The 288,358-nt window shown below is 41.2% G+C and overlaps 4 protein-coding genes across 9 annotated transcripts; all 4 read left to right on the forward strand.

The window, feature by feature from the left end:
- Positions 1 to 7,669: 7,669 nt before the first annotated feature.
- Positions 7,670 to 17,712, forward strand: HEY2 (hes related family bHLH transcription factor with YRPW motif 2; the record flags this gene model as incomplete). Its single annotated transcript, XM_080342223.1, has 5 exons — positions 7,670 to 7,752; positions 8,959 to 9,037; positions 9,145 to 9,228; positions 11,908 to 11,989; positions 17,033 to 17,712. The coding sequence occupies 5 exons, from the start codon at positions 7,670 to 7,672 to the stop codon at positions 17,710 to 17,712; spliced, it is 1,008 nt and encodes a 335-aa protein (XP_080198349.1).
- A 21,281-nt stretch (positions 17,713 to 38,993) lies between these two features.
- On the forward strand, positions 38,994 to 127,808 carry NCOA7 (nuclear receptor coactivator 7). Of its 5 annotated transcripts, none has more exons than XM_080343070.1 (17): positions 38,994 to 39,011; positions 41,756 to 41,800; positions 58,752 to 58,883; positions 79,846 to 80,099; positions 100,186 to 100,265; positions 101,108 to 101,215; positions 102,505 to 102,606; positions 103,646 to 103,771; positions 106,100 to 106,284; positions 107,702 to 108,765; positions 110,226 to 110,394; positions 117,998 to 118,145; positions 122,783 to 122,911; positions 123,379 to 123,531; positions 124,073 to 124,168; positions 124,842 to 124,915; positions 125,564 to 127,808. In XM_080343070.1, exons 3-17 carry the CDS (start codon positions 58,834 to 58,836, stop codon positions 125,697 to 125,699), a joined length of 2,874 nt encoding a protein of 957 aa, XP_080199196.1. In that variant the 5' UTR covers positions 38,994 to 39,011; positions 41,756 to 41,800; positions 58,752 to 58,833; the 3' UTR covers positions 125,700 to 127,808. The 5 variants fall into 5 exon arrangements, with proteins under 5 accessions (XP_080199196.1, XP_080199200.1, XP_080199198.1 ...); XM_080343074.1 differs by having other exon boundaries at positions 107,702 to 108,351; XM_080343072.1 differs by lacking the exon at positions 79,846 to 80,099.
- Positions 127,809 to 129,917: 2,109 nt separating this feature from the next.
- On the forward strand, positions 129,918 to 137,212 carry HINT3 (histidine triad nucleotide binding protein 3). The gene is made up of 5 exons (XM_080341156.1): positions 129,918 to 130,059; positions 131,209 to 131,326; positions 132,646 to 132,715; positions 133,528 to 133,654; positions 135,528 to 137,212. The coding sequence occupies exons 1-5, from the start codon at positions 129,919 to 129,921 to the stop codon at positions 135,573 to 135,575; spliced, it is 504 nt and encodes a 167-aa protein (XP_080197282.1). The 5' UTR covers position 129,918; the 3' UTR covers positions 135,576 to 137,212.
- A 12,212-nt stretch (positions 137,213 to 149,424) lies between these two features.
- On the forward strand, positions 149,425 to 173,823 carry TRMT11 (tRNA methyltransferase 11 homolog). Of its 2 annotated transcripts, XM_080342806.1 has the most exons (12): positions 149,425 to 149,761; positions 150,490 to 150,563; positions 152,868 to 152,949; positions 153,044 to 153,136; positions 154,220 to 154,354; positions 155,388 to 155,544; positions 159,804 to 159,884; positions 160,557 to 160,721; positions 161,802 to 161,874; positions 162,602 to 162,733; positions 166,064 to 166,184; positions 173,560 to 173,823. In XM_080342806.1, exons 2-12 carry the CDS (start codon positions 150,526 to 150,528, stop codon positions 173,689 to 173,691), a joined length of 1,209 nt encoding a protein of 402 aa, XP_080198932.1. In that variant the 5' UTR covers positions 149,425 to 149,761; positions 150,490 to 150,525; the 3' UTR covers positions 173,692 to 173,823. The 2 variants fall into 2 exon arrangements, with proteins under 2 accessions (XP_080198932.1, XP_080198931.1); XM_080342805.1 differs by lacking the exon at positions 149,425 to 149,761 and having other exon boundaries at positions 150,471 to 150,563.
- The last annotated feature ends 114,535 nt before the right edge of the window (positions 173,824 to 288,358 follow it).

A 288,358-nucleotide genomic window follows, 5' to 3' on the forward strand; every position in this document is an offset into this window, starting at 1 on the left:
AGACAAATTTTTTCATGTCTTCCATCACAAAGAACAGTGAACACTTTTTAAGTCACTGACAATTAGTCTGATGTCCTCAGAGCTTCAGAGCTTCCCTCTCAAAGAGAAAGTTTGATCTCTTTTTCCTGTAACATGACATGGTTATTTTCAACTGTGCTTAAACAAAAAAAGATACACAGAATAAAATTAATCAAAATATGTTAAATTAAAATACTACTAAAGTAACATAGTATTTTGAAGGAGAGAAAAATGTTTGTCACCATAAATCAAAAATACCTTGACAGCATCCTTTTACTACAGAAGTGAGAAGAAAACTGGAATTAGGCCCAGCTCTTACAGAGAGCTCTGCAATTTCCTTATTGAAGCAAAAGTCATATTCAGTCAACACAAGTTTTCCTGATTAAGCTCAGCAGGATCAAGTGCAATATTAGCAAAAGTATCACAAAAATACTTGTTTGGGCACATAATACACTAGACTGAGCACAACCAAGACAGAAACAATTTCTGTCCCTCAGAAAATGACAGTGGTTGACAAAAAGGAACTTTCCGCAATTTAAAATAACTGTTCCCCTCATAGACACACATTCATTGCAGTATTTAAAACTTTCAGTTTGAGGAAAACCAGTTTACTTCTTTGGATTAAGATCCTGATCCAAACTCTTCTGTGGTAGAAATGTCTGGCTCTTGACTGTATTTATGCCTGCTTAATTTTGGTACAAATTTTACCAGTTGAATATTCATTTTGACCCTACATGTTCCATTGCAGAGACTTGGAAGATGTGTTAATTAATAATTTTATGTCTTAAGAGATCATAACTTCTACTAATAAGTGAATGTTTCGTGTGTTCTTTTATTTACCCAGCTTTAGGGGAATCTGTAGTTTGACAGTCACTTATAGGCACCAACAATTACTACTGTTACTGAGGAAATTAATTTAAAAAATTATGGATCTAGTCAGAATATCTAGGGTTGCTTCTTTTTATTATATTAATAGTCTGTGTACAGGAGAATCTTTGGAGCATTGGCTGATGTGCTTTATTATTAACATCTGGGTTCAAAACCTGAAAATGATACATTATTTTCTCTCATAAAGAAAATTCGGCTAATGCCACTGATGTTTCCTTAGCACTCCCTGAAAATTAGTTCCTTTCTAACTGTCTGGAAAGCATCTTGGTTTTATTTTAAAAGAAAACCAACAACAAAACTCTAATAACAACAATTCTCCAGTTTTTGGCAACCAAAAAGCATAAAAGAAGCCCCATTTGGAGTGAAGACATTCAAGAAAGGAAAATGCTAAAGAAAGCCGTCTAGGGCGAAAAAGAAAAAAAAAATCCTTTAGCCAAGAGCCCACCAAGCTTTGATAGAAAAATTTCAAGAAGATCCAAATTTTCAGCACATGATGTGTTTATCTAGCCTTGCCACAGTTACTAGCAACATGGGCTAGTCAAACCATAACTATATCACTGTGAAAATTTATTTAAATAGAAATGAGTTTCAACGAGAAAGCTGTGCTTATTTTTACAAGTACTCTATTTCCATTACAATAGGCTACTTTTTTCTTGCTACAACTCTATGGATTTTAATAAAACTACCTCTAAAACAGATTAAAGTTCATAAGTCGTGTTGTGTAGAAAACTGTGAGACTAGGTTCTGTATATTTTTGTGAGGTAATTAAGTGGCCTAGTTTCCACCATTAAAGAAAGTGCCCTACTTCCTGTTAACACCATTGAAGCTGTTCATTAAGATGACTCAAGTTAGAGAGTTCTTAAATCTTGACTCACAATTTCTGAAGAAAACACAGAGACAAAAACAAAGAGATGTTCAGTGAAAGTTTAAAACACACATTAATGCCCTAATTCTCCACTGCTGCAAGTCTCCTGTGGCCAAGTACAGCTGGGTACAGTCTTCATAAAATACTATCAGGCAAGAATTTTGCACATGTATAGAAAATAAAGACCTGGCTTTTGCAGAACATATGCACTGAGTATCAGGCAAAATGCTGCAGTTACCAAGACCCTTTGACACAATGGCTTTAAAATGTTAGCAAGCAGTTGCTATTTCCATTTTACTGATAGGGAACTAAAATAGAGAGACAAAGCAAGCTAGGGTAGATGGAAATGCCCAGGAAAATTAATAGAGTTAATTTCTAAAGTGGATTAGCTAAACCACAAACAATTCTATGTAGACATCCATTCAAAACTAAAGCTGCTTTTATTCTATTCAGTGCTATTTTATTCTGAAAGTGAATTAATTTAAATCGAATTGCAGCCAGTTCTGTTGTGAATAAAAGCATGCAAATTGAGGCTCAATACAGTTCACAGGCACTTTAAATTTACACCTTTTGTTAATTTAATTAATTGTCCTGATTGCCTGAGTTCACATAGGAAGTGTGCCAAGGTGCAAGGAGTTAAGGATGAGGCTCTTTAACTACAGGGTTAGTTCTCTCCAGCAGCCTTTCCTTAGGGTACTATTCAACCATCCTCATTATCACCAGACAGCACAGCCTTGGTTCCTTGATTCTCTGGGAGCCAGGGGAGATATTATTTTCTTTCCCTATCACCTGCTACTTAGTGACAGCTCTCAGGGAGAGCATTTCATGCATTTAATGGGAGGACTGGGCAAACATGCAACACCTACTGACTGAGGGCCAGGAGGAAGCACTCGACCCGGGATAGTACATTCATTGACCTCTGTAGGCACCGAAAGCAGGGAAGCAGTATGACACATCACAGGAGACGCGGCGTCACGTTTTCGTGGTCAGCCTAAAAACAAGATAGTCAACTTGACCACTTCACCAAGACGAGATTTGTGAAGGTGTAACTCAATGATAAACATGAAAAGATGTCACTGAGAAAGATCTATAAATACTCACTGCATCTTCCTTCCTTCCTACTTTTTTTCTTTTTTATCATACTCAGCTTGAAATTGTAGTTTCTTACAGCAAGTCTCTGTGCAATTTTTATACTTCCCAAAAGTAAGTTGAAGGGATCTACAGGTATGACTGCATCCACCTCAGGCCAGCACAATTCTATCAGTACCTACACGGTTATTGTAGTACCACAGCAACCACCAGTGGATCAGCCCCTACTTTGACCCATCGGCTAGAGTTCTACAGCCTAGCTAACAGCCAAATACTCTTCCGTGATGCAAAAATGTGTGGAATGCCACACACCCACTTCCACCCGAGTGCAGCCACTGTCTAGGCAAATCCACACATTTTAAGGTCTCACCACCTTTTTTGAGTATTATTTCCTTCAGCTTCGTAACACATGGTTTCCTCAGTTCTCTACTCTCTGTTCAGTCTGTGAGTCCCATCTTGGCATGAACTTAGGCAGAAATCATCTTAAGCATTTAGTTACAATCACATTATAGAAAAAAAAAAAAAAAAGAAAAGAAAAGAAAGGAAGGAAAGAGAAGAGAGAAGAAAAAAGACAAGAAAAGAAAAGAAAAGAAAAGAAAAAAAAGAAAAGAAAAGAAAAGAAAAGAAAAGAAAAGAAAAGAAAAGAAAGAGAAGAGAAGAGAAAAAAATAAAATGGGGGGGAGTTAGAGGGGGAGAAGACGAGCTTTTCTCTTCATTTTCAGCTTTTCCTGACAGTTAATGATGAGTCCATGAAGAAAAAAAATACAGCGTTGTTGTCCATCTTCCATGAACGTGGATTATCTTTCTCTGCTCTTCTCAGAGCTTCCTAATAAGAGCAAGTAACTTAAGAGGAACCGAACGGTTACCCCTAAGAGGCTGTTCACTGGCTGAAGAATATGGGATAAAAACGTTTGTTTGAGAGGGAGAGAGGAAAGCATAAAAAAAACCCAGCTCTGAGACTAAAAGTTTGAGTGACTTCTGTGTCCAGTAAAGAAACTCAGGACAACCCTGAGGCCACTTGAAAAGGGCTGCTGAGTAAAACTACAGCTCATTCGGGAGGCCAACGTTTATTTTTAATATGTTTTTTAAAACTCATAACTAATTAATCGTAAACGTCTCACAGCTACATAAAAGGGGCAATCCTGAAATCTCGGGGAAATGGCAGATTCATTTTCGGGGACGGGGAAAGGCGGGGGGGGTGCAGAAGAACGTCGCTTCCCTATGGGAGCCAGCTCTGCAGATACACCGAGAAATGTGCTGCTTTCCTTATTTCGCAAGCCAACTCTCGAAACACACCCACCGTTCAGCCACTCGCGCGAGGAACCAGCCCCACTGGCCCCGAGTTTGGCCCCGTGTGACCCAGGCCGGCACGTCCCACCGTCATCTCCAGACCCCGAAGCCACACCGAACTTTTATTCGCGGCACGCTTTTCAAGAGGGAAAACAAACCAAACCAAAACACAACAACACCCACGAAGTCGGAAAGGAGAGGGAGCTGCCTGCCCGCCGCCCCCCGCCGGCCACGGTGTCGGGACAGGGTGTCTCCGGGACAGGGAGCCTCCGGCGGAGCCGCTGCCCGCCGGCCGGGGGCTGCCCCTCCCGTGGGAAAAGCGGTTCGGGGAGCTCCGGGAGAAAGGGTCTCCGTCCGGTTCTGTCCCTGCCGGTCGTGGGCCAGGGCGGGGGCTGTCCCGGGGCTCAGTGGCTGCCAGGTGGGAGCGAGGAAGCGCCGACGGGGCGCGGCGGGTCTGTCCGGCTTTTTTCCCTTTGGAGACAGTGCAGAAAGATGCATTTCTCTGAGCTTTCAGATGCGTGCCTGTCAACGCTGCTTGCTGCTAGCAGAGCGGGTAATCCCTCTGCAGCAAATGCTCCGAGCAGCCACACTTTATGGGGCCACTGGAGAAAGAGACACGCGAGTAACAGAACATTCCACCGGGGACCTAAGCAAAACAAGAGGCTTGGTCCCGCGACGCAGTTCCCCAAGCGCGGAGGCCCCGCCACAGCCCCTGCCCGTCCCATGGGTGGTGGTGCTGGCCCTGCCTGCGGGGGCTGTGGAGCCCTCATGGAGCCCCCACCCGCCGCAGCGCACCTGCCGTGGCGACGAGGTCGGGAACTGGAGGGGGTGCAAGGGCCTGCCTTCCTAGCTGTGGCCCGGAAAAGCCCAAAATTCCTCCCCAGAAGAGCAGATAATAAAATGAAAATAAAATAAAATAAAATAAAAAATAAAATAAAATAAAATAAAATAAAATAAAATAAAATAAAATAAAATATTAGAAAAAATTCTGGCTAAACTGGAAAGAGTAATTGCCTGCTAAGGCTAGGAGCTTTCCGAAGGACGGACTTCAGCAAGACTGCCAGGAGATAGTAGTCGGTTCCACGACAAACAACGCTGACATAAGCCCTACTCGGGGCGGTAAACGTGGGATAGCTCAAGTTTCTGTAGGAGGAAAGCACTGAAGACTTGTGCTCCAGGCGAAAAAAAATATCGTGTGGCAGCAGGAACTGTTTCCAGAGTGAGCCGAAATTACAAATCCAGCGGCATCGACGCGTGACATTAAAGATTTCTGTGCAAAACCCCGAGACAGTTAGGAAACGCACCCGTATCCCCGCGTGCTTAACATAATTATGCGACGATTCAAAAACTCAACCTCGAGCCTCTTGCCCCGTTTCAGAGGCATTTGCAGGCACATCTAGAGCAGCTGCAGCCCAGGCGAGGTAACACGAACTTTACCTCAGACCTACTCAATCTCGTCCCCCCATCTGAAAGGCGACTTCCCGGCGGGGCATCGTTTCCCGGCCGCTCTCGGGGCACCCCGGCCCGACAGTCCCAGGCGGCAGAAGTGGCCCCGGCCCTCGATGGTTCCCCCGTGTCCTTACACCACAGACAATGAATGGAAGTCTTGTTTTTTTTAACCTAGAAAACCCCACGCCGAGTAGTAGACGTGCTGTGTCCGCTCCTAGATTTCTAAAGCGCTTGTGCTTAAAATTGAAGTCGGCGCCGCAGGCTGCTCCTGCTATTCCACTTCTTCCGAAAGGTCCGGATACTTTTATTTGTTTGTTTTGTGTTCGTGTTTGGTTTGGGTTTGTGGTTTTGTTTTGTTGGGGGGTGTGTTGTGTCGTTTGGGGGTTTTTTATTTTCGTTTTTCAAGTCAGATGCCATCAAAGGGACCACTGTGGGGAATGCGTTCCAAGCCCCCGGAGCTGTCTTTGCCTTTCCCGCGGGCGCTCACTTCTGTTTTGTCGAAGCAGCCGCGAAGCTTTTAGTAGCTCTGCAAACACAGGCATGAAAAGGATGTCCCGGTCGGGCAACGAGGCGTGAAATCCCGCCGTTCCTTTACATAGTAGCAACATCACCATGAAAGAGCAAACACCCGACGTGCCATTAAATGTACTTGCATAGATGGAAGGCATTAGCAGAAAAAAAGAAATGGAGCCGGTTTCTCTTACACCACGGCCCTTTCTCTCACGCACACTCGCAAACAAACCAAACCACCTGTACTTTTAGCAGAATTTAATCGAGTGGAAAACTGAGTCATTGTCGCCATCGGCTGCTAAATATAAGGCAGCCGGGGCAAACTCCACCCGTGGGCACAAGCGGCCCCGGCCGGTCAGGCCGGGCGGCGATGGGGCTGATCGGTACCGCTCGGAGGGGGCAGCCCATCACCGCCCTGCCTGATCGCCTGGCTGCAAGTCCTCCGGGCTGCTGAGCGACCTGGGGCTCCGTCTGTCCCCCGAGAGTCAGGATAACACCGTGGTGCCGCCGTTGCAGCGCGCCGACTGCTCCCGGCCCCTCTCGGCCAGCGTCCGGGCAGCGAGGCCAGGGAGAAAAATGTTCCCAGGAAGGTGGCAAAGCGGGCGGAGCGGGGATAGGCGAAGGGGGACAGTCATCGAAGGTGAAAGATCAAATTTATGCGGAGAACATACCTCTCCGAAATGTATTTTGTCAGGAATTCGGAATTTAAAAGGACAAAACAGACGGGTGGTGGGGGGAGGAATCCCAAACAAAAGCAAAATAAAACCCGCCTGCTACAGAACTTCTGGTAACCGCGCCGCTAAACTTCCTCCAAGCCCTTTCCAGCCGGGATTATCGCCGTGCTTGGCTCCCGTCCCCGCAAGTGCCCGCTACCCCTCGGCACGCCCGTGGGAGCTCCACGGGCAGGGAGGGCCGCCCGCCCTGCGGAGCCGGGATTTATACCCTTCCCGGGATTTACACAACCACCAAACCCGCACTCCTGTGCCCTACAAGACGTCTCGCGGCATCCCAGGAGCGGCGGCCAGGACTGTCCAGCACCGCCGGGGGTTTGCAGGACGGGGCGGGGGGGGCTGATCCAGCTCGGGGTTTACGGGCCAGGAGCTGCAAGACTCCCCACAAATGCAGGGTGAGAAAGCGGGGCCGCCCCTCCGACCCCGCCTCCGGCGGCGTGGGAGGGCTGGGAGCCAGATCCCGCTTCTTCCCCTCGGAGGACGAGCCACACGGCTGCCTCGGAGCCCCGCGGTCTCCTTTACCCGCCTTATCGGGGGCATCTGTCGCGATCCGCTCCCAGCCTGCCGGGGGCCGAGGGTGGTCAGGCCCCCCCGCGGTGCGGCCGCCCGCTCCTCCGCGCCGTTCCGCGCCTCCGCGGTGGGCGGCCCCCCCTCCCCGTTCCCCCCGGCGGGGCGGGCCTTGCCGGGGGCGGGCCGTCGGGCTTGAGGCTGTGCCGCGGCGTGGGAAAGCGCCTCAGAGAGGGTTTGCTCTGCTGGCGGTGTGGAACCGAGGCGTGCCGGAGTCCCCCCGGATTTATTTATCTCTGCCCCACATCGTCCCGTGCCCACGATGAAGCGACCTTGCGAGGAAACTACCTCAGACAGCGACATGGACGAGACTATAGACGTGGGGAGTGAGAACAACTACTCGGGGTAAGTGTGACACCCCTGCCTCCCCGGGACTACCATCTCTGCGGGCGGTGGCTGGGGTCAGGATGCGCCTCGACATGAGGCAGAGCGAGTAGGGAGCCCGGCCCCCCGCTGGGGGGTGGCGGCCCCCGAGTGCGAAGCAGGGTGAGGTTTTGTCCTCCTCCAGCATAACTTACAGCTTGTTGATAGGCCCCCAAGAATTTGCCCCGCGGTCTCGCTGCGCGGGCCTGGAAATTGCGCGGAGCACACAAGTAGCTTGTGAGCTTCCAGGCTGCAGTTCATTAGCTCAACTTAATTTGCCATTTTTCAATCAGATCTTTTGCAAAATATCTCCTCAGCAGGCCGAACACCCCAAGGGAATCAGCTCCAGTGGGAAACGAACTGTGGAAAGTAAGCAGGGATCCACAGTAGTTGAATGGTAACTTCAGCAAACCTTGTGTGAGAGCTGGGGGTGAGCTGTGGTGGTTGCTGAAGAAGCTCCAGCCTGAGAGCTCGGCAGCGATGGCACTGGTCTTCAAAGCTGGTCTTGCCAATGTAGAGGCACAAGTACCAGAGCCCTTGTCTCATCTGCATCAGCAGTTAAATGAGTATCAGAAGCTACTGGATTATTTTCTTTTTTTCCTCTCTCATGATGAAATAAAAACCTTTTCATCTTTGCGTGTAGTGTAGTTTTAAAAGTGGATTTTGAATTCTGTTCCTCATGCAGGACAATGAAGCAAACCTGAGCTGGGGAACTGGATTTGTACTGGAGCATCTATTGACTCTTGCAGCAATGGTCAGGGATGTCAAAACCTAGCAGGCCAGGCAGAGATTGTGGCATCGGATACATGTACTTACCGATGCTGTTCGCATGTATAGATGGTTCACGTGGTTTTGGACTCGGTTCTTCAGCCTGTATTTCATAGCCAGCACTTTATATGCAATGAAAATTAAATCCGCTGATTTAATTAGACAGTGAACTGTCTCCAGAAAGGGACTTTATTTCCAAAAGAGTGTCTGTCAATTCAAAATATATGCGGTTGCAGTCACTGTTGCAATCAAAAATGAGATGTCTCTTGTTCTCTTAAAATACTGTGCACTGCAAAGCACATCTGAGCATTGAAAACAGTGTGAGAGAGACTATGCATACCTAATATATGGTGACTTAAGGTGTCTTCAAAGAGCAGTGTCAAGCTGTGCAACACCTGACATACTTTTATTTTTTCACAGGCAAATTAATAGTTCTGTCATTCGATCAAATTCCCCAACAACAACATCTCAGATTATGGCCAGAAAGAAAAGAAGAGGGGTACGTTGCCTTTAATTGTTTTCCTGTTTGACAATTTGCATGTATACTGTGATTTTGCCCTTCAACACTTTTTATAAACTTAATGTGTTTTGTTCTTTTGGGAATAGATTATAGAGAAAAGGCGCCGTGATCGTATAAATAACAGTTTATCAGAGCTGAGGCGGCTTGTGCCAACTGCTTTTGAAAAACAAGTAAGCCCTTCTTTTTTTTTTTTTTCTAATTCTGTATCTCATCTGGCAATGTTAGCTCTCTTGTAAAACTCATTAAAATAATATTGTACGAGTCCTGATCTGGCACAAAGCAGGCATTTCAATAAAATGCTTTGTTGTGGCACAACTATTAGAAACATAATTCATTATAAGGCTGAAAAACATTTCCATTCTTTGGCTTGTTTTTCCCTTAAGGGTAATAGTGTTCATGTTGCCTCTGTTCTTTCGATGAATTCCAGTAGGGGTTTTGTTAAAAATGCGCTTTACTCCGTATTAAAAAAAAAAAAAAAGCCCAACACAGCTCCCCCGAACCTGTATCAATTAGCCTTCTGTCTGAATCTTAAGTATAATCTCCTTTGCTTCTACTTTAAGAAACCTTTATTTTTTAAGCTATAATTTCAGTTGCAAATTAATCAATCCAGTTTCCTGAAACGAGAACAGGCAGTCCCAATTATTCACATTTTAAAATTACTTTTTAGAACCAGTGCATTAGGAGAAGGAATAGGCCCATGTCTTGTCAGCTAGCGAAGTCAGCAGTATTTTCAAAGACTTTCAGTGAAAATAGGAAGGCTGGAAGCATCCAGCTAACTTCAGTGAACTTTGGGTTCAGCTCCTTGATCATGAGATTACAGACCAAAAGTTTAGAATACAACCTGTGCTATAAGAAGGGCACTCTGTTTATGACATTCAAATTAAACTATTTATTTTCATTTTCATATCTTGTTTTTCATTTTTGGGGCTTTGATTTGATATTTAGCCTTCTTCTTCTTTTACTGGAGGTGTCTGAAGATCTATGGATATGTGCAGTTGACACTGTATTTCAACAAAAAGGAACCAACTAAGAATAAAGAACCCAACTTGCTTGTAGTAGTAAAATAAAAACCAAAAAGTAAAATTTGAGAGCAGGATTGTGAGGTGCTGAATGTTTGTGGTAACTGCGTGGCAAACACTGCACCATATTAGGCCTGTTGCATCCCTGATCTGAATAAAAAGTTAAAAACAAATTTTAAATATTGTCATCATGGTGAGAGCATCAATTGTGTCACCTGCAACACACTTTTAAAAACAAGTAATTGTAACTGTGCCCTTGCATAGGTTGTGGCAAAATGGAGCAACAGAGGTATTTTCAGCTAGATAAACCAGGGCAAGAGACAACAGTTGTTTGTCCCATTTTTTGTTTACTTCTTGAAAACCACAAACATTATAAAATAAGTCCTACAGAGCCTTTGGAAATTACCCAGCGCCATGCAGTTTTTAGCTATTAGTCACTCTCACTGAGATGGCTTGTACTGTGTCTATGGAAAAGATGAAGTCTGAGAAAAGTACAGGATGTAGCTGCATGTAAAATGTGGAATTCTGACCAAAAATTAACAGGCACACCAACGTTTGTACAAGGAAAGTACCGAAAGCAATAAGCAGCTTGGGAAAAAAAAAGTTTTGGCAAAAATATGAGCGCACACTGTATTTTGTTCAGAAAGCCCCACCATTCTTCTGCAATATGCCAAGGGCAGTGAACAGTCCTTTTCCAGCTCCTTGACATTCAGCTCACTGAAGTTCCCAAGTTGGAGGTTTAGTTTCGCTTCCACTTCCCTCCCTCCTGAAATCGCAGCTCTGCTCTTCAGGCTCTCTTGCCGAGATTAGCACTAATGGAGGAGGAAGGTGCAAGCCTTACCTTACACATGTGCAAACCGGGCAAAGCCAGCTGAGGCTGCAGGACAGTTGATGACAGTGAGGCGGCCTCAGCGATAACTAAGAGAAAAATTTGGCTTGCAGGGTGCAGTCTGACTGTGGCTGAAGCTTGCGCAGCCCTGGTTTTAACTGATGCCAGGGGATGATCTCTTGCACTGGAATAACATTTGCATAGTAAATTCAGTCATCTGGGTATGCTCTAGATATTGAAGGTTATGCTACCATGCAAAATAGTTTTTATTTATAGATTAATATGTTAATACTACATTTTGAGTTGTATTTTATACTTTTCTGGCACTTTTTTCATAGTTCTGTGAGCCACCCTCAGTAACAGAAAATACTTTGGCTGACAGAGGAGCTAAACTCTTCCTTTTTTGCAGTGTTTAGCTTCATGTCCCTGCAGACTAGGCCTCTTGCTAACCTAAAATAGTGTGGACTGTGCAGTTGTTTTTTCAGTCAAGAATGAGGATAGAATATTTAGCAGCCAAATGACATGTCGAAAATTAACAGGCAATTAAGAAAGAGGGGTACCGTCTGGGTGTGAGTCCACAGGGACACCTGCTGGTAACAACAGAAAAATATATTGTATCATGGTCTTTATTGATCACTGTGCAGACCTGTCCTGCTAGCTCTCTCCACTTGTGTTTGTTGTTACAAAGAAAGTCCAAAAACTTACGTGTTTCTCTCATTTCATGAAGATGTCATCTCTACCCTATCTTTAAGGCCAGAGCTACACTGAGCTGTAGCCTCAACGAGGCAAAATTGTGCTTCTGCTGCTTGTGCTGCTAGGGAGGAGACAGTGTTAGTCCTTAGGCAAAGTCTGGGAGGCAGATGCTCACGAAAGAATTAAGCTGAGAATGTCCTATTGATAGGGGAAATTGAAACCATAAGGCTGAGCTCAGTGGAAAGTATATCAAATTAAAGTTTCTAGTACTTGTAAGCCTTTCTTTATATGAATCTCTTATCTCAAAGGGATCTGCCAAATTAGAAAAAGCGGAAATATTGCAAATGACAGTGGATCATCTAAAGATGCTGCAAGCGACAGGAGGTAAAGGTAAGGAGCCGACAGTTTCTTTTTTAATATTTGGGGAATTCGCAGCAAAAAAAGTGCTTTGAGGAGCTGTGATAGGCGTTTCCAGATTAAAGGAGTGGAAATCAATGCTAATGGCGGGATTGAACTCGTGGGAAAGAACTACTGGGACAAAAGAAGCACTTGACCCTGGGCTTGTGTTTGCTTTCATAACACTGTGGGAGTAAAGGCTTCATTCACAGGCAGCCCAGTCAGAGATTTGTTTGGGGTTTCCAAAGAGCACTGAAATCTGCACAGGGAGACAAAATAAATACACAAACACCAAACATAAACAGGAGGTTTGTGGCAACAATTGTGTAGCCCAAAACCGATGCTAAACCTCATTATCCAGCAGCTATACCAAAGGAAGTGGATGGAGAGGAACTTTCATTATTGTTCATGTATTTTCTTTGTTCTGGGAAGACTTCTAAATGCCAGGTTAGACCGTCTCATTCACCAGGACAAAACCCAGTCTAGTTGTATGAAGCTGCAGGTATTTGATAAAGCAGACAGGCAGACGGCTAGCGGAGCAATCTGCACTCATTATTTATTTGCTATATTTGTGTGTCAGAGGTCTGGGTAGGTCCCTGTCAGTGGGTGCTGGTGTGACGCAGGGGCTGTCCTGGCTGACCCATTAGATCAACCGGCTGCCGGGACTTGAGTGTACTTCGCTTGTGCAAGCTGACGGTCCCGAGGCTGGAGGCCAAACGATTTCAGCCACCCACAAGGTGCTCTGTGTAGTCATGGTTTTGGAACTTACTGGAACTGAAAAACTTGCTAGTTTCTTGTAGGCACAGTCCTATGTCCTGTGCCGTTGGCTGTGATTATGGTTCAAATTGGGAGATGGAAACCAGACAATTTTTCATTGACCCATTCTGCCCTATAAGTAGAGGCTAGAGAAGAAGCGGCTGCTACTTGCTCTCTTCCTTTTTTTTGATTAAACTCGAAAGATTTTAGCTCATGATTACATTGTTTATCCTCTCTGTACCTTGCAGTGATTACAGAACTCAACTTATAAGCGGTGCATGCTTAACAACAGATGGTTGTAGAGAAGCATGTCAAAGGCTGGTGTTCTGTTATTTGTGAAAATTAAACACTGAGCTGACATATGTATTTTGTAGGTGTTAAAAGACTTGCAAGGAGTCCATTTAAGCTTAAAACTTATGGGTAGCTTCTATAAGAGGTGAAAGGGATTTTATTGCCATTCATACAACAGACACAGGTCTTGATTCCTGTGCAAAATGTGCAAAATTAAACAAGAAAATGTTAATTTTATATCTAAAAATGTTCATTTAAGAAGCACTTTTTAACTGGTAAAGCTACACTTTTGAAAGTTACGAAACACCAGCATTGATCACGCTTGTGCAATTTCAATTCAGATCCTCTGTGTGTGCGTGAGGGTGCTGTCTTTAATTGCGGGGTTGCGTGCTGGCTTTCCACAAGCTCTGTCTCACTCGGTGCACGGGGTGATCGACACTTGGCTGCTGAGGGAACCCGTGGTTGTTTCGCTTCATCCTCCCTGCATGACGTGCAGCTCGGCTATCCCAGCCTGACCCCTGCTTCACGCTGCGCATTGTTGCTCTTAAAAGCTGCAGCAGCTTCCACCCCTCCAATGTCTGCACTGACAGCGGAAGGGCCAAGAGGTCAAACCGATGGGCGGCCTAATTTAACAGGAACCTTCCTTCCCCCACCTCCCCGCCCGAAAAAAGTATGTGGGGGATTATTTTATAACTGGGTCAGGTCAGGTGGCTCAGGTAGTGAGGCAAGAGATAAAATGCCTGGGATGGGAGCTGCTGGGCAGAGAGAGGTGTCAGCAGAGCCCTGGCCTCCAACTGCAGCTGGACAAGCTGGATTTTGTCAGCAGTCCCAGGTCCTGTGGTCTCTTCCTCCGTCCACGGATGCTGCTGCTGTGCCTGTTCTTGCCCCAGCTGACACCAGTGTGCCTGTGGCTGCTGGAGAGTGGTGTGGGGAAGGATGAAGCATCAGGGTGCAGGCAGAGGCGATGCTGGCTTACACCTGCCTGAGCCCACTGCCGCCGGGTGGGCAACCACAGCTGCCTTCACTGCATACGCAGCCCTGTTTGCTACTTGTGGTCTGTAGCGGGTGGTACATCAATATAATACACGATCGCTTCACAAATACTATGGCTTTTATCTTCTCCTTTTGACCCAGAGATAAGAGTAATCTCAGTGCATGGATTAAGAAACTTTAAGAGGTTTGTGAGTTAGTACTGGGCAAAGTTTAAGCCTGTGTTTCCTGCTTGCTTAATGTTTTACTTTGCAACCTAAGTAACAGCTTTAAATATAATTTCTTAGGGCTTTTTTAAGGCAGTTGTTTGTTTTACTTGCAAATGTAGTTATTCCCACTTTGTAACTCATCTTCTGAGGAAGAATTTTTTTGGATCAGAAAAAAAATAGTTTCATCATTTATACTACAGACAAAAGCTGCTACTGCAGTACGAAGAAACGCGTCCTCATATCCTTATGCACCCCTGCACTGAGGGCCGGGGAGAGCTCATCCTTTTCTTCCTCACAGAGAAATAGAGGACACCCACGATGGGAAAAGCCCCGGGCTAGGAAAGCTGGGGTGGAGTCGGCTGCTGCTCAGCATGCTGAGCCTGAGGTGGGCGCAGAGGAAGAAAACCTGATGTGGCTCCTGTCCTTTCTCTTGCCTTTCAGAGCTGCCTGGGCAGGCAGGCTGCTGCTTCTGAGGTCCTGGGTGGGCTCTCTGTTTCCATCACCCTGATGCAGGTGTAGGCGGTGGTCTCTTGTTCATGTTGAGTTGTTATTATTTTGGCCTGGAGCCAGGGCTTTTTGCTGACCGTGCAAGCAAGCACAGGGGAGGAGTGATTTGTCAACAGCGAGTCGCTTGCTGAGGCCTCAGTGTGGTTTTATTGCAGCTTCACTGCAAATTTAGCTTGGGTGACTGACACCTGGGTCAGCACCATGGGTTAATATAGCTCAAATAAGTTAGCCGATGTCCTATGCGCAGAGCAGGTGGGTTACCAGGACAGCTGAAGTAACACCGAGATTTCCCATTCACTACAAAACACTGGCATGTATGCGTGTGGGTGGTGGTGGTGGAGGATGTTATTGGGTTTTGAAAAGAAACAAGAAACAACATTCTTAAGTCTCTCTCAGAAGGGGGAAGCCGGCAAAGGGGAAACCTGGAAAAGATAACCATCAAAATCAAAACATAATGGAGTCTGGGAGTCCCAGCTCTCATCTCCCCTCTGTTTTTATGTCTCGGCCACCATAGGAGACTGAGAGGGAGCCAGGATCACCAGAGGTTTGAGACGTCTCGTCACAAAGCCAGCGGCTCAGACTCAGGGGAACTGGTGACAACCACATCCCCCACATCTCCTCCAGTTGGGAGGGAGGGAGGCTGGGAAGCCCTGGCTTGAGCCGTCACTCTCAGGACTCCCAGGCTGGCTGACTGGTGGCCAGAGCCGGGAGGCGTCTTTGGCTGTGTGTCAGCCCCTCTGAAGCTGCCGGAGGTCCTGGAGCCTGCAGCGCAGAGGCAGTCCCCATGCCAGGCCGGCTGGCACACCAGCAGGTACCCTGCCTGCTCCCCACCGCCAGCCTGCCTGGTGTTTGCTTCTCAGGAGGTGATTCACACCCTGGTGGTACTTCAGATCCCTTGGTCACCAGCGGACCTGGCAGGAAAAAAGCTGCGAGGAGTCAGTGCGTGCCAAGGCGAGTCCTCGACCCCTTGTGCTCAGCAATCTGCTGGCTAAGCTGGCATTTCGCTCGGGTTTTGTATAGCCTCAGATGGGCAAGGCAGCCTATGCTGAAACTGCTGTTGAGATCTGGCAAGAAGGGGTATATAGCAGGCAGGGTATTTGAGGCAATGTCCATAAATGTGCCTGAGTTAATTCTATAATGTGGGCATGCAGTGACAGGCCCTTTTCTTGCTTGAAAGTTGATAAAGGTGAAAACTGTCTAAGATGTTAGCATTTTTCAGAAAGACTGAGATGATTTCACACCAGAGAGTACAAGGCCTAATGCAGGCATCGCTGCCCCATTCCTCCATAATAAGGACACTTGATCTTTATATACTAACACACACCATAGTCACACATACCTAAAAATTTTCATTGAAAGCAAGAGGAAAAAACACAACACCAGCGTGGGAGTGGACAGGACATTATTCACTCAAGGAGACTACTTTTAAACTAAAACAGGAAAATTCAGAAAACTGGAATAGGCTTTTGTAGTTGACGAGCTGCAATTTAGGCACTAGATTTGACTGTAGACCCTTTTAGAAAGGGAATATCTTTTCATGTGCATTTAATAAGACATCTTTTTTTTCAAATGCTTTTTTGTCTCAAGCCTGTGGAGCTCCAGTTGGTGTTTGTTGAAATACCTCATGGGCCATATGACTGTCAGTCTTCCATCTCCACATTAGCAATGGCATTACATAAAACGTTTTCTCAGTAAAGCTTTTTACTATGTGTGTGCAGAGTCATGACAAGATGTTTTTAGTTTGTAGTTAAATAACACCGTATGTCATATTGTCTTAATGACTCTGTGAAGTAGATGGGACCCCAGCAGCAGTTGTGACAACTATCTCACAATGTTGAGAAGTAGTTTGAGAGCATTGCTGTGAATGCCAGTGTGGGGAAGGAAAGGCAGAGTAGCACATGCAAGCTCTCTGAGCTCCAGACTGTCTCTTTTTGTGCATAAACGTCTGGTTCACACACATGTGCAGGGTCAATACTGCGCTGCAGCAGCTTGCTGAGGAATTTCAGGAAAGGCATCATGTATCTTTTTAAGTATCACGAGTACTTATGGACTTAATTCTTTTCATTTGTATATTGTCTGCAAAAACAACTGAAGCCTATTGCATTACAGGGATGGTCACACAAATCATTTACAGATCAGAGAACAAACTTTTTGTGTTGCAAATCTTAACCCGTAAATGAGAAACACGGTGGCTGAACAAGGAAGGGCTGGGTTAGCCATGCCATCCAGCATCGGCTGGGAAACTGGCTTGACATTCAACGCATCTTTTGCCATCCCCTTGCAGGTTATTTTGACGCTCATTCTCTGGCCATGGATTTCATGAGCATTGGCTTCCGGGAGTGCTTGACAGAAGTTGCGAGGTACCTGACTTCGGTGGAAGGCCTTGACACGTCCGACCCCCTGCGCGTTAGACTCGTCTCTCACCTGAGCACCTGTGCCTCCCAGAGGGAAGCCGCCGCCATGACCTCCTCCATGGCCCACCATCACCACCCCTTGCACCCTCACCACTGGGCAGCTGCCTTTCACCACCTCCCAGCTGCTTTGCTGCAGCCGAACGGACTCCACACCTCCGATGCTGCCCCATGCAGACTCTCCTCGGACGTGCCCCCGCACGGCTCTGCCCTGCTCACGGCCACCTTCGCCCACACCGACGCTGCCCTCAGAGTCCCCTCCACTGGCAGTGTCGCTCCCTGTGTCCCCCCTCTCTCCACCTCCCTATTGTCCCTCTCAGCTACCGTTCACGCCGCAGCGGCGGCAGCTACAGCCGCTGCCCAGAGCTTCCCCCTCTCCTTCACCGGCGCCTTCCCCATGCTTCCCCCCAGTGCGGCCGCCGCTGCCGTGGCTGCAGCGACGGCCATCACTCCTCCCTTGGCCGTATCGGCCACTGCCAGCCCCCAGCAGGCTGGCAGCGGGGGCAGCACTAAACCCTACCGACCCTGGGGGACTGAAGTTGGAGCCTTTTAAGTCCCCCCTCTCCCTTCCAGGTCTGGCTCCCTCCTCTCCCTCAGCACATGCCCACGGGCACACCCACACCTACAGCCACACCCGAGCCCAAGGGACTCGGCGTGTCCTTCTCGCTCAGCCCCAACAAGGGACCACCTTCACCCAAAGGGCCTGAGAGGTGCTGGCAAGCCCACCGAGGAATAGCCCGGATATCCTCATTTCAGGCGTCGGAGAGGACATGGGGTGACACCTTCTTCTGCTTCTCCATTTGTTTCACTGGAGGCACCTTGAGGGAGCAGCAGTGGCTTTCAGAAACAGCGTGAGCATATTGGCTTGTAGAGGTTTCCTGGGAAATAGGTAGTCACTAGAACTAATAATTCTCCAGCTATGCATCCTCCTTTGGCAGAGAGGTGAGGGATTGCACCTACCGGGTCTACCCAGGCTAGAAAAAGAGTTTAAGTTTCATAAGTGCCTGATATTGAAAAAATAATAAATGAATAAATAAATATATATATGTGTGTTCTGCTAAAACAAATAACATTGCACAGGTATGGAAATGGTATGGGAGAGAGGTGAAATCCTGGATTCAACTTCAGAAGGGGAGAGGTATTTTTAGCCAAAAGAATGCTGAGGAAGAATGTTAAATTTGACAGGCCTAGTTCTCGCTTCCTTCGTTCACTTTCTTTGTACAGACTTGCCAAATTGTGACATGTAGCATAGCATTGGTAAAAGCAATTATCTTATCAGTGCTGGGATTAATGAATGTTTCAGCACTGCCTGTGAGCCTTGAGGCACCCTTTTTTATGGCTTAAATATGGTGCTAGCTCGTATCTGCACAAACAGTGAATTTGTCATGCACCCAGAAGTAACCACCTATTTAAAGTGTGCACACTTGGATACAGTTGATTCATGCCAATATAAGAGACTCAGTGTTGTAAGAGTTCAGATTAACTTATTTAGCTGTATTTGGACATTTACTTTTAGCAGATTCTGTGCAAAATCACTCTTCTTTTCCCTATCAACTTCTGGGAGAACAATCACTCTGGGTATGAATGAAGTTACGGTAGGAATATTTTTTAAATTGGCTATTAAAATGCCAACATTGTAATGTGGGTTTGATTCCAAACCAAAATGAATGTATTAAAGAGGATGTGAGTAAATTATTTTGTCAATACCCAGAACACTAGTGCTGCATAAAACGGTTTGCTTTCATTTTTTTATTACAGTGACTTAAGATAACCTAAGTATTTTAATACATCCAGTCAAGAACTAGAGATTTTATGTAAAAAACAAAAAAAACCACAGCATGTATTATTATGCACTTGATTTCTCTGCTGTGTGGAGAAAGCAATAAGCATTGAGAATGTTAAACATTATGCAAAATATACTTTAAAATATTTGTTTTAAAAATACTGTACCTAGTTGGTCTTTTATGCATTACTTTGTTAACCTTTTTTCTATGCAAAAGTCTTTACATATCACTAATTAAACAAGTCCTTTTTGACTGTGTTTTACGGATGATTTGTTACAGCTTTTGTTTGTTCTTGAGGAATACTCACAGACTCAAAGACAGTTTCTGCCACTGGTAGCAAGTCCATTGACTACTGCATCATCTTCTGCTCCCCTTGCTCGGCCAGGAAGCCCATCTCATACAGCATGTGTTGAAACAGGCAGAAAAAAGCAGTTAGGAAAGCATCTCTGTTTTTCAGGCTTGTTGACCAGTTCTGCCTAATGACACAGACCCATCCATCCATCTCAGACAACCCCCAGAATTGTTGGGTTTCTAGATTCAACTTTTCTTCAGATCATTGCTAAGGGCCTGTGTTTAGAATGAGAAAATTTAAATGCAATGACATCACTAAATATCTAGATTGAGGGAGGGTGTTTTTCCCCCTCTCATTCTGGTTTTCTAATTTACCAGTTCTCACTGAGGCAAGTGTTTGTTATTGTTTCACCTTAGATCTGCAAAACCCATCTTTAGATGGTGTGTAAAGCTCTGTCTGTACGGATAAGCACAAAATCTTGTGTGTCCAAAAGATATTCAAAGATTATTATGTCCAAATACCAGCTGACAAGACTGAGGCACAGAAACAAGGTGACCACCCTTCAGCCAGCCAGACGGAAACTGCCAAAATGCAGACTCAGCTCAGTGACTCACTCGCCACCATCCCTTTCTCCCGAATGTTAACTGTGTAAGCCATCTCTGCCTGCATCAGCGTGTCTCCAGCACCCAGGTGAGAAAGGCTTGTGATGTGCCTGAAGAGCATGTGGTCCCATGGAGAAAATGGACAAAAGAAGGAGAAGGAGGCTTGTTAGCCCTGCACTCTAAATCATCCTTGATATTCTTTTAAGTTTTGTTGTTTGAGGGAAAATTTGACATTTTTTTATTTAGGACACAAATGCTGTACTGACATGTTTAGCAGCTCCTGATTCAGGTACCACTTTCCACATGAGCAGTTTCAAGAATAAAGATGAGATTAGTGAACTGGCCAGTAGATAAAAAGTGAGCTTTATTTACATGAAAAAGAGCAGGTTGCAACCCTACTTGACTTTAAGCTGTTAACTATTAACCTGCCCTCTAAGAGCCTGACAGGAACTCTCCCATGCATCATATCATATTAAAAAAGGGAGCCACTGATTTGGTTCCGACTAAGGGTATCAATCTAATTGATGTCCTCCGAAACATTACCCTTTCTTACCCTAAATGCAACATTTTGCCTCATTCTTAAAAAAGGGAGTTAGAAAAAATATTTCTGAGAGACAGATAAGATGAAAGCATATTTATTTTAGCAATACAATACACCATGGATGGATTTGTGCAGATTGTATGTCCAGGCTTACCTCATTTTCACTTTCACGGAACAGGCCAAATTCATGGATGCTGAGTTGCTGATGTCACCTCTCTTTTCTTGTTTTATTGTGTTTTGTTTTGGTTTTAATCTCAATCACCTGAAGGGACCAGCACATGGAGGCAGGAGCTTGGTCTTCATGCTTATTTAGTCCTGAGCCTCTGCTGGGACTCTTACATCTGTGACAGTGGATGAAGATCTCCAAGTGAGAAATTAATGGTGAAGAAGCATATTTTACATGTACTCTTGGAAAGACACCAGAGTGTAATAGCTTCTGATGGCTTTGCTTGTAGCTGTGCTAACAGATCAGAGCTGAAAGAGTCTATGCAATTTTTAAAACAGAGCAAGCAAAAGCTGTTTCCTTGGTATAACCAAGTCTGAAAGGTAGGACTTGTGTCTGTGCATGCACAACTTTATGATGTTGGTCCTTTTCTATCTTTATTCTGCATTCAATGATGAATGGACCTGGAAGAAGAAGAACATTTTTAATTTATATAATTTAGGACTGGATCACAGCACATAACACAAAAAAGCAAATCAGTCTGCTTGCTCAACAGTAAAAAGTTGGCTTTGTCCAACTTTTCAGTGGGGGGGTTTTCACCCTTAAATTGCAGTTATCAGGAGTATCAAAGGAGGTTACGCAATTTCCTAGAATGTTTTTCTTAAGAAGAAAAAGCTAAAAACCAATTCTGTCAGTCAGCATTAACATACTCGAAACCCTAGCCCTCAGCAGTGCAAATAAAAAGCACTTAAGCTGCTGTAGCTGCATGACTAATTGTGTCACACAGCACAGAGAGATGATAACCCCAGAGAGGAGACAGGCAATTGAGAGGCAGTACTGCTCGTCCTCCCTCTGCTCTGGTTGCAAGTGAAGGAAATCCAGTGTTAGGTATGGCCCCAGAAGAAAACCTGGGGCTGAATGCATATATTCAAAGCAGAATAATCGTATCTGGCTCTGGCTACATCTGCCTGAATAACTGCCAGGAGGTGCCAGTTCATGCTGCTGCCTCCTTAGTGTGAGCCTTCAAAATGTTTGTTTGCAGATATTCTGAAAGATGATACTTCATTCAGGATGTCATGAGATAAGTAAAGGCCATTTATCAAAGTCTGAGACATAGATATTGGCAAATTCTTCAGGCTATTGTAAATGATGAATTTCTTCTTCATAATAGAAAAAGGTCTCAGGTGTCTTTTCATCAGAAGATAATACATCAGAAAATGCTACTGAAGTGTGGACTGTTACTGGCTCTGTATGTACCAGTTTCATTAGGCATGTGTTTCTATAGACACCAACAGCCTGGAATCACACAAATGAGGACCTGAGTGATTTAATAGTCACAGGTCACAGGTCCAACTTCAAGAAAAAAATGAAGAAATTGGTATAGCTTTGTTTGCAAGCTTCATGCGCCCAGCCTTATTTTTGTGAGGCTACTGTCTGAACGTGAGCGTAATTTTACTCAATGCTGAAATTTTTGCTTGCATTCTTTTCTTCTGCTTCAATATTTTACACAGAAAAGACTTGTGTTTTGGAAGGTAATGTGTAAAGGTCTCAAAAGGGACGGCCACAGTAACACACCTGACTATGACCGGAAATGATAAGTGGAAGAGCGGCAGGCAGGTGCCAGAAATGCTGGGATCTGAACTTGAGGGTAAACTCAAGCTTTCCTGGTTTACAAATGAAACAAAATTTTGACAGATGATTATCTGAAAAGAGGTCTTGGTGTGTGGGGGAGGTATTTTGTTTTGTTTTCCTCTGGTAATTGCTACCACTGGAAGCTGTAAAGTGCTATTAATGTGTAAATATGATTCCTTAGTTGGCATTTAGTTGCCTAAATATTTGTCATGTCCTGTGCTGGGCTCCACTATCACTCTGCAAGGAGCAGATCTCCCTTGTAGCCTGTGTCATCTCTGCCAGCCCTGTACAGATGCCAGGGAAATTCAAGGATGCTTAAGTCACACTAAATGCATGTGGCTAGGCAACTGAATTTCTCCTTCTCTATTTTGCATCATCCATGGAGAGACAGGATTTGAAGCTTAATAATATTTTTACATTATCTAATTTTTTCGAAGAATCAGCCTCCTTCTCACCTGAAGAAACAAGAGAACAGTATCAAAATCATTTGATGATAATGTGTTGCTATCGTCTATTGATCTTGTTAAACTAAGACCAGTCAACATCGCATTCAGCACTAACTTCAGAATTTCTCTTAATGGTCTGGCTGCAGCAGTGGCAGTGATTATAAGATTATGCCAATATAATTGTTTTCTAAAGCATTCTTTCTGCATTCATGGTGACAGGGCAAAGCTGGGACACATGTATTAGTGTTGTACCCTAAAAACTAAAAAAATCAGAGACAAAAGGAAATTAATATAGGAAATAAAAGGAAATGTGTCTGGCTGAATTGCTTATGTTGGTCTGGAGAGGTAGACTCCTTTTTCACAGCTACAGATGGATTAGAGAAAAGCTAAATGTTTTAGACAGTGTTTACCTGAACAGTACTACTACTTATTCTGAAGGAAAGTCCTTCTGAAGTGTGGACTTAATTTTGCTTTCCGCTCAGTCTATATTCAGCATTTTTCCTTTCTACAAAGGAAAGTCTTCAGGATCAAAAAAATACCTTGATGCAACACTGGAATTGTGATTGCAATCACCTAACAGTTGGGAAATTTCTAACTGTCCACCTCTTTATTTCTGTGACACTGCAAGACCTCCTTCTATGGAATCAACACACCACTCCAGGGAACAGTTTCTTATTGGAAGGTGTGAAGAAAAGTGTTTTACCTGCAAAGAATGCCCATAGATAGTATTCCGTATTACTACATGGTAGGTGAAAATCTAGCAAATTACTAGAAGGCGATCCAAAAACCTAAGGAGACAAAATTATAATTACTTAAAGGCTTATACTTTTCCCCCCTTAGTTTTGATTTAACTCTGAATGCTGCTTTGTTTGTTTGTTTTTCATGTCTCAGAGAGACAAGTAACTTTATTTTTCTTTAGGAGAAGGAGTACAAAACAAAATGTTAGGCATTTAAGGTACACTTTTGCAACTAGATGAACAAGATGCGGTCTGTTGTGTGTGGATAGTCCAAATAGTTTGTAATGACGCTTTCCAGCACAACACTTGGGTTTAATATACAATCCTTAAAATAAAATAACATTGTTTCTCTCCTCACCCCCTCTCCCTCTTTTGCTTTCTAAATGTATTTTGGTGGAGGAGAAGGGAGTTTATTTTGTTTGGGTTTTCTCGGGTTTGTTTTTCTGAGGAGGCACCGGGGTGGCAAGGGGGAGCGGCGGCAGGGCCTGCTGGCTCCTCAGGCACCGGGGGCATCTCCTCTCCTCCGGGCTGACAAAGCCACTTCCTCACCATTTCCCTCCCCTGCACTCTTTTTGGGCAACTGTCCCACCGGGTAGCTCCCTCCCTCCTCTTCTGACAGAAAAGAAAGGCAAACAGGTTGCAATCGCAGCAAAGAAATGTGGTTTCATCAGGCTGTCCCAGTTTCTCTCACTGTGATTTCTTCCTTTTGTCCATTGCAAAGGCCAAAGTCTATGTTTTTTGATAATTACCTCAGGTCTTCAGTCGTGACATCCCATCACTAGTGTCTGCTTCCTTCCCTCCCTGTTATCATGGATCCAATACTCACGATGACTTGCGTCTTCAATTTATTATTGCAGGGAGCAATAAAAATTCTACAAACAGGAATCTCAAAACAAATAAAAACAAATAAAAACCTTTCTGGATACTGCAGAAAACTGACCTTCATGTGCCAGCCTGTCCTCCTCCAAGGCATCCTAAACCCACAAGAAAGATTCCCATTACTAAATCACTATTGGATCATTAAATCTTTTTAAGGCAGTATGTGCCTTACCAAGAGAATGAGGATTACAACACAGCAGTGGCTGCTGCCCACTGACAATCATGGGAACCGACCTCAGTAATAAATCCATGAATTATCTGGCTCACTTTGACCGGTTCTCACGCCAGAGCAGCTCCTTTGATGTGACCGTCAAAACCCAAGGATGCCCAATAACAGTAGACACCAACAAAATAATAGAGAAGTAGTAATTCAATATAAATACATAAAACCTCCTTGCCCGTATGCCCAGCTTTTGCAGTGGAGTATGTCTGTGATTGAAATCAGAGAGAAAAAAAGAGAAACAGTGCCCTTTTTTTATTCCTGTGTATTACCCTTTAAGGGAAGAAATGCTGGGTATGTTAGAAGGATATTTTTTAGCTACCATTGATGTGCATGATTTTTTCTGCTTTGGGAGGGCTCCCTGTTGCTTTTCGAGATCAGTCTGATAGTTCAGAAACAATATGCACTTAAGGACTCATCCTGCAGAGGGACTAAGGACATTAGGCATATTCAGAGGGAACTAGGGAACTATTCCACTTCAGTGGGACTATTTGCATAAATAAAATTATTCATGCTTTTAAGCCCTTGCAGGACCAAAACTTTAGAGGACGCATTCTCATTTGTCTGATTTATAAAAATGTTTAGGTGACAAGATCCTTTTGATTGCTTAAACATTTCAGAAATACAACTGTTCATTCCTCTGCTACTTGACTGACCACCTGTTAAGTGGGAATAGTCTAATTTAGTTTCTTGTCCTTGATCTTGTCTAATTAGACATCAGAGTCTAGGGGAAATTTTGTCTCCAAGCTCATAATCATCTTCTGAGCACCCTTAAATTGAGTTTCTGGCCCTTACCATAAGTCTTCAGTTGAGATAACATTCTAGCTGTCCTGGAGCCCAGATGCTGCTGAGGCAGGCAAATTTATGTGGCATTAGGGATCACATGGAAGAAAAATCCCCTTCAAATTGTATGACCAGAGGAGAAGCAGTATTCATTAAATTACTTTAAACCATTCTTTTTGTTTTACTCTTAAACTGGGACCAGCAAACTGTAATAGACAGTAGGTACAAAAGATTTAAAGATACGTGGTTTTCAAAGACGTTGAAGTGCCTCTAAGTACACGAGTGTGATAGGAATGAATAACCACAGGACACTATCTCTGGGTATTGCTGTTCTGAGCTGTCATGCTGTGCTTGGGATGAGGTGACTCCTGCCTGCCCATAGGCAGACGGCTGCCTGCTCCCGCTGCCTGTGGTGTGTTTATCTCACGCTGCCATTAGTTATCCACTCAAAGCATCCCAGCAACAGCGAGCAGTCACCAGGAAAGCAGACAGGTGGGGGATGATGAGAGTCTTCTCCAAACTTCTGTGTTTCTGAAGAAGTGTGGTGGTAGGAATATCACAGCCAGCTGTTACGCATCGCCTTCATTCACAGGCACAGCCACCAGCAGCTCCTGTCACTCCTTTGTCACCAAACACAGACGGAGGGAGGTCATGGTGGGAATCCCAAAGGTGAGCACTTGAGAACCAGGTTTCACATGCACACAAAGACTCCCTGTGATCCTCGCAGCAGGCGGGGAAGCCACAGTGACAGGAGCTCAGACTCATCCTCTCACATGCTTCAGCCTGCTTGCTTAAGGGGGGATGAGTGGAGTGTGGTTGGAGGGATGAAAACTACACAGCAGCCTACAGCAAGATGCTCCATTTCAATTGATCCAAGGTCATTGTCCAAACAAATCCAAAGCTGAGAGTTTCTACCCAGCCTGGGGTAGAGAAGGACAAACTGAAGATTATATGCTGCAAAAATTCATCCCGATAGAATTAGACAGTCAGTCCCTTACCTGAACATAGAGGAAGATCATTCCTGTTTCTTTCATTTATTTTGCTGGATCTCTTGTGCAGAACTGCAGCTTACACAGTACCGATTATGCCGTTTATGGAATACATGTAATTTATGTCAAAAAAGTCCTTTGCAAAGGATATGGGGGCAGTTGGAGTGTGCAGCCGCTCGGCGGCAGAGCTGCAGAAGGCCCCCTGCTGCGGCCACGCTCCAGCAGCCGCCTGGGCCTCGCCAGGGTCACCGCTATTCCCTATTACACACAGCGGGTAGCACCACCAGCCAGAGCATGTGTTGTAATATCAGTTTATGGTCTGTTGTTATTTTCCTGCTTTTGGGGGAAGCTGGCACCTACCAGCTCCGTTGTCCTGCTAGCAAGACAAAGATTATGTACAGCATAATAACGTTGTCAATGTAGTTTACTAAAATGTGATTAATCAAAGGTGCACATGCGAAACAAAGCATGGAAAAGCAGAAGGTAATAATTGACTGTAGCCAAAAGGCAGTAATAAAAGTGGTCTAGAAAGCAGATTTTCAGTGTGTAAGTGAAAAAGTTCAGGCATTTGAAAGGATCAGAGATTTCATAATTTCATGATCAGAGCACTTCTTAATAGGATATGGCAATTGCTCCTGTAACAGGACATTTTGGAAAATGGTCCTTGGATAGTATTACCTAGATCTGTGTATAGTAATTAAATTTGAATTGGACTTTCGTTATCATCACCTAAAATAAAATGACTCAGTTTGCATAAAATAATTTATCTTAAAACGTTATTCAGAATAAATTTTTCAACTGTACTTCCGAAGGGGCAGTCCTAGCAAGATTTGAAGTGACTGTTCTGAGGGTGTTCCATATCAAATCTGTACCTAGGAAGAAATTTATAAGTATGTTTTAAGACACCACTATTTTACAGAAACAGTCTTGGGGAGACATAAAAGGAGAGGGGGAAAAAAAAAAAAAAGTCTGGAGAAGGGATTGTGTGCCTGAAAGCATTTTTTTTTTCTTTCCTTCTAACTCCAGCAGTTTAATAAACACTTTGCCTTGTTTGTATGCTTTGACTACCATGGTGACAACAGCACTAATGTCATAGCACTGAGTTCTCCCATGGTCTGCCAGCCGTGCGAGTGAAGAAGGGAATGCAACCAGACCTTTCTTATCAACCCGGCCAGCTGATCGCGATGTCCTGGGATCCTGATCTGGGTTCCCTCCATTGCCTTGGCACAGACTTTCTGCATGATTTTCAGTTCAAAACTACAAGTGAAAAGCTGAGATGCCACTAACTGAGCAGCTGGGGGGATGGACATGTTGTGGGCCACACAGTTTACAGTCACCTGGTATTGGCATATATCATCAATACATGAACACCACAGATGGGCTGAGGTGTTGAAAAATCCAAGCCATGCTCCTGATACTCCTTTGTAGTTTCTCTTTTTAAAATGCTACCTTAATGCTGTTCAAAAAACGTGAAGCTTCCAAGCACAGCCTGAGACTCAAGGAAACACATCACATATGATTTGGCTTAGTAATAGCTTCATCTGTACAGGAAGTTTTCTTTATCAGCAAATACAAAGCCTTCGTTACTTTATAGTTCGTGGGAATTTAATGGGCACAATGTTAACCTATGGAATTAAACCTGAAACTCATTCAGCAGGGCCCACGGGAGGCGCGGGTGGGTAGCGACAGACACGGCACCGGGCTGCCACCTCGTGGCGCGTCCCAGTGGAGTCTGTGTCACCAAGCGGAGGCTCGTTGCCCTGTGCAGGAGAGCATGAGGTTGTACTTGTTTATGTCCACAATAAAACAAACATAATAAGGGGAGAAGTGGTCACCAGAATGTCCTGAGGTCAGAATAAATCTAACGACTGCAGAACTGTATGTCCTTAGGATAGAATTGCAGTATGAGGACGAGTAGAAAATATGCCTTTAGGAAAAAAAAAAAAAGAAAAAAAAAAAAAAAGGAAGCTTTCATTTCCTAAAGAGTCTGTTGGTTGTAAAAGTCATGCAAATATTTATGTTCACTCACAGGCAAGCCATTTCATATAAGATTTGAAAAAAACTTACAAAATGCAGTTATTGCAGGGCTATAACTTAAAGAAGATAGCCAGAAAGAAAAGTTAATGTCAGATCAAGTTTGGATGTGAAAGCTCCTGTTCCTGAATTTTCCAATAAAGTATAACAAGTAAGAGTTCAGACGCTTAACCAGAAACTCATTTGTTGGTTTAAATTGATCTATAGTTAAGGTATTGTTTTCCTTACCTTCCTTATTTCTACTGCAGTGCACTCCCATCAACTTTTGCGGCAAGATGTAAGGCAATTGGTCAAGCTTTTGAGGAAGAACAGAAATGAAAGTAAAAATACTTGAGATCTGGTATTTCAGTATATATCACAGTTAGAAACAAATTTGAGAATGTTGACACTAATAATAATGATCATAATCTTAATCAAATAATAACCACATCATTCTTATATTTGTTTGAAATATCTCTGTTCTACCCTGTGCAGCCACGTGCCATATTGCTTTTGTAATGTGTCTTTGATGGTACTGCCTATCATTCGCAAAACAGCCCGCCTTTTCTGGGGCTTCAACATCCCAGTGTCATGAGTTACTTATTATTTAAAACAATAATAACAACAAAAACTCTAGGAGAGATGCTTCTTCCATCTGCTAAAAACAAGTACCCTGTTCCTTCATCACATTAATCCAAGGCCCAGAAAACAGGGAGTCAGTCTTAACACTGCCATAACCACTCAATCCATGCTGAAGGAGAACACTTCTCCTGAAGTCTTTTCAACCCAAATGGGGACACCTTTAATCACAGTGGAACTGAGGTGGTAGAACACCAGCGAGAGGACTGGTTTCCACTCCTTACTGAGTGGATATTTGTCCTCTGCACAATGGCAAGTTTCAGGCTTGGGATCAGACTGAGAAGGGGTTGGACAGTCCATTAGGCAGCTTTTTCAGAGATTATGCTTCCATTCCTAGCAAAATACTGGAAACTGTACTCTGTGTGCAAGAGCTATTCTGGTGACTTTTCCAGGTTTCTAAAATCTCACATATGATTATCCTTTCTCTAATGACTTTAAAGCTGGACTCATGGTGCTAAGAGTGTGCAAATATACTAACACAAAATATGAGTTAAAACTGAAGATAATGCTTCTTTTGCTACCATTCTGTAAAACCATACCTATACCTTTTCTAGAAGACTAGTTAACTCCCGAAATTCAGTTTAGCTGCTTCTAAAACAACACATCATTTTCTGAAGTAGAAAACAGCAACTTCTTCTGACAACTTAGTAATGCATTTCACTGAGACTGAAGAGACAGAGGGGAATCTAAAAGCCCCAAGGAGGCCTCTGGAGCTATTCCCCTGGCCCAGCCTGGGACCTCCTTGCCAAACCTGCTCTTAACAACCTCTAGCCACATGAATGCAATAGTTCCTCAGGTAACATCCTTTGTCCCAGTGCTCAGCTATTATTGGGCAGCTTTTCTTAATGTCTAAAGGGTGACAACAGCCTCTTTGAGTTTTTGCTTTGTGCATTAAAGCAAAGGTGATCCCATTCCTTTGAACCCCTTGTTATACAAAAATATAGGGAAGTACCTTGGGATTTCTCATGAGATGCTGCATCGGAGGGCAGTCCAGGCTGCAGTACACCTCTGGCACACCCTGGGAAAGGCAGCCAAAGCCACTATTTCCAGTGGTGCTTTCACATCAGGGCAAAGTACCCCAGCATAAAGCATTACCTTACAGCATTAAGGAGTTACACAGGTGACACAATGGCCATGGCTCACTCCTGGGAGCAGCGAGGATCCCTGCTAAATCATAATCTGCTAGGTATGCTAGCCTCTGTTTTGCAATCTGTCTAAGGTAATTATTGCATGCATTTATGACCAATATTTCTTGTTTTACCTGTAGCAGTGTATTAGGTCTGGCTGGGATGAAGTTAACTTTCCCCATAGCAGCCCTTATAGTGCTGTGCTTTGTATTTGGAACTAGAAGGGTGTTGATAACATGCCAGTGATGAGGACACTGCTGAGCAGTGTTCCCACAGCATCCAGGCTGCCTCTCCAACACTCCCCTTTCCCAAGCCCAGTAGGCTGGGGGTGGGCAAGAGTTTGGGAGGGGACACAGCTGGGACAGCTGACCTAAACTGACCAAAGGGGCTATTCCCCACCATATGGCTGTCATGCTCAGCAATAAAAGCTAAGAGAAGGGGGGAGAGATGGGTAATTACACCAATTATTAAGGTGTTTTACTCCCAAAGCAACTGCTACATGGGGCCCTGCTTCCCAGGAAGTGGCTGGACATTACCTGCTGATAGAAAGTAGAGAATAAATATTTTTTTGCTTTGCTTCTGTGCACACTTTGCTTTCTTTCATTAAACTGCCTTCACCTCAACCAGTGAGTTTTTCATCTTAATTTCTAGCCCTTTCCTGCTGATGAGGGGAAGTGAGAGAATGGCTGGGTGGGCAGCTGGTGGCCAGCCAAGGTCAGCCCACCACAGGCAAGGCACTGCTATCAACCCATAAGAAGAGGTCTTCCCACTGCCCTCTTTCTCACCTCATAAATCATGGGCAGAGGTGAGAGGTGTGTGACTACGGGAGGAAGAAGAGCAGCTCGTGCTGGAGCCCTGGACGCAGGTTTAAGTGCGCAGCCAATGTGCTCTGCTATGGGCCAGAGCTGGCTGCTGCTCTGGGAGGAGAAGGGGAGGTACCCTGTTGATGCAGAACTTCAAGAGGCTTTACCCTGCTCTCATCACCTCTCTCCTCCTCACCTTCCGAGGCACCTATACCAATTTTAGGAGCTTAGAAGGTGTGCTGAGGGCTTCCTTGCAGGAGGGAGCAAGACAAATGGTAATGGCAGGGAGGTATTAAAACTCCTTTTGCTCTCTCTGTTTATTTCTTTCCACCTCCCAGAGAATATCTGAAATTCCTCTTGCTCCCCTAACCATATACCAAACAACCCTGCATTGTGGGAGCTGTGCAAATACACGGCAAAGAGACAGTCTGTTCTTCAGGTGAGGAGACACCACAGAGACTTGCAGCCCCTCTCCTGCCAGGTGAGAGGTGCAGAAGACAAACTTTTCCCACCTTCTCTGGGGTGCATGACACTTGTTCAGAGAGGCATGCACAGCTGGGACAGCTAAGGACGTGACAAGGATTCATGATGGCAGTAAGTGACCCTTTATCTGTGGGGGAAAAGGTGCAGTGGCCAACAGTCCTGCCTGCACCAGACGTTACTCAGCAGTCATCTGCTGACTCCTGGAAACCCTAAAGGTGGGCATGGGGGTGTCCATAGGCAGTTTTGTGAAGATAAGACCTCTAGACAGATGCTACACCAGGGCAGGCTTCCTCTCTCTGCTTGAACCTGCCCAGGGTGGTGCGAGTTTGGTTGCTCCCATCATGCACTACCCCTGCAAGCTGCCAAGTATCTCTTTAAACTCCCTGCTGGGCAGCAATGCCAATGCCTCGGATTCGCGGAACAGCCGGCCGGATGGTCCCTGAATTGTACGAGCAGAAGGTAGGAGAGAATACTAAAAAACAGCCAAGAAAGGGAAACCGAACAGAAAGCAAAAGCAGCTTCCCTGACCGGGAATCGAACCCGGGCCGCGGCGGTGAGAGCGCCGAATCCTAACCACTAGACCACCAGGGACCTGTGCTATACGATCACAAGTCCTTCCTCAAGAACTAATTCACATAACCACACCATGCCACCCCTACCCGGGTGTCTCATTGTCCTGCTGCTTTCCCTTCTTTGTGCTCCCCCATTCCGGGCAGCACCAAGTCCCGGAGACAGCTGTGTGAGGGTGGGACGTTCCATTCCACCCCACGGAAAGGGGGAATCAGGGGTGAGGAGGAGAGGGGACGCCTCGGGCAAGGCGAGTGAAGGTCCCTCGCCGTGGGTGGGAGGCGGGATGGCCGTGGGTGGCCCCGCGGGACAGGTCCCCGGGCCCTGCCGTCGGTCTTGCGGTGCAGGAGTGGGAACTGGTGACTCCCGCACAGCGCGACAGGCAAGAGCTGCAGGACAGAGCAGCGGGCGGGCTGGTCGTTAGCAGGAAGGCGCCGGGCGGGCCAGGTCTCACTCCTCCCGCCGCCCCCGGCGGGAGCAGGACTGAGCGGGGTTATTTTTGCTCGCTTCGGGTTGCCTGTTCGCTCTGCTCCTTGCGAGATGGTTCCTCTGCGGGGTGTTGCCGTAACGGCTCCTGGCAAGGCCTCGTCAGCCAGGCGCTCTGCGCTGCCAGTCCCGGCCGCCCGCTCCCGGGCCGGGAGGTTTTCCGCCGCTCCGATCTAATTGCTTTCCAAGCAGGCTGTAGGAACAACAAACCACACAGCCTCTCCGGTTTTCGGTGTCTGGTCTGCCTCAGGTGGGAGCCCGTGGCGCCACAGCGGGAAAACAGATCTGCAGTTCCCTTGCCTTGCGCTGCCGGGGCCGCCTTACCCGATAGATGTGAATCTGTGACTCTGATTTTTCTTGTTAAGGTTTCAACGAAAGGAGTGAAAACTCTGCCACTGATGCAGATGCTATCTCCGTAAGTGCTTTTTCCTCTGGCATGTTGATTTCATGAGCAAAGTAGATCTGCAAACTGTTCTAGTAAAATAATGTTTCCTTATTTAAAGTGTCCGTCAGAGGGTTTGCTCTACACGAGGAAATTTCTCTAGTTCTCAAACCCTGTGCCTCTGAAATGCATTATCTAAGAAACCTTTTCCATATTAAGATAGGTAAACTTCAAACTTTATGCTTGTGGACTCTGCAAATATGCATTAGCTTATATTTAAAGGCTTTAGAATCTGAAAGCAAACCTATCGAGACCACTTTCCTCAGGGGTGAACTCAGGAGGTTTGTGTTTGGTTTCTGTCTCACCAGAGTCCCTGTTCACCCAACAGTTGCTTTCATCCCAAACCCTTTGCAGTAGCAGACTTGAACAAAATGCTTATCTTAATGACATTGAAACTTCCTTTTGTCCAAACAGCAATTTTACTGTGCAATGAGGTAGATAACTTATAAAATGTAGTTTACAATCAGACCCTGTTAGATACAGTCTGATGTATTATACACTGCAGGAACTGCATTTCACATGTGTGTATCAATAGCAGCTTCTTTGGTAAGACCAAAGCATTTCAGGCCTTAAGGAGACCGAGCTGTGGAGCACTGGAGGCAAAGCACAGCTCAAACTGAGGCATACTAGGTTCGGAGGCCACTGTTAAGAGGGTGATGTGATTAGGTGACTGAGGTCATCTGGTCCCGGCAGATCAGCTGTGGCCCTTGTTGAAGAGAAAAGGCAAAGTGGGACCTGGTTTCCTGCAACTCCGAACCTGCGAGGAACACCAGCAAAATATTAAAATGTTTCTGTCCTGCAAAAACTGAACTAGCTTTAAAAGAATTCTTATTCTTCACTAGGTCTACAGTGTCATGGTTAAAAGCATAGGCTGGGTGCTTCTCAGATAGGTTTTGGAGGGTACTGATTTCTGTGTTTTGATGGCTGTGATACTAGCACACTTGAGACAGCTAGGTTAAAACTAGAGCAGGTCCACATCAGCTGCATTTGCAGTGATGAAGAAATTTATTACAAAAGGATAGTTGCTACTGTTTGTTCTTGTAGTGCCTTTGTTGTGTGACACCTCAGAGGAAGGTGGGGGTGAGCTCCCCGATTCTTAAGTTGCCTGAATGATAGAGATAAAATATTCCTCCTGACAATTTCATAAAAGTAGTTGAGCCTATGAAAGATCTCATGATTGATGGCAGGGTGGGCAAATGTGTTTTGTCCATGTCTTAGGAAACTCTCAGATGTAGAAACAAATAAGTCGTGCTCTGTTATGCTTGACAATCAAGAAGTTATTTTCAAGATGTGTAATATATCATACTAAATTCCTGTTGACCAGTGAAAGTGTCATTGATTACAACCATAGGAGTAGTGAAAACTCTGATGTGTGTTCTAGAAAAGTTTTACTGAAATAAGAAATCTTTTCCTGGATGTGAACATAGGTTGTGGAGGGTGGGGGATGGACTACTAGACCACCAGAAAAGTAGCACCGAGAGTCATATGTTGTCTAGTTATTTTTAGAAGTATCTTTTCTGTACAAGTCATGTGCGCTGACAAAAGATGATGCTGCTCTTCTGGCTTCCTATACCCGGTAGAGAAATGCATCGGTGAAACTGCCAGCGATTCAGCCTCCTGCCAGCGCAGAAGCAGCCGGTGCCTGTGCCTGCATCCCTGCGATGCTGGTTGGAGAAGAATGCTCTTCCTGAAAGCACCAGGGAAGGAATGTCTGAGGCCGATGCTACTTTTAACTCAACACAACAGAACGGCAGTGTGTCAGTAAAACCATGTGAGTAACCTTCAGTGCTAGAGGTACCGTACCCCAGCTTTCAGAGTCAGGTATGCAAAGCTGAATTTTTGAACCCGAAAAAACAGAGCGATTACTTTAAATGCAAGCTGTAAAGCAGCATGCAATTAACTTGTCTGTTCCATATGAATATATTACATATTATAATTGCTTTAATTTGCCACGTTAATTGATGTGTGACAGTAGACCTACTATGTAAAAATGAGTAAGAATAACATCAAAGTAATGTGCTAATTTACTGAAAGTATTAGGGTATGTTTCTGCTATGTAATGGTAAGTACAAATAGCCTTTAGTACCTGGGGTACATGCTTCAGCAGCAGTGAAAATCCTGGTTTGCACAGAAGCTTTAAATGGTGTTTATAACTATGTATAACGTGCATTTATCACTTCTCTCTTTCCTCAACTGTGTATTTGATCTGGAAAGTCTTGGCATCAGCTTTTCTTATTTAAGTTAGCCTGATTTTAAATGTACATAATCCTGGTTTCAGGGAGTTGGAGAGAAAAGGGGAGGAAAAGATGATGCGCAATCTTTTGCTGTTTTATGTTTAATTTCCATGTATGGTAAGAATTGTTACCTAACTGTTAGATTATAATGATTTTCTGGGGAAAAAATAATATTGTAGTTTATATTTTTAATATCTATTTTCACTGTAATAGTGTTTTTATGGAAAGAAGCTGAGAAAAATCTCAAAAGGGTTGTCCAAATGTTACAGAGGTTCTGATACTCCTCGCTACAAGATCGTCTTCCAAGCTGTGCAGTGACTTGCTCTATCTTCTTGCAGTTTAATTTAAATAGAGCAAGGGGGCAGTATGTGAGAATGTGCAGTGTCATGTCTTAATATTGTGCAGACTAGTCATTTAGTATTTACAGAAAATATTTTAAAAATCCTGAAGTAAAATGAGAGAGTAACTCACTAAGAATATTTTTATAAATAATTTTACAAGGTCTTGTATTGTTTTCTTTGATCTTCTGTTTTTCCCCTCACACCATATTTGATCCAGGAAGACCTGTGTCAGCTTTTTGTATCCTTAGCCTGCGTTAAAATGCATGTGATTCTGGGGTTCAGGACAAGGTATGGCAGTGGGATGCTTTATCCAGTGTCCACTGAGCTCAGCAAAATACCTTAGTTGAAGCAAATATAACTTTTTTATAATCTCCTCATGTATCTGAGCAAATGCTTTTTCTTTTACAGTCTTTCTTCTGCAAAACATTTTGGAAGAAACTTCTGGTTTGCTCTGTTAGACAGTAGAAATGTGTGCATAGAGCCGGTTATTAAGGCAGAACTTCTTATAAAGGTTTCAAGCTCTAGTGTCCTTTGTTTTTGTGAAACTTGTAGACGTTTTTAATACCTCTGTCAAACCTAGTGATATCTGGACAATCAATTCAAAGTTACAGGGTTAGTTGGGGACACTCAGAAAATTCATCATTACATAAACTGAAGAAATCAGGCTAAAAATAGCGATGTATTGTTACAGAAGTCAGCCTCCAGTGCATGGTAGGATCAAGCAGAGCCTTGATTATGCATAAAAATCTGCCGGTATGAAACCTATTTTGTGACTACTTCATGGTGAATAATTCTAAGAGTAACTGGGAAAACCAGGATGACTGCTAGTGGAAAAAGAAAAGATTTGTGCCACCTTAATTTTTATACCTTTTCAAAACCGGACTGTTATGGTATTCAAGCTCATCAGTGTAATTCTTTATGCCAGGTTGTCTTTCTTAAATAAACAAGCCATAAGCAAACAGTTGCAGATGTTCAAATTATTTACGTGAACTATACGTGAGCAATACAATTTTTTTTTTTCTTAAATTAGTGTAAACTAATCAGAGTGCAGGCCATAAACTTCTTGTCAGTAACTGGCCATTTTTTTCTGTGTAATGTGTGTGCAGCTCTATTAATATACACTGCAGTGTGTATTGTGGGAGATCAAAACCCATCCCATTCAGACATTGTACTTAAGTGTCCCAAGTCTGTTCTGTTTTCCATGTGTTATGTGTATGAGTTTGAGTGAGAAATATTTTCCTAGGGTAAAAATTCACAACTTGGAAGTGATTAAAAAAGCAAACTTGCATTTTGTCTCTATCAGAATAGTGCAGTGATAAAACAAATTTGCCCGATCCTGAGATGAATGAGCAACATGAATGTAAGATTTTCTCAGATATTCTAAGCATTGATATCACAAAGACAATGAATTAAACTCTATTAGATCATTTTTATTCAAATCAATTGCCGTGGAGCATATTGCCCTGAGAAACAGCAAACCATCCAGGCTGTCTTCTACCCTCCAACTCACAGAAGGACCCAAACTGAATTTTATTCCAAAGGTTTTATTTCAAAGGTGATGTGTGTGTATATCTATATCTATATCTATATCTATATCTATATCTATATCTATATCTATAATCTTGTATTCATTGTTGTAACAGTCAGTCTTACTGACTCTGACCTCTTACTTCTAGACTTAATAAAATAAGATGGTGTATTAGATCCCACTCACACAGTTTATTCCAATGACATGAACTCTGTGGGCTGAGCTTCAGGCAATAACCCACAGTGCGATACCCAGAACTTGCACGATGCTTCTGTCCCAGTCCTAGTCTGCTTATTCTTCTCCTCTGACAGGAGGTTGAGCGATTTCTTCCCTATGCCAGCAAGCTAGAATATGCATTTAAAATGCTTGAGGCAATGCAAATACTGTAGAAATGTGTAGTTACTTTGTCTGCTGTATGTAATCTATGCATTGTGCTTGGAATGATGATGGACAGTGAACTGGTACATAAGGACAGAGACACCTTTTCCTTGAGCTAAAATAAGGTGTTAGTCACTGCCATTGTTGTGCAAGTTCAGCTAAGAGATAAGTAGGTCTTCCACCACTTCAATGGCCAGGGCTGCATATCTTCTATTGCAATTTGGCAAATCCAAAAGAAGTCAGGTAGGTGGTACTATTTTAGGCCTGCAGTTTTCCTCCTATTTTTTTTCCCAATTTTGTTACCTAAGCAGTGCCAGAGGAGTAACTGAGAGCAGGGCCCCGTTCTGTGCTGTGTTAAAGAACCCTTGTGCCAGTGAGGTCTTTGAGATTTTAACCAATGTAACCTTGGGCTTTCCTGTCTTTTGCCTGGGTAATGATATAGATATAATAGGTAGTAACTGCAGTACGCCATCAAAATGTATCCTCTAAGCAGGAAACTCTGTTTTAAGGAAAATCTGTGTCTTATAAAATACACTGTTTTGGGAAAAAAAAAAAAAAATCAGATGCAAAGTTCACATTTAGCTGGAAGTACAGCAGCAAAGAGCGGAGGAGACGAGACGGTGACTGTCCCAGTACTGACACTGAGTGGTAGAAAGCATGTGCTATGTAATGGTAGTGCTGAGAGATGGCCACGTGACTGTATTGGAGTTGCATTTAGTCCTGAAAATGACACATATGATTTTGAAATGGACCTTTAAGCAGCTGTTAGAGTAAAAAAAATAGGCTTCTGACAAATACCTTTTTTAAAAGTAACATTTTTAAAATTTGTAACGTAACTACAAAAATATTCTTGCACCACTTGCTATTTTGGCACACTCTCCTACCATGGCTAGTACATGTGTATGTATATACTTTGTGCTTTTATTTATCTAGGTATCTGTCTATCTTCAGGCTTTTGCCTTGTAGAATCTGACATTTAATGGTGTTACAGTACTGTAGGCCTTTCCCTAAGCTTTCCGATCTTTCAGAGCTCATTACTGATGGAAAGAGGGAGTAGGAAGCTAGCTCTCATTCAGGTGAGAAGCAAACCTCTAGAAGGGTTACCTCAAGTTACCTCAGGTAAGGGCATGAGTTTCTGGTAAATGTAGCAGGTTTTGGTTTTGGGGGGGTTAGGTGAGGAAACCTGACTGCTGGCAATGTGGAAACAGCAGATGAAGTTCGTAGGCTTTTCTGTTTCCCGTGGATCTAAAGGCTTTGGTTAACCTCAAATTTCAAAACAGGTTGTTTTGTTTTAGTACTGTCCTTGAGAAAACTGCTTTCCAGAGGCAGAGCCCGGCACTTGCGCTTTACGAGGAATTACTCGGCTTTTTTTTTTGGTCTCAAAGGCAGCTCCCTTTCCCCAGGACAGGGCTTGCCGGCACCGCAGCGGGTGCGTGTGTGCTGGGACCCATGAAGCGGCTCGGGAAAAGCGCGCCCTCCTCCCCACGCCCCCGGAGCGCTGCGCGCAGCCCGAGCCTGCCGCCCTCCGCCCCGGGGCGACCGCGATCCGCCGGGGCCGAGCGGGAGGCGGGATCGCCGGGGCGGGGCGGAGCGGAGCGGCGGTCTGGGGCGGGGGGGAGCGGCAAGGCCGAGTGGGGAACGCTGCAGCCGGCGCTGCCGCAGCCACCTCCTGCCGCCGCCCGGCAGCGGGGCCGGGGCGCAGCGCCGCGGGGCTGCCATGCCTCCCGCCCGCCCGCCCTGCAGGTGCGCGCCGCGGGGGGGTGCGTACGGGACGCGTTGTTTTCCTGTTTACGCTGTGCCGAGGGAAGGCGGGCGGTGGGTGGGCGGGCGCGTCTGCTCGGCCACGGCCTTGTTCCCTGGCGGGGGGCGGCGCGGCGGGGCCGGGAGCTGAGCCCTGGCGCGGCGGGGGCAGCGCGGGCGCTGTGTTACGAGGGAGCTGTGTGCCTGCTCGCCTGTTTGCAGAGCCAGCCCGGCATCGCAGCGCGGGAGGTGAGGGCGGCCCCGCGCTCGTCCCCTGTGTCCGCGGGTGCGTGTGCAGGCGCGGAGCGGCCACGATGACCTGCCCGCCGGCGGCGGCTCTGCGGAGGCCCGGCCGCCGGCCCGGTGCCGCTGCCTGCGGTGCTGCTGCTGCGAGTCCCGGCTTTCGCCTTTGCTGCCGCCCTTAACCAACCGATACAGCTGAGTGGATTGCTTTGTTGGCTTTCACGGCTTCAAACCTCATTTACTTCCTCCCTCCCCAGATCTTGGATGATTTACTGGAATGTTCCAGGCTCTCTTTCTATAAATTTATAGTCTCGGGTTGTCGTGATGAAGAAGTGCTGCTGGGTGCCAAAGATGTGTTAGTAAATAATTTTTGTCTCTTAATCTGTGCAACGGACTTTTCCTCTGTGTACCTCATCATACACTACTTCAGAGTTGATTTTTGGCTGGAGGGCCTTACCTGTGTGTTGGTGATGTGTGTGCAGTATTACAGTGCTGGAGGATGCAGTTACTGTCCTCTAGGTGATGAAATAAGATGATGAACGCTTAGACTCAATAACAGGCTTTTACCGTGTGTTTACTTTACATGCCACAATTATCGTTCTCTCATTAGGCAGTCATACATTTCTTGTATTAATGCATAATGATGGACTTTCAAGATAGGTAGGTGCCCATTAATCGATTATGGTTTGCCTCAAATACTGTGACCCATATTAGGCCTGTGTTTGGATTATACTTAAAATGCATGTTGATGAACTCTCCTAGCATATTGTATCAGCAAGTGCTTACATAGTGTGGAAATAATGCTTTGCTAATATCGTTCTTTTGGATGTGTATGTATACACACACAGACTCCAGAAAATTAATGGAGAAGGCAATAGAAACTGACAGGAAAAGTATATCTGCATGTATATTTTATGAATTAAAAATACTTTATCAGGAATATATGTCTTTAAATGTAAGTCATGGTTAAAAATGCAAAAGTCCTAGTGCATTTAATTTTAGGCTGCTTCCTGTTTCATCCTTTTACCTGAAAAATGTCCATAAATATGCACAAAATATTTTAAGAATCTAAGCATGGATGTTAGTCCTGTGAAGAGCTGTACTGAAGCTGATGGGACTGTTTATAGGCAAAGTGCTCGCCACCTTTTTTAATAACAAATCAAAATCATAGGCTTGGGAGGGAATTCTTCGGTTGAAGTCAGCACCTTTTTTTCTCTTTATGTATTGTGTTATGAAAAAGAAACACTTTGAGAAAACCTGGCTTGTCACAGTGGGTTGTGAGGCACGGTCTCTGAGTTTCACTCCTGCCTTTGCCCAGCGTCCTGTTCTCACTGCACCAGCAACCACACTCCCATTTGGATTCGTCACATCTGCTGCCAGAATTATAAGTGATTCCCTTGGGAGTGACTTAGAATTGATTGGAACAGTCCTTGTCTTGCTGCATAGGAATACATCTTTGTTGATTGTGCATTCAGGATTTTAAAAGAGTAAAATTTAAAAGAGTAAATATTTGGCTATCTTATGGTTCTGACTTCAGTGGTCAGCTTGCAAATCCCTTAAGGTGTTAGGGAATAAGTCCTTCTATTCAAATAGAGGTAAATTCATTGGAGAGTGATTTGGGTAGGAGAAAACATTTATTCAAAAAGGTTATTAACAAAATTGTGAGAACCCTACAGATGGGTACTACAGCTAGGGAAGGTCCCTGTAGTTACCCATCTGTGTGAGTGTTTCGAAGGTGGAAAATTAGTGTGAGCCATTGGAGTAGGATCTGACACAAGAAATTGCTGCTCCAGGCGGCTGGACGTGTTCACAAACAATAATTATGATGGAATTGAGGGATTAATGGACTCAGTTTCACTTTGCTGTCCAGTAGGCATTGAAGGAAAACTTGAACTTAACCAATGTAAAGAAAAAATGGTAAAACTCCCTGTCTGGCACCGGGTTTGTGCCCTCTGTGTCTTGACAGGTGCCCAATGCAGCAGCAGACAGTTGTGGTCTTCAGCTCTACTGGTGAGGTAAATCTAGTGTCATCATCCAAGAAGCAGCAGACTGACACATCTCTCCCTCCTTGTGATCAATAAGCCAAAAAAGTCTAAGGTTTTATGGGCACAGGTTTTGTTCTAGTGAGATATCCACTCGCTGATGTAGTTATTGATGGTGGGGATGGCTGCCTGCCATGGAGTTGGTGGTTTATCACTTCCTGCTGTGAGGGAGCTAGGTCTCGGGATCTGTGCCCTCGTGAAGGAAAATGCATGAGTTACGCTGCTACTGCTGCGCCTTTGTCCTGGGGCTTAGGATAACTTTGCCAAAGAGAGGAAGCGTAATGATACAGTTGAGTGAAGTCAGCATTAAGAGCACTTACCCTGGTGGCCCGCTTTGACCAGGAGGAAAAGCAGGGTAGGAGAAACAAGTGCTCAGATTTTTTATGTATGTATGTATGTATTTATTTATTTATTTATTTTTAATCTGACTGGTTTCCTTATTCTCTTGTCATTTTCTTCTAGGATCGATTCACAAAACAGTGAGGCAGTGACAAAATTCACTACAAGGTATTCCATTCCATTCCATTCCATTCCATTCCATTCCATTCCATTCCCCCTGCAAACATCATGTTTCAAATTGACACATTAAATGTATACATGACAGTACTCTTTCTTCCCCTTTTCTTTGCAAACCCTTCTGATTGCAGGCAGAAAGCTATACTTCATTCTTGATCAAAATGTCAGGCAGGCGTGAGCAGCTGTGCGGCTGCTGAAAGGTGTGTGTTCAGTTTTGGGGTGGGCAGCGCACTGCAGTGGGGCAGGGGCTGTGGTTGTGTATCTGCAGTGTTTCCTCTGCTTGCTTGCAAGGGCAGGTGGGCTTTTCAGGGTCTGCTGGTACTTCCCGGTTGCAATGCAGAAGGTACTATTATGTGTCAAGAAGGATGAGTTAATCCAGTGCTTTGCTCTCACACTTCTGCTGCTCCCAGTGTCTGTCCAAGCTTTGAGAAATAGTACCAGTATTTCAGCTTGGTACTGTGTGGCATCCTAGGGACATGCCTGTACTCATTTGAGATTTAGTGACATGTCATGGAACCAAAGTTTATCCTTTAAGACTTCTGGCTTAGACTTGGAGCTCTCAATGGGTAGAGTACTTATCATAATCTTAATAAGCCTTTCGGATTCTTATAGATCTTGTTTCTAAGGTGCAAGGTGTGCTTTCAGTTGCATACCTCAGACTCCATATGTTGTGTGGTCCTGTCATCTTTTCAGCTAAATGAAGCTGTTCCCTGTTCTCAGTTACTCTGTCCCCTGTAATACTAATTGTAATTAAGCATTAGGCCTCTTTGCATGGTACGTGTAGATCTCACTGAGGTGCCACTTTTTTTCTCGTTGCCTTTGTTATGGCTACTGTGTATGTTTTACAGGATTTTTTTCCAACATGTTTTTTGAAATGCAGGCTCTATTACTACCCGTCATATAAGTAATGGTAATATCAACCTAGTTTACAGAAACAGAAGACATCCAGCCTGAGCAGAGATGTTTATACAGGCAAGATTTGCATTTACCTTTTGGTTACAGAGTCAAATCAGGATTGTTTATGTTTCACTCCGTGTTCACTTAGTAGGATTTAAAAGCCTTTTATTAGTAGCTACCAATTTCTAGAAAGTAATTTTTTTTACAGTAGTCTTACCCATTAGTGACTGGATTTGGGATCTTCCCATAATGATTCCTTAAATACCCGAGAGTCATTTCCCCACAGTCTAAGGCACCTAGGGCAGACAAAGAGCTGTCCCAGTGCACCAGTTAGAGGAAATCACAGCTTTGTTTTACAGATGTTCACAGGGAGAGCTCCTGCTTCCTTCAACTCAGCCTTATTTTAAGAAAAGGTAATTTATTCCCTGATTCATTTTTCAAGTAAATTTAACTTTTTCTAACAGTGCTCGCTCTATCTGCTGCTACTCCTGTTTATTTTTTGTTTTTTTCCTACTTTCTGTCCCACATGCCATCTGTCCTATATTCTGGTTTGTTTTCTTTTTAAATACTCTAAGCTAATGCAGCAGATAGAAAAGAAGCATGAATATTTATGAACTGTCACAACCACCTTTATTCTGAGGGAAAGAGGTGTGGAGGGCTTCCTGCCAGGTCAGGTGATGCTGTGATTGCAGACACTGATTGAGATCTGCCTCCGTACAATTCCACATCGTCAGTGGCTCAGCAGTGTTTACCTGCTGTGTCAGTAGTCACTGTACACAAATAAGGTAGTAGGTACCCCTATTCTGTTGTTGTAGTTAACTGTCTCATGGTTAAGTAATGCCCCAGTGTGATGGCAAGGGCCTTATTTCACCATCAACTTAAGAGGTAGCATTTCTATAATGCTTTTTTGGTAGCTGTATGAATGCCAAAGACCTGGGCACTTCTGATAAAGCTGGTTATAATTCTGTATGCAGGTTTTGGTAGCTGTAACAAGCTTGGCGAAGCTTTGTAGGCCAGAGAGTGGCTTGAGGTTTTTTCTTTTTGTACAGGCTTTGGCTGGGATAGAGTTAATTTTCTTCCTAGTAGCTGGTATATCACTGTGCTTTGGATTTAAGGTGAAAATAATGTTGATAATATAGGGTTGTTTTGGTTACTGCTGAGCAGTGCTTACACAGAGTTGAGGCCTTTTCTGCTTCTCATACCAGCTCACCAGCAAGTAGGCTGGGTGTGCACAAGAAGCTTGGAGGGGACACAGCAGGGACAGCCGACTCTAACTGACCACTGGGATGTTTCATACCATGTGACATTATACTCAGTGTATAAGCTTGGGGGAAAGCTGGCCAAGGGTCACTGTTTGGAGACGGGCTGAGGGTTGGTTAGCGCATGGTGAACAATTGCATTGTGCATCACTTGTATATTATTTATGTTTGGGTTTTTTTTTCTCTTTCTGTCCTATTAGACTGCCTTTATCTCAATCCATGAGTTTTACCCTTTCTTTCAATTTGCTCCCCCATCCTACTGGGGTAGAGTGAGCAAATGTCTGTGTGGTATTTAGCTACTCGGTGAAACCATACCACATTCATACTTTCTCACAAAGATTCAGATAATTCAGAGAAGCATTGAAGAGTATAAAAAAGTAATTTTACACATTAAGTTTATTTATATGATATTTAGAATATGTATTAAAAAGAAATTATTCACTTGTTATATATAAGTAATGTCTGACTTTTTGTACTCCCTTTTTTTGCATCCTGATTGTCGATCAGTCCTTTTACAGTGAAGCTGCTGAAAACTGATGGCTAAAGGTAGCAGTTGTGATAACCCGTGACATAAAATCCAGGCAGTTCCATCTATTCTAACTCCAAAAGCTTCTGAAATGCAGGTGTTGTCCAGTAGATGCGTAGTGCGAGTGGTGACATCCTGGTGACAATAGGTGGAGACCTAAGGAGATAAAACTTTGACTCCTACTTTGTTATGGAACAGTGTGCTGAAATGTGTTCAGGTGTGTGATGAAAGATTGACTTGGTGTTTTGTAAGCCAGTCACTTGTGTAGATAGGGGGCAAATGATTGACAGCTGTGCAACAGCTGATGAACATGAAAGCTACGCAGATGTGCGGGGTCAAGTAGTAAGCAGTCTGAGTAGTCATCAAAGCAATTAGGAGATGAATTGAGAACCACAAAGCAGTGACAAGGGTGGCTTTCTGCCAGTGCAGTGAGTTCTTCTCCAGGCCTTGTGCTTTATGGATCAGCTGAAGAAACTGAAGAAATGTCATTTGATTTACAAGTAATTTTTTTGTTTGTTGTTGTGGGTTTTTTTGGCGTGTGTTTTTTGTTTGTGTTTTGTGGTTTTTGGGTTTTTTTAAGTGTGTGATGCTGAGCTGTGTTGGTTAGGTGGTTAGGTGTGAGTAGGTGGTAGGAGGTGGCTGTCATCATCACATCACTGTATGGAGGCTAGACAGGAACTTGCAGTGATATCTACATTTTGTATTTTGCTACAGCCATGCTTACAGGATGGAAGGTAAAATCTCCTGTGTTGGGCTAGTACCAATGTAATTGCTAATTGGGGCACATTTGTTTCCTTATATACAAGAATTCTGGACTCCCTGAAATTGAGCCCTACTGCTAACTGATCACTCAGTGGATACATTTTTAAGTGGGTTATTTGTTTTGAAAATTGGGTTGCCCTTTGTAATGCATAATTTCTGTTAGTACCAGTAACACATTGTTTGTCATGAAAAGAGATTAAGGAGCTGGAGATTTGTCTTCTTGTCTCCTGCTCTGTTGACACTGGGCACTTGATGCTATTGTGTAAGTAGTAAGTTCCAGTGTTTTGTCAACTCCTTTCCTGAGCCCTGCTCTGGTAGTTCCCAGTCCCAGGCTGAGCCTGGCAGGTAACAGGCAGGTTTTACTGGAGGGGGAACTAGAGACAGATCTTGAAACTAAAGTGGTACAGCAAGTATAATAAATCCAGAGTCTTCTACAGGCAGGGTGGGAAGAGCAAGTAACGCGAACCCCAGGAAGCGGCCAGATCTTATGCAGTGGCACGTGTTGGTGCGTTCTCCTGAGCTATGGAAAAAACACTGCACCCAGGAGGCTGGTTCCTAGCCCTTCTCCTCAACTCTGAGCACCCTTTGGATTAAGCTCATGAGAAGAGCAAGGAAGGTGCTTTCCCTTCCTTGTTTTCCTCTTGGGAAGGAAATGCAGACCCAGACCTGGCAGAGCAGGGACACGCTGCCTGGGGTGAGCCAGGACTGCAGAGCGCTGTGGGCAACCTGTGCCAGTGCCAGCAGAAAGCTGAGGAGGTTCACAGAGGGAAAGGTGGCGAAGCTGAAGGCGTCACTTGTAGTACCAAACCTGATTTTAAACTACTTCTGAGGAAATGTGTATTTCTTTGTACTTGATAACTGCAGTGTGTTCATTTTGTCATGTGCACCTTTGTAGGATTTGGCATGTAAGGGCTTCAAGTTAGAAAGTGTGTTTCTTGGACGAAATTATTGTAATGCCTGAGTAAGTAGTAACAGGCCTTGAAAAGCCTCTCTTCTGGCTGGTTGTTTTGTTTGATTGGTTGGTTTTAGTATCTAGAAACTTTGTAAACAATCAGACTTCCATGGATGTGACTGGCTGAAATCAGGACTTCAGTACTGAGTACAATTTTCAACTTTTACCTGCTATGCAGTCAGCATTGTATTGCATTTAAAATAAAAGTTTTTCCTGGTACTGTGTTTTGTAACTGTAGTTCAAGTTCTGTATTCATCTTCATCCCATATACAATTTGTTGTGAATTCTGTGATGAAAGAGCTGTAGATGGTTATTTTCTAACTGAAAGGGTCTGGGATGACAGCATACTGTATTATAAATTGGAATTTACTTTATCTGGCCTTGAAACATATCTTTCTTCCTGCTTCTCTTCACTTTTTTTTTTTTCTTTTTACTTCACAAGTCCAGCAAGCTGATAGCTCAGAAAAGCAATTTTGACCTGTGGTAACTACTACCAGGTATTGCCTGTTCATTAGGTTAGCCCAGCCGTATGTTTGGGATTGGAAGTGTGCATTTTAATCCTAGGTTTTGTAATAGTTAGTGATAACATCAGTCTAGCTCTGGGGTAATACACTTCTCACAGTTAATGTGTCAGTCCTTTTAAATTACAAATCACTAAGGCACTCAGATGGTGTAGATGTAAGATGATTTTCCTGGATTTTTTTAAGGTGTAGGTCTCTACTCAATTTGGACAGGTTTTCAGAGCAACTGTGAAAATATCTCAATTGCTCTACCAAATCTTAAGTTTTAACACCAAAACTGGATGCACTACAGCCCCTTAAAAAAAGAGGCTTTAATATGGACCAAAAAGAGTTCCAGACTTGTTATACATTAACTGTTTGGGCTGGCTTCAACCTGAGGAAGGGCAAGCAAGTACTTTGATGTAGCTATAACAAGTGAAGGCAAGGTTTCGTTTGGAACCTGTTGGGCAATGTGAAACACTCACCACTACCAGCTACACCAGGCATAACTTGTGCTGAATGGAAAGTTAGCAGCTCTGATTTTTGGGCCCTGATTCTGCAAATGTGTGCTTATATATCACACGCATAACTCATGTAAGTGAGTCATCCCTCTGAATGCACTTGGTACCTGAGTAGAGAGCTCAGCGATGTTGCGGTACCTGGTGACGTGGTTGAGATGGCTTGCATGAAAATGCAGCACTGGGGGAATTGAAGCTATTTGTAAAATTAGGTCAATTTTTTAGAGTTTTTCTTTTTTCTCTCCCCAAGGGGAAAAAAAAAAAAAAATCTATCTTCAGCAATGCTGAGTTACTTTGTGAATCCTGTCCATGTAAGATGTTCGAATTTTAGTTTCAAAATCAGCCTGTTTTGTTCAACAAGAGCACCTTGATTCAATAATAATGTTTAAAACACTTGAATAATCTGAAAGTATATACTGCTATTGTTTTGCCAGAAAATTTCTACACTTCTGTTTTTCATGCAATAGTACTCAACCTTAATTCCAGTGTATTTTTAACTTTTGTTTTGTTAATTAAGCCCTGAACCATCTTTACCATCTGACACATCCAGAGTTAAGCAAATAAAGTCCAGATTAGATACGCCGAAAAAAGAAGAGCATGTGGCTGGTTTGTGTGAACCATTCAGTGGTTCTGTCTTTTCCACGTATGTAGAAATAGGTTGCTAAGTTTGTTTATTTACCTGAATAATTTAGACCACCCACTTAGCTTTGCACAAATTGTTAGAACACAGAAATATATAGAAAACTTATTTTCTTTTATTTCTGGAAAGAAGCAAGCATCTATTCAAAGAGACTCTCTAATTAGGTAGGTAAATGTAACTGTGCTATGGTATGTAGCAAGGGGAATTCAGTTTGAGAGGGGAGGTTTTGCTTTGTATATAGTGCAAGGCGACTCTCAGTACAAGGCCAGAAACTGTGTGTTGTGTTGTACAGGAATCCGGAGATGAAGGAAGGAAAAATGGTAAGATAACGAAGCTTTTAAGGATGTTTCAGAAGAGCAAGAAAATGAAATAGTTCTCGGTTACACAATACCTAAAGGAATTTTGCAGGAAGGAAGGAAATAATTAGAAACATTGTTGCTTTTAAAACAGTTTTCAGACTATGCATTGGGTGCAGGGTTGTGGTTGTAATTCTAATGCACCTGGTGCTGCTGGCATCTGAGCACCTGTGAAGCTGGGTGTGCTGGTATAATACAATGTCACACTCAACAGGCTGTAGTGCAATAAATGTTGCAGGTTGAGGAATTGAAAAATAAATGTTTCCAATGTTAGTTTTGTACATTACAAGTGTATAGGATTTTCTATTACAATTAAGCTGTTCCATGTGTTACTTAATGTACGGTGTCTGCAATGTGACACAGTTAAGGTTGCTATAGAAACCTGGCTTTTTGTTTCTGTTAAGGGTGTTTCAGATAGGAAAACATTTGCATTGTATTACTGTGAGACTCCTTTCTCCCCCGCTCCTCAGCTCCTTTGCTTCTCAGTTGGGAAGCAGGTGACAGAGAAAAAACCACAGCCTGGGATTTGCATGAGTTAGGGCTGATTGAAAAAAGGGATGTCGAGCTGAAACTTAAAAATTATAATTTTCCCTTCAAGTAGCTTTTGTGTCTTGAGCTGCTTTTTGAAGTGAGGAAATATTTAAATGTTAATCTTTCATTGGTGTAGTGTCAGTGGGCTGTAAATTCGAGGGTCTTTTTCTAAAACCTTGAAAATGTTGGGTGCTTTCTAAAGAAAATATCCCAGCAGTTTTCACAGCCTCATTCTGACTATTGTTGGAAATTTACTTGGCCTAAAAAACAGTGACCGTTTCTAATACTTCCCTTTAAATTGATGGTTTTATTAATATTTTAGCACTTATTTATTGTCTGGCCTTAATCGGTAAAGCATTGAGAACATGTTAAACAAGTGTCATTGAGTATAATGGGAATACTTGCAGATATAAAGCTAGTTTTATGCTTAAATGTTTTGGGACCTAAACTAATTGTAAGTAGAAGGTGATTTATGGTACCTGTGATTTACAGTACAGGTATTTGTGCAAAGCATTAAGCCACATCTTTGTGCTTTAAGTGACTCTTCGAACACTTGTCTCTTTCTGCTCTCCCTCTGCTTTATTTACTGTTGGAATAAAAGCCTTTTTTGGGTTGGTGAGGAAAGAACTGAGAAACAAGTGAGAGAGCAAGTTTGCTGTGGAGATGAGAATATGCATTTGTCTTTTGTCTGTTTCTCATCTCACGCAGGCGGCCGTAGGTCTGGGCAGCGCTCCCCTTGCCAAGTGTGCGGCTGCTGAGGGCCACCAAGTGAAGTGGCTGCTCAAGGAGCGACATTGATGGTTCTCTGCCCAAGCCTCTGCTGTGGGTCAGGTCTGCCTTCCGTGGCAGAAGTCAGGGCGTGCTTGCAGTTCAGCTGCGTGCAGCCAGGCCCGATGGAAGCGGGTGTGAGCTGGCATGGAAGCATGTAAAGAGAACTGCAGATACAGAGCTGCCTCTGCTGTAGTGCTGTAGGTAATCTGTGTGTTAATTTTGGGTGGAGGAGTGGTAACAAAGAGCTTCAGTAGGTGAAAGGGAGGAAAGTGAAGGGCAATAATACTTCAAACTGGCAGCAGCTTGCTGTGTGGATGTATTTTTACAGCTTGAGAGAGGTGAGTGAAAGCTCAGTTTCTTTGGCTTGGCGTTTCGGCTGGCCAGGGTCCCCTTGATCACCAAAGGATGTTTGCTATGTATGTGTCTGCAGTGATGCTGCTGTTTCCCCAGTGCAAATCCCACTCAAGCCCCGTGGAAGCTGATTCATAGAAGCAACTCTGATGTGTGGTACGGCCTGGGATATGTGACACTGTGGATCCAATGGCCCTTAACAGCTTTATGTATATGGGACATTGGACAGTTCTTCTGGTTGCTCACCTGGCTTGAGGGGGGCATTAGGCAGTTGGCCAGTTTTGTTTGCTACATGACTTGCTCTCATTATACATGCTGTGTGTAGGAGTGATGAGGGTGGAGTAATTTTCTCTTTACTGCTTCTGTCCCTTTGTGTGGTTCAGAGGGGCGAATCTAAGGAGAACTTGGTCCCATCCCTTAAAAACCTGGTAGAGAACCTGTAACTCAATGGCTCTTGGAGTGATGTGGTTATCTGTATGCATATGTTTTGACCTTGTCAAAACAGATGTGCAGGCTTTCTTTGAAATGTTTCTAAATGAATCATGATAGTTGCTATGAGCAAGGAACATGCTGGTGTCAACTACCAAATCAGCAAGGTAGTCCTAAGGGGGTTGTTTAAATGCTAGTTGATGTGTTGAATGTTCGTAAATTTTTATTTTTTAGAAAACTTGGTGTTTTAGTTGAATGCTGCTAAGCACATACATAAAAATCCTTTGTGTGTGTGGCTGCATGCTCCAGGGAGAGGTAAGAGAACAGTGACATCTGTCTTATCCTCTCTGGGTATGGTAAATTGCATCCTCCTCTTCTTCTGTGATGATGGAACTATAATGCTTTACATCAATTAAGATCTGACTCAGAAATGCAACAGAAACTGTGATAGAAATACCTTAGTATGTGGACTAAGCACAGACTTTGCTTCATTCAACAGATGTCCCAGGAAAGAAAGGCACAAAGGGTAAGCCATTTGCCTTGCAGATTAAAGATCTGTGGTTTTGTAGTAACTTTGCAGAATGACCACAAGATCCTTCTGGATCTCAGTCTCTCCCCCTATAAAATGAAAGCAATGTTCTTGATGAGGAATGTTTGAAAAGCTTAGTTTGTTAAAAGTAGCTAAAATTTACTGGAATCTTAATTAGCTGGAACCAGCACCCTGTGAATTCTTGGGTGTTTCTGTTGTTTGTATGTATGAGGTTTTCTTTATTTCAGTGGCTACAGAATTCATTCAGTTCATCCAAATTTAAAGTTTTTCTGCTGTCTGGTACCTTTTGTTACAGTATTTGGTAGGAAGAGACCAGTGTTTTCTGTTAACAGTCTGGATGCAGGATTTTGGCGTTTAGACTCAGTATACTGTGTGTACCTGTACAATGTGAGCTTGAAAGGCTGCAGAGTTTGGAAGGTTTGGGGTTGATGCTTAATTGAACCAGGGTGAGTTAACACAGTGGATACAAGAAAATAAGGTGTCACTTTTAAAACTTCTGCAGTAATGTTCTTGTTGATTTAAAAACAAAAATCTTCCCAAGTGGCTTGACTTCAAACACTACACTATTATGTTTGGCATGGCGTAGCACTCTACCTGGTAATAGCTTACACTGTGTTTTAAACTGGTTTCTGTCTAGCAACCACAGCCGAATTACACAGTAAAATACATTGTTCCTTACGGAAGATGCATCTGGTGATGTTCGGCTGCCAATGAGGAAAGATTAAATGTGGATGTTTTTCTTTCTTGACAGCTGTCACTGGTGATGTGAAACTTCTGGTAGCTCTTTTGCTTCCCCTTATTCTGTGTGCAACATGACAGTTCGAGTTAGTGGGTAAAAGTTTCCTCCCAAGCAAGGCAGAAATAATTTGTTTGTGGGGTCCACTGGAGCTGAATCGAGTTTTGTTGTTATGTTTCTGAATCAGAAATGTTTCTGTTACATTAATTCTTATTTATTTTATTTGAACTTTGTGCATGTGGACAGTCTGTTGCAGATCCAGTTTATGAGCTGAAGGTGATCTGAGTTTAGCCTGTTCTTACGGCAGTAGTAGAAAATGCAAATGCTGGGGCCATTAGTTTACTACATCTCTGTAGTGGTGATAATAACCTTCTAAACATTGCAGCCAGTTGCTCAAGAGTAAGGGTGTTTGTTTCCTTTGCTTACCTTATCTCTAGATCTTATCTTCGCTGTCCTTGAGAGTCCACAGGGTGCAATAGCCACATGGAATCTCTCCCTCTCCATTTGAAGATAAAGAAAGGGTGATACTGGCCTGTGTTTAATCTGAACAAGAAGTCCAGAAATCACTTCTGCATACAAATTTATTTTCAGTCTTTTAATGTTTGCATTTTAATTATTTGAGTACTTTAGGAGTGTTATAAGAAACATGACAGGCTTAATACTGTAAAGGTCAGTGGTGTTGTGTGCATAACTAAAGGGTTCTTCACCTAAGCAAGGGTTGAGTCATCAGCCTCAATTTCCCAGAGGTGGAGAAGCTCTCCTATGTTAGTTTAGCACCCTTGAGTTATGTATAATGGACTGGAACTTGTTTATAGAGTTTTTTAATGTTTTAGAAATTATGTTACACTTTATATGGTAATTATAATGTAACTATATAATTATGTTAAAATAATTATGTATTTATCTTAAGTTAGCTTTAGAATAAAGTATTTTTATTCATTCTTCTGAATGTGACAATGTAATTAGTCTGTGCTGAGTTTTATTGACTTGAGCTAGTGCTTTCCTGAAAACTTCCAATCTCACTTTTATGTAGGTTGTTATGCCTGAAGAAAAGACTAAAAAAGTTGTGGCTTGCTCTCCTTTGTGCTGGCTCTGCATTTCTGTTACTTTTCATCTTGAGATGCTGTAGTGTTTATTCTGAAACTTTTATCTTTACTATTACACCAAGTGAAATACAGTAGCAGAATATGAAAGCAGTAAAATACAACCTGATTAGTCCAGTCAGTGAGGCATTAATGAAATACTGCGAAGTTTACTATTTCTGATAGGCTCGTAATATGCTTTCACCTTTCTGGTTTAAAAAATGGGATGCCTGTTGAAATGAATGCTAGAGTTGATGTTAGCGCTTTGGCTTGTGAAGCTTAATCATATGCATCTATATGATGGAGTAGCAAATTATGATGCATCCCCCCTTCCATGCTAACCTATTTCTGTTGTCTTACACTTAAAGGTGTTATGTGTGACCCTGTGCCTCGTTGGTGTGTATTTCTATCTATTTGCATCTGCACAGTACCCTGGAAACTGCTTTGAGCTCACTGGAGGTGCAGATAGCAACCCCAAGGGTTCCATTTCACAACTAATACACTGAAAATGCTTCCCCTCTCTCTGTGATTTGTTCTACAATTTCTTATCCTGCCAGCATGATAGACATTTTTAATATTGCTCTTGAAGTATTACATACATAGCTTTCCTTTTTTTCAGACTGACTTGTTATGTAATCCTCATAATTTCTCATAGTGTACTTTTCTAGGGGTCAGAATTGGCAGATGTACTCAAAAGACTTGTAGGAAGACACTGCCGCAGAGTTGCAGATCTAAGCAGAGTGATTACTGATGTTTCATGTCCAAAAGTGACCAGTGGCAACATTTGAATGTTCAAATTGCAGCAGGTGATAGTAAGGAAGCCTGCAATGGTATGAGCAGATGAGTGCTGTGTTTGTCTGTAGCCTCAGGGGCAGAGGTAAAATAGAGAAGCAAAAATTAAAAAAACCCAATATTGTGTGAGATGCTTCCCTAGAGAGCAGGTGCAGACTACATGGTGTGTGTCTGGGCAGCATCCTGTTCCCTCAGCACTGTGGGGTCTCCCTGTTACATCCTTGACGTGACCATGTCCACTTGGGGACCATGTTCATCATGGGGAGTCTTCTGCCTTGATCTGCTGCGTCTTCCTAGCTGTGGAAAATCTGTGCTTAGGCCTCTCACTTCCGCTGCTTGCTTTTCACAGTGTGATTGTTGCCACCATTGCTTGCCTTGTGGGGGCCCCTGCTAAGGTACAGGATACTACCCTTGACTTGGTTTCCCTAAATTCAGTTCATTCCTTTTTTACATATTTCCTGATGGAACTGAGAGGGCCTTTTAAACCTATATCCTCAGAGGAGTTAGGCTTTCTATTTCCTCTTGTGAATCTGAGCTTTAATTTATATGCATATGTCTGCAGAGCCAAATAAAGGTGAGACTGTATTGTGAGTCTCCAAAGTTTGTCAGTTTAAATTTTACACAGAAAATAATAACTGGCTCTTTGTCAAATTAGTCGTTTGTGTTCTCATTGCTGCTGGTTATTTGGGCTGATTTGATTAAAGCTGGTGGTAGGATGACTGTACATGTTGCTCTTCTGCTCTCATTTGAATGTATGGGGGTACTTCATGTAGTTCAGTTCCCCATTTGCAAAGTAGGGATTTACAGCATTTTCCTACCTCATTGGTTAAGAGGTATTGACCCTACATGATTGTCAAAATATACAGAGAATTGCATTATCCTGAACATTTTTTTTCAATCTGCTTGTCTTTCCAGGACTTGCAGAGGGCTCAGATGGCCAGAGAGAAGCTATCGAGTCCATTGAATGTTCTAAAAATAATCAGACACTTCATTGGCTTCATTGCTAGTGCTGTTGGATGTGCTGTTGTTCATGTGCATGGTTTTGGAAAGTAATGCTCACAATCAGAGGATTGATTGTTGATCCTTTAGAGCCAGCAAACAGGATTTCTGGGTGCTTACCCTTGAGCACGACAAGCAGGTCTTTTGTTGGCTCATGAAAATGCAAACTACTTAAACTGCAAGTAGCGAGCAATATTATTCTTCAAGGAGGAGAGAGAAAAAGTAATTTTTAAAAGGTATAAAAGTTTATCAGAGTCTTTAGAGGACCTGAGGTGCTACGTTCACATGCTTACTTGCTTTTAATGGTCCCATCAAAAATACAGTCCTCTTCCCTTTTGTTTATCCTCACACTGAGAACATCTTCCTCTTCTGCTTTGAGTGTCCTGAGCTGGGTGGCTGCAGTCCTGCGGTGCCAGGTGGCAGGGTGGGCAGCACGAGTGCTCAGCAGCATTTCTGGAGGTCTTGGGATGGTGACGGCAGTTGCAGTGGTGTGGATACCCAGAGTCAGGAGTTCAGTTTGTTCCTGTGTTATTTTTTAAAAATTATTTGGGGCAGGGAGTTCCTTGCTGGAGCATTCCCACCTGTGTTACAGACTTCCAGTAGCCATCCCCATTAGCTCCCTGGCAGCAAGGTTAAACACTCAAAGCAAAAATATACTATTAGAAAAAACAGAACAAAGCAACAACAGAGTAATAGAACTAACAGCAAAAAGTGCAGTGTATTTTGTTCTTTATATAATTATCAGGTGAGGTGTTACCTGACATTCGCTAAATTTGGAGAGTGGAAAATTTTTAGCAGGATCCTTACTTAAGTGCGTTGTTTGCCATCAGGAATGTCTTTCCTCTTGAAATGATCTAAAAAAGAATTGGCGTTGCTGTAGAAATGTAATACAAGCTTTCATGGTCTATTTTAGCTTCAGTGTAGAGGTGGTTAAGCTGAGCCTGAAATTTTTATAAAATCAGCCTTGTCATCATTTGAGCTTAGACTGTACTCTTGATATATGAGTAAGATGTCTGTCTCCCAGCATATAAATATTCCCCAAATGTGTGCATTTTTAATAGTCTGCCCAAATCTGTCTTCATCTCTACCAGAAAGGAGCTACCAGGAAACTAAGATTAATTTTAATCATATATCCTTAATAACATTTTAAGCAGTTAATGTTATTAGAGAATACTAGAGGTTTATTTATTGGAAGATACAAAAGGATGGGTAGGGGGAAAGCGTGGAGCAGATTTGCTCTTTTTTCAATAAAACTTTAAAACATCAGTGACAACCTATAAAGTAAACATGGCCTTTGACTGTTATGGCTGAAAGAACTACAAATTGACAAGGGCCTTTCAGAAATACCAGTTTTCAGTAGCAATTACTGCAGGTTACGCTGTGATCCTCCTAGCTTTCAGGCTTTTTTTTTTTTCCTTTAACCCAGCTGCTTCTGTTGGGAATTTTTCTTGTGCTAAACTCAGAGGTTATGATGTCTACAGTCCTAATAATTTTGCTTTTCCCAGTAGTAGTGGAATGAAGTATTTTCAAAGCACAATTTTCAGCCTTAAATATGCCTTCCTAGAACAACACTGTTGTTTTTTCTAAGGAGGTGAGTTAAGTAGGTTTTAGGTCAGCAGAGTGGGACCTGATGTTAATTATTTTATTGTGAAAATATTCACAATAAAAAAATGTGAAAAATGTGACTGGATATGAGATGCCTGTGTATTCTTATTTCCAAAATAAAAAGAAAATAAACCATTTTCACCTGGATGCCTTTATGTTACTTCTGCTCTATGGATAAAATTCTAGTTTTCAGAGTTCTTACCTGTTCTTTCTGATTACAGTTATCTTTTGTGGTTGTGTTATTGTTGTTGTTTTGGGGTCATGTGTAATTTATTTGGAGGTGGGAGTTGTGTGAGTTTGTGTGTGTTGTGGTTTTGTTTTTTTTTTCTTTTTAAAGTATTTATTCTTCCCTCTACCTTGTTGAAGGACTTAGAGTTGCCTTTAGCTGATGTGTGAAGAACAGGTTCCACACTTGCGTTTTCATTGCTGGCTTTGCTGAGCACCAATGAAAGCAAACATCAGACCTTGCACTTGTTGGGCTGAGCAGCACCACGCTGGTTTGGTGCTGGCATCTCCTGCAGCGTCTGCGGTGAGGTCTGGGCCTCAGCCCGACCTCCTCTCTCGTCGTGTCCCTCTTTGCAGGGGGTGGCTGCTCTGGCATTGGGCCAGACAGGGCTGTGGGCAGGCTGGGTTTTCTCCTCCTGGCTCCCTGGGCTGTGGTGCTCCCTTCATCTGGGCTGGTGTCCCCCTGGCTGGGGACAGTAGATGATGGGAGAGGAAGGGAGTGGATGGAAGGGGCATGACACTGGCTCTTGCACAGGGTGTCACTTCCCTCCATTCATCCCCACTGGTCATGTTTCAGTGAGGTGAGGGGGGCTCTCCCAACTTTCCTCTTCTCATTCCTGTGGGTCCCACTGTCCTCGTGGTCATGTGTTTAATATTAGTTCCATGCTCTGTGGTTATTTGGTAAGTCTTGGTGTCAACATGTGACTCAACTCTGGCCTGTCAGTGCCCTTACCACATATTGCAGAGTGTACTGAGGGCAAAGCAGGCAAAGGGGACAGATTCCTCCTTTGAACTCTTAGTAGTTTGCTATAGAGGTTGCAGTTGTGTGCTTTGAGCGATTTATTGTAACTATAAATGCAGTGCTAACAAAGCTACCGTTTTTAATTCTCTGAAGATCTGAGGACCAGCCCCAACAGGGAAGATAAGGATGCATCAAAATTCTCAGAAAGTATGTGATGTCTTCATACAGAGTCAACATCTGAGCAGGACAATTTGTTTTGGTGCTGTTCTTATGCTACTGTCATGTAGGTTTCTGTGTCTGGCTGGAGACTGTGACATGCATTAACATGCAGAGATAAAATGGTGTTCTCTTTGTAAAGCCAAAGATGTCATAGGCAAATTTGCCATTTACAGAGTGACCATTATTGCAAGACTCTGCCCACCACATAAAGATCAGAGAGATTAGATTCTTTTTGATGCACTGGATGTATTCAAAATTAATGAATAAGAAAAGGTGCATTTTGGAGCAAGGGACTTTAATTGCTATGGAGTCATACTCCATAAATACAGAGAGAAAATTAAGGCAAGTATTTCTGATGATAGACTAGCATAATGTATTCCTGGGCTTTCCACCTAGATTAGTCTATTTTTGCTAACATTATCTCTTCTGTTGACATCTGGCAGTTTGTAGCTTATGATCTCTTAATGGAGAGGAAAATAATGGGAACTGATTAGGTCCCGGAAGAATCTTTCTTCTTTTGCTACGAATCATAATTTATGTGGCTTCCATGTCTTTGTTACACAGCCCATTAGAGCAAAATGTTTAGTAGTAACTTCTGGTTTGAACTTTAATCTGGAATGCTGTTAAAGAACTCTTAAGAAATAAACTTATTTTGTGCATGTGCACAAGCCATTAGGGTAGGTTGAACGTGTGTTGGAGAGGGGAAGAACATAAAACCTCTTGGCAGGAATCTTGGACAGCAATTGTGGCGTATTGTTAATTGCAGTAATTACCAAGCAGTTCTGAAATTCCCAACTCCTGATTTCCAGGTGCGTCAGTACCGCATTATGCAGAGGTGGTGGGTTTGTGTCAAAACCCAGTGTTACTGGCCTCTTTTTTTAACTTCTGAGAAAACCTCTAGTCCTGTCAATCCCAAGGTGACTGCAGTTCATCTGGAGAGCAGGAGTTACATCGTGCTTCTCCTTGTATACGTTTGAACTTGTATGTTGTTCACAACAGACAAACTTGTGTACAGAATATGGATCACTCTTTTTTTTTCTTCATATTATTTTAAAACTTCCTTATTTCTCACTATTTTACAGAATAATTATGAAGTGAGCATTATGTGTCTTTCTGGTTATATTGTTTGTACTGGTTATTTCCAAAGCTTCTGCTGATCTTCCTGTCTATAAAACACATGTAGCCAGCAAGATGTTTTGGTATAAACTATGTAACAGCTTGCAAAATGTTTTAATCCTCCCAGTGTTTTAAAACTTGCTACTGCTCTTTGGGTTACCTGCTTTGCAGCAGCTCTCTTCCTCTGCTGGAGAAACTGGCCTGAGTGGATTTATTGATTTTTGTCTTGTATACTAAATGGATATCACATGGAAACCATTTACTGGTTAAAGTTTTACTTTGCTTTGTCCCTGGGTCAGTTGCATTTCCACAACCCTGTTGTTTTTTGTAGGTGTTGTTGACATGTTGATTTATGAACTTCCTGTTGTTAAATGTTATATACAGGGAACTCTGCCTGGATATGAGGTACTGAGGGGGAAAAGAGCATCGTGCTTGGCTGCCTACCTGGCCCGTTTGGCTGTACATAATGGAGACCAAGGAAGAGAAGAAAGAACGAAGACAAGGCTATTTTGCTCGGTAAGGTTACAGGGTTTATTTCAATGTTGATTAAAATATGGAACTCTTCATTCTGCCTTTCTCACAAGGCCTTACGATTTTTCAAGTTTGTATAAAAATTAAACCCACGCTGCATTATGTATCCAGAAGGTACTTTCCTTGCTGTGTCCCTAGTGTTGGAGTGCATTTTCTTTTTCCATTTGGGTAGTGGAGATGATGTGAATTATAATTGTTATTTGTGACACAAAACTGTTCTTGGGTTCTCAGTTACAAATAGCACTGCGTTTGAGCTTACAGCATCCGGTTCCTGAAGAGTGTTTATAAAAACGCTAAGTGTCTAAACCTAAAGTTTATCTGATTTCAAATGAAGCACAGACTAAGTAGTATTATCTCATAGAACAAGATCAGGTAAGAAAGGGTATTTATATGCTGATAGGTTAAGCTGCCAGAGCTGTATCATCTTTATGAATACAAGTGATGTTTTTTCAATAATTTTTATTATTTGGAATTAATGATTGCTGATTTTTAAGAAATAAGTGATGTTGATTTCCTAATAACTTGTCTTTGTTAATTTAACAAGTCTGTAATCATCTCTGAACTGTGATGTACAAGGAGAACCAAAGCTCACTTACTCTTGGGAGAGTAGGAGGGGAAGAAATCAGTATAGAAAACGTCTTTGACTCAAAGGTACTTTCTGCACCATTGAAGAGGAAGAGCGTACACTCTCTCCACTCTGTACTAAATAACTATTATCGAAACTACACTAAAACACTACCCTGAGTGCATTACAGACATCTAAATACATGCCTGTCACACCATTTAGAAGGATTAGCATGAATAAAGTTACAGCGCTTCTTTTTTATTGCTGTTCAGGTCATACATAGTAGTGGCTAAAGGCTTGAGGAAGTTTTGTGGTGAAGGGCCTGTGTTAATGCCAGGTAACTTGCTTTCTGTTTGAAGAAATGCAGTTATGTTGAAGTTGACAGAAAAGAGTGGTGCAGTTAGGGATTTTGAGAAGGAGAAATAAACAATGGCACCTATAACAGAGGAGGTATCAAGTAGAATAAAGCAGAAGTAGCTGAGGAGATTGTACTGAGGAACAAGTAATTTCTTGTCAAAGAAGGCTTGGGCTTTGAGAGACATGTCTGAGTAAGATGCTTTAGTATTGAAGAGAATGTTTTTAGTCCTCTCCAAATTCTGTCTGCTAAACAAAATGGAAAGCCACAAGAGGCTTTCACCAAAGTCCTTGACACGTCATTTAAATCTATTTTGCAGCTTTCTCGTATCATCTGTGGCAATTCTCTTTTAAAAATTCACAGGGGCAGTGTGTCTTGTATGGGCACAGGACACTAGACAAGGGTCAAAAGGACCCGAAATTAATTTTTTGTTCTAGCACTTACCTGCTGTGTAACTCTGACTAAGTCATCTGTCTCTTCCCTTTCTGGCTCGCATCTTTTTCCTTTATGTAGGTCGCGGGCCATTAAGTGAAGTTCCCACTCTAAACAAACCCATGTATAATTACTACAGGAGTGTTCTTGCAGAGCCTCAAGTCATATTTTAATAGAAGCTAAAGTAGGTGAGAAGGTGGTATGCCCACCTCATCTTCGTGTACATTGTCTGCATGCGCAGTCAGGGACAGAAGCGGAACTGAATTTAGACGTCGTTGATTTTAATCTAGCATCTTAAGTCAAGCATGCTTCCTCTAGTAAGCAGGTGTCCCAGTGTGTTCCAGATAAATGATTAGAGTGCTTTACATCATGACCCATGTAAATGTCATGTGAGTACCTGAAAATAACAGTCAGATTATATTGCCTTTAGTACAAAGGCAGTTCTAACGATGTCCCTATATATTTTTTTCAGCTTTTAAAAATTTCACTTTTGACTAGGTGTAGACAGAAGTTCCCAGCTTATGTGCCTGATACTAGGACGCCAATATAAATTCATCAGGTGCATTCTTTGTTGCTGTCTATTTTGGATGCTTTGTGGACACCTGTTCTGTGCTTAAATTTAAGCACCCAAATTTAATATGATTTGGCCCTCATATTTTGTGTGCTACTTCAAACACCCTGATTTTCCTGCCAGCTTGGGCTCATATTTGTTAAGACAAGAGCACAAGCTTAGCTGATTCTGCAACACATGTGCTCCTCTACTTCCTTTACTGTTTTTTCCCACCCCTTACCTCTTATTACTGTTACATTTTGTTAGTTGAAGATAATAATAGTATTTACAGAATCTACATTTATGTATAGTAAACATCCTTATGAGAAAAGAACTCTCCCCACTCCTTATCTGAATCTCGTTATTTTTGCCTGTGATCAGATTTTAATGGGAGAAGACTTTAGTGCTTATCAGGGAAGAGAATGGGAAAGGGGTTAGACGTTTTGCCAGCACAAAGGAAAACTCTGCTCGATGGCGGGAGGGTGGGGATAAGGGCTCTGCTCCACCCAGGGCTGAGAAGAAGGATCCTGCCTATATCCTGGTTAGAAGGAAGAAAATTTATATATTAAATGCTGATGAAATAAGATGTTTTGTAGCTAACTTGTGGACTATATTAATGAAAACGCACAGTTGTTAATAGAAAGCTTCACTCTTTAATGTGAGGGGAAAGGTTGTTGAGGTATTAACAAGGACAGAGGCATTAACTAAAAAATGGGAGATGATGGCTCTTTCTCTTAATTTCCTGCTAACAGAAATGCAAGTTCTCTGTGCGCAGAGCAAGGGAGCGTGTGGGCGTGAATAGCGGGACGAGCAGCAGCCTCGCTGCCCTGCCAGCATCCCAAACTGTCTGAGTTCTCATCAGAAGCGGCTTTTGGCCATCCTGGACAGCTTTTGGTAGGGGTGGTGCTCAGTGTCTCACTGGTTACATTAGCAGTTGTGGGAAAGGTTGGCTTGAGAACCCCAAAATATTTGGAGTGGTTAGCATGGTGGTAGTTGTGTGCTGAAAAAGCAGCTCCTGAATTGCCAGAGAGGGAGCAGGATTAACACGAAATAACTGTCTGCATCTCTGTCCCCCAATTTTAGTGTTGTAAGTAAGCTCATTTAAACATTTATCCTTCAAAATATTTAAAATTTATCTGTAGAAGAGAGCCACCCTGTCATCATGTATTTCCACTACAGATCTTCATGGTCTGAGTGACTGAGTTTTCCCAGATTTCTTCCCCTCCCTGTTCTAAGTGAAGCTGAAATAAAACCCTCACCATCCATTTTTGCTTCTTACCAAATGCTCCTTTACGTGCTGTGTTTTGTGGTGAAGGGCTTATTTTTTTGTCTTGGTTTGCAAGAAATGAAACAAGTAACTTTTCAAGCAAACTAGAAATCTCTACAAAACCTTTTAAAGACCAATTTAAATTCAATATGCAGGCAAGACGGTACAGCTTGTGGGAGTTTAACAGGCAAGAAGTAAAAGAGTAACATGCAAGCATAAATTTCTCTTATGCAATAGGTCCTTATTTAAGACTGCTACTCCTACTTAAAGACTATTCTGTGTAGTTAAAGTTTCTTGCCTAATTCTTCAAGCCTTGTTTTTAGGCTCTTCTGTTTATTTGTGTCATTAGCTCCCAAATGGACCAACATTATCCCAGCTCTTGCAAAGAACTGTCTCCTCTTGCTCTGAAGTCTGTCCTGGTATCTAACAAGTCCAAAAATAAATGGTACAGTGTGTTATAGATGTACAATGGCACATCTATGTGTATTGGGCCCTTGACTCTAATGTGACATTAGGTGCTTTTTATTGTGATTATGTGCCCTTGAACACTGGTACCATTTCCCTCTGCTTGTACTCCCTTTATCTTTCCTGTCTCCTCACAGAATGGAGAACCTCTTGGTTTTCCCCTGCCCATATCATAGGGTCAAATTCAGAGGTGTGTTACCTTGTGAAATGAATAGCTATTAAAATTTTAATCTAAAAAGAAACTACCAAAATGAGTGACATATGTCACATGTAAAGAATTGCCTTGGATATAAGTTGGTAGGCTGGAACACTGAATATACAGCTTGAAACTGGAATTGCTTTGCATGTACTATTGTGTGATACTCGATATATCTAGACAAGAAGGTCTAGGAGATGAGAAATCATAAGGAAAGAATTTTGAGTAGTTTTCTGAAGGAATGGCAAAAGGCGCTCCTTTAGTTTCAAGTTTTCTGTCCCTCTTAACGTTCCTGACTGTGACTTACTCGGTATTTTCCATGCTTTATATGATCTATCTATGATCTTTGTCAAGTAGCTATCAGTTTTTTAACAGAGAACAACAAATAAATAGTGCTTTATTTGAAAAAATGTTACTTTTCAATAGATGACAGAGATGGTTACATTAGTTTTATTAGTAGTTATGAGTCCAACTTGTGATGACCTTAATCTGAAGAGTGCTGTATAGAGTTGAACCATAAAACTGATACTTATATTGAATGATTTTTTTTTTTAATAGTTTCCAGGGAATTACAAATGTTAGTTCTCATTCTCTCTCTTTTTTTTTTTTTTGGTCACCACCGAGAGCCAGATTTCTGAAGTCAAGGATGAAGTGCTTGTATTAGGGAAAATATTCTCACTGGGATTTGGGTGCTTTTGTGTTTACTGAATTTACATTGGTTTTGTTACCATCATTCTTTCAAAAAGGACTATGTATATGTCTGGGACATGCTTCAAAGCCCCCCTGAGTAGACAGAGACTCCCTTTAGCTCCAGATTGCTAATACTCTGTCAGAACCTGAAGCCAGTTGTACAACCTGTTGTTCACCTCCTGGTGCCTTCTGGTGTGAGTATTTAAGGGAAATAAAGGAATTCATGGCATGTTTCAATTTAATTTAGATTCTTGGCTTAGATAGCTAAATTTACATTGATATAGATTAAGATTTGTACATGAAAACCAAGATTAAAAAAAGTTATATAGAGAGTGTTTAGTACAGTTATCATTTACTTGTTAGCAGGCTCTAATTTACAGCTTTTTTTCTTCTCCTAATTAGTACCTAAAACTAAGTAAAACAAACCATATAATAAATGCTATACAACATTCTAATCACATCAGTTGTTTATGGCCTAACCTTAACTTTCCTATTAAACATTCACAACCCATGACAGCAGGAATCATTAATGCATCAGTGCTGAGCTGTAAACAGCCAGAGTCTGGAAAGCGTAGCTGGAGAAGAAGACATCTGTACTTGTCATATTGTTACGGTCTTTCCCTGGTCCTTGCTCGTGGCTGCTGTTGGAGGCAGGATATTGGCTTGCACGGAGCCGTGGTCTGATGTGCTGTGGTCGCTCCTTTGGTCAGTCTTCTGCATTTTATAAACTCATAGGTTTATAAACTTCTAACTGGGAATTTCTCTGGTTTTGTTCTGTTACATTCTCGTATTCAGTATTGGTATAGTTCTTATTTTTCATTCCTGTGGTTGTTAAGACATAAGAAGATGATGACATGAGAAAAATGGGAATAAATATAATAATGGGAAATAATGAGAAAAATGGGGGAAAAAAAGGGAATGTGTGGAAGGGGAGGGTATCAGTAGTGGCTAGGAAGGAGGGAAACCCAGATAAGGAATATATGCCTAGACATACTTTCTTGAGGGCATATGTGAGACTTTGTCATAGGTTTTTGTATTAGGTGCTTTTCTTATTGACCAGATTCATTATATCCACGTAACAGGCTTCAAATGTTGGGTGCTCCTCAAATCACTGTTTCTCCAGTCGTCTCCTTGCAATTGTTCTTGCTCCGCTGAGCCAAAGTGTTGATGTTTATCCAGGTTTCCTGTAGCACCCATAATTTATTTTTTGCTTTTAGAAGGAAAAGTTTCCACACATTGTTTTTAAAACAAACCATTGTGGAGATTTATCTTGGGCGTGAAGAATAGTCAAGCCAAGATCCTGGAGATGCTTAAACTTTTTTAAATGACTCTAGGAAATAATACATCATTTCAGCTCATCTGTATAATGGAAATTTCTTAGCTCTGCTTCCAGGCATATAAACATTACCTCATAATCCTATTACTGAAACAAAAAACAGTATTAAGTTTGACTCGTATTGTTTTGACCAATAACATGTATGGCTGAGGTGGTTTATTTTCTAAGAAAAAGCTAGAGATATCACTACAGATTTATGGCATGCAATGGATATTATTTTCTCTGTTATTTAGGAGTGTGTATGGGGGATAGTTGATTCGCTATGTTGGGTGCTGAGAGAAGCTGTAAAATATTTTCTGAAACATGCAGTACTGTGATTTGCCTTTCAGTTACTTAAAACAGAGGGGTTTCAATGTTTTCAGCCCGCTTTCTGCCTGCTGCTGTGTAGGTTAGTATTTCAGCTGTCCTTTGCAACCGTTGCAGTTTTCAGACATTAAAGAATGTCTAGAATGTCACAGGCAGCAGCACAAGGAGCATTTGAGTAGAGTTTTGGGAGGCTGATCATGTCCTTCAGATGCTGGAGAGACACTTGCTCTTCATTGCTTATAAACCTACTGTTGTATATATAAAAAATGTGAAATTTTTCTTTTTATCATTGGTGTAAACCTGGAGAATGAGAGTTGGGGGAAAATTGAACCTGCTTTTTGTGAAGAGTGTTGGAGAACTGGCGAAAAATGTGTTGAGTAGCTGCTTATCTTGGGAAGGGTTTCTTCATCTTGCATGCCTGTTGCTTTCTGGACTCTGAGGTTTTTATATTGGCGGTCTTGTAATTCTGTGGTACAGGATGAGAGTCAGCAGAAGAGTATGAATTACTGTTGTCTACTTAGCCTATGAATCACAGAATTATTCCCAATGTGATTGCTTCTTCTGGGAAGCATAAATAAGGCAGTGGTTTGTGCAGTCTCAGTTCTTTCCAGTGCTTTCATCCTCAAGACTACTGGAGTAATTTAGGATTGAAGAAGAATTTTGTTATTGGATAAGAGAGTTAGTGAAAGTATATAATGAGGCCCTGAGGCTTTCTTCAGAGTTTCTCAAAGTTTTCCAGTAGAAGAAATGCTTTTTATGGAGATAAAAAGCTTGCATAAGACGGGAAGCATGGTTAATCTCCTCAGCCGTTCACTTCCCCCTGCATGTGAAGTGAGACTGGGTAACAGTGTGGGCTCTGTATAAAGAGGCTTTTTTTTAGGAAAGGGAAGAAAGGGAGAGTTTCACAATGTTCTTGATATCTTTGAGGGCTATATCACAGTGTATATAGACAAGAGAGTTTCTGTTTATTTAGTCTTCAAACATGGTGTCTCATACCAGCAGTTTCAGAATTTTCACTAATCACCTTGCAAGATATATATACGGCTGGCTTGTTCAGCAGCAAGCATACAATGACCTTATATTTACTTTTCCCAAAGGGACATTTGGGTGTCTCGTATCAGCCTTTAAAAAGAAACTGAAAAAAAAAAAAAAAGAAAACAAGAAACTTATTTAGTCTCATTTTTAGAACATAAATAGTTACACGACAGCCTTTTTGATGTGGGGGTCTGTGCAGTTTTGATAAGAGTTGCTATTAACATAGTCATAATGTATTTTGTCTTCCTCCCCTTCCCTGTGGCCCACAGCCATGTGTGCCGGTGCAAATTTAGCATTAATACTTGGCAGATGTGTGGTTCTGCTGTCAATTTAAAGCAATGCTGTGTAAGATGCTACCAGAAGAGGTGGTCCCACTCAGCCTCCTGGTTTTGCCACATCTCTTACAGATGATGGAACTTCTGCTATCAAGGAGCTGCTGTGGCCTGAGAGCCAGTTCCAGAAGCAGCCGCAGTTGTGTTTAAGTGACATGGAGGCACACACCTAAAGAGATAATTAATTGTACTGACTTTTTGGTGGTGCTGTTAATCATCTCTTGCTCATTCTCTGGGAGAACCCAGCTGTTCTCCCACCTTGCGGCAGCAGCCCTGGTCAGGTCTCTTGTGCTTTGTACTACATTGTGATGGGGAGTGGGGTGTGCAGTGTTTTGAGAAGAAGAGTCAGCATCATGAGATATGTTAGAGTTTGCTGGACTGAAGTAAACCTAGGTTGATAAGAAGCTGGACATGCGCCTTCAGGGAAGGGTGCTGGTTTTTCTGGCCCACAGATGAAGCTGCCTGCCTTGTATCTGCTGCCATGATTCAAGACTTGTCTTTTTGTTTCTGACATGTGCCATGCTACATTGGATTGTTGGTTTGGCTGGTGGGATGGCCCATTTCTAGTATTGGTGCTGCCCATTTAAAGGGAAAGGTACAAATGATACCAGCAGAATGTGCTTTTGGAGAGGGGCAGTTTTTCCCCTCTGACTGAGGGATTGCAAGGCGTTATGTAGCTATTATAACTAAGAGACTTCTGTTGGTAAGAGAAGAAATGCTGTGGATCCCACATGGGGACACTGGATGATTGTTGGCTTGCACTACTATATTTAAACAATTAGTTGCATGTGCTGTAGTTTCTGTCGCCTTCCCTGGGGCTTTGCACAGGGTAAGAGGCTGTGTTGGTATTCCTGATGGCATTAGGTTCCCTGTGGTGCCAGGCTGGTAAGCTATTGTGCCCTCAGCATTAATCCAGCTTCCAGACTGGGTTTGGACAGGATTTCTCCCCACCTTGCCCTGCTCCTGCCAATCTGATTAGGGGAAGCTGGATTATAAATGTAGATTTGTGGTGGTTTTTTTCTGTCCTACTCTGTAGTCTGGGCAGGGAGTGTTTCCTAGGACCATCTGAAATGTAAGCTTGTATGTTAGCTATGCCGTCTTATGCATTTCCACTGAGGTCTATGGAATTTGTCCTATTGATTTGTGTGAGAGAAAATCCCAAGGAGAGCAGCAGAACTAGTTAGGAATTTGGGGAGGAGGGAGAGAATGGTCCTTATGCTGGAAAACCTTTGTAATGTAAATGAGCTATAAATCAGCTCTCTCCCTCTCTTAGTGCACTGAGTATTTTCCTGTCAGACAGCAGTCTCTGGCACAGAAAACTTATCTTTGTATAACACTTAATGTACTGATAATAACTCTAATGTTTTACTACTGTTTTTCTGGAGTGGCTGTTTTTGTTTCAGTAGACGTAAACTTAACATCTAGCCAATCAGGAGTAAACTTAGTTTAAATTATATTTTATGTTTTTGACATAACAATTCATTTCTGTCAGCTGCTAGATTTTTGCTTTCAGTAATGCTTCCATAAATATATGCCTTCAAGGTGTTAATCACATGTTTCAATCAGACTGTCTTTAAAAATCAAATCTCCTTACGCAGAAGATTTATCCTTATGTTCACTATCTGCATTAAAGAGATGATGCCCCTCTTTCCACCTGGATCACAGCAGGTGCTGCTTGTGGCAGTTCCGCTTGCCTGAGGCTGAGAAGGGTTTTTTGTTACTCTAGAAGTGTTTTGCGTTACAAATGCTGCCAAAAAACCTTTTTGGCAATCCCATAGAGTGTCTTAAGACTGCAGCGTATGACTCTGGTCCCATGAACTGATGCCTTTGAGCAATTTTATGCATATGAAGAATCATACTGTTGGCTTTAACAGGATGGTGACAGCAGCTAGCAGAACAGGCGTGTAGCAAGGGTGGTGGAAGCAGGTCCAAGGCACGGCTGCTGTGGGGTGAAACGCTGGGGCAGCCAGAGGAGGGGAGGCCAGCAGCTTCCCATACACGTAGCAGGTATAGGACCAGCGTGCCAGGACGCTTTCCTTCCCAGCCCAGAAGGGAATGAGCAGAGGGGGACGGGGCGTCGCAGAGCACCTGCCTTATCTGGCCCCAGCCGGCCGAGTTTGCCAGGAGGCTGTTGTCCTTGGATACAGCATGGCACTGAAGATATCTGGTGGCTTCTCCCCACCACCCTCCTGTTCTGCTTCTGCGGGGTGGAGGCAGCGCTTGGCCTCTGTGCTTGTGTGTGCTGCCAGGAGCCAGGCCGCTCAGTGCTAAGCAGAGGAGCTGCCTTGTGACATCAAGCTCAAGAGCACCAAAACTTTCTGGTTTCCTCAGCTTATTATTCTAGTTCAGTGTCTGTTTGAAGTGTGGTGAGACCTGGACTCAGAGTCTAGAGAATGTGGAGATGGAGCAGAACCTCTTGTGTTCTTCTGTTGCCCCGTCGTGCTGATGGAGGGCAAGATTTACTTCTTGCCTTTGCCTTTCCCTTGCAGTAATACTGCTTCTTCCAACTGTAAACATATTAATCACAAGTTAAAACTTTCAGCTGAAGAGTAAGTGAAAAAATCCAAACTATCTGTCAGTCAAAAATAAAAGCATAAATGATATTTGATATAAAAACCACAGAGAAATTTTAAGATGCAGTAATTAACACACACTTTGTCTCTTGCAAGTGTAAGCATCATGGAGGACCTGCTGCCCTAGTATAATGGTAGGGCTACTGAAGAGTATCAGACCATGCCAAATACTCATTTTAGCGTAAGTTATATGCGTATCAGAAGTTGTGTTGGTACATGACTGCCATGTGATTGTCCCATGTAGACAAACCCTGCCCTGTCTTGTCATCTTTATGGTTAACGTTCTTTTAACTATGGTATTAAAAAGATGATGCCATGTTATTTTGTATAGAAGCATTGATGCAAACACCTCGTCTAGGTGGAGGGGAATTATCATTCTCAGTTATGAAATACCCACTGTATGAGACAATATCAGTCATTATTCTAAACACTGAAGATTCCTCTTTTTCCCATCCAGTGTTATCATTGCTGGGTGTTTCTTAGAACTTTAATCCATGTAACAGGATCTTCGGTACACTTGGGTATTTCCTTTTCTGTTCTGAGTGTCAGCTAATGGGAACTCTATTCGGGATGCCAATTAAACTGCTCAGCATGCAAAATAGGTTTCAAGTTGTGTGAGGACAATGAATGCAAACACAGAACTGAGACATGAGGTGGGTTGGTTGAGATTTGTTTTTAACATCTACTCCGAAATACTTTAAATAGAACCTTTCTCCACTTGTGTCACAGTGCTTCTTGCTGTGAATTTGTTCCTGAACAGATGGGTTTGCAACCTGTTTGTAAGCATGTGTGCAACATGAGCTCCAGATGTGATTAACAGAATCCCTGAGAAATACATGATGGCATTTGGGTACTTTTTGTGTCATCATGAATGTTAGCATATAAAACCATTAGTTTGGCTTCTTTTTTAGTGGTAGTGTGTGTGCTGTGTTTTGGTTTTTTGTTTTTTTCTTTCATCCTGGTTTTCTCTATTAATAATAGGAAAATAAGAAGTTGTATATTTTTTGTGTTTTTCTTTTTTTAAATTACTTCTGTTTACTTCTGTATTAAATCTGTAGTTTTATGCCATACAGAATGGTGCAATGATGCAGAGAGCCTTGATATTTAAATGTTAATTTTCAAAAGAACTTTTTAAATAAAAGCAAAAGCTAATGCAGACAGATGCTCTAAATCTTTGTCCCCTCCCTCTCTAAGATATCCCTTTTAGTGGTCATTCAAATAAAGAACTGAATTTTTTACTTACTTTGATCATTGACTTCCTGACCCTGGTTGCTTTTGGATCCCCCTGACCTTGCTGATCAGCAAAGTCAGCCAGGTGACTTCGCTTACCAAGTTGAGTCAACTTATTCAGAATTAAGGTCTTCTTTATGAAGAAAGCAATGATCTCTTCCCTACTGCCACTGGAGAAGCAAAGTCACTGTTCTGTTGCTTTTTGCAATTGGTGGAAGTTTCCTGTCTCCCAGCCCTCACAGTTCAAACCCTTATGAAAATTTCCCATCATCAAAGCGCCTTTTCTGGATAAGTGCGAAGAAGCTGCCACAACCACTTCAGTGCTGCATGGCCTGTGTCTGGCTTGGCTTTCTGGCTTCCTGTTTTTGCTGATCTCAGCCTAATGTTACAGGGAACAAATGAGGCTGTAGCTTGACAAGCCCCTCAGGCTGGGCAAAGTGCCTTAGAACCAACACTGCTGCTTGGAGGAGCAGCCTCGTCTCTTCTTTTGGCCTTCTCCTTTGTGTTGAGACAGATGTTAGTGCAGCCAAGCGGGATCTAATGGGGGAGTGATCTGATTTTGCAAAATTAATTTGTGTATAGAAACTTTTGCTGGGTTATCTTTAACGTAGATAACTTCACAAATCTGGTCCTTGTGGGGCTGCAACAAGCGCTTGTATGTGAGGATGGGGACAACTGTTGGAGACAGGATCAGTGGTGAGCGGAGAGGCGCCTTTTTTGCTGATGAAAGTGGCTTAAAACACTTCTTTGAGCTACAAACTTTGATCTACAAGGTTTGAGCTGAGTCTCCTTTACCTCGATAGTACCATGTTCCTCCTGAATTTTAGGGGTTTGCTGTACTTTTTGCCCCTTTACCGATGCACTCACCGTGCTTTATCTTGGACAGGGGCCAGTTTGGGATGTTCGAAAATGAAAAACAACCTACCACCAACCAAACAAAAAAACCCAAGCGAGTGAATGCAGGGATCCCTCATGAGTATGCCCACAGGTGTATGGGCTTCTCACAGTTTGTGGTGTAGGTATCTGCTGAGAAAAAGAAAAACAAACAAAACCAAAACAAAATAAACTCAAACCAAAACCAACCAAACAAAAAAGGCTGTATTCCTGCTACTGTGTTCTCTTGTCGAGGGTTAAGATTGCGGGGTGACAATAAAACCCTGGCAGATGTATTGTTAACCCCCCTCTTCCCCCCCCCACTTCCCCCTTTTGCCCCTCCCTCTCCCCCCTTCCACTCAGGACAGGCGATCGGGAGAGAAAAAGAAGGACAGAGAGAAGAGAGTTGAAAAAATTAAAGATGTTTTACTAATGCTACTAATAAGAATAGAGAAAATAATACAAAATATACAAAACCAATCTTGAAAGTCTCAGCAACTGCAGAGCCAGCACCCAAAGTCCTGGATTAGACTCCACAGGCAAGCAGAGCTGGATTCAGTCTCTCACTAGGCCTCAGTTCGCAGGGACGACTAGCAAGGTCCTCTCCTAATGTCGGCCATAGGGAAAAAAGGGACGAGATCCTCATGATCTCCCATTTTATATGAAGTATTCACGTGAATGGAATGTTATACACAGTTGGTCAGTTGTTCCTCGTCGCCCCTCTCACGAGATGTCCATCCGCGCTTATCAATAAGTTTGCATTCCATTGCTAGGTTTTACCAAAACATGTGTCTGGTTCTCCAGGAAAATGCAGTTAATATGAAGGCTTTAGCTGACAGGCAAAATTCACTGAAAGAGAAACTTGTTTTTAACAAAACCAGGACATCTCTGTAGCCATTCACAGGCCTGCCATCATGAATTTTACTAGTTGCTTTTTGTACCTGTTTACATTTTCAGCAAACACAGCATGCCTAAGCTATTTATATGCTTTTCACTGTATCTGAAAGTATTTATTGAAAGAATTTAATGTGGTACCCTTGGTACTTCTCATATAAGAAATACTAAAATACCATTACCTTATTTTTTTTCCTGGAGGTGGATTGAGCTACCTTATCACAGTATGATGTATGTCACATTTCCTGTGTATTTTGCTTTAAGTGGCCATTGATTTTTCATGTACCGTTTTATCGCTTCATTATGAATGTTTATTGCTGTTTGAGTCACTGAGTGCTAAATTTCCTTCTGACCTTTTCAGGCAGTTTAATCAATGCTCAAACTGGCACTGTATTGTAAGGAAGGTTTGGTATGTACCTGATGGGAGACAGTGGGTGTGCAGCCACAACTGTATGGAGCAGCACATGTTCCCCACAGCTCTCTGTGTAACCCTGTCTCGTCTCTTCTTTTGTGCTGTACTCAATTCTTGACCTTTGTTTCCGTATGTTAATAAATTACTAATTTAAAAGGGCTTTCCTTATTGTTTCACAAAAGTTGAACTTCTTGAAGAGTGTTCATTTGAGGCAGGGAGGGAGGGGTTTGTCAGGGTTTCAAGTGGAACTTGAGATGTGCTTCACCCAGCCCGATTACCATGTGCTTGTTGTCCTCATCAAGTGATCTTAACAGTTTCAATGCGGCATGACTCTCCTGTGCAGAAACTCTTCAGCTTCCCTGCAATATCCCCTTTGCCCTGCAACTGCAGTTCCCTTTTTCTTACAGTTTCAGCCAGCTGGGAGCTGGCATGGGGCCTGGGAGCCCAGCATCAGCTGGAGGTGACCGGGCAAGGCTGTTCCTCCCTGGCCAGGGCTTCAGTGAGAGGACAGTGTTGCTGAGCCACTTTGGGAAGAATTCATTGCATGTGTAGGAGTGGTTTGGGGTGATTAATGAAGACCACAGTAGGAGAAAGTATCTGGCATCATCAGCAAAGCAGAAGAGGAGCAGGAGGATGGGAGTGTGGTAAGAGTTGGTATTTGCGACAAGACAGATCTGTGGTGAGGGTTTAATTGAACAAGCCTGTTAAATGAACTTCAGGCAGAGTTAAAGGAGCCATCCAAAGGGAGGGATTTCTTCATTTTGCCTTCTGCCTAAAGCTGTTCCTTGAGAGCCTGCAGTAACAGAGATTGTAAGAGAAGGGTTTAGATAGATGTCTAAATCAAACAAAACAGTTTTCCAAAATCCTTTCCCTGTGGAAAAGATTTTATTAAATTGTTGTCATGGTAACAGGGTGCCAAATACATCATAAGCATCATACAGAAAAGGTGGTAATACTTTTTGCCTTTGAAAACAGAAAGTTTATTAATTTGTGGGGAACATTGTATTCTTAAATTTAAGAAAATAACTTTCTCGCAGCTTAAAACTCTCAAGTTTTACTCTAGAAAATGGTGATTATTTTTTTCCCTCTAAAATAAACATTGGGAGCTTAAGTGAGAGATTTAAAATTCCCTGATATCAGCCAGAAGACCGGGGGGAAAATAAACATATTTTCATTTAATTTAAGAACCTTTTTCTATCAGAAGTTTCAAAGTCTTTAAAATTCCAGAACAGCTTTACTACAAATCCTTTCCTCCACATTACAGATGGTGAAACAGAGGTAGAGTGACTTGTTTTTCTAAGCTAATGGCAGTATCAGGAAGAAAATGGACATACATTGATTGTTAGTACAGCACTTTACTCTTTGGAGCGTGCCAACTTTCTTCAGCATTGCTGATGACTGACCATGTGTGAAACCTGGTGCTGGTGTTTGTTGTTGTAGTAATGGGAGTTCCAGTAAAAGTGGAGCATTTTAGCTCTGACCTGTGCTACTACAATCAGAGCTTTCTGTCGATGCTCTTTGTTATTAGGAATGACCAGAATACAGACACTTTACGATGTCTGCAACCACTATAACTATTGATAACTATTTCAGTTACCTTTTTTCATGGCTTTTTTTCGTTTCGCAGTGGCTTGTTTAAATCTCTTGTAAAAGAAAAAAAAAAAAAAAGTGTTCCATACCCTATTTTTGCCTTAATAGTTTGTTTTAATAGGAAACATACAGCATTGTGACTTGCTCATTTCCATAACAGGATGCATACCAGCTTGAAGTGGCTGGTGTCTCACGGAGTGTGTTTTCTCGTGGAGTGGATGATGTTTAATTTTAGGAAGAATTCTCACCGAGGATGAACGCTTTTATATTCCTTTCTGTAATGAACTGAACGTGTCCGCACTGTGGAAGTCAGGAGTTAAGTGTTACGACCTGGCAAGCAGTCCGACTTCCTCTGGCTCTGCAAACAGTAATGATTTATTTTGCCCGAGATTGCTTATTTTGTCAGGTTACATCAGATGTGATGGGAGCACAGCCATGCCCGGAGCTGGCCAAGCCGCTCTGGCACTGAGCTGGGAGATGGATGATCTGTGCGGGTGGGAATAGAGTAACTGACTGGGAACAGACCACTGGGAGCCTAATGGGGATTTTTACTGTAAGGTTTCTGTATGTAGGTCTTTCTAATGACATTGATTTGATGTTTTTAGCCATTCTGGATGAGTGGAGAAAGGCATGTAGGGTTCAAAGAAATTAGTACATGTTGAGTGAGATTAAAATTAACATGAAAATGGTTCATCCTGAAAGAAATAATCCAGGTGTATGTAATTTTGTACACACTGTAAATTAATGGGAATCTTGATGGGAGCAAAACAGTTAAGGATGTTTGAAGTGTTTTAAAGTTATTTTTTACAAGTTCTGTTAATCTTACTGCATATATGCATAAATGGATTAAAAAAATGTTTGTAGAACACAATCTGTTTGTGCTGTGCAGGATGTTAAGCAGATTGTATGCCAGGTATCAAGGGACATTTTAGAGGATGCACATTGTGGAAAATTTCCCAAAAGGAAAACTGTGTCAGCTTCAAGATAAAATGAAGATTCTTCTCCCTTCCCTCTTCTTTTTTTTATATATTTTTTGGAGGGCCACTTTGTTAGATGCTTTTGTTTGTAAAGTAAGGCTTGTCCATGCTGTATGATTTTGTTAATCTAATACATCATAAAAATCATGCCTACACTATGGGCCTAGTGCTCTTCATCTGTGATTAATTACTTTATATTAAATTATGTCCTGTTCAATTGTTTGTTAAGCATTTCTGTTGAATAAGTGTTAACCAAAACCAAATGGAATTTCTAGAAAAGAACTGTTGTCAGATTTCTGTTTCTTTTTTGTCTCGGTGTTAGGGTTGCACAGCTTTACTGGTTGGTTGTTGTTTTGTAGTGAAAGTTGTGCAGATAACGTTACCGCTCCATTTTCTGCTCAGTTTTCTTTTTACACTAACCACCTACCTTGTTAGTGTAATCGGAAACTCAGGCTGTTTTATTCTAAAAATGCAGTTTTACTTCCCTTTTATAGTCAGCCAAATAGACTTGGGTATAGAAGATGAAGTAGTCTATTTCTTGAAGTCTTTCCTAGCTCTTTTCCTGTAAGTCGGTGCCCAAGCTTTTAAGCAGTCTGTTGAAAATTAATTTAAGTGAGTACTGCTGACCTTGTATTTTTACCTGCCTACTCTGAAATTACGTCTGTGTCAGATCATTAGTCTTTATTAAATGGTATGAGAATGGTTGTCATGTTGCAGAAAGTTTCTGCTCCCTGTTTCCTCTCCAGGGTAGATGCCTGAAAGATCTCTGCAGCCAGCTCGCAGTCCCCATTAAGAACCAGTTCCTCTGATTCTGATGGGATTCAGTGGAAAAGCCCCCATGCACAGATTGTGCACAGTAACAGACTGGAAACTGTACTTGGACAGACATAGAAAATGGCTTATCAGTTGTTGTTCAGAAAACAGTTTGAGGAGCTGTAAAAGGATGCCTCTGTATAAATTCAGAAGAAATGTTTTGCCTGTCAGAACCAATTAGCTTGAAAAACATTATCTGGCATCTAAATGAAATTACAGATGCGTAAGACTCTTTCCTCAGAAACTGGAGTGGTTTTGCAAATAAATTGTTTGCTTATCCTGCCTTCCCCTTTTCTCTCTCCCTGTTCCTTCCCCCAACAACTTTCCTAATGAAACCCAACATATCCATTGACTCTGATACTCAAAAACAAACATCTTCTGCAGTAACACCTTATCCATTTTCTGGAGAAGAAGCATATTGTTTTGTCTGAAAGGCTGATTTAATTGCAAAACCTGACACTTGTCAAACTGAGTGGTTTCATTTATTTATTTATTTGGCCTTCAGCTCCCTTTTGCTCTCATAACAGTTAGGACAAGACTGAATGTTGGTTTTGTTCAGAGAAATGCCCTTTAAAACACAACAAGACCACTAGAAATCTTCCAAAGAAGTTGAAGAAGGAAATAAATTGACAAATGGTGTTCTTAAATCCATCTTCCATGGCAGCTCTTGCCGCAGAGGGTGGGAAGTATGTGAGAGCTGTGAGAAGAGCGAATGAGACCTTCAGCCTCCAGCTTCTTCATGAGATGATGAGTCGGGAGATGAGGGGTTTGAAATCGGAGCGGGACCGGGCCTGGCAGCTGGTGTGGGTGCCCAGTCTGCCTTGCTGGGATGCGCAGGTCTGTGTGAGGGAAGGGCAAACGGAGGCTGAAGAGGGTCCCTCAAGGGGCTGGAGTTTTGTTTCAGATACAGTAAACGCTCTGGGTCTGCTCTTTGCTCTCTGCAGCACTGTACCAGCACATGTTAATAATGAATTGCCTTGTTTGTATACAGGATTTTGTATTTGCTTCACTAAGAGAGTGCATGTAATGTCAAAAAGCATAGTAAATTTGAGGCTGCTGTCAGGGTTTTAAGTGCTGTTGAAGGCTTGTTTTGGTTCTTTGGGATATTATAGTTGGGTGAAATGGAGGGTTTTGGGTAATTTTGGCCAGGCTTTAGAGACGTCTTAAAGCAACATCTTCCAAGCAGAGATCATAGCCCTAGGCAGGGTTGCAGTAACTCCAGGTCCTTGTGATGAAAGTCATACTCGGTCCTTATCTGGTATTTTTTCTGGTGTAAAAGTTGTCGCTTTGACAGTTGATGATCATTGCCTTGAAATGGAGCTGTGGGCAGGAGGAGTAGCCTCGGCACTACCTGAAAATCTGATGTCTGCCATGAGGATGGGGTGGAAATTATGGCATGCCCAGATTCTTGGATTGCTCTCACCTGAAAAGTGCCTGTGGTGCTGCCCATCCAGAGCAGCAGCTGTGGGCCGTGGAAGCTCTAGCTTGTGTGATGAGCTCTTGATGGACTGTGGGATGTGGGAATCGGGCAAGATTAAACATTACAAGGAAAAGCATCAGTCAGTGATGTTGTGGTCAGTCAGTTCAAACGGTTGCTTCTGCTTTCCTCTTCGCTATCACAGTTCTGTTTTAGCTCTTTATTCTTAAAGTTACCTAAGGCAACTTTGAAAATTGAGTTCAAATGAGTATGTTTTAAGGAAAGTGCTGATGGAAGCTGTTAGTGTAGTCACAAGGACTGTTAACCTCTAGAGAAGTTTTTTTTCTCTCTTTTTTTTTTTGGTTGTGTGTGTGTTTTGGTTTGGTTTTTTACCTTTCCACAAAATAGTTCTGTTTCCATTAGCAGATTTTTTTGTTGTTGTTTTGTGATACTGCATATATGCCATGGAAAGCTTATTTAACAGAGTTTGTGATCAAAACAAACAGACTAGGAATCTGAGATTGAGTGGAAGGCACTGATGCAGCGTGAGTAGGGCTGAGGCTGCCAGCGGGTGCTTGCCAGTTCTTGTCTACTGAAGCAGATGATTTGGGTGCCCTGTGATACATACACGTGCAGGAAGGTTATTAAGTCACTACAGTAAAACGTCAGGGCCGTCTCTGATTTACAAGCCTGGAATCAAGTACAACAGTGAGGTAAGGATTTCATTGCGTTTCAGTGTAAAGGGCTGCTTTGCAAAGATTTCTGCTAGGGCTAAATATAGACGTTGTGTATGCAATGTGACTGTAATGTTTTGTGGTTGCTACAGCAGCCTTTGATCAAGGCTGTGGCTTATTAGTCAAAAATAAGCTTCCTTTCCATACTCAAATTTTCATTAGTCTAAACAAAACACTTCATTTGTTATATAGATGTATTCACTTTTATCTTTTGGAAATCCCTGTAGATTGTTTTAATATGTAGTCAGGACCTGATCCGTGAAGTTTCACACACACTAAATCTCTTTTGCTGTGCAGAGCATGAACTGCTACTGCCTGTCTTAAAATCAGTGGGTTTGAATGAATGGAGAACCACAGAAATAGGAGCCGTCGTCACTGAGTTGGCTGCAGAATGTGGATCTCCTGCTGCTGTACTTTTGGGGGGCATTTAAGAAAAATGTATACATATGTGTGTGATAGATACACATTTTGCAAGACAACCTTTTGAGATGTTTCGCTAGAAATTGTTGGTTATGTGGTCTGAGAAACTGAGCCTTCTCAGAGGTCTCAAGCTAGATATTCTGAACTTGGGAACTTGTTTTAATATTTTATTTAAAAACAAACAAACAAAACAATGTGTGTAGCCTGAAATGTCTTACTATAATTCTAAAATGCTCTGTGCATTTATGTTGTACCCTGAAAAAATACATTGATAGAATATAAATATAGAAGGTGGAAGGAAGAATCTCTGAAATTCCCACATTACATTAATAAGTTAATACATTAGGTTTTCCCTTACATAAGCTGCTGCTGTGAGATCATGTAACCTTTTCCCGTTTGTGGTGACTCATTGATTGTCTGTATTTTCTGTGCATTATTCTTCCTCTGCACATAACAGTTTTTATCATTAACAAGATTAATTTACTACTCTCTCCTTTAGGTATGTTGTAACTAAGAAGTTAATGTACTAGAGAGAAGGTTCATTAGATAGATTAGTTTTTCATTTTGTGTGTTACGTGTCAGTGATTCTTAACTGAGGAAGGACTATTTTAGTGACACTGACTCAGCCCATAAAGGCAGCCTTTGCTCTCACTAAGCAAAGTCAGAGCTAAAGATGGTGATTTAGCAGAAAATCCCGTGTTAGAATTCCTGAAGCATCTTTCTCACTTGAACTGTGCTTTAAGGAGTCTTCTCAACAGAAAATACTCTTGTTGCTATAGTGATAAGTTGGCAGATTTATAGGCAGCTTGTTAAGATTTCTCCCAGGCGAGCTGCAGCAGCTGGAAAACGTTCTTTCACAAGCAGTTTGCGGCCACATCGGTCGCGCTGCGGAAGGAGCTGCTGGGTGACACTTGGAGCACCAGGTGGTGTGGGTTGGGCAAGAACAGATGTGGAGTAGCGTGGGTGGCTGCTGGGGGATAACCTTGAACAAAATGGAAATAAATAACAAGTTTATATCAAAACAAGTAGCTTTATACAGTAAGAGCAGATGACTGTGAAATTGTTATGGTAGCTGTTGCATTATAATACATTACGATCAGAGGGTTTTGTTTTATCCTAAGCTTCATCTTGAGCACGTGATTCAGTATCTTGTTTTCCTATGTTTAGATGTATAGTGGTTTTAAAGCAAAACAACTTTTTCATGTTTTTTGTTTCTTTTTCCCCATTCGTCCTCCCCTGTAAACAACAATAAAAACTTTATTACCTTTTTTATTATTCTTGAGAAGATTTTCTTGAGATGATTAAGAGTATTCTGTAGGATAATCTTAGTTACCAAATGACTGATGCAAATGTATGGTTTTGACTGAGTTATAAGGAATTCTGATATTAAATTAATTGTAACACAATCAAGTTAGCAAGTGAGTTAACTGATGTGTGGAGGTTGGCTACATCTTAATGTTGTGGGTTGTTTTCCTTTATGCATAGTTTGAAAAAGAAAAGGCAAGCCAAACAAAACACCGAGACTGTCTCTGCCAATTCCCCTGGATCTCCTGTTTCCAAAACACCTTCTGAGAAAGATGACGAAAGTAAAGTTATTTTGGAGCAAATCAGTTCCTCTGAAGACAACTGTAAAATTGCTGGGGAAAAGGAAACCGCTCCAGACAAAGAAAAGAAAAAGAAAAAATACAATCAACTGAAAGACATCAGACGCACAGAACTTAAAAGATACTACAGTACTGGTGAGTTATGTTAATGCTATAGTATTTTGAAATACGTTTATTTTGATAGCTTGTTAATGTACTTTTCTCATTCTGTAGGCCTTGCTTAAAAGGATAGCTGACTTTGGATGTCCTTCCCGTATAAACAAACAAAATTACATAGTTCGGCATATCATCTGCTTCTAACTTTGCAGTTCTTAAAATATAGTTATTTCTTGTTTCTCTGTTCTGAAACTCAGTGTTGTTATAGTCAACAGTTTATTATTGCTCTTTTTGTTTTTTAAGATTTGTCTTCAGTGTTTATTGCATTGGGGTTCAGTTTTTTGGTGGGGTTATTTGTTTCATAAATTGATGTATACTGTTTAAGACTTCAGTCTTCATTTATATTCATTTTGTCTGCTGAAGTGTGAACAAGTAAGTAAATTAACTACATATTTTTAAACAAGATGTCAAAGGACCTGGGTGTTGGAAAGATTGTTTCCCCTACACCCCTCAACTGCATCAGTACCTCAGTTAATCATAAGTACCTATTTTAGATTTATTCTTGCAAGTAATTCAGAAAAAAATGATTTGTGCTTAAATATATGCAAGATGAGTCATACACACATCTATTTGCGGTCCTAGATTATAATTTCTTGGATTCTCTTAAGTAATTTTAGATTTATAAAATACTTCTCCTTGCGGATTTTTTCTTGATATTTTCTAGAAATGATCTTTTAGATCAAGACAACTGTTAAGGTTTCCTGTGGACTGGCATTGTTGTGGGGGTGGCTTGAGACGCTACCGGCCACCCTGCGGGTGTGCAAAGCCTCTGGGTTCTGCAGAAATACAGGATTTCTGTTGAGAAATACAAGAATTTAGTGTTGCTGTTGAGCTGAGTACAGAGCTGACTGACAAAATCCATAGAGCGAGAAACCCCTTTGTTATTTAAATGCCTGCTTTCAGTTGTTCCTAAATAAAGACTTTTTACCCAGTGGAGCATCAGAATTGTGGAAGTGAAAGTTTGAAGGGAGATGAAAAACAGCTGATTGTGAAATGATTGCAATAGCTCCGCATTCCCTGTGCAACTCTCAAAATGAAGTCATTCCACTGGAATAATTAGTTGCCATAGCTCTAGTCTGGATGTCTTATGCCCGCCTTCATCCCCTGCAGTGGTACTTGGCAGCGGTTCCCTGCTCACCCGTTTGTTACTGCTGCTCTCCCCAAAGCTGCCACCCCTCACCAATATCCTGAGCAGCTTCTGAGAGCTCTCCCAACACCCGTAGGAGCTGGACTTGTTGAAACATTTGGCCTTCACAAACCCGCCGGTGTGGCTGAGCTGAGCTCTGTCAGAAGGTGTGTGTTCCCTGCTGGGGGATGCGTGAGCTGCGGTGAGGCGAAGGTACTGCCAAATCTGCAAAGGCTTTGGTTTTTAATTGTTGATATGCTTTCATATGAAACTGGCTGAAAGGGATTATCCAGGCATATACATCTGTCTTCATTATTTAACATTATAGATGCATATGCCCCATTTTCTTTTTTTTCTTCCGTGTGATTTTTTTTCCCCTCTGAGCCATCCCTTTATTGATGTTTCTGAGGTGCTCTGTCTAAAACAGTCTTATTTATGGTTAACCATTTTTCTAGGTGTGTTTGCATGAGGGCTTGGAGGTTTTGTTTGATGGTTGCTTCTTCCCAATTACCCAGCTTTGACTTAATGCCTAGAACTTTAAAAAAACCTGATACAGGAATTAGTAATTATTTTTCTAAATGCTTTCTGCAGTTTGCCAAAATGCATAGGTTTCCTAGTAAAAAAAAAATGTGTTAGATGTAGCAACAGTCTCGCATATTCTCATCTGTGTTGATGTGATGATGCATGCATATTTTATTTTGTGGCTTAATAGAAGTCTTGTCATAAGCTGCTTTGAGATTGACAGACACGACCTTTCTAGGCTAACAGAATGAAGACCCCTGTCCTCTGAATCATCACCCTTTCATGTTTTGCAGGACTATAAATCCCTCTTTATTTACTATTCTAAGAGAAACAGGGAGAGAACATCACATCTAGCTCTAATTTGTTCCTTGTACACCACATCACTTTGTTAGAAGTTAGTGAATGTGTTTACCTTCATGCATTTGTAAATGTTGACAGTGGCATCCTCACTCTTTCACTTTGAATGTCATGTCTTTTAATAGATTTATGCAAGGGCTGATACTCTGTCAGAAGGATTTTGTTGATTAAGTAAACCCCTCTTCACCAGTGGAAAGACTGTCATGCAGTTTCTGAAGGTTGCAGGGAACTGGAGAAGATGGTGATGCTCCCTGCCACACTTCGTAGAGAACAGAGTGGGCGAAGGTCTCTTCTTACTCTTTGCAGAAGGTGGAAGCACAGCGCTGGGGCGTGGAGCTCCTCACGCAGCATCCAGTGAGCGCTGCGCTGTTGCTGGCAGCCGGTGGGTGGCACGGCCGAGCTGAGCAGGAGGGGCTGCAGCTCCTGCACCCTGTAGAAAGGAACCCTCCAGCATCCCTCTCCCCAGCCAGGATTGTTCCCTACAGCGTATCTGCTAGGACTGTGGTGGCACCGTTACAAATAACATAATGGTAGGGGATATTGATCATTTCTCTTGAGGCACTGCTAAATGGCTGAATAGGTCTCGCTGCCAGAAGGTTTCTGCTGTGTAACCTCATGTTCTCCTTTTCTCTGAGCACTTGGCTCTGTAATTCTGCAATATATTTGTACCATTCAATCTCCAAATCTCTAAGGCGAGGACAGATATAACCCTTGTTTTCTTATCTTAAAACAGCAGAGGCTCTGATACAGCTTGTTTTCTTTTCCTGGAGACCAATGGAAGGAACACTCCTTTTCCTTATTTTTGCCTCATCTCTTGGTTTATGTGGCAACCAGCTTCTTAACTTTGTTGTCTTACCCTTTCTGCTGTTGTTGCTGCAGTAATCTTCTTTCAGACTTGCAAGGATGTGTCTCTTTGGTACAGTGCAGTGATTGCGTAGGCACCCTGGCTGCTACACCCAGTGGCCAGGATGCTCTCCCCTTCATCTTGGGATAACCTGGTTGACCTGCTTCTGCAACTTGACCACTTAGTTCAGACACATTTTCTGTGGGAAGGCTTTTTTTGTTGGAAGATGTTGATATGCTAAGCTTTTTTTTTAAAATGTTTTTTTTTTTTGTCTTTCTAATTTTTTTGCCTTTTTTCACCCATTGTCACAGGTTATAAAAGAATTTCACAAACACAAGGTGAACTGCAGGAACCCAGCACTGGAACTGTACCAGCCTGGAAGCAAGAGTTTATTTGCCCTAAGGCAGGATGCACATCTCTGAGACAGTCTTGTTAGGTGGAGTCCTGTGAGACTAGGAAACCAGGATTCCTCTCAGGAATTGCTAAGATGGATGAATATGGATTATCATTTGTGTTTTGCCACTGAAGATACTGAAACAGGAAGAAAGGTGACCTTTGGAAAGCAGGCAGTGTAACAGTGGTGCAAATTAGGCTTGAGCACAATCCTCTGAATGTTGTCCATGTATTATTCCAGCATGATATAGTGTGTCTTTCTACCAGATGTGCAGAACATTCGCAAATTACACTGATTTTGCTTGAAATCATAGGCAGTCAGCATACGTGAGGAATTGGTCTCCATTGAAAAATGCACGATAAAACAAAGTTTGGTTTACGTGACTTGGCCTACATCACAAAGTTACTTTTATCAGCCACATATAATCCATTTAACTAGCTTATCATTCTGCTCTCTAATCATAAAGCCATTCTTTCTCATTCACTGTATGGTGTTCAATTTCTGCAAAAAAGCTAGTGGGAGGTGAGACCAACAAACCTCCTCTTACTGTAGCTCTGATTTCTGTCTAAAACAAGCAGGAGTCCTAAACACTGTGACAAGAGTCCTGAGATGGAAAAAGGGTATGTGCCCATTTAATGAGACAGTATATTGTACGTTGAACGGAAATTGCCATAATATCTCCCCAGAGTCCAGAGGCAGAGAACTGATGCCTTTTTGACTTGTCCTCCCTGCCATGACTTGGGCAGGGGGCGATGTGAGAGCAGCATTGCACATGTATGGTTACTAATCCTCTGAATGTTCTGGGTAGCTGGCCAAGAACAAACGTTCATAAATGAAACAAAGCAATTTTCATCACCTGGAATGTGGTGAGATTTGCTCTGACTGGCACAGAATCAGCAGAGGCAGCTCCCATGATACCAGCAGTTACTTGCAATGCAGTGAAATTATAATTATATAGCATTTCATTTTAATTAAAAAGGCGGGACACTTACTGAACCCACTTTGCATAATGGTTTCTAATATTAAGGTCATTCACTAAATAGGCTTAATCTGAAGTGGACTTCACAGTATATATTGAGTTGAAAATTGAAACTTCCTTCTGTTAATGAGTCCTGGGTTTGTCTTTTCTACTACCTGGTATGGTTATTCAACTGTAGGATACAGCTAAGGACTTAATTAAGGTGCTAGTCATAAAAAGGTAGGGTGCATTTAAAAAGACAAGGAAATCCATATGAATTCTTGCTGATAATTAGTTAACGAATCAGTCATAATCTCGGGGGCTTGGTTTCGTCAGCCTACTCATAGTAGAATCATTTCAATTGGAAGAGACCCTCGGGATCATCGAGCCCAACCATAATCTTAACTGTAGCACTAAAGCATGTCCCTAAGAATCTCGTCTAAACGCCTTTTAAACACCTCCAAGGATGGTGACTCCACCACGTCCCTGGGCAGCCTGTTCCAATGCCGGAGAGCCCTTTCCTAATATCAAAACAAGTACTTTGTATTCTAAGAACTTGACATGATTTATAACCTGGATGACTCAGTGTTGTGTGAAGTTGCTTAATACAACAGTAAGTGAAACAGGATCTGAATTTTTTGCAAGTTCTGAGACCCTGCTTTGGTTTTCTTGTTTCAGGTAGGCTTCAGACAGCAAAAATGAGAGTAGATGCAAAGAGGGATGAAAAGAGAAATAATTTGTTTCTTCCAAAATCAAGGTCTCAAATAAAATTAAAACAGTGTAGGAGAAAGTTTATTTGTGTAGAATAACAAGAGGTTTGAAATAACTTTCGTATGAGTGTAAACCGCATGTAGTTGGCAGTGGCTGGCTGGGAAGCTTCAGGCAGTTGGTATATTGGCATTGGTTGCTGAAACCATGTGGAAAGAATGGTAGACAAATGGCTGAAAGGCAGATGGTTTCAGATCACTTGTTTTGGAGTAACAACAAATGATCTTGAATCCCAGTGGATCAGTGTTAAGGCCACCAGTTTATATTCAAGCTGAACTGCTAATTGGTGTTTACTAGAAACTGTTGCATACAGAAGGGATGCCTTGTCCGCAGGCAGGAGAATTTGATCTGAGCAGTAAGTACCAGAAATAATGCTGTTCGTGCTTAACTTCTAAAAATTCGGATGGAAACATCATAATGCTGCTTGAGCTCCTCGTGTGTGGAATCCTCTTCTAGTTCTCGTCTTGATGGATAAGCTCCTCTTTATTATAAAACTAAGTAAAAGACACAAATAATTGAAACTTGGTGTTTTGTATGAAATCCTTGGGTGTTGCCTATCAACACATGACAAGTTGCCTCAAAACCTATAGCTAAGACAAAAGTTTTAAAGTCTGTTGTTAGATGGAAGTGAAGTTGCATGGATATGTAAAACCAAATGGTAAACTTGGCCACTGACAGTAAACTTATACTTCAAGTGACAGGTGAGGGAGTTAAAATGGGGATGTAAAGGACAGAACATCAAAACTGTGTCCAGTAATATAAAAGTTACAAGATTTCTTAACTGTGTTAAGAGCAAAGAGAAGATAGCAATAATTTTTAGCTCATTATGGGATGCTAATGGTTGAATTTTTGGTAGTTTTCTGGTGTGTATCTGGGCAGCAGGGAGGAGGAAAGGCCATAGAAGGAGAATTTATGCATTTGTATCCTCTGGTGTGATTCTCTCCACTCAAAGTTAGAAATGAAGGTAAACATTAGCTTAATAGATGTAATATCTTCAATTGGCAGAGCTGCTTTTTATGTAGGAGTCCTCAGAGTTTATTGATGAACCTTCTTGATCACTGATATGGCTTTTCTTCAGTAAGCCTTTAAAAAGGATTGATACAAGATTTTTATATTTCTTCTTTTAATTTTCAAATAGTAAATCAAGGCCAATTGCATTTGTAAGAATTATGTTGCTGATGTTACGTACCAGTATTTTGTGAGGCCCTTGAGCTTATATTCTAGAACATTATAAGTTTTAAATTTAGATGGTATCTTACTCCAGTAGCATGACTGAACAAACATGTTTAGCTCTGAAGGGATCAGTTGCTTGCTATGACTTAACACTTTTCTAGGTAGAGGGGAAAAATGTACCTGTCACTTTTATACAACGTTCTAAAAATTGTAAGCAGCGCAAGTTACCAGTGCTGAGTTATGCAAATTGTTTGGTAATTTGAGCACAGGCAAATTACATATTTTAAAGGTAGGTTGTAGAACAAAGATTTTCAGGATGGTGGGCGTGTTAACTCTGACAAATTACTTGGGGTACTTGATGTGCATATTTACCAGAGTATAAAATTGCCGAACATCAATAGTACAGGTATTTGGAAGCTGTATGCAAGGGAGTAATGGGAATTACTTGCATGACTGCTGCCGAACTACTATGTCCAAGCCTGGTGTCTGTGATTCTAGGTCGAAGTGCCAGAGGGGCCATAGGAATGACCATGCTTTTTCAGACCAAAACCTATTTACTGCAGCTTTTGTTCTCCCACAAAGGCCACACCTGAATGTCTGAAGAAGATGAAGAACACAGTGAATTCTGTAAATTTATCTGCACTAATGTTCTCCCATCCTCTGATGATTTTCAGCTGTTGGGCATCTCCTAAGCTGCTTGTAGTCTGCATATTTAGGGATTGTTGTTCTTCTCACCTTGTCTCTCCCTGGGCCTCTGCAGGTTTCTGTCATCTATGATATCTTTTGGTAAAGAGTGCACAGGTTTGCTACCATTTGCATCAAGAGCAGTCTTGCTCCTGCTGGCTTTGTTTGATGGCCACTGGTTCTTGTAGAAGAATCTGAACAATCAATCCGTACTCACTACATCTGGGCCTCTTGTGATTTTTTAATTTTTTTTTTTTTTTTGGTACGCTTGTCTCTATAAAATACGCCCTCTTCAACCCTTTCATTTCTAGGCTGCAGCATGTCAGCTGTTGCATGGCTTTGCTTGTCCTTGTTATCCTTCTCTGAACTTCCAGGATGCTTGGACAGGAGGTGTTTTTGCTCATAACTCAGATTCTCTGACTTTATTTACTGTGAGCTCTTTTTAGCACGGCTTGGGGAGGAAGCAAATGTTTGGGGACAAGAGGGAGTTGTGAAAGACTCCTTCATTTATATCTATTCCAGAGGAGGAAAAAAACCCAGACCCTTATCCTAAATTACTTGTGGAAGTAGTTGAAATACTGCAATAGAGAATTTTGGCAGGCTGAGTAGGCTAGGAGGTGGAGAGAAACACATGGAGATTAGAAATCAGGGATACCTTTGTAACAGTGGCAGTAATTATTGAAGGGAGAAAATGTAAAAGTGTTACAGCGGAATTCCTGTCACTGGAGAAAAAAAAATAACAGGTTTTGATATTTTCTAAAAGTTTAGTTCTACTATAGCAGTTACTCAAAGTATTACTTACAATAGTGACATCTTGTGATCTGTTCCACAAAGGCTGGACCAGAGAATGACAGGACTGGTGTTTGAACAGCTAAAACTGATCTCACTGCTGAAAGAACCAGGTGCATTTCCAAGGGTTGTGTGTTTCCCCAGGGCTTGAGTCTTCAGGAATAGTGAGAACTTACATTCTTAATGACATTTAAATGCAGATGTACTTAGCATCTCTGAAAAGCAGCCCCGGGAGGAAGGGAGGAAAGCTGTGGAGCAGTCGGTCACATAGTGCACGGCGAGGCTTTGGCAAGTGTGTGTGGGCAGAAGGGGAAGGAGAACTGTGTCGAGAGAATTAATGAAGAAAGTTGTCGTACTTCTGCCTGGCGTAATGAAGGGAAATACATCTGCAGGGTTAGTGAGTCCTTCACTTCCAGGATCCACTGACTCATCACGTTTGGATGTGTCTGAACCTCCCCAGGTGGTGCGAGCTGCCTGTTGGGTCTTGCTGAGCGCGGGTGCCCTGTGAAGCTACCGAGCGCCTGCAGGGAACGTGCAGCTCCTTGGAGGTGATTTTGGTGGTAGCTCATCCTTGGGGGAAGGGTTGGACTCTCCTTCTGATTATTCTTTCCAGCGCTTCCTGGGAGGGCTGCTGACCAGGTGGAATGGGTTTTTTTGCCTCTTCACCCAGCCAGGTTTCCAGGACCTGTGCCCAGGTGCCTGTGGAGCAGTTGTCTCTGGTGCCCGGGTGTGTCAGTGCTGTAGTGTCTCTCTCCTGCCCAGTGACACCCTGTAGCTCTCTGGGGATCTCTGCCCACAGGGAAGAGGCAGATTATTCTCTTTGTAGTTTCCGACACGAGGTTAACATTTGCAAGATTTTTCTTCTCTTTAAGGCAGGAATATTCATAAACCAAGTACATAAGGAGTATGAGAGAGTGCATTTGAGATCATATTGCAAATGTTTTAGCCTCCATGCAGAGGTGTGGGGGAGTCATTCTCAGGGAGTCTGCCTAATTTAAGCCTGGTATTCTCAAGGCAGGCTTCTAATTTATCTTCTTCAACAACATCTCATGTTGTGCTTGAAATACACCATCAGAAGTTTACCTACAAGGTCTAAAAAGCAGACTTCCTTCCATATGCATTTAAATAATAATACAAAATTAAGCAAGATCTATTTTATTTTGTAATAATCTTGCTCCTGGCTTTCCATACTGACATCTTCTTGTGTCTCATCAGTCTGTTGTGGTGTCTGTGATGCGACTCATCAGGTTGCGATTGGGATCAGCAGTGAGTATAAACTGAGTTGCTCTTTTCCGTGGCTCCTGAGGATCTGCATGATGAAGTGCTGGCAGTCAGGGACGCATCAGATGCTGGTGTCATCTTTGTACGTGAAAATAGGACATGTATCCCACGTCTTTAGACTCTTTGTGATTTTTCCTTTGTATTTTTGACCTGTGACCTACCAACCAATAGACAAAGCAGGACAGCATGTGTTTTGGAGAGATGTTGTCTTGGTTGACCTGCATGGCATAGCCTTCACAGGCAAGCTGCTGTGTGTTCAAGAAGCAAAATGAATGAAAGAAAACAGCATGTGTAGTGTTAAGTTTTCTGAAATATGTATGTCTTCTTTTGTGATGCCTGAGTACAGGTTCCCTAAGCCCTGCTCTGTTGACAGGCTGATTTTGTTCATTCTGTATTATCTTGGAGTTCCTGATGTAGGGGATAGTCAGAAGTTTTATGGTGGTAGTGTTGTGACAGATGCATTTAGGTATGGACACGTAACCTGAACAGGGTTCATAAGCAATGCCGTCTGTCAGACCACAGCAAGACCAGGGGGCAGCATCTCTTCCACCCATCTCCAAAATACTCCTGAGCCTACCTACACCTGAAGTGAGTAAAAATTCATGGAACCTTTTTTGTCTGCATCCCCTAATCTCTTTAATCACTGAGCCTTTTTTTCCTCCATCTTTGTGCAAGAAACCTGGAACTAGCTCTGGTTGTCACCATATTCCTCCTGGGGTGTACTTTCATAACCATTTTAAGCCAACTTAAGGTGTCCACGCTGCTCCTGTAAGAGAATGTGCTGCCCCTGCTCCTCCTGTACCCAGCTGGGTGTTCCCAGTCCCAGCCTTCAGCTGTCACCAGCCCAGAGAGTCAGGAGCTGCTTTCTCTTGGCTGGTGGCTGATCACCTTTGCCAGTGCAGGGCTGGTGGCAGGAACATGTGGAGGAAGAAAGCTAGTGGAATCATTCCTTTTGGCAACAGCTTCATTGTAGGTTGGTTTAAGCTGCTTGTGGAGCTGTGCCCAAATCCAGTACTGCTCTAGAGGGACTGATGATCGGTCTGTTTTCAGGAGGAGCTGCAGAGAGTCATCTGTATTAAGCCTTTGTCACTGTCAAGGTGCATTTCTCAAAGAGATTAGGTGTGTGAAAGGTTGTTTTTTAAGCATTGCTTATTTTGAAATTTGTATCTGGTGTTTTTTTTCTTAAAACGAGCAAACCCCAAAAAGTCCCAAACAACAAACAATGTGCAGTTTAAATTATATGTTGGGGATTTTTAGTGTTCCCTAATGGAAATCTTTGCTTTTTCTCATTCCTACTAGTTTGTTTCTTAACTTGACCTGAATGAACTCCATCCAGCAGAAGCCTGAGAAAGGCAGTGTGAAATCTTTCCTTCCTGTACCTGGATTTTCTCCAGTAACTGAAAACAGGATGTAGAATTTGCACAAGAATTGGGTTCCTGCCCATACAGATACCAAGTGTCTGAACAGTTCGTCTGGGCAAGTGATAGAAAATAAGAATGTCCTCTCTCCAACCTAAGGATACCTGTGGTATTCTTCTTGCAGTTCTCACTAACATTACATATTTCTGTAGTGAGTTCAAAGATTAACATACTTCAGCTATGCTGTGCAGTTTGATACGGTTTTTGAGTTGATAGCACAAACATGTGCATGGAGTGTACATCTGCAGGTGACCAGCTTAGGCAGAAAAGCTCTTTCACATGCAATGAATACTGGGGGGAAATGCTGTCCAAGGGAGCACTTACCAGATACTTTTATGACTGTCTTTATCAAACTGAAACTGTAGAGTTTTTTTCCCCTTGATTTAAAAGAAAAGCAATGAAAGTAATTATATTATTTTCATGTAATTCACCTTGCTGCTTTTTGGACTGTAGATTTCTATTTTGAGTCTGTGGGCACTGTTGCAATGTATTATGGTAAGACAGGTAGGACCTCACTGGCTGATAAATCTGGCAGAGCACAAAATTCATTTTGTCCTGCAGCTCTCCCTGGCTTTTCATCAGTGCACCCAAGAGGGCCTTTCCTCCTATGCAAACACACAAGAGCAGGATATTTTAGAGGTAGACTGTCAAACACATGGGTCTTTTAGTAGAATGAATGGTAGAATGCTGAATCTGTGAATTGTCTTTTTCAAATTGGTATTTCTGTGGAAGGTTGACTTGTTGACTTAACATTGTGTATTTGTATAATGCTGATCGTGCTAGCGGGGAACTAGCTTTTGCCAAACAGTCCAGAGGATATAATAATGCATTTTTGGGGGTTCCTGTTGTGTGCATATCCAGTGTACCCAGCAAGCTGGTAGGAGCACATGCTGAAGCTTCTATTGCTTCATCTTTGCTTTGGCTGTTAATCACTCTTCCTAGGTTGAAGATAGCACGTGTACCTCCACACTGTGTAATTACTTCCCTAATAGCTGTAGACCTCATGGGTGTCAGCTTTTTAATCTGCCCTTAGGTGGCAGACATCCATTGCTTGCAGACCATCTTTTCTGTGGCTGATAAATGTGGCTCATAAACTCTTGCTCTGAAGCAGGATGAAGCACTTAGCTGAAGATGCGATATTTGGCTGATGACTGCGGTTAATCTAAGCTGGTGTTGATGTGAAGCAGGACTTTGGTCTGTCTTGTGGATAGCTCAGGTGAACAGCATGCTCCCAAGTCCATCTTACATAGGCTGTTGGAGATTGGTGAAGTAGCAGTGGAGAGAGACATAGATGTAAATGAAAATCAGGTCAAGAAGAGTCCACAGTTGTAATGACACCACAAAGGAGTCACTCAGAGTGTGTGGGAACAAGCTCCTGTCATGGAAATTATGATTGCTTCCTGTTGTTACAGGCTTGTCAGTATTTCACTGTGGCTATCCAGGGCCAGAATAAATATATAGTTCCAAATACTTCCACAGTAAGTATAGTTAGATCCTGTATGAAAAATGCAGGAGACCACTTGCAAATATTTTCCCATCTGATATTTTCTATTGATGTATATTTGAATGACACACTTAGAGCTTTGTGTAACAAGCTTCTGTTTCACCATTCCTTTGTCTATATGCAGGAGTGTGCAGAAGGACACCAGGCTGTGGGATGGAAAGCTAAAATTATGACACGTTTTTGTATCCAGACAGCATCAGTAGCAACTAAACCTTCAGAAAAGGAACTGTGATAGCATAGATCAGACATAGGACCGAAAATGAAGAGAGAAAACAAGTAATTATCCTTTTCTAAAGGAAAGAATAGTTAGGACCTGGATCTACCACCCAGCTGCCTCAGCTGTGGTGGAGCTGTTTTTTTCAGACACCTCTGCCCTTCCTCATTCTCATTCACTCTTTCTCCCCCTGCCCCATCCCTCCCTTCCCTCTCATCCTCAGAGCTGACACTGAGCCTGGGAAACGCCGTCTTGCCCTGGGATGGTTAGGCAGATTTGGATTGGATGAGAGTCAATAAATTAATGTAGGATGAACAGAAATTAAAGATAGGAAACTATTTGCTGTTTTAAAGCATAATCCAAACAATAGAGCTCCGCAGAAATGAGGAAGAGAAAACTTGTTTTTATATGATAATATGGATAGATCCAGATTGTATACTGTTGCCTTTTGAAATAGTGTTACTTAGGCTACAACCTCACATTTGAATGTGTTTTGTGGTGAAGAGGAGCTGTTTGTATCTTGGATCTTGTTCTCTGCTATAGTAACAGTCTTATAATTCCTCAGAGACAGTAGTTGTTGTATAACACCTTGTAGAGACCAAACAGATCAAGCTCCATTTTGAAACTAATGAGGGCTTCTTTCCCTCTTATATCTGTTACTTGTTCTTACTGATGTCTTGTCAACCATCCAATTTGTTGCTGAAACTTACCTGATTTTATGCCATCCGAGTTTTTCTGGTTGTCCCTCAATCTTTAAGTATAATAAACAAGTTTCATTTATGTAAAATGGTTTTCTTTTTAAAATTTCTTCCTGGAAGTGGCCCAGGATAGATTTAGACTGTGTCCATATGTCTGGTGGCTGTAGTTTTCTTAGGCAATAGCTTCAAAGTAGAGCCGAGTGCTATGAAGAGCTTGATGTTCCACAATGTGAATTTACTCCTCCCTGCTGCTGCTGAACAGGGAGATCTTGTGCTTCCTTCCCCTACGCTGAACTACGTTTTTTCCCCTGTCTCTGAACTGGCACTGGCATTCATCTGATCAGAAGGTGTGAGATGAATCAATTCACTAGATCAACAAAGAAAAAAAGAAGAGATAATTGATTGTTTTAATTGGTTGTGTCTCTGTGGCATCAGATGAAGACTAGGGCCTAAGGTAGAAAAAGATGTGAGAAAAGCTCCCCTCCTCTTAGGAGCCATTAGTTTGGTTTATGAAACCACACACGTCTGTCTGCCCTGAAGAAGAATTGGGCATCACTGTCACTGCTAAGTAATGCAAGACTGAAGGAATCCAGAGCTCAAAAGTTGTACACTTCTCTGTGGTCTAACTTAATAAATCTTTTGAAACTCCAGTCCTTGATGTCTTTGTGTAATTGTACTGGATTACACGAGCACTTTTCTTCTGGTTTAAGTAAGCTACGTTTTAAAAGTAAGCTACCAAACTGATCTTCCAGGCCACTGCACCTTCAGTGAACTCAATTCAGGAGCTGTGTGGGTTTTGTTCTGTTGCACCTCCTAAAGCGAAATCAAGTGAATCTTGATGTGTGATTCTTTCATTTTATTTCAAGTATTTGCATATGGGGGAGTTTGGTTCATCCTGTAAATGCTTTCCTCTGTGTAAGCAGTACTGACTTTTGTTTTGAAGCTCAAAGTGTTGTATGGTTACTTTTACAGTTATTTAACATTCTCAAAATACAATCTAATTTCAGAGCTGTTCATATATTTTTTTTTTCCACCAAAGTATTCTCCTTTACTGTAAGGAAAATTACCTGGTTTTGTTTTTGTTTTTTTTTTAATTCCTGTGCCACTTTTATTTCTGTTTTTCATTTCTATAGCTGCACTGAACAAATATAAATTTTCTAATGATATATCTCCTACAAACTTAAACATACTAATCTGATTTATAATATGCAGACTACCTCTGCAATGAATTTCTGTGCCCAGCTGGCAATGTACAGTCTTGGACAAGTCAGAGGTCTGTAAATACGTAGCTTGTGTTAAATTTCAGGCATCTGAGCAGTCCCTTTTGGTTTTGACACTACTCTTTACCCACATCTGGTGTTTGACACTTTCTGGTATTACAGCAGTGTGAACTGTCAGTTCTAATAAAGTAAGTAGTAAAACTTCAGAATGCCTTAGTATAAAATCTTCAAGAGGGATGCACTTACTTCAGAGCCCTAATTTGCTCTTGGAAAACCTCACCCAGGCACTTATGCAAACTTTACCCAGAGTGAAGCAGGGATTGGTATCTCAATGTCAGTGACATCTCCAAGAACAAAGCCGTGTATGGTGTAAGAATACAATTAACAGCTGTTAACTTTTTGCTCAGTCTCAATGTGTATTTCACCCTTGTGTAAACAGGTATTCACTTGTGTCTACAAGAACTTTGCCTACAGAAACTTTCCAGTTGCATCATGGAGACTTGGTTTCCAAGTCCAGAGAGGTGGCAGATGCCCCATCCCTGGTAACATTCAAGGTCAGGCTGGATGGGGCTCTGATCAACCTGATCTAGTTAAAGATGTCCCTGATCACTGCAGGGGGGTTGGACTAGATGACCTTTAAAGGTTCCTTTCAACCCAGACTATTCGTGATTCTATGAAAAATTGTATGAATCATTCCCCAAAACACGACTAGCAGAATTGAGATTGTTTTCTCTTAACTGTTTTCCTTTCACATCTTGAAATATAAACCACTCCTTTGGAGAGGTGTTCAGGATAATTACATTTTTGTACATAACATTCCCTAAGGACGAACAAAAATGTTTCTTGAAATCTAAACAGCTGTATAAAAACAGTCTCAGTGTGTGTTTTGGTTCTACCTCAAACCCAAAAGAGAATGTGATCTTTGTTTTGATCCACAGACAGCTGAAGAAGATGTTTGTCAATGCACTCGGTCTATCTCAGAGAGGCTTAGGACACAAAACATTTGTACCATGTAGGACATTTTCACCAGCATAAAAGAGAAGTGTGTGTAACCAATTTCTTTTAGGGTAAAAAAGACAGATATTATCATTGCAGCTGGGAGCGATTCTCCTGTCCAGTTGATACATATCTTAACTTGTTCCTAATGTGTATTTAGCAGCAAAGCCTGGTCCTTTTCAGACCTGAAAAGCATGTTCGCAGTCTGAAAGGCTTCTGTCATTTTTCCAAGTATAGTCATTGCTGTATCAGAAACCTGTTACCTCTCATGATAGACCTGTCTTGCCCTCATGTCCTGTCTTTGTCTTCTCTCTTCTTCCCCATGACAGCAGTGACATACTTGGCAATATGGAAAAATATGACTAGTATCTTACAGTTTTAAGAAAACCCTTATTATGTCATTGTGCAAAGTAATGGGTTTTTCATATCTTAAAATCTGCATGTGGTTTTCCTTCCTCCATCTCAAAAAGGTTATAGTAGGAGAAGAAAAACGAATGAGAAAGGCAGCCTGTGTGATAAGAAAGTCTAAAATATGCTGGCATTAATCAAACTGAAAAAGTGAAATAACTAAGAGAGGATGTTGGAAATCTGTGACGTCGTGAATGGTATGCAGAAGGTGAATATTTATTTGTTCATCCTTAAAAGAACATTAATTAGGAGGCTCAGTGAAATAAAGCATAAAGTACAAGAAAGGAAGCACTATTTTATGTAGCACTTCACGGTACTGTGGGGTTCACTGGCAATAGGAGCAGTGTGGAGGTCTTGAAGGGACTGGGCAGTTCAGTGGATGCCGCTCTTCTGCCCTGGGAACTCCATGATGTCTAGAAGCCAAGGGGGCTGGTCAGGGGAAAGATTTCTGTATTTACAAGCTACCTAAGTGTTTGGTAAGACGGAGATTAATGAGTAAAATGGACTTTTGGTCCAAGTATGCCATTGCCTCTATTCTCTGAGGCTACTGAGTTTATCTGGTGTGGGAAGTGGTCAGTTCTTTGGCCCCTTGTTAACTTCAGCATTCCTGCTGCTGTTACTAGACGTCAGCCTGACTGATGGCTCCAGGAGCTGTCAGGCAGGTTCAGCTGTCACTGCCAGTGCTGTGACACCTTGCACTGATTTTGGCTGGCAGCAGGTTAGTCCCTAACATTGGTGATGATGGTATTGTCTTGCAGTGACACGTTGTACGTCAGTGTGAGCAGCCTGGGATACTCTTGTGAGTTCTTGACCTATTCTATCTACTTATACAGCTATTTACAGAGTGGCAGAGGCGTAATTCTCCTATCTTGCGTCAAGGTCTTTTGGATGATAAACTGATTGACCTCTTGGTCATACTCCTTCAGTAGTTGCCTTCCAAGGTAACTCTTTTTTGTAATGTTTCCCATAGCATTGCAAAATGAAATTAGTCTTGCAAAATATTCTGCTAGGAAACCGAGTTACGTATAAATGCATCAATAAGAGCAGAAAAAAAATTCCATTCTAGACCTCTCAGTTTTCAATAGGCCTGTATTTTCTTGCCTGTTCTCGATTGGCATTCTTCTTCTTCTTGTTGCTCATTAATTTTACTATTTTTACATAATTCTTATTTGACTTGTTTCCTTAAATCACAGATAGGCTCGGTCTACCCACTCCACCCTTCTCCTTGAAATGCAGTGCGATGAAATTTGCATTAACACCTAGTCAATACTCATGGTTGTATGATCCCATCTTCAGTGTACGTGCAGCGCAGGAAAACCTGGGAGGCAGAACCGTGAGTCACTTCCCCACTAAGCAACTGTCTGAGTTCAAAAAGTATCCAGTGGCCTTTATTTTCAAGCCTGTGGAGAGGTGCAACTCTTACATCTAGGTGTGTCTGAAAGAAACGTGGTGACCGAGGACTCCATCATGCTTGCTGGGCTCTGGGTGCCTTTGGGACTACTACTAGAGCTAGCTGCTTTCAGATCGTGTCAGAAAACATTTGGCTTCCTGAAGGAGAAATGAGGAAGGATAAGGGAACTACAGAAATAGTATATTGTGGTGTTTTGCTTGCTTAGCCAAGCTTCCCAACCCTTCCACTGTAACCATTCATGCAGAGCATAATTTGTGATCTTGGCCTCACTACATGTACAGTAAGTGGGGTTAGCAGTATCTGTCAGATTTAATGGATTCATTGGATTTTTTTCCTCTGAAGGTCTGAATCTTTTATGATTTTAAAGCTTTACATGCACAATTAAAAACATAGACTAGTTAAGGCTTTCCTCTATTCAAAGTGATACGGTATGGTTTGGAATTGCCAAAGCCTACCCAGTATTTATGCTCAGTGTAAGGACAGTGTCCAGAATATCTTTTTGGTAGGACTTAAAAAAAGAAAGGAAGAAAAACTTCATGCATTCCAAAAAAGAAGTGTCAGATTTGTTTTTGGAAGACTGGTAGGTTCACAGGCTGTGACTGCCCCTTTTAACCTGTAGCTGAACAGGTTATACAGTGTGTATTCTTGCACATATATGTGAAAGAAAAGCAATCCATCTAATTGTTTTGCTTCTTTAGGATTTATTAACCTTTACTGACACTCGTTGTTAGTTAGGAAAGTTTCTTCAGGCAGGAATATGTCCATATTGGCAGTTGTATGTAAAAAATGGACTAGGGAAACATCCACTCTTTGTCACTTCTTTGTCTGTCATATTGGCGTTGTGTTTCTGATGGTTTAATGCTGTGCTCTGCTAAGGTTGTTGTTACCTGTTTTGCCATGCTTCATCACAGACTGCTTTGGCTTTGCTGAAAGGAAGATGGCGTGACCGTGGTGGAAATAGAAATGGTCGGAAAAAGGCAGCAAGAATACTCATTTTAAAAGTTTTTCTGTGGGTCTTCAGTCTCAGAAATGGAATGTCTGAGATCACTGAGTGATGCTCTGTTCCAAAATCCTATCAGGCTGGCATTGTCCTGATCTTCCTCTTCCTCCCTCTGTCCTTCATGCCACATGTACTATCCACATGTTCTTAAATTGTGTGTGTTTAGGCCCTGCATGTTTTCTGTATCTATTAAGTTGAGTGAGAAATGCCTTTGCTCTCTGTTGCATCAGTTACTGACCACAGTGCTTCCCATGGCTGCATCCCTGCCTTGCCTTGTGCTTCTCCCCACCTTGGCTGGGCTGCAGCACCCTGCCAGAGGCAGCAGGACCTTTCTGGGGGGCTGGGGCCAGCAGGCTGGGCGATTGGAGGAGCCACATGTGGTCTTACCACATTGCAGCCCTGCTCCTGGAGCTGGGGCTGCGTGTTGCCCTCGTCCCCACCATGTATGTGGGTCTGGGTGCGGAGGGTGAGCCCTATGGGGCTGGGGCTGGCTGGGCAGCTGACATCCTCCCCAGTCCTTGGCTTCGCTCACCCTCTGCTGCTGTGGTGAGAATTGGAAATCGCTGCCTTGCCCATGCCACTGAGAGCTCACACCTGCCTTTTGGGTCCTGCATGGATTTTGGCAAATGCAATGAGTTTTGTGTACTGCAGCTGATGGAAAATGTGTTTCCGAACAAGCTTTATGCTTTCTGATGCTTGACTCCATGCATGTTTTGCTGGACTCTTGGCATACTTTTACCTTCGCAGTTTAAATTAGTGTCACATAGGCACCCTGAGGTTAGTTTAAGGGACAACAGGGTCCAAAACAACTTTTATTGAACTGGTGAGAAACAGGGTTTTAGCACTCAAAAAGTGACTTGAATACAGGTTTGGATGAGGAAAATTATTAAGGGGCAGCAGTTAATACAACAGGAGGTCCACAGAGTGCAGGCACGTGGCTTCACCAGAAACAATGCTAGAGCCGCCCCTGAGTCCGGGAAGAGTACACACTTGCCTGAACATGGTTTGGGATTATTTTAAAGGGATACATGTACTCGTATTGAGTACGGAAAGTGTACACTCGTGATTCTGCGAGGGTAAATTTATAATATGCTCGCAATCCTCCAAGGAGAAATACACGTGCAAATGTGCACGGAATATTACACGTGCTTATGTGGAAGCACGAGAGGAAAATACCCCCGTGATTATGCGAGGAAATAATTTATACACGTGCTTGTATTGAGCACGGAAAGTATGCATGCAAACATGCACAGAAAGTATAAATACATGTGGAAATGTGCACAGGAAGTAGATACACTTGCAATCCTGCAAGGGTAAATTTTACTCACACACGTGGTGGCAAGGCAAGCGGAGTCTCCATCCCAGGGATGGGCTCTCGGCGGCAGCATCTGACTCGTGCTCCAAGAGATCCGTGCAAGAGGGCAGAGTCTTGACGAGAATCCCATTTTTATAGCCTGATCAGATCTGACTGTAGGCATTCCAGAAGCTCCTTTGCACCCCCACACTGGCTGTGGGGTGCCCCTGAAGCTTCCAAACATCCCCCACAGTGGCCGCGGGTGCCCAGTGGCTCCCTGGTGCCTCCCTTCTCCTTTCTCTTAATGGCCCTGGCCAGGAGGCTCTGGGTCCAAACAAAAGAAGCTGTTAGCCTTAAGCAGCAGAGAGAGAGGGAGATGTCTACTCTTTCTATGATGAAGGAGAGAGGGGGGTTTGCATTCTGCCACAAGTAGTATTTAAATATGACATAATGGTGGTGAAGTGAGGATTTCTGATCATACCAGCGCAGTGTCAGTGTGTACATTCATCTGCTGGTTTCTACCTAAGCCAGTGATGAAGTGGGGATTTCTGGTCATACCAGTGCAGTATCAGTGCACACATTCATCTGCTGGTTTCTGCCTCAGCTGGTGGTGAAGTGGGGATTTCTGGTCATACCAGTGCAGTATCAGTGTGCACATTAATCTGCTGGTTTCTGCCTCAGCCTTGATAGGAGCTCATGACATAATGTACTTGTATCCAACAGCTAAATTGCATAGGAGTCACGAAGAAAAACATGGGAGCAGTTCTGTATTGATACAGTACCACAGATACAAAACTATTGCAGAGTTTCTGAATGACTACTAAACCTGCTGTATTTGAAGTTTCTCTTGCCTTGCAATGCAATTTAAGGCCTAATAGATACTTTTGATGTGTCTTCTTGTTCCTGTTCACAGCTGCACTTTGCACATCCTGTAGATCTGTTTCAAAATATGTTGATAGGCAAACACCTTGAAAGTCAATTACTTGAATTTTTTTTTTCTCTTTAGATGACAATCAAAACAAAACCAATGAAAAGAAAGAGAAAAAAATGGTTTCTCAGAAACCCCATGGTACCATAGAATATACGGTAAGTATTGGTGTTTTGCTTTGTTCATGTCTGCTTTTTGAAAGTGGGGTTGTTGAGGTCGAAAGGGAGCCAGTGGCACAAAACTGAAAGCGCTAAGTGAATACTGGCTGCAGTTTGTACCTGTCTCAGTAGGGATCACTGTGTAGAGAAAGCAAGGCTCACGTCCTGAACCACTGTTCCACCCAGGTGCTTCTTCTCACAGCTGCCAGTCCTATTTCTGCATCACAGCACTTTGATAGCGAAATCGGTTTTGTTATCTGAAAAATACTTCCAATCCATGGTGTTGCTTGGGTCACCATGTTGGCCTGTGCTTGGTGCTGAGACAATGTGAGACCTCTTTCTTTAAGCTGGAGCAGGGCTCGGCAGTGCTGCTGCAGTGGCTCAGAGGACCCGCTCTGCCCAGAAAGTCTGGGTGAGCCAGCCATGTCCCCAAACACGGGGACCTGAGCTGCTCATCATGCAGAGCAGCTGTGGGAGACACGTGTCCCAGCTGGGAACAGCACAAATGGCTGATGTTTTGCGACTGTTGAGAGTGTAATAAGCTTTCCAGCGCATGTCCTTTCCCCACTTCCCAGGCCAGTTCTAAATGAGCTGGTGCTGCTTTCAAGTTCCGTGAGAAAAGGAGAGCAGCATCTGTAACATCTCTCCATTTTATCTACTGTATAGTGTAAAAGAATGTTTTTGTATTTTTATTGATCCTAGCTCATCATGTAAGCTATTATACAGAGGGTGTGTTGATATCATCACATTTATTCCCTGTGAACAGTCTGCTAGACAGTTTTAGTTCAGCTGGTGTGGTGAACGTGTTCACTATGGTTCTTAAGCTTCAACTCTTTCTTCAGGCTGGAAATCAGGACACCATAAACAGCATAGCATTAAAGTTTAACATCACCCCAAACAAGCTTGTGGAGCTCAATAAGCTTTTCACGCAGACAATTGTGCCAGGCCAGGTAAATATTTTCTGTTTGGTGGGGGTTTTTTAGTACTTAAAATGTGATTATTTGCTATGTATTTAAAAGCTTTTTACTACTTTCACATATCTTTTAAGTACTTCGGTACAAAGATAACGGACAGTAATTTAAATCCCTCAAAGGGGAACTTACTAGATCGTTACCTGGAGTTTGGGAGGGAGCTTTGTAATTGCCATATCTGACTTGTGTTATCTGTTTTCTGTCACTAAAGCTTAAAGATGACTCTGAAGCAAAAGAGGGTAATGTAGCTGTTGCAAGATTCTTGGGAAGCCTGGATAAATGCTATATATAATATATTAAAGAATTTGAGAGAGAGATACAGTAATTGAAATGACTCTTTGTCATTGTGTTGGGAATGAGTCAGTCTTCTGCAAGATGAGAAATAAATGGAGATAGACTGTTTTTGAGAGAGTCAAATAATGGAAATGCAAATGTGAAGGCAAACACTTGGTTCGTGAAGAGCAGATCTCTACTTCTGCTTCACAGACATGAAGAGGCTGAAGTGTCCAGATTAGGAAAATGGTTTTATTTTTGTAAACACTTCTAGTTTAAAATTAAGCTGTTAACATTTTTTCACCTTTAGAAGTATCTTTCTTTGCTGCGACAGGTGGAGGTCCAGACCTGTAGTGCAGTTTCAGTACTGTGCTACTAAGAATCTGGAATGTTCACTGTGAGGGAAATGTGAAAATTCAAATAAAGCATTAGAATTTTATATACATGTATTAGTGTGAGGGTGGTTTTTATTTGTTTTTTATGTACACGATGCTAAAATGCTGGTTCAAATAAGGAATATGTACTTAAATTTGGAGATGCAAATATGTTTTTGGATACAGACAACGTATAATGAAGTGTTATAAACTTCTAGCACTGAAAATCCCCCATCTTCAGCAGTGGCCTTATCTTTGGACCCAAGTTTCCTGTTACAAGTTATTGACTATTAATAGTCATTTTACAGTTACTTGTTTTGTAGTTGCGATAGTTGTAAGAGAACTTGGGATTGTAAATTTGGGGAAAAAGGAAGGTATTCTTTCTGTGGAAAAAGTTTTATTTTCTTGCTTCTGTCTCAAAACAAAATGTAGAGCTAGATCCTGTAATTAATTCACCTGCATGTGCCCTGCCATCACCACCTGTGAAGAACTCTAGAATAAGTAGTTAAGGAGTGTGTTGCAATTGCAAGTGCTCAATATTGATTGAGTTGTCTTTCTAGTAGAATGTAGTATTTATAGTGAATAACTTTTTACTGTTTTGATGTATGTGTTTGTATTTAGATTCTCTTTGTGCCAGAAACAAGCGCTGTGAGATTGTCTTCATTCAGTCCTGGCGCTCATGTTTCTCCCTCATCATCAGATGCCGAATATGATAAACTCCCTGTAAGTCAAACACTGGCTCGCTGGTCTTAAACTCACAATGTAATTTCTGATTCTGAGGCTGATATTCAGGGCTGTGTGAATAACAGGTTTTTGAGCTTGCAGTTCCAGCCTTTTGTGTAGTGTATTGAGTAACAATTTTAATTTGCTGTACTACAAAAATTACCATCTCTTTAAAATATTTCGAATTAAGGGAATTCTGTCTGAGCATAGAAACCCAATACAAGTTCAGTTGGGCCCAGAGTTTATCAAAGCGATTGAAAATGGTGTAGTGTGTAGTTTTTAAACAAGAGAAAGTTAAATGTGAAGAATTATTTAGTGTTTCACTCTGGAGGTTTCTGTGCTCTGCAGTCCAGAGCCTTGATCCTGCATTGAGATCCTTGAGCATGGAGCCTGTTAGTTTAGTTTGAGCAGTCATTTTCCTTCTAGTTAAGCATATTATGCTGGAACCCTTCTATAGACTTGTCTTGCTGGATTTAATCTTTATGAAAGGCCTTGGCATAGCGGATCCTTCATTTTCCTTAGAAGGGTGATTGGCAATGATGATTTTAGAGGGTCATTTTAGGAAGTTTAGCTGTCTACCTGCTGGTGCTAAAGCAAGTAGACATTTCAAATCCATAATTAATGAAAAGGAAAGTGGAGCGAAGCCTGGAGTAAATAAATGTATTTAACCTCAGTCTTACACCTCTGTGCCACCTGCATGGGAAGTCGTGCCAGTGCACTGTGTGCAGAGGTCTGCAGTGTAGATGAGGTGGCAGGACTGGCCCTCTCCTAATGGGAATACCTCAATGAAATTTGATGAGCTGACTTGTCGTTTTTTTCATTTTTTGCCTGTTATTTGTGTGGGGGTGTTTTGTAATGTTACAAGGCTTTTCTTCCGTACAGGTAGTGTCCACACATACATACATACATACATACATGACCACCACGTTTCTTCCTTAAGCAAAATGAAAACGGTTGAACCTGGCCTTTTAGTTGTCCAAAATCAAAAAGTACATGTTTCTGGTCCTGTTGCTCTGCACTGAACGTTTTCTTTTTTAAGGATGCTGATTTGGCAAGAAAGGCCTTCAAACCAGTTGAGAGAGTTCTGTCCTCTACCTCAGAAGAGGATGAGCCTGTGGTTGTCAAGTTTTTAAAAATGAATTGTCGTTACTTCACAGATGGTAAGGTAGGTGGAACCTGACTTTTGGGTATTGTTTGAGATTCTTTAAAAGCAAAATCTGTTTGGATGAGTGAGAGATGAATACTGGGGGAGTCAAACGTACTCCACATTTGTAAAGAACATTAATGTTATGGTGGCTTTATCTGTCACTGCTGTGTTTACGGGTACCATGGTAATATGCTGGATCATTTTGTTCTTTCACTTATTTAACCTGTTATGATAGTTGCTTTATGAGAGAATAGCTCTTCCACTCATCTTCATTCCCTTACCACATCTTACCAGAATTATCTGTTTAAGAGCGTATTGCTGGATACACAGGGACAACTGTACTTCAAAGTTACGACGTGTCAGGATTAGTTGTCCGGTTCCATCAAATTGTGCAACAGCTTAATAAAATGAGCACATGCTTATCTATTTCATTTATGTCTTTAAGCTAAATTTTAACTGTTTTCAGAGTAGTGTTTCCAAATAGGTCCATGTTGCTTCTGTACTTGCTAATGAATGTCATGCAAACCCTAATAAAAAGATAAAAATTGCATGATGCAACCTTCTCTTTCTTTTTCTTGCAAGCATTCTTGTAACGTACATGTTCCCACTGGGACTGCAACACTAAATTTTACAGCTGCTGTTTTAGAAGCAAAGGCACAAGGACTGGGCAGTATTTTAACCCTCTTGTCTTCTCAAGGTTTTAATACTCTGTCTTGAACTATCTGCTCTGATGTATCTCCTCTTGTTTGCTCTGGTTTCAGTTACATTTCTGCATGTTTGGGTTTTCAAGCTCTCTGGAATTTATAACACTGGAGATGCTAACCATTGTAGTTTAAACATATTTTTCCCTTACTGCTGACTTTTGTAAGATGGATGTGTTTACACCTACAGTTCTTGGCTTCTTCTCACATTAAGTGTATGTAGACTGCATTTAACTACTCTGAAATTTTTCAGTCTGCTATTTTGTAGAAAGTAACAGGGGGCTACTTGATGTCTCACACATAAATTAGGGCAAAACTGTTGCTTTGTTATGTGCTGCTTGCTAGGTGCAGAGGATACAGGTTGCCAGTTTTATGGCTACAGAACCGAAAATGTAATTTGCAGTCAGAACAATTAAAAGTGGGCCAACTTCTTTGCCAGTGCAGCTAAAATCCCTTGTTGCCTGCCTTCCTGCAGTGGCTGGGTAGGAAGCAGAGCCTACTGATGGATTGTTCTCCTGGCTAACTAGACTTACATTACCTGTGGGAGAAGCCTCTGCACTCGATTCTTTCATCCAGACACAAACCAGACACGTGTACATGAGTCATGCAGAAGAAGCAAATGAGAAATTCATACAGACTTTGCTTTACAGAGGAGCAGGCACACACGTGCTTGCTTTGCCAGTACCAAGCCATCAGCTTGGCATCTCCCTGATGTAAAAAAAAAAAACCCAAAACAACAACAAACAAACCAAGCTTGTGGTCTTTTACCTGCCTATTTGTTAGCCTTCATTGCCTTCCCTTGCAGATGACCTTGGATAATTAATAGTATCTTCAGTGTAGGTCATTCCTGTTGATATGTGGCTCCTGTTTGCCAGATGTCATGATCTATGCACAGCTTCTGAGCTGGTCTGGTGAATTTTGTAGCTTATCTGGAAGAGATGGTGCAGGAGAAAGGCATTGGAACTCTCCCTTGACAACCTTGAAAAATGGTCAGTTGTCATGGGTTGGATGCTGAATGGCTCTTATTGAATCCATGGCTAGAGCACGTTTTGAAGAATTAAATGTCTTCTACAGCTGTGCAAAATATGCTTGGATCAGTGGAAGAAGCTGTTTCTATACCAGGGAGAGGCTGATTCATATTAGGTCCCTATATATAGAAGCTTTTTGCATGTACCTCTGGGAGAGCAGATCAAGAGGACCTATAACATAGATTAGCATAGTAACCTTGATATTTCCCATGAGTAAGACTGCCTTCATGTGTGCTGGTTGCATATAAATTCATTTATCAAATGAAGGTGGCTGCATCTAGAACAAAATAGTACTTTTTTATAATCCACTAATCTATTTTGTCTGAGATTGATTAACAATCTGCAGTTTTAGCCTGTAGCAGCCAGCACTGAAAGTTGAATAGTTCAGATGTTCTTCCTTATTAGCTAGGAACTTGGCTAATTTTATTCTTTGCGCTCCTTACAATGCCTGACTTGATGCCATTGGAAACCAAAAATATTTTGTTAGCAAACATTGCATGATGGGGTATAAAGAGGCAGGAGAAAGGTTTTTCTTTGTAGGATAGTAGCCTAAAATCCAATACCAAACAATAAATGAATTACATGTGATGTGCTAACTTTTCCTTCTCCTATTTTAGGGCGTAGTTGGAGGAGTCATGATAGTAACTCCAAACAACATCATGTTTGACCCACATAAGTCTGATCCTCTGGTAATTGAGAATGGCTGTGAAGAATATGGGCTCATCTGCCCCATGGAGGAGGTTGTCTCAATAGCTCTCTACAATGACATCTCTCACATGAAGATTAAAGACGCATTGCCATCGTAAGGAGTGTTCTTCCCTGAACTTATGTTTGCACATTTTCAGTAAGGGTTATGGAAAAGGTGGGAGGGGAATGGAGGGAAAGAGTTTTAATGCAGTAGAATAAAACAAATCACGGGAGGAAGGTGCCAGAAGAGGAGTGATTCACTTGTGTTGTTCTTCCACTTTCTTTTTGGAACACTTCAGTGGCAGTAAAGAGAAATGGGTCATGAATATGAAAACCAAAGTGCAAAGGAGACCAGTAAAAAACGGTAGCTAAAAGCACTGGTCGCATACTGTGGTTTGGCTTTTGCACGGACTCGTCTCTGGGGTTATTTTGGTGAAAGTAAAGACATTTAGATTTGGGCCATTTGCTGCATTACTGGGACTGATCTGAAAGGATTATTTAAAATTTTTCTTGAAGATAACAGCACCTTAACTGCAAACTTCAGTACTTGCAGAAATAGCAGTCTGTGGAATACTTCCACTTCAGAACCAGAAATGCATTGATAGTTAGCATTTATAATACATAATAGACTTTCTGGGGTGGGCTACCTTCATTTATGCATAGTCTAGGCACTGTTTATGTATTTATTCTAAACAAGGTTTTGTCCTTATAGGCAACACCTGTTTGATCAGTGAAATTCATCTACTTCTATTTTCTCATTTCAAGAAAAATTCCTGACATATTTTGTTATGCTCATTACTAGAGTGTCTAGTAACTTCTAAGTGATGAGAATCTTGTATTCTTATTCACCTCAAACCTTTTAGCAGTAACGAAGAGCTCAAGTTGTATGCTGTTAAGGTTTTGAGAATTTTCCATTTTGAAATGTTTTGCAATTGTGCTGCTTGAAAAAAGAAATCTTGGGGGAAGTTTGCATTCAAACAGTGCAGTTGAGTAATGGGAAGAAAAATAAAATTAAAAAAAATCCAACCCTCCTGCCTGTTACTGTTTTGCAGTAAACGTGTTCCAACAGGTACGGCTTATCTCCGATTTGCTTTGTTCTCAAAAATACATTTGTACTGACTGGGGAAGCATGGATGGTCATAGAGGTTGACTCATTGTCAGGTGTGGGAAATAACAATATTAATATGGAATGAATGAAATTCCAGCAGCTAAGTACATGTCCTGTGGTTTGTGGTTACTGGACTTCTGATGGCTTGCACATTGTTGTTATATGTGTACCATTTCTTCACCCATGTGGCATATACTGCCAAGTGATTTACTCATTTTATTTCTATATTATCCTTTCTGCATTCTTCTTCATTTTCTTTAATGTCATTTCCGCTGGTGTATGTTTATTTTGGATAAAGTAATTTTTTTGTTGAGTTTCAGAGCTTAAGTTAAGTTGGTATATTATTTATTTTTTCTTTTCCATTTTTTTTCTGTTTCCATTTTGCTTTTAACATCCTATGTACATCCATCATTTTCCCTGACAGTGACATACCAAAGGATCTTTGTCCTCTGTACAGGCCAGGAGAATGGGAAGACCTGTCCTCCGAGAAAGATATCAATCCTTTCAGCAAATTCAAATCCCTTAGCAGAGAAAAGAGGCAGCAGAATGGGGATCCATCCATCACTCTGGGTGCCAAACAGATAAAACCGTCGGATAAGGAAAAGTCTGCTGATTTTGAAATTCTTCAGTCATCTGAGAGTACAGGCTCAATCAAATCAAACTTACTGGACTTTCCCAACAACATCACTGCCACTGAACATTTGGAAAAGTTTGCTGCAGAACCATGTGCCAAGGAGCCTTCTGGGGAAAAAAATGCGTCAGACATCGAAACCAAAGAAAAATCCCTTTTGGGAGAAGGAGAGGATGACTTTGAGCTGGAAAAGACGTCTTCTCATGTGGACAGAGGGTTGGACAGGAAAATCTCAGTAAAGGAAGGCTTTCTGGCTGACCCCAGGGAGTTGGGGAGAACTAAGCAGCAGGTAACCAAACCCACTACAGAAGTCCAGGAGCACTTGACAGTTGATTCCTTGGAAAAAAAGGACAGTGTTGAACCTAAAGCTGACTTAGACTTAGAGCTGTGTGAAAAGCAAGATGTTATTCCAGAAGTAAACAAATGTGTCAGTTCCCCAACAGGTAAGGTGGAGACTACACTGGACACTAAAAAAGAGCTAGAGAAAGATAAACTTATTGAATTTTACCTCAATAAAGATGGGAATGGGTCTCAGTCATCTGAAGACTTACACAAGGCTGAAATCCAGAAAGGTGAAAACAATAAAGCAATTGGTATAGACCTTACACTTAGCTGTTCAAAGTCCCAAGCTAATGAAGTCCATACAGTTAAAAGTATGGAGCTCGATTCCTGCTGTGTTGAAAGGAAAGCGCCTTCGTTAGAAATCAGCTCAGCAGCAGCAGAGGAAAAGGATCTGAAAGAGTCTGTGGACTCTTCATTAGTACCAGCTATAGACAAGACCTGTCAAGAAACGCAGTTAGACAATCAATCAGAAATCAGACTGTGGCTGCTGCAGAAAATTCAAGTGCCAATTGAAGGTAGGTCTCTGGTTATCCTTTTTTCCTCTGAGACTCGGACAGCATTATGACGGTAACCTTTGAATGGATAGCCTTCTGCTCTAAATTTCCTCTTTCTATAATACCTGGTCTTTTTTTTTTTTCACTCTTGTATATTATATTTTTATATCACATGCTATTTAGAAGAGAAAAATACCTTCAAATTCCCTAAGCTTCTAATTTGATAAGGAGTTTGTGTGCTCTTTCCATCTTCAGTGGCTACTGTTTATATAATCTTCACCTCTGTTTACTGGCTTTAAGAAGGACAGTGAAATGTCATCTAGTCACAGTACTGGCAGGGACATTTCATGGCTTAGGAATTGTCACTCTTTATTGGTTGCTTTTGTTGCTTCAGTGAAGTCTGTCAGTGCATTTCTGATCATTTCCAAAGCAGTAGTGTGTTCTTGCAAAGCGGGGTACTGAAGTGTTCTTGACATTATTTGCATCTGTCTGGTGTCTGCTGTGCTATAGAAACCCTTCAAGAAGTGATAAATAGGATTATATGTAGAGCCTTACTGACCAATCATTTTGTCCTGATTGGTCATTGGGTTCTAATAACTAAAATTTGGGCTGTTACTGGAAAGCAATATAACAAAAAGAAATCTCGGTTTAGATACTGTGTACACATATTACTACCTCTAAGCACTAATCCATCCTGGAGTGCTGCTGCTCCTCTCTTGGTAGTTTAATGAACCAGTGGATATACCCTTGATTCATATGAGGTGGTGGGAGATATTTGAGTGGAAGTCTTTTATTTGAAAACCAGTGATTCTTAAAATGACTTTTCCTTTCTTTTGAAAGGGTTTAAATCTCAGTGGTTGTATTTGGTGATCATTCTCATTGACAGAGAAAAATAAAAAAGATGGCTGTATGTGTACTCCTAAAATGAATGAGGCACCTTCAGTGTGACTTAGGCTGTAATTTAATAAGCAATGTTTTTGTCATGCTGGTAATTTAGGGAACTTAAACTGCTCTTATGTTTGACCCTGTCTTGTGCAGACAAAAGGTTTTTGTTTTCTGGCTGACTGTCAGAATTGAGGAACTGGTCAAGTGTTCTGTGTGTGTGTGCGCAGGGTTACCCTTCTACTGGATGGGGTACCAGGACCCAGTGAAACAGTCCCCTCTGCTTGCACCTGCTTCATGTTGCAGTTTGCACCCAGTCTGATGGTCTTACTGATTTGCTTTACAGTGCTAATCTGCACATGGCTGTACAGCTGAGGGGGATAGAGGCTGTGACAAAATGGGAATAAATGGCCACAGTTTAGGATAAACAAGGATTTATTAAACCAGTTTTGCTGTTGAATGACATGTCAGGTGTAATTCTGTGTATGGTGCCTCTGAGTATTCCTTTGCACAAGATTATTAATCTTTGTGACAATGTTTTACCAGCTGCACTATTTGTACTTCCTTTAAGCAGCCCATTTCTTTTGTCTCTCACTCAGATATGCTTCCTTCAAAAGAGGAGAAGAGCAAGACTCCTCCAATGTTTCTGTGCATTAAAGTAGGCAAGCCCATGAGAAAGTCCTTTGCATCTCAGAGCACCACCATGTCTCAACAGTACAGTAAAAAGATAAAGCAACCAGAGTACTGGTTTGCTGTTCCACGGGAAAGGTAAGCTGCAGTGCATAGCGCAAAAATGTGTTTTGTCTCATATTTTTAAATGTGTTGTGCTTTCTAGAGCTGAATCTGACTTTCACTACATGGTCCAACGTGTGAAATGCAGCAAGGGTGAGAAGAGGGGAGCCCTCATTTTGCTGCATGCCAGAGACCAGTGGTGGTCTATTGTGGCTCCCAGTGGGAAGGCAGAAGGGATCAGATGCCACTTGGAAGATGAAAAGAGATACATGCAGATAACATATGAGAAGAGCACTGGGGGATGATCTGGCTTTCAGCCATAGTCCAGAAAGTGAGGAAAAGGGGAAAAGGGGAGCAGTGGCAAGAGAGGCAAGGAATCCACTAAGGTGCCTGTGCTAAAAAATAGGTATCTCACATGAGCAAAAGGGCATGATGTGGAAAAAGGAGACACTCTTAACTGAATTGATGTGGCTGTTTCAGCCTTCAGGCCCATACAAAAATCCCCTTCCTTTGTGATATAATATGCTTAAGTGTTTTTAGTGCCTGTAGGTGTGTATGTACACATGCATAAATAGCACTATAGCAAATAAGAAAAAAAAAAAAAAAATGAAGACCTGTGATTTTTTTCTACATAAATCACTCAAGAATTTTCACTGGCTCTGAGAAATCAAATCCATGGTCATTCTTTTGCTAGAAGGCAACTAGAGCAACTCTCCACTCTATAGATGAACTGTCCCTGAAATAGGGAAATCAGTGATAACACTTCTGGTGAATTAGATGCCAGGAAGGAAGAATCTGAACTGGTCATCAATCTCAGGAGGTGTCTTTAAGATGCAGACAATTTTTTTCTTTTTTGTTAATAATTTTTCAGAATATTTAATTTTATTTTCAAATTTGTAGCTTATGTGTTGATTATAAGTGTTTATTTCTTGTATTTTAGAAATGAGTGTTTTGAGCAGAGCAGTAGTATGGAAGTTGCTGACCTAGGGGAGGAGGGGGAGAGCTTTGATCCATCTGGAATGTGGCCATTGGGAGTGCAGCTGAAGATAGCTTTTGGTTTGCTTGCTCTCTGCTGAACCCAGTCCTTGGCTCCTCAGGGATTGCAAAAGGGGAGGTTCAGAAAATTCTAGGTCGAAGTGTGAGTACATACTTCAAGGAGTTAGAGTGATGCTGTAATATAACACAAGGTCAGTTTTTGCTTTGGGGATAGTGTATCTAATGTTGAATAAAGCTGCTGAGCTGAACTGAGGTAATCTCTGATAGTTTCTCTGCGCAACAGGTAATCTATTAAGCATCTTACCGCAAACTTGGAAAACAGCTGCTTGGCTTGTTGTTTTATGAGCAGAAATTTTCTGATTAGTGAGTGGACCTAATCCATATATAAACTGAAGTGTTGACAACTGGTTTTTTGGAATGAGGAACAAGTAATTCCTGCAGTGAGCTGTTGCAGCAGCACTTGGCTGTGGTGGCTGACAGGCCAGATCTTTGCTCTCAGAGCTGCTGTTCAGATCTTGGTAAGAATTAGTGGTAAATATAGTATAAGATGGGGTCATTATGGTGCTATTCATAATGCCTGTTCTAGCAGCGCAGAAGTGCGTAAAAGATCACGTAGAACTTGAGGCAAAAATTAAATGTGGGACCTATGCCCTCATATTAATGCAAGATGTATCTTTGCCTAACGAGCCAGTGTTTTCTCCAAACTCCCAGATGCCTTCCCAAAGCAAAATGCATCACTTCCAATGCACTGGTGGTATTCTTGCTCCAGTATTGGATAGTATATAATTATTATATCAGTGTTGCATCTTGAGAGTGGCATGGACAGTTGGTTATTTGGGATAGCTTTGCAATGTATTTTTGATATAATGTATCAAAATCATTTATTAAGTTAAAAACATTCAAAATACAATGTATATTAATGTATGAAAGTATCAAGAATACCACTCTCATGTCTTTGCCATAAAGCAGCATAAATTAAACACTATCTGTCCAGTTCAGTTGCAGTAGCTTGTGCAACGTCTTAATGTTTCATAGTAATTAAAAACCAAAAAACAAATTCGACTGAGATTTTGAAGAAATTAGCGTTAGGTCTATAATCCCTTCATAAATTAAATCTTCCTCTGGTTTGCATTTAATTGCATTTTACCATTGCCTCTTAGTGTTTGCTATTAAAACAGGTTCTGTCATAATTTGCGAAAGTGGCTCAATTTTCAGTCTGGGCCGCATCACCCACCGCTCCCAGAGGAGCAGTTCTGAGTGCAAGATCAACAGGCAGCAGGGCAGAAGCATGGTGGGGGGGAAACTCACCTTTTAAAACTTTTTTAAAAATTATTTTTAATGAAAGCCTCCAGAAACATCAATACAGAGAGAAAACTGTTAGTCAAATACTCTTTATAAAAAGGCTATTAACAAGTGTTAAGTCTCATCGGCCTTTTGCGACTGTTCGAGGTCTCATCTGGGAACTACGTGGCTTCTTGGGCACCGAGAGCGTCCCAGTGCACGTTGCCCGATGACCTGCAGAGCCCGGCTGGGTTAATCAGTGACTCCAGGGCTGTGCTGCCCTGCACCCTGCTCACAGCTGTGCTCGCCTTGACACGTAACAGGGGTGATGGACATCTCCAGAATCTTTATATACAGATTAACTCAGTCTAGGGCAGCATCTCGTCGGGTTCAGCTGAGCAGAGGCATCCATGCTTTTGGATGCTGATTGATTGATTCTTCTGCTGAGAAGCCTTGCAATGGGTATAGCTTACAGTATTAGGGGGTAAGTCTATGCGTGCTCTTACTATTTGGATTTGTGTTTACAGGTGTTTAAATAGCATGTTGATTTTTTCCACCCTAGTGGATTTTGAGTATTAGTACGTCAGTGATTCTACCACTCACAGATTTCCTCAAGGTCTTGCACAGGAAAATGCATTGCAATGGGACAGAGATAGTAATGCAAAATATTTTTGTTTGTAAACATGTGTCCTAACAGACAATTTTCTTATTTTAGCTGTGACTAGTTCCTAAGTCAGGAAGTAAATTTCACTGATTATCTGTAATAGGAATTTGGCTGACAGGGCTGGTTTATGAATGTATATTTTGTGTTGATCAAGACATTGCACTGAGATCATGCTGCTGAGAGGGCATCTGCTTTTTTGGAAGTTTCTTTTTGTGAAAGCAAGCAAGTTTTCAAGGAGAAAAAGTAGCAGAGGTAGAGCCTTGCTTTTGTACTCTTAGTTTCCTGCCCCATTGATTGTTTTTGTTTGGTTGGTTGGTCTGGGGAGCTGGGTGAGTTTTGGTTTGGGTTTTGTTACTATTTCTGGAGAGGTTTCCTCTTGTAGTGCAAGATGCTGCTTGGTTGTGACTCTTGTTAGTATCTGGTACATGATACACTGTAGTTAATAGAGTTGAAGCTGAGATCTGGAAGATCACAACTAGCTGGAGTCAATACCGACATGATGCTTCCATGCATTTTGCATAAAGGGACAATGACTGAAGTGGTTCTGATGCTGAAGGATCACTCTTAAAATGCTCATCTTAATGGAATGGAATAGGTAGCTTAAAGCTTAGATATAGACTCCTTTTGAGTTAGCCCAGTACCAATAGAAAACTCATAGACTCCTGATAAATAAGATATCGCACTGTACAGATGCAACCTATGAAAACCAGTCTGTATCTATAGCTTAGTATCTTATAATTAGGGCTCATGTAAGCTCATATAAGCATATGAGGGCTTACGATACCTTAGCCCTCATAAGATTTGTGAAGGATCATCATCTAATAAGGCATGTTTGTAACAAAGGTGTAGGACTCCTCTGAATTAATTCTTGTTTCTAGAGCAGTCGCTGTGGTTGGACTTGGAGCCTTTGTACATGTGTCAAAGGATGCAGAAACCATCCCCCACTATCTATATACACAATTTGGAAGTAGCCTCACTCCCACATGTGACTGACCCAAATACATTGATTTATGGAAGACTGGTTTGCTTCTGCCCTCAAAGAAGTCAGATATTGTTGCCATATCAACAGAAATGGTAGCGGTGGTGATGTCATTTGGGGGCCTCCTAAATGAAAGTATATCTTTTAGGAGAAAAGTCATTCGTGGTTCTCCCTAAAGAATCTTGACGATTTTTCTAGTGTGTTTTATTGACAATAGCCTTTGCTCTTTTGCAGTGCACCAGATACCTACTTTAATTTTTCTGGCTTCCGGTCCCAGGTTGTGGTTTTATCTGCATGACCTGGATTCAGTTCCTTTTAATATTGGTTATCACAGAGTGTCACTCCTGTAAGCTGAATAACTTTTTCTTCTCGCTGTACAACAGTTGGTTTTGCATCTCTTTAAGCTGCAGCACTTAAATGTGACTTGGGAATGTTGCTTCAGAGATGAGCATAGTGTTCCAACAGTGGTCACCGAAGTGTCAAACACCAAACTAAACACAATCTCATTCCTTCTGCTGAATGTTACTTTCTTGGTGCATTCAAGGGTCGCACCAAGTGTTGTCATCAGTGTGCTGGTGTGGAGCTCTTGCTCCGAAATTCAGAGCCGTTATCCCAGGTCTCTAGGGCCCTTCTGCCAAGGGTAGGGGAGCACCCTGCAATCACAGCCCCTGCTTGCTCTTCTGTGTGTGCTCTGCTGTTGGGACAGATGCACACACATGGCTGATTGTGCCCAGGTTACTATGCAGTGGCATAATACTCCACCAGGCTTTTGTCTAACACTAATTTTATCACTTGGCTGTCATGATATTTAAGTTGTGTTTTCTACTTTCCAAAATTAGTTTTCTACTGAATTTATATCCTTCACTATAAACTGCGTTTTGCATTTGTTTTAGGCCCTTTGTGTGTGTATTACTATGAACTTTCCTTTTAATCTGGCTACAGCTGGCAGGGGGTTCCCTCTTTAATCGGTGTTCCATCTTTCATTTTTGATTTGTGTCTTCTAGGTTTTTTTTTTTTGTCTAGTTAGTTTGGTTGGGTTTTGGGGTTTTTTGTTTGTTTTTTGTTATGTTTTGTGTGTTGTTGTTTTGTTTTGGGGTTTTTTTTGTGTTTTTTTTTTTTTTAAGTTTTCTGTTATCATTTTTTCCTTTTGAATAATTTCTTTTTGGAGTGATTAACTTCAGATTTCTGAAGTTGTTCATTTCCAAGTACCTTATTGATGTTTCCCTCTCAGTGCATAACACAGTCATAAGCATGTGATCTTTGAAACAGCTATTGAATTCTAGGGTAAATTTCCTCACAGCTGTCAAGCTGGCTGTAGGAGAGTTCCTCAGGCACTGGTTTCTGAAGTTAGGAATTGTCTTTTTTTTCTTTTCATTTTGGTCACTTGGAAATACCACCATAGCATAATGTTATTATTTTATTAACAGAGAAGGGATGCTCAGCATCCCTTTCACAATGACTTCTCTTCTATAATAACCTATTTCTTACTTTCCACTGCCACTTCTTAAATCTTTAGTGCCTGGATTTATTTAGCATCTGTCCATGGCAGAGGAAAACTTATTTGTGGACTGCTTAGATGAACTGGGCATTTGCAGGTCCAAGGGGCCTGACAGGAAATTTTCTGAGTGCGCTGAGGAACTTGGTTGATTTTACTGCAGTGCAGCTTTCTGTAGTAGTTAGCTTTCCAGACTAGGACTACTGCACGTAAAACACACAATGGTCAAGTTAAATGTCTCTTTCAGTTATAAGTTACATTGTTTAGCAAAGAGATGATTGTACTGCTGCTTCTGAAGCCTCTGTGAGCAAGTAAAGGGCTTTAGGGCACACTGAGTGGCACCTGCTGATGTGGGAAAACTTCTGCAGTTAAAAGAAAAGATCTTGATTAAAATGAGATGATGCAGCTTTTAGAAGTGTCTTCCATAGTTTACTATTTTTAGATCTGTGCAAACTTCTAAGCGATCACATGGCTTCTCACAAAGAAAGGGGGAACCCTTGGCAATGATAGTGTGACCCTCTTTTAGCCTTTTGCAGGCCATTATTGGAGAGGACTATCCTGAGGACCAATTGTTTGCATGGTGCTACTTTGATCTCTTTTGTGTATGTTGCTGCAGCGGAACAAACAGCAGCTAAAATTTTTATTTTGACGTCAGCATTAGCTACCTTACTTGTTCTTGATGAAGGGAGGCTGCTTATGCCTCAGGAACTATTGTGTTGCATGTCATTCACAAATTTAGGACCATTATGCTAGAGCCGTATTTGATTGTATCTTAGAAATGTCTCGTAGATACAATTCTTGTTTGATAACAAACATTTAAATTCAGCTAGGTCATTTGTTAGCTGTGCACCACAGAAGTGTTTGTGATTATGCAAAGGAGAACAGAAAAAACAGAAGGCAATGCTAATTTATTCAGTTTTCATGGTTAGAAGGACATTTCAATGACGCAGCAAATAAATCCTTTATTCTTTCTGAGGGTAGTGGGAATTGGAACAAAATGTATTGAAGCTAAAGTGAGTCAAGCTCTGCCCCATAATGTCTCGCTTTAATTATGAATTAATATACCTGTCATGAGCGGGCAACAATTTCAGGCCTGGCAGTTTATACAATTAGAACTGACCTCAGATTCTAGCCATTACTGGTAGAAGTGGAGAGCAGAAAATGTAGACTTGATTGGAGAAATCTGTGGAATAAAATAAATGAACCTGAACAGAATCCAACTGTGTTGAAATGGTGTTTTAAGATTATTTGTGCATATACTATAAATCCAAGTAACTTGAAATATAGGGGGAGAATGCCTAGGTTTCTCTAAGCTTTTAGTAGTTCTATATAGATCAAGGAACTGCTGGACAAAACTTTCTAGTGAATAACTGGAGAAAGATCTGGTGTCATAAGTACTTACTATCTTTCTATCTGCCCTCTTTAATTACTTTTTTTTGTCTTTTTTTTTTTTTTTTTCCTGGCAATTCATCTCCTTGTACAGTGGATCCACTGTTGTATTCCTGTTTCAAATTGCATGTGTTCATTTTAATCCTTAGTACAATCTGGGTGAAAGGAATATATTACCTAAATTCCTTCTTGAGAAATTGTTTCGCTGTTTGTTACGGGTGTTGTCAAAGAGCATCTCATTCAAGAAAATGATTGAGAACTGACCACAGTTATGGAATTGCATACGCTGCCAGTACTGTATCATTAGCAAAGCTGTCAGTAACTGCTTATTTTCATTATGCTAACAAAATGAAAAATTCTTTTGTGGTTAGTCTCTGTAACTTTTAGAGGGCAGATAGAAACTTGGCGTAGACTTTACTGGTGGTATTTTATGGCTTGGTCTGTGCAGGAGGTCAAACTAAATAATTGAGTTTTTTATGGACTTAACTTTTGTGAACATGATGTAAAAACAGGCAATTTGTCATCTTAATATTAATTGCGTGGGACTGCACAAACCACTTGGTGTTTCCATGATGCTTTGACTGTGTGTGTAACAAAGGGAGGGAAAAAAAAGTATGGTGGGATGGAAAACAGAAACCTTGAAATGCTTCAGGCTGCGAGGTGGAAGGAGCTATTTATTGCCTTGGGGTGGTACGCAAGGGTGGAAGTACACGGGTAGTACACTATTTGTGCGGTTGTCCCTTTTTTTGTGACTGGACAAAACCTCTGTACTACATGGCAGCACTGTGTTCATGGACCACTGCACAATGGTTGTCTCCTCCTCTTCTGTTTACAGGGTGGATCACTTGTACACGTTTTTTGTTCAGTGGTCACCAGAAATATATGGGAAAGATGCCAAAGAGCAAGGTTTTGTCGTGGTAGAAAAGGAGGAGCTTGACATGATAGACAACTTCTTCAGTGAGCCCACTACTAAAAGCTGGGAGGTGAGTGCTTTCTGCTGTTCTGTGAAGCATATGAAGTGTGCAGCTCCTGTTAAGAATCTCAGCATTTGCTGTTTTGATGATTTTTTAATGGTGTTTCTATATGCTTACTGCTTATATAGAAGTCTCCTGCAGGCTTGTATCTCACAAATGTACTATATGCTTACTGCTTATATAGAAGTCTCCTGCAGGCTTGTATCTCACAAACGTACAGGCTTGTCTCACAAACATACTTATATTCCTTCAGTCCTCCTTTCTTCTCTCCCTAGAAAGAGCTGGCAAACAACTGGGAGCTCTGTGGTGTGCAAGCAGCAGTTGTGCTAATATTTTGGTGATGTGAGGTTAGCCTTTTGCAAAATACACAGGCGTATGTTGTCAGCATTGCTAAATCCATATTGTATTTATATACTACAAATAAAACCTCCGAAATGTATATGTATACACCAACAGAGACTCCTGTGTGCTGGTTGCAGTGGGTTGCTGTGGGATGTTGTGGCACACCCTTGCATCTCAGGTGCACACAGCAGTGCTGTTTGAATATTGGTTGTAAGATGGATAGGTTTTAGACTGGGACTTTAGCTTTTTCATACGGGGGCTTTTACAATCTGTTTTAACTACTTGGCATGCCTGTGTGTGTTATCCGTCGCTTGTGCATACAAAACCTTTTGTATGCACCTCATTGTGCATACAAAACCTCATTTCTAAGGCAAATAAAGGCAAATAAGCTCGCACACATTTTTTTTAATTATATTTCTGAATGCTGAAGCACTTGCTGTGCTAAGGGTATGCGTTAAATTAAAAAAAAAAACAAAAAACAAAAAAACAAACAACCAGATTAAATCCCTAAGTGGGAAATATCTTGATGGTGATTTACAAAGTGATCTGGTTATTTGTCTTAAACATAAATGTGTTTTTAAAATTCTACTGCCCTTTTTATTTTTTTGAAGCTTTTCTATCTTTAAACTACCTTGGTCCTGTTAAAAAGTGGAGGTTGGGAGTGGAGCTTGACATTTGAAATGTAGTAATGTCACCTCTAATCCCACATAGTTTTTATTTTTACAGTTTTTTATTTTTTTAATCTCGGTGCTTTGTGAACTGCAAATAGATAGATAGACAGATAGATAGATATGAGTCTTCATTCCTTGTTTTGCCCAGAGCTGACTGCTGTCATATATTGCACTAGATTTCACTATCCAGGTGTTATTTGCATGCCATTTTCATAAAACCAAAATGAAAGAGGGAGGGACAGTGATGTGAAGAACAGAGATGAGAGAGATCTGTCTACACTGGAAGCTTTTCTTTCATTGTTTTATTTCAATATATATTGGAAGAATAATTCTCTGGAAACAGCTTCTTAAAGGTGTGTTTCTCTTATTTGTAGTATATTCAAGCTTTACAAACTGTAAAGGAGGTCTCTCAGGAAATCTTTATCGGAAGTCCAAATTTGGGCATGATCATTTACCAAGTTTCACTCTCCCTCGTGGGGAAACAGAAAGTGCAGAGGAGCATAAAAGCAACTTTATCGCAGCGTGCCATGGGCAGTCTGTCGTGCTTGTTGGTGAGAGCTCTTGCCACTAGAGCAGGGAAGTGTAGGGGATACTGCAAAATAAACTGGTAGATAATGAAAGGGAAGCAAATGCCTTTGAATATTCGAATTCTTTACTATGCCAGACCTGACCAGGAGGAGCCTCTTGTGGAGGTATGTTAAACTGTGTCCCTGTTTGAACAGTGTGGATCTGATACAGCGCTTCTGTCCCAGTAAAAATGTGCTCCTTACTCAGACTAATTTTAACAGAGTATTTCCACACCAGGTAGCTTGCTTTCTCAGTTCTGTAAAATCTTGAAAAGATTTTGTAGATCCAGTTTCTGTAGCGGTTGATTCTTTTTGTCTCTCTCTGCTTTTGTGTGGTTTGTAAACATGCGATTCTGCAAATGCCTTTTTTTTGCATTTGTTGACTCTGAACTTCATTCAAATGTGCACTTTGGTTATAGACTGAAAAAGTATCTATGCAGTGAAGAAGGGGACTTGTCTGTCTTTGGAGTTGATTTGTAATTTACAGCTGTGTTAATAAATTTTCCGTGATTGCCTGTGTTTGCGAGTTTGGTTGCATTTTGCTACAGATACCTGTGGCTAGTTGATCTACTATGATACTTGCCCTCCCCCTCCTGGGGGAAGACTTTGAAAGAGGACCTGGGGGGTACTTTTTATATAAGATGAAAAAAGTGTTCATTAAAAAAAAAAAAAAAAAAAAGAGAGAGAGATAAAATAATGGCCTGGAAGATGAGGAGAGAAGGGAAACCATCCAGGAGGTGGAAAAGAGCAAGGATAAAAGCACAAAGTCCATTTTCTTTTTAACAGTTTGTTGAGGTTTTTTTAAATTTATGTTAATTTTTTAGTGCAAACCTTCCCTGAAATTTAACATATGAAAAATTTTCAAACACAGGATTCCTTTTAGTCTCAGAAGACCCAGGACTAAATCCCACTGAGCCTGGGCTGGAGGGGCAGGATGCAGCTGTACTGCTCTGCCAGCGTCACTGGCAGGAATACCTGTACTGCTCAGATGCACAGAGACATGTAACAACATCAGTTCTGTGGGCTGGATTTTGCCTTGCCCTTGGATTTTGTCTTGCCCCCTTTCCTAACCCCACTGTGTATGTTGGAGTGTCAGTGCTGGGGTGTCCTGCTTGGGGTGGCTGCCCCAGGCTCAACTCCAGGTGTCTGTAGGTGAATGTGGGCTGAAGGTGAATGCATCCAGCAGACATGTTGCTCGTGTCCCATTGGAGATGTTAGGTGTGACTGACGGTGTGAGGGCTTTGTCCTGCCCATGGTGAACTCTTCACCAGTCCTGGTCTTTGCAAGAAGCTCCTTCTCTGTGTTTTTGTGATGTGGTTAAATCTGCAGTTGGAATCAGTCCAGTGGATTTTGTTTCTTGCCTGTGGGACAGGTGTGCGTAGGACCTCCAGGCGCTTCTTGGCAATGGTCTTGACTGTTGACAGCTTCTGCAAGTTCAAGCAGTGATTGTGAAGTCATGGAGGAGCTATGCAAAACTTTACCCATGTGTAATGGGAAAGTTGTTTGGAAGCTGTATTTGCAGGGCAGTGTGTGGCAGCAGCACAGTGTGCTTGACAACCACATCTTGAGGTTCTAGCTCCAAGAGAAGACCTTCATGGTGATGTGCTCATGGAAGAAAGGCTGTTTCAGGTTTCCTGTTTGTTTTGTGGTTAGGCCCCCTTGCTTCCCCTTTTCTTTCTCATCACCCCAGTCTCTGAGCTTTTGCTGTACAAGAACTGTTTGCTGTGGTGGCACCGAGCCCCAGCTAAAGCCTCACTGCTGGGCACAGTGTGCTTCACCTCACCGAGGCTCCTGTTACTTGCTAAGCACCCTGAGCTGCACTGAAGGGTGAGCAGCTTTCCAGCTCTGCCAGGTGATGCTGGGAGGCTGAGCACCCCAGCAGCATCTCTTCAGGAGCCAGGACACCCAGACTGCTGCTGCCGAGGGGTGACACAGTGTCCTCTCCTCTGTGGTGAGCTCCAGGCACCCTGGGAGCTCCTGCCCTGTGCCACGTCTGGGCTCCTATTTGCTGCCCATGCTGCCTGGGGTTCAGAACTTGCCCCCTGTCTCTCTCAGCACCCTGTAGGCTGCTGAGTGCTTTGATAGACAAGTATTAAGTGTATGGACTTGCATTCTCATTTTTTTACCAGCTTTATGGGAAACAGTAGTACGGCTTACCTGTAGTTGCTAGAGAGAAATCTGTGCTTCATTTTTTAAGTATTTAAATTCAAACTTAGTGTTAGAAATATTTATATGGACTTACTTTTAAAATATTACAATGTGCTCTCTTTATGGAGTCTTAAACAAAGGAATAAATAGAAGTTTCCAAAGAGCTGTTTGTTCATTTTAAACTAAGAATGTATTTTATAAAGATCTGGACTCTCAGAATTAGTGTTTTCAAGAATATAGCTAAACTGGATGCTCAGAATCTTACTCAGTATATTTCCTACAAGACAGAAATTCAAAATATCTATTCAAATTTATTTACATTTTTACTTCTTTGCTTTATTCATTCTGTTTCAGTTCGTGTACACAAAACCATGCCTGAGTCAGTAAACCAAGAAAAAATTGCTGGTTTAATGAAAAGGATAAGTGACATTTTAAACTTTTTCATATTCTCATGCATTAGCACCTGATAAAATAACTAATGTACTCAACTATTTGCATGAGAGAAAACAAAGATGCTTCTGCATCCTCCTCATTTAGTCTCCACAGGACCCCTAGTTCAGATGTGTGTCATGTCCCTTGGAAGCAGTAGGTGCACTTTAGCCTTCTGGCTTGAGACCAGCTGTATCTGAGACTGACTGCATGATGTCACCTGGTTACCTCAATATTTTTTAATCCAAAGGGACTCTACAGCTGTGGGAGGTCACCAGGGCATGAAGAACTTCTGGCCATGCTGTCTCAAAGGCACCTTGCCAGTTTAGAATTTCCCCATTTTGTTAAGGCTGTCTGTGCTTGATACAACCATCCCATACAGTGGTTTTGCTCCATACAGTGTAACAGCTGGGGGTTATATTGTTTTAAATCAATTTGCTTCAACAGAGGATTGACAGCCTTATGTTGCACACTTGTTCTCTTGCCTCAGATCATAACAGTAGAAGAAGCAAAACGAAGAAAGAGCGTTTGCAGTTACTATGAAGAAGAAGAAGATGATGATACTTTGCCTGTCTTGAAGCATCACAGTGCCCTCCTGGAGAACATGCACATAGAGCAGGTATGGCTAGAAAAACCTCAAGTTTCCTTGTTAGCTCTGGTGCTGTCTCTGCCAAGTGTGGGACATTTACATTCCGGAGGCAATGCCAATGCTTTTTAATAATTTGGAAAGTACTTAGTATGGTGGAATGTCCTTGTGCCAGATCCTGTTTGCTGCAGCACTGGCTCACCTGGAAAGCTTATTTTTGTGTTTTGCAACTCTAGAGTTTTTAGTTGTGATAATGAGGACTGGCAACTCCTGCTGTGCTTTGAGAGCGGTGCCAGTTTTGATGTGATGTGAACGCAGACAGTTGAGCTCAGAGTACAGGGACACATGCATGTGGCACAGGTGTTAAGCTGCTGGCATCAACTGCTCCCTTGACAGCCATTTTTTGGCTCAGAAGCCCCTGCAGAAAGGGAATAGTCTGGGGCACCAGCTGTCACACAACCTGTTGAATATGTTTCCTTTTCCCCCTGTTCATTGCCCAGCTTGCCCGGCGCTTACCTGCGCGAGTGCAGGGATACCCGTGGCGGCTTGCGTACAGTACACTGGAGCACGGGACCAGCCTGAAGACTCTGTACCGTAAATCAGCATCTCTCGACAGTCCAGTTCTCCTTGTCATCAAGGATATGGACAACCAGGTACGGAGTGCGTGTTCTGCAGAGGTTGGACTGAAAGGGCAACATCATATAGTGATCATTCAGAAGTGCTAGTCATTCTGCAAAGTGACATCATACCAAAATAAGACATTGGTGTTTTATTTTGTATTTTCTACAGCTTAAACTAAACTTACAGGCACGAAAGTACATCAGCACTAATAGAAATACACCCCCCCCAGCTTCATAATTGCAGTGAGTGCTCCCTTTAATAGTCCCCATGGAAGTATCTTCCTTGGGTATCTCACTAAAAAGCTGTCACAAATAATGCCTCTGTGGAGGTCTAGTACTTCAGTAGCTCCTAGAGTCAGTGTTCCTATTGCCATTGTTGTCATCTGGCTTTTAACTTGCAGGATACAAAAGATTTGCAGGAGTACTTGCTCATCTGATGTACTTTACTAGTTGGTCCTTCTAACATGAAACACCAGCTCAGTTGTTCTTTAGAAAATATGTTTAAATGTTTGGGTATTTTTCTCTTGAATTTTGCACTGTCCTCAAAAGTTGTTTAATCATTTTATTTTGACAGATATTTGGAGCGTATGCTACGCATCCCTTCAGGTTTAGTGACCATTACTATGGCACTGGTGAAACATTCCTCTACACATTCAGTCCAAATTTCAAGGTAAGTGGGTGTTCACTTTCTCAAATAAGATATTTGGGTTCCACTTTTGAAACATCTATGAGATTTTTGTGAAGACAGCATATTTGAATTTAGAAGATATGAGGGCTGTTGATGAATGCAGTTAATGGCTCATTGATTCAACACAATGCTTTAAGCAACAGCAGCAGTGATTATCTGAAGTGCTAAGAAGACAGTCTGTACTGGCAAGGAGAGGGTTTGAAGTGGATTGAAGGTGGGGGGGAAGCAGGGAAGAGTAAGGAGTGGACTATCAAAGATTCACCTTGGAAGACAGTGACATCAAGAACAGGGTATAATTTCACATGTTTAGGATCACAGTGACAACAAACCAGAGATAAGAGTGCTACTGAAATACCCCTTACGTTCATGGCTTTTGCATTTTTCAATATTGAACACTTTGTTCCTTTTTAACAGAATGCCTGTTGATTTAGAGATGCAAGCAGAATTTTAAAAAGGATTAGGGTGCCTTGTTCAGGGTTTTAAATATATATTGTTCCTTTACTTTCTACCTATTACTTCTTCCTTCCCCTTCAAGAAAAAAATAAAACAAAATACAACCACACCAAAAAATACCTGCTAAGAGTCAGTCCCCAGGGGTTTAAGAGTACAGGAATCCTCACAGTCCAAATATATGGGGTTCTTTTCCCTTCCTCAGGTATTCAAATGGAGTGGAGAGAACACCTACTTCATCAATGGAGACACCAGCTCTCTGGAGCTTGGAGGTGGAGGGTGAGTGAGTGAATGTTTGTTCTTTTGATCATGTAGCTAACTTTTTTTTTTTTTTTTATGAGAATAGGGACAATGATAGTTGAAAGAAAAACTAATCAGTAAAATGGCTGAAGTTACTTTTGACAAACTGTTTAGGGAAGATACTTCAGCAATCTGATTTCTGTTAGTCCCAGAGCATTTCCATTGCTTTGAGAGTGAATGATGTTGGGCAGCTAATTTTTTTTTATTTTATTTTGAGATTGGGAAAGAAAACAGATGTTTTGGGTAGATACACGTCTCACTGCTAAACAGGTTTGCCACTAGAAGATAGTCTCTAATGGCAGTTTTGCCATCAGCTTCTAAGGTTTCTTCATGTGGCCCTTATTACATTGTTGTTATTCTGTTGCTACAGAGAGCAAGCATACAGACAATGCTTTATCAGGTTCTAATGTCAAAGGTCAGTGGGCATGAAATCAAGGGCTAAGGCTGCGTGGCTATCTAAAGTGTGGTAACTGCTCCATGAGTGTCTTGGCAAGTGCTTGGCCAGGATTGAGCCCTTCACATTCAGTCTAAGAGGTCCTCAGAATTACCAAGATTCCTCCGTATCGCTTCCAGTATTTTTACTGTTACACGTCATAACCTGAAATCTGTTGTGTATTTCCTTTTTAGTGGCCGGTTTGGCTTATGGTTAGATGCAGATTTGTATCACGGGCGAAGTAACTCCTGCAGCACCTTCAATAATGACATCTTATCTAAGCAAGAAGACTTCATTATACAAGATGTAGAAGTATGGACATTTGAATGAAATACTGACTGCCTTAAGGACTGGATCCATTAGGCGCTTAAAAGCTAACTAGAAGGTGCAGGCTGCCTCACAATGTTACACGCTTTTTCCTCAAGTTTGTACCAGAGCATGACTACGCAAAAAAACCCCAACCAACCAACCCAAGAAAAAACAGAGCAGGTTGTCAGAGGCAGTAAGACACAGAAGAGTAAGAGATTAGTCCGAAGTGATTTTTACTTCCTCCCCCAGCCACTCCTCCATCGAAGAAGTGATGCTTATGAAAACATTCATGGTGTATAAGTTGAAAATGTTTTCTGTAACTGTGAAAAAGATCCTGTGGGAAAACTATAACTATCTCATACATTCCATGTGTATTTATGTTCAACGTACAAATGCTAACCAAAAATAAAAGGTTACTTTACCAAAATCTGCAGTATACTGTTTGCCATGGGAAAGAATCACAAATAGGTGTACACAGCACTTAAGGGAACATGTTTTTTAAATCTTTTTATTTATTGTTATTGTGTAGCAGATTTTTTTTTTTTTGTAAATGTATTAGCAATGAGTTTTTTTCTTTTGATGTTTCAAATTTCAATTTGATAATAATTACTATTCAGGTAGGTTTCTTATGCATTGGCATTTATTCTGAATCAATTTATTTGATTTCTGAAGTTAATTTTTATATTTTTGTTTTGTAAATGAGATTGGGTTTTCATTTTACCCTAATTAGAGGGTTTCTTTTCTGGCAGAAACACTTGAGTGCATAATTCTGGGGTTTTTTGTTTGTTTGTTTGTTTCCTGAGATGAGAGAGAAGGTCGGTAGTGCTTCTTATTAACTCTGCTGCCACATTCCCGTTAATGCATTATTATTTTGGCACTGCATGGAGACATTGGGCAAACTGCCACCTGGTGTAGACTCTATCAGCTCTGCTGCAGCCAACAGAATTGGGACGGCATGGTTGGAGCATTTGACTGTTTACAAAGGACGTGTCTCAGAGAGGTTTGTTTTTCTGTATCGCCACCAAATGATTCAAAATAAGCCACCCACTGAGCTTTTATGAGCACTTCTCAACAAACTGAAGAGTAACTGCTTTGTTAAGGAAAAAATACAATTGAGATTTAGAGAAGAACGCTATTCCCCTAACTGGCCAGGTCATGGTAGTCTAATACTTGTTTTCTTAGTAGTTATATATACGATTTCCTTCCTGAAAAAAACATATTTGAAACAACAAGCTGGCTTAGGATTTGGCAGGGAACAAAATATTCTTTATTTTTCTTGAAGTATTTGGGTACTTTTCCCCCTCCTCCTCTCAACACTGAAAAGACTGCATATTATGAAATGAAAATTTTGGTAAATAGGGAGAGTGTGACAGGAGTGGAAATCTCCACTGTTTGTTAAATTATCGTGCTTTCCTATTAAGCCGTGGGTATGTTCATGCATTCCATGCCCAGCCAACATCAGGATGCTGTCCTGCCCTTAGACTCAAGTGTGTCACGGTCCTGACAAAGGCAGGTTTTAGAAACATTAGTGTGCTTTACATTAAACAGTACAGTCTAAGTTTGGAATATTATTAACTGAGTAATACAACTCAATTTAGTTACTGTTCTTCCCTTTTTTAATAGGTTAAAAAAAAGCAGCCAAGTGGTTTTCTTTCAAAAGCATTAGTAAATTTTAATCCTGCAAAGAAATTTCACAGCCTAAAACTCAATGCTATATACAGTAAGCCTGTAACACGCCGCACATGAGCTTATCACGCTTCCCTTCTCTGTGGTCCATAACAGCCATAAATAAAGTTCTTATTGGTAATGCTGTGAAATATTTTGGACGTTGCTAACAGCATAACGCTTTGAAGATACCAGGAATATCTAACACTGTTTGCTCTTTTTAATGGTGGCAGAGCACTTAATAGTTAAAAAAAGAACCCAAATCAAACAAGTTCAACATTTTACATACATTTCACTATTGCTGCCTACAACTTACTCCATTATATTATCCTTGTCAGAGCATATCTAAACGCTGTGGTCTATATTCAAAACAGTGTTGTTCAATCAAAATTCTGTGACCCTTGAAATTATGAATATTGAATATATGTAATGCAGTGCTATCACAATATTTTCAATAAAGGAATTTATGCATTCAGAAACTTGTTACAGATGTTTCCTTTTTTCACGAATTTTAGTACATTTTAAAGGTGAAAGGATGCAGATTACGCTGACCAATATATACGTCTACCATCACAAAGAGACTTCCAGCAACATCTTATTTTAGAAACAAGGTTAAGGAGATGTGAGGTTTCGGTTGTTCAGGTTTTTGGGGGGGTTGTTTTGGGATTGGTTGGTTGGTTGGTTGGTTTGGGTTTGTTTGTTGTGGTTTTTTTTTTTTTTTGTTTGGGGCTGTTTTATTTTGGTTTTGCCTTTTTTATGGTGGGGTTTTTGTTTGTTTGGGGTTTTGTGTGTTTGTTGTTTTGTTGGGGTTTTTTGTGGTATTGCATCTCCTAAAATATAGAGCTGTGTTTTGAGTTCAGTTAAACACAGAATGTGACAAAGGGCTAAGAAATACCAGTGGACATTTAAACAGTTGACCTAATAGTTCTCTTTGCTTCTGTCAGCTGTAGTGAATGACATGTATTCCCTCATCTTTTTTTAACCCACTTGTTCCCAGAAGTCAAAAGTCCGTGTATATCACTTTTGGATGCAGCCTTTTTATATTGCTGAAGTGTTCACGTATTTTTCTTTCTGTCCAAGCAGGACAAAGGCACACAATGTCTTGAAAGTACCTGGTTCTTGAAGGTTTTTTTAATTTTTGGTAGACAGAGATGGTATTAAGAAAAAGCAAACTACGATTACACACAGAACAGAACAAGTGTGCAATCTGTGAAACTTGGTTTCAGTGAAATAGCTGTAAGAATTTTCTTGAGGAAAAGTACAGCCACTAGTAATTTCTCTCTGAGGGACAACAAAAGCTTGTTTCCTGCAATGTGAAGCATGTGTACTTTAGTGGTACTCGGATAAAGATTTTTGGTTCAGGACAGTGTTGAAATGCTGATTCACAATAAGGTCTGTAAGTACCCAGGTGAGTGCGGACGTTCGTTTGGTGCTGGTTTCAGTGCAGTTTTTGCGCCAGGTTTTGTACAAAGCTGGCTTTAGAGCAAAGTAGGACCCAGTTACTTTCAGACTAATCCTTGTGTGTAAACTTTCAAGATTGACCCTTGTGTGTAGCAGAAAAAAGGAGCATGTTGGCTCATGGCAAAGAGATCTCTCGTGCTCTGCAGGTCAGCAAATATGCTTCTTCAGGTAGCGTAGCTAAACGTGTCCTATTTGTACAAGCTCAACCTGCTTGCTCTGGAAGAAATGCATTTCTGAAAAATGTCATTCTGAATTTTGCAGCTCGTTACCTCAAATGCTACGGCCTGTTGTCTGTGGGGCAAGTATTTTGTGCCATTTGGGCTGCGTGAAGAACAAAAACATGGAAATCCTGTCTTTAGGGATTCAGCCCTGCAGGTCTAACCTACAGTATATACTATGCCACAGTATAAAAAAAGATATAAAGCTACTGGAGAGTGTCCGGAAGAGGGATACAAACCTGGTGAAGGGTTTGGAGAGGAAGCCGTGTGAGGAGCGGCTGAAGTCACTTGGTTTGTTCAGCCTGGAGGAGACTTGAGGGGAGACGTCATGGTGGCTGCAGCTTCCTCACAAGGGGAGGAGGACCAGTGACAGAACCCAAGGGAGTGGCAGGAAGAGGTGCCAGGGGAGGTTTAGGTTGGACATTAGGAAAAGGTTCTTCACCCAGAGTGTGGTTGAGCACTGGAACAGGCTCCCCAGGGAGCTGTCACGGCCCCAAGCCTGACAGTGTTCAAGAAGAGACTGGACAGCACCCTCAGACACATGGTGTGAACTGTGGGGTTGTCCTGTGCAGGGACAGGAGTTGGACTCGATGATCCTTGTGCGTCCCTTCCAACTCAGGACACTATATGATTCTATAACACGTGGGTGTTCGTGTGGGGGGTTCACGTGGGGGTTCACCACACCGCTCGCGCCGTGCTCGGGTTGGGGAGGGGGCGTTTCCTCCCCAGTGGCGGCGAGGGGAGCGGGAGGGCGGTGCTCTCGTGTGCTCGCCACCGTCACCAATGGCGGGGACGCCTGGCTCGGGGACCCGCCCCGGGAGCCGCGTCACAGCTCCGCCCGCCGCCGGCAGGGGGCGCGCTGGGCGGGCGGTGTGTGCGGGCGTGGGGCGGGGGCCATGGCGGGGGAGGAGGCCGCAGCAGCCGCCGCCAGCACCGAGGGGCGAGAAGCCGGTAACGGCGGTGGCTACGACAGCAAGTGTGTGTTCTGCAGGATCGCCCGCCGGGAGGAGACGGGCACGGCGCTGCTGCCCTGCCAGGTGGGTGAGGCGCGTCCCGGCGGCGGCAGCGTTCCCCGGTGTCCGCCCGGCGGGGCTCCCGCCGCCCTTCGCCGCCGCCCTCGTCCTCTCCCCCCGTCGTGGGTGCGGCTGGCTCCCCGCTGCACCGAGAGGTTCGGTCGGCCTGGGCGGGTGGTTGGTTGAGAAGGAGGCGGGTTGTGGCCGTGCCGGTGTGAGAGCAGCTCGGCGGGGCCCGGTGCCCGCAGCGGGGACGGGGCGCCGGGAGAACAGGAGGGGGCAGAGGGGGTTAATTTGAGGATCACAGAATGTTAGGAATTGGAAGGGACCTCAAAAGATCATCTAGTCCAATCCCCCTGCCGGAGCAGGAACACCTAGATGAGGTTACACAGGAAGGTGTCCAGGTGGGTTTTGAATGTCTCCAGAGAAGGAGACTCCACAACCCCCCTGGGCAGCCTGTTCCAGTGTTGTCACCCTCAGTGAGAAGTTTCTTCTCAATTTTAAATGGAACCTCCTGTGTTCCAGTTTATACCCATTGCCCCTTGTGTTATCATTGGTTGTCACTGAGAAGAGCCTGGCTCCAGCCTCGTGACACTCACCCTTTATATATTTGCCAACATTAATAAGGTCACCCCCTCAGTCTCCTCCAAGCTAAAGAGCCCCAGCTCCCTCAGCCTTTCCTCATAAGGGAGATGTTCCGCTCCCTTAATCATCTTTGTTGCCCTGCGCTGGACTTTCTCAAGCAGTTCCCTGTCCTTGAACTGAGGATGAAAGATCAAACCCCTCAAGTCGTGTGTGTGTCGGTGCTGGGTGCCAGCCCTTGGCTCGGCCTGGCAGTGCCTGGGCAGCCTCAGCAGCCGTGCGCTCCTATGCAGGTGGGAGTGAGATGGTGATCGGAAATAAAATGTCTTGCCAGCTCTAAATGTCGGCACAACAGCTGGAAACAAAGCAGACGCTGAGGAACCCTGGCCGCAGAAGGTCAAATGAGGACACAAATCGCGCTTACAAGTCTTTCAGTCGGCTGGCTGCAAAAATGGTCGGATTTTTGCTAGTTAATTCAACTATGGCATTAACTATCACACTGATATGGGGAAGGTGGACTTTGTTACCTACTCTTTGCCAATATCTTCGTCCTAATCAGTTTAATATGTTGGCATCCTTTTTTTTTTTTAGTATGACGACCTTGTTTGCTTCAGAGATATCAGACCCGGTGCTCCCCACCACTACCTGGTGGTGCCGGTGGAGCACATGGGGAACTGCAAAACGCTCAAGGCAGAACACGTACCTGTAGGTAAGCCTGGCACTGTGTGTTTAGTGTGAAGGAAGATAATTTGGCACAATTTGAGTGCGTTGTCGAATAAATGACACCTTTGAACACCATCTGGTTAATGACGTAAACATGGAAATAGTGAGTGCGTGTAGGAAAGGACTTACCATTCCTGGGAACCTCCATGTGCTATTCTAGAATAGCGCTTTTTGTGTGTGTGTCTGTGTGTGTGTGCGCAATTCTAGAAAAACACTGCACTGGTGTACAAAATGCCTTTTGTTTACATGGAGTACAGATGCCTCTGCACTTTGTTGGACTGTGACTTTATTTTTAAAGTGTTTGTGTGCTGCTCCATTGTATTTTTTTAGATAGATATGCAGTTTTAAATTACATGGAAAATTACAGAAGAACTTAATAAAACATGTATTATTTTAAAATAAGCGCTACGTTATTTTTAGGGGAACAAGGAGTGAGAGAAGAAAGAGAGAAATTGTGTTCCAAAAATCTTTAATAATTTTTGAAAAAATAAAATTCTGAAATACAGAAGCTATGATTTATTGTTGACAGGCCTTTTTTTTTTTTTAAGAAAACGTTGTCCTGGATTTTGTTTCACAAGAAATGCCTAGCTAAGTATGTTGACTCACAGAAGAAACTACAGCCATACATGCATAAAGATATTTCACTTACGGGAAATTTACAGGTGATGCAAGAAAGGAGTTGGAGTTGCATGTTGCAAATATTGCATCACGCTATTTCTCTTCTAAACGTAGGGTGGTTTTTGTCCAGAAACAACTTTGATGTGTTTGGCTTTGCAGTGATTCCTTAGACTTTTGCCATGAGTTTTTGTATAAGAGTTGCTTCTTTTTTCAGTGATACAGCAGTGATATGTGGGACTGAGAGTTTTATTTTAATTCGTTTACCATCTCTGAACCTCCCTAACTTACGCCAGGCTGCACAGGACCTAGAGATCAAAGTCCGATAGCTGTGTAAATGTCATCATTCTGACCAATCAGTATTTGTTGGTTGATTTTTTTTGTTTATTTGTTTTTTAGTAAGTGTGTGGTGATAGCATGGCTTTGGCCAAAATTGTGAGAATAATACCACACTTAAAAGTATCATTAATATGGAGATTGGTAACTGTCAATTTTTATGTCAATCATTGCACAGCACTGCCTTGACAGTCTTTGACTATGAGTAGTTACAGTATATTTTTAAAAGCCCGTGTTTGTGAACTAGCATAATCAGTTTGAAGTTAATATTCTGAAGAATACCTTTTCAAATTACTTGATGACATATGATGTGTAAAATATTACCTAAGTATTAAATTTATGTGTGTTTAATAGTGCAGAGAATGGTGGAAGCTGGAAAAGCTGTTCTTCAGAGAAATAATTTTAATGACTTGAATGATGTAAGGTATGTAATGAAAACCCTCTGTATTTTTTTAGTATGTTTTTTACCTTTTAGAATGCTACTTTAGAGCTAGTGGCAACAACTGCAGTATGATTTATTGAAGAAATCAGTTCTGCATTCACTTCTTGCATGACTTCTCAAGTAGAATGTGCTGGCATTGAATATAACTCTGTTTTTCTGATGAATTTCCACTGCAGATTGTGTTCCAGCTCTCAGATTCTTTCTTGACCGTGTCTTGGGATAGGGAGGGTACTTCAGGCAACTTACCGAAAGTCTGCTCTTTAATTACATGCTGGAAAGATGCTCTAAATCCTAGATTCCGGAAGAGAGGTTAACTTTGTCCTGTTCAAGCGGTGCACTGCATTGTGTTTCAGTCATACGTGCATTTGTTTGATTTCAGTGCTGCACTTTTAGTTTAAGCCGGTACCTTTGTTAGCCCAAGTAAACTGTAACATAATTTAAGTAGTGTAGAGTATAGGGAGCTGGGCCTTCATGATTAAAATAGGTAGAAACAACATTCATCTAGCGACAGTTGGCTTTCCAGCTGAAAACTAAATATGATACATCTAAGATATGTTTAATTTTTTAAACCCTCCTTTTGAACAAAATATGTCTTAAATACAGAGATGTGAAGGAGGAGGTTAATGGGCTTTGGAAATGTTTCCTGAGAGCATAATGAAAGGAAAGGGCATATTTTTGTCCTTGCCTTTTATGTGCAAGGAAAATGTGATGAGTTGGGTTCTTGATTCAGTTGATCATGTTAAATAACTTGCGATGTTCCACCAGTATTTTTTATCTATTTTCATTTGCTGAAGAATGGGTTTTCACTGGCCTCCGTTCTGCTCGATATCCCATTTGCATCTTCATGTCCTGGCCCCAGCCAGTCAGCTAGGATTCTTATCCAGGCTCGTCTACAGAATCAATTCGTACTGGTTTATCACGGTAAGTGTAATGCAGATGAGCTTTTCCGTAGTTTTTCAATTGCAAGCTGAAAATAAGACATCTTTCTAACATTTTTTTTGACTATGTGCAACTATGTCTATTTGAGACAATGTAATAATAGACCCCTTAATATTTATGCTTATTGAGGGGAATGGAGTGACAATAGCATTAACAGCAAACTGTTATATACCGTAGTTCTGGATCTAATGTGTAGCTTAGGTTAATGTGATGTGCTTCTGAGGACACTTTATAAGTATTTGTTCTTTAATTTAAAAGGATATATTCAAATGTGGTGGCCTATGTATTGTACACACAAATTTAGGTGAAAAACCTGGCCACTTAGTGATTGCTCTTACTGCTTCACATGTTTTTTATCATCTAGTCATCTGTAGACTAAACCAAGTGCCTGCTTTACAAAAAACATTGTTTGTACTGATTTATGTCAGTAGAGATAAACAATGAGACTGAGCTGGCACTGACTAAATCACTGTTTGAAAATCTCTCTCTGGAGGACTAGAGCTTACTCTCACTGCTTTGACGCAGCAAAGAACCTGTCCTTGCAAGGCAGCTACAGCATCCTGGTGTCATTGCTCAGCCCCTAAACAAAGATGCTGAAAGAGGTCTTTCTCATGTAAAAAATATAGATAGCCTCTTATTTAAAGGGAAAAAACTCAACTTCTTCACAGTAGTAGCTGAGAAGCTGGTTATCTCGCGTAGCTTGAAAAAAAACGTGTCTCTGCTGTATTGTAGAGCATCACAAATATTTGGCCCTCAAATAAGTGTAGCTGTGTAGTTTTACTGCTTACTATCTTGGATTAGCTCAGGGAGATATATACCAATTTTAGCTATCTGATATGGATGCGCTTCAAAAGATATTTAGCCCTGTTATCACACTGGAAAATGTTCTTGAGTTATTTTGGGGTTTGAATGGCTAGAGTGTAATACTTGCTTAAGAATGCAAAACAAGGTTCAGATAACTTCATTTTCAGTTGCTCCATGCTTTGTCTAGCTTTATTTGCAAATTAACTGCAAGAGCTACTTAACTCCTTTAAGTTGTTCCTACCTTAAGAGACTGATTGCATTTTTACTGTGCATATTTAAAGCATGCCAAACATAAGTTTTTCACGTTTTAATGGAGTTCCTTTGGAGATCTTAATAAAACCAGAAGCACTAGTTCAAAATACAAGATTAGTTCAGTGGGACTGGCAAAAACAGGCTGTCAGTAAACTGGTTTGTTTCAGAAGTGCCCTTGTTAGACTCCATGTGCCCAGTTTGGCCTCTAGAACAATGTTGGCAGCCTTCCTTCTGCCCTGAGCCTTTCTGAGGGCTCTGTGGGCTTGTGTTGTCATATACACAAAATACAGCTGCCCTAGTTAGAGACTAGATGAGAGAAGTGTGTGTGAGCGTGGGGACGTAACCAAATGGATGTATATCTTGTGATGTAAACCACATATGTGAATGCACATCCCTCAGCAACATATGTGGCTGGGATGCAGCTTGTTGGATGATGAGAGGCCACAACATGCCATTCTGGAGTGTTTCCCAAAGAATTCCAGGTCTCACAGCTTGGTTGTTCTGGGCACTGCTGTCTTCTGAGGTCTTTAAACCCACGTGGCTTTATCTGCTATTGATTTGCTCAGACATTCTCTGACTTTCATAGGTTGTATTTCTTTTTCTGGTCACCTAATGGGAGTTTGATGGAAAAAGTGAAAAAAAGTCTGCTGATTAAAACCATCATTGTATTCTGCTTCTGTTGTATGCTTTGTAAAAATTAAAAGTAAATGCTCTGTCAGTGTTACTGGTTTTGAAATGGAATTTTCAGGAAACTGAAGGTCCACGGTGTAGTTCATGCATTGTTTTCTCTCTTTTATAGGCTGATCAACTGATTGAGCGACTGCAAACTGAAAATGCTGCCAGCTGAAAGCGCTCTTAGCCTTGTGTTGTTAGCCAGTTTGTTCTTGGTCTTTGAACTCTGATTTAAGGTTGCACAGTTTGGTGTTACCAATAATATAACAGGATAAAAAAAGCTTTAGTTCCTTATGAGGAAATACACACAATTTGTAGCTGCCAACCTAATTCTGCTTTTTGGATACTTGAGTCTATATACTTCTCTGACAATAAGGTGATGTATTTTATTATTGTGTGTATATATATATATACTTATATAAAATACATAATACATACATACACATATGCACACGTTCAGAGAACTTTTCCTGTAAAGGGCAGGGTATAGCAGCAGAATGTATTCTAACTAAGGCAACAAGTTACTACAAACAGCATGCACGTGGTACCAAAGGGATTATTTGTTGCTGAATCAAGCTTCTATTTTAAAGATGCGTTGTTCTGGAATTGCAAATAACATTTAAAACATTGAGGTTTCCATCTGTATCTGTATGATATGTTACTCATGCCTAGTTATTAGTAGGTACATTGCTGAAAGTACACTACTGACTTTCTGGTGCTAAACCACTTTAATATGATTACCTGTCTTATTTGCATGACAGCGACAATGTAAATGTTAATACAGTAGGTGCCCAAGATGTGATAAAGATATATAACATAGAATATAGTTTAAATGTATGTGTAAGCGGTTGTATGTTGGACTTAGATTTTTTCTCTCATATGTGCACAATATTTTAAATTAGTTATTGTATGTTTACAAAAAATGTGAAGAGTTCAGATGTATTGATTTAATGTGCTGCTCTTCTGCATGATGGTAGAAAAAAAATCCAATTTTTTAGATGGTTCTGATACTGTTCTTACTGGAAGTCCGTTGTGGATTACTAATGCCCTGGCTAAATTTGATTTCTAATTGAAGTCATAAGAGAAGCGAGTCTTTAGTTCAGTGAGTATGTGGCAGGTTCCTTAAGGAACCGGCTGAACATTTGCGTTTGCTGTATGACTCTGATCAGTAATACTAGTGTTCTGTTTCTCAGTACCATATTAAGGCGAACTGTTCGGAAAGTTAAAACTGCAGAAAATGCAGAGTGGATTTTCTTCATTCACATTCTTGGTGCCTAACTAATCCTTGGCTGATGCATTTAGATACAGCCGAGGTGATGATCTGTTCCATCTGCAAGCTTCCCTGAACGTAATCTTCTCAGTGTTTTCCACTGATCCAGCACCTCTTGCCTTAGTGGTACAATGAATTGTAATATTCTTACAGTAAACTGTAATAACTTCAGAAAGTTCACACCCTTCTGAAGAGTGTTTTCTACCCAGAAAAGTTTGTATCTCTTCTCTAAGACCTTGCTTGCAATGCCTTGTTATTCTTATTAGTGGGGTGCTTATGTGAAATTTGCAGTCCTTTGGGGTTTTAATTTCTAACAATAAGTAGGAAGAGTGTAAACTAAAGCCACTGAACTTTGACTGCTTCTGTGCAATAGATTAGGAGGTTTAAGCTGACTCCTGGCTTTGTGAAATCTCTGAACATTAAGATTTCTAAAGAGTTAATACTCTGTGTGTTCTGATTTGTAATTAATTTATGTAACTGTACTTAACTGTGACATGTAATATTTAAAGTACTAACATGAACTGCTGTCAAAAGGATTAATAAACAACAAATGCTAATCTTGGAATGATCTTCCAGTTCAATGGAATGGTTGACTGTGGGGGTTGAACCCTGCCAGCCCTTTGCTCACTCCTCACCTGTGACCTGGTGGGGTAGGGGAAAGAATGAGAAGACCAGAAGTGAGAAAGCTCCTGAGTTGAGATAAAGAGAGTTTAATAAATGAAGGAAAGAGGAATAAAAACAAAAGCCACATGATGCCCAGGCAATCACTCATTACCTCCCACAAGCAGGCCAGTAATTATAGCTCCCCCACTACCCTCCAAACCTCCCTCAGCTCCTATTGCTGAGTGTGACATTCTATGGTGGGGAATATCCCAGCTGGGCAGCTTGTGCCCCTCCCAGCTTTTTGCCCAACAGAGGGGCAAGAGCAGGAAAAAGAGGCAGCCTTGGTGCTGCACAAGCACAGCTCTGCACTCGCCGGAACGCTCATGTGTCGTCAACACTGTTGTATGCACAAAACCGGCTGCTCGGAAGAAAATTCTCTCTGTCCTAGCCAGAGCCAGTACATTCTCAAATGTACGCAGAAGCACAAAGGTCAGCTTTCGCATCTTACATTTGAGAAGAGTTCCACCAAGACAGGAAAACTGGAAAGGTAAAAATCAGGATACAATGTAGCTTCCAAACTTTTGCTGATGAGCAGCCAGGCCTCAAACCTGCCCAAACAAAGTGTTAAATGGAGCCACGTTAATTACTGAGATGAATGCTCAGTATCTCATTAGTGGTTTTCAGCATAGAACTGTGTTCCATTTTCCTTCTGTATTGACAAGCACACTTAGACTCAGCAGATAATTTTTTAAATTGGGCTAAGAACTATTTTCTGAAAAGCCTATCCTAATGCTTTTAATCGGTTCCAGAATTACTGGCCAGCCCCTGGAAGAGGCAGAGAGCAGACCCTGTTAGCTATGTCACCCTCTTCTACAGCAGCATTATAGCATCGTTTTGAAACTTCCAAATCATCTGTAGAGCTTTCCAGAGAGAAAAGATCAATAAAATACTCCTGGAGAATTAACTTAGCAGCTCATGCTCTCCAAGAGCCGGAGAAACAAAGGAACGTGCCTCAGCCACTGCCCCTGCCTCTGTTGTTCTTTGATCCAGTATTAGCAGTCCTGAGAAAAGCTGCTTTTTTTACTACGCATTTAGGAATGACAAAGTGTTATTTGTACTCTTTTGCTCAATTGTTTTACATAAACCCCCAACCTAATGTGAACTCAGAAAATACTGCTTTTATGCTGGAGTACTAACTGCCCGCTCTGAAAGGATGAAACAGATAGAGACGCAACTCTTAATGGAGTTAAATGCAGAATAAAAATGTTTGTGTTTTGACTAAGGACAGCATTTTCAATGTGATTAAATTGGTATTAGCTCATCAAGCTATTCTGAAGCCTTCTCAAGTGTGAGTTGTAAATAAAGGCATAAAAAAGGGAGCAAGCCAGTGAAAACTGTATTTCAAATTCGACAAACTTGGAAACCATAAAATGCGGTATAAAAACTCACTGTAATTTCAAACTGATGTGCAATATTTATTGAAGTGCTTTCAGTGTTGGACAAGATAAAATACAGACAATCCCTATACAACGTACAGCCCAAAACAGATGCCGAATTCACAGGTTTCAAGTGGAAGAAGAGGAAGGACCACTGAGGGAACTTGCCACAAAGAAGTGACGTTTAGGAGAGATTTGAAGAGCTGAAAGTTAATTAGTAGGACAAGAACACCTTTTAGATGGTCAGATACTCTAAATAATCTGTAATGCTAGAAAACTTCACATGCTACAATTTTTTGTGAAAATAATTTATTTTGTTCAATTTGGTCTAAAGGTGCTCTGTTGCAAAAAAGTTGCCTGTTGAAATGTTTAAATTCCTGTTTCATCTGCAGATGAGGAAGCAGAAGTTTGGAAAACTTGTGAACTAGTAGCTAAATTGAGTCATGCCTGTTAGATATGATGCACTCCTGACTATAGTCAGGCTTCAGAAGTATTTTTTTATATCCTGGAGTGTACCAGTGGACAAACTGACCAATCACATTATCTATCTATCTTTTAGACGTAGAAATATTGGCTTTTGCTAGGAGCAGGAGATTGGCTTTGTCAACCTGCATGCTGACCCAGTTTGGCACCTTCTGGTCTTTGTAACCATTGCATGGGCACAGAGAGATTTCAGTCACTCTTTAGAGAATGTTCATCTAAAGCTGGCAGGTAGGAAATTTGGCCCTCTAATTGTTTAGAAACATCCATCAGTCTAGAAATAATATTTTTGATAATAATCCCTGGTTTTATTCAAAATATCGTGATAGAGCAAGCTTTTTATAGTTGCTTACAAAACTGGTAAGACCATTTCATTAGAGCTTAACTTGCTTCTATCTGTTTTGATTAGAAATGTGCTTAAAGCTCTTGTACATGTGCTCAAGTGATGTTGAACCCAACCAGCAGCAGGAGAGAGTGAGCAGAGGCCACATAAAACATCTAACAGTCACTCCTTCCACAGCAGCGCAAGCCTGGATTCTTGACATTTAACTACTTGAGCCAGCCTTAATTAAGAAGTAATAAGTCTGCATGAGCTGGACTTGCATCTCAACTGTGTGCATTTTAATGTATTAGTTGTACAATGCGTAGTAATGTTATTATTTCTCTAGATATTACCATCCTGTTAGTCACCCGGCAACACGTGAACCACCTGACACTGCTTCCTGCAGGTGCTACAGAAGCCCTGACTGAATTTGCAAAGTGTCAGAATTAAACAAACCACATTCTGCAGCTCTATTATAAAAAGCCTGATTTGTTTTGAATGTCCAGGTCTTATTTAACAAATGGTAGCTGAAATCCACAGAGGTGTGCTCATGTCATTTTGGCAAGAAATGCTTTTCAAAAAACCAAAGCATTTTAAATGTGTTAGGACCACAAATTACGTCTTGTTTTCAGCTGCAAGACACAGATTTGTTTAGGACAAATGAGTGGTTTTGAGAGCTAAGGGAACACACACCAGCAGTACCTGGTGCAACACATATTCCTCAGTTTCCTACCTGGCAAAATTATGTGGTGATTAAAACCTACCCTTTGTTTTCCTTTCCATGCTGTACGGATCTGGCACCCCTGTCCTGCAGATGTACTTATTTCAGCACATTCATTTCCTCCTTTTTTCCTACTTCTATTGTCTTCTCACTATGAAAAAGAGGCAGAGGGATAATTAAATCCATATTTTATTTTGCTGAGTCAAAAGGCTTATTTTGATGCAAATCCCCATCAGATGACAGTGTCAAAACAGAAACCCATTATTTTAGGCTTTTTGCAAAAAAAACCCCACCTTCTTTTACATAAAAAAGCATACAATAATCTGTTACTTTTATGAAGTTCATAATTTATTTTAGATTTCAATATCCTTTTGAGGCAAGTGTTTATCTTACGTTAAAGACCCATCAAGTAGTGTAGTTAACACCACAAAATAGCTTTTATTTGCACTGATAAATATATATATATATTTCTAGTTATACAGTTTTCTTGGTAGGAACTATCATGAATACAGCTCCTGATTATTTTTAATAGCATTATTACAACTATTTTTATTTTCTTTTTAAACATAGAAAAAGTTCCCCTGGAAGAACCATAAAGGAAATTGTTATTGGTCATCTTTCAGTCACAATTCTCACTAGCTGATCATTTTTTCCTCCAAGTGCGGAGAACTCACAACTGTGCCCTGAAAGTAAAGCTCTGCCTCAGCTAAGTGAGGACTGCACTGCTACACTTTTATTTATACATTTGGCACTACAGGATCTCTACTCTCCTATTATAAACAAAATTGCTACCTTTTGGCGAAAGAGCCTTTTTTTGTTTTGTTTTTGTGAATGCATAGTGCCCCAACAAACAGTTTCAGTTGTCTTTTACCACTTTATGTTGTGGCACCCTGCTTTCTATGACTGGATATTAGCTGAATTCACCAAGAAGACTGCAGAGCTTTGTGATCTTCTACGGGTTGACACAGCATTAGAAGAACAGAACATGTAAAAATGATGAGCTACAGAGGAAAACGAGCAACAGACACAGAAAGGTTGGAGAAGATATTACGACAAGAACAGACTATTAAATACCAGGACTAATGCAGCTCTCCAAAATACACATAAGATACAAATAATTTAGGAACCATCACATATCCTTGCTGTACTATTTCTTTAAATTCGGGGATTTTCATATACTTCATGAAAGTAACTTCCATTCAGTTTCAACACATGAAAATAACCCAAACTTCTGTTATATACCAGTCTCTTCTTTTTTTTAAGAAGTATAAGAATGCCCATAACAGTTTTCCATTCCATACAACAGCAAATATTTCACAGCCTGCAAGAATCAGTGTTGTATGGCAGCAAGTTAGTAATTTATACTTTCCATAACCTAAAGCAGTAAGCCAGTGGAGTTATCTGAAGAATTGCAGTATACTTCGTAGTGTATCATAATAATGAATGGACAATCCAATAGCGGCATGATGGATTAGTTCCTTATTTGTAATTTCTGTCCAAATCTCTACCATTTTTACCTTCTCACCCATTTTCTCTCCTGTTCCAGTAAGCAGCTGAGTTGAAATTCTGTAATGAAAACCTCTTTCAAGATGGTATTCAGATATGCTCATCCACATGGAACCAGGCAGCAGAATTCATTAGATGACAAAGCTTTACTGTAGTAAAGTGATGATCACGTCATCATCTTTTCCTTGCCAAAGCATTTCACCTTCAAAATGAACCAGACCGTGTTTTCTGGCCCTTAACAAGATTCCCACTACTTTATTGGAAATAGTCACGTACGTTTCAAATAGCTGCCCGAAGGTCACACTCACGTGTCCATCTTCTCCCACCTCTCCAGTGCTTCTAATGATCAAGCACAGCTCTTCTACTTCCTTACCCACGTGTGAGTGAGCATCTTTCCCTCTCTGCTCTGTCTGAGACCCTTCAGGGGGTCTCCCGTAGGTAGGATCTCCTCTGTGAGTATGCACCGGTTTAGATGCGAGCCTGTCATCACTGCTGAACGGGTTCTTTCTCTGATATTCAATGTGATCCTCTGCCCAGGTCTGCCAACTCTTCCTCAAGTCACCCACCGCACTGGTGGCTTTAGCACTCTGCCCTTTATCTTCCTCCATTCCTCGCGAATGTTTTATGGCACTCGAACAGGAAAACCACCAATGACTGGTTGTAACTGTGGTTCTTGGGTGCACTCTCAGCTGTGAAGGAAAAACAACAAAAAAATCAGCCTGGTAATTTGGGGGAGAGTTTTGAAAGAGTGAGAGAAAAGGGCTGCTGAAAAAGATGTTAAAAATCTGAACATTTTGTTAAATCTGTCCACAGTTCTACAGCAATGAGGAAAGTTAAAATGATTCAGCTGAAATTCAGAAGTCACTTTGTAACACAGGACAGTAAGTTATGTTTATAAGGCTACAAGGCGTACCAGTCTCACAGTTACCGTACACGCCCCGCAACACGCAACACAAACGTAGTGTGGTACTTACTCTTCATGCAACGACGCCTTTTAGAGAACTTTATCCTTACAGCCAGCAGCCTCGCAGACTTCCCAAACAATCGGATGCAGGGCTGGGATGCAGGGCTGGCTGGACTGTTCCGCACAGCCCTAGTGACAGGAGAGGGAGCGAACCGCTCCCCAAGGGGCAGCACCAACCCACGGACAGGGGTGGGCAGCCCTTCTCCTGCCTGCACGCTGATTAAAGGTGGACAAACCCATGCTGCGCCGACCAACGAGGAGCCTGCAGGCTGCTGCAGTTATAACGCACAAGAAACATTACCTGGAGCTGCAATGCCGACGTGCGGTGGGAGCAGGGGGATCTTCCTCATCAGGCACTGAAAAGTGAAGCAGAAATCCAGTTAGTGAGCACAGCACTGCCTGCAACACCCTATTTAGTGAAGACAGAGCCAGACTAGCTAGCTCTCCCTTAAAAGGCCGTGCTGCACAGCCATGGCTGCCTGCTATTAATAAAACCTGCAGGCAGGCTGCAAGCAAAGGAGCTTGCACTCCCTGCCCAGCTCCCCCAGGTACACCAGCTGCCTGACACCTGGAAAATTAAATGTGCTTCGATTATGGCATGTCTGTGCAGTATGTAATTACATCAATGAATTAGTGATGGACTTTTATATACCTACAGAGAACCAACTGTAATACCCATGTCTTTGCTTCATCATATCCACCACCTGTTGGAATACACAAACTAGTTTCCATATATCACACTAGCAGAGCCGACACTTTTCTCACAGACATTTGGAGATAAAACAGAAGATTAATTATAGCTTTTCTATGGGGAAATGAACAGAAATGCAAATTCTGAACAACTTAATAACTGAATTATACACAGATTAGGCATTTCTTTACTTTAAAAGTTTGTTGTTTTTTTTCTTTAAAAGTACAGTTTCATGGGTATATGCCTATATGCAGATGTTGATGCTGCTGCACATGAACCCCATGACCAGTGAAGAGGTCAAAAAAGCTTGTGTTGCCTTTGGGTCTAGAAAAGTGCATGGGGTGAGCAGGAGTTGGCAACACAACAGCTGAGAAAGAGAACTGAGAAACAGCAGCACAGATTAAAGAATGGCTTCTCATTCACAGTCTTTCACTTTTAAATTGAAACTCATGATTGTCATATGATCCTATTGTTATATTTTTTTTTTTTTTTTGTGAGAGAAAGGTGGTTAATTCTAGCTTCCTGGATACATTTCAAATTGAGTAATTACGTTTTGTATACTTAAAAGTCCACTGAAGGCTAAAAAGGCTAATTGTTTTTCCTTGCCTTCCCTAAAATAGTTATGTAATGTTGTTGATGTAAGATGACTCCTCAAATCCACGCCAACCAAACTGCTTGATTATTTTCAGTGACAGTTACAGGAATGTACGCTAAGTTTACAAACACGGCATCTGAAAGCACTTTGTTTTTATATCAGGATCAAATACACTGTAGCTCTTATTTAGTAATGTACATACATTTTCAAACTATGCTGAGCAGCATACAGAGACTGCCAGTGATTTTACATGGATTCTCAAGTCAAAAGCAGGAAAAAAAACCGGCTTTAATTAAATTCTTCTGTAGAAAGAAGTATCACTAGAAAATTGAGGTATTCAGCTTCTGAGAACAGACAGTGCTTTGCAGATCGAGTAGTGCAGATAAAGAGAATGCCAGGCTCCAAGAGATTAAGCTTAAACAATACCAATAACGCCTCCTGAGGAGTTTCTAAAATGGAAGCTGTACAGCTAAGAAATTTAAAATGAGACAGATTGGAAAAATAAAAGCAGACTTCTTCCACTAAATCTCAGCAATCCCAAGATTTCGTATACACTGTCAGACTTGTAGGGTTTGTCAGCAGTTCAGCGATGTGGTTATTGCCAGGTCTCAGGGCTCGACCACTGAGATGAACAAGCCTGATCCACTTCTATGTCTTTTCTTTCTCTTCTAGGAAAGTTCACATTTAGATGCCAGTTCATATATAGATTGTTTTCTTGCCAATCATCGGGGCTAGAGCTTCATAGCAAAGCTCACTTTTGATTATCACAGGAAGAGGTAACTGGGGAAGCTGTGGGATGAGATTATGGAGATGCATAAAGAACTCGGCCCATGCAGTACTCACAGGTCATCAGCAAAATCTTTGCTATATAGAAAAAAGATGCCCAAAAATTAGCACAGAAAATACTGAACATGAGTTCAGTGCTAAGCTGGCCTGCATCTAATAAAAAGCTTCCTGAAATCTGGATAAGCTGAACCTTTCAGCTCAACATAACAGGGAGATCAGTGAGTACGGGGTTCCAGTTATCAAGTCTAAGTATTAAAATAAAAATATAAGATGTAATCCAAAACCTTCACCCCTCCACCTCGCCATCGGACAATCATATCTCTGCCCTTTTCCGAGGAATCTGTTTCTCTAGCTGCTCCTCCACCCAGATCGCCGGCGCTGACCTCCTTCCCACGGAAAACGAACGCGACTCCTTTGGCGTCTGTTAATTGTTAATGCTCTTTAACGACCTGCTCCACCGATGCCTGCGGGGTAAGGTTATTGTCGGGAGGAGAGGCCACAGCTGCATTGCCCGAAGGGCTCAGCCCGAACCAGCCGCCTGACCCGCCCTCCGAGCCTTCTCCATCGCGCACCAGTGAGACGCTACTGAACCCGTATCCCCAGTACGCAAATATTTACTTGCTTAAAAATTATATACGGGTAGTGCTGGGTAATGCACGCGGCGTGCATTACAAAGTATACACAAAACATAAATTAAAAAAGGGATGAGAAGATGAGCTCAGCGCTAATTAACTACGAGTGCCCGCAGCACGCTGTCCCCGCGCAGGCGGCCGCTGCCCAAGAGCCCCGCAGCCCCGCTCGCACCCAGCACTGCGGGGCGGCGCGGGGGTCCCGGACACACGCCCCTTACCGGTGGCGGCGCCTCCCGCCGAGGCGGGCGGGCTCCTCCCGCGGCTGCTGGGCCCGCCCGGCGGCGCATGCGGCGCGGGAGGCGGGGGAATGGCCGGACATGGCGGTGGCGGCCGCCCCGCTCCGGCGGTACCTGCTGCTGCTGGCGCAGGAGCACCTCGAGTTCCGCCTGCCGGTGAGCGCCTCACGGGACCGGGGCCAGGACTGGGGTTGGCCCGCCTAGGCGGAGGGTGGGCGAGGCGCTGCCCTCGGGAGCAGCCCGGGGGGTGCCCGGGAGGCGGCGGGGCCTCGTTGCTGCCCGCCCCGGGCGGCGCGGGGAGAGCCGGCGGCTGGCGGGGCGGGGGCGCCCGGAGCCCCTTCCCTCGCCGCTCTCCGCTTCCCCTCGCAGCGGGCGTGGGCTTCCGCCCTGCCCCGGCGCCGTGGGGAGGTGGCTCTGAGGAAACAGCTTCCTTGCTGCTCTCAAGAGCCTTTGGGGCCAGGAGAGGTTGCCGGCAAAATTCCTGGGGCTCCAAATAAGAAATGGGAACTCGGAGGAAAAAAAACCAGGGTTTATGAAAATCTCTCTAAGGTCTTGTTTTGGTGACTTTTTAGTTTAAGCCGTGTAGCTGCTCCCAGCCGTGTGATGTGGGTACGTATGTGGTTGGTGCCGTGCTGGTGACACGCGAGACCCTCTGCCCCAGGTGTTCATGGAGTTGTGCAAGGCAGGAGGGTGTGCGTATCTTCATTTTCAGGAAGGTGACTTGAGGAGCAGCAGACAGGGCTTCTCTGAAGTTCCAGGGCCTGCACACATGCTGGGATCAAATGGAGATCTCCAAGGCTGGTGTCTGCCATCAGGCTTCCTCCTCTGTGTCGCACTGGTGGCACGAAGGACTGCTCAGTGTTGGCTTGTAATGCTGAGTGTTCGCTCAGCCAGAAGGGTTCACGCTGTGCTGGCCGATGCGGGATCGGGGAGAGCAGACCCGCATCTGCAGGGGCATCGCAGCAGGTCAGGTGTGGGAGCCAACGAGTCCTGCCTCTGCAAGTGCCATCTGCTTGTCATGGACAAGTTTATGCCAGTTGGTTGCAAAATTTGGGGTGCACAGTTTGTTCCCTGACACTAAATCATACCAATCGCTATTCACAGAAATAAATAAATTAAAAAAATTTGTGACTTGAGGGTAACAGAGCACTGGAACAGGCTGCCCAGGAGCATTGTGGAGTCTCCTTCTCTGGAGACATTCAGAACCCGCCTGGACACCTTCCTGTGTAACCTCATCTAGGTGTTCCTGCTCCCGCAGGGGAATTGGACCAGATGATCTTTTGAGGTCCCTTTCAATCCCTAACATTCCGTGATTCTGTGATTATCTGAAGCTCCCTGGTATTTTGAGGCCCTGGTGTTTTTCATGGGTCCTTGGTAAACATCTGATTTAGCACACACTCAATTTCCATGTTTATAAGAAAACCCTCTTGTTTGTAAATTTAACTTTTGATGACTTACAGCGTTACTAAACACTGTAACAAATGTTGATACCTTCACTGCTCTTCTAGGCACCATTTGAAGAGCTAGGAATATGAGATCCAGGATAATATTGTCTTGTTTAAAATAGTGCTGAAATGCAGAGTTATTTTTTTTTAGAATCGGTGGGTCATCGTTACACATTTTAAAATATTTACTGTGTATTGCATCGTTTATTTTTCTTGTTTTCATTAAGGCTTTCTTCTGCGCATTATTTTTTACTATCTGCTTTGTGGGAACTGGAACATGAATTTATTTATGATCAAACCAATTTTTCTTTAGGCAAGGTCATCAGATTAAGTAAAAAAAAAAACCAAAAACCAAAAAACAAAACCAAAACAAGACAATCTATATGTAACACGAAAGGTTTTTCTTTTTTCCCCAGGGCTGTAGTCGCACCTGGTTGATTCAGCTGCTGAAGGAAGCAGTTCCATTTCTCTTCTCTTTTACTCCAGTGACTGCTCAGCTGTGTGTTTGGCTTTGTGATGAGCTATGTTAGGGACCTGATTTGTCTGAAAACAAAACAAGCAAGGACAGATTATTTTCAGCCAAATCAGCTGCCCGATCTCCATCTCTGCCACACCTGCATATGGGATACAAGAGGGCACCTTTTCTTCTGGTGGTGGTGCTGGATCACAACAGCTGAAGGTGTTTGTTGAAGTCCACACTTGTTAAGTGTCTGTAGAATAAGTTCTGTGTTTCATATGTCTTCGTTGTTAAGAATCTTCATAGACAGGGGTCTCTCTTTGGTTAGGTCAGATATTGAGGGGTAGCATCACACATCCTGTTTTCCAGCACTGGGTGTCTCTCATGGACAGACCGATGCATGTCATATGTTTTCTTATCAGTATCTTCAGGCAGATCTGTTCCAGTTCTTCACCTTACTCTTTGAAGTTCTTCCCAGCCTCTCATCCTGAGCACTGCTGTGATTTGAACCCGGTGTGCTCATCTCATCTGTAGCAAACATTCAAAAAAGGTTATTGCCTTCTTTTATCGCAGGAACCTTTAGCATGTGTGGAGGTTGTGATCTCATTTCTCTCTGAGCCTTTACTCACAGGCCGTGTTTTCTCCGCTTTTCATTCCTGTCACTTTCCTATAGGTAGTATTACCAGTAGCATATGGAGATGCCACCAGCTCACGTAAAATCTCAGGTGCTTTTGCTGTCCCAGGACCATACAATGAAATTTATGCATAAACTTTTATTATCTTGGAGCAAAACCACTGTTTTTTCCAATGTTTTTAATGTCCTTTCTACCCAAATGGAAAGATGGGAATGAGTGGGCTAAAGTCCCCCTAAAGCCATGTGCTAGTGTTATGTAGGGTTTTTTTTTTTCCTCCTTTTTTTGAAATACTTTATGGTAATATTTTTATTTACCCACTTAGCTCAAATGTAAACCAATATAAAAATTTGCTTCTGTGTTCTTTTGCCGGTAACGTTCAGAGGCTGCAGTGTGTGAGTTCTAGCAAAGAGGCTGCACCAGAAACATCATCAATGTTTAACTCTCGTTTCAGTTCAAAAGCCTTTTTAGTGATGTATTTATTTGTTTATTTTATTATTACATACCAGCTTGTTTTGCGTGCTCAGTTTATGGTCCTTGATTTAGTTTACTCTGGAAAACTACTGAAGAAAAGTGCTGAGATACCTGTAAAGCAGAGAGGTAACAGAAGAGATTGATGCTCAGTGCTGGGCCTGGCCCTGGGTCAGAATGGTACTAGTGAGACATCACTTTTATGTCAATTAGGCAGAAAAATATGTTAAGATTAGGTAGAATAATATTGCAAGAGGAATATTGTTGTGAGAGTGTGGGACTGAACAGTAAAGATTTTGATGAAAGAGAAAATGCAAACTGATGCCATTTGGTTACTGAAATTTGCCGAACTTGGATCTTCTTGTGTGGTATACTGTGCAACTTTTCATAACCAAACCGTAGCTCGATCCTTTGCAGCTGAACTCTGAGAAGGGTAATCAGCTGATTTTATAGCAGGAGAGTAATTTCTTTCAGTTCGTGAACAGTACATACAAGCTGAATTTATTTGTGAACCTCTGCCCTATCCATACAACTACTCTAGGAGTGTTTCACTGTCGATTCCCACAGTAAGTCACACAGTATCACAGTATGTTTGGGATTGGAAGGGATCTCAAAAGATCATCTAGTCCAATCCCCCTGCCGGAGCAGGAACGCCTAGGTGAGGTCGCACAGGAACATGTCCAGGTGGGTTTTGAATGTCTCCAGAGAAGGAGACTCCACAACCTCCCTGGGCAGCCTGTTCCAGTGCTCTGTCACCCTCACTGAGAAGTTGTTTTTTCTCAAATTTAAGTGGAACCTCTTGTGTTCCAGCTTGATCCCATTACCCCTCGTCCTATCATTGTTTGCCACCGAGAAGAGCCTGGCTCCATCCTCGTGGCGCCATTCTTTCTTCTGTTGCTGTCTCTAACATTTCGTTCATAATCCCCATGGAAGTCACCATCTGCATTAGAATTTATGGCACACTGCTTTTCCTTTTTTTTTTTTTTTTTTCTTTCTTTAAAACATTACTTAATGCTCATAAAGTCTGACCTTTTTATTTGCACTTTAGGAAATAACATCTTTGCTCTCACTTTATGGTGGACAATTCAGCAGTGAGCAGGAAATTCGTGTAAATGTAAGTAAGAACCAAATATTTTAGTTTAGTGCATGTATGGTATACAAGGATGTTCTGTTTAGTTTTTTATTACATGTGGGTAGCTGAATAAATTTTGAAGTTTCTTAGGAAAATAAAGTATCTTCCAAAAATGACTAGTTCTCATTTTTAGTAAGGACTCAGTTGAGTGAAAGACACACAAAATGCACCTCAGCATGTCTTCATTTAACAGAAAATAAATAGTGCCATCTGCTGGGAGGCCCTTTTCTGTTCAGAATAGCTGAACCACAAAAACGTTCAGCAGCAGTTTGAATTTGGTGTTTCTCTTGCAATCAATGGGGCAGCGTATCCGGGAGAGGGAAGCTGGATGAATCTGGTCTCTGTTCTTCAGTCAGAGAACATCACTGAGCTTTAGATACTGGTTGTTTGTAATGAAGTGTTAATATTCTTTAGAGGGTGTGTAATCTAGAGGAGCATAAACAAACAAATGATATTCTACCAAGTCAAAGATGTGGTGGGAAAATGAAATAAGTAATAAAATTTTTTAGACATTCAAGCTGAGTATTCATTTTGCCTCAAATTACATTTTTTATCCTCACATTCTCTGTACAGTTAAGAGATTGTTTTATTTAATTTTTTTGTCTTCAGCGTGCATGTTCTGTTTTTGTTGAACAGAACTGTTGGATTGTGTAATTTGTGTGACATTCTCCAGCTAGGCATTTGCATCACTTATATTCTCTTTATTTCAGTCTCCATTTTGGATTCTCAATATTCCTTCAGAAGAGATGGCAAGGGGACTAATGAAACGGACAGTATGTGCAAAGTAAGAGGTGAAAAATTTTATAAATTATAATGTAGGCTGTGGAAAGTTGTTCTGTTATATCATGGCAAATACTCATTTTGTATGGAGTTTTAAAATAGTCTCTGATTACCTCTTAAATTGAGGAGGTGTTACTGAAGCCTGTAGATCTGATTATGTAGCACGTCCATCCTCTTTCCTTTGTGTACAATCAGCACAGCGGCTTGAAATGGTGTTTTTCACTGCAGAGCCAGTACTTGTCTCGTAGTGTCATTGACATTTTAGTTGACTTGAATAATATTTAATTAATGGATTGTTCTAAAATGTGTATGGAATTAAAAGATAAACCCAGTGATATGTGAAAACCGAAAATCAGGTTTGGAGGATAAAGGTGGTGCTTCCTCATGTCACCCTCCTAGTGCTGGTATCTGAGCCTTCAGCCCAGACCACAGCAGCAGAGATCCTTCTGGAAAATTCAAGAACACAGGAATACACCACAGTGTGGTTGTTCGAGATGCTTTTGGAACTTCTTAGAGGTTCTGAATAAGTTGCTTTCCAGTGAGGCCTGAGAGGTGGTTCAGGACAAGAAGCCGCAGAGCCGTGGTATGCCTCTCTGACCACACTAAATTTGGGTTATCTGTGCTGTCCTATTCAGAGCTAGTTTGGGCACCTCTGCAGAGTGTTGCATGGTCCCTGTTGAGTGCTTGCTGTGTCAGGTATTCAGTTTTACCTACAGTGATTTGGGCTGTCCCTGCCTAAAAAAACCCCAGATATACAAAATTGCCCTTAGGACAGTATGTTTCCAATGAGAATAAACCGTACGGAACTTCCAAAAGCAGCCTTAGGCAACTAGGGAAGTAAAACATGACAAAACAGCTTGCAGATGTTCCATACACCATCCTCTTTCAACTAATGTATGCTTATTTTATGTAGAAAGCATCACTGGCCCATGAAGACCAAGAATTTCTTATTGGTCTACTACTGGTTGTGGTGAGATATGTTAGTTTTAGAGTAAGATTGCTGAAGCATCTCTGATGCACTACTAATGAAAATTAAATGCCCTGAAGTGTACATTTATCAAAATAAAATCTCCCCAGCATTTTTTTCCCCATACGTATGTAAATGTAAAAGTAAAAAATGGGACTGAAGGTGTTACAAAAGCTTCTCCAACAGTTGAATAAAATCTGATGATGGATGTTCAGTTTGCTAGTACAGTGTATGCTGTCAGCATTTTCATTGCTCTGTCTGTAAATAATAGTTTAAATTTTCACAGTAATTGAATCAGGTGCTTTTCGAAAAAAAAAAAAAATAGGCTCTGTGAAAAATGTACTTTTTTCAGAGTAAATGCAGGTTAGAAATGAAGCTTTAAATAGTTTATTCAAGATAGGAATACTTTAACAAAATAGCTTACCACTGGACCTTGATATCTGCTACTGTCCCTTAGTAAAATGTGGTTCTTATTTTTGAGTGAGCTAAACCTTTGAACATTTTGAGGGTTTTCTTGCAGGAGTCATCTTTGAAAAGGTACTAGTGGCCCTGCTAATTCTTAAAGACTGTGTTTATGGTGTGTTGGAAATACACGAGTGTCTGACAGTATCTGCAGTGGCACTGGGATTCCTATACTAAAATAATTTTTCACTTTGATACGGAAAGGGCACTTGTTTGGTATATTTGAAGGCTGGGGAAAAGGTCTATGATGTGCTGTTGTGCCTTCATTACAGTAGCATCAGTTCTCTGATCTTCCAAGGCAGTGCTTTTCTTAAAGCCAGCCATATGGAAACAAGCAGATAAAAAAAAAAGTGTAAGAAGACAGTATAGTTTTTATACATCTGAAAATGTCAGACATCATGACCACATCTTAAAATGAGACAGAACTTCTGATGGTGTCACTATACGTAGGATATTACAGTTTCACAATTTGTTTCGCTCCAGGGTAGCATAACTCTTTAAAAGTCTGTTCTTGACCTTTTTCAGCCTTTGTTTACCCCACCAAATTGGTAGGTATGAATGAGTTCCGTCTCATTTGCTAGTATCACTGTATGCCACAAAAAGGTCTGGTGGTATCTGAGTGTATTAAGACTTAAATGTACCTTCTCGTATATGTTAGCAAGCAAAAAGCATCACAGAAATATCATCTTAGGGTTAAAAATAAGTGTGTCCCTGTTAAGAAAAACCTTAAGCACATGCTAAGAGTTAAATAACGTGCTTCAATACTCAGTGAAGCAAAACCTAAGTACTTGGAGCAAGAAGGTTAAAAGAAGTAAGTATCTGTAAGGTATTTTTTTTACCCCTTGTATAACTGCAGTCTAAAAAACGTTTTAATTTCAGGTCTATATTTGAACTGTGGGGTCATGGAAGATCTGCGGGCGAGCTCTATGCATCTTTGAAGAACTGTCCAATGGACAAGATGGTACGCATGTGAAGAACCTGGACCATATGGTTCTTTAATCACACCGAATAGCACTGGAGCTGCACTAATGAAAGTGTCTTTGCCTTTTTTTTAGCTTCCATATCTACAGTCAGACTCTACTTACAAAGTACATATTCATACATTTAATAAAACACTGACGCAAGCGCAGAAAATAAAAAAGATAGATGTAAGTAGATGTTTAAAAAATCTTTTACATCTAATGTATTCATGTTATTCTTATTGCGGGCTCTCAGTGTGTTTAAATTTAGATTTATTGAAGATCTTAAAGCAGTTCATAGTTTGTCTTATCAGCTCTATGTGAGATCTTTCTGTCCCTCAAAATTCATGACTTCGTATTTTTTCTTCCAAACAGACCATATGAATCATAAACAAAGGCAAACAAATATCACTACTGATTTCAGCTCAGTGGGATGAGGAAAATGAAGCTTATTGCCCCAAACTTTAAGATTCAAATGGCTAGAGTTAGGTGCTAGTTTTTTGGAAAATCTGTTGCTTGATCTCAGTATTAGACATTTATTGTTGCAGAATGTGAAACAACTGACTTGAGTTGCAAGCTGTGGATTGTGTGCTGCTTTCTTATTCTCTCCTTATGCTCTTGTCCGCACTTGTGCTCTCCTCCTGACTATATAAGTATTTTAATTAGAAAATTTTTCTAAATGATTGTTAATTTTTGCTCTTCCACATTCTATTTTAGCAGCTATTTATCCTATTTACTTCATTTAAAGACACTGAAATTATCAGTATTAACAGTAGCTGCTCTTTCCTGTTTATTCAGTTTTCGTGTACATGAAACTGCTGAATATGTAAATTGATGTAACTGTACATTACTGAAATTTTAAACTCCATCGTTCATAATAGGTGTTGTTTTTATAACTTGAAGTTTGCATAATTAATATGCACTGTTCACTTCCTCTAAATTTGGGTTCTGTTCAGTTAATAAAAAATGTTGTGATTCCTGATTTCTAATCCTTAATAATTTGAGCTATCTTTATTCAGAAGAAGGGCATTTAGAAATCCAGAGGAAATTGAGAATGTACTTTCAGTACTAGTCTGTCATTTCTCACAAGTGGAATTGTGGTTTGTTTTCTGGTGTGATGGTGATGTTTGGTTTTGTTTGTGTTTTGGTTTGGTTTTTGTAGGGTGTGTATTTAAAAAATTTGATCCTGTTTTTGTGTGTTGGGTTTTTTTTTTTTGTTTGTTTGGTTTTGTGTTGTTGTTTTTTTTAACTCTGTTTTTCTTTATTGTATAGGCCCTTGAATTTCTGCCATTCAAAGGAAAAGTAAACTTAAAGAATCCAGAACACATCTTCTGGATTTTGGAAGATTATGGAATGGACCCTAATAATGTTCCAGAAGAGCCCTTTCATCTGTATTTCGGTAGATGGGTGCGTGTGTACTCTTGCTTCAGTTCTTATGAGCTTGTATTTTGAGGAACATTTTCTTCAATTTAAATGTAAAAAAAGATGTCTTGAGTTTTAAGGGAAGCAGACAATGTAATTATGGCTGAATCTATCACTGCATGATACACTGATGCAATTCTTGAAAGTCCTTATTGTGACTAGGAAAAAACAGGTTAATTGAGTGATTTGAAGGTGGAAAAAAATGAAGCTGTATCTGGCAAAACACCTGATCTTACGCTCTGAATGTTCTCCATGCCTGTGATTTATGTGAAGACACCCTGAGTTTGTAGCTATACTGCAAACCATTGCAGCTGTTGTCCCATCTGTGCTGGATTCCTCAAGTGTTTAAAAATGAGTAAACCAACCTGAAAAAAATAGACAAATGTATTTTATTTACCTGCCAAGACTGATGTTGACTGGAGCTGGGGAACAGTGTTGGAAGAACTTTTGAATCTGTTTTCTTCCGGACTGCTTTGATGCTCTTCAACATATTTTGGAAGTCCGATGTAAAAATGTTAGCATTTGGCCTTTGTTTATTTTGCAGTAAATTCTGATCTGTCAGCGCTATCCTAAATTTACATTTTGAGCATGACAGAAAAGCCAGTGAAGATGGAAATTCTGTGTGACCTTAAGCGTGTGCGTGTGTATGAGTGCAAATGCGTTAACATGCATTTCTACTCATCGTTTTGAAATTCCTTTAGCTCTGCTAGGAATTGCTTTTCTGATACCTAGAATAATAGCAAAGTTGCTTTCATGGTTATTTCTTCAGAAGAATTTTCCCTCTAAATAATTTATATATTTTTGATCTCTGTCTTGGAGAATTTATCTAGGTGTTCACCTAAGGTATCTGTTGCTTGGAAGGTTGTTTGTCATCTTTGCAGATGGCAGAAAGCAAGGTGATGTATCATGAAATGAAGAGTTAACTGTGTATTGGATGGTGCCATTTCAGCAAATCCATTTGCCTGTCTGCTTATATCTTGTTTCTAAGACCTGACATTGATTTTAAATGTTTCAGCAGATTGCAGATGGCCAAAGAGAACTTATCGAGTCCTACAGCGTAAAAAAGAGACACTTTATTGGAAATACGAGCATGGATGCATGCCTGTCTTTCATTATGGCAAACCATGGGAGAGTAAAACCCAACGATGTTGTATATGATCCATTTGTTGGAACAGGTATGTATTTTTTTTTCTGCTGATGGGAGGAACTGCGAGATTGTGTTTACTCTTTGCACCACACTTTCTCCTGGCACAGTGGCTTATGCTGTTAAATGATATTTGAGATGATACCAAAAGCAGAATGGTTGTCATCAAATCAATGATTTGTTAACTGGAACGGGATTTTTGGGTAAAGAGACCAACTTTGCAAGGTGTGAACAGCTTATTTTACACTTCTGACAAGTCCGTCTTCGCTATAGTATTTTATGTAACGTGGCTTAAACACCAGTTCATGGCATCATGGACTGCTTAAGATCCAGAGTGACTAAGAACTGGAATTTGGCTAGAGCACTCTCTGCAACCACTTCCAGAATGCTAAAGGTGCAGCATTTTGGGAGGTGACTGTTTAGTGCTGAGGGCTCTTCTGGGCATATAAGCCAGCCTAGCAATAATTAAGTCATAGCATGCAATAACAATCAGTTCTTGGTACCATTACATCTTGTCTTCAGGACAGTATTTTTTATACCATGTATTTACCCCCAGCTGAACTTATTCTTAGTTATGCCAGGAGGGGGAGCTTTTATTCCACGTATTACTGTACGTGGCATAGAAGTACTTTTTACCTAAGGAACACTCACGTGTTTTGTAGGTAAAATAGAAGATCTGTTTTGTCAGGTTGTGCTATTTAATCATACTGTTTTAAGCTACCCATAGTAGTTTGTCTCAACAGCCTAACAAAGGCTATGTTTCTGACCTGGATTTTGCTAAACTTTGATCAAGAAGATCACATGTGAGATGCATACAATTAAAAATACATTAATGCGAGGATGAAGACAATTCACTGCAGAGAAGTTAGGAGAGAGAAGACAACACTTCAGGGTAACGAGGAGTATATATTCTTATTAGCATGTGGTTTCTCTGTGTCATGGAAAACAGACCAGGGATATAATATTTTTAGAAACACAAGGCCTCAGTGAACTAAATAGGGTGTTTTTTCTCTTAAATTTTGGTTAATATACCATCTGTTTTTTTGCATGCATAATAATGTCTTAGGAAATTTACTCTTCCTCCTCGTGTTCCTTGCAGATGGGTAGTACTCTTTTAAAGGTTGGAGAAATTAGTCTACTTCATCTTTAAGCAGTTTGTTTCATTTTGGTGTCTCTAGTTTTGTGTCTTTTTACAAAAATCTGCTAAATCTAAATCACAAAAAATTCTCCTAGAGCATTCAATCTCTCAGGAGTGAAAATTAAAGAAAAAGAAGGAAGGGTAAAGTTAGAGGAAAAAAAAAATCACATAGAAGTGACGAAGATACAGAAATTCAAGATAAATATTAAGTTGTGTTTCAGTTCAAAAGATAATATATACAAAATTCTCCACAAATTTCCTAACAATTTTAATTGCATTTTTTGTGGCATTGTTGCACAAGACATCTGTAATATACAGGTTTGAGATTAAAGGTACATAGAGACAGTGGAGAGATACTGGGTGGCATGGCATGTGTCAGTGAAGTGTATTTATGATTAAACAACTAAACAGTGGATTTTGCTCCTACTTTTGCTGATTAAACCTCAGGAATTTCATTAGTTTCCTGCAGTCCTTTAGAGGATTTTCAAGATTGTCAGTGCAACAGTGCCCTGCCACTGGGATTTTAGGAGGCAGTTCAGAGCTGCGAATGATGCAGTGAGTTTGAGCTGATTGGTTTGGAAGGAACATACATGCAGGATTTGGGGAGCATTTTGAAGAAACTGCAGTTGCAACTTCAATACCTGGTTAGTTTCTTCCTGGTTTTTATGCTGAAAAGGTAAATAGTACCAAATTAGCACAGCCTTGCAAAATGGTGCTTGCTTCTAGGAAACAAACTGTTGTTGCTGGATGAGCCAAATCACAAGTCTTCCACATTTGTGTAGGAGTGGACAACTGGAATTTGTCCTTGGAATAGAAAGTGCTTTTGACCAGGCTGATTTAGGAGACTTGATTCTCTTTTTTTGTAAAGCAGAATTGGAATGGCCAGAATTGTTTTCCAGTTGTAAAACGTGACTTGTATAAACTGTTTAGATATTCTTTCCTCAGTGTTGGGCAGAAAAAAAAAGCCTGAAGGTTTCTGGAAGAATAAATCAAATGCTTTACCCGAATATTTTTACTTCCTCCTAGGCAATCTCTTCTGGTTATTTCAGTAAGCTGCTTGTTTGTACCTTTGGAAGATGTTTGTCCTTACTTTACCTTTGCCAATTTGTAATACCACATAATTGCAGATGACAGGAGCTTTTGCTTTGACATCCTGGAGGACAGTGGTATGACCAGACCCTTACCTGTGCTGAAGAGATGGGGAAAATAGTGTATGATAGAAGGGCATGAAGTTCTGTGCCATCATCATTCTGCTAACAGTCATCAGGGAACACAGTGATTCTTTGATCAACCCTTTGCATACATCTGTTTTGATATAGTAGGTCAAAGGGCCGGCCATAGTAGAGTATTTAAGTATTCATGCACCTACATGTGAACACTATTGACCTACTACCAGCTAAGATTTATTAAAAGCTGTAAGTTCATGCTTTCCTAACTTTTTTTTTTTTACCCCCCTGTGATTAAAAACATTCTTAGATGGGCAAAGTACTTTCTTCTTACTTTTTTTATAGGACTGGGTGGTATGCCATACTTGGGGTCAGGGCTAGCTATGTTTGTCTTGGCCCTCTGGAGGTACCGCCCATCTGTTCTGAGGGATTGCAGCCGAGAAGGGAAATGGGTGACTCCTCTGGGGTGAGTAACCTTGATTTTCCCTGACCCATTTCACAAGACTCATAGAATCATTGAGTGGTTGGAAGGGACCTTAAAGATCATCTAGTTCCAACCCTCCTGCCATGGGCAGAGACACCTTATGCTAGAATTCTGACACCTTGCACTAGTGAAAGGAAAAGCAGAGGAATTTTTTTTTTCTCCCTCACCTTTGGTTTTGATAGAGTTCATGAGCACATGATGTAGGAGTTTTTCTAGTGCCCTGAGGTGGGATCATTAGCCTGTGCACGCAGTGCATATTAGGGATTTGTTGGTGCTGACTTGGGGCACAGGGCAGGGCTGCCACCTGAGATGCTCCTCTCCATGCTGCTGGTGAATGGGAGAACTGGTGTCACCCTCAGAGCCAGCTTGCGCATGTTCCTGTGCTGTTCAACTCTTTGTCCTCAAGCCAGCATCCCCTTCATTTTAGCAGGACTGTTTGCATCCATAAGCAGTTGACATCAGTAGTGTGGGGTTCACAGCCTTGTTCTCAGTCACTGTTCTGTTTTAAACCATACTTTTAGCTACATACCTCCTCACTGACAACTCGACAACACAGCACTTTGGTAAGCTTTTGCTGTCCATCCTTTGTTTCACGTGGAAGGTGTTAAAGAGATAATGTCACAGTATCACAGTATGTTCTGGATTGGAAGGGACCTCAAAAGATCATCTAGTCCAATCCCCCAATGTCATTTGCTCTTTTCTGTTAGCTATTCAACCATTGCACAATTTCAAGAGGAAGTCACACATGCTTTTTTGGTAGTTTTTTTTAAATTAGGAAAGTACATCACAATAGTAGCGATTAAATAATTAGTTTTATTGCAGGATGAGTATGCTAATAAATGTACTGACAAAGTAGGTGACATAAACAGATGCATATTTTCTCTATAGCTTTCACACTGCAGAACAATTACAGAAACTTTTTTGAAATTGCTGTTTACATTGGAGGTATTTACATTTAACAGGTTCTTGACCATTGCTTCTTACTCAAAGAATGGCCACATTATACAACAGCTTTGAGTTTTAGACACAGTTAAGGAGACTGACTTTGAGAATAGATACAGTAGAACTGCTTTTCATTTGTACATGATTTTTGGAATTATTTGCCAACAATTTAAAGTTCTGCCACTTGTAGAATTAGAAGTTTTGATTCATGTAATGATTAAAGGATCTTATTGCCTTGAAATACAGAAAACCATAAACAAGCTGCTAAGAATAGTCTCTGGAGATAAGGAGTGACATAGCACAGCAAGATAAGGAAGATCAGGTATAGCAGACAGGGATTTAGTGTTATTATCTCTGATTATAGCTGTTTAGTGATTCTAACCAGCTAGTAGTTTTAATTCTTTTTTTTTTTTTTTCCTCTTTCTTTTCTTTCCTTGGGTCTAGCTTGGGGTCTAGTGTGCTACTGGTGTAAACTCCTGAAGTTCCTGAGCAAAAAAACCCTAACACAGATAACATTTATAACAGCAGTTTATACTTTGGCCCTTTTCTCCCCGTTGCAGGTGGCCTTCTAATCTCTTCAGCACACTTTGGAGCATATGTGTGTGGCACTGATATAGATTACAACACAATCCATGGATTAGGTATGTTACATATTTCTACACCACTGAAATCTTATTCTCTGGAATTTAAGAACACTGATGGTAGTGAATGATACTTTGTGGATTTTAAAGCAGCATTGATCTTCATAGGACTTATTTGGTCATGCTTATTTCTACTGTGTGATTGACCAGTTTACGTGTGTCCTATATAAGCTATTCTCTTATTTTTTTTACATGGGAAATATTTAATAAAAGAGTAATGCTAAACAAAACAAAGTTCCAAATAGTAATTACAACAGCTGTGCACTTTCTTAGCCTGTGATACAGGAAGATTCTTGTAACCTAACCCAGGAAGTTTAATCCCATTCTTAATTCTCTGAAAAACTGCAGTGCATATTGTATCTGACTTATTGGACAGCATTATGACTGACTATTAGTGCAAACATCTTACAAACCAGCATTTTTGTAAAGTGTTGCTTGTCACCCTGTGCAAATGGTACAGCACAACTGTTCTCATGTATTGTCATTGTTCCTTCCTACTTGTGGAGTTTACTTCAAATACTTGTGAGAATGAATAGGATAAGGCAGGAAATAAACTCTGGTTTTGTATGCTACATATTTTTCCTTTAAAGTAAATGATAGAGTATATGAAAGCCTTTCCTATAAAATAGTTTGAGTATACTTTTTTTTCTGTTCCATGCCCCTAATCCCCAGGCAAGGCAAGCAGAAAGAACCAGAAATGGAGAGGGCCAGATGAAAATATCAGAGCTAATCTCCGACAGTATGGTTTAGAGAAGTATTACCTTGACGCACTAGTTTCTGATTCTTCAAGACCAATATGGCGAAAAGGGATGCTGTTTGATGCAATTATTACAGATCGTAAGTTTGTTAGTACTTTTTGTTTCCTAATAACAATGACTAAGGGGTTATTGTCTATGTCTATATACATTGATTTAATGTCTTGGTGAGTGCTCAGACCTGCAGTTTTCATGTAACAAATATGACCATTGAGAGCAGCACTGTGACAATTGGGTCTGCATTTCACACCTCTGCATTTATTTTAAGGCTAGTTATAAATGTGTAATAAAGCTGGCAATAACACTTTCTTCCATGCAGAGAATATTATGTTTTCAAGTAGACATCAATATGGTTGAAGATCATCCTCTGAAGAAGTCTTACGCAGTTAAGGCAAAACTTTGGTAATGCATGGAGACTTCTTGTCAGAATGGCCCATGTTGCTGTTAGGACTTGATCTGCAACACACCAAGTCTGCCGTGCAGCTCTTCTGAAGACTTAAATCTTAAGTGCTTATTGAAATGCTTCCAAAAAGAAATTTTAATGCATTTCTGATACATTTAACTACTAGAAGTACTAGTGGTGAAAGAATTGTCTGCATTTTTAGAAACCTATTTACTTAACACCGTATGTCATGTGTGAAAGGAAGTAAAGGCTAAGAGAATAAAAAGACCTTGATACAGCCATTTCTGATCTCTAGTGCTGGCTCTTACAATGAGATATTCACATTAATTAGGAAAAGGGAGTGTGACTTTTCCTTGTGGGCTTCCTGCTGATTTTTATTTGGCCTGATTGGCAGTAAGACAATGGAGAATATTAATATGACTTAGAACTGAGTTTGCAAATTATGTCACAACTTCTGCATTGATAAAATAGTGATGTTGGTGCTTCCATAATGCTGAAACAAACTTCACAAAAACAAATGTGTTGAACATTAAATAGGCATGTTACACTATTAGAAATGTGCAAAAATGCATGAGAAAAGTCTATTTCTGGCTCTTCTCTTGTGTGAGAGAATTACTGTTTGTGTAATGTGTTGGTAAGAAATTCCAATACACACAGTTTCATATATACTCATATATTCATCACTGTTGTGTATGTATAATTTTTATTTGGGCAAAGGGTGAGGTTCTCATTTCTGCATTATGGGTTTACTTTGTATAGCACCGTACGGTATCAGAGAAGCTACTCGCAGAACAGGTTCACCAAAGGAAACAGTTAAGTCATCTGAAAAAAGGTAGGTGAACTGTCTTGTCTGTTCTAGAATATAAATGTCTTAATGGAAACCCAGTCACAGTTTTAGAATCTTTATTATTTCTTGTTTGTCTCTCAGTAGTTAAAAAGTGATAGTAATAGTAATCAGAGAAGAAAATCCCTTTTGGATTCTGTTTGCAAAACTAGTATGTCACTTCCTGATATCCCCTTGGTTTTGTTCTCCCTGCTTATCATTTGCATGTGTTCAGATTTCAAATCCTATTTCTCGTCTCTGTGAGCCACCGTTACCTTGTCTTACCTGTTCTCAGAAAATTCAGTCCCTGCAAGCTGCAAAATCAGTCTAAAATGGAATACCTCTGTTTTACCATAACCTTCTCTCTTGAATTTCCACTGCTCCTTTCTCTTCAGAGACAACATATGGCTTCTCCACTGCCTGGCCTTCCTTGTCCTCTGCCCTGTACTCTAAATTGCCCTTAAGAAAGATGCTGTGCAAAATAACTGTTCTCAACATGCTTGTGATTCTTCGCACTTCCACAAGTACTAAAGATGGTAGTCTAAAGAGCCTGCAGGGGAATTTGGGAAGTTATATTCCTTGTAGTAGAAGTTGCACTGCAGGATTGTCCTAGATCATTTTGCAGATCTCAGATCTCAGGGCTTTTTTGTGGGATTTTGTGTGTGTTTGTTTGTTTTAAGTTAAGATGCAGATGTTACCTGTGCTTTTACATTTACACTTCGAATTTTTTGTTTAGCACAGAAAATCATATCTTCGTTTCATCCAATTATCACCTAAGTGACATCTTTTTTGACCTGTTGAAGTTTGCAGCAGAATATCTGGTGATGGGAGGACGATTAGTTTACTGGCTGCCGATATACAGGCCTGAGTATGTATTCTTGATTTCTGGTATGTAGCTTGTCAGACTGGATGCTGCATTCTCACTGTGCTTTCCTTTGGTTCAGCTGGGACTTCCATAATAGTAGCATTTAAGAGTAATGCTCAAACTTCATACTTTAAAACTTTATATGAGGGAAAGCAGATTTTGAAATAACGCTTTTGTATGGAGGTAATTCCTGTCTGTTATCAGAAAGAAAAAAGCCTTAACATGCCTTCGCAAATGCATGCCCCATGCGTTGAGGTTTAGGCTTAGAAAATTAGAATTGCAAGGTGCAGATAGATTTCTAAGACAGCAGTAGCAAGGCTCTTATTAATATATTTCTACTAGAGCAGTTGATGGAGATGCATGACAAGGTCCTGTAGGAGAACAGTATTGGCTCTTTGGGGTTTGGCATTGCTAATTTAGCCTTCTGAGAAATCAGAAGTGACCAAGAGATGGCAGTGAGAGGCAGGAAGCGCAAGGAAACAGCCCTGTTGGGGGCCAGAGAGGCCAACAGAGACTGCAGGATGCTCTGCTCAGTAGCGAGGCCTGGGATTAGAACTGAGTTTCAGAAAAAAGACATCGTTTTGCATACCTTACTGTAGAATCTCTTAGATAAGGTTTTGAGGGGGTTGTATGTGTGTGCTTGTTTTTCCTGCACACTATTTCATAGGAAACTCAGGAGCTGAGGTACAGTAGCTGTTTCTAAGTATCTTGCAGATATAGATAAGCTCTGAAGGCAGGTTCTACAATGTCATACGTTTCTATGATGTATAAAGTGGTGGTTGTCCCTGGTTTCACCACGGAAATGATTTGTGACAGTCCCACATTTAATTATCACATGCTGTTTTGAAAATTTGGAAATCAAAGGGAATAATTTCTGTTACATGCTTCCCTAACAGAAAAGTGCACTTAGTAGCTTGCATTTTTTAAAATTATAGAATTGGTATCTTAAGCTTTTTTTTTTTTTCCTTGTGAGACTGTTCGCAAACAAAACAATGAATGCCATTAACAGTATTATAGATAATTGTTCAGGCTGTCTGTCTGTACATGCTTAACCCTGACAGACCGTGTGTGGTTGTGAATTCTTAAACTTCCATGTCAATAAACTCTGTTTGGAATTACTGACTTAATACTGGCTGTCAACATAGCGGAGCTTTTTGTCTGCTCATTGAACACTGGTAAGGGCATGCTTCTGCAGTACAGCAGGATAAAGCGTTTAACTTCAGATAACAAAGAACTGCACATTCTGGTTCTACTTCACTTGCTGTTTTGAGGAGCTCAGCTCTCTCAAGCTCTAGTTAGGTTGCTGCTTAAAAAGAAAATTTGTACATACTACTATGAATTGACATTATGCAGTGAAGGCTAAGATACGGAAGTCACTGTATTAGCACAGAGTAGTAGTAATAGTCACTTTATTTTCAGCTGTAATGATGAACACAGGAAGAAATATTAAAGCAAGTACACGAGGGGAAGTTAAAATACTGTTTACTAATAGGTTGTGCTATCAAATATATCTTGGCAACACCTGTCATCAGGTTCATGTGTTATTTGAGATCCTTGTGTATTACCTTAAATAAGAAACCAAAACAGGATTAGAATGGGTATCTGTTAAAACCACTGGTACTATTGTTCTTACTTGATAATGCTCTTAGTTTTACCTGAAAGAATGTAGAAGTATATGCGTTAATGCTAACAGACAAGGCTTTTTAACAAAGTGATAACGATCTCTCTCTCTGCAAGATAGCATCTCCCTCCAAATTTTACTCTTTCAATCTGACATTGAAATCATTGTTGAGTCTGAATTCTTTTAATTCCTTTGCAGGTAGGCTTTTATATAGTTATGAAGAGAAACTTTTAAGATGTGGCAGAGTGCTTGCCTTTGCAAGACAGAGGCGCAGTTTGGTGGTACTAGATGCATCAAAAGTCTAGTGTGATAGGAAGAACAGTTGAGAATTAATTTGATTCTCCTTTGTTAAAAGCATGTTCTGACTTGACCTAGCAGAGGTAATGACATGAGAAGTGGCTGAAAGGCTGTTTTGCAATCTGGAAGTTTTGGCACAATGCAAAGAGGCAGTACTGCTTGGGATTTTTCCTATTTACAGGTCTGTATTTAGCATTGTCTTGTTTAACAGCTCTCTATTTAAGAAATGTCAGTATTTCCATCAGCACCTAGATGGATCCTGTTTTGTGTTGAGCTATGTTTGACTCCTCTTTCTCCCAGAACAGTACATTTACTTCGTAAAGTGTGTTCAGAAAGTCTACTTTACAGGAAGAATACAGAGCTCCTCCTTTGGATCTTTTAAGTTCAAGTGATGAGTGTGGAAGTTGTTTAGTTCTGTTTCTTAATGTCTGACTTCTGTTGACCCACAAACATTGGGGAATCATAAAAGCAAGCATTTTGTATGAAATCATACTCACTGACAATACCAAATATCATTTTCTGTATTATGTTGTAGTAACTATTGCAGGAAAGCTTTTTACAAAAACTAAGACTAAATGGTTGATCTATATATCAGTATAGAGGAAGGATGTCTGATCTCATATTTATCTTATCAGCTAGGTCAATACTTCTTGCTTCTGTTGTCCCATGCAAAGCTCTTAATTCCTTAAATTCCTCTTTCAGTATCTGGAGAAACAGAAGGATTGAAAGTGTTCTAGAGAAAGGTATTTCTGTAGAAAATAGTGTGCTGAGGAGATGGGGACATTTAAAACACTGCTTGCTTCTACAGGCAGGATTTAGTTGCAAGCCAGTGTTGCTACCCTGTGATGTTAAAAGATGATATGTTGTTTTTTTTTTCTTCCCTTTAGAAAAGGTAGTTACAATGTGTCACATTTGTAACACCAAGTGCTGAGGTGTTGGAATGTCACTGTCTAATAAGAGCTGGTTTAATATAATTTGGAATTGAAGTGTAATGGTTTTCCTTTTAGGGAGACAAAGTTAAGGCTCTTGTTCCTGCATCTTCATATATGTTGACTCTGGAATACATTTTTTAAATCACAGATAAGTTATTACTCTTGATTGACTGACATATTTTCCACTTGAAATTATATGGGCAGGCCTGTGTGCATACATTAACATCATGTAAATACATGTAGAAAATGTGTGGGAAGGTCGCTTTACTGGGAAGTTCTAATTTATTCTACACATTTTATGTCACAAGACGTTTGAAATGTAAAAACTCTGGAGCACCAATATCTGAATTTATTTCATGAGATTAAAATGCATAGCAGCTTTCTATCATAAGCCATTTTGTGAAGAATCTGTGTGAGTTTTATTTCAGATGCAAGTCTTCCAGTTCATGAGCTTACAGCTCTATGAATGTTTATTTCTTCCAGATATACAGAAGACATCATTCCACGCCACCCGTGCCTGAAACTTATTAGCAACTGTGAGCAGATGCTTTCCAGCCACACATCAAGGCGCCTGATAACTATGGAAAAGGTGAAAGAATTCAAGGTGAGATTGAATTCTTGATTATATTGTGTAAAATAGTAGCTATTGCATTTCTGAAGAGTTTGTGCTATTCAACATTTGATCCTTATTTCTATCACAATTGAGTTTTTTATTATGAGAGTTAGAGTTTTTGTAAAATTGCCATACACTTTTTTAAAAGAAATTGGGTAGTGATTTAAGGGACCGTTCTGGTTTTGGTCTTTTCTATTTTCTCTCCTCACTTTTGATAAACTTTTCATCCTGAGAAACACAATAGTGTGAAAGCAATCTTTGAACTTGTGTTTACTTGTGAAAGTTGCATGTACTTTTCTTGGAAAACTGAACTCTGTGAATCCCACCCACAGTTATACCTAGATGCCTAGGTTCCCATTGATTCCAAAGTGTAATTTGGTGCCCAGGTAAACATTAAATGCCTTTCTGAGTCTTGCAGTACAGGTCAATCATATTAAATTCTGTTACTTCATTTTTAGAGTGGTACTTTTTTAGCTTTTTAAATACTATTGTAGCTGTGATATAAGTACAGTGAAGCACATGTAGATTATTTGTTTGTTTTGTGACACACTAAGTGCTTCTCCTGGGGCACTGAGACCAGGGAGTATTGCATTCAGGTCTCCTTTCCATTATTCCTGCTTCTCACACCTAATACTGTTAGAGGAGATGCTGAACAAAGGTGAAGGAAACTCTTAATGAAAACACAAGAAAATAGTGAGCAAGTCAGTTTTAGTAGATTCCTTGTCAGTTGGAAGAACTACTTTAAATGGCAGGAGATACAGTCAGACCGCTGTGTCTGCATGGTGCTTGTGCTAATAATCCAGCAGGGTTTCAGTGCTGCATTCATAATGCTGATGATGACTGGGATCCTCAAACAACATCTGAAATTTTTTAAAACACTGTATGTGGAGCTCAGAGCCAGAGCGGCCAACTTCACCAGTAGCAAACCCAGAGGGTAAATTATGGAAGCTTCTGACATCTATGCCTAAGGGTGTTCATGGAGGTTTTCTGCAGGAGTTTTATTATTGCCAGTGCTGTAGGATAACATGTTCTGATTTAAAAAATATATCCACCCTTTTGTGAATAGACTTTCATCATTTGTTATTCATGTTTTGTGCATCACCTGTTCTTCAGTACATGCTTTGACAAGTTCATGTCTGGAAACGCTTAGCTCTGAGCACCTGATTCTGGTTGGCAGTCTTACTGCTTAGATCAAACTGTGCAGGTGCTTACACTTGGGGCTCCATATGTCTTCTGGATAATTTAACAATAGAAGAACCCATGTACTGTTTCTGACAATGCAAAACCTGTCTAAATATCAAAATACATACTGACTCCTTAGGTAGTGCCTGCTTGGTTTAGGGCCTTGTTGTTTAATATCTAAGTATCCAAGATTTCCCCATCCCGGTGTCTCTTACCTGGGACATGTTTTTTTTCCTGTCTTAATACCTTGTTCAACCTTTGAACTGGATATTTCTGACTCACAAGATATGATGATAAAGTTCAATAGTTGGAGCTTTGTCTGTTTTTTCTTTTCCCCAAATGAAAGAGTGAATTTTTATGAATATACAACCATTTATGTTTTCAGACAGTTCCTGCCTGCTTTATTAAACTGGTTTGTAAGAGGCACTGACAAATGCCTTTTAATGCAGCTTAGTGTAGTACTTGCAAGTGGCTAAGAAGTTTCACAAATCATGTAGGGTCGTTATGCAGTCCTTTGGTGTCCTCAGTGTTTGCCACCAATAATAAACTGCAGATTTCACAGCACATTTGATTTGACTATTAACAATCTCAGCTCTTAACTGGAGATGAATTCAGTCAGTTACTGAATGAGAAACCAGTGGTGCAGTTTGATTGTGCTTGTAATATAATGGACAACAAAGCGAATGTAAAAGGGGAATGTGTTGAATTGCTGTGTTGATTTCTCATAATTAATCATAAGCGTGAAGAACATAAAGGTTGGATTAAAAACATCAGAAAAGGTGGTATATAAGTCACTGTCTTGTAATCATCCAGTCTGTTCTATTGAAGTTTATGATGAAATCGTGCTGCAAACTGGAAAAGATTTCTGACTGAACGCAGTGTTGATATGAACAGACTTTTCGGCATGTTCACAATATGAGCAGAAGAGTTGTTTGGTTTTTAACATTTAAGGCCTTCTTTTTGGATGGCCATGGTGGTCATTGGGAACTCCCCTCACCCCAGTCTTACATTATAGTGATAGTAATAAAAGTGAATGAAGGCAGTTGTTGTAGAGGGCAGCTAGCAGTCGCCAACTAATGACCTCTAGTCTTCTAAAGCTCTGAAGGAAGAAGAATTAGAGAGGTGAAGAATGAGAGAAGTAAAGAACAGGAATGTGGAACAGGGGAGGAACAAAACAGAAGTGATAGGAGGTGAGATCTTAACTGTCCTGAGGTATTACTTCTTTCTATGGATGTTAATATTCCTTCTTCTGGTATTAAATGGATCCAGATCTCCCCAGTATCTCTCTAAACCAGAAATAAAAATTTCTAATGGTTATGGTAGTGGGCAGGGCTATGTGGGAGTTTGCCCTCATTGAACTGTGGAGGTTTTTTTGTAAGTGATAAAAACATCACTTCAGTTTTCCAAAGACTATGGACATTGATATGTGAGAACTGAAATACAGTGGTAGTGGAAGAATGAGAAAAGCTGTTGGCCAAGTAGTTTTGTGTTGCAATGTCTGTGAACTGTGATCTCGTAAGAGTCCTGTCTTCTGCTTTAGGTCAGAGGAGATTTGAATCGATTCTTCCAGCCTGAATCAAGTGAAAATGTACTTTGCATTGTGCCAGTTTATTTTTTAAAAGCTTTAAAAATTAGTTAGGTACCACTAAAAGGTCTAAGTCTGTGCCACCCATATCTGAATTGTCCTTATTTTGTTTAAATGTCAAATAACTGGTAAATGGTTAATCAGTAGGAAAAATTAGAGTATGAAAACTCGAAGCATTATTACTGCAAAGGGTCTTGGGAATCTGTATCTGGTGATCAACCAATTGTAGGGTTGTTTGGTGTTCCCTTTCTTTACCAACAGTATCTCCACCTTTGTGCTTTTGAGGCTTGTTGATTTCTCCATGCTGAATTATTTCAGCTATTGCCAAATTATTTGTTTCATTCCTCTGCTGGCTGCCTTACAGAAGTATATGGTATATATTTGGCTGGTAATGCTACCTAGTTCTGAAGTTTCTCATCAGGACTTAAAAAAAATATAGCTGAGGAGAGATCTGTAATTGACAAGGGCTAAGAGAGACACCTAGAAATTATGTAGCAAGATGAAGGAGGAAACTTGACTGAGGGGCAAACTCTGAGCATGTGACTGTCCATGAAAGGACTGGAGCAGTGGGCATACAAATTCACCACGCTGAATGGGTCCAGCGTTTCCATGTCATGCGGACACTCCAGAGTTGTTACTGGTGTAGAATTTTTCCTACTGGATTTAGCAGCATCCGTTCCTGGATATGAGCCTCTTGCCCCTGATTTGGAAATTGCTCAGTCTTGTTTATAGCTGTATAAAATTAGGACAAGTGGTTTCTGTAGCAACTGTCCCCCACCAGATGTAGAGTGGTAGGAAGCTGTGATAAGGCTATGAAGACTTTTTTTAAACAAAAACTGATGTGAGTAATTACCCTGAGGCTGAACTGAAGCAATGCTAGATTCATAAAACCTTTAGAATATCACTTAATGCCAAGAGTTAAAGAAAAACAAAGCTTGCATGTTATCTTGAAGCTTCCTCCTCTTTCTTCCACCTCTGTCATTATTTGAGATCTGCAACACCTTTTTTAGTGTTGTCTATACAATAAGTAAGTATTGAGTTGAAAAACTCAAATTAGCGGAAGGCAGTTTGGTAGCTTGTGCTTGACTAGAGCTTTGTTGGTTTTCAGTTGTTACAGAAGTCATCATGAAACATTTCAGAGCAGAAGTTTTATGTGATAACTGTTGTTTGCAATTAGTCTGCTGTTTTGAGAATTTGAATTATTCAAAGTGAGAACCAAGGTGATGATAAAGAATGACCAGGAATTAATGAACATCTTCAGTTCTGACTTTGTTACAAAGGAAGAAGTCTTTGTCTTTTTGGTAGTGCTGGTAAACTGGGGAAAGAGCTGACTTAGTGCCAAGTAGGTTGATCGTTGCTGCTCAGTCTTGGAAATTATTTCTTGGGAAGTCTCATTGTTTTGTGTCAAATAATCAATTACAAACTTTATGCCTTGATGAATTTGTACAGTTGTTTTAAAGGAAAAAAAGTGAAAAAAGCTACTCACCTCTAGATGCAGCTGTGTGTCACAAGCAGTACTTCTTATTCCTATTCCAGAGGAGGAAAGAGACGGTCTCCCTTAAAACACTGGTTTAATTCCGTTCCCCGAATTTAAACTTTTTGTTCTGTTAGAAAGCAAGAGGAATGAAAAAAACATCCATATTAACTGCATTGAATGGTTAATGCACTTGAGGGAGAGTTAACAGCGCCACTGACACCCTCCATAAGAGATCTTCTCTTACTGAAAAAGATTCCTGCTAAGTATTTAGAGTGCATATTCTACCAATTTATGCTACTCAAGAGCTTAGCTGGGGATGTTTGACTGGCTTCCTTTCTGAAACAGGCTGATGCCTCATGCCCAGGCAAATACTAGTGCAAATAGTCACAACAAATTGTTTCATGAAGATGATTTATGACAACGATTTATCTCTGTGAAGTTAAATGCAGCCTATCCCTAGGGTTCAGATTGTACCCATTCAGCTCCCTGTGTACGTATAAATACCCTGTGTTAATCAGTTCAGAAATCATTAGTTTCTGAAACCAAATTCCTTTTACTTTGATCAGTTCTTATGTTGCCCATAACGCTTTTGACTGGGAAGTGTCAAGTGAGTGGCATCTCCAGGTAGTTCAGGGTTTCTTATTTTCATTTCCCTTTAAGAAGCAGTTCCCAATCTGTTATTTTTCTCTAAAGTGGTTGCCGTCTTTCTTGGGCAGTCATGTCTGTACAGTGGAGAGGTAGGGAACAGGAGCTCTTAAGCCGGAATTATTGTGATGTGGGCCAGGAGATGCCTTTGTCAGCTCTTTCAAGAATTCTGTCCCTGCCTGCAGATCTCCTGTCGTCTAGTGAGCGATGATTTGCACAGCTTTTGATGAGGCCTGGATTTACCAAGGGGATTCTGCTGTGGAGTGATGCACCAAGCCCGTTTCCATTTGATGGTTGCAGATGCTGCTCTTACAGCTGTGATTAACTTGAAGTTTGTTCTCTTGCATATCACATCCTCTCTTTGCCCTAACCAGCTTGTGGGTAGAGGGGGGTAGTTCCTTTCTTCCTTCCTCCCTTCACCCTGAATCAGCATTTTGTTGCTTAAGGCATCAAGATGAGTGGTGTACAGATGTATGACCTCTTGGAGGGTGTGGGGATTAGCTTTCAGGGTCAAACATCACATCTATTTCTCAAAACAAGCAAATTATGTAGAATTATCGTTAAAACACATCCTAAAGTTATAAAAATATAGTATATATTTTGGTCAAAGAAGAATTACTGAACTGCAAATTCAGGGGAAGAACAAGTGCTCTTTTCCTCAGAGTTCCTGCATAAGAGACCTAGAGAAGTGGGTGAAGGCTAGTGGTGAGAGGAGCACATCCTAAACCCTTCTCGTTTCCTGACTGCCAGTAGTAATTGTTTGCGGTGTGTTGGTTTTTTTGTGGTGTTTGTTGTTTGTTATTTTTGTTTTGTTTCATTTTTCTCCTGTGAATGTGTTACAAGCCTGTTGATTATTGACCTGAGAGTAGTCTTAGACATGTCAGTCTTTCCCAGGTGACCAAAACACTATAGATGCACTGTGACTGCAGTGGCTTTACTGAGGTTATTTTCTCCTGCTGTTTTCCAAGATTGCAATATTTAAATAGAACTAATTGGCTGCTGCTTGTGTAACGTTAGATATCCACATGGCACTTAACATTTAGCAAGTTAGCTTAAGCCAGTGGCATGCTGCTGGTGTCTGCTAAGATAGCAGCCTGAGAGCTGCTTTGTAGGAATATCTCATTGTGTCCAGAAGAGGGCACTTGTACATGCATATAAACATCTTGCTATGTTGAAAAACCTTTTGTTTCGCTCCTTTAGAATGCATATTAGGATATCCAAAGCAAGATGAGGTGTTGATGTTGCTAGGTGAAAACCTGAACAGGCTGCAAAATAGCTGAAGGGGGAGATTGTCCACTACAATTCAGTTCATCCTTGCATTGTAATGCTTCTGTAGTATGAAAATATTGACTTAAATCTACTTTTATGTTCCTATGCCTTATGCTAGAGCATTCAAGAGCAACCTCATTTTCAAATATGAACAAATAACACTGAACCGAAACTAAGTAGTGAAGCAATCTGTATGTTGCTGCACTGCTGAAAAAAGTTGCAGTAATGAGGATACATTGAGAAAAAACATTTAGTAGAACAGAGCTTTAGTTCTGTGGTATGCTTGTTTTTATTTTCTTTTTGCACAGTTCAGTTGTTCTATGTGAGGCAGTTTATCTCAGTTCTATCTTGCCGTTAAGTATTATAAGCTGATGTCAACTATAAGCATTACATGTGTGTTTTAAAAGCTGCCGTCAGTTTTCTTTAGCACTCTGATTAAAGTCAGATTTATCGTGATTTACTGTGTCAATTTTAACTTTCAGAAGTACATGAATACTGCATAAAAAACAAATCCTCTGATAGCGCTTCAGTATCTGGAGGAACACAAATAACTAAACTGAGTTCCTATTCTATTTGTATCCACCTTCCACAGACCTCTGATTGAATTCTCCAGATGGTATTTTTCACGGAAACTAATCTTTGTATTTTCCTTTATAAAAGTCTGTGTGGCATAGCACGTCCGCTCTCATTTATTCATGCAAGGATTGGATTCTGGTGGTGTTAGCGGAGATATTTCCAGTGAAGCAGCACTGTTAAAACTTCAGATGTCTGGTACTGACAACTTGCATCAGTTTGCTGCACAGAGTAGAATAATGAAAATCTGAATGAGTACATAAAAAACCAACCAACCAATCAAAACAAAACACCCCACCCAACAAAAACTTGTATTTGATCAGTGTCAAATGAGAATCCACTGCATGTGGATTTTCATTTCTGTTAAACGTTAAGACATGGCAGTAGGCTGTATATGTTGTTGTTAGTCCTTATGGAAACCTTAGCATTCTATTTTTTTAATTCTGTAATCAATCTAATGACTTAAATGTTTGCCATTGAATTGTAAAAAGAGAAAAAAAAAAAAAACAAACCACCAAACCAAACAACTTTACTCTTGCTTGTAATTGTTTGAAAAAGTCTGGGGGAAAACCAGTGGCGATACATGCTGAACATACTACTGTAAAACCTAATGCTTGCGTTTTGATACCATGCAGGATCAAGATCAGAATTCTTACCAATTGGATGCTCAATATATGCCATACAGGGGACACAATTCGTTCCGTGAGAAGTATTTCAGTGGTGTGACAAAGAGGATTGCCAAGGAAGAAAAAGACAATCAGAAGTAAAATATAATATAAACAGATTGAAAAATGAGGAAAGAATGAAGATCGTGTTTCTTTGTAAGGACATCTGGATATGAACATTCATTTGGATGCTTCAGAAAAATAAATACTGCTTTTAATTTTAAAACAAGATGAAAACCCACAACACAGGTTGAGAGCAGTTCTTTTTAATTAGCTTTGTTTATAGCAGATTTTATTGTACAAGTTTTTTGAGTCTTATTTAATTTATATTTGTACTTTCAAGTACTAATGATGATTGACTAAAACCATTATTATTGTTCTTTCACCATTAACGTTTACAAAAAAGTAGTAGTATTATTTGGCTTCTTAAACTGTGAACATCTGGCTGGTTTAGAAACACGTGGTGGTGATCAAGGATTGCTTATTAAGAAAATCATTTTCATTTGTTTTGTTTTTTTGTAAATGGCACACAATAAACCAGAAAAGATTGGTTTGAGGTGTTTTTTTTCTAATTGTTGCATGCAATAACTGCTCCTATGAATTCTGGCTGAGGCCGGCGGTGTTTAAAACAAACAAAAAACACAAGGAGACAAATGTGCACACGCACATGCACCCCCCAAGAAAAAAAGTTTCTGTGACCTGACAAACTCTGGAGAGCCTATTAAACCCTCTGAAGCCTGTCCACATCTGAAGCTCATCTGTACCTTGGATTTGCTTTTGCATTCCTAAACCTTGACTCTTGGTCAAGCCAACTGTCTGCAATTTTTGGTTCAGAAACTGATAGTTAAAGCAGTAACAACAACAGCATAAAATCACTAATGGCTCCCTAATGGTATTAAGCTTAATCAAATCTTTGAAATTGAAGCTCTATTTGTTAAAGGGCAAACTTTCCTGAATCCGCACCGTGTCCATCATGCAGATACCTCATTGGAAAACCACTAAGCCCATTAATTCTGGATGTTAATGGCTCTTCTCATTTTGGTGGTCAAGTATGGTCTAATATTCTTCAGCAGGGCGTTGGTGAATGTATCAACTTGCTCCAGCCTCATGATCTTTGTAGATTATAATCTTTAAGTGCCTCTCCAAAAACCCAGTGATACCTAGGAAGGCACAAGTCATTGCGTGTGTTTGATCGAGTTCATTAACAGAATTTGCTATTCTATGTGTTGAGGCCCTCAGCTGCAATAGGGTGAGTTCACATACTCAATGACAACTTTCTCTGACCTTCTGGATCTAATCTGTGGTGTGTTAGGAGGTTCTGAAATAATGATTTATTTTCTGTGTTTCCATTATAAATCACTTTATTTTGAGACTTCTAATGTCAGCCATATAATAGTTGTTCTGGGCTAAACTTGGAGCGAGATCAAAGCTCAGAAAATTTTTCAAAAGCAGAATTTGAATTGATCACTTTCAAATATTACATAAAAAAAATTACTGCTTCTGAAAACCTGTCTTCATGTAACTTCTGACTCCAATTTTAGCATTACAATTTGGCATTCAGCTTTTATTACTTTACAAATTAAAATTACTTTCTGTTCTTCATAGGCAAGGAATTTTTCTAGATGGATTTATTATACATTTATAACTTCATTTTCATAGAAGTTACCCTACATAGACATGACCTAAATGGTTATACAAGATGTAAGGTAGTGGCAAATCTGGCTCTGTCTATTCAAAGAGAATGATTTAGTTTTTTTCCTCTCTGCCTGGTCCAACTTTTAGTCCATTCAGCAGCAGTGGTGTGGCCTCTGTTTAGCAGTTCATACATAACAGTTCTATCATTACTGGAGAATACCATTATGAACAGAAACTGTGAGTGTATTTGGGGTACTACATCAACATCCGCTAATAAAAAACAGTTTAGAATTGAAATCAGATGTTCAAGCTCTGCTGATCCCCAACTTTAAAGCTATCACTTGGAAATATTTCTGATCGCTAAGTTTCTCCTTGCTTAACGTGCGTGCTCAAGCTATTGTAGGTGCGGACGTGCAAGGCGAAGGTGTTTATGGCTGAAGAGCCGTGACAGAGCCCCTGCGCTCGCTCCCAAGGAGGACAGACAGGCGGGTGAGTTATCCTGTCGGCGGGACTTGGCCATCGATGGCCGCGGTTTCTGGCGCTTTCGTTCGATCTGGTTCCATCCAGTCTCCTTCCGTGAGGTTCCAGTTTCCCGTCCCTGGCAGGGAGGGTCAGTTCGTGAGCCCGCGCTGAACTCATGCCGTTGTCATGCTCTCCTCCGGGGTGGTTTGTGCCATTTTCCAGTTTTGAAAAATAAACATTATTTTTGGAGTGCTTCGTTGCGCTGCAGCAGATTGGGCGGAGGGAGGAGCAGAGAGTGGCTGCGAGGTCATACGGGCAGAGGCTGCCTGTTGCCATACAGAGCGATTTGTTGAGCCAGCAAAGAGAAGGAGCCCCCTCTCTCCACAGAATCCCTTCACCTGGTGGTGGTGTTCCCGGCTCCCAAGCCTTCCACTACCTGTGGGAAAAGGAAGTGAAAAAGTAGCAGAAATAGATTTTCTCTGCATTAATTGTGTGCCTACCTGCTTCTCTCTCTCTAATACCTTCTTTAATTTGTGGCCAATTTGAACAAGTTTGACAGCAGGTCAAGGTTTGGTGAGGTCTTGCAGATAGCAGGGAGCTACAAATTTTGTTGAAATAGGCGAAGGTGCTGAAGAAAACCTAGTTAATCTCTTTCAGGGAAGAAGTTGTAATACGAGTTCAACTCTCATTAAATGTCAGAGAACCCACATGGAATCAAGACCTGGAGGCAAAACTCTATGATTTTTGTTGCCATTGCTGGTCCTTCTGCTTCTTAATTTTTTCGTTAAAACAGAAAGACTCAAAAGCATACAAAGAGCTTTTCTAGAAGGGGCATAAAGGTCTTGTCTGAACTTTCCACTGCTTCTCAAGTTATGAGACCAGCTCACAAAAACTTAGACTTAGTGGTTTCTTCTCATCACTGATGAAAGGAGTCAAGGTTGCAGAACATCTTAAGGAGAATGCAGGCCTCCCTTTAAACCAACCTAAGAAACTGGTGTCTGTTACTGATGTCTGTTACTGGGACAACATCTGGCTCTGGGTCTCCTCCTGTAGAGCAGGCTTTTTGTTTCCACCACGCCTGTGCTGGACTTTATGGTGGTACCATGTGCTAAAGAAACTTCCACTCTTTGGACATGGCAGTTCAACAGCAAGTCTTGAAGTTTGGTTTTGGTGGATCCTTTCTACCTGTTCAAATGGGACTGGAAGACTATTGGGGAAGTCCTTAACTATTGGGCATCTCTTCTTTTTCCATTAGAGTAGTATTTTAGCTCAGAGTTATGACTTAATGAGAAGGTCATTGGCACACATGGAAGTTGGCAGTAGGCAGTCAAATTTTTGTGAATTCTTAGTCAAGGCTCAACTGTCCAAAAATACTGAAAAAGTGCTGCTAAGAAGAAAAAGTACAGACTTTGTCTTGAGCTGTTTTGATATTACAGTTAACTGTAGAGATGTTATAGGGAGGAAACACCATAATAATTCTGAATCTTGTTTTTCCTTCTGTCACTGCTTTTTAAAATTTCTTCTTAATGGTTAGTTCCACTGTCCTCAGGACAACTCCACAGCCTCAGGGCCACCAGCCAGAGAAGGGTGTCACAGAGAAAGTGACCATGTGACTCTGGCCAGAAGTTTTCCAGAGTCAAAAATATCCTGTGGGAGAAGGCGAGACTGGAGCGGATGATACTCAGTGGTTACCAGCGTCCATGTTGGACAACAAGCAGCTCTGGGGTTGGCTGACAGGAGGCCGATGAAGTCTCCAGAAGGTGAAGGTTGTCTTCTGCTGGCTCAGTTCTTGTCACCACCATGTTTTTTCTGACTCTCTAAGAAAAAAATAGTGAGTTCCTGTTTACTGTTTATCTTGGTCTCCAGTCTAAACTGAGGTCCAGAGTTGAACAAGCTGTCTTTTCAGTCTTGAATCATCTTCCCTGCTCCTAAAAAAAAAAAACCCAGTGCTTGTGGCTGCCCAGGAGAATGAAGAGGCTGGTATCCCTCTCTGGCTTTCTTTTCTATTTGTTATTTGGAAGTATTTTTTTTTTTTTTAACCTTATTCTCTTATGTAATTAATTTTGGTGATCACATAATTTAAAACAATGAAATATAACCTGCCTGCCTCCATGCTACCCTTTTTAATGTATTTGTCTGCTGTTCTCTTATTGGCTTATTAGACTGTAAAAATCTCTGTGTAGGTATCCTCACAACTTTTCATTATCATCTGTCATTGCTGCTGTTATCTTGTACAGCTCTTCTAATCAGTTACAGCTTTCCTGAGCCTGTGGATGTGGAGGACACATCTCTAAAGAGATGTCAGCTCTTTTTCAGCTAAAAAGCCGATCAAACCCAAAGTCCCAGAGAAAGGACAATCTCTGGCTACACTGAAGGAACTTCAAGACAGGTTTGCCAAGTAAGATCTTTTTAAATTTTTGTATGTTGCTTAAAATGAGGTGCATGTCAGGTTTGATAAGGAGAATTTTGAGTACGGCTGGGTAGAAACAGAAGGTTTTCTTCCTTTAAAATTCCCCAAAAGTTATTTTTTTTAAATTTCAATTTTCAGGTGCTGGAAAGAGACTATTTGGTACAAAGATACAATGATTGCCAATGATCATCTGAGATTCTAATCTGAAATTTTTGTTACTTTACATAAAAATGATTAAAACAAAAAAACCCTATACCTTGTAAAAACATCATGACAGCATAGTATTATCACTGTTGTAATTCTCACCAAACCTAAATTTTATTTTAAAATTAATTTTTTTTTTCCAATGAAAATGCCGCTTGCTGTATGAAATTCTAAATTAAAACATTCTTCATGGATTCATTCTAATAAATTTTGCACTAATAAAGTGCGAAGTAACAAGTCGTGTATGTGATGGGATGAGTAATTCTAATCAAATACATAACTCGTAACTGAACAATCTCATCTCCATAAGGAGACACCATTCGCAAAATAGTCATGTAGCAATTAATCATAATACTTCCTTCTGTATGAGTCTGTCTCAAAAGATGGGATGTCTCTTAAGGATGACTAAAAGTGGATGTTTAGTGCTGTGACTGGACAGCCCAGGGTGTCTTTGCTGTATCCTGGGACTGATTGGAGAGATTTCCACTGAAGTTTGGCAATTTCACCTGTGATTGCATTTTGGAGCAAGACTAATCCTTGATCTGTTTTCTGCTGAATGTAGCACTGGGAGAGACAGAAGCAGGTAATTCCAGTACAGGAAAAAATTAAGCCATGAAAGTTCTTAATAAGTAATAGGGAAGGTTCAAAAATATTGTGATTTTTGGCTAGAAATGAAAGATAGCTTTTGTTTATGTGGGTAAAATCCTGTGAGTAGTTGATGTGATCAGTTAGAAGGATAGGTCCTTGCACACAGGCAGTCTTCTCCATTGAGTATGGCACTGTTCTTCATGCGAATGCATGTGATGGATGGATTGATGCTTCTCTGGCCACAGTTCATGCCTTTGTGAATTGTTCTGCTCCATAGTTTTGTTTTGAAGTTGTTTGCATGACACCGTGAGATCCTGAGATTAGAAGTGCTGGGCAGGTGCAATGTGTTTATTGCAGTACCAGTTGTGGCAGAGACCAGGCTAACCAGCATCATGAGCAGCACCATAGGGGACACACTCCTGTCCTGGAGAGAGCCTTTTGTCTTGCTAATAAACAAACTCCTAGCAATTTAGGAAAGTTTTGGGAAGTTCCCACTCTCTCTGCAAACTGTGTATGTGGTAGCAAGTGCTTGTATGCTTTTGCTTGTACATCATACCTTTATAAAACACTCCTTGGAAAAAAGGGCATGAAATTACAGGAGGGAAAAAAAAAAAAAGGCTGGTTCACTTAGTAGATATTTGTCAAAGTTTGGATTTGCAAAATGTCATATTTCAGTCTCCACGGCTTGCAACAGGAGCCGTCACAGAGGTGTATGTGCACCCATGGGTGGTTCAGGGAAGGAAGCCTCTTGAGCAGCGTGATGGCTCTGTTCAGTCCTGCAATTGCAGAGCAGCTGGCACAGAATCACAGAATGGTTGGGATTGGAAGGGACCTCTGGAGATCATCTGGTCCAACCTACCTGCTAAATCAGGTACCCCTAGAGTGGAATGCACAGGAATGTGTCCAGGAGGGTCTTGAATGTCTCCAGAGAAGGAGACTCCACAGCCTCTCTGGGCACCCTGTTCCAGTGCTCTGGCACCCTCAAAGAAAAGATGTTATTCCCCATATGCAGATGGAGTCTCCCATGGTTCAGTCTGTGCCCGTATGGACAGTGGTGAATGTGCTTCTGCATGTTGGACGAATATACACAAGCATCCGAGCACCACCTGCGTTTGTTCTGCCTCCCTGTTCTGGTGTTCCCTGGAGTGACCTGACAAGCTGCAGCGCTGCACTCGATAAACTACTGCTGGTTGCTACGGGGAGCGACCTGCCAAAAAACTGCACAGCCCCATGCTGCTGGGGCCAGGGAAGCGGGAGCTCCCCTCTCACCCCCAGCCACCTCACCTCTTTAAAAAGCAAAGCACATTTCAACTACAGTAAGAAATTAATTTTATAATACTCATAGAATAGCATTTGTAGCTTTATGTAAAGATGTCAAAGATGACAAAGGTATGGACTATCTCTTAATTAAATATTGATTTTCTTTTGGGTTTTGTTTTTACTCTAAAGCAAACCAAAATATGTTCATGCCAAGAACTGTTATATCTGACCCCCCCTTTTTCTCTTTTTTTCTTTTTTTTTTTTTTTAAATTGTATTTTTATATGCTTGGCAGAATTAATGATGAAAATCTTTCCAGCTGTGACTTTGCCAGAATCCCTTTCTGAAGCTCCTACTAATTTGGATTAAAACTGGATGGATGAAAGCCTCAAACAGCAAATCCTGGCAGTGGATTTGCTGAGGCCCCACAGCATACACTTCTCCAACTGTTCTTATCTTCTGAGAAGAAAAAAAAAAAAGAAAAAAGAAAATAAGCAAACATAATTTTGTAATTACACAGTTGTTAGTGCTCTCCCTCCCTGGGCTGGGGCAGCAGGTATCTGCCTGCAGGGCGCAAAGCATGGAGCTGGTGGCTCCCACCCACCACCCCAGCAGTCTTCCAGGGCTCCCCTTGACGGGACAGGCCTCTCTGGCCTTCGCAGGGCAAGGTTTTGATGGCAGGGTGGTGGGGGTTTTAAGCGCTATCTCACACCAGCTATTCAACCGGCATTTTAGAGGGGATTGCCAGCACTGGGAGGTAACTGTTCAAGATGGCAAAGGTGTGTGTACAGTCTTGCCGTCTCAGGGATGTGAAGCCACCGAGTACCCTGAGTCCCAGCTTCTGGGCTCTCACCTCTCTGGTTTAATTCTAGCAGCATTGACACCGTGTTTTCTTACTGTCCAGGCTTCCTGGAGCCAGCAGCTGCAAGCTCTCCTACTGCCACAAACAAATTAATATCTTTAAATTGGACAGATTGATCTCTGGCAAGTGGCCCATGTTCCTTCCCTCCTCCTTCTTGCCAGGAGAGACTTCTGGAAACTTGCAAGCTTACTACGACCTTGCTCAGTGTGTTCCTCTCTTCGTGACCATGCTGAGGCAGTGCCCTGGTACCCTGGCCTGTGGCCTTGCCAGAGGATGCCGTCTCCACCAGCTCAGACCCTCCAGGTGTGAGGCTGTGGCTCACGAGGGCATCCAAAAGCTACTGATGAGCATGTGAGCTTCGGTGCCAGCGCTGGCTGGAGGGGATGGCCAGAGCTCCTCGCTGCAGGTGCTCCGAGTGCCTTGCTGACCTGCCTGGAGCACCTTTAGTGTGGAGAAGGACTACTACCAATTATATTTATGGCATATTCTGTTGATCATTATGAACAATAGCGATGACAACTTTCCCTGATGGACTGCTGAAAATGTCTGGTGAATCTGAAGGTTGTGAAGGAGGTGATTGCTGCTAAAGCATAATGGGGACAGCATAGGCAGCAGCATTGACTATCTCCAGGCTGTGCCTGCTGGCACTGAAAGCCATACAGTCCCTCTGATTTCTTGTGGGATGCCTACCCCTTCCACTCATTTCTACTTGCCTGAGGGCTTAGTGCTCCTTGTCACGTTTAGCTGCTGGTTTTCCCCACTGGCTGTTCAGCAGGTGCGAGCAGATGTGTGACAGGCTCCTGTGACATCCCTCCCAGCTGATTCGAAGGACCAGGGGAAATGCATGGTGGCTGAGCTCTTCTTTCCTTCTCAGGATGCCTTGAGATAGGGATGAATGTAGTCTCCAAGAGGCAGGAAGGGGAAAGTGAAATGTCTCAGCTGAAGTCCAGCCTATCTTTCAGTCAGGGGAGGCAGCACTGGGGGATATTTTCAGCCATCATCTTGGATATTTCCATATGAAACATTCACAGTTTGTGAGCAAGAAGTATTTCTTTCATGATTGCCACCTTTGCAAATGCGTTTTGAGTTCTGTAACAGCAAGTGTTTTTTTTATTTTACTTATCCTGTTATGAGCAGAAAGAGTTATTCAGGATAATGTATTCTCTTCACAAGTTCTTTATAAAGCTGTTGCCTTCAGATTGTGCCCTTGAAAACATCTGCCACAATTCACCTGTTTATACTATTAGTGCAAAAATAAGGCATGAATTTGGACCTGCTTATTTTTAAAGATACATTGTTTAATAATCTTCTAATTATCAACAATCATCAAATCTTGAATCCCAGTTTTGAAATAATAAAAATATTTTAATGGATTGCTCTGCTTTCCCATCGACTTGTAACTCTTAGGCTGCCATGTTAGAATCTGAAAGTTGATAACCTAAGGCACTTGTCAATCTGCTCTTCTAGAGCTCGTGGATGTGGGTGACTCAAACTTGCTCATTTAAGAATTATTCTACGTGATAATGTCTGATTTTTACAGAAACTCTGTGTTTACAGTGAGGCCTGTTAATTCACCTTCATATATGCATGTCAGCTGCTGCTTCTGTAATAGTGGATAAGAATATTTATGAAATAGTTTTGCCTCTTCATTTTAAACTACTTTGTCCATCCAAAAATGAACCAGTTTGTTTTTGATATACAGCAAACCCCAAGAATTTGAGAAACACACAGGAAAGCAAACATACAAACATCAAAATCTCTCCTTTCTTAGTGTTTTTTGGTGGTCACAAAATTTATTTCACTTTGTCCTTTTGGCTGACTTAATGCCTTTCTGGCTTATGAGTGAGGTCTATTCAGCCTGGAGAAGAGAAGGCTCAGAGGGGATCTCATCAATGTTTATAAATATCTCAAGGGTGGGTGTTAAGAGGATGGGACCAAACTTGTTTCAGTGGTGCCCAGCGACAGGATGAGGGGCAACGGGCACAGACTGGAGCACAGGAGGTACCATCTAAACATGAGGAGAAACTTCTTTACTTTGAGGGTGGAAGAACACTGGAACAGGCTGCCCAGAGAGGTTGTGGAGCCTCCTTCTCTGGAGACATTCAAGACCTGCCTGGACACATCCCTGTGTGATCTGTTCTGGGTGAACCTGCTCTAGCAGATGGGGTGGACTAGATGATCTCCAGAGGTTCTTTCCAGTGCCAGCCATTCTGTGATTGTATGAGTTGCTGCCTACTTTTTTTTTTTTTTCATGAGTTATCTGAATATTTGTATGGCTAATTTTACTTCCTCTTTCACTAGATTGTTACTAAATATGTATGGTGCTTTGGGGAGCTGATGAGTGAGATACAAATCCTGCATGGGAGTACCAGATTACATTTCATGAAAGGTTCTGCAGATGAGTTATTGCTCCACAGCAAGTCCTCAGCCTGCGGTTTCACAAGCAGGGAAGCCAATGTGAGAGTGCAGTGTTGCTGAAAGGAGAGGGTTTTGGTGCCTTTTCCCTGTTCTCTGGTCCTGGCTTTTCTCCTGCCGTGCTCAGCAGAGTTGCCCATACTTGCACTGACTCTCGTTCTTACTGGAGCTTTTCTTGTGCCATTTCAACTTACTAAGCCAGCAGAAAACTATTCTTTTTGCTGAAAAAGATTGCTGCAAGGGAGTGAATTTCCTTCCATCGAAGGTGAGCTGTCGGATGAGCTCACTGTGGCCATGAAACTGTGGACTCTGTCACACCGCTCCTAGACCTCAGGTTGACTGTGGAGACTGTGCAGCTTCTCACTGAATCACCCAAGAACCTCCTGGCAGAAGGAAAGCAGCTGGTGCTCTTTTGTGTCTCAGTGGGTTTTGTTAAGCGTAAAATTGTGGAAGGTTGAAGAAGAAAAATCATTAGCTGCCTTTCTAAATGCAGACTGACCATGTCTGTAAGAAAAGGAAAGATACACTGAAGTGAGAAGGATTGCCTTTGAGGATTATTTACTCACTTGCAACTTATGCTTTATTGTGTTTTTCTTTTGAATGAAGAGCTATGTTGTTGCAGCTGAAAGCTTTCTTTTCTTGTTATGATCCAGAAACAAGGTGTAACAAGGTTAACTCAGAGAAACCATGAGGGTCTGTAGTGGAGCCGCAATTGGGCTTTTGGTCCCTGGGATTTAGTGCCTTGGAGGGGCATGATGAGATTTGCAGCCACGGGACGCTCGCAGCCTCTCTTCAGGTTCTGGAGGCTTTTAGGGTGTAGAAAAGCTCAGCCACAGTGTGTGTGATAGCAGCAAAAACTTCATTTTTGTGTGTGTGTGGTTGGGAATCTTTTAGGTGTTCAGTGCTTTCTTTTTTAGTACCTCCCAATTATTACTTCTGTTTTCCTTTCAGAAATTCTCTCTCCAAGCTGATTTGGATCATAACAGTTTCCAGCTCTGTGAAACAGGCCCTTTTGGAGCATAAGGGGTTTCTGATTTGGTTGTTGTTCTCTTTGGATTTGCATCTCACTGGCTACTGATTTTTACTGAGAAATCAGTGCTTTGCTCTCTGTCTGTCAACTGAGGGCTGGCCTGGGACTCCTTTAATTTAGATACTGCAACTTTTTGCACCAGGCATTTCAAAGAGCATGCCTGGGTAGCTGGGGTGAGGATGTGCTGGGTTTTTTTTCACTCTCTCAGTGTGGCTTGGTGAGACAGTCTTTGTCTGTGTGTGTAAGGTCTGAGTAGCAGGGCATAATCTAGACTCAATGTGTGAAATCACTGACTAGTTAATCCCACCCTGAGCAGGACAGGAGAGCAGCAGTGTTGTGGAGTGGGTTAAGCTGGTTACCCAGCAAACAGCAGCACACAAAGGAGTTTTGTGAGATGTTTGGAATGAGATGCTTTGTGTGTACTTGTGGGGGTATTTGTACCCTACATGCTGAGATGATGAAGCGGTACAATAGTGACAGAGCAGCAGTTGTGACTGCAATGGGTACCTCAGATTTTATATCCTGCTTGAAGGGGTTTTCTGTGTGTGAAAAGCAAATAGGCATTCATCTCTGAGACTGAGTACATGTTCCCATGTGGAACATCTGCCTTGAGGAATGCAGAGTGGAGACTCCTTTTATATAATGCTGTGGCTTTTCTTTCTACGAATTATATGAGAACCTAGGATTCCTTATTCTACAAAGCTTTGATCCACAGACGTTGAGTAATTGTTCAATGTATTTATATAAACCATCAGCCCTGGGTTTCCCAGCATAAGAAAGACATGGATCTGTTTGAGCAAGTCCAGAGGAAGGCCACAAAGATGATCGGGGGGCTGGAGCATCTCATCTATGAGGACAGGCTAAGAGATCTGAGGTCATTCAGCCTGGAGAAGAGAAGGTGCCAGGGACAGTTTATTGTGGCCTTTCAATACTTAAAGGGAGCCTACAGGAATGATGAGGAGGGACTCCTTAACAGGGAGTGTAGTGATGGGATGGGGGGTAATGGTTTAAACTGAAAGAGGGTAAATTTAGATATAAGGAAAAAAATTTTCACTATGAGGGTGGTGACGCAATGGAACGGGCTGCCTGGAGAAGCTGTGGATGCCCCGTTACTGGAAGTATTCAAGGCCAAGTTGGTCAGGGCTTTGAGCAACCTGGTCTAGTAGAAGGTGTCCCTGCCCATGGCAGTGGGGTTGGACTAGATGGTCTTTAAGGTTCCTTCCAATACAAACCATTCTGTGATTCTATGATTTGAGTGTCTTGCATTCTTGAATGCATTTGTCCTTACAACATTTGTCTGAAGCAGATATTATTCCTATCTTACATATGTGACTTGCATCATACATTATGTCATAGTGGAGCAGGAAAATTAACATCTCCCATGTCTCAGATGAGCTCCCAAACCACACCAACACCTTCTCTTCTAGGGCTGATCACAACCTGCCCACAATGCCATACATCCATTAGGATGTTTTCTGTACTTGGAAATCAGGGAAGCAAAATGTTCTGGATCTGTTAATATAAATCTGGATCTATCTGTGAAACTAGTAATTTTGTGTGGTTCTGTTGTAGCATTTAATATTTTAGTGCTTGCGGGCACCGTTTACATTGATTTGTTTTCTAAATGAAAAGAACCAATGATCCATAAGAATGTACTGAAAATATATGAAAGACTGATTTTAAAATCAGTGGGGAAATTAGTGGTGAACTATAAAGTAATTGTTCACAATATACTGCATGTTCTCATGAACAAAATACAGGTTATGTAAACTGGTTGGTACTGTGAGAATAAAAGGCAAGTGGATTTGTCAATGACTGTTAAGTTTTTCTGGACTATTAGTAAGATCTTCACTTAAAACTTCAAAGGTGGTAATCTGTGCAATTGGTTTCATTCACTCTGACTTGTCATTTGTAAGGAAGGTACTTGTTATTTTATACCAAACTACAGCAAATGGATCAAGACCTAAGAAACTAAGAAAATTAATCCTTTATTGTGGTGGTTATCTTCAAAACTTGTTTGATTTTTTCCGCAAAAGACCCAACTGTGTTAGGGTTTCCAAAGAAAAAAACTGTTTGTGATTGCTAATGTCAAGAAAGACTAATTTATCTATGGAGTCTTGCTAGTCTGTGAGGACCAGTGGTGCTGAGATTAAAATGTACTCAAAAAATTTAATGAAAACTGGTAAGTAATTGGTGCTTATCACTCTATATCGAAAATAAGTGCCTGCTTTATTTAACTCAGTGTTGTGCTGAGATATTTAGTATGACAGACACAAGAATAACATTTAATTTTTAAGAAAGCTCTATCATACTTATGGCAGACCTTCATAGGAGTCATATGAGAACGGAGATGTCATTTAAAACTTACTGTTCTTCCATGTCACCTTCAGGCACGTTTTGCCAGATCTGAAATCTAGAGCAGTGTTGACACTATTCTCTCACTCCAGAGAGAATAGACCATTCAGATCCTCCTCCATCACTCAGCAGAGCTGTGACAAGGTGAAGAGAAAAACGTCACAACATTTCAGAGAGTCTGTCTTAGCCCTCTTCACAGGATGCAACACATCAGCGCAAAGAGAGAGGACAGTGTGGTGAGGTACCTCCAGCACATGCCTAGAAGATTATTTTCAAAGTTTGCTGTTTGTTCTTCTAGAAATGAATTCCTACTCTATGATGATGGATATTTTCAGTCTTAAAGGCAAGAGGCTAGACTATCACATTACTGGCTACCAGATATGGACAACTGATCATGTTGGCTGTTCCGGCAGCCTGTGTTTTTACGTTTGTGCTTAACTCTACCTTTCTAGCCTTCACTGCTACAGATGGTTACTGCACTGCTATTGCTAGATTAAATTAGAATAATAGACACTAGAGTTAGAGAAGTACTTAATGGTCCATTCCCCTGTAGCTGCCAAATAGACTTTATTTTAAAAAATGCAGGCAAATATCTTCCATGGCAATCCTTTACCTTGAAATATTACATCCTCTTTATAGTCTGGGCAGAGAGCAGGAAATCTAACCACTTTTTGGCTTAAGGTTTGCAAGGTTCTGTTAAGTTGGTACCCAAAGACTCTATTTTGGTACCACTTGGTACCACTTGCCTTTTGCTTTGTAGATTTGGAGCATCTAGAATGTTGGTCAAGGCAGTTTTAAAGTGTCCAACTAATCTGTTGCGTTGATACCTAAATTCTGAAAAAGGGGTAAAGAATATCTTTTGAATTGCAAACATTAAGCATAGAGTCCCACAAGTTGCTGTATTTATAACTCAAAGCACAAGCACTGTAACCTTGCAGTAGTCTCTGCCGTAACTGTAGGATGGATTTTTTCAGCTGCAATGGCTAAATGTACTTCACTTTGACTTACTGTCAAAGATATATTATAGCTGTTCTGAGTGAGAGAATAGGGGGGGCCTTTCTGTGAAATGATCCCTATCTGCTGGCTGTCCTATCAGATGTGTAACTGCACCGTTGTTTCTGAGTTTCCTCAGAACTGATCTCAGTATGCGTTTTTATAAACCAGGGTTTTCAGCATTCAAAGGTGTATGTGTTTGTGTGTGTGGAGGTGGGGTGGGGAGTGTTTTTGTAAATCTGGACTCTGTAGAAGTAACTAAAATGCCTTATTTAAGTTATTGAACCTGTAATGGAAAAAAGCCCCGCAGACACTGTAAGGGTTTAATTGGTATTCAATTGCTTGTACTTTTTCAGGCTTTTAAAGAAAAATATCAAAGAATGAGCTATAAAACCAGATGTATATCTCCAGAGACTTAAATTGTCCAGTTTCCAGGGACATGCTTTAATTCTCCTCCCACTTAGTAATTTTACATTGGCGCAAGTCCTTTGGATAAGAAAGGGCAACTGACCCCTTCAAAATTACTGTTCTTATGTTGAGCTGGAAACGATGGGATCTCATGAAATCAGTAATCTCATTAGTTATAATTATATATGTATATTTTTTTTTTTATTCTGAATGCTCTAGTTAATGTCTTGGAGGTGATCCAGAGGACGATTTCAGTCTGTGCAGTTTTGCACATGCTGAGGTGCTTAGCTAGCTTTAGAAATTACTATAGGTAAGGGATTACTGATGAACAAGCTTTTCCACTCCTTTTGCTGTTCCTCCCCCTCTCCCTTCCTCACATCATTACTTAGATTTCAGTTAGTTCAGGTGCTCCCTGTTACATCAATGTCTACCCAAAATTAAAAAAAAAAAAAAAAAAAGCAACAAAATTCAGCCCCCAAAAAGCCCACCAGAGCCTGGGTTTGTGTTCTGAAAGTCCTGAGTCTGTGTTTCATTTGGTCCTTGTGAGAAAGGGGGTCCTGCTGCAGCCGGCTTCAAGGTGAAACACCAGCAGCCTGGAACGGGTGACAAGTCCCCTCTTAGCATCAGCCTAGATGGTTGGAGGTGGAAAGGAATCTGTGCTCAGGTGTCCATTCTCCTTTCTCTCCACCAGGGTGAGAAACCAGCATTGGTATATTGAGCAGCTTTATTTTGTGCTGTCAATAACCTTTTCTGTTGAAACAGGACACAGTGCCCTGAAGTGCGGGGCTTGGAAGGACCAAAATGTGTCATGTGCTTGGCTCCAAATGCATCTGCTTCATGCCAGTAAAACCACCCACCTCTTTGCAGATGGTAGAGCAGCCAGTCTCTTGGGCTGGGCACTGATGACCTGAGTTCTACCTGTGATAGCAGTTCTTCTGGGTACATATTGTGGCATTTCAGTCAGGTAAATGGTTGGGACCTCTGCTTATAATGTACAACAGAGCAATAAGGTGGGGTAGGGATTTAGACCCAAGTGAAACATCCTCTGTTTATATGAATTGGAAGAGAGTTTGAAATCCCAAGGTCTCATTTTGCTCTGGTTTCTTTGTGGGTTCACCTTCCTCTTTCCTACTCATTACTTATGACAGAATGAAGTTTACAGAGACCTTTCATTTTCCTGACTTCTGTCCCAGAAGCAGAAATTCAGAATAAGGTAGGATCTACGCCAGCCTTGGTTTCTCCTCTATTCTCCATTGGTTGTCATCTGAGTATTAACTACATTGATATACATACAATAACATATATATTTATTGGAGACACAGATACAAAGTGTGGTTTCTGCAAAAAATGATCACTTTATTTATTATGGAAACCATGATCTTGCCTGTTATCATTGGTTTAAAATATGACTAATTGTTTGGACAGACGAGCAGTTTAGTTGGATGGTTGGCTAAATTGTGTAAGTTGTTTAAGAGTGAAGTAGTTGATTTTGATGATTAAATATGCTCAAATATTATTACAGTTGTGTGTTTGCCTGAAAATTGAGGGGAAAGGGTTTTTTTATTCCTTTTTTTGGCTGAATTCTAGGTTTTCTTGGCCAAGGAAATTGTTCTGTGTCAATCTGATTTGCAAAGAAATTGTTCAGTGGAGACCCGTTACTGTTTATTAGAGCTGTTGGGGTAATGCTGAGAATGAGGACCTTTTGTTAGAGACAGAGGACAGAAATTGCTTTTGTTAAAGAGTCTAAGGAATAGAATTAGCCTAAACTTATTATTAATTCTACTTGCAAGAGAAGAAATTGGAAAACTGCAAAATAAATGGTCACTCATATACTTCCAGCTCCATTTCTATTGTAGCTAAGATTTTTGGAGACATTGATCTGTCTGTTTTAAGGTTATATTTTTCCCTTCTTAATCTAGCCTTGAAAGTCAGATGGGATAGAGCATGGGGATTTCCAATGTCTTTGAATATTTTGACTAACAGTAGTATTTTTCAACCCTTCTTAATTGAAGAATGATCTTGTCCTATAAATGTCTATGAACCTTTTTGCATTCCAGTCTGTGTTGGATAAAAAGGTCGGTAATAATAAGAAAATATTTGGCAATTGAGCTAATCACTTTTCAAAATCCTAGCTTAGTCTTGTAATCGAACAATTTGATTAGAAGTGTTGGTAAAAATGTCTTTATGCCTGCCAGTGGTTCCTGCCAACCCATAAAATTGATGGCTGAGTGAGTGGCTCCCACAGTTTTCTCCAGCAGGCAGTGACGCTTCCCAGCAAACCCCCTTGGAAGCTGTGGGTGTGTTTGAAGCAAGGTGTAATCATTTTACCTGCCGCCTTCTGATGTAGAAACCCTGGTGCTCTGTGGACCTTGAGCTGAGTAGCAGAGATGAGATTGAGCAGAGATGTGGCCCCTCACAAGCACTTTCCCTTCTTTTCACTCTTTTATAAAATTTCTGCATTTGAGTTTTGACTGGACAAAGTGGGGATGCATTAGAGTTACTTCTTGACCAGGAACTGGGAAGCAAATCCAGTGTCTCCCAAAGGAAGGAAGGAGAGCAGCAGTTCTAGAGCAGAACAGTCGCTTTGCCTGTATTTTGCCTGTTGGGGTGATGGGCCTGAGCCTGGGGAAAAGGATGGAGAATCCTTCCTTGGCTACATCTTGAAGGAGTGAGTATAGAGAAACACTTAGTGTGCTGCTGTCCTTAGGCCATGGCTAACCTAATGGGGCTCACTGCAGGATGTGCACAAAGTGATAACAAAACAGCAGAGTTGGAAGCAATGCAGATTAACTTGTTCTACAAACCAAAGGTTTTCAGGTCCATTATAGTAGAAATCAAAGGTGTTTTTTCAACTAATTACAGTGCTGCCATTGGCATAGACTCTAGGATATAGAGCTGTATTCAGAGGTGATGTGTCAATTATACCATATTCCACAGACATAGGCTTTATCCAGCCTTCAGCTGCCTCAGATGAGGTGAGCTACTTTCTGTGACCCTTCCAGCTGTAAAATGAAGTCTGGGTTGTTGTCTCTAATGCACTGTAGACCTAGAAGTAAAAATGGAGCTCTGAATGTGCATTTCTGCCTATGTCTGGAACATAAGGAGGTCCAAGCCCTGCAAAAGAAGTTTGTTGCTGGCCAAGTGACTGAGTGGGGTTAAAAAGGAGGCATTACAGTAACCTACTATTTGGAATCTGGCACTCTGAGTATACTCATTATTTCTTAATCTGTCCCTGGGTCTGGTTATAATTTGCACCTTGAGCAATCATTCTGCATTCTGCATTTGCATTTGTGTTTTCTTTTTCTGTTGTTAGACTTGTTTTCATCTTACACATTTTTCATTCTTCTGCAGCCCAGAGACAGTGATAGATGACAAGGTTCAAACACAGAAGGTCAATTAAATCATCCAGTGTCCATCTCTGCCAGCACAGGATTATTGCTTTCATGGTCTATTTGCTATTGTTTTGTCCAGCCAATTGCTGAATAGGTCCTGTTTATTGGACAAAGTTTTGCCACCAAAATACCCCACGTAACCTCAATTATAACAAAGGGGTAGCCTGGGGTATTGTTGAGAGGTGGGACATGGTCTCATATGGTCAGAAAAATTATCTATTTTTTGACTCATCTTACTCAGATCAGATTCAGAAGGTTTTCTGAAGCACATTTCATTAACTTGTCAAAGTAAACATTTACATCAACAGCACTGTTTGAGTCCTGCTTATCTCAATCCTTTCAGTCTAGAATATTCTCTTAGCAGAAAAAAGATGGCTATTGGCATGCACTGTCATTAACTCAAAAGTTCTTTTGTTTATTGAGAACATGTTTGCTTGTGTGTTTACAGTCATTCTGGCCAAAGAGGTTTGCAGTTTGCTTTCCCCGGTTTCAAATTGCAGTGGTTTATCTAGTAGAGAAGCCTGTCTTAATGTGGTAGATAAGACACTACTGAAAATTACTTGCCTACAGAAGGAAATAATTTTTTCACTGTCAGCCACAGAGATAGAAATCCACTGAATCTGAGACTGGAACTGATGCTGCATTGCAAACACTAGTATGAAAATAACTTAGAGCACATTGGCCTCAAATTAAAAAATCCCCAAACATAATAAAAGTATAAAGCATATGTAATTCACACCAATTTTAAAATTCTTTTCCGAGGTTAGACTTTCAAGATTATTCTCAATTTGACAGTGAGAAGTATAAATTATTGTAAAACAGGTTTGTTCAGTTCCTTAAGGTCTGCATACCAACCAAAATCAGTGGAGAGGTTGCCTGCAAGCAATATACAGCTGTCTATATTATAGTGTTACATAAACAGATTCTGCACATGCAGAAGCATTTTACTGTTAGCTGGATAAAATCACATAAACGGGATACTTGCAGCTCTCAGCTGATTTCACATAAATATTACTCTTGCACACTTAATAAGGAAGCCTAAGGAGGAGGTAAATTTCTGGCAGAGTTCAGCAGATATTGCATCCAATATAACAGAAATACACAGCTGTGCTTCGTTTCCTCAGGGAGAGCAGAGACTCTTTCACAAGATAGCATGCACAAGGGGAGATAACAAGAGTCTGTCCATCAATTTTCCATGCCTAATGCAGGGGTGAGAAAAAGCTGACAAAGAGCTGGCTGTGAAACTATTCCACATTAAACTTTTACAAAGTTCATCTGTGTCTTCACGTAATACAGGCAGCTATGGGATTGTTGCATTAGTATCGGATGGGTAGATTTCTCAGGGCACCTAAATCCTGATTTCTGGCATGGTTGAAAGGCTGTGCTGTCTACCTAAACCTCTGTTTGTTGTCACACCTGCTGCAGCATCAGTCTTGGTGTGTGTGGCTGGTCTTTTCAGAGTTCCACTTGCCTCCATGTTCTTGCAGAGCAGCTTCTCAAAGGGAGCATGTCTTCCCTCATTACAGCTGCAGGTTGACCTTCGTACTTATCCTCAAACTGGGTCGCACTTTTGCAAGCAGCCATAAATTAGGGTTTTCAGGATGTGTTGGACAGACGTTACCCAGCAGACGGAAGGCTGACCAGGGTTATTTTTGCAAACTCACACACTCCACCTGAATTGGAACAAAAATTTGAAAGCTGTACTCTGGCATCCTCTGTTGGCATTCAGCTGACTGATTCACCTGGTATTTTAAGTTGAGCCTTCCTCAGTTTATCCTGTTGAAGCCATTTCATTTTGCATAGTTACTGGGGGAAGGAGAAGGAGCAGATGAACCTGATTTGGATGTGGGTCCTTGCATGCCATGACAGGAGTCAGGACCAAATCCTTGCTGCAGATCAGGCAGCACGGAGGTTTAAAGCAGGTTTCCCTTTTTTGTGGAGGGCAATCTGGCTACTGAAATACTGAGTGCAGTGGGAGGCGAAGAGAAGAGCAAAGTGTCTTTTTATGACAAAGGGCTAGCTGGGCTTGAACACCTACCTTCGGGAGGAGATTCAAGACTGAGCAGTGAGAGAGATTTTTGCTGCCTCTGACTGTGGTCCTATTCTGTTCTGCTGTGGTTTCTCCAGGCCAGTGTAAATAACTTCATGCTCAGTGTGCTGGTTTCTAGGAATACTATTCTAAGGCACCTAATTTCCCTGGGAATTGTATCTTGACTGTCTGATTCCTGGCTGAGGAGTCTGCTAGGCAACAGGAAATCTGCAAATTAAAACATTGCAACATCTAAGTCCCTGGCTGTACCCCAGCTTTGCTGGAGGACCAGTTTTCATCTATGTGACTATGAAAAATGTACTCAGATGTATATCCTCTCTCTTGCATCATCTAAATGATTCCTCATGTTTCCCACTGGCTATTATTTTTATTACCCATGTGCAGTCACTTTGCTGCTCATTTTGTTCATTGTTATGCAGCCAGTAGCACTCTTGTTTCTTGATCCCCAAAATGTGTGGTTTAAGGTCCCACATTAGCAAAAGTTGGTTAAAGTTAAGTGGGCCTAGCCCTCTAGCTTCTGCTATTTTGTGGTAGGAGCTGGAGCAGCTCATTTACCGATTGCAGACATGGACTGTCCATCCTGATTCACTGGGCTGGTTGGCTTCTCCTCTTGCCCAGTCCTAGTCTTTTGTCTTTGCTTATAAAGAGGTTAGAAAGGACTGTGCCCTGAGTGGCTTGCTGACAGCAATCAGTATGACACTAGTCATCTTCACTTCTTCTCCTGTTTACTGTCCACTTTAGGGTCCTCTCTTTATGAATCCAAGAATTATTTTCTCTTCCTGCCCTCATAGCACAAGCCTACGGCTCACTAACACCAATGCTGACCTGGTGTCAAGAAGGAGCTTCACTCCCAGCAGTGTACTCTGAGAAGACCACATAGACTGCCACATAGACTGCGTCTACTGCTGTCCAGGCCTTATTTTTTGGGAGAGAGATTTTTGTGGTTTTGCCCAGAAGGAGAGGAAGGTATCTTGCCTCTGAGTGACATTCAAAGGCTGCCTTTGAAAGAAAGCATAAACCAACAAAAATAAATGGCAGTATTTATTCTTAGGGGTATTTTTTAGTGTGCCCAGAAGTGTGCGCAGCCTCTCGTATTATTTGATTTCTCTGTCCTTCCATAGTAGTATGATGCTTAGCATGAAAGAAGCTTTTCTTTCAGATGACATGACTGCAGAAATATGAGAGTGAATCACTGATATTCTCTCTAGATTTCTGATGTTGACACCTTCACACACATTGCTCTGGTGACCTTTCATCAGCCTTCTACACTTGCATTTAAAAAAAAAAAAAGCAAAAAATCTAACCAGAAAATCAATGTTGATATTCAGGATTTTCTGGTTAAAGAGTATTGAAACCCTGGAGCTGGGGGCAGAGCATCTCTGCCTGAAGGTGTCCAGTTATCTGCTGCATAGAGACTTGGTATTCAAAGTCTGGCTGGCTTGCTGCTTACCTCTGATGGTAAAGTAAGACAGACCCCAAAGGACTGAGAAGGATTTTAGGCATTTCCACTTCTACCTGCTTACCCAGTCTGTAGGACATCAAATTTGAAACCCCTCCTTTGCCAGGGGGAACTAGGCCTGTTTAACCCACCTTCTAGGAGAAAAGGGGTTAGAAAGCTTTGTTGTGGGGGACCTCAGTCTCCCTGTTGAACCATTGAAGCTGTCATCTTTGGGTTCAAGGATTTAATTATCATGTTCAGGGGAAGCACTGGCAGGGGCAAGGCTGTCTTGCTAGGCAGTGAGACCTCTCCGGAGACTGCGGAGATCTGGATCCCGCTCTCCCAAAGCACCAGGTCTTTCAAACAGAGACAGGAACCCACTTTTCACCCTCCCAGGTGACTGTCACAGATACTACTTTCGTTCACACAAAGCAAAAGAGCTTGTATGCAATGGAGGCAAGACCCTATTTTGGAGGAGTAGTGTGTGGGAATGGGAGGAGAAATCGAACCAAGAAGCTCAACATCTTGCAAGAAGAAGGTGAATCATATATATGCTAAAAAAATGTATGCAACCAGTGCAGAGCTCAGTGTTGCAGTGTTTTGTGCCTGCAAAGCTGAACCTCTGGTCTGCGTAGCTGAGAGACAAATAAATTCTGGATTTGGAAGGACTTGTCTTGAGCCATAGGAATAAAACTTGTTTACAGCACACAAGGTAAGATTTACTGAGCAGCGTCACTATTAATAGTGTGAACCTATGTAACAACTTACTCCTTTCTAGCTGACAGCTCCCTGGCCCAAGCTCAGAGTCCTGGACTGTCATCAAGGGCATTGTTATGCATAACATTAACAGCATTGCTTCAGATTATTTCTGTTTACAGCTCTCTCTTTGTTCCTTCCCAGTTTCTTTTTTCCCAGGTCTGCTCTTTCCCACTTTACTTCTTTCCCATCTCTTCTGGCTGCTCAGCTGCCAAATTTCTAGTATGTTTGTGTGCTGCCCTGTAATCACTGCACTCAGGACCAGCCATGACATCTTGGAGAAAGGGGAGTGTTGTGTCCCCTCTTGGGTGGCATAGTGAGCATCTCCAAGAGGAAGGACAGCCACTGGCTCTCCAGGCCAAGAGATGAGAGTCTGGCCCCTGTTCATATGCCAGGGCTCCAGGCTCTTGGCTACTGTGAATTAACATTGAAGCAAGCAGGGGAGATTTGTAATTTATATTAGCTGAGAGTCTACTTCAGAAGATGTGTCAGATTAAAGGGTATGGAAATTCCTTCATTATTGGAATTCCCCAAATTTTAGCAGTCAGCAGATTTCACATGATAATAATATTTGTGACAACAGGGAAGCTACATGAGGATTAAAATAAGGCTGGAGGTAGAATTAACACAAATTCCTGACTTTTCCCAGTTACAAATAGTGCTGCACTATTGAAATTTTCACCTTATGTTTTTCAGAATCACTACACTAGAGCCAAAGGTGATGGGAACAGCCTTGCATTACCCTATAAATTCGGATGCATAAACTAGGAGGTCTAGCTGGTGTGTAAAGTGCATTAGCAGAAACTGATTTACTTAAGATGCCATCTAAAGCAACTGATTTTAATAATTGGACAAGGGCTGAGCCAAAGGCCTAGATTTTCTGTTTATCAGCAACTTTTGCTGCTTCGTATGCAAATTTGATAATATAATGAGTGTTGGGGCCTAGTTTGTCCTTGAGCGTATGTGCAGAGCTGGCTGACCCCAAGGACAGGAACAGGATACATGTCTCCAAAGGCACAAGGAGGCCTCTTGATTTGCTCTATATAAATCTCATTCTTTAATGACTTGAGGGAGAATGTTTGAATACTTAAATGAACATTATTCTTGAACATGAAGTTTTAATAGCGCACATTTTAAGTTTGTCATCAGCCTGTATAAATTTATAGCAGATAGGAGTCTGTATGCAGTGCATTATCTGCTCTGTAGCAAAAGCCTGTTCCACAACTGAGGAATCTACCCTCTGTGCATTAGATCCCACAGAAACCAAGTCCCCAGCCTACAGCTCGCTGGGAGAAACTAATGATGAGCAGCAGCTGCAGCTGCCATAGTAATTTTGCTTTTAGTTTTCTGTCAGTATAGTGAGGAAAGAAAAGCTAGAAGACCGTTTTTTTTTAATCACAGCATTAATTTTTTATGCTGGATGTTAGTTGCGTGTCAAAACAGAAATCTTTGTAGGTAGAAATGATATATTTACTGGACACATTTGAAAGTCTTATAATTCAAAACAATACAAAATAGTTTAAATACGCATTTAGTCAAATAAACTTTCAATAGTGTGAAATGTGTAATAGACCCGCTTCTGGTTTGATTTCACAACAGCTAGCTTTTGTTTTCTGTCTGAAACTGCACAATGTTGTGGCTGGGTAACTTTCTCATAGGGAGGGATGGAAAGGAACCACAGAAGTGTAAAAACCCACTTGCAATCTCCTATGAAACAATAAAGGAAACCCAAACCCACACGACTTTAGGTGCTTCTGCTGTCGACAGTGGCAGGAGTGACACCTGTGAGGCCGGCCGAGCCTGGGAGCTGGGGACGTGTCCCTGGAAGCGCCTGTCTCTGAGTCACTGCGGCAGCTGAGCTGCGTCTAAATTGGAAACAGAAATACCGATCGTCATGTCTCCCGGATGCTCTGCCTCCAGCCAAATGGTAGATGGAAAAAAAATGCAACCAGATGTTCTTATGTTATTAATATTGTTATTATTGTTATTATAAATAATATTCTGTACTCGCTGGCTTTCACTACTGGCACATCTGGAGCGCACATGCTTGGGAGGAGAGCCCCAGCAGCCTGTCGCTCCTCTGTTTCCGTGCACACCTGTAAAAGAGGCCGGGCAGACCCTGCTCCCTGCGCTGGAGGGTGAGGGCAAGAGGGGCTGACCTGCAGTGAGGCATCCCTTCCACGCTCCCTCCTGCTGCTGCTAGTACCTGCCCCAACTCTGCCGGCATCATCCCTTCCATGCTTCCTCCTGCTGCTGCTAGTACCTGCCCCAACTCCACTGGCATCATCCCTTCCACGCTCCCTCCTGCTGTTGCTAGTACCTGCCCCAACTCCGCTGGCATCATCCCTTCCACGCTCCCTCCTGCTGCTGCTAGTACCTGCCCCAACTCCGCCGGCATCTTGGTGATGCTGGCTCAGCCCAGGCCTTCTTTCCACTTTCCTCTTTCCAACAGGGAGAGATCCTTTCACGCACAGCCCTGCTTTGAGAGTTTTGCATCCATAGACACCCCTGGGTTTATACAATGAGGTCAAGGTCTGCTGATGTTCCTCTTGCTGGATATTTTGCCATCAGAGATGCTGATGAGACCTTCCCATGGTCTGAAGCACCTCTGGCCAAGAAGGCAGGATGCTAGGTGCTACTGTGGTGGAGGTTTACTGGCTAAACCTCCTTGTCTGATGTTAGACCAGAAACTCTCCAAAAATGTTTCCATGTAATTGCTCCTGCTCCCTGTCACTAAAAATAATGGACTGATTTTGGAGGTGAAAATGGAGAGTATGGCATCACTCCAGTCTCACCATAGATGTCAGCAAACTCTGTGTCTTAAGGATGTGCCAGCTACCAGGCACTGTTAAACATAAACGCCAAACCAGTCCTGGGGTGGAACTTATCCCATTATATCAATTTAGGCCAACTGTCTAGGAATACAGAAACGAGAAGAGAAAAATATTGGAGTAAGTGATGACAGTGGTTCATTAAAAAATACTAAAATGCTAGGATACTATTAAGCATGGCATACCAGTATTTGTATATCTCTAAGCTGAGGAAACACAGCTCCAGTATAAATAGATGGAGCTTTATAAATGAACTTTTGTGGTTGCACTAACTGTGTAATAAGACAGTGTATTTTTAATTATTACATTGTGGTGACATACAGGATGAGTAAAGTACTTTCCATGGATGTGGAAAGATACTGTGCCTGCCACTAAAAGTCTATGACTGACAAAAAATTAAGTATAGCCCTCTGAAGGTTGGGTTTGCCTGGGGTGGCTATACACACAGCATGTCTCCCTCCATGTGGCACTGCTGCCCAGGCAGCTGAGGGCCTGACGGGGCTCTCAGCCCCCCACCATGGGTCACAATTCTCAGCCAGGGGAGCACAGACCCGCCTGTGGTCCTTGTGTTCCTGGATAGAAAGGGGAGAGGTGCCCGGTGCAGATGCTGAAAAAGGGCAATGCCCACAGTGACTGGAGACCCTCTTCCCAGAGGCAAACCTGGGTGAGGGACACTTTGGCCAAAACAGCCAGCTGCATGCTGGGGGAAATCTCAGCTGTGCTGTGCGCGGGAGCTAGCTGCAAGCACAACAAAACCAGTCATCACATCTGCCTTCAGTTCCTGTGGGTCTGTGTTGAAACAATTCCTCTGCCAATGGCTTGAGTAACGATCATCTTTTCATATCTACATTTTGAGTAAAGCTCATCCTATGCAATGAGACTTCCATGCAGTTTTCAGAGGATGACTCCCTTTTCTGTCTGAAAGGTTTGTCTAGGCAGAATAGAAGAGTTTTACACACTGGCCAGGGGTTTTCCAGCCCATGACTGTGTGAGGATGTTTGGGATTTTGGAAATGCAGAAGCCATAGGGAAAGGGTCAGGCACAGCCCCTCCATGTGCACTGGGAGCTTCCCAGGTGGGTCATGTAGACGCTGCTGGCCAGGAACCCTCCTGGGAGCCACAGGGCCCTCCTGGGTCTGTGGCTGCAGACTAAGCCCTTCATTCTTTTATGAACTAGCTTGGTATTTCTTCTTTTTTTTTCCCCCCTCGTCCTTTTCCTTTTCTACCTCTGGGGAACAGAATCAACCAAGTATATATTGGTGGAAGTGGCTTTTTCAGACATCTCGCGTTCCCTCAGAGCGCTGCTGGAAAACAAAGCTGGTGCTAGTCTGAAGCCATAAAGAAACAGCAGGAAAGCTTTTGTCTATTAAATCAACAAGGTATTGCCATTGATGTGAACAAGGCACAGACTTCATGCTGGCCACCTGAGAGACATTCACTTATCCTATGGCAAAGAGAGAAGTAATTAGGCTAATTTGTGGGCAAATGAAGAGATAAGGGTGTTTGTTCCTCTCTTCCTTTCCCTGCTATTTTAGAACCCAGTAGTTTTCTGCTCGAAGTGGAAAATAAGTATCATTACTGTATTCAGCCTTGTTTTTTGTTAGATGCTTATAAATCTTGCTAATTAGCTGTGGAAATCATAAAAGCTCAGCATCATGTTTTAATCATAAGCTCCTCAGGCCACTGATGTTCATGTTGTTCCCTGGATCCTCATTTCCATGTACAAATTACCGAGCCCATAACACTTTGGCAGCTCATCTCTCATGCCCATGATATTTCCAACAGAATTATTATTTCAGTAACTAAGCCACAAGCCTACATCTGCAAAAAATAAAAATAAGAGAATAACACAGCAGTGGAAGGTTGCCCCTCCTTGTACTGGTGGAATATTAAAGCTTCTTCAAAGTAATTAAACACAAGTTGCAAGTATAAAGGCTGGCTGACAGATCAGTAAAACCATTTTCTCTTTCCTAAGAAGCTAAAGAAAATTTCCCCAGTCAGCAGCCAAGGAGGACAGGAAACCATAAGCACTTCACTTAGATACCAGTGCTAACATGCTGGGAATTTCTGGGGCAGTACAACAGGTCCAAGGCATCATGGACACAGCTGTGAAATCAAACCTTGGTTAAATTCTTATCCAAATCACCATAAACGAAGTCAGCATCTGCTAAAACACTGGATAATAATAGCTTGCTTAATTATACATTTTGCCTGTAATTTAGTCCAGACCAACTTTCCTGGTGGCAGTGGAGGAGGGTATTTTCCAGTTCTTTTATGTTCCTGTGATTAGTGGATAATGCCCTCGGTATATGTGCATGCATCTAATTTTCACTTTCAACTTTAATGCAATTTAACATTGTCAAAATAAATATTATTCTTCACTTTTCCAAATTTTGTTTCAGCGCTTGTAAAGTAAATATTTTGCTTAAGAATGTGGAAAGCCTGCGCCTGCTTAGTGATGATCTCTCTGAGGGGGAGAAGGAGCCTGTCCCTCTGTCACAGCAGCTCAGGATCACCCTGCAGATGATGATGCTTCTCTCAGGGAGGACAAGACCTTCCTAACCTGTGGCAGAAGAGTGGGCTGGACAGCCAGGGATACCTGCTTTGGCCACTTCTGTCAGGTTTGCCTTAGCTACTACCCAAATAATAAAGGAGAATAATGGGATAAAAGCTTATTTTTCTGTTGTTCCTTTATGTGAATTGCCATACCAAACTGATCTTTGCACTGTTAGACATCAGTCACGTTCTTTTACAGTCAGGAAGTTGATAGCATCAGTCAAATTTCTGAGCAACTCAGAGCTCCTGTGCTGGGCACAGCTATGAGAACTGCAGAAAATCGAGCTGAGCTTGACCATTTGAACTTCCCCACCTCTGCAATGGTGTCACTGAGGTGTCACAGGACTCTGGTTATTCCTCATACACCTAAAACTGGTTGCTGGTGATGAAGATAACCATTGAAAAGAATATCTTGGTTTGCTGCTGTAGGAGAAAAACATAGAGGAGCTAGCCTGTCCCGAGTGTGCATCTCTGGCCTGTGCTGGGTGAGGCTTAGGTGAGCAAAGGGAAGCTCTCCATAACTGTTCCATTGGTCAAACAAAAGCACCCCTCAAGATAGATAAGTTACATTTGCTAAAAAATTGGATTAAAAAAAGTCACTGATCATGCGTTTCTGGTTAAGTCTTATTTTCTGAGCTGTTTTCAAGCAAAAGTGAAAATTGAAAACTGGCAGACTTACAAGATCAATAGGGTTTACTTAAATGACTCACCAATTAACATGTCTGTGGCTTTTTGTAACATATTCTTGCCAATGACACTGGTTTAAACTTTTCCTCGTATATAAATTACACACCCAGATTCATGTCTCCTTTTCTTTTCTCTTTTCTCCTCTCTTATTTCTTTTATTTTCCCCCTCTTTTCTTATGTTTTCTTATTCCTATTTTCTTATTTTTTCCTTTTTCTTACTTTTTCTTTTTTCCTTATTTTTCTTTCCCCCCACTCCCCGTTTTTCTCTTTTCTCTTTTCTCTTCTCTTTCCTCTCCTCTTTCCTCTCCTCTCCTCTTCTCTCCTCTCCTCTTCTCTTCTTTTTTTTCCTTTCCCATTCCACTGACACTGATGGCCACAGGGAAGTCTGTCTGACAGGCGAGAAGCATGACTTGGGGACAGATGCCCTGCAGAGTTGGTAGCAGGCAGGACTGAAGCAGAGACAGAGAACAGATCACCCGACTCCCTAAGAGATGTGTAACCAATACCTCTTATTTCAAGTTCAAAGGTCTGCAGGGGGTAGCAAGTCAATAAAAGCTCTTCTCCCTCCAAGTCTGGCCAGCAGATCATGGCTGTTCCTGTCTTGGAAGCAGCCCTAGCTAGTGATCCACGCCTCGACTGACCCCTTGCTGCTGTGGTGGCAGCAGCCCACTCCCAGGGGACTGGCAGGAGAAGGTGCAGACCACAACTGGCTTTGCCACATGGGTTAGCTGGGTTGGGGCCGGCAGATGATGGACTGTGGACAGATTTAGCTTGCATGGAGGTTCAAATCGAGTGTAAATTCCTAGTTTTAGCCAAAATGTCTACAAATAGCTTGGAGCTTGCATGCTTAAGAGACCTGTCCCTGTTCTTCACAGTATCACAGTATCACAGTATGTTTGGGACTGGAAGGGACCTCAAAAGATCATCTAGTCCAATACCCCTGCTGGAGCAGGAACGCCTAGGTGAGGTCGCACAGGAACATGTCCAGGTGGGTTTTGAATGTCTCCAGAGAAGGAGACTCCACAACCCCCCTGGGCAACCTGTTCCAGTGCTCTGTCACCCTTACTGAGAAGAAGTTTTTTCTCAAATTTAAGTGGAACCTCTTGTGTTCCAGCTTGATCCCATTACCCCTTGTCCTATCATTGTTTGCCACCGAGAAGAGCCTGGCTCCATCCTCGTGGCACTCACCCTTTATATATTTATAAACATTAATAAGGTCCCCCCTCAGTCTCCTCTTCTCCAGACTAAAGAGACCCAGCTCCCTCAGCCTTTCCTCATAAGGGAGGTGCTCCACTTCCTTAATCATCTTCGTTGCCCTACACTGGACCCTCTCCAGTAGTTCCCTGTCCTTCTTGAACTGAGGGGCCCAGAACTGGACATAATATTCCAGATGGGGTCTCACCAGGGCGGAGTAGAGGGGAAGGAGGACCTCTCTCGATCTACTAACCACCCGCCTTGTAATACACCCCAGGATGCCATTGGCCTTCCTGCCACAAGGGCACAGTGCTGGCTCATGGTCATCCTGTTGTCTACCACAACCCCCAGGTCCCTTTCCCCTACACTGCTCTCTGATATGTAATTTCCCAACCTATACTGGAACCTGGGGTTGTTCCTGCCCAGATGCAGGACTCTACACTTTTCCTTGTTAAATTTCATTAGGTTATTCCCCGCCCAACTCTCCAGCCTGTCCAGGTCCCGCTGGATGGCAGCACAGCCTTCTGGCGTGTCAGCCACTCCTCCCAGCTTAGTGTCATCAGCAAACTTGCTGATAGTACACTCTATACCCTCGTCTAAATCGTTAATGAATGTATTGAATAATACTGGCCCCAGTACTGATCCCTGAGGCACTCCACTAGATACCGGCCTCCAACTAGACTCCGCACCATTGACTACCGCTCTCTGGCTTCTCTCCTTAAGCCAGTTTGCATCCCACCTCACTACTCTATTGTCTAGACCACACCTCCTCAACTTAGCTGTGAGAATGCTGTGGGAGACTGTGTCAAAGGCTTGACTCTGTACGTCCACTCATCCATTTGATTTGACTCTGCTGTACAGGAGAAAGAGCTGGGAGCCCAATGCTCCTCGTGAACCCCTCTTTGCTTTGACATTCGCATGTGAGACACCCAGCTGCCTTACCCTGGCTTAGCGAGCAGGGACGCAGCTGCTGAACTGCAGTGACCCGCTGTACACGTCCTACCAGCCCCTTGGATGAAGGAGACAGGAGCCCAAGGACGTGAACCTCGATGAGGTCAGCTGAAGCTGCACCGTTTCACCTTGCACTCGCCATGAGCGAGGCCTGCTCATGTCATCGCTTGCCGCATGGCAGCTCATCAAGCAAGGGGAACCCGATCTTGTGTCTGAGCCCTTGTTCAGCCTGAAGCAGGCTGGATTTGTTGACTTTAAAGGCACACTGCAAACCACATTATTCCTCATAGGCATTTGCAGCAGTTATGAGCCTGGGGAATATGTGGTTAAAAGGGAACTAGGCCATGTATTTATATGGTTTCATTTTATTCTATTCCTTTCCCGGTGCAGCACATTATTTTATTTACTACGAAAATGCCTACGGCAATTGGATAGGCACTGTTCTGCATGCAAGAAATCTAAAGGAATTAAAAGTCTTTGAGTGGCTTAAAAATCATCTTGTGTTTAACTAAGATAAAGTTTAAAACCAATGTGGACTAAGATTAGCTTATACACAGGCACATAAAGCTCCAGGGTGGTCTTAGTGGGTCTGCTGAACCCACCCTTCATCTTCAGTGCTCCAGCCATCTTTCCTGCAGTGAGTTTGCACAGGTGTCTGCATAATTTGTCTTCCAGTGTACTCATTTCTTGTGATGAGACACCAAACTGAAAAAGAATCACCTTACACCAGCCTAGCCGAAGACCAGTTTGCTGGACTAGCAGTCAGGTGAAACCCGCTGGTGAACTGTTCACATCTGACAGGAAGAGTGGAGAGGCTGTCAGGTTCTGGACCCCTCAAAACCATTTTTTGAGATTTACTTTCCAGGGCTGACCTGCCCTGAGCCTGACATAAGGGAGCCCACACAGTGAGTCAGTGCTGGAACCGAGTTCCTGGCGCTTGGTCGTTTGCTCACTCTGCTAAACCACACCAAGATTAAACCAATAGAGGCAAAGAGGGAGCCTGGATATGAGGGAATTTAGCAGGGAACCTGCCTTGACTCATTAATGGAAACTTTTGAAAACAGGCAGCAGCAGTAATTTTATTGTATTTTTTTCCCCATGCTGAAACAATTTGTGTGCAGTAGAGTCATTCCCTGGAAAAACATTTCTTTAATTTATCTTCTTTAATTATCACTCATCTTTAGCAGCATCTGGTTCTGATATTTTATTAGAAAGTTTGCATGCTTGAATCAGGCCTGGGTGGTATTTAATTTTATCTTGTTTCCATTTTCTACTGTGATGGTACTTCCCATGGGGAGAAGAGATTGGCTTTGCCTTATTTCACAAAGCATAATAAATCATACGGCCGTTCTCCTTTAACATCATTATTACCATGTAAGCATGCTCAGTGACATATTCTGCAGATTGCTTGGTGTATTTACTTGAGGTTAGAATGTCAAGTATTACAAACAGCAGACTGGGTTCCTGTTGTAAAGATATGCATACTGCTTATGGGAAGATGTACTTTCTAGCCAAGATTTTAGCATCTGACTGGTGATGCCGAGAAGCTTATGTTGTCCAAAATAAGACCTGATTTTTGAGAAGCCTCCTTAAAATTGGGCCCCTGTAATATTTCTCAAGTTGTGCATCCAGAGCATGAGGTAGTCAGCATCCAAGTCCCTGCTGAGATTTTGAACTGTAGTTTCTATAAGCAATTGTGGACAGAAAAGGTTGCTGCTCTTATGGGTCGGTTCTTCTCTTATTAGTATTGCTTTTCAAGATTAGCTCCCTGCTAAGGGACAAGGTACTGCTTAGGCTAAGGTTGACAAACCTTTTGTTTTTGCTGCTGATTCTTTCTCCAGCTCAATGTTGTTTTATTATGATCGCATATGAACCTCTCTAAAGTAACCCAGTGGTGCTGGTCAAGAAATTGTCTACTGGGTGAACACTAACTCACCTGTAACAGGAAGATACTTGATTATCTGAATAGGAGAAATGTGTCTTTCAGAGAATTGCAGATGCAAGCTGCCACCATTTTACATCTGAAAGAATAAAAATAAGATCATAAAGCAATATTAAAGATCTCCTGTTAAAGGAGATCTTTAGATAGAAATAAAAAAATGCAGATGTTGAACGTTTTTGGTACCTACAGTATTGTACTTTCCTTTCAGTGGCATCTGCTTACTCAACATGCTGGACTGGATTTTTGTGGTGTATACTTAGTTCGTGGTCTGCCTGCTTTCCCTATCATGCAATGTTTTCTTCTGGTTAGACAGGATTACGGCCAGTGTGGTCAGGGTAAATTAAATATGACCTGGCAGTCGCTTGTCCTCATATACATAAGCTAGTGAATATTTGCTCTTGTCCAGCAAGAGCTGTGTCCTTTCTTACCGATGCACATCTATAATGCCCACAGAAGTCTCAATGAAATTTCATCTAAATAAGCAGTTTGGTTTTGGAAGAGAGCTGCTAGTCCTGAAATGCAGTGTGGAAAAGTAATGCTGTGGGGATATGTCCAAATTATCATAAGCAGGGCATGCATCAGCACTTCTTGTTACTGTCCTAGAGCTGGATGGCAGGCACTGAGCAGGCCAGGTGTCTACCCCATCGCAAAAGTAATGCAAAATCATTGCTATAATAAGAGATTAAATGTGACTTCAGGCAATTTAAACTACCCTAATTTACTTACTTGCAAAGGATGGATACTAGTTCCTAGCAAGAGGCGCCACCTTCTTCAGCACCAATAGGCAATGCTGTCTCCTGATGGTATTAGCTTGCCCTGGGTGTCTATTCAAACACAGCCCCGCTCAGGCTGACTTCAGGACCAGCACTGCTTCTGTCTCTCTGGTGTCAAGACTCTGATGGGCTGCAAAGCCCACAAGAGGAGAAAACAGTTTGGTTCAGACATCAGGTTCTACCTAATGCTCTTCTTGGCAGAAGAGATATAGAGGAACCAACCACCAGTGTTGAAGCAGGGTGATTTAGGACCATCTAAGCTGTGGAGCTCACAGGGTGGCCTCTACATCTGCATTCCCATCAGAGTTTGCTAATGACAACTAGATCTTGACCTCGCCTTGGGTGCTGAGCCTTGCCCAGTTGAGGGAGATTTCAAGAGCTTGGGGGTCTTCCTGAGTTGCCAGGAGCTGCAGTGCAGGGAGGAAAGGTTTCATCAAAACATCCAGACGAGTTTGATTCCTGTGAAGGTTTCTTCAAGAATGGTGTGACAAAAGAAGCCCACAAAATGTCAAAACCATTTATTTTCTCAAAACTATAGTATTGTTTCCATTTCCAAAAAGCATTTATAAAATGAGCAATTCTTCCCCATCCTCCAAGTTATCCAAAACCCTGCCCCTTTGGCAACTGAGGCAGGTCTCTCTTCTGCAGACACTACAGCTAGTGCCTCAGTCTCGGTCTGGTGCCCCTGAACAGCTCCCCAAGATCTCCCTGGCTCTGAAAAGAAAGTCCTGCTGCTGCAGCCAGAGTTCATTTGTGCTTCTCGGTTGTCAGACTTTTGGCTTCATTTTTCCCAACCAGTTCAGTAGGCCCTGCAGGAAGCTGAAGCAGACTCTTGCGAGCCCATGACTTTCCCATTGTCCTGTATTAACTGCAGGGCTGGCTGAGTTCAAGCCATTTTTCTTCCTTTCTGATTGTTTTCCTTACAGTCTGCTATTGAACTTAACCAAAATATTTGTGCAATAAACAGTTACAAGACCAACGTACACTGTCAAAATTATTGCAGAGTAGCTCCGTGTCCATCACACCCACCCAAATATGCAACAGGCCGCTCCTTGTCCATCACACACAGATTGCCCTAGGACATCAATTTTAGAGTAATGCAGCATGATGAATATAAAGAGACACTTGCCGTGACACCTGTGCTCTTTTAGTCAAACTAAGCACACTACAGGTTCAGGGGTGTTTCTGAGAAAGGTTTCGTTAGGATCTGAACTGAGGCAATGTGGTAATATTAAAGTTTGTTGTTGAGTGGGCTTAATCTTGTATCACTGATTTTGGAACAACAGTGAAGAGATCACCCCGTTCTAAGGTGAAGTACAAATAGGCAGCAGCTCAGTGTAATCGAGGATATAACATCAAGGTAGTGGAAGGTTATTTGTTCCATGGACTGTGTTAAACACATGGTGTCAGAGTGTCATTGCAGGTAGCAAGAAAAACTCATCTCCAGAGTCTTTGCTGCATCTTAACAGGTAACCCAAACCCAAAATTCGCATGGACACTAATGTACTCTTTCATCTCCAGCTGAGTTCCATTTTGGTACCACTCTGAGAGGGAAGTAAGTTTTTGGTAGAGGTAGTTTTGTGAGGGGTATAGAGGGAGGAAGGCATTATGGAGAGACTAGTAATCCCAACTTGTGGATCCCTACCTTCCCTGCCTACCACCCAGAGGGGACTCAAACTGCTCTGAGACACTCCTCCTGTCCCAGCTACCCCATTTTGGGGTGACTTCACATTCCTGGGGTGCCAAACGAATCACCTTTTGCCCTGACAAAACCACTGAAATAGAAGGAAACGTAACTCTCCCTCAGAAAGGTGGTCATGTAATTAACAAGCTGGAGCTATTATTTATTTTTCTGCACTATTTTTCAGCTGACATGGATATAAACTTGGCCTTATGGTTGAAATGGCAACAGCTGTAAACTTCAAAGAATAAATCTTCCATGATTTTTTTAATAAGCATCTACCCTCATCAGCAGACAATCTGCATGGTTCAGCTGAGTTTCTAATTCTCCAGTACTTTCATGCACAAAGTACAAGCTATGGTTTCCCAGTCTTGTTTTAGGACACAGAAAATACCCATTAAAAAGAAATTTTTCCATATTGCTCACTGACAGAATATGGAAGGAGTGAATATTTTGCTGGAAAGACTGGGGTTATTCCCTGACAAATTGAGTGTGGTATCTGTGGTTTGGCATGAACATCAGCACTGATTTGTCTCACTGTAACCCAGAACCACCGTGAGATATTTGAGTGCCCCAGTGGCATGTAGGCAGGTTAGTGTACTCCTTCCAGGTATTTTCACTCCCACAAATATCCTACAACTGACCCTTGGTAAAGCAAACATTACCCTCTTTCTCTGTCTTAATTTTCAGCCATTTTTAGCCTTCTTATGTCAAAAATTAAGTAGAGAAAGAAATAATTAGATTGTGATATTCAGGCCAGAGTTCCCCTGGCTTATTTATGGCTTAATTATGATAGTAAGCACTTATTTTTATTGTTGAACATTTTTTCCTTTCCCTTTAATATTTTCCTCTCGTAAGTCTTAGTGGTTCAGTGCTGCTGAATATTGACTGTATGGTGTTTGGATCTTGGATCACGCTTTCACAAAATTTGGGGAGAGCATCCTGTGCCTTCAGCTCTCAGAAACAATCACAAACAAAAATAACCTTTACATTACATCTAACTGAATGATGTGGGGACATCTTGACCTTGCTGAGGCCAACTTCAAGATCATAACTCATGACTCATGGCTGGTCAGTCCCCTGGCCTGTGACTCTGGGAAGTTCCCAAATACACTGAAGAGCCATCAGGATCCAGTTGCCACCCCATTGTCATACTGAGATACTTTTCTTTTTCTTGTGTCAATAACAGTAGATTTCTCTTTCAAAGGGGCCATTTCCTACTTCTTCCTTATCATTTTCTGACTTTTCTGGAGAAAATAAGTGCACCCATTATTAGCACTGATGATCTGATCCCAATACCCAATACTTCTGGCTGGTACTGACAATAAAGAAGTACTTTATTGCTTCAATAAAGCAACTTTGCAGATAACACGTAGATCAGCTTGGGGAATCTGGCTGTTTGCAAGGCAGGTAGTGTGTTTTGAATTCATTTCTTTCCCTTACTCTCCACCTATATCCATGGCTTGACCTTTACTAGAGATTTTTAAAGAATAGATTGAACATGTCACTCTCAGCTGTATTTAGCTTGCCTCACGTTAAAAGGATGGAGTAAATGACTTCTTGAGATCCTTTCCAGCCTTGTTTCTACGATGTTTCTGGCTCTGAGTTAACTAGAACAAGCACACTATGCAAAAACATTGCTCTGCATTTTACGCTTCCTGCCTGTGAGGTTGGTTGTTCAAGCTGGATCCCTTTCTGGGCGTCATTCCTCTGGCTATTTTCAGTCTCTATAGGTGGACTGTTCTACAACTCAAGATGCTTCTTTTATGCCTACTGTACATTTGTTTTTTGCTATTTTGTCTTTTTTTTGGATGTCCTCTTATGCATTTCAGTTTGAGGAATCAGCTTCTTATTTGCTTGGTTTCTTTTTTAGTAGCTACAAGACCTTTACTGTAGGTCAGTTAGATTGTGCTGAACAAGAATGAGAGAAAGCTTTCATACAGGTTTCCTTCACTTCTTTGAACATAACCTACTCTGGAGACCCAGCTCTGCTATTTTAGGCACTAATAATGGGTGGGTTTTTCAAAACCCCTGTTTTTATTATTGCAGATTATTCGGAGCTGGTACTAATGTAATAAGGCTTAACAATGCATGAATAATTACCACACTTATTGACCTGAATATTCATATGGAATCAAGTAAAATTCTGGAGGATTGGTCGGATCTATTCTGTGGATAAAAATAAATACATAAGATATGAGTTGTTGCTTTTGTTTGCTTGTTTGCTTGTTTGTTTTCCCAGTTGTGCCAAAGTCCTGGACAGATCCACAGAAGGGGTGTTTAAAAGGCTCTTTCAGGAACAGCCATTCCTAAGTAGAAACAACTCCTGCCTAGATCAGCCAGCTTTCAGATGTATTTCAGGAATCACAATAAGACACTGCAGTGTCAGTGATGTGTCATTTGCTGAAATGTTAGAATCATCATCTCCCAGATATATAAAAAGACATTTCATTTTGTCTCTGAAATTTAATCTAGTCAGCTGGTGGAATGGATCACAGAGCTTTGTTTTGAATGCCTTTATTTTGTGGGGAGCTGTTGTTTTGTAGGGATAGTTCTACTTAGTCAAGTAAATGTTATTGCTATTTGGTATGGAAGCCAGATACCACTGTCTGCATAAGAAAATGCTACTTTTTTTGTACACTGTCATATCAAGTAGACTTGTTAATACATGGCTACATGTGTACATCATTCCCTAAAGTCTCTTCTGATGTCAATAGTGGATGAAGAGAATATAGATGTATTTACTGCAATATCTGTAGATAAGCAGAACACTTACACCTGCAAAAAACTGTCTTATTTTGCAGTCTTGGTCAATCAGAAATACAGTCCAGATCCTCAGGGTTAAAAAAAAAAAATAGGCAACTCTGTAAGAACAGTGAATGAACAAGATACAGATAATTTTTTTCTGGGGGGACAATGAATGAGGTGTTGATGGATGCCTTCCCATGATCTGCTTCAGCCACGAATGTTGTCTGCAGAGAATGGGGTAAGTTAGCTCCAGGCACATACTCTCTGTCCAGATCTGAGGAACAGCAGGGGCACTTTGCAGTTACCTCCTGGACCATAAGTGGGGTTTCCACTGCATGGGATGGAGGGGACTAGCCTGTAGCTGAGTCTGCTCCATAGATAGGATTGAATGCAGCCGGCATGAATACCTAGGCAGAGGAGCTCAAAAGCACTCCCAGGTCCTGCCAGACAGACATGGGCAAAATGCCCAGTGCTTGTAAAGTGTTCTGGAGCAGGGATAGATGATAGATAGCAATTCTTGCATGCTTAATACTTACAAATTACCTTTCCTAAGACACACTTCCTTCCTTTCAGCCAGCTGTTCTGCCTCAGCACTCTTGGCTGGTAGTCTTCCAGAGCTGCAATGCAAGTTTAAATTAATTTCTTGAAAAATCTTCCTCCTTGCTGCAGTTTTCTTACTCCTCTTTCCTGAAGCTCTGTCAGTTGAGTCTGCTGTGCTATATAAGAAAGAGTTAGTTGAACCAAGGTTATTTTCAGCAATTTGTGTTCTATTTCATAATAAAACTTGATCAGAAAATAACTGATCAGTGAAATATCTTTACCAACCTATTCTGCCCACTGTTTGCTGTTTTTGAGCATTTTCTTTTCATTTGTATTTCATAGGTTCAGGCAAGGGCTTAGTCTAATACTTAGCAAAGGCAAAAGAGTCTATCTACAGGTTTGCATGGGCATTGGATCAGCCTATAACTGCCTGCATCTGTATTTTTTGTAATGGAAGCTGAAAGCTTGGGGACTCCTCACACAGGAGAAATAAACAGGGAAAATACAATGGATAGAAATGGAAAATGTACTTGAACAGCACCTTCACCCTTTTTTGATTTCTCAAAGTTTGGAAGTCTGGAGGGACAGTGAGAGATTTTGAGGGCTTGCTGACCCCAGCTACACAGGTACTGTCCCTGTCCCTGTGTACTAGGGTCATAGACTGTGTATAGATGACTCATAGGGTAGAGAGGGAGCACAGTTCCTCAATCTGATATGTAGAATAATGCAGTCAAATCCTAGTATTGTCAGTCCGCTTGTCTGATCATTCACACAGGTCTTTACATCTTTATATGCCTCAGCTTCTCATCAATAAAATGGGAATAATAACCTCTTGAGAAACAACCATGGTGTACTACAGCAAATGTCCATCCAGCCCATTATCTCTCTTACCATCCAGTAGCAGATTCTCAAAGCAGGAGTTCTTGGTCACAACCTTGGTGATTTACGTGGGAGTTTTTAATACATGACTGAACATTTTTTTCCATCCCATCCCATCCCATCCCATCCCATCCCATCCCATCCCATCCCATCCCATCCCATCCCATCCCTTTAGCAGTCAAAGGGACATTAAATCTCCTTCTCAGCTGTCATAATTCACAGCCTGGCATATTCACTTAAATCTTGTCATTCTCATTTCACCTTAGCACTCTGGTCTGTGACCTGTGACAGATGTGTGCTCTGATCCATCATCCTTGCTGCCTAGAGGCTGATGACTCATGGGAACAGTAACTCCTGCAGCCACCACCACTAAATTTGGCAAGGACTGTGGATCAGAGCCCCAAAGTTAGGGGAAATGAGTGAACCTCTGTGTGCATCTAGATGTGATTACACATCATGTCTGTGCACGGACTTCACACACAACTTTCCCCTCCAGGTTATGTATATAATGTAATCATCCTTGCGTGGTTTGTAAATGTTTAACCTTTCCTTTTAAACCAGTCTGATCATTTTATTCTTGTTTAAAGAGAACAGCTATGAAGTATCACACATGAATTTATTACTAAAATTGCCCTCTACAACTGTGCAATGCATTTATTTCCAAGTATAATGGTCTTCCTTTCCTTTCTCACTATGTAATCTTTATTAGGGACTTCCATGATTAATTTTGGAACAGGAACACGAAAGGGGCAGCTCTCCAAGAATGGCATTGTCTGCATTCACTCTCAGATGTATTTTTTTTATTTATTTCTTTGTTAAAAGATATTTCATTCAGAGAATCCCTGCTGAGCTTTTTATTGCAGAAAATTAGGGATTATAAATCGTGTCCCAGAAAACTATAAATCCAGTACTATTGAAACATTCCATGGGCAGAGCTTGGCTCTTTGATGAAATCACTCCTTTTTCTTGTATAATTTATGAGCTTTTTTTCAGCATGGGGGGATTTATGCTTTTAAATTGCTCACCAGGGTTTTATTGAATATAATTTGCTAGCAAATTTATATGAGCCAAATATATTGCATTTTATCCACAATTATGAGCAATAAAATTGATGGGGCTTTACTTTTCATTTTCTTCTGGCAAGCAGAGGAAACACGAGTTTATCCTGAACTTGGAGTGAAGTTTCTCAGGGATAAACGTGTACAATTAAAAAAGAAAAGAGCATAGTCAGCAAGGCAGAGGTGCCATTTTGGAAACTTTATTTGGTGTATGAGAGGCAGCAAGCTAGATTTCTCTTGCTCCAAAGGGACTGTAAAAGACTGAGGAACTGAGTTAAAGCCACTGAAGCCTATGACACACATTGACTTCTGCAGGGTTTGAATTACATTTTGGCAGGGAAGGTGTAGATAAGCTGTCTAAGAGCTGCTTGTCTTTCAAGGTCCCCTTTGCTCCCATTTTCCTGTGGTATTCTGATTTTCATGTGGTTAATTCTGATATATTCAAAGGGAGAAAAAATAAGTATAGCCCTATATTCTATGATTTATTTTATTTAGTGTATCTGAGTTGTGTACATTTCTTTATGCCTATTTTTCTTCAGGACTTTTCTGACTGACAGAAAATAGGAATAAGTCTCCACATATCATTAATCTCTTTAAGGCATAAGGAGCCATAGAAGTGTTCCATGTCCTGATTCTTAACAGCCTCTTATTCCAGAATATTTTTTCCTCAGAATGAGACTTCTAAACCTATAGTTACTTTCATAACAGAGTCAGATGCAAATATTGCATTTTGCTTCTGAGCCAGTGTGTGATGTCCTGGGTGCATCAGGCCACTTAGATGTCAGGGTTTGTGACAGGAAGAAAAACTAAGGTACAAGACTACACCCGGGCAAAATATCCTGTGCCTTGAGCTTTGTGCCAAGGACCCACTTGTTTTGGGCCAGCACAGCTGCTGCAGCTCTGCCTGCTTGTTTGTCTGTCTGTCCTTCCTACTGTTGGCTTCATAGGCTCTGAATTGCATCCCTCCATAGGAATACCGAACCCTTACAATGCAGACTTGTAGTCTGGGAGAAGAAATGCTTAAGCTGATTTAGCTGAGGCAAGTTGTTTCATAAACACACATTACAGAGTTTGGCAAAAGGCTAAATTCAGCTGCTCTAAAATGGAAATAACATGGTGGGAGTTTCAAAACCAGGAGGACACCAGCCCTGACCCAGACCATGTGGTCATCCCAGGGATGGGGGACTGGCCTGCTTCTGTAACCTTCCTTTTAACAGGAAGGACATCACCTTCTATCCCATGGGAGATGTTTGGAGGAAACATACTAAGGAGGCTCCTTGCAACTTTTCCCTCCCTTTTTGGCCTTCTCCTTCAAGTTTTACAGCAGGAGGGCTCAATTTGGCACAGAGTAGGTACCCTGAGGTTTTCTTTGCACTGAAGGAAATTAATGCTGCAATTTGAAATGGGTGAATCAAAGCAAATTCAGAGTTTAAGACCCGCATATTCTTTTGCTATTTGTCCCACAAGAGCCCAAGCTGTTGGTATGGTCAGTGCATTAACAGTGAATATCCTGTCTGGCTCATGCCCATTTTTTGCCATAGCTGTATTATTATTTAAACATTCTGCAGGTTTTGTACTTAATGTACACAGACTGATGATTACTGGGGCCATAATAATGAAATATGACTTTCTTAATGAAATTTCAGTCCCAGCTCATTTCACTGCTGACATTGAGGTGACTGCAAATAAACACTTTCCAGAAGAGTCAGTTAAATGGCTGCATAAGCAATTTATCAAATACTGTAACATTTAAATAAATAAAAAATAAGTATCCAAGTGTGGTATATTACTGCCTGTGGCTTTGTTCCCAATAACCTCACTCCTTGTCTTTCTTATAGTTAGATTCCCACTGACAGAAAACAAATCTCTCTCCAACTTGGAGAATTTTATCAGATTTATCTTTGAATGTCAGATCAATGTGTAGGAAACAAATGGAGTCAGCAACATGATTTAAATTAGAAGTCTAACGATTTACAGTCTCCACTGGTTTCTCATAAACCTTATTAACGTTTGGCATTGGGTACCAAGGAACTATAAATAACATTCCAAAAGAACATTTATATCTGCTTAGACTCTCGTTATATGTCTTCAACACAGCTTAAATAATGTCAGTAATACCTTCATCCTGAACAGGAAATGAAAAAGTTACCCCCATACATGTTTTGTCTTTTAATCAAATATTGTTTTCTCCTTAGAACTGCAGAACTGTTTTTTGTTAATATATATATATATTTATTTTATTTATTCAAAACTTATGGCTACAATTTCCACTTGTTTTTCTAGATCTCAGTAGGGTACAAACCCCTCCCGTCTGAACAGAGCTGAACAGTTTCCTCACATCTCTCCCTGGAGCCCTTTCCTACCACCTCTTCACCTTGACTGCTCTTGGTGGCCAGTCTTTCTCCTTAAGGACATGGACAGGGACAACACCGTGACACCACGAGCTGCCTGCCTGCAGAGGCAGCACAAGGAAGGAGAGAACCGTTGGGCATTTCTAAAATTTTGTCTGATTGTAGCAGAGCAGGAGATGAAAGAGAACCTCCCCAAACTGCCCTCACTCATTTCTTGTGTTCTTAATCCTTATTCTTCCTCTTGTTTTAGTCTTCTCTCCTGTTTATGTGCAATGATTTTATTTTCTTCTTTAGAAGAATGGACCCAGATTTTCTTTTCCATCCAACACATTCAAACACTACTGTTCAAAATTCAGCTGTGTTCTGAAATCATCTGTTCCCAATCTGCTGCGTGGTCCTTGCTGTTTTGATTGCCTCTCTCAGATGGAAGACTAGTTCTTCAGAAAAAGATGCAGAATTTCTCTCTGCTTCTAAAACATTGTGCAACTGCCAGGCTCAGCACCTAAGAAGTCTAACTTAGGGTGGGATTCATTGGACCAAAAGTCAACATCTATTTTTGCTCAGTCATTGAATTTGAAGTGAATATTCTGTGATGGAACTGGCATGAAATCATGTTGCTGGAATCTAGTAAATGAACAGGGCAACAGAGAAGCAATAGACATCATGCATGATACATACCCTGTTTCCCTGAAAAAAAAGACCTACCCCAAAAATAAGCCCTAATATGGTTTTTCAGGATGCTCAAAATATAAGCCCTGCTCCAAAAAATAAGCCCTAGTTACAGTTCATTGAAAAAGTCAATTTAAATAGTGCCCAGGCAGGGCACTCACTATACACGTGAGAAAGTAATAAGTTTGGGAGCAGAAATTAATATAAGATCTTGTCTTGTTTTTGGGGAAACAGAGTATAATAAAAATAAAGTGATGAAAATACAAAAAAGTGGTCTGGAAAAGAGCAAATAGAAAGAGGCAAAAATCCAACAAATGTTTCCCACGCGGACATTTTAAAAATATAAGCAATTCTTACTGATATGCAGTTTAGAGGCTTATAGAATGTACTTCTTTTATAATCAAATAAAAGAAGTAGGTATGCTGGGAGAGCAATTAATCTGCCCTGTTTAAGATGTCTGCCTTAGGAAGAGGTGAACCTCACTTTAGATGTGTCTGTTTCTCCCCATTAACTACAAAGTGAGTTTAGATAATTAGTCCTGATGTAGATGCCTATTGGCATCTAATAATAGGCGAGATGAGTCTCGGTGACCATAGCAGGAAGGGTGCTGCAATGCACACCGTGCTGGAAGCGACATGGCAGCCTTCCACTGTGGCTTACCATGAGGAGCAAAGAAATAGGCTGCAGAGCCAGAACTTCATGCACATTGATGCGGCCAGTCCCCTGGGACTGGTGACAAGTGATACCCAATATCTCAATCCACACAGTGGGAAAGAAACAATGATAATGATGTCCTACAAACAGCAGTTACCTTCAGTAGCTCCTTGTATGAGATGAAATCAAGGAGAAATTACACCTTTGTAATTACTCCTTTTCAAGGTGTCCAGACTCCAGGTGACCTCATCTGCTAGAATTTCATCATGGCCTCTTGCCTTTCTTGAACAGTGCTTCCTTGATTCTATGATCTGTCTGGAGTTAAAGCCACAGCTGAGTTTTGGCTGACAACTCATGTGTGTCAGGGCAAGGACAGACATGGCAGGAAAAGGCTGGGAGCTCTCATGGGCTGAAACCATGAAACAAACCCTGATTCACCTCCATGCATGGGGGACACCTGCATTTGAACCCATCCTGGCCCCTTTGTGATCCTGCCCCAAGCTCTGGGATCAGAAGGGACAATTCCTGGCAGGGCTCACTGGAGCAGGGAGTTGAGCAAAGCTTTGATTCAAGATCTAATCCCCAGGAAAGCAATTACACAGTCTCCTGTTCTCTTCCTAGCAGCCAAATGCAAGTGAGAAATGTGTTAAGTTGCCTGATTGCAGTGGTTGCTCGAAGTCAAGGGCTAGTGCTGACACCTGTAGCCCAGAAATGTCACCCTGATAAGGGCTGGGGAAAAGCAGTACCATTGCTGAGCAGGAACCTTCTGATTTTGGGCCAAGTTGCCTCCAGCTTGGTGTTCCGGGCCAAGTTGCCTCCAGCTTGGTGTTCCAGGCCAGGTCAGGAGGGGAACCCCCTGCCAGGCTCATGATGAGGGACAGCATTTGGTCGGGCAGTCAGGGACCTTCTCAGGCCGTTCCCCAAGGAGGTGTGGGAGGGCAGCAGTTGGAGCAAACTTCATCCCAGATTCCCTCTCCTGTCTCCAGGGGCCTCAGAGGGACCAGGACACTCTCTGCCACTCTGTGATCTCTGGAGGCATCTTGTTTCATGACGAAAACACTTGGTAAGGGAACACAAACCTGTCAGAGATCCCCACATGAGCCCATGTATCTCCAAGGAGCTGAGACGTGGTTGAGCGCCAGTGTTGGGTTAACAGTTGGACTTGAGGATCTTGAGGGTCTCTTCCATCTAAAATGATTTGAGATTCCTACAGCACTCACAGGGCCTGCAGCTCCAGCCTGGAAGCTCTCAAGTAGCCAGCTTTCCAGGGCTGCTCTCTCTTTTGTATCCTTCTTGTCAGCTCCTGTCAATACTTGTCTCCCTCCAGTATCCCACTACATCTCTTCCCATACAGACAATCATATCTGTGAAGCAAACTCTTGTGGCTGCATCTCCATCCAGCCAGCCACACTCCCCCTCTCAACTCAATGGCGCAGATGAGACCCTTTTCTAAAGTACTGAGGAAGTCAGCATGCAGTGGTGAAGCTTCACTTGCAGTTTTGGTTTTAGTCTGGTTCTTAGCAAGGCACTTAGATTCAGAAGGGTCTTTGGAGTAAAAACTTTTTCTTTTTTCTTTTTTCTTTTTTTTTTTTTTTTAAAAGTGCTGAAGGCAATAAAAGAAAGAATACAGACAAAAGTACAAAAGCCACAGAAATGCTCAAAAAAAAACATTTCAAAGAGGTGGCAATTAGATTTAGCTTCTCTGGATGATGTGACAGTTTCAAGGGCAGAAATATTTGACATTCAGTAGCGTAAGAACTGGTGGAAAATTAATTCCAAGAATGTCTAGCCATGAAGCCAAATGTTTCTTCACCTACAGAAGTCAGCTGTAAGAAAAACAAAACCTTTAGCTTGACCTTCAAACAACAATTAGTGACTGATTTATTGACACAGTTCTCCAGAAAATGGACAATGCTTATGAAGACTTTGAGAAGACTGCATAATAAATTTTATTTTCTTTGAGCTTCAAGGGGTGTAGCCAATTTTCCACTTTAAACAAGCTCTGCCAGGGTGTCCTTTTGTTAGGTCTAAGAATTAAAATCAAACAAAACAAAAGCTTTATTGTAGCAAGTGGTTTAGCAATAGACCTGAGGCTACTGCTCAATATTAAACCTTCACAATAAAAAAGAGGAATAATTACACACTTCGTTATGGAAATTACATGATAAGTTCATTAGAAACCTTTCTGAAAATGCAGCTAAGTACATGGTGGTTTAGTTTTCCACTACCAAGTTATCTCCTCACTGTGACTATTTGAAGGAAATAGTGTTCTGCATGGGGGTCAGAAGTCATTCTAAGCTGTGAGGTCCCGTAGTCCCTTCAGTTGTGGAAAGGACAAACTGTCACTTTTTATTTTCAAAAGCATTTTTTTGCCTTTTCCCCTCAAGCACTCTTATTATTGGTAGCAGCAATCTCTAGAAGTGCCTCCAAAGCTACGTGGCACTCACATGCCAAGTTTAGGGTCTCATACAAGCAAGATTTGTGCAATTTTTTGAAGTGCCTAAGTTCTATTTCTGAAAGGGGTTTGAGAACCTAATAGCCCGGATCAACCACCCAGCTCCTGCAGCACGGCAGGTTACCACGTGTCAACTAAGCAGCAGTACCTCTCCGTGTGTCTGGTTTCAGTCTGTGGCAGCTCTGAACTCATAAATGAGAGGTTTAAATTAGGTCAAATTACACCGCGTTTGAATGCATGCAGACATTTACTGCCATGCAGCTTATGCACAACCTCTGGTAACTCTTGGCTGGACAGATTCGAGTAACCTGACCGTGTGTTTGATCTATAAGTACCACTCAAAGTCACCACAGCTCAGTAACAAAGGCACTTCTGAAAATTTTCCTGAGAAACTGGCAATTGCTTGTGTAGTGCCGATGTCTGCTTGATTGAAGGAGATCCTAGCAATTTTAGGACTACAACAGCAGGCAGCCTGTAAGAGGACAATACTTGCCAAAGGAGTTGCTTGTCAGATGATCCATCTGGTATCAGTCTTTGTGCCATTTTATATGACTGGTCATCCTCATATAGAGGCTTAATGCTTAAATTTGCTTTCATTTCTTCTCTGTGGAAAGTGTATAATTCGTGTAATGCCACAGATGAGGGGGATGATGTTCATTCATGATAGGCCCACCAAAAATCTTAGTCAAGGAGCAGAGCCCAGCACAATGACTTGTAAGGAGACCTCAGCCGCAGGGACCTCCCTGAATGCCTCCCATTTGTGCACAGGATGACAATGCTGGAAACACAGATGATGCTGGGCAAAGCAGGGGATAAGATGAATGTGGGTGGCTGGATGAGGTGCCAAAGCAGGCCAACAGTGGCAGGGGAGAAGGTTGCAACCGTATGTAGAAATCGCAATGGCAGTAATTGCAAAGGGAAGCTGTAGAAGACCAAGAGCAGCAGTGCTCTGGCCACTGGAGAGGAGCTGAACTTTAAAAGAAAGTTAAGGACTGACACCAGCCCTTTCTCACAAACTGTGCAAAGAGATGTACTTGATTTTATGCAGCAGCCCAGTACACTGAAACTACTGCATGAGTACCTTGGGTTTATTAGTGACTGTATTCATGGAAACAGACAAGCAGTGCCTTCTCCAGGAACTAAAAGTAATAGGGAACAGTTAACAAACCCCACATCTTTAAATCGGTGTAGATCCACAAGTCCTTGGAAGGTTCTCGTAATTTTACTCTTCCTACACACCTTGGAGAAATGCACCTATACTAACTTGACCTGATTTAGACACCCTAGCAGACATTTATTTATTTATTTATTTATTTATTTATTTATTTACTTATTTATTAGAAGCCCTGAACCAGGGAGTGCAAAACATTCTTCACCTCAGCACCGACAGGCAAGGACTCAGAGGAAAAAGCCTTGGGGAGTGCCTGAGATACTTGAGAGCAGCCAACTTTTCTGTATGGCTGGTCATCTCTGAGTTGCTGATTGTTATTATGACACATTTTTCTGAAATGCTGTCATTCTGGACACTTAACGCTTTGTTGCAAAGAAACTGGCCAGGCCTTTCGTCACCCTGCCATTTTCTCCACAGACAGCAGAGCAACAATGGTTGAAAACAGTGAATGCTTGTGATTCGTGTAAGTAAAAGTCATCCCAAGAAATCACCAGAACGTGGTTTTATTCAGAGACAGCTTATGCTGGAGGAATTTCCTTTTACAGATACAATCGGGGGTTATTCTAGCCCTGCTGGTTCCACGCTTTGGTGGTAGATCACAGATTTTAGCAATTCCCTGCTGCCTTGTCACTTTTTTTGGCTGGATATTGAGCTCCCAGTCTGCCAGCTGTCCAGAAATCCTGTATGAAGGCCACTCGGTGTGAGTGGCAACAGTCAACCTGCACATTTGCACAAGAAGTCTTGCAGCTGGGACTGTTGGACTCACAGTAAACACTTCAGTCCACTGCCATTAAAACCAGACTGAAATTAGACCATTCTGGATTGCCACTAAAGGAAGGTCTCCTCATGCTGTATAGCACATGTAGATCCTGATTCAACCTGACTTCAATTCTGTATTGAAATAAGAGAGACTGAATACAAACAGATCCAAAGTGAATATTAAAGGTTTGTAGAGATTTTGAATAATTGATTCTCAGCCCATGAAGAAGATAAATATTAGCGTAGCACATTCAGAAACAGGGAAACTGATACAGAAATTTATGCTCAGGAACTTTTAGTTTGTTAGGTAAACACTTCAGAAGAAAAAAAAAAGTTACAGTCATCTGCCATGTAAGAAGTGTCTCACACTATCCAGCAAGTCAGCAGTCCTGCTCAAAGGCTGTTTTTAAAAATTGTTCCTTTCCAATGTCCTAAGCCACACAGGGAGTCAATGAGAAGAGCCAGGTGAGAGCTAAGGAGTTTCTAATCATTGCTTGTGTTTTCCCACTTCTAATCCAAGCTTCTGGGCTAAATATAAAGTGAACTGTCAAATAAATGCAGTCACGCCATATGCTAGAAACATCACAAAGCTTTGTTGGCCATATAAAAATCGCCGCACATGGGAACAATAACTCTTTCTCGAAACTCAATAACTATTCTGATCTAAATCAATCAGGCTTGAGGAAGACAGAAAATCCACGCCTTTCAGGGTATGGTTATTGCGCAAGTGTGAAGAATATAACAGAAACTTAAAAAAACACACTCTCTGGTACCTGCCCTTCTCAGAGCTATTGCTTTGAAGTTGAGCTGTAAGACTTCTTATACCAGCTTTTTATCCCAGAGAAAATATCTCTGTCAGTGATAGAACCCCTTACAAGTCAGAGTCCATAACTGTGAGCCAGCCCTTTCAGCTGATGCAGTGATCACTGCAGAGTACATAGGAAAGTGTTGGTCACGTTTTCCCTTTGCACTTTTTCTCCTCCATGCTTCATTTTCAATGAGAATTAAAGTCAAGACAAATAATTTGTAGAAATTTGGGCAATCACTTCTTTTTTTCAGATGTGTAATGTAAAATTTAAAGGTAACCGTATGTCTCCAAGTTCGGTTTCTAACTGCAGATTTGTCATAAGGACAGTTGCGTCTGGGTAGATCTAATTTGCTGTTTATATTCAAATGTTTATATTCAAGCTTTGGAAGCTTTTAAGTGTGCTGTTATACAAAAAGCTGAAAATGGAAAGAAAGCACATCAGAAAAGCTATGCACCTCATAGCAAGGTGACAGAGGCATATACGTGGCAGGAACTTTCACTTTTATTTTCACACTACCTTCTGTAATGACTTAAATTAATTTCTGACCAGGACTCTCAAATGCAACACAAATACAAACCAAGAACAATAACAAGAATAAATGAAGTCAGAGGGAGGGATTTCATGAAGAAGAAATTTTTTACAATGAGGTTGGTAGATGACCCATCCCTGGAAGCATTCTACGCCAGGCTGGACACGGCTCTGAGCAACCTGATCTAGTTGAAGATGTCCCTGCTCATTGTAGGTGGATTGGACTAGATGACCTCTGAAGGTTCTTTCCAACCTAAAGTATTCTATGGTTCTGTGATTCTGTCTCAGCTTCCTCTGCCTTCCCAGGGCTTTTTCCAGCAGGACAGGGGGGCCCAGGGAGGGAGGATGGGCTTTTCTGCACCCCGCTCCCCGCCTCTATTTGGGTCATTCTGGGACACGTTTGTGAGCTGCAATCATGTCCCTACTGACACCCCAAATGACCCTGGCTGGGGCCACAGCCACTCCATGTGGGACCAGCATCTACGTAGTTCCCTTCAAAAACAACTGGCTCCCCGCGGGCTGGAATGAATGGGCCTAATTAGCTATGGTTTGTGTCTCATGGCTGAGCAGCCACCAGCCCTGACCGAAACCCCTCCAGGGACTGGGGCATCTCTGGGGCCCTGCTGTGGGCAGGCACCCTTGCCTCGGGCAGGACACTTCTCCTGGGACTCCTCTGGCCGGCCTTGAGGACAACCTGTGTGCAGCATCAGGAGAGGCTCCAGTGAACAGGAGGGACGGCAGATGAATGCTCACATGGGTGGAGTGGCTGCCCTGTTTCCAAGGCAGGCAGGGAAACAATTCAGTGTTTATGATTTTAAATATTATGATTGTGCATGCAATGATCTGTGTGGGAAAATATGAAGGAGAGAAAAGAGGATTATGGGATGACCTGGAGGAACACAGCAAAATTAGAAGGGGTTTTGCAGCTGGGCTCTTCAAGGTCAGCTACCAGTGTGGTTATCATTAAATTTTGCAAACAGAAGCCAAAATAGGATCATGTGAGAGCACAATTCAATTTTTAGAAGCGGTTTGGGTTTTGTTTGTTTGTTTGTTTGTTCAGCTAGCATCTGACTGCCTTGTCCTTATCATGCTGACTGAAATCTACTTTGCATGTGTAGCAAGTCCTGAACAAAAATCTTGCTGTCTGATCAAAGCCAACAAAGGGAAAAGGTCAAAGCACAAGCTACAATGTGTGCAGCTCCAGGGAGGTCTGTTTCACACGTGCACGTGTGTACATAAACAAAATCCTCTCTGCATGATGCACTTGACAGCAGATACGGTTCACGGCGTGCGCTAGTCAGGAAGCGTCACTGCGCTGACAAAACTGTGTGGTGGCTGTGAGACAAGCAGTGTGAAATGACCAGCTGCAGAGCAGAGCCTTCCCAGGCAGGCCTGAAGACTTGTCCCCATGCTGAGGCCTGTCCCTTGCAGGTATTTTTTTCACATATGGAAAAATACCTAGGAAATATTTAAGATTTTCCTAAATAGTAGTGTAAAAAGTGATTGTAATAGCCCTACTGCCTGATTGTTCATGACTTTATTTCATGTGGGTCCCACTGGGCTCACCACTGAAGTGCTGCTGGAGCCACAGCTTACCTTGCTGGGCATGAGACAGAGCTGTGCTTTCAAATATAAAGTCATAAATTCAGAGATTCATAAAGTGTAAGGCCAGCAGAGAACATTATGATAATTTGTTCTGACCTTCTCCATCATGTGGGTCATGGAATACTGTATATATATATATATATTCCTATTTTTATATATCTTTATATATACACAAATCATTGAGTGCCAGTTCATGGACCGTGACTTTATTTTATCTGACTCAAGACTAGCAAACTACTTTTCCTTACTGCTTACAATTTTTATTTGACTTCAGTTGACTTGTCGTTCTCAAACTTTTTTCTATAGTCATGTTAGGTCTCTGTAAATGCACCTTCAGACTCAAGGTCTTCTGCGGGCCCAGCACCATGCCAAGCAGTTTGCTAAGGGAATCTATCTAACCATGTTTCATGGCCGAGACCAGCAAAACTTGACCCCAGATATGAGCAGCTGCACTGTGCCCATGCAGTGCAATTGAACAGAGCTGCGGGGGGAAGCCCCAGGACTGAGAGTCTTGTCTCTTGCTCTGCTTTGCTGTTTCTGTCCCACAAATTCCTCTCCTTCTTCTCCCTCAGACATTTTCCCTGTTCAGCTTCCCATCACTGGCAATATGTCCTCCTCTGCTGCCTTGACTATATTGCTGGCATGGATTAGCGCTCAGCTACCTGATTACTTTTAATTCCTTTCTTTGTTCTATTGATTTTGCCGTAACTGAATCCATCTGCTTCATCTGACTGATGGGAGGATGGAAAGGCTGTTTTTCAAATGGCTTCTTTCCTCCTTAAAAGGGTGGTGTTTTAAAGAACTCAGCATGAGAGTTTTGGTGCTGTCTAGAAATTTCCACAGAGCATGTTCTATATCATTTCATTACCGCTCAGCTATTTGCTGGTTATTATTAACAAATTTGATTATGGTGGGTCAAATTGTATGTGAAATATAAAGTGTTCCCTTTCCGTTGTTCCTCCAAATAGCTATTCGTGCCAGTCATGTACCGTGCTCTGAGCCAATGACAGTCACACAACTGCCAAAAATGCAGTTGAAGCAGGAGTCTCCCGTATTTTCAACTTTCCACTTGCTCCCTGGCCAACATCCTCAGCTTCCTTCAAACTATGAGCTCCCTGATCCTCATGACCTGCTTGGCCCGTGCAGCGATCTCCTCCCTGTCCACAGGTCCCTTTCCTGATGACAGGCCAGAACAAGGAGCTGCACTGTAAGTAGGAGAGATGTATTTGGTTAGCTTTGTGTGGGGTCCTGATTGCCAATGGTCTGCCTACTTCGACTGCTGGGAACCATTTTTGGAGATGAGGAACAAGACAGATGCTCAGAAAACCCATCCTAGGAGCAGTCCTAGGAGGAGAAAAACAAAAGGGAGCAGAGGTATTTTAGAAAGGACAAGCAAAAAAAGCGGGAACATGTGTGCAGGAAAAACCATCTGCTCCGGCACCAAGCCTTCCTCCATGGCTGTCTGGGACCTATATGCTGTTTACACTCCTCCTGCCTGTGAGTACTCCTGCTCAACTCAAGGCAGTTGGTCATCTGAACAATTTACATAGTTATTCTGCCTCCAGATGGCAGGCGGTGATACCAAGACAATCTTTGCAGTGGTTCTCCAGCTGCAGATGCCAGATGGTGCTTCTTGGACAGACACAAAGATCAAGCCAACTTTTTCCTGACTCAGCTTGGCTTCCACAAGCTCAGCTGCTATTGCAGAGGTGAAAGACGGTATCATGACAACACGTTCATTATACACTATACATTTCACAGAGGGTTTATTATTATTTTTTAATTGCAGATGCACTGAGCAAGACTTCCTGCTTTATGGCCAAGCACAACCTTGACGCCATGTGAAAAATACATCAAAGCTCTGTTTCCACTGTGATTAACGATGCTGCATGCTGGATTTGTGTGTAATAGGAATTGACTCCATAGCTTGGAGGGGAGAGCTTCTTTTTTCTAGTAGCAGAATGATCTAACACCTCAAATCTGTGGATTGGACCAAAGAGCTGGCCAAGATGACTGGTGCCACCTCTGTTTTGACCTGTTTTGCCCCACACCAATGTATTCATGTAAAATGGGGTCATCAGTGAATCCTTGGGGTGCACTACTGGCCTTTTGCTTCCTCCCATGCATGCAACAAATCTGTTCTCATCTCATGGCTTATGGCAGTGGGCATAGCCAAGGACAGTGTGTCCCTCATGGGTGAGGGTGGAGAGGGTTGAAGGATGATACAGAGGTTAAAAGAACCTCTCCCAGGAAGTTAAGAGAGTGACCTTATGTTTAAATGAAACCTATCCAATGTTAGTTCAGTCTTCTGGCTGACATTTTGATACAACATGTATGACAGAAATCAGCATTTTAATTTCTGCAATAACTGCCACAGTACAAAAGTATTGTTGAGAATTTTTTCTATTACTGTCTGGACTGTTAGTTTTTATGGTGCCATATACATGTGCTGCATGAACAAGTTACAGTTGTCGTGGGAACGTTAGTAATGAAATTCTTGAGTTCTCAGTGCTTAAAAATCTCAAATGAGTTATAAAGGAGGCTTGTTTGCATTTAATTTCCTTAGTTAAAGGCAGAAAAAAAATAATTCCCACAACCCGTTGTGACAAAACTTGCCAAACTAACACTTTTCTATCTTAAAACTCTCTTCGATTTTTTTTCCAACAAATCTCTCATGTACCCCTCATTCCTATGATGAAAACAAAACAATTTTTGAATAGGTCTGAGGAAATACAATGACCTTCCTGCCACTCTTTTCCCACTGACATTTGTTCAACATGATTTCTAGAAAGGTGAAATTGTTTTCAGGGTAAAGAGTGAGAGTTCTGAAACCTGGGATTTATTTCTGGTCTTGGATGATCTTGGGCATCTCCCCTGACTTCTGTTTTTTTTTTTATTTATTTTGCTGTCTATAAAATGAAGATGCTTTTTTTTTTTTTTTTTTTTTTTTCCCCTTTTTTAATCTATTTAATAGTGAGTCTAGGGTGTTATTGGAAGTCTGGATAATGTTGAGGTAGGGAACTGGAAAAATCCAAGTTAGTATTAATTCTGTGTCAGTTATGGCAGAATAAGTAAACAAAAAGTGTGTTTGGAGAATTACGTAGGAGAATTCCCTCCCCAGAAAAAGTCTTCCAGTTTTCTGTTTTAAAACGCTGGTTGCCCCCACCTGACCTCCCACTTGCCCATTCCCAGTAGTGCACACTGCCTGGCATTCATCAGCATCCTCTTCTTGTTCAGCGAGACAGTCCATTATTATACTCCCAGCACACATATGACTCAAAGGTTTCATACTTCTATCTGCAGGATGAGATTGAGAAGCCTCTTATTAAAGTTTCTACAATTATCACAATGTTAAGTGGGAGAGGAGTTTAATGTTGCGGCAGTCCAACGTTGGTTTTGTTTATCTGGGAATTCCTCTCTTTGAGAAAGATTTTTTGGAAATTATCTGATACTTTCAATGCCCTCCCCCCTCCCAATTAAAATTAACTCTTAACCTTCTTTTGGCAGGAAAGAAATAAGGTCTAGGGCCTGAAGACAACTGCATACCGCCAGGAAAACTGTTCATTTTTTTCCTGATAAGAGAATAGTTGCTGGAGCAGCAGCTGACCACAGGGTGGCCAGATCTGCTCTTTTGAGTTAATTTGCTTCCCCTCTGGACCTCATTCCATGGAGCAAATAGCAATAAAGGATTTAACAACAGGCAATGCCCTATTTAGAAAGGCACTATGGGGCTCTCTGTGTATTTGAAGGCAACATCAACAGGAACTGTAGGGTCTTAGGCTAAAGTACCTAGGGTGCTTAATAACCTGTTACTCACAAAGCTACAATTTAGAGGCTAGGTACACACACAGTAGAAGAGTATTTGTAGCAAAGCCAAGGTATTTGTAGAGCTCACAACTGCAACATAAAATGCTGTTTTGCACTCAGGAAAGATGTAAGGTTATGTTTCTGTTTCAGACACATTTCTAGATGTGTATACAAAATGAAAAATCATACTACTGGTTTCTAGTCCTTGAAAACTGCACTTAGGACAGTTTTAAGTGAAAAACTTTGCCAGGACACAGCAGAGGACTGTAAGGATGAACACTGTGTGTGAAGCAATGCAGAAAGCTTGGGAGCCACAACCTTTGGTTTGTCTGTGAGGGGGCAAACAACTCCTTCGTGTCATTTGTTGTCATTATTGTATAACATTGTAATGGTCACAGATCCATGTGAAAGAGATTACATGAACACTTGATATTCAGGATATAGGTATGTGGAGGGGAAGAGAGAAAGGATATGGGGGAGCTGTAGTAAGAGATGGAAAGAGAAGGGCACAGTCTTAAATTAGTCAAGAAAGTGAAAAAGATAAAATAAAAGAGGGCAGTGAAAAGAAAAAACAGACAAAGAAGGAAAGAATGTCTAAACAAGAGACACAGACAAGTCAGAAAATGGATATGATTGATTAATGTGTTACATATTCATTAACAGTGATCAAGAATGAATAATAAGACAATGTGCCCAGGTGCCTCAAATCTGCTCTGTCTTCCAGAGTGGTCCTTTATGGACTCTAGCATTTTGGAAACCTGGATGTATTGAGGAGCTTAGGCAGGAAGCTATGGAGACTACATGTCTGCTTTGACCCAGGTTGACCCCATAGTCTGTGCAGTAATCAACGTGTCTTGGAATCTGGAGAAGAAGCAGCTGTTTTGGCAAAATTAAGAGGCGGGGCTTTAATGTGAAAGAAGGTTTGGATATAGCACTGTAGGAAGAGGGATCTAGTGATTGAATGCTAGTAAAAAGATGACAGAAGCATTCTACGTTTCATGAACATATTCTCACTCATTTATCCTATAACATTCTACAGACATCTAATTGTTGAGTACAGAACTGATCCAATGTTGATTTGAGCAAAGGAGGTATCTCCAATGAACCTCGTATTGACACTTGTTCTACTCCAAATTAAAAGAGTAGCTAAATTTAACAGTTTGGGTCTGATTCTTAATGACATTGACAATGTCTATATTTATATAAATATACATTTTTTTATGTGTAACTTATTTTTAATTTTCTGAAAATAGAGCAGCCAAGAAGGGGGAGGGAAAATTATTCTAGAGGACACAACTAAGATTGATTTCTGAAAATGTCAGCAACTGACTTTGTATATAAATTTGCATTTGAGAAAAATCAACACAGAGCCAGAGGAAGAAGCAGAAAGAATAATAAAACATTACTGAATTATGCTGTGAATAGCATTGTTTAAATGAGTTTTTTCATAATTGTGAATCTGATGTTCTCTTTCTAATCATCCCCAACACATGTCCTGTACTGGACAGTGTTAACCTTTCAGTTCAGAGAATGTGAATTCTCAGTTTCAAATGTCATCTGAATTCCTGAATCTCTAACCTTTTAGGGTTCCAATTACTCCTATCCAGGTTCCCTAACTTAATGAGTGGGACTTACATGCTTGATTACAACAGTGAAATTTGGTTCAGTGGAGCAGATCCTTAGCTATTAAGGTTCAGAGGGATAGTGACAGCTCTGCCAGTCAGGGAACTGGCCTGTAAAGTAAGTGCCAGTGCCTTAGTCCCCTACAAAATAATATGTGCCCTCAGCATCTTGTAAAGGTGCTGGCAGCTGTGTTAGCTAGACACCTTGCAGAATTGCTTGGCATCTTGAAAAACTGAGTCCTAAACTTACTTCATCATCTACTTTTTTTTTTTTTTTAATTGCTGTTTTTCTTTCTCTCTGGAAAAATCACAGGAAAAATCACAACAATGCTGTTAAAGCTGGAGATGGGGCATAAATGAAACCTTTAATCAACCTCATCCCCTGCCCCAAATTTAATGATTCAGACAAAATGGAATGACATCCAAACCAACCTCAAGTTGTTTTTGTTTTTGCAAACCCAAAACCTGAGTGATGAGGCTTTGCAAAATTCAAACACAAACCACTCCAGTTTGTCCATTATAGACATGAGACTGATCTTAAAACCTTTGATCTGAGCCCTCTGTCCCCTCTGGACTTCAGTGGTTTGGCTAAAAATGGAACCTGGATTTAAACCATCTTCGGTTTGGGTTGTGCAAATCACAACCTCACTAATGTAGTTCTTCAAAACCAAAACCATAACATTGCCTTCTTGTTCTATCCCTAATTGAATTAAATGCTTTGTGTTCAGAGCATTATGGAGACTGAAATGTACAGAAGAATATTATCAGCATAACACAACCTTCTATTTTATTCAGTCCCAAAGGGCCTGATCCTGAAATCACAAAGCCGTCTCTTGCCTCATCAGACGATCTTTGTGGGCACTTGGTGAGATACTTCTGCTTTGAAGAGTGCGGCTGCTGCTTTCTTTGAAAATAGTGAATTAAATTGCACTGAATTCAAGAGTCATGTACCCTTTCTTGCTTGTATTTGCTGGATACCTTTGTATCCCATGGATATGAAGGTGATGAAATCTCTTCTGTTTCAGGAGGGACTGATGTAGAGCAGAACTGGCCACATTCCTGTCACTAGAAGATAGCAGGTTTATTTATTTTCAAGATTTTTCAGCCTCTGACATCATACAAGTCTGCTACCAGAAGGAACGGGGCACCCTGTATGGCATCTTCTGGCATATCTGATAGACTCTACTGTCTTGTTGATTTTCTTAAGATAGTGTCTCCTGGCCTAAAAGCAGCCAATGCAGCTGCTAGGACAGTACTAAACATCTTCCTGGGCAGAGGCATAGCAAGTTCTCTAAAGACTATCTGTGAATCTTTGCCCGCCCTGGAATTTTGCTTGTGATGGATGTATGCCTTCTCAGATTTGGCAGTGTCTCTGCCTTCCCTTGCTGCCACAAGTGATGGTCCAAAGGCAGTGCTTTCCCATCTCTGGACTGTCTGTGGTCTACTTTGACAGAAAAACAAGCCTAATGGCAATAGGATTTAAGGCAGTATCATGTACTCTGCCTCTCCAGCATAACATTTTAGGGAATTTACAAATAAAGAGACGCCTGAAAACCACCATCAGTGTTCACAGAGAGGTCTCCTGGAGATCTGGGAAGGGAGATGAGAGCTGCTGAGAAGCCAGCCCCACCCTGGCTCCCGAAGGAGGTAGAAGTATCTCAGCTACCCCCGCCCAGGACCTGCTGCTTTCCCAGTCACGATGCTAACAGACCAAGAGTCCTTTTTCTAGGTCTGTAGGACTGCTGTAGGCTAAACTTCAGCTAGTGCTTCATTTTGTTTACTTAGCTGGATGCCATTTTCTGATGTCTTGGTTGTTTCTTGCAGGTAAATTGTCACTTTTCTGTTAGAGTTTTGCTGTTGCTGCCATTCTCTGCTGATTTTTTTCTGGTTTGTTTATGTTGTTTGTTTATTTATTTTTCATTGGATTCCAACAGGTCATTTAGAAGGAATAATGGCAAAGGAGCATTTTTTAAGCGTAGCATGAGCACATTGAAAACACCCCACCCTTTAATTACCAAAACCTGTGAACATAACATAACTGTAATAGTTTTCCTTGTCTGCTCCAAGTGCTAGGACTTGTACCCTTTCTGTGCAGTTACAAGCTACTCTGAGGAGAAACAGTCACAGAACCAGAGCAAGCTGGACATTTAACCAGATAGCTGGCACAATTACAATTATACCGCAAGTCAGCTTGGACTAATAAGTTGAATGAAACTCAAAGCCCAGTGTCTTTTATCGCCCTGAGCAATGACTTTTATTCAGTATGTTAGTTTAAAAAGAAACAGGCTAAAAGCTAAGGACAAAAATGCAATCCTGTGTGCCTAAGTTAAACAATGAAACCCGTGCCAGCAGTGCCTCCTTACCCTGCCTGGGAGCCTCAGGAGAGGGAATGTGGTGGGTTTGTCTTCTCTTTTCATCCACAGCACAGGGCAGGAGGAAGAGGGAGAGTTTTGTTAAAAGAAAAAAGCAAGAGAGGGATCTTCTTCCTTTCTCCTCTTCGAAGTCAAGAAGGAGGAGGCAGTCAAGATGGGAGTAGAGGAACAGAGGAAGGTCATGGAAGAGGGTTACACCTTCCCTTCGGCATCATGGGCTCCTTCCAGAGAAGCCCTCCACTTGGCTGTTAAAACAAGTAAAGCTTCCTTCCTGTGCCTCACATCTTCCTGTTGACCCAGAGCGTCTCCCTCCTAATTTTCATTTGGTACCACCAGGATATACCACTTTTCAGTGATCCCACCTGTTGGACAGTATGCAGCGGTGGGGTGGAGCAGTCAATGTGCATGCCTTATGTCTGGGTCTCTGTATTACTGCGCATCTGGGCAGGATTAAACAAAGCCAGGGGTGGGAAGTGCCAGTATAACAAATCGTATGAGCCATAAGAGCTCAATTTAGGACCTGTGCATATGTTTTCAATGCTAATTTGAACCAAACCTTTTCAGATTCGTGCTTCAGTGTCCTTTTACAATGTCTAGAAATGATGTAACTTCAATGCCTTTCATCTTTAGGACCATGCCATTATTTATCCTATCCTGCCCAGGCTCCTAACACAAAATTCTATGGTTAGCATCTCAGACATTTTCTTGTCAGAGCAACCACCCCTGTATAACATTTTGTCAGGCTATTGCTAGAAATTTGCTCTGGTGTGAAGCCAGCCCTAGAAGTTTATGGAAATGGAAGAGCCCAAAGACATTGAGAACCCTTATATGGGCCTTGATATGACCTGAGTGTTGCACTTCTCAAGCCCCCAACATGCCCCAGGGCTCAGATCCGGCTGAGCATGGTGAGGACTGAGACTAAGTGACAGCAGGACAGAGTGGCTGAAGGCCAAGGTTGCTGCAGACCTGTCTCTTTCTCCTGCTATCTCATGGCATCCAGCTACCCTTTGTGAGCTGAGAGTGAGTTGGGCAAATGTCAAACCATGTAAAAATAGGGGTGTTTCAAAACTTGCTGCTCTGGAGCAAAGGGAATGTAAAAATATTGGGGGGTACCTGCACTGAATCTGTAGGTTTGACTTAGGACAGGTTGGATAATAATTTTCCGCTCCTGTGTCCTTCGCTTTTTAACAAGATTAGGCTAAGTTCCAAAGGAGACCCTCTGAGTATGACTTACAAGCTCAGCTCCATGGTTGCCCCACACAACTTCTGGTGTTACCCGTAGATATGACCAGAAAGAAGCTGAAAGAAGCACCACCAGCTGAGGTAAGTGGGGAAGAGCACGACCATCCTGAGGGACACTAATGTGGCAGGTCAGAGATGAAAGGTTTTAGAGTTTGGTTGTTGAGTTTTTCAATGAGAGAGAAAAAAAAAAAAAAGGCTAAAAAGGATACTTGTGAGAAAATTCCCCTCTGAAGACAGACATGGTGGAAATATTTTCGAGAACCCAGTCTTCAGATCTGCTTACTACACTTGATTGAGTTGCACTGTACAGCTCAGTTCTCCAACATTGTTAAAAGCGTTCCTTCTGAGCAGGGCTGTCCTTCCTCCCATCCATCTGCCATGAAAAACAGGCTTCCCACCGTCAGATGCAGAACCTTTGAGGCAGAACTGGCTTGAACTATAAAGTTAATAGCATGTCCATAAATAAGTGAATTATACTCAGACATTTTGGTGGATCTCTTAAAATATTTACTTTTTAGGGGCAAGTTGGGTAATGGGTTTTCCTCAAACCTTAAAGTTTTAGTGGGCAACAAAGAATGCAGAATGGAAGCTGCTTACCAGATGTTCCACAGCATGGAGAGATAAAAGGAGATTGTTTTTACAAGTATCAATGGTGATATAGTAGCCTGCACTGTGTAAAGTACATATTTTTATTAAGTCATTATACAGTTGGACAAATAATTTTCCATATTTCCCATTCATAACCTGTCTCATCCATGTTGAATTTTTTGCCAGTTCTAACCGCTTCTTTTTCTCTTTACAATGCTGGCAAATGTGTTAGGTTTTTTTTTTTTTTTTAACAAAAAACAAAACACCAAAACCCACCTCCTCAATTTTATTGCTTTAGTCATTTAAAAATACATGATCTTCTGAAACTCTAGATAAAACTAATAAAGTTGATCTCATTAATAGAGTGCAAAAATATCCTAACACTCCAAAGTGATTAAGCAGTTTGGGGAAATCGCTCACTGCAGAAGACATGCCCAAAGGCAACAGAGGATTCAGATCTGGACTCCTGTAAATGTACTTGACTTGATTATCAGTGCTGGAATAATTTACTAGGTGTTGTAGATGTTCTCCTTAATTTATAAGAGTCAAACAACCAGAATAAATTGGGTGAAAGTGTTTAAAGCAGCAGAACAGTAAGAAGGTGGGATCTACCATATTTTAAAATTGCCTGTACTATGCTCATGAAGTGAAAACCTTGCAATCTTGTCTCTGCTGTCACCAAAAGCACATGGGAGCTCCCCATTTACTCCTGTCTCAAATAGGAATCCCCAAAACCTTTTTTTCTTTTTGAGGCTGCATATTTAGTTTGGTTGTGTGTGCTTCTCTGTGTGCAGTTAGCGTTTTGCAGAAAAAAAGTGGAGAAAAAGAATAAGAAAAATATCTAGATTTTCTCTCATCGCCTCCCGTGGGCCACTGTTTATTTTATTATTTTTTTTTTTACAATGTATATTATCAGGGTACCTAAACTTCTCTCTGTTCCAATGGATTCTGTCCTATAGATGCTTTTCAAAGTTGCAGGTGAACACAGAGAGCAGGAGGTTGTGCAATTTTTGCCTTCATCCGGCAGAGGAGGGATGACCAGAGCCTGAGCAAACAGAAAGTGATAAGATATTGTTTTCAAATCATCTTTAACAGTGCACATAAGATACTTGCTATTATTAAGCAGTGAAGTCAGGTGATACCATAGACAGAGGAACTAGTCTGGCATAACTGACTCCCCTGTGCTTCTGTCTGGAAAATATAGGTTATTTCCAGAACTGAAGCTGAATAGAGCAGTATGATGTGGAAGCACTTCTAAAATTTCTTAGCTATTCTGGTTGTGATCAGGAGTGAAAGCACAGGTCCTGAGGCGCTATTAAAAATCCTGAACTTTATGAAGTCCTAGAAAACAGGTGGTAATATCCACTTCCAAAAGATTTCTAGTCTCATGCTGTGAATTTTGTAGCTTTGAATTGGCCTAGCTTTGAGAATTAATCAAAACTGAATTGAAATTAGAAGTGTCAAACAGTAGCCTGTTGCCGGTGCCATGAATTCAAGCAATATCATAATATATGTAGCCGATCCTGGTAGCCTATGTGAGATCTAACAGAAATTGCCAAAATGCCTTGCTCCTGAAAAGAGTTATTCTGATTTTAACATTGTGTGACCACACTGTTTTAGGCAAGAGCATTTGACTCATACTTTACATTAGTTTACGGCAAAAAATAAGATAAAATAATCCAGCGAAGTGCTAGATTGGACCGTCTTAAGCACACTATCAAATGTAAACCCCATGCACTTGAAAATTAAAGCTCTAGCTCCTGAATTTGAACCTGTGGGATTATACTCTAAAGTTCTGAGTACATTCAATTTGTGATGTTTAAAGCACTTCTGTGTTTTCTTTCTTTTTTTTTTAATTTTTTATTTTATTTTTTTTTATTTTTTCATCTAAATAGTAAATAAAGCCATGGAAATAAATGGAGTGTTATTCTTGGATTTGGTTCAGTGTCAGATCCAGACCCTGAACACCAGCTGAAATGTACCATGGAACTTAACTGCTGCTTTCTTGAACTGCCTTGGGTTAGGGCATGCTGCAGTTCACATAGATCAATGCAGTCACTACCTCTGAATGTTATGCTGGAAAAACAAGGGGAGTTTTAAAAATCCAAAGCTGTCACAGTAACTTGCTACCTGAGCAAAATATATCACAATATATTACTTGAGAATATAATCTATATAATTTTGAGATCCTGCTAAGAATGAATGGCCAAAACATGAGATGAGTGAAGAGATCCTTCTTCCTTTCACCCTACCAGTTAAAGAGTAAGTGGTAATCTAAAGGTTTCAGAAATAACCAGATGAAAATAAGGAACTGAAGAAGAAAACAAGGAATTGCAGAGGAAAACTGGATTTCTTCCCATGACAACATGAAAAGAGGAGGAGAGATTTCATTCAGAAGAAAAAAACAAACAATGAAAGTTTCTCATTGAAATGTAAATCTACTTGTATTTTCCACAGATGTTTAAATGGGAGCCAAAGACACTTTCACAAGCATTGCAAGATAAAAATAAAAAGACTGGAGACATCCTAAAATAACACCCGAACTCATATCAGTGTTATATTTCATTTGGGAAAAAGTCCGAGCAACAAAAGGAATTGTGTTTGCATTTTGAGAGTTCTGTAAATAGCATTAAGAAAAATACACTTGCTTTGAAATTGCATATTAGATGACCCATGGGTGAGACAGTGTGTTGGCATATGATTCACCAGACGTATCATGTTTTAGATGCTTTTAATTTCCCAGTCTTCAGTTTCCCTGGAGTAAGGTGCCATCAGCTCTGTTTAACATCTCAGTCACTGTGATGTACAGCAATAAGACCCATTGAAGCAATATCTGGTATGTAATGTAAGGTTCTTCATTATTTTTATTGAATATTCATATGAAATGAGCCTTGTAACTCTGTTTCACTTCAGAAACTCCTGTGATGGATGGATCCACTTCTGCATTAGAAAGTGAGTGAAGAAAGTCACAACGTGCAGAACAATTGTCTTTGGTACCTGAACAATACCCAGTACCTTTGAGCTAGCAGTCTGACCTCATTTTGTATGCACTCCTGCCAAAAACATTTAGAGAGATGGTGTTTGGGAATAAGTCTAGCATGAAGCTTCACTGGAGAGATGTCTGGCAGCTCCCAAAATATCACAGGGGATATCAAAACTCCAGCAGCAGGATCCTCCTCCAGAAGTTTAGGATTTAGATAACATTTTCTTAGAATCCTTTGGAGGGATGACTCCATCTCCTGCTCCTGCAGTGGGTACATCATCGATCTGTGAGGCCTGCAGTTATTAAAACACTGATGTGTTCCTTTTCATATTGCTCATTCACTGAACTGACAGTCTTCCCAGAAGTTAAAATACCTGGCATTTTCTATTGCCTAAGTGCCTTGGAAGGCCCAGCCCCAGATGGAAACATGTAGGCATGGTATTTTCTGCATAGGAATTATGTATGAAATTCTGTATGCTGTGAGAAAAACTACCTGCTATATTTAACATAGGTGAAATTTAGGCTTTGCAGACTTAAGCGATTGTTATGAATGGTGGTTCAGTGTCACAGGGTTATTTGGCTGCTCTGTACAAACAGATGAAGCTGTTGCCCCATAAAGCCAACACCAAGAGGGCAGACAAAACAGCTGTCCGGGTTTCCCAAGGCCGTCTGCTTCTGCGTACCTCAGGTGCTGCCAAAACTGGCCTCCTCTGTTTAAGCACCAAAGGGTATATTCAATTACCGTGTCTCCTGCTGGAGTGAGGTAACCAGACATCCCAGACTCCCTGCTTGGCCAGAAGACCTTCTATTTTTAATAGCCATTAAAAATATATTTATTTTTTGCTGTTCTTGGCTGATCTTCTCCTTTCATGCTGATTAACAATGCTCTGATCTTTTACTGCTGCCTTTTAGTAACATAACAGCCTTCCAAGATGGAAGAAGGCCATGATATTCCTCTAACTAGTGTTTATGTACCCTGTAATAATTTTGCTTCCATGGTTGCTGCTTTTGCTAGTTTCTTCAGCAGCCTATTCTATACATTTTATTTTAACTGTAGGGGCACTTCTCTTATTTTCCACAAGGCGTTTTATTTGTGTTAGTTTAGAATTTTGAGCATTGCTTCATTGTCTGTAATCCTTGCAGAGTGGCTGCGATTTTATGACTTTGCTAATAACTTCTCCTTTTGTTCTAAATGCAATATTCTCTGATACCTATTCTTTTGACTAATTTGAGATTCTTTTCTGTTAACAAGTGACAGCAAGGCTCAGGGAGTAGGCAATGGGATATGAAAATGTGTGCCACTATCTTGCTACTCCATGTTTAAACTGAGGATGTTAACAAAATGTTTTTGTAAAAGAAATACTTATTTTTTTCTTTTTTTTTTTTTTTTTTGCATTTGGTTGCTCTAATTTGATCCTCAATGAACTATTTTAATAACTGTTAAGAGTGTGACATTGCCAATGAAATTGAACAGATTACTACTTCATTCTACAATAAAAAGTGTGTGTGGTAATGTTATTAGAGGAAAAATTCTGCATGTGTAATTGATACTTTTCTATTCTGTTTGTTTATAGTGTAACAAAACAATTTACAGCTAAAACAATTGCATGTAGCAAGCAGATTGTTTCAAATGAAATAAAATTTGTTCTTCCAAGTGGCACACTGTGAGACCTATTGAAGATTTAAGTAGCAGGAACATATATATGAATCCCTTTAATGTGCTTCTTTTTTAAATAAAAAACTCTACAGGAATGGAAACTTTTACAAATGAACTATAATCACAGAAATGCTCCAGCTTTTGCAGGTGGGCAGAGGAAATTCTACTTCACTGTATAAATCACTTAAAAATGTCTTGGCTTGCAAATCTTCAGAACCCTGCTCCATGCAATATCAAAGGATTATGGGTGTTATGGAAAGAGAGTATAGTTTATTAGTATTAAATAGGAAGACATGGCACAAATGTGAAGAAGACCTTATGGATAAAAGGATTTATGGAGTGGAAGATTTTTAGTCTCCTCTTCATGACTTGATGCCTTCACAAAAGAAAAACAATGACAATAAATATTTCTCTGCCAAAATAGGTTGTTATCTATTGCTGCTCTCAGTGTTTTATCTCACAACTTTTTGGTTCAGCTTTGGATCACTGGGTTTCACTCAGGCTGCGAGTTGCTGTAGCTGTGTTCATACAAGAGGGAGAGTTATCCTAATACCTCTGTTAATTTACAATGTAATGACAAGGTCACAGTGCTACGGAATATGGAGAATGGGGAGATAAAGGGGCAGAGAGTAGCATTTTATCTCTAGAAAAGCACTTTTGAAAAAGATCTTTGCAGTACTTTTGAGCCAACCCAATTGGCAATGACCTCTAGCTACATTTGGAGTCATTTGGTGGTACTTATTTGAAGCTAGCAAGCTACTACTTCTGAAGGCTTAAGGAAGTTTTATTTCAAGGCCAATGCTGATTCACAATTAAAATGTGAATTCTAAATATAATATGTTTGTTTTATGTTAATAAAGCATTTGCAGGGGCTGCAGCCTTGCTGTGCTAAACATTGCACATACACAAAGCAAGAAAATAGACTAAAAGTCTTACAGATCTAAACAGACTGTGAGGAGCATGAGAAAAGGCAAGTATCTCTGTTTTACAGAGAGGGAATTGAGGAATTGAGGTCGAGATCCTCCAAAATGCTTCCTGCTTTATGCGCCTAAATTTCACTAAAATCAGTATGAGCCAAACACACAAGTGTCTTGAGCAACTGAGATGCCAGTGATGGGGCTAATCCAAGCCAGCACCACACAGCACCATGGGGGGGAGCCAGACAAACCAGGGGAGATGCCAGCTAGCTTGGCTTGTGGAGCAGCATCCCTGAGCCCACAGGAATGCCTCTCCACAAACTGATTGGACAAGCACCCTCATGTGTGCTCACATGCTCAGGCAGTACCCTTATCCTGTAGCAGCAAGGTCATTTGTCTACTAACCTACACTGACATCTTTCTAATGACTTGTACTTGTGCATTTAGGAAGCCTGGAGCTGGGCCAAGGCCATCTGAACATCAGTCTTCATCTACTGGCACTATCCCATGTCCCTTTCTAAATTTTCAGAAAATACTACATGTGAAGGTTCTTTGTGTAACTGCAGTTGCATAGGAATAAGTTTTATCCATGGTGAATAAATGTCACAGGATCAAAATTGTAGACAGTGAAAAATAAACACAATGTTAAAAATACACTTTAATCACACCAGACAGTTATTTCTAAAAGAACAGGAGGAAAAAAAAAAAAAAAAAAAGAATATGTTGCATTGAATATCTTCCTTAAAAACAAATAAAAGGTTTAAAATTAGTTCCATTTGCTTGAGCTGCTCTTTTCATATCCTGCTGTCTTCATCTCTCAGCTTCCAAGGGCAGAACGATGTAATTCATAGACTTTTCAATTGAAATTGTACACAGCCAAATGATAGGGCTGCTGCTGCCTTGGTAGTCTGTGGCAAAATTCCTGCTGGCTTCAACAGAAGTAAGCTTGGTCTATCAATGGATAGGGAAAAATATAACATCAACCTGGGTGATCCAGAAAATTGTCTCACATTTGTGGGACCATACCCTGGTTCAGCTCCTGTGGTATGTTACTTGTTCTTGCATAGCTGCATATCTTCTGGTTTCACCTGCCTCTGTTGAGAGTCTGTACTTCTGCTCAACTGATTTTATGGTTAATTTCTGATGTTTAGCCCAAATTTGTCATCTCAGTGTGTTAGGTCGTTCCAACACGTCCTGCACCTTGTCAAACCAGGACTATTTCCCTTTAGTGCATTATATTTAGAGAAAGATCTCTTAAAACATCTGGTTTGAAGGTTTTCTTTGTTTGCATTAAAGATTACAGCAATATAACTCTCATTCTGATCATCTTCCTTCAAATCTTCTGTGATTTACCTACCCATCTATGAATATTCATCACCTTTCTATGTAGAGCGGTAGATGTAGGACTGCAGTCTCTAGGGTTGTGGTGCCAGAACCTGGATGGTGCTGAGTGGCTTGGTTTACTCCAGCAAAGCATTTAAGCACTGCTCAAAAACAAAGTGAGTGAGTAATCCCAGAAGCAGAAGACAGTGTCACTCCTTACATGCTTTATTGCTGAGTGGAATTCAATGGACTTGTCAGCCTCCAGCTAATAAATGGGAATGATTGCAGAGAAGCTGGCAGTACCAGGACTGTCAGATGTACAGAGACCAGGGAAACCAGGCCTGTTGAGCAAAGCCTTTACAAGGTTGGCAGAAGGAGGACATTTTTTAAAGAGAGAGATGCTTTAGTTAGATGTATGTTCGACATCCACAGCTGGAGCTAATTATTTTGTCTCCTTTTGAATATTACTCAGGTGCCTGGCTGATCAGTGAGACTGCTAGACTATTCTTGGTGATCTATGGGCAGTATAGATGGGTTATCACCTCTTCCACCACTTGGAAAAGATATTGGATTGATTACTGCCAGAAGCTGATGCTCTCTAACACAGCGGTTCTCAATCTTTTCCAGACTGCAACCCCAATCACAAAAAGAGGGAATTTCAGGATTCCTTTTCTCTGATCCTAATAAAAGAAGGGTGTTTCTTGCACATGTTCATATATCCCTGAAGACTCATCACATCCAGTAGACTGATTTTACTATTGTTTGCTCATCAAATGGGTTAAACATCTGCAGCACTGCAAACACCATCTCTTTTGCATCCACTTACAGTGGAGTCCTCCATGGTTTTGTAGGCCAGTGCTGTATAGAACTGCCTTGCTGCATGCTTTTGTACCTCCCGGTCTGAACATGGCCTTTCTAGCTATTTGCTTTCTACTAGGCTATGCTAAATCTTATCTCTGGAATAGACAGATCATCCTTGCTGATCTGGGGGAAGGAGAGAGAGCTGGTTCATATTAAAAAAAATATACAAGACAACAACAACAACAAAACAACAAGCAAAACCCCAACAAAACAAAAGAAACAAATAAAATATTTTGCAATGTTTCTGTGAAGGGATCATCTGATCATAAAATTAATTTGATTTTCATGAACAGCTAACTGCACAATCAAATTTTACATGATAAGAGATAGTTGCTATGTGGACAGTTATAATTCTTACAAATTATTTGGTGTTATTGATCAGTTCAAATGAAAGCAATCAAGTCAGTTCTGCCAGCTCCTCCACCCATGTACTTCTGGTGAGCTAGGCAGCAGTGTGCTATTGCAAAGGATTGCACTAAACATTTGCGTAAATTTGTAAATGTAGATGCATTGCAGAGCAATAGATTTTCTCAGTAATATGTGCAAACAGGAAAAATAATACTATATCTGCTAGACGAAAAGTTTGCTACAGGCCATCCATGTGTTCTTTTTTTCTGTAACTTTTGTTCATTTCATAAGTGTAATAAGCTATTTCGGCCACTTAGGCTGCTTTGGTCGGACACCTTGCCATACCATATAATCTGGTCTGCTGCCTATTCTCACAATTATGATGTTTGAAGCAATTTTCCTTCAGGAAAAAAGGTCGCTTCTCCCATTTGTGAGCCAGAGACACAGCCTGCAGACATCTGGCAGGCAAAGAGGATTTGGTGCAGCCAGTCCAAAAGGGCAGATTTGCCACAGGAAGGGTCCTACCCTTCCCTGTTCTTCCTCTCGGCCCCTTTTGGCACTGAGATGTTTAAAGAGTAGCGGTGAGCACCACATAATAGTATACAGAGTTCACCGTTCGTTTGTGCCTCTCAGTGGCAAAGAGTTAAGTGGGGAGAGGTCCTGGGGAGACTTTGTTCTTGCTGACCTCAGCAGCATTGCTGGGGACACGCTTCCTCCTCCTTGCTGTCTCTTGACTCCCATGGAGGAGCTTTGGGTAGACTCTTAGGGGCAGCTTTGCCACATGGGAGCAAAGAGCAAGGCAGCAAGCTAAAATTCTTAAACTTCCCTTTCATGACCTGCCCCTTCCCAAATTTCATTGTAACATCAGTAGTACTACATTTGTGATGGCATAACTCAAGGCAGCTCATGCTAGCTGTGAAGTTTTATACAATTGCCCTAGATGGTGTTGAAAAATCCAGATTTTTGTTGTGTACTACCTCACATAAGTGGAACAGGATAGATGTTGATCTCTTTTATCCAGATACAGACCTAGTGAAGTACTTTTCCAAGCACCTGTTCTTCAAGCAGTAAATAAATCACAAGGGAGTGGAGAATGATATTATTCTCTGACTAAAATCCTAAATGAGTTTTCAATGAACCATACATTAAATTTACATTTATCTTACTATGCTGACTAGTGCGAGATTTTTCTCTGGTCTACTTAAACATATCAATGGACCTATAGTTGACAGTAGCAAACCACTGTATCAGATCAAATGAAGGGTAAAAAAGCAGTTTTGCCTGGAAAATTTCACAGTGATTTTCTTTCCCCTCCTCCCTCTAAGTTTTCAAAAGATGCTGTAATTGACATTTCCCACTGGACAATAAATAACCTGTTCAGCTGAGCTAAGTCTGATGTGAGAGAAAAAAGAGCTGTGAGAAAAGATGCTTCTTGTGTTTATTCTAAAACGATGCTCCAAGGAGTTAAGCAAACTCAGAAACTCAGATCTCGCCAACATCTGGTTTGTATCAGCAGAAACCAAAAGCTTATAGCAGTCTGGCTGGATCATTACACTGTGTCTGCGCGTGTGTGTCTTAACTTCCCCTGGCATTACCTGAGAGATCACCAAGCTGGAAGAGGCTTCTGCTTCTTCAAACACACACATGCATTTGTACAAAACAGCATTAGGTGTATTCTTTATCTGCTCAGCCTCCCCATCCCATTCAGTGCCAGTCACATGAGCAGTGCCATCTCTCATGGTCAGTTAGGTCATCTAATTTAGGTACCTACCTCTTCCACTAAGAATATAGCAGACCTTTGGGAAATACTGAGTGCTTGGCTTCACTCAGCCACCTCATCTGCATACCTTTCTTCTGAGGGCAGATACTTAATGGGAAAGGGGAGCAGGGGGACACCCCTTTCACATAGCAGTGGTCACAGCGCTTTTGTGGCCAGTGTGATGCCCTGAACGCTGGGTCTGCTCAGCTGGACATGGAGAAAATGCCTCTCTTCTTCATCCTGCAGAAGTAATCAAGCTTCCAGGCCATACAGTATCCCACATAAGAGCATCTCTTCCTTCTGTTGAAGGTGAACCATATGAAACAGCAGCAAGAGACATGTTGACTTCATCTGATTAGTTAGATATTTGACTAGGAAGAGAGGAAGATGGGAGTTAGGCCCCGGTTTTTGAGATGTTTGTCACTGGACTCATTAAAGAAAATCCAGAACAGACCTGGGAGAAAGGGCAAAGCCTTTCAGCCTTCTCCCTTCAAGATGAGTGAAGTAACCACTACCTTACAGTCATATTCCTTGTTGCCTTTTATCTGACTGCCTCTGTAGCTCTTTCAGGTCCAGCTGCACTGTGGCTCAGTTTCAAGAGGGAGAACAAGGAATGCTCTTGCCCAGCGTACCCCATGGTCTGGTGGATAGAGCACTTTTTAGGGAGTGAGAGGGCTTAATCCATTTTAGGCTGATCAGTCCCTTTGACTTCCTGCTTAAATTCTTTACTATCCAAAAGGCAGATGCCAACACTAATTCTGGCTGTCTTTAACTTTTTGTGCTTCTTCTAGAGACTTGTGCAGTGTTCAGGTACAGTATTTGTGTGCCCATAGAAGTGATTCTGCAGCAGAAATTTGTGTGCCTCTCTCTGCAGAGCATGAGCTTATGGGCATAAAGTGAATAAAGATGGAAATACCCAAGGAACACTTATATAGGAAGAACAAATGAGTCTGAGTTAAATAGTGGAAGGAGGATTGGACTAAGCATTTGTGCAAACCTGCTTATGCCTGCAGGTAAGATTTAAAGAACAGGTTGCCACCTTAGTCATCTGCAATATTTCACAGACAGCACTGCTCAGGGTATCATCCTGAAGTGCTCCAGTCCTTGGGAGCAGCTGTCACTGGTTTAGTCCCTTGGGAACACATTCTTAGTTTAAAAAAAGGCAGAACATGCTTTGGAGACCTGTTTCTGCATGCCAGCACCTTCACATGGCTACATATGTGTGGTTTCTGATTTCTACCACTTTGGTTACATTTTTTTTTGTTTGAATATTGGCAGGGCTTTCGTTTGCAACTTTCTTGTTTTTCTTTTCTTGGAAATAAAAATTACAAGTGACCTGTGAATCTTATGGGTTCTTATATCAATAAAACATAGCTAAATATGCCCCTAAATATTATGGTAGGTGATAAGTTTCTAAAGTTGCTGATTGTCTAACTAGTCAGCTAAATGAATTCTTAACGTACCTTCTAAAGATTTCTGACATCTTCTTAGTGTTTTGGAAATTTATACTACATCATCGCCAGCTAAAATTATCTTCCTGTGTTACAATGTATCTTTCCCCCCATCCCCGTCTTTGCAGAAATGTTTAGGGAGTAATGACCTGAGGGTGTCCTGGATCAGTTCTAAAAGTACCTGGATAACCTTTACAGCTAATAATATTTCCAAGTTGCTTTTAGCTTCTCTCTCCTTCCAACGTGGAGCATTCCTAAGATGCTAATCTGCTGGTAGTTACGCGCTTCTGTGTCTTTTTTTTTTTTTTTTTTTTTAATTGATCCCTCCATATCTGTTTCTCCTCCTTGTTGCCAGTTGCATTTAATGTAATTTTTTTGTCTGCACTTCTGTTCTAATGACAAATACTCCTGCAATGGAATACTGTGCTTTGTATAGCAAAGAAAATGTGCTGGGCTTGTTGACTTGTAAACTGTTGCATATTGACTTTTAGTATCAAAAAGGTGCAACTTGTAGAAGCAGAAGAAAAGTTTTCAAAGCTTTTGAGAGCTCTTTGGGGAGCCTCAAAGTCAGTGATGTAAAGCAGGAACTGTACATTTCCTATCAGACATTTTTTCCAATTTCCAAAACATATATAATTATGGCCAATCCTGTTTAAATTATACTCTGGAAAAAAAAATATTTAAATAGTAGAAGATTCCCCTGCATTAGGAAAAGCTAATAGCTGCATGAGAGAGGAGGTTGTGTCCAGCTGCCTAGATTTGATGAAGTGGTTGAAGTCCAGACTGACACTGCTACAAGGATCAGAAACCTGTTCTGTCCCTTCTAGGTGGCATTTATATAGAGCTGGTCAGGAACAAATTTACTGGGGAAGCTAGAGGGAGAGGGCAGTGGTGGAATAACAGTGGCTAAGCTAAAACATTGAGGATGCTGAAGGCAGATATCAAACCTCCCTGGTTCCTGTGGGAGGTTAGGAAAGGCCCATTTCATACCTGTTTGACTTTAGAAAAATCCATAGAATTGTTTTCTTTCCTATCCTTCAAAATCTGTTTAAGAAAGTTGAATGCAAGTCATGCTTTCAAATGTTTCTGATTTTTATTTCTTTGTGAACTGTTTTGCCATTTCCCTACCATTTAGTTCTGAAAGAAGAGGAATTTCTCAACACTTCTCTTCCATAAGTGCAGCATTAAGAGGCTGAAAAGGTCAGGTGGTAGCATCTTCATTAGTAGGTTTAGACCAAATAGGTGATTGGAAATAGCCCTGTTCTGGCTGCATTTAACCAAAGAAATGTAGAAATTACTACTGCAGCTATTTCCAGACCTACTGGTAGATATTCAGTAGAGCATAAGGAACACACTGGTTTCAGAGACAAAACAGCTACCTGAGTATTAACGATAGGTTCCTGTAGGACAGCCATATGTTCAAAGATAAATAGAAACTTCTCTTTCCTTTCTGGCAGGGCCTGGGAGATGAAGCAGGGAAGATCCTGGGAAGGCTCAAAAGCCTCCATTTGTCTCTGTGGCTCTTCTTTTCTGAGGTTTATGCAGTGTTTGGAGACGTACTATTTACACACTACACAGGTTGTACCTGCTCCAGGTCTGGCCAGTGACAGTCAGAGATTACGATGACTCTGACGACATTTGATGACCGTGATGAGTATGGGTGAAATGACTTTCAGTCTAAATAAATCTCCTCACTGCATACTCCCAGCAGGGTCTTTGGGAGAGCAAGGGAGTGGGGAGATAAGCTGTATTTTGTGGAATAGCTCAGCCTGCTGCATGTGAGATATTTTGGTGGGGTTTTTCCTGAGGAAAAGCAGTGGTATTCTTGCATCCCCGGTGCAAAGAAGCTCAGCAGGATATATTGAGGCGTTGGTGCAGTACCTTTAAGCGCTTGGATAAACCTCATTGATTTTGACTACTTCTGTACTTAAGCAGAGGCTAGATTTTTGTGCTGGATTTGTGCTATAATGAGTACTAAATGACTTGAATTTCTTCCCTTCCTCATTTTTTAAAGCTGTCAATATCTTATTTTTAGAAAGAGCACAAAGGAAGCAACGGTGAGTGGAAAGAGGAAACTGCCCCCAGTGCTAAAACCTTATTCTGAGTTGTGGACATAAAGATGAGATGTATTACCTCTCCTAGCTCTGTAGATTAATGATTGATTTACCAGGAAATATGATGTTATTACAAATGTGGGGCCTAATTTGGATTTTGTTTTTTGGGAGTTGCCTGGGTGGGGAAGGAAAGTAGGATCCAGCCATGATTTTTGCTCCTCTTCTCAGCAAGGTACAAGTTCAAATAACATTTGTCTCATTCCATTTGTGCGGTCAGCTTGTCATTGCAGTTTTCTAAAGCAGACCAAATATTGGTAGCACAGGGGAGCCTAGACTGCACACTTACTCTGCCCTGTCAGGCAGTAGCTACATTTTAGAAGGAAACCGCAGTACAAAAGTAGGATCTCAGGTTCCATGCAGTGTATGCAAAGCAGTTTCATTTAAAATGTCAGGTTTACCTTGGCAGAGCCCCTCTTTAGTAAGGATTAAGGCTGCAAAAACCACTGAATCATACTCTGTGTTTCCATCTGTGTGCCAGGTCACAAACATAAATTGTAATGTTGGCCCTCATCCGTCATCACATAGCGCTCTGGCATACTTTTTCATTCCCCGAATATGAGTGGAATGAGAAGGTTACTTGGAAAGTCATCCGTCTGAGAAGCTGTCCTGTTACAATTAGCAGGCAATCTTGAATTTCATCTCTGGAAGATTATGAAGTGAAGAGAGGTGGGAATAGGATGTGTATGGTAGGTTACCAGATCCTTTGGTAAGCCAATCTGACCGTGATCCAGAAGGCTGAAGCAAAAAAAGTTGGGGGAACCAGACAATGCTATTTTTTAAACAAAAATGTGTAAAGATGACCTCAAACAGCCAAATTTGGATCTAGAAATGAGTTTAAATTTCAAGCAATTCTAAACTTCAGGGATATTTAGAGGTGGGAGTTTGGTTTGGCTTGCATCTGGTACCAAGGAATCGCTTTTCTTTCTAAAGGCTTCTCAGAGGCCAGAGTGAATGAAAGGCAATTCTTAGGTGGGAACAGTAGAATAAGGGAAAATATCAGAAAACTGGATGGGAGTTGTAGCTGTAGGTCAATCAAAAGTTGATAATGGTGACCTTGCAAGTTATCTGAAGCTACCTTTTTCCTCTGCATCTGTTCACATCTGAACCACAAGTCAAGGACTGCTGTCCTTATCTGTGCTTCCATCAAAACACCTGCAAGTTGTGACCAATGTGATTTGGACTTATTTTTTAGAGACCTGCAACAGCCAACCTAAACCACTCTGGTGCTGTAGTTAGGCAAGAAGGACCTTTTTCATGCCACTTCTGTTTCTTTCAAATATGTAGAAGACATTATCCTTTCAACAGCTTTCAGACAGACTGTAAAAGAAACTTTCTGCCTCAAACTTTTCTCCTTTTTTTTTTTTTTTCCTTTGGTTGGTCAGGAAATGTGCTACCATTTTTTTTACCAGCTGTAGTGTGGGATATTAGATGCTCAGAGAGGAAAAATAAATGCTTAAGGCTTCCTTCCTCTGGCACTTCATTAATGCCAAGAAGGAGGCTGGGTAGTGTTGCCTTAATTAGCAGACTTTTGTTAAAAGAAGTGGTTGAAACTACCTGATTGCAGTTTTACCCACCAAAAGAAATTAAAAAATTACATCCTAGAACAGAACATTGCCTCTAGCAAGAGCAATGCTTATAATATATTTGGCTATATGTGTTGTACTTCACAATTTTATTCCTGACTCCTGCTGAGGACTGACTTAGGCCTTGAAACATGAGGATTGTGTTTCCTGTGCTAACTAATTTAACTACTTTGCAGCTTGGCATCACTGGTTTTTTGCCCTCTCTCTCAACCTATGTATTGTGTAGTCTTTTGTTAGATAGGTTTATTAGATAATTTTTGTCAGACTATAAATTACGATATCTTTTACAGTGTTCTGGATTTTCCACTGCTTTTTCAGTTCTACCTGAACTGCTTTCCTTTTGTGTTTTCTATCAGACTTTGCTCATATGCTGAAAATCACAGTGTTTGTGTACTGACAGTGTAGTGGTCTGTGTAAATGTTTGGATTCATCCTGGATAATACCCACAGAATTTCGCAGCTGTCCAGTGATGTGTAGAAGAGTATGATTTGGCTGCATGAGCAGGAATTTCTTTGCCATTGCCATGGTGGATATTGTCAACACACATACAAAGGCAGGCATTACTTCATGTGTTGAGTGTATACGTCTCTGCAAGGCATACTGTTCCAGGAGAAAATTTTATCCTGAACCCTGGCAGTGCATGTTTGGGTTGCTTCCTGAAGTATGAAGCTTTCTATTTCTTCTCTGTTTCTATCTTACCATCATTATTGCTGGTTTTGCAGTTTATGTAATTTTGGTTCGAGTTCCCGTGAGCTTCCCCAGCATTGTTCCAGTTTGTTCTGCAAGCACATATTAGGCAGCAAATTACAAAAGAAGTGTTTCTAAATGGGGAGCTTTTTGAACAAAAGAAGAAAACTGTAATTATTCCAATGAGGATTTGAGCAAGCCATCAGAATTAACGGTGCTGTTTCTCCAAATGTGCCACTGTTTTGATTAGCTTATGTGCTTATACAATCCCCGCCGTGGCAGTGACCGTAACTGAATGCCTGTAACCGCAGGCAGAAAGCTATTAGAGCTCATCCACAAAAAAAGAAGCTATTTCAGTTTTCTTCTCATCAAAAGCCTACAATACCCAACTGATGCCAGCTAAGTATTTGTTTCTGTGGGATTGTTATCTCTTTCTACTATTCAAAATACTTTTTATTATTTTTTTTTTCAGAACAGCTTAAACTTGATCTATTAATAATGTTTTTATAAAGTGCATTCTTCAACACATTCTTTGGGCAGTGCCAAATAACAGCCTTGAAGCAGAAAAAACAACCCTGGTTTCACTGACCACTTGAGGGAGGTGGTGTGTTGTCTGGAGGGTGGAACTGAAACCAGTGTTGTTATTAGCTTGCAATAGAAATCTCCAAGTTTCAAGTCTTTTGTAGGCAAAAGGGAATACTGGACTTGAGCAGTGACTGCTTTTCCTCATGAAGCCTTTCCCCATTAAGTCTACCACAATTCATTTGTGACTAGCCAGTTTCTGCTTTCTGAAAGGCAGACAGTTTACATAATAAAGAAAACTTAAGTTGGACCAAGTGAATGTCTTCTTTCCCATCAGAAACAAATTAGAAAAAGCAAAATCTAAGGAAGGGGTTTAAAAGCTGACAGAACAAAATGTGAGATTTCAATAGCTGTGCAACATATTTTTCAGAATAAGGATGTTTACTGACTGGTCTGAACTCAAGTAAAATTATGAATGTAAAAGTTCTTCATCCTCCTCAATGAATTATGTGCAATACTTGGAGGTTCAACCTTTAATCCCTTCCTCTGTCTTCCCTCTGTCCCATGAATCTTTGGCCCGGAGCTTCTGCAGAATGGCCAAGGTAAAGACACCAAAAGTGTGATGCGATGTTTTCCCTTCTGAAGGACTTGGAGGTGAGCCTAGAGTTTGGGAGAAATTAGGAACTGAAACATTTCAGAGCTGTTGCCAGATCTGAGGTTCAGGCCCACCTCCTCAAATGAACATGAAAAGAAAACTACGCAAAATGAGCAGCCCCATGCCCAACGTGGGGCACTGTGCACAGCAGAGCTGCAGAGGAAGGAGGAACCGCAGAAGTGCTGCTCATCCAGCGTGTCGGCACCAACAGCAACTGGCTTCATGTTCTCTGAAGACATTATTGCAAAGTCTAGAGGAACAATCATCCTCATCCTAGGAAACAGAGCTAGAGTGGATTGAGAAGTGGAGACACCAAAACTGATTCAAGCAGAATGTCAGGTTTTATTTTCCAAGTAGAACAGAAGCTGCTGCTTGTCTTTTCTCCTGTTTATAAGTCCTAGCTTAGTATTTGGCCTTTGCTGAGCAGGATGACATGGTTGATTTATACTCAGCCAGCAGTGCTTTATAACCCTGGGATCCTCTCCCGTTCTTGTCCACCTAACCAGTTGTTCCCCATCCTGCATTTGAGAAGCTGATTTCTCCTGGCTAAGTGTAGTACTTCGTGTTTTTCCTTGTTGAATACTCCCCTGTTTTTTTCATGTAACTTCAGTTTTAACAATCGTTTTGAGCTCTTTGGCATGACTGAAGCTCCACCCTTCCTATTGTCTGCAAATTTAGTAAGGGCTTTCTGTTTCCCATCACCTAGACTGTTCATGAAAACATGCTCACTGAAGGAGATTTCCCCCAAACCCTGGTTAACAGAGATTCGCTTAAATCTAAACCACATACGATTGTTCTCCTAACGCTTTACATCTCCCTTCTGTAACTCAGAATATTCTGTATTTTGGAAGCATTTTAGTTAGCTGAACTTTCTGAAACATAAACTCTTCAAGGAACAGAGTACTGCAAAAGTGGGTAAAGACTTTTTAAAATCAGTCCCTCTAACTGTGCATCCTGTTTTCTAATAAGGTGAACTGTCCGTTATAGATCATCAGGCTTCCTACCTAAAATATTCTAGATTTAGGAGTCTGTGCTCAATAGCTTGTGCTCTGTGGAGACTTTATCTCTTTCTATTTATCTGCTACTATGTATCTGCTACTATCTGTAACTATGGCATTAAATAGAGTTTGAACCCCAAACCAAAAAAACAACTGTGTGAGTTTGCAGGTTACTGAGAAACTGAAGTTGCCTGGGAAGTAAGGGCTCCGAGTGACAATTTTGATACAAATAATGCTCAGCCTCTCTATTAATAAGAACATGTTGACAAAGTGTCAGAAACAACATCCTGTAGCTAAATAGGTTACAGTAGTCTTTTCCTCACCAACACAATAGATTTTATTCTACACACTTACATCCTGTTGACTGCTAATTTTGACAAAGTCTCCGCTGTCCTACATTCAGCTGGCAATATTTTAAGAAGCCACAAAACCTCCCATTTATTATTCTCTCACTTTTTTTTTTTTCTGCAACCGGTCTACTTGGCTGATATTTTCTTTGATGACAACTCTTCTACCAGGGGCTTGCAGAAACCCTTTCTGCACAGTAACCAAATCAACTATGACTGTTTTTATTTGAGTTCCTAAAATTCACTTCTAAAACAACATAGAAATGCTTGTTATTCCCATATGAAGGAGATAGTAGTAAGTTAGATGACTGACAATGAAAAACAAAACAAACCCAAAACATTTGAGGAGGTCCATAACAAAAAAGAGGAGTTAACATGACTTTTAAAATATGTATAGTGTATATTACTTTTTAATCTTGACCAAGACTTACTAAAAGTTAAAAGATACAGATAAAACACAGTTAAGTGGCTAGTAAATGATAACTGTACATGCAGTACATCCCAGTGCACTGTGTTTTTGGCAGGGTTTGATTCTGATTTGTCTAATACAACCTTTCTTACTTATTGCCTTTCTTCATTGTCAAAGTATCTCCTTGTGATTACTACTTTAATTGCTGCTATCAGTAAAGGATTTCTTAGGATTTGGTTTATAAAGATGAAGACCAATGATCTGAGCTCATTGTCTACTTCAGAAACATCTACCTTTTGGCATTCCTGGTATATCTAATACTCAAATAACATACTTTTTAAAGTAAGGAGATGGTTTTCATTTGCTGAAGCCCTTTAGTAGGTATTGATAGGGCTCTGATAGAAATGTATACAATCCATTTTTTTAGCTAAATTATCATTTATTACAAGAGAAGCAAAAACAAAACAAAAAAAAGACAAAAAAAGACCCAAGAGCAGAAGGCTGCACCCATGGAGGTTGAAGGGTTCAAGTAGTTTACATCTCAATTAAAAGTAAAACAAAACAAAACAACAACAACAAAAAACAAACAAACACACAAGCAAAAACATCTCAGTCAAAGAATTCTGTTGTAAATATGGCTGGGAATGGCTTTGTGTCTTATTATCCCCTCTTCTGAATAGCTTGCTATTTTATACTTCACTAGTGATGCTTAAAACAAAAATTATATTCACATCTACTCAAGCTGTCAGAGAGAAAACAGACAGAACAAAAGACTTCTACTGCGCACTCTGCTATGGCGAGATTTGTTACACCAAATGCAGAAACACAAGCTATTACAATGCACTGCAGTGCACACTCTTTTTCCAGGACAGATTGATGACATTTCCATATATAGTTAGGAATAAGACATTGCTTTTTAAAATAGAATTAGAACTTTCCCTTTTTAGGAGCAAGCACCACTTTGGCAATACAACCAGTCCCAAGTACATTAGTTCTTTTGCTCAAAACATTAACAGGGTACTTTGTTAACAAAATGTCCAGGTCATGGTGAGGTCAAAGCATGAACTGTAAGACTTTTTATAAGCTAAGTGTTTCCAAATAGCACTCCAAGTTGAAAGTGCTGAAATTCAAGCATTTCTCCTGTAAACAGGGTGTTGCTGAGCTGCGTATATGTTGTTTTTTCAATAACTCAGCATAGGGTGATGGGACTGTGCAATGGCACATGTCTACTGAGCAAAGACAGATGTCGCCAGAAACATTGGGATGGTAAGAATGCTTCAAGGAAAAGACAATAAAGCATATTATGTTGCCACTTTCTCTCTGTCTTTCCAGCTTGGCAACTATTTGCATGTTTTCCAAAATGAAAACTTTGGGCATCAATGTATTATCTCAGTTGCAGACATGAACAGGATAACTGATCTAGTTATCAAAATGATAAATTTCCCCCTTGTATTCATACTTCTGGAGCCAAGTCTAGATTTGCAAATGCCTGTGAACATTCATTCTCAGTGGATGGACTATTGGCAGGTAGGAGCTCACCAGCTGAACTGAAGGTACCAGGTAGCACTGGCTACCTCACCAGATTCTTGCAAAGAGTGAGACATGATTTTGGATACTGTTTTAATGTAGACATTATTTTACTTTACTACTACATTTTAGTGACACATTTTATACTATGGAGAAGGTAGATCATAATTAAAATGTACTTAGTATCTACAGAAGTACAAGATAGTTGTTAAATAACTAAATACACTCCTTACTGCTCATAAGAACATTAATTAAGAGCAACAGTGCAAGTATTAATGTGAGATAATTTTGAAAAGATAAGACATGTAAAAGCATCTGAATTTTGAACAGAGAGGAACAGAAATGAACGCAGTTTCCTAAGCTCTGCAGGCCCTGCTACCATGTAACCCACACGTCTCCAAAATTGTGCATCGATCTGTGCAAGTTTCGGCTACCCCAAAACATTCCAGGTTTTGTTTTGTTGTAAGAAAAGACTCAAAACATGGGGAATGCTTACCCAATGTTTTTATGCACATTTTCTACCACCTTGAAGGAAGCATGACAACGATAATGCTAAAAACCACAGAACTGCTGCTTGTATCCACAAATGCAATATTATTAAATAAGTGTGTCTAATTTGCTTTGCATACAGGATAAAATTAGAAGGAAAACTGTTATAATAAATGTCATGAAGCTGAGCTGTCTGTTTTGCCAGTCAGGCCATCAGTGGTTTCACAGTAGAAATTGCAACAGACTTCAGCATCATGGTCTTACTAGGCAAGATCACAGTTTTGTTGATTGCCCTGGGTTTTGTCATGGAAGCAATGAAGCTGAAGAGAGCATGACTTGGCATATAATTTTTGCAAGATAATGTTTTGAAGAATATAATATGAAGTTGCAGTGCTGAGAGTGTTGGGGTTTTTTTTAATTATGTGGTTTTTGTTACGTACACTTTATGATACAATCTAAAGAGTCCTGTAGTTAGTGTTTACTCTGCATTTAGCCGTTTATAAGAATGTAATGTGTAACAGAAAAATCTGTTCTAGTGACTCAAAAGCAACAACACCGCAAAAATGAGTTGGAAACAAATATTTTATGTAGCTTGTTTCTGATCTCCTGAATTAAAAGTGATGTTCAGACTAGTATACAGAATAAAAAGTGCATCAAATAAAAATAGTGTAATTTCAATTTATTTCTCATGCAAAAATTTTCAGTGGTTCAAACAACCAAAAATGAGATCTAGCTTCAATAAAAGTATAATTTCATCCTGCTTCTCATTCTTAAGTACAAAACCATGTCTTTCATCATGGACCTAATGTAATTAAAAGAAAAAATGACGTTTGTGCTTTATTGGCATACTAATTAAAAAAAAAATAAGCCTAGACAAAAGGGGAAATCTAAGGAATCACTGAAAGAGCCATGCACAATGAAAGTGCCATCGTGGATAAGAGGCTGTTCATTGGGGTCTCAACTTTCAAATTTCATCTCTGACTTCTATTACTTCAATACATTATTTTGAGAAACTGGAAAAGGCAAAAGGGAAGAACTGCATTTAGAATATATACCTAACTATAGCAGGGGTGTAGACCTGCAGCTGTGAACTGACACAGCTCCTCTCACAAGAGCTTTAGCTTTTGCTGTACATATATAGATCAGCACTGATACAGCCAAGTTACCTGTGGATGCGTTAGCTGGATTTGTATGTCATGGCCAACCCATCACGCAAATCCTGAGGAGAACCCCTGGACCCCTGGATTGGGAAAAGCTATGGTAGATGGATGTAGGTGTCTCCCTTACCACTTAGCACAGTGTGGGAAGTGCAGGTGGTTCTCAATCAGTAGTAATATGGTGAACAAGACTGATAAAATTATATGGATATGATGGACCACTCTTTACACAGTATGAATGCTTATGTTGTTTTAGGGCCTCACGGATTCATTTCTGCTTGTCCAGTTCTAAGTGAAAAAAGTTGTATTGCAGGTAGCAGTGGCCGAATAGCTACTTCACATCATGCCAAATAGACAGAGATTGTGTAACCTGTGCTTACAAGTTGTGTCCTGCCAATCTGAATTCAATATTATTGTAAGAATAAGTGAAGAGAAATAATGAAGCAAGATAATCTTAGCAATGACTTCTGATAAAAGATGTGTGAACTGGATACACAATATACTGGAGCAGTCAAGCCAAAATACGTTTCTATTGCAATTCAAAGAGTAAGTTAAATCCTGTGTTATAATCAAGAATACATGCCCTCAAATTAATGGATTATAACAAAATTTCCAAGGTACAATCATGTCTGAAGTAATGAATTTTACATTGTTTTGAGTCTTGTTATCGCAGTTGCTTCAAAGCAGCTCAGGAAGAGGCAGCTGGAGTCTTTTCTCTCTCATGTATCAGCCACAGAACACACATTTGTCCTGTTTATGGATCTTCACCACATAATTTTCAGAGTAACTTTTGTAGGAAAATACATTTTCACTGGAAATGAGAGACTTGTAAAAACTGTGGCTTTTCCTGAGGACTAATAGACTGACTGAGACTAAAAATGGCATCAAGTGACTTTAGCAAATAATATTTGATACTCGGCTTCCCAAGAGCTGCAAAGACTTGAGATGAAGAAACCAAAGTGCACAGAACATGGCAGACTTGCATAAAGTCAGGAAGTAAGACCATGACAGGCTGAGGAACAGAAATCCTGCCTTCTTGGATGCTGTGGCCCTTATTCCACACTCTCAGCAGCTGAGATAAATAAATAATAAATTATAAAAAAAAAAAAATCAAATTATTTCTTCCTTAGTTCTCTAATGGGAGTCATCACCGAACAGATCCAATGCTCTGCAGGCCCATGCTGGCTCTGTGCCAGCATGTGCAAAGACAGCATATTTTCTCTTCAAAACCTTTTGCTGCAAGGCACAGGTCGTGGCTGTCAGCATCTCTGCCTACGGCATATCGAATACAAGTTTCCAGTGCATAAGGACTTCATTATTCACCACAGGCTTTGGTTTTCCTCTCCCTCCACCCTCGCCCTTCTCAGCAGTAGCAGAGGTTCAGACCAGATCTGTCACTGACAGGATCACCTGGGCCGGAAAAGAGCAGGCAGGATTTCAACACACCCACTCCCTCGTTTGCCACCCCTCCACTCCTGCTCCCCACCGCCGGGACGGGGCTTCACCACCCACCGCAGCGCCGCCGCTCCCTCCTCCAGCGCCACCAAGGTTATGGCCGGAGACAAGAGGAAACAAAACAAAGAAGATACATCCTCCTCTGACAAAAGGGCCTCTCACAACGAACAGATCCTGTTTCAGAGCAGGTGAGAAAAAATAAGAGGAGCTCGTTTATCAGTTAGCTCAGCCTGGAGAGATGGAGAATGAAAGCAACCTTTGAAACAACCTCATGAGACAGGAGGTAGAGCTCATGGGAACACTTCTAGCACAACCTGCACCCTCCTCCTTGCTGTGACGTGGCTTGGAGGTGCCCTGGGGCACCCAAAGTCTCTACCTGACTGTGGCTTTGGCTGTCAGAGGCAGCAAGCAGGGGTGTGATGAGCTCTCGGGAGAAAGGCGCACCTCACCCCATGTTGTCTTGCCGGGCTGTACCTCTGATTTCATGTTGATCTTATGTGCAGAGCTTGGTCTTACAGGTTTCACATGCCTATCCCTGAGAAGCAGACCACCTATTTCTGCTCTTTTTCCCCATATCCTGTGTATTTAGGTTTCTGTCAGAAGTGGAGCAAGTCCTTCTGACAGAAATATCTAAGCCAGTCTCCAAGCAGTGGACTGGAAGGCTGCATTCTTCTATCTGCTGGGATTTTCTTTTTCATTCCATGAGCTAACACTGTAAATCCCACAGCAAGGCATGAATAAACAAAAACTAGGAAGGATTAGGACATACTATTTAGTGAATCATGACTAACACAGCCCTGTCTTGCTTCCTCTGAAAGCGTGCCACAGAAGTTCAACAAATATTATTGTGAAATGAACCACAAAGTCTTTACACACTTTAGAAATGGCATCTTCACCCATTTTCCCTGGCAACAAACAAGTGGATTTAGTTTCTAGTTGATGGGAAAATCTCTAAATTTAAAACACTTGATAACTGACACAAGACTGGAGCTTTTCAATTATTTTTCTGCCTCCTACACCCTTCCTGTATGGCAAATATAATTTAGTAGAAGATTCCAAAAGTCAGAGGGTTTCAATCAAGATGAAACGTTGCTTGCTTTGCCTTTTGCTAAGAAAACACTCAGGAATGACTCCTTCTGAGAAGTGAAAGATTTAGAAACATTACTGGGACACCTGCCTCTTGTGAGCATAATTGCTGTACATATCAGGTGGAATGGAGCATATATAAGGAAGTGTTTTCTAGTGCACAAGAATAGGGCAAGAAGAAATTCTTCCCTGTTGTAATGTGACCTGTGGTGTCATGAGTGCCTGTGTACTTATATGTGTATGACATTCTCCTTAGACATAGACATATCTATAGTTTTGAGATGCTGAACACAAATAAGTTTGCTTTAAAAAGTAATTGTCATAGTCACTAACCTTGGGATAGATTAGAAGACCCATTTGTAAAAGAGGTCAGAGAAAATGCTGGAAGGGGAAGACAGGCTGAAATTCTAAAATTGCTCATTACAGTATTTTTTTGTAAATATTTGTTATTGTTATTTGTTTAAAAAAAAAAAGTCCCCTAGACAATACAGATAGATCCTTACCCATCTATAAAAGTGTAAATAAAGACAGAAGGAAAGAAAGAGCAAGTACACCTGGCATCGCTACAAATCTAATTCCTTTTAGTAATGTGGGTGCTATAATTCCATTAGCCTGGCAGCTACGGATGCTTTCAAGCTCCATTAAAATGGATCACAGGATATTAACATGTTAGAAAATATGTACATGAGTGTCATGAACTTTCGATACCAGGGAAACAGGCCTAGGAATTTTGGACTTGCCCAGATACTGCAGATGAGTATTTTTCTTTCACACTTGGCATCAATTCCTTTGCACTAACAAGGATCCACCCACTCCCATTCCTTGTTCCGTGGTTTAGCACCTCCCTCAAAATCCTCACGTGTGGCTTCTTCTGTCTACAAGACCCAGATTTTGCAGAAGACAAACCTGAAGGATGGGAAGGGAAATATTAGAACCAAGTGCTAAGAGTGGTGTGGAAAAAGAGTTCTGGTTAAACTACCCGTACTCACTGGAGTTTTGACTCTGCAAACTTCAGAACCTTACTTTAGACTTTTATTTCCACTCCATTTGGAGAAAAGTTGTCCTTTCTTTCTGCAAAAGGTATTCAATAACTGTATTCAAGCTCCATTTAACAGAAGCTCTTTGGCTATGTTACGGAAGCTCATGCCCTGTTCACAGTTCTAGAGATCCTGGGGACATTATTTATTCTGATGACTCTGTTTGAAGAACAAACACAAGGAAAGACTGAAATAGATGGTAATTTATTTGTCTCTAAAGTTTGCATGTATGTTCAATGACATTTTTATAAGACTTTAAAGATTCCCCTTTTCCTGACATGAGTAATCCTAAATTGCTCTTTCAAATAAAACCAATCTGCTTGACTCTCAGTGACATTGCAGGGTCAGAAGACAGCTGTCCTTTCATCATAGTTTTGCTGTGCTAAATGAGCTCTTTTTCTGCGTATTTTTTAAGGCTACTATACAGTTGATATTCAAGAGTTAGACCTGCACACAGTGCTCAACATGGATTCATAGTGGGTTAATGAATTTTTTGTTTTCCCCTTTATCCCTTGTGCCTGAAACACAGAGCAGACAGAGCTGTCTGCATGCTCACTAATTACTTTGAAGAAATATTTAATATTTGATCTGTGACTTCCATCCAGAAATGCAGTTCTGACTCTTCCTTACTAAATCAAATCTTTCTATGTGGCTACTAATTCTAGATTTTATGATAGTTTCCATATTTTCCCCTATATGGAAGTGAGACATCTTGATCTATAGTTTCCCAAATCTTCCCTGATGGCTTAAAATGGTGTCACATCTGTTGCTTTCTGTTTCTCTAGGAATAAGGCTGATTTTAAGTGACAGATTACACATAACATTTTCACATTGGTATGTATGTTCCTTCAGAAAGCCTGGGTGAACAACCATCTGGTCCTTCTGATTTCCTGCTTCTCATTTTATAAATTTTATTCAAAAATCTCTTCTGACACTGCAATTTGAAACAGCCCATCAGACCCAGGCCTCCATAAAGAAAGTCTGTGGTGGAAACTTTTCTTACGAAGTAAAGACTCAACTTAGTTTTTCTTTAATTGCCTTATCTTTCTGGAAAGCTTCTTTTACAGCTGAATCTGTTGATGCTACAGACTCTTCCCATGCTTATTTCTTCTCATGCATTTGAAACCTTACTATTTTTTTTTTTTTATTTCTGCCTTTATTTCATACAAATTCATGTTCCGAATGCTTCTGTGAAACTGTAGAACTTATGCTAAGTATGCAGTGTAACATTTCACTTATGACTAGAATAGCTAAAAAAAGGACACAACTGAAAAAAGAATATGCTAATACTTTCTCTTTAAGCCAGTGGACTAACTCTATAGTCTTTTTAAAAATCAGTGTTAATAAAATGCAAGTTTTATATTCTGCTGAGAAACCGCTAAAAATATTGATTCTACACAAACAAAAAATCACAAGATTTGTTGTCTATGAAAACCAAAGGATTACAGATATAACTATGTTTCATGCTCCATAGATGAAACTGTTCCTTTCCATATGCACTGCACATTACTTTAGTGTTGCAACTCATAGATGAACTTTCTCGTTTGGCATTAGATCACATATAGACTCAGACACGAAGGCAGAAATCTAGAATATAAATACACAGCTCTGCCCCTTTCCAAGTGCAAATGCTCGAGGCTCTTTCAGCATCCATTGTAGTCAGCTCCAAAGCAAGTGTTCTAGTTCATGGAGCTCAATTTGTCATGAAATAAAATACTGGAGATTGTCATGGGTGAGTGCTGTTATGGGAAGCTAATCTGACTTGGACAGGAGAGAAACTGAATATTAGCTTTTTGGTGAGAGGGAAGAAAGAAAACATACAGCTTATGTTATTGCACTGTGAGGTCTTCCCCATTAAATCTGCTTCATCACAGATGTACCTCTAGATCAGAAAGAAGAACTGCCAGGAACTCTATTTGGAGGCCACATGCAGGGTCCCAGAAGGAGCTGGATAGTGGAAGCTATACACACACACACACACACACACACACAAACAGATTTATGAGCCTCCACCTCTGGTTTTATTGATTTAGTAGGTTTAGGTCCACTCTGACAATATTACTGACTAGATTTCACATTTACATCTTGCCTTGTAGCCTATAACAAGGTCTAGACTTACTGACAAAGGAGATTCTAGACAGAAGATTAACTGGTAAACATCAATTTAGATATTAATCACTCATTGTAGAATGGCTCCCAGAGGATTTGGGGATCAATTACAAAAGAAGATAAAAGTACAGATATAGGGCTGCATATTTGCTTCCTCCCTTCCTCAGATCATGAAGCTAAAAGCAGATAACCATGCATTATACCTCTCTGTCCTGCTACAACAATGTGGCTCTGCTCACAGCAAGTGTTGGTGTTTCTTAGACACACTCTCTGCTATGTCAGCTGAGGACACCTGGATTTGGTCCTTTGTAGCCGCACAACTAAATCGTTCACATAATACATACATAGAAGCAAAACCTGAGTTTTTCAATTATGCCTTAACTGAAAAATGGCTCCTGGATTTAGTAGGGGCTGATGTGTAATTTGTAGCATCTAACTACTCTATCAGTACTATCTACAGCGATCACTATGAAGTGAGCTTTCCCGTGAAATAGGGTTATTAGTTTTTGACATAGAACTGATGCTCTCCTGTTAACATCAAGGACTGATGTGGATAGATGCAGGACATGTCAAGTAAAATAAGATGCCTCAGCCATAGTATTTGCATATTTAATTCCAGTTCTCCAAAAGCAGCAATGATGCTTTCTTTATGTGTGAGATGCCTACATCTCACCAATACCACTTCCTCTGCCCCCACCATCATTCTCTGTTTCCTTCTCTCCCTCCAAACAGTCATAAATGAATCAATCCTTTCCTGGTTCAACACAAACCTTTTGTCTACCCTGGCCTTTCATATCTCATCTACCTAATTCCCCTCTGAGGGGGTTTGATGTTTGGACATGGCTTTCCTTCATGAACATTCCCTAGACAGGAATTAGAATTAAAAAAAAAAATCAAGAGTTAGAGTAAAATTTTTCATATTATTTTTTCTCTCTGGAAAAAAAATATTTCTGCATGACAATGTTCCAGCATTGCTTTTGCTTTCTGAGACTGATCAATTTGTGGGAAAGAAAGTGGTTTTGGATTTTTGTTGGTAGAAGTTAAGAGTTAGGAAGGAAGTTAAAAACAAACACAAAAGAGGTCATTTAATATTCAAGCAGTGATCTACCATAATCTCCAAACATTTTTAGTAGACTCCCTGATGAAGTTAGTTGTAAAAGGAATTACTAGGTGTTCCTCAGGTTTTAAATTTACCTAAGCTGAACAACGTAACACTGATCTTAACCCTACTCACCAAAGGATCCAGGTCTATTTCAAAAGTATTTTCTTTCTAATATTTATATATATTTCTGGTATTTGTGTTTAGAGATCGTATAAATGATGATTTCAGGTTTTCTCCTGGCTCATTGATAAAAGCTGTTTACATTACAGGGCCAAAAACTGATTTCTGTGACCAGGGATGGCTCTTGCTATTTCACTGTAGCAAATGAAATAAATTTTACTGTCCAAATCTGCATGTTCACAGGAATTCAGACATGGGGAAATGAATTGTTTTACCTATACTGTTATACAGTAATGAAGATGTAAATCCATTTAAAAGTCACTTTTACATTCAGAATTAATCTAAGAAGAGCAATCTTTTCAAACTTAATGACACAATAATAACAACTTCATGCACTGTAGGAAGAAGAGGCTTAGGGGAAGGCAATCTAATGATAAGTAGCCACACCAACCTCCTAGAAGTCATGACTGAAACTCACAAGCCTCATTTCTACATTTATTTTAATGGTAATGAACATGCCTCATTCTTCAAAACAAAGTCACTTGACTGGGGTCTTGGAGAAGAATGAATTAGATTTAAAAAAACCCCTATGTTAACTTTGTCTTACAAATTTCTAGCAACTATTTAAGGGCAATCTATTCTGTAAAGATGAATTTCAAAGTTGTTTACATTGCCAAAGACATAGCAACACATAAATGCTGATAAACTATATAATATTTCCTTTCCTCTTCTATCATCTTAGGTAGCTATGTAGTCTGCCTCTGTGACACACCAGCTTTTCCTAAGATGTCTCTGGGCCCTCATCTCCCCTCCATTGCTTCCAGTTTTGAAATGTCACTTGAGGGTCTATTACCCATTGATTAGTGCATTTAACTTGACCTGTATGTTTTATTTGCTGTAGTGTCTCAAGCAAAATGTTCCATAGTACTAAATCAAATATACCACCACGGGAATTATTTTAACCCTATTATTTTTATCAAACAAAACCCCAGAACCTTATTTTTAAAAGTAGTTTGACATAGGCCCACACGAAAAGACTATGTAAATAAGAATTCACTGGATGGCACCTTCTTTTAATCCAATCCAGTGTTGTTCACATCATTTTGCTTAGGAATGAGAGTAGCTTGCCAGACCTGCAGATGACTTGGTCACCTTGTTTACCCTTTTGATTAAGCCCATCAGATGGCACTGTTGCACACAGTCTTCTAAGTTCTCTCTCGGCCCATTTGAGCAAATTTTTAGTCCTGCAGGAAAAGAATTTTGTTGAGTCTTTTTTCTTTTTCCCCAGATCTGTGCTCTCTATGTGATCCATGAGAAGCAGTCACTGCTTTTTTTTTACTTTCACTAGATAGAGTTATCTGACCTTGAGAATCAGGCGTTTGAACAGCAGTCCTTGAAAGCAGGAAGAAATTCTTGGAGTGGTATGTAGGTGTATTATGAAATCATTTGCATTAAGACAGGACTGGTATGCTGTTGATAACAGTGGCAAAGCTGCAGAGCCATGGTGAGAAGGAAAGTCATTCTCCCTTTCTCCACTTCTTCCTTCCTTGCCCGCTGTGCCAGGGAGTTTCTGCCACAACTTCCCAACTGATCAGCCTGTTCTCTCCAGCTTCTGGGGATGCAACCTCTGTGGGTCAGGGGAGCAGTCAGGGTCATCATTCTATGCAATATCATGGAATATTAGAAGAAAGAAATGTGGGAGGAAAAAGCAAGGTGAAGCTCAGGAAAAAGCCCGATTTGTTCTACATGGCTTCAGTACTTCTGCCTTAAACCAACTGGTGTCACACATATATTAATGTTGCAGAAGTTCTTTACACTTGCCTTTTTACTTAAAGAGGCATTAAAAGTTGATTAAAAAGTGCCTTATTTGCTACCGGGGAACTCATGTACTGAGCAGAAATACCCTTAACAAAACCTAAAACTTCAAACAAACCAGACAAGTGAAGAGCTATACCCTTGCCTATGCTGTTCAAGAATTTTATTTTGTTAGAAATCTAGTAGAAAGTTAGCAAAGAGTCAGTTTGATCAATGCGGTCCTACTACCTGCTAGCAACATCTGCAGCTTAGGCTAGCTATTCTTGGTTTCTTTGCCTCATGAAAGCAAACAGGCTTGAATTGTAACAGATTCCAAAAGTCCTACAAATGGAGTTCCTTTCCTAATATAGTATCACATTGTTATGGTTATAATAGAACACTCCCTGTGGCAGATAGTCACCATTTGAAGAAAAAGCCCAATCATGCAAGATCCTAAAATAAAACTGAGGAAATGATGTATGTGTCCATATACGTGTGCACTGGGAGGACATAAATAATCTTTTGCCTGAAAGTTGCATTTGAAAGTATCCATTATTTATTAATCTAATCATAAACTCAGTGATTTACTTCTCTTTCACATTTATTCCCAGGAAAATGCCAATGCTAGTCTGAGAAAGCACAAGAAACAACCCATACTGAAATGATTTATCCAGTCATTGGAGGCTCCAATATTCTTGAAGTGAAGCTCCCAACTAATTTTTATGATGAATGACAGAAAAATTGAAGTCACAAATACTGGCCCAGACCTTCACTAAGCAGAGTCAGTGTAATTATATGAATATAAACTGGGAAAGAGCTGATTTGCAGAATATATGCTACACATCCAAAATTGGCTTAATTGAGTGTAATGGGTCAGAGAGTAATATTAGCATGCTTTTATATAAAACATAAGTCAGACTGTGCCAGTTCCATTTGCTTTAGCTGACTTTAACCACCACCTTCATCCATGTGTTTCAATTGAATCGATTCTGGTTCACACCAGTGTGGCAGGAGGAACAGGTCCCTTGCTGTGGCCAGACACTTCAGCAGCAAACTCAGTGATGGAACACAGAATTATTCTTATGCAAGAAAACATTTATAAACTGTTTGTGACCCATTTGTTTTGTCTGTAGTCTAGAATTTAAATTAATTCCATGCTCCTTTGTGAAACACTCATTGACCAGTAAGAGAAGTTTGAACTTTAAAATAATCCCAAAACTACCCACTTCTGCATGGGAATTGCATTACTTGTAGCTTGAGAAGAATGACTTACTGTAGCTAATTTCTTTTTCTCAACCCCTGAGTTTAACAAAGATCTTTCCATGTTGCCACTTTAACAGGCCAGCATGGATGCTATTTCTTCATCATGCCTTCTTTGAAATAGAACCAGCCTCTGAAAAGTCCCTTTGGAAATGACAATGTTTCCTGCCACATGGTCTGTGGGGAAGAAGGAACACCAGAGTGACTGATGGAAATTTTGTGTCCTAATGTAAAGGTACAGGCTTTCTGTAAAAGACGACAGAGGAAGGTGCTTTCTTTTTGCATAAGTGGTATATATTTTTCTATTTGTGTTTTTCTATTAGAAAAGGTTGGTTATGGTCTCATGGTAAACCTGGATTCTCCTCTTCCCACCACCCCTCTCCCACCCTTGAATCTCAAGACAGCAAAAGAAGCAAACGACCCACTGCACACGAGTTAATGTTTTAGCAGTCTCACAGATGGGCCCTGCAAGGATGTGAGCTCTGCATGGGACAGGCACAATGCTGTCTTGTAGGGTTCAGCTGAGCACAGGGTATCCTGGCCCCAGTACCAATCGCTTTAAACTGACTGTGACCTGAAGATACGAGATGCTCATTAGAGGCCTTAGTAGCCTAATATCATCAGTAGATTGAACAAAGCTGTTCCAGTCTTTGCCAGCACAAACATTAATAAAAGGGACCATGTCAATAAAAGTTTCCAAGATGAACCCATAGAATAAGGCACTTATAGACTATTATAAACAATTTGCCCCTTGGTGGTTGTCCGTTATCAGGCACAGTCAAAGTCTTGATAAGCCCTGCCTCTTTAGGAATCATTAATTTCCTTGGAAATTTAAACAGCTGTCACTTGTGATATTCTTCAGGTGTACATGTGGGAAAGATTAGCTAGTGTTTATAATCCAATCCGTTCATTAAGCGCCTGCCCATGTGGAACCTCCTTCGCAGGCTGAGAGTTCGGCTTGCAAATCTCCCACAGATAATTGGAGGCAGCCATGAACTATGCGAATGAGCTGTCGACAACTGGGATTGTGAGGCCTTACTAATATCAGCTGGTCTCAGCACAAAGTTTAATGATTTCTCACAAATGGGATTTTGCCTTTCTGGGCACATGTGCTTAGTCCTGATGAACAAGAAGAGCCAGACTGGTGGCTTGCAATTCCTGCTTGGGCTGCTGTCCTTCCAGCTTGCTCTTGCTATCTGATGTGACATCTTTCTATAATGCAGTGAAATGTCTCATGCTGGAATTAGGGCCATGTGAGGTAACTGTCAGTGCATTGAGGGCACTGATAGGGCTTAATGACCCCAACTGGCCTCAATTGGGACACTCACCCACACTTCCCCTGCCCAGGTGCTCTCTCTCTGAGGTCAGGAAGAGGCACCTGATTCTATCCTGAGCTGTGTTGTATGTGTGCCTGTCTCCGGCCCTGCCTCCCAAATAGACCTTGGAGCTACTCTATAGTTAGCTTGTGTCCTGGATGGACCCCCTCAGTCATATGTTGTAGCTTATCTCCAGCCCAGTTTCCAGCTCCATCTCATTTTACTCCTGACTGAAGTCCCTGGGTGGACCCTGGCCTTAATTCATCACTTGTCTCGGGGGCTGTTGATGGTCTCTGCTAGAGATCCTGGCCCTACCTGCTGTGCTCAACCCTTGTGGGATGGTGCCTTGTTGGGGAGGGCACAGCCTGTGCTGGGGTCACCCTTGGCTGCTGTCTTCTCTTCCTGCATGGGGCAATCCTTTTCTTGCTGCTCCCTGACTGCAAGCCTCTCATAGGTACAAGCTCCAGAGCCTTGTTTGTGCTGTTTCATCGGTAGCATAGTTTTTCTGTGTCCCTTGGGTCATGCTCTAGTATTAAAGATGCTTCCGAAACTCATGGTTTGATGGCCATGGTGGCAGTCAAGGGGGCAGGTGTCATTGGGTAACAGTGTTTTCTAGAACAGTGACATAACTCAAGGAATCAGGGACTTGCACAATCATGTCCTGAAGAGCAAAAGCACTTTTAAACACCTACTTATTTCCACTTTTGATCATTGAGTAAGTCCACTCAGGCAGCAAGATAAGTCAACATCACAGTTGTTGAGGGTTTTAATTGCGGGGTGACAAAACCGTGGCAGATGTATTGTTAAACCCCCTCTTCCTCTCCTTCCCCCTTCAGACCCTCTCTCTCCACCCTTCCCACTCAGGACATTGGGAGGGAAAGAAGGACAGAGAGAAGTGAGTTGGAAAAATTAAAAATGTTTTACTAATCTACTAATAAGAATAGAGAAAATAATACAAAATATACAAAACCAATCTTGAAAGTCTCAGCAACTGCAGAACCAGCACCCGAAGTCCTGGATTGGACTCTGCAGCCAACCGGAGCTGGATTCAGTCTCTCACTAGGCCTCAGTTCGCAGGGACAACTAGCAAGGTCCTCTCCTAATGTTGGCCATAAGCAAAAAGGGAAGAGATCCTTGTGATCTCCCACTTTTATATGAAGTATTCACGTGAATGGAATGTTATACTCAGTTGGTCAGTTTCTTGGTCACCTCTTTCTCATCGCCCCTCTCGCGAGATGTCCATCCGTGCTTATCAATAACTTTGCATTCCATTGCTATGTTTATCAAAACATGTATCTGGTTCTCCAGGAAAATGCGGCTAATATGAAACCTTTAGCTGACAGGCAAATTCACTCAAAGAAAAACTTGTTTTTAACAAAACCAGGACAACAATAGTTGTCATTTAGCATGGGCTAAGTGTTTCAGATGGCTCATGGTTTTGCTAAAGAAGTGAGGAGCAGCTGAGAAAGTACAGACTACCTCACTGAAGCTACTGGGAGTGGAAGCTGTTAAATGTCTTGCAGAAGATGCTTACTGTTTAAATAAAAAGTCATTTTCTCAGTTTACTCTTTCAATATTCTGAAAAGGCAATGTTCATTTTTTCATTTCCCAACCCTAAATCTTTCTTGAAGCTCCTAACAGCTTGAATAAAATTCTCTCCATTCTCTCTTCTTTCACAGCTTATCTTTAAACCATTGCCTTTACAACGAAAAAAAGACTGTATCTCATTTCAGGGTCCACCCAAGCCTGGTTTAGTAAAACTGCAAGGACTGGGCTTTCAGCCAAGATCTCTCATCTAGGCCAGGGTGGAAGATTTGGGTTTTGAATGAGAATTTTTGAAGGGTTGGATGGAGGTGCATGTCAATACTTCTAAAAGTCATACTCTGGCTTTGAAGTACCTTTCTGGAGATAAATAGATTCTGCACATACCACACACCAACACTGGAATTTGTGCTACTGCCTGACCTTTTTGACTAAGAAAGAATGATCTTTGATTTTCAGATGGGCTCCATTCTTACAGCAGAAGTTTGCTCTGATCCATCACATAGACAAGTAGAATAAGTCAGTGCAAACTTTGAAGGTGTGCCAAGTATCAGATTGGCTCAGCAATGCTCAGTTTCATTGAACTATTTTATTATTTTCTGTGATGTTAATTTATTGTGGTCAACAGTTTGGCCACTTGAACATGAAACAGTAGACTCTGGGGTATATCTTTCAAGAGCAACATAGGTTAACTATGCCATTGCACTTACTGATTCATTTCAAGCAATGGCTAGGTATTTATGTGTTAGAGCAAGGACATATATGACTGAATTAAAAAAGAGTGAATAAAGCAGGCTGCATATTGGACTTCATTAAGAGAAGCATGGCTAGTTGATCAAGGGGAGTTATAAGTACCCTTTACTTGTTTCTTGGGAGGCCATACCTGAGATACAGAGTCTAGTTTTGGCCCCAGTTCAGGAGGGAAAAATTGGAGCGAGACTAGAGGGGCTACTGAGCTGGTTGGGAGCCCAGAACACATCACCCCTGAGAGGAAACTGAGGGAGCTGGGCTTGTTTCTTCCTGGCAAAGAGAAACCTAATGGGTGATCTAATAGCAGTAGAAGCAGACTTACAGAGATGACAGAGCCAAATTTTTATCTTTTATGGCAAAGTATATAAGAATGGTCGATAGACACAAGCAGACTTACAGAGATGACAGAGCCAAACTTTTATCTTTTATGGCAAAGTATATAAGAATGGTCGATAGACACAAAATGTGACTTGGGATGTGTTGTGGTTTAACCTGGCAAGCAGCTAAACACCACACACAGCCACTTCCTCGCTCCTCACAGCCTCAGTGGGATGAGGGAGAAAAATCGGAAAAATGGTACACCTCGTGGATTACAATAAAGATAGTTTAATAGGACAGAAAGGGAAAATAATTATGAAAATAATAAAAGAATATATAAAACAAGTGATGTGCAATGCAATTGCTCACCACCCGTCAGCAGATACTCAGCCAGCTCCCAAGTAGTGGTTTTCCCAGCCAGTTTCTCCCAAAATAACTACTGAGCATGATGTCACATGGTATGGAATATCCCTTTGGCCAGTTTGGGTCAGCTGTCTTGGCTGTGCCCCCTCCCTGCTTCTTGTCCAGCTGACATGGTGTGAGAACCTGAAAAGTCCTCGACTGCTCAGCAACAACTAAAACATCAGTGTGTTATCAACATTATTCTCATACTAAATCCAAAACGCAGCACTGTTACAGCTACTAGGAAGAAAATTAACTCTATTCTAGCCAAAACCAGAACAGGAGAAATAAGGAAAAAATTTTTTGACTAGGAGGGTAGAGTAGGAGAAACAGGTAGTGTGTAATGGGAGCCAAACACTTCTTAATAGTGCCCACCGAAAGGACAAGAGGCAATGGGTGCCAACTAAATACAGGAAACTCCATTTAAACATAGGAAAAAAACTTTTTTATGGTAAGAATGATCAAACATTGCAACCGATTGCCTAGAGATGCTGTGGAAATATCCTTGGATATTTCAAAATCTGACTAGGGAAGGTCCTGAACAACCTGGTCTAGCTGATCCTGCTCTGAGTAGCAGGGTGGACTAGATGTTTGTGGAAAGTTAATTCCAACCTCATCCATCCTTTGATTCCCTGAAGTTTGTCTGTTATTGCTAGATTGGTTGGAATTTGGAACCTTTCTGTTTTTTTCCCCAGAGAATATGATAGATACAGTCAGCTTTTGATTATCCAAAAAGTATATTTTTCAGGTTGTGCATTAACTATTAAACTTGTGCAGAGATATCAAACCTAGCTCAGGTGGAGCCGGCTGAAGTCCAGAACAGTCTCTTTGAGTTTATGTGGTGCCATACATCACTAACTTGGGTCAGCACTACCTGAATGACTTTTCTTGAACATACTCTCAAGGTACGATCTTATCATTTATATCAGATGTATCTTGACACTGTCTGGGTAGTCTTAGCTCTGTAACAATCTCAAGAAATTAAGATGCACCTTTATTTAAATCTCCCTACTGGTACTGAAACAGTACAAGTTTGGAGTTTGTTTAAAAATCAGATTTTTTCTCCCTACATATATGAGATCATGCTCAGATTTTAAGAACAGGATATGAAAGAAGCCACTTTTCATAAGAGGATATAAAATGTAATCTGCTTGTGTCATCATTGTGGAACTCTTACCTCATTCTTCTTCCAGTTGTACCAGTACAGTCACAGATGTATCACAAGATGCTTCTGCTGAACTTTCTTGTAGCTTCTTAAACATAAAAGAAATAATCTAAGCATTTTTACCTAGTCTTCAGCATTTTTTAACGTTGCACTATGCATCTGCTTGATTCCTGAAGCTGCAGACTTGGGAAACTGTTCCTGGTGGGAAAACCTCCAGAGCCTGCAGGTATATAGCTATTCTGTTCACATAATACAAAACACAGACCTTTAGCATATACATTGTTTTCAATACATTGATATTTCACTACCTGTTAGAAACTACCTGATTAAGAAAATACTTTGAAATTATTGTGCAGGGTAGCCAGTAATAGTGTGAGGATGACCATTGCATTTGCACAGAGCAATTAATGCCAAACATGAACACCTAGAAGGCTGAGCCCTACTACTGTTTTTGACTGTGTGGGGGGGGGGGTGGTCAACTATTCCTCTCCCACTGAAAACCAGCATCTTGCAGAAAAAGTAGCTTATATCAAATTGCCTTAAAAAAACAGTTGCATCCCAAGACTATTCATTCTGCCTTTGACAGAAAGGGTTTTAAAAGAAAGCTTATCTTAAAACTTGTTTACTTTAACAATCGTAAACCATTTATAAGAACAAATTGAATGAAAGAAGACCCAACTACTTTTGCTCATATACAGATCTTATCAGTGCATCCTCCCCTAGTCGCGATGTCTCTTAACACTACTCTGCAGTTACTGATGTCTTAGCTCCTCTGTATAATAATGATCAGTAAGTGGTTCAAAAGGGCACTACACATTGAAGGTTTAATTCTACCCTAACATCATTTCAATGACTCAGCTGCATTATGCTGACAGTTAGATGGTGAAAAATTATTTCAAAGTCTGCACGCAATGGAGGAAAGTAATAGTACATTCACAGCATGCTACATGCCCAGGTTCAGGTCTTCATAGACCCAGGGTCTTCTGGAAACTAATCCACCAGCAGAGATGAGGCTCCATGTCCTATCAGCGATGTGGCTTGTTGGAGCAGATATAGTTTGTTCTGGTCCTTATAACAGGAAGCTCACATGGGAGTAAGAGGTTGACCCATCTTGTCCCTTTCTGATAAAAATCATGCCCATGTCTTCTACCTCACCTCCAGAGTCACACTCTTCCAGGTCACATTAATGTTTTGCTCTTTTCTGTCTTTTGACAGGGCCTCTAGAGGACAGCCTGCTGCCAGCACTGGCCAGGTTTTGGGAGTAGGTGGCCATGCTGTGCTATGTGCTGACCTCAGCACACTACCTGTGTTGGAAGCAGGCTGTAATGGACTGCAGCTGTAGATGGACATCCTTATCTCTGAATCATGGTAGAGGATAAGTGAGAACATGTCTCACAGCTGAGGCCCTACTGTGAATGTGCAGGCTCTCAGAGAACTTTAAGACAATGAAAAGTCATAATAGAGGTGCCCACTAAATTTTAGATACCTTCATGATAAGGCAGTGCTGGATAATAGCTTTCTTCATAACTTTTCTTGGAACCAAGTTTTGTCTACATTGCATCAATTTTAAGTGCTCTCAATCATTCTCAACAAATTGGAAGCAATTTTTTTTTTTTAGTATAACTGAGTTATATTTTGATACATTCAGTGTAAGCACTTTAATTAAGTTTTGGAATTCTATTTCCAGAATGAAGTTTGAGATTTTGATATATTTTATTTTCAGTTCCTCCCTTTCCTTGGCAATCCCTGGCTACCATTAGATTAAAGTATTTGTCTTTCTGAATCGTGGCCTAAATGGTTACAGCTGTTGAATCATCCCAGGCTAATCAAGATGAATTACGGTATCTGATATTTGAATAGACTTAGCTCTCTCTTCATGTAGCTTTGTAAATCACTCTGCCTATGTCTATACAACCTTTGACAAGAACCCATGCTCACGGCATGTTCCCTGACACAGCTGCCTCCCAGGTGGCTCATGGACAGCTTGTCTGGGCAAACCAGGTGGTGAGATCAAGGCTGTGGGATGCCACCTGTTGGGATGGTCTCTGAGATCACCTGGGGCCAGCCTCACAGACTGGCTGCCGGACCATGGGAATTGTGAAGCTGGTGCCATGGTCAGCCACAGGGTGGTTCTCCAAGCTGTGCTGGGAGCAGTGAGGTTCAGGGCCACCTCAGCATCCAGATTACCTGAAACATCCATATGTAGGAGGCAGGCTCAAGGTTAAGCTGCGAAGTCCATTCAGCTGGCAATGGTCAGGCTCAGGCATGGCTGCAAACATCACTTGGGCAGAAATCAACAGTGACGGTTTGAGCTTAAAAGCTCCTCCCAAGGAAAGAAGGCTAGAAACCCACTTCTGACAGCTCCTTTCCCATAGCCCTCTGTCTCAAGCCCATGCAGTTGTCTCAAAAGGTAGCATTAAGATCAGGCATCCAGGCCCTGGCAAGGAGGTGGAGGGGAAAGAGGTTGTACACAGAGCCCTGACAAGCAGTTTAGCCTTGGCCTTGGAGACAGCTGGATATAAGCTGTTGTGCAAGATGGCTCTCCCATTCTGAAAACAGGTTTGCCAGTGTTGGCACCGCACTTGGAAAGTTCAGCATAGCATGTGTATGTTAAGATGTCTTACATTGCACTGTCTTTGAAAGCTCAACTGGGCCTGGCCTAAGACTGTGTGGCTTTGTAGATCACAAATCTGTATAGCACAGATCATACCCAAAAATGAACAAATAACTTTAAATAAGCTTTCAATATTTGCACAGAACAACTCATTAATGCTTTCTACATGTAGCTGGATTCCTCTGAGAGTGATTTGCAATTCTAACACCCTAAAAAAATCCAGAAGTACAAGTTTTTTCAGAGGGATTGCATAAGTGCTATGTTTTTCTTGCTTACCACATTTAACTATGGTAATGATATGGAAAAACTTGCATTTGAGGTAATGGGTAAAAACATTGGCTATTTGGAGATTGCTGTTTGGATTCACCTCAATAATCCACCATGCAATTGTTTAATCTATAAGACCTTATCTAAATGTTGAGTTTCGAACTCTGAGGTGCTGGAACCGCATTGCTACATTTTTCTTTTTGTTTATAGGTTACATTGATATTGCCAGTGATACTCATGCCAAAGAGCGCCTCCTGAAGAAATGAGGTAGACTGGTCTGTTTCTGCACTGTGTAAGTCTCTGCCATTTGCAAGGATAGGTCTTGTCTTTGCTGCACATCAGCAGCGTGCATGGTGCTACCAGTACAACCTCTTCTCCCTTGCACACAGAGACCATTGGCCATGCTAATGAGTACCCCAATCTTCTCTCAGAAGGTGTGAGCCCTGCTTTGTGCAAGATATGGAGAGAGAAATGTGCCAAGAGAATGAGAACTGGGATGGATGATGGGCAGCCTGTCCATAAAGTCTGTACCCCAGCATGGACTGGCCTCAATCGGTGCTTAGAATTTTCAGCTGAAAGAAATGTTGGTAAACACTAAAGCAGAGAAAGAATGCAGAATATACTGTATTCAGGGAGAATGTGGAGGTCACATAGGGATGTTGACTAGCGTTGCACAAAGTAGTTCATAAGGTCCCTGACTGGTAGTGAGAGAGGGGCTCTGGCATACATGTACACAAAGTACATAGTCCTGCAGTTCTTCTGAGTCCTTCAGTCCTTGAGGTTGTGGCTGCATTTCTCCCCTCAGTTTGTTGCTTACACTCTCCTCACTTGAGGACCGACAAAGTCACAAGATTTTATTGTCAGCCTCCTCCTGGCCCTGTCTGTGCTGCCTGTTTGTGGCATCTAAGGAAGGAAATTTGATGGGTTCTGGCGTGTGCAGGATGACCATGTGTTCCCTTGTTCTGTCCCTTCCATTTAGAAAGAGCACCACTGAGTGACATCAATTATCTCCTCGGGTGCCTTAAGGTGGATGCCTTGAAGGAGTGGTGATGCTGTTGGCACGCTCTTCTTGGAGCTATTTTGAGTTGCTTCTGCCTTGCCCATATGTTTTACTTTTTTCTACTCTTGACCCTTTGACTCTTGACCCTTCCTCTTTGATGTGTCTGTAATTTTTTGCTGATTTTTTAATGTCATCGTCCTTTCCTCTGGCTGGGTAGCTGGTATTAGGCACAAACTGAAGTCTGCCTGTAAGGGGAAATTCAGTGAGAACAATGGTCATAAGCAGATGCCTAGGGAAAAACAGGAACAGAGCAAGCAAATGTGAGCATACCCAGAGGACTCCCAGTTTTGTACTATTGCTAGCTGAGAGATTTACTGAATCAGAAGTAGTTTCTATGCATTTAGTAACCTGTAATGGATTTTTCTTCATTAACTGCTCTAGTGTCCCCTCAAACCCCTCTGTGTACAACATCCACTCCTGTCCATATTGCATGAAGAATCATGCTCTCACATTTGTTTGGATGAGAATTTACAGTCTTCACTTGATACCTGGTTTTGCACTGGAGAAAAAAGTGAGCAGCTGATCCTTATTCACCCTTGTGCCCCTTATTATTCTGTAAACTCTTCATATTTTCCTTCAGTGGTGTGTCTTCCAGAATAGACGCCCTACTCAGTAATTCCCTGTACTTTTAAATGATCTTTAAATGAGCCATCATTTTAAAATGTTTGGGTTATAAGCATTGCTTATAAGCAATTTATTTTTCTCTGGATAATTAATCTTTCATGAATGTAGAGCCACCACTATCAAAGGCCATCTACATATACAGAAAAATATCCATAGCATTATCAATTCAGAGGTAATTGTTTATGAAATCCTTTGAACTGTCTTGTAAACAGAAACTTTTATCCCTATACCACAAAGACATTCCTATTTCTATAAACTTGGAGGCTTCCTGTAATGCAATACAATAACTTCATGGTTTAATAAAGCATTGTCTTCTATCTGGTTTTCAGTTTAACTGAAGCAACATACTAGAAAAAAAGAGCAAGTCTAAAAACTCTTGGAAGGTATAACCTGAACTACAGCAAGCACAAGCCAAGTGCCTGCAAATGTTTGCTTGTGTTGTGTCTCTTGCAGCAATTGCAATAACCATAAAATGTGCATGTGTGCCTTCAGGAAGGCTTGTACTAAAGGCTTCAGAAATGGTGGTTCAAGTGCTGTTGCCCATAAATAACATTACCTCCCATGACTCAGATTTACTGGCCTTGAGCCTTCTGTTCTCATTTTTGCTCATTTGTAAATGTAAAGCTCGCACTGTCAAAGATAATCTACTAGGATGCTCTAAGAGATTTTCTTAACCACAATAGACTAAAGTATCCATTTTGTATGATCAGATTAGGTTTTTTTGTAAATGGTGGTGATTGTTTTTATTTTTTTTTTTATTAGCACGTGAAGCTCTATTGCTTTTGTCTCTTTAACTACACGATAGGTAAATCATCTTGCTGATGCCAGCATGCTAAGAACCAGGTATGTGAAAGAGCTTTTGCAAATAATACTTCTTGCCCTTTGGCCATTTAAAAACCAAACCAACCAAACAAAATATCCTCCTATATCTAAGATGTGATCTGTTTAACTCAATAGAGGGTTTCCAGGACTTGGGTGAATTTTAACCATTCTTTTTGACATGTCAGGCTGTGCAAAGCAATGAAATTCTGATTGCCGTGTGGTGAGACGACTGGATAGTGTTACAGTTCCCTCATTAAGAGGTACTGGAGTTAACCAGGGGGAGTTGAACTTTCCTCTGTATTAAAACAACAAGTGTGGGAGACGAGGAGAGCAAGCTGGAGTAAGGGAGTTCACCTTATAACAACAAAGACTTAACATGTAGTATATCAAGTCTCCTGAACTTTGTCCTGCTTAGTAGTTTATCAGACAACCAAGATGAATAAAATAGCAAAGAATGATTTAAATCTGCCCTGATTTCAATCTTTTGGGCTATTTTTCAGCTTAATTATTTTTGTGTTCTATTATTTCATTGCTTTGTGTTCCCTCTCATCAAGAGATGTTCACAGTTTATACTAGGGCTCAAAATGCATGCAGATCCAATTAGTGGAATAAAACACAGTGAAAATGGGTGAGATGTAAGGCAGGAGTTTTGCTAACCTAATAATGATTTTTCCATTTTCCAGCGTTGTAGCCAATTTACACTAAAAACAAAACACAGCTCAAATACTCTCCACTAATTGTTTTTGTTGATGTTAACAGTACCAAAGCACAGTTAAAAACCATGACAATATATCTGTGGCTTTTTGCAAACAGCAAAAAAAATTCATACCATCAAGACGTGAATAAACTTTATAAAATGAACAGACATTCGCTATCAAATTTTACAGGAAGCCTGAATGAAAATTGGAAGAGTGACATTTCAGTTCACAAAATTAACATCAGCATATTATGATTGTGGGGGGTTGGTTTCAGAAAAAGAAGATGACACCATAACAAATCACAAGACCAATGTTCAACCCTGAAGAATTACTTAGAAGTAATCATTCCAAAAATAGTTTACCCTGGGAAAAAAACAAATGATTGAAGTCTTGATGTTGAGGCAAAATCAAGACACTGAGAAACACTTCCGTCAATTACGGCTGAATGAAAGCAAGTCAAGGAAGATGATTATGCAATAAGTGAGCAATGGAACTGGTGAAACTTGGTTTCACAAGTAATCATGTCCCATATTCTGTCCTACTATCCTTGGGAACTGCAGCTCCTTCTTGCATTTCCTAGTCTCTCTTTCCCAGGTGCTCTTCCTCTATTACAGCCATGCATGCACTGACCGGCTCCTTTATATGCATAGATTGACTAGATGTGTACATCATCTTGACTGAGCTGTAACAGCTTTTTATTCAGAGACAGCACTTAATTCAAGGTTTTTAAGTATTTTTGACAGGATAGGAAAGTGCAGAGCGGGATACTGCAGTTTATGCAGAGAAAATGTACACAGCAGTAGAGAAGGGAAAAGTACCTAGTTAATTTGCAGCGGATATGAGCTTCAAACACTGTCAAAGCTTGAACAAGGCACCAGTTTTCACAGTCAGGCTCTATGCCTTGCTGATGGGGCCTGCAACAGTTAGTAGCTGCAAGGGTCGTCTTTTGCCATGGGATCTCGAACAACACACAGGGACTTCACATCTTTGTGTCTAAAATGTGCCATGGGGTTAGAAGCCAGTAACAGAGAGCTCATGAGCAGACTAGAGCACAATCTTGATCACATCTTCTCTTCCAAGATAATAGAAAAATTTTGCTCAGTGCTTGGACTCACTGTTTCCTAAACAAGTTACTCACTTGTGGGTTAGGTAGGCTGATGTCTGGGCCAGTAGCCAGAGTTTAAAGAGGAAGAAAGCAGTCATGCGCTTAACTTTTCCTTCCTAAATTATCTGCTTTTTGATTTATCTTGGTAAGTGTTTCATTGTGGCAGATGTATGGCTCTCCAATTACTCAGCCTGGGCATGCAATGCTTCTTAAGAATGTAAATTACTTGGAGCAGGGACCTCATGTTTCTCTGTGGTGTCCAATACAATAGGTCATAAGTCTGGCTTCGACTTCTGGATACTACAGCAGCATAAATATTTCAATAAAATGTTACTCTATTATCTTGTATATTTGAAGTTTGGCCCATGTATAAATGATTCTCTCAGCAGTCTGCAGGGTCTATACTGAGGAGGCAATTTTATATGCTTCTCCAACAAAACAAGAACGTATCCTCCATTGTCTTGGGTAACATCACCAGAAAAATTCATTGCAGGCACTTCCATATTCATTATGTGACTGGACTTATCTCTGGTGTAACTAGGAAAAACAGATACAATTTTAGCCTGGACGTTTGACCTAGTAAATACTTATGACCTAACATAAACCCCAATTCAGCAAGGTAGTTAAGCACATACCTAAATACCCACAAGAATAAAGTCAGCCACACTTTTGAGTGTCTTGTTGAATCTGGGCCATACAGAAGCTGATCACATCAAGCAACTACCCACACCAAGTTCCCATAAAAGAAAATTGATTTCCAGAGTGTATTCCCTCAGGCTGTTAACACTGAAGAAGAGTGAGTGATAGAATTTCTGCTGCTGCTTCTTCTTGGACAGATGCTGTGCATGTACTTGCTTTCACTGAAGTATTTTCTCTCTGGTATTAAAAGTGATTTGGGAATTTTGGGAGCTAAACCAGGTAATGTGAAACAAAGATCCATACTTTTTGGTATGATTTAGTCCCTGAACCTTGAGAAACAGTCAAATGAGAATATCCTATTAAATACATTAAATATTGAAATAGATGAAAATTAGTAACAGGAAAGCCTGTTGGATCTGGTTGAACTTGGTGGCATGTCTGTTCTTTAAGTGGTTTTGTGGTCTGTGGACTAGTCTTGCTTTTTATGTATGGAGCCTACAGCTTCAAAGGAGAGGACACTGCTCTGGAATATAGAGGTCAGTTAGCCAGTGACTGGTCAGTATTTTGATGTGTGCTTTGTTGCCATTTTGAGAAATATCAGTGCATTACATTTGCTTAAGTTATCACTTACAGATGCTTCATGGATGTGATACAGAGGACTCTTCTCTAACTGTGGATCAACAATTTATCATACATTCAGAGATAAGTGGAACTTTGGACCATAGCCTTTGAAATATTTTTAAGGTGACTAAAGTTCTCTCTTAAAGTACATTGAGTGCTATCTTGGGATTTATACTACCACTATTGTTCCAGGGCAGGAGCACAGCACTGCCTTTACTGAAACAATTATTCACAGTGCATTATAATGTAGTCTGGTTATGTGAAATTGTTAATTAAGAATGCCCTCTGGCTGAATTCTGTGATCAAATGCTATTGCAGTGTATATGATCAGAAGGATCACCACTTTACTATTACTAGACACAGATACAAAAAATATTTTGACTCTTAGCCACGAAGGAATGAGAATGAATCCTCAGAACATTAAGTCTTCTGGAGATTAGTGCTGAGAGAAAACATCAGGTTTCTAAAATTATACTTTTTCTGACTCAGTTTAGTCTGATCTGCATTAATCCGCTCACCTTTGAAAGTGTCTCCAGTTAAACCTGCTGCTAGATCAGACCATAGAGCAATCCTAAGCTGCCATACAGCAGTGCAGACAAACTCATGGTTACCAGGAATGCAATAGCACTATCATTGCTGTTTTATCTCCATTGTGATAGTGTCTATGGACACTATCATTATACTCTGTTTTAGCCAAGTACAGTAACATGGCAGTCCCTTCTCAACAGGATTTAATCATCTAGTTAAAGCAATGATTTAATCCGTGTGTTGAAAGCAGTGATGATAGTAAAAGAAAAATAGGCTTGCATGGTTTCTTATGATATGCTATTTTTTATATATAACCCAGACATAAGAAGCTAAGAGATATTAATGACTCTTTAGATGGGACGATAGCTTCAGGGCCTTGATAACAAGTGACTTTGTGGATTATGTATAGTTGTAAATGACTGCCTGAGAGAGAGGGTGAAATGCTTGGGACATTAAAAGTTGCAGGAAACACTCCTTTTCCACACCTCTTCAGTGGAAGTTCTGTTGCTTGGATCTCCTTGGGTATCTCTAGAGTGGCCCAAGCTGTATCTATGCCTTCAAACTCATGTCTGTGAACCAAGTCTCTTTTAAGTTACTCTTTTACCAAAATTTTCAGTATAGCAGTTTTTAATGTAGAACATAGCTGATCTCTTCAGACACCTAGAGGAACCAGAAGTATTTCCCCACTGGCAGACAAAATGGAGCTCACTCCTTACTTCCCTGGTCTTAAATCAAACCTGAAGGGCTTCATTTTGTATCTCCTTATTGACTCTCTGGTGTAGGGAGACTATTCCTCTGAGGGACTTTGTTTCTGGGTTGAGAACCAGTAGCTATCATCGACTTTGAGAAACAGCAGCTTGGAGAACCGGATGACTGTGAGGCTGAGCAAGGACTTTGATCTCATCTTGTCAAATAGTGTTGATCTTTCTTATTATGAAACCTGAGCACATCACTTAGTTTCCCATTTTACAGTTATGCAATGTTTTCTTAAGACTGTTATTTGAATCTTCCTCCGGGCTATGAATTGAAAGGTAAGGCAAAGGTAAGATTCATTTCACAATTCTCAATGAACGTGAAGATTTCTGGACATGAAAAGAACTGGCCTCACATTTTTTGGCTGGGGACTCCTGAAACCAGATGGTATAGATTTTGTACCTAAGCTTATTCAGCGTTTACTGCTGGCTGCTATATTAGTCCTGGCAGCTGCTTGGAAACCTCCTATCCCCCTGAAAATTAACACCTGGTTTCAGAAATACTGAAGTATAAGTGATGGAAAAACTATCTAGCTTCTATCTAGCTTCCTAGGAAGAAAATTCATGCATTATTGAATGGAAATTTGTTAGCTCAGAAGTATCTCCTCTTCTAGAAGCAAAAGGTATATCTACTGAATGAGGTAACTTTGTCTCATGGAAAAACTGCCTAAAAAATTAACAAATTCAAGTGTCTGCAAACACATTCAGATAAATAAATATTACTATGCATGGTTTAGGTGTTTGGAAACTAAGGAAGAACTTAAACAATGTTTTCAGACTTGGGCATCTATCTCCACAGACCTTAAGTAGTTCTTTGGTATTTTTGGTTCTGATAATTCTTACATCACCTGTTTGTTATTAAATATGTCTGCAGGTGTTTGGATTTAGGGTAACAGTTTGGTCCTAATATCTCAGAGTCAGTTAACATGTCTGCAAAGTGAGGACTGAGATTTCTGTATCAACTTTATTGCAGTTTTGTGATGCCTAGATACTTGTTTGTAAGGGTCTGATAAGTGCTACAGCCATCAATGTATGTGTGTGTGGGAAAAAAAGGACTAGATTTTACAAAAGGATTGAAGCACCTTCAATTTTGCTTATTTCAGAAGGAATTAAGAACTATTCTGGCTTCTTATTTATTGTAATTTTTAAATTGGAAACTTAGATCAGAATTAATTCCCCTCTAATTTTAGAAAATAAGATTTTACATATGTGAATGTCTAAGGTGTCTCTTTGAAATCCCATTTCCCTAAAGTCTACATATGCTCCCATGCCTGCTCAAACAGTGTCTCACACACCTCAAGGCAGCCCTGACAAAAAATCACATGCAGTCAATGCCCAGCCCATAGAGCTCATGCCCCTGAGACCGCATAGACTTACAGACTCCTGCCTGTACGGTGTTGCCCCTGTTATATACTCCAGCATTTTTTTCAGCAGAATCTGCAGTTCAGGGGAATATGAGGTGAGGGAAGCTGTCATTGGTACCTTGAGGGTAGGAGAACTTCTTTTGTCCTCCTCCTTTCTTCTTTTCCCACCTGCCCATGATCAACTCTATACAACTCAGACTGTCTCTAGACAGAGATTTTGACAGTACAATATGCACTCCTGCCACCTTTTTATGCAGGTAATAGAGGATTGTTAAGTTGTTTGGCTCTTCACATCACTTTTTCTGAGTGTGGGGGTACCCACGTGTCAGACAGTGACTTAAATTTCCAGACCTTTACACAACTTGATTTTGAACTAATCACCTATTTTTGACTGCTATGTATGTCATTCAGTTAAGACCTCAGAGACTGAACATCACCATTAAATTGACATTGTCTTCAGTTTGCAAAATTTAATGTGGTCAAAATAATGTTTTAAACACACTTTCACACTACAAATCAAGCTTTTAGATAACCCGGTAGGAAAAACACATGCTTTTTCTTAATAGCTGCAATTGCTCCTCCAGCTGTGCAGTATGTCCACGCACTGATACAGGGGTTCGTGTTTGGCTCCAAGTCCGTTCACAGGAGAAGACATCCACATTCCTGAGTTGCACTGGAGTACACTGTTTTACCAAAATGTAGTTGAGCTACACATATGAAAGCAGCAGAGAAGGTGGAGAGTGGTACAGTTTTGTAGCACGTATTTGCAAGAAAGCCTTTCTAGCACTCTTGTCCTTGCACTCCTCTATGAACTGTGCTTTCTGTTTTGGCTTTGACATGTGAATGAGTGCTAGTACTCAGTCCATGTTTTCCTTGCCAAACATTTTACTGATCTCTGGAGTAAGTGGACAACTATTCATGTAGCTATTTAGGATTCTTTTTTTAACATTTGGCAGTCAATGGGAGAAGACATCTTGTAAAAGACAAGCTGTATTTATTTAACATATTACACAGTGAAGACAGTGGTTTACAAAGATAATAGATGCTAAGGTTGCAACTAATCCTACAGAATTCAGAAAATATTCTGATTCATTTGCAGACTGAAGCCTTTATTTGAATAACAAGAAAGATTTTTTGTATTTCAAATATCAACTTTATTGACAGGAAATGCAAGACATAAATGTTTATTAAACTTATATCTCACTAACTTCTGAGCATGTTGCTTTATAGAACTGTATCAACGGAAAAGGTCCAAGTCTCTGAGACACCAAATTAGATGTCATGGGCATTTTATTTCTGAAGTTGTATTTGTAGCTTTCATTGCTTGCATCAAAGAGGAAAATTCAAGCATATGAAAAGATTACTGGAAGTGATTAAAAACTACCCAATAAAATCTATTAATTTATTCCCTTATGGAAGAGTTAACAAGGGAGTAGAAAAGTTAGCTCTCCACAAAGTATCCTCGTTGTCTTTTGCATAGGCATAGGGTGAGAACTTCACTAATAATTTTCAAATGTTTACTAAACTTTAAAGATTGGAGGAATATTTGGGATCACACGTTGCTCTTCACGTACTGAAAAACATAATAAAGTATTCAAATATAATTTAGATTTGGAAAAGGATCTATATGTTCTATCTGTGTGGAGCAATGGCTTTCAGGAAGCATGCTAAGGAGAGGGTTTTCTGTTCATATGCATGTAGATCTGTTGACCTGAACAGATAATAGACAAAACAGGGCTGACATTGGAAAAATTATATCTGTGATATTAATGCATGTATTTGGCTCCTCTTATTTATTATATGCCAGAATACAGATAATTCTGTATAAAACTGCATTTATCATTTAGTTATGCACATAGTAATTCATATTCCTGATAGGTTCAGTCAGAATGATGTATTATACAACACACTCGTATATTGCAGATTTCAAGCTATCAGAGAAATGCTATAACTGCAAATCTGGAATAGAATCTTCCCAAAGACAAAACTCCCAAACCCAATCTTGTGCAAAAGTTTCCATTTCACTGCTACATTCAGTCTTAAATATGTATGGAACAGCATCCCCAAGGGAACACAATCTAAATTAAAACTCTGGATCCAGACACTGATGCTAGGAGAATTCAGATCTCTCATATGTAAAGCTATACATATACATAGAACATATTTTCCCATGAATTTATACTCAGACTTGTAGCCATCTACTTGCATGTTTAATTGTGTTGCTGTGCTATTGCACTATTGTTTCCTATTGGAATAAGGTAAAGTCAAATTTTGAAATGAAACTATTTCATGGAAGATTGAATAAATTTCTTACCTTTTGCCCCCTGAACATCAAGCAACTCTTTGAGTGTCATGCAGCACAATTCTGAGCTCTGCTTAAAACTTGACAACAGATTACACAATGGATACTGTCAAACAAAAAAAAACATGGAAAAACAACAAACAAGCAAAAATAATTGTTTACAATTGCTGAAGTGCAGGACAGTGCCTGTCGATCAGACCCTGCATCCCTGATTGCCAGCCAGTCTACTGGTTGTGCCAGTTGTGCTAACCAGTCTACTTTGTGGTGAGTATATTTTTCTTGGGAGAATGATCCTCAGTCCATTTCCTCCTCGAATTTTGGGGCTGAAGACTGCATTTCCCACCTCCCAGAAGCATGACCCAGCCACCAGGCTGTGGACATGCAGAGACATCTATTATACTTTCCATTCTGCCTGTTGAAATACTGTTGCCACAGCAAACAAAGCATAACTCAGGAATAGAAAGAAAAAGCACAAGCAGCTGATGTTGTAGGTCAGTGGTAAGAAGAGTCTCCAAGCACGGAGGAGATCCATAGCATGAGACTTGCAGGCACAGCTCTGGCCTGAGCCAACAAGCCAACTCCTGGATACGGCCCAGAGGATTATGCATGGTAGAGTTTGTCCCCAACAGTGGGGATTGACTAGATCACCCTATATTTAGGGAGAAGAGAATTTAGCCATAGCTACTTGAGGTGTAGCATGCCTCTTGCTCTCAGACCCAAGACTAGGCCTTGCATTATACTCACAGGTACACATCTAGCCTACAAGATCAAAAAGGAGAGTCTTATTCTGAATGAACAACCAGATTCTGCTGTTTGGGTCTACTAAATGCAACTCATTCACAAATAACAGATTAAAAAAAAAAACGGTAACTATTTCAAATTGTCCTATGTGCTGGCAATCACAAGGAAAAGCAGTATGGCTGTGAGCTGTACATCAAGATACTGATGCCTGTGGCTTCTTTATACAGTCATACATATCTTGGAACTGTATTTCAGGACCCTTGTAGCTAAGGGCAAATGAAGATTTGTTATTCACACATAGAATCCATGAGTGTAAGAATTGTGGCAGAAGGCAATTGGCAAATTTATTTTGCAAATATAAATCAATTTACTCCTTTGTAAAAAAAAAAAAAAGTAATAGACAAAACTAATTAAAATGCAATCTGGGTAATTATCAAAATCAGTGAGAGTTCTGAGTTCACAAGGCACCCAAATTGGATTAATCTGCTCAAAATATAATATTACAAAGAAACATTTAAAGTCTATGCATTTATGAACATGTGTTCTACAGTATAATTTTGTTTAATCTTCAGAGGCCTCTCAGAGGCCTCTAAATTTAATCTTAGACAAACTGGCAAACTTTTGCCTGACTAAAGAATGCCAAATAAAGCCTAAAAAGGGATTGTTAGGATCAGAACTACTCGTTGTTTCCAGCTGCTTTGTTCTGCACTGGTATTGTAAATATGTCATAAATTCAGCTTAATTGGAGAGTTAAGCTAGGTTTACAGCTGTTTTGCTTACTTGTAGCACTGCAAAACAGCTGAGCATGCCAATGAGTATGGGCTTTCAACCAAATGACATTTACACTAGAACCGCTCTCGAAAGAACTGTGTCTAGGTGCAGCTTTCCATATTCTTGCACTTTTTTTTTTCTCTTTCTCCCAATGGCTCTTTTCCAAGACACTTCGCACATATGAGTAGACCTAGTGATGTCACTACATCGTCAGATAAAAGTGAGAAGAATGCTAGAGAGATGCAAACACATCTTTCAAAACAGTAAATACCTTCAGACCAGTTTGAAAAACATGCTGGAAAAAAATATCCTGTTGTCAAGCGTAAGGGTATTTTTATTTACTCTACAAGGCAAGGTAGTATTCAATAGGAATCTATTACTATTTAAAAATATCTGACAAAGCACACACCTGCCAGGTTTTTAGGTAAAGAGCTGCCTCTGAACAGCAATTTTATGTTTCCTTCTATGTTGTCTAATAGCAGCACTGAGTAGTTGGTTTGTATAGGGGCGAAGTGCCATCAGTCAGGATGGTAACTAGAAGCAGTCTGAGGCTCCAAGGGAACTGTTTCATAGCACATCTGGAAGCTGGTGCATCACTGGTGCTGTTAAAGAGGCACAGCCCACACCCAGGTAAAAGTACTTAAAAGCCCCCACAGAAACCTTACTTACCATGAAGAACATCACTGTAGACTGAAAAACCAAGCTTCATCTTTGCTAATATTCAGGCTAGGTAGTCTAAATACAAAATGCCTATCTGCAGTTCGTGGGATAAAGGTGAGAGACCTTAGAGTTGGCTTCCGTTTTCCAGGTGTTCCAGCTAACATTACAATATGCTCTTTCAAAAAAATACTGCATTTGTGTTATGATTCACTCTGTGTTTTTCTGGGTTTATTTTTTTAACAACTGTATTTGTGCTGATGCAAGAAGTGAGACTTTCAGCTTAAAACAGACTTTTTTCTTAGCTTTGTGGTAGTTAAGTTACACTACGTAAGCTCAGGTAGGTAGCCCCAATGTGTCTAGAAAAATAGTATGGTACCTCCATTTATTAAACCAGTTCTACTAGCTAATGTGCTTCCACGAACATTTCCTGTTTTAACAACAGGCTTACACAGCAGTTTAGGGTAGATGAAGAAAAATCGATATGGCTTCTCTTGTCCACAGACAATACGATTATTCTTATGCTAAGGCTCCAATGCAGTTTTTCACAGCAGAGATCAGCATCTTACCTCTGTGCAAGGCTGCAGCTACAGCTACTCTCTTTTAGTTTTATTAACCTGAAGTGTTATGCCCTCACTATTTTTCTTGGTGTCAAGCACTGTTTGAAGAAAGTGTGTTTGTTCTATAGGAAAAGAAAAAGATTGTATCAGCAGTTGTTTATTTACAAAATTGTGGTCAAAGTTACATTTATTTAAGCAATAGTTACTGGTGTCGGTTTACATTAGAAGAAGCATATACAGTATCTTTCACTCTGTAAACTACCACTTCCATTTAATAACATATGCAACTGCAAATGTTATCGTCCCCAGAAGGCAAAATGAATCTAAGCTAATAAAAGAATTTTTAGCTTGATGGATAATTTATGTTTGAAGCCTCTTTTCATGCACTATATAGCAGGATATTTTAAAAAGCCTCAAACCTACATTCCTAAGAATAAAATTTGCAGTTAACTAGCTGAAAGGAAAAGGATTTAGTAATTCATACACTTCACCATATTCTCCAAAGAAGTATTTTTTGCAGCAGAAATTTTTAAAGATTTATCTTTTTCATTTAGGTACCTTCAGAAAGCTACTGATTCTCAATACAATCTAGAATAATTTCAGAAGTTTTTATATTTTGCTTATTATTGTTCTTTAAAAAAAGGTGTTTGCAAATTTTAAAAAAAGCATGACAT

Source organism: Nesoenas mayeri (genome assembly GCF_963082525.1).
Source record: "Nesoenas mayeri genome assembly, chromosome: 3".
Classification (NCBI taxonomy): Eukaryota; Metazoa; Chordata; class Aves; order Columbiformes; family Columbidae; genus Nesoenas; species Nesoenas mayeri.

Excerpts from the sequence above, each read along its gene's own strand:
- NCOA7 (XM_080343070.1), top strand. The coding sequence starts at position 58,834 with ATGGAGACCAAGGAAGAGAAGAAAGAACGAAGACAAGGCTATTTTGCT. Across the intron at positions 101,216-102,504 it reads AGACAATTGTGCCAGGCCAG|ATTCTCTTTGTGCCAGAAAC; the intron begins GTAAATATTTTC and ends GTTTGTATTTAG. Across the intron at positions 122,912-123,378 it reads AGAACATGCACATAGAGCAG|CTTGCCCGGCGCTTACCTGC; the intron begins GTATGGCTAGAA and ends TTCATTGCCCAG.
- HINT3 (XM_080341156.1), top strand. The coding sequence starts at position 129,919 with ATGGCGGGGGAGGAGGCCGCAGCAGCCGCCGCCAGCACCGAGGGGCGA. Across the intron at positions 131,327-132,645 it reads GGCAGAACACGTACCTGTAG|TGCAGAGAATGGTGGAAGCT; the intron begins GTAAGCCTGGCA and ends TGTGTTTAATAG. Across the intron at positions 132,716-133,527 it reads AATGACTTGAATGATGTAAG|AATGGGTTTTCACTGGCCTC; the intron begins GTATGTAATGAA and ends CATTTGCTGAAG.
- TRMT11 (XM_080342806.1), top strand. The coding sequence starts at position 150,526 with ATGGCAAGGGGACTAATGAAACGGACAGTATGTGCAAA. Across the intron at positions 153,137-154,219 it reads AGAAAATAAAAAAGATAGAT|GCCCTTGAATTTCTGCCATT; the intron begins GTAAGTAGATGT and ends TTTATTGTATAG. Across the intron at positions 155,545-159,803 it reads TGATCCATTTGTTGGAACAG|GTGGCCTTCTAATCTCTTCA; the intron begins GTATGTATTTTT and ends TCCCCGTTGCAG.